The sequence below is a fragment of the Ochotona princeps genome, chromosome 19 (genome assembly GCF_030435755.1).
Source record: "Ochotona princeps isolate mOchPri1 chromosome 19, mOchPri1.hap1, whole genome shotgun sequence".
NCBI classification, from domain to species: domain Eukaryota; kingdom Metazoa; phylum Chordata; class Mammalia; order Lagomorpha; family Ochotonidae; genus Ochotona; species Ochotona princeps.
In genome coordinates, this window is record NC_080850.1 from 48,357,468 (window position 1) to 48,645,825 (window position 288,358).

The 288,358-nt window shown below is 52.0% G+C and overlaps 1 protein-coding gene across 5 annotated transcripts; it reads right to left on the reverse strand.

Annotated features, from left to right (window-relative positions):
* Positions 1-16,204: 16,204 nt before the first annotated feature.
* KCNN2 (potassium calcium-activated channel subfamily N member 2) lies at positions 16,205-201,856 on the reverse strand. 5 transcript variants are annotated; one of them, XM_058677574.1, is made up of 10 exons: positions 201,840-201,856; positions 104,990-105,192; positions 103,101-104,332; positions 102,559-102,654; positions 82,251-82,669; positions 27,471-27,612; positions 22,952-23,062; positions 21,505-21,632; positions 17,933-18,002; positions 16,205-16,649 (listed from the first exon to the last, which is right to left on the reverse strand). In XM_058677574.1, the coding sequence occupies exons 2-10, from the start codon at positions 105,009-105,011 to the stop codon at positions 16,362-16,364; spliced, it is 2,508 nt and encodes an 835-aa protein (XP_058533557.1). In that variant the 5' UTR covers positions 105,012-105,192; positions 201,840-201,856; the 3' UTR covers positions 16,205-16,361. The 5 variants fall into 5 exon arrangements, with proteins under 5 accessions (XP_058533557.1, XP_058533556.1, XP_058533558.1 ...); XM_058677573.1 differs by lacking the exon at positions 201,840-201,856 and adding an exon at positions 147,339-147,574; XM_058677575.1 differs by lacking the exons at positions 104,990-105,192; positions 201,840-201,856 and adding an exon at positions 104,461-104,676.
* Positions 201,857-288,358: the final 86,502 nt, after the last annotated feature.

The following is a 288,358-nucleotide window of genomic DNA, read 5'->3' on the forward strand; positions in this document are numbered from 1 at the left end:
GAATTTCATCATTAGCTTCTTAAAGTCCTTATCTGACAGTTCCTCTATGTCTTCATCTTGCATCTCAGATATTGAGATTAGTTTTTGGTTGTATTGGGAGGGAGTGCTTGATCTTTCCTCTGGGTCATTGCTTTTTCTGATACTTCTCCTCATTGTGTTTTTGCTTCTTGTTGTTTTGAGATTTTAGCGGTGATTCAGCTGAGCCGGCTCTGGTTTGGGGTCTCCGGCTGAGCCCAGCAGGGCTTACTGCCTGAGTCACCAGCTGCTTTCAGGGTCTGTAGATCACAGCCCTGAGCTGGGTCAGGAGGCTTTGTGGGCCAGCCCTAGTGCCAGGCCCCTTCCCCTGTGGCTCCCTCTCAAAGGCAGTGCCCTACAGATTCACTCTGCTGAGCCGCGCCTGGGCTTTGGGTCACAAGGCTAATACAGCGGGGGTCTCCGCCTCAGTGCTGAGCCGAGACTCTCCTTCAGGGCTTGAGGTTAGCACAGCAGGGGCTCCTGCTGCTCGGAGTCTAAAATCCCCAACCCCGGCCTGTGCTGGGCTGGAAATCTCCGCGGCCCCAGTGCCAAACTCGGAAGCGCTGCTCCGCTGAGGGCTGCAACACCACAGGCAGGTCTTTCGGAGCGGGCTCCTGCTGGGAAAACCTGTCCGGCCAGTTCAGCTGAGCCCGCTCTGGTCTGGCCTCTCTAGCTGAGCCCAGCTGGGGACTCTGCCCTGAAGAAGCCACTTCCTCAGCTGCACTCTCCCAAGGGTAGAAGCGGATCTCTGAGAGGCACAGAGCCCTTGAGGTGAGATGTGCCCCCACTAGTCTGCTCCTCTGCCCAGGACGTGAGGCCCTGTCGAGCGTTGCCCAGCCTCTGGGGCTCAGGGCGAGTCCAGCAACAGGATCCACTGACTCTCCCACAGCCAGTCCACAGCTCAGAGCCGATAGGGGGAATCTCTGAGCCCCAGTCCCACAGCGCCGCTCCTGTTCCCTCTGCACTCTCCCTCAGCCGCTGAGCAGCGGGTAGGCAAGCCTCTGGGAAATCTCCCCTGCTTTTCCTCCACTTCTGCAGGGATGATGCACCCAATGATCAGTCCAGTAGCCTCCTCTGGGGGCTCCTGCCTTCCAGGGGACTGGTGCCCCTGTCGGTGTGGGCGCCTATCCTTCCAGCCGCCTCTGTTTTCCCTGGGGCGGTTGAGCCTCCGCCGCCTTCCCCCTGCCTGGGATCGTGACTCACCAGGTTTCTCGTGGCGTGCTGTATTTTCTTTCCTACTTTTTGCGGCTGTTCCTTCACGCTGTGTAGATCTTCTTGCTTTAGTGAACTCCAGTGACCTTCTCGTTCTTCTCCCTACAGTTTCGCACCTCCTGGCCTGTTTCTCTGCTGGATCGGCTCCCCTCCTTCCCTACTCCACCCTACGCCAGCTCTCTGCAGTCGGCCATCTTTTTCTCTCCCATTCGGCTGTGCTGCTTTTGTGGACAAATATGGATCAGGATTTAACAGCGAGAGGAAAAGCACGCATTTGTGCCTGAGTGTGGGCTTCTCCCAGCCCCAGAAATTCACAGAATGCGGGGCCTGGAATGGCTGGAGGGAGAAGCAAGGGAGGGGAAGACACCTCTGATGTGGTTTGGGGCAGCGTCACCCTCTTTCACTGGGTGCACGTAGCCACATGGGGACTTTAGGAAGCCCCCATAAGTCCCACTTGGACCTTACATCTGCACTTCACAGCACTTGCCCGCTCGGTCTCACGTGGTGCAGGTGCGTCTGTGACAGGGCTGTCAGGCGGGGCTTCAAGCATCGCCAGCTTACTCCGAGTTTTAGCCAGATTGCTGCCTGGTTACACCATGTCAGAGGAGGCTGTGGGTGTGGAGGGGCCTCAGGCGTGGGAGGCTGGGTGCTGTGTCAAGCAAGTTCAAACTCAGAGTGATTTTTCTGAAGCTCTTTTGACCCTGCAGAAGATGGCTGGACAGGCTGTGCTTGCAGCCTGTGGCAGCGGTCATGCCAGGCAGGGTGAGTTTGTGAAAGGGGGCGACCCGAGAGGAGCTGGAAGTGATGTGGAGGCAGCTGGTGTGGGCAGCCCAAACTTCCTTCCCACCTGGTCACAACCTCCCGGCCACTGGCCAGAGCAAGTGTGTGGGCCATACAAGCCCTCTGAGCCCGACCTCTGTGTGGCAAAGGACTGGCCGACATCACCCTGAACTTGGGACTTCCGGTGCCCCTCGGGGTGGGCGTGAGCAGTGTGGATTTCCGTCTGTAAGAGAAGCCCCAAAGGGCTGAGCCTTGTGTCGGCAGCGCTGGTGCTCCGTGCGAAACCAGTGACACTAGCGGATCCTACAGCGTGCCGCCAGGATCTGTTAGGCAGCTGCTATGGCAACCCTGGGAACATCCCCTCCACCTAGCTGCCAGGCACCCTCCTGTGAGGCCTTCTCTCTTCCCGTTCCCACCCACCCAGCCAAGATCCAAAGCAAAGAGAGAAAATAACACGTCCTAACAATCTGCTTGCCATTTGGAAACAGCTCACTGGATAAATGTCATGGAAACAAGCTGTTCTTTGGGGGGAAGAGGAGAAAGCACCGCTCCCCTCTGCATTTTAATCTTCCTAATAAGAGAGTCACACAAGGCAAATGTTAAGTGTCTGAAGGCAAATAGCTGTGGTTCTTGGCCGTGGCTCCAGCCTCAGGCCTGGCCGGCAGCTCTGGGCAGGGGGGAAGTGGGTCAGGTGCTCAGGGTGGGGATGCAGTGGCTGCTCGAGGTGACAGCAGCAGGCCGGGGGCACTTATGTCAGGGCCAGTCAAAGGGATGCTGAGCAGTCAGGACCGAGGGTGCTGGCTGGGGTGCCTCTCAGTGAGCATCTGTGAGGTGCTCAGTGCAGTCAGCAGGTACACAAGGGCCTGTGGAAGCCATGCAGAGCCCCAGGCAACCCCTTCAGGCCCAGCTTCCATGGACAGAAAAGGCTGAGGCGCAAGCTGAGTCCCCGGGGGAAGGAGGGATTCCAGCAGCAGCATAAGGGAAAGAGAAGGAATTCTGGGGCACAGGTTACAGGCACAGGGAGAAGACCTTGAAGGGGTGTCAGGAGTAGCTGCTAAAGGCCTGGGCTAACGTGGAGCCTTGACCTCTGGGGTGGAGTGTGGATCCTGGCATGAGGAACATGCATGGTGAGCCTGTACCCCCGCTCCAGGATGCCAAGAGCTTCCTGATAAAGGGGCCTCCTCAGTGTGCACGCTCGGGGGGAGCTGTGGCAGCGACCAATGAAGGAATAGAAGAAGCTACTGAGAAACAAAGGGGCGGAAGGAACCTGTGGAGTCTGTAGAAGAGAAGTTTCCAGAAAGTCAGATATCGGGCATGATGAGTTTGATTGGGCACTTGGGTGCTTGGGGTGGTGAGGAGGTGTCTGTGCAGCGAGGGCCTGGCCAGCACGTGCAGCTGTGCCCCAGGAATGCCAGGCAGTGGCACCTCTGTGAGCGTGTCCAGGAGAGCACAGACTAGCCCTGCGTCACGGTTGAGTGGGTGGTCCCTGGCTCAGGAGCCCACCCTGCCTGTTACCCTGTGGTCTTCCTGTGCTGGTCTTACAGTCCCTGCGAGGGAAGACAGGACGGTAACGCCTGTGTCTTGGGCTGGGCTCTTGGAGTAAGCCGCTCTGTAACGCAGTTAAAGCAGTGTTTGCTGCAGAGAGAGAACGGTCGTGTTAAGGCAGATGGATTTGCTTTAACTTGCAAAAACAAATGACAGTTGCTGTTTCAGTCACTGTGTTTCTTTGTAACAGGAGAGGGAAGTTTCAGGCTACACCTGCCGAGCTGATAGGCTGACACATTGAATAACATTCAGATAAAACAAAGCAAAATAGAAAACACAATATTTTAACTCAGTAAAGACTCTTGGTTCCACTCACAACCACTTTTTTTTTACATGTTTTTATTTTTTTAAATTATTTTTTAATAATCTTACTTAGTTGATTAGGGAACAAAGTGTCAAGGGCTACAGGGTGAAAGTGTGTAATACCATTGTTTCCACATCAATATCATTTTACCCTGTATCTGGGGTCAGGGAAAAAAACAAAGGGAAAAGCCCACCCAACCTCCCACCCATCCCAGATCCCCAACGGGAGGCGCACTCCGAGGGTCCTGCTCATACAGTTTTGATAGTTCAACAGTTCTGGATTGCTGCCCATCTCTGAGTTCCAATCTCAATGAACCCTATTCAGAATCCTCTGGCTGACAGTCTCTTCATGGTTGGGGTTCTGAGATCAGCAGGTCAGTTGGAGGGATCTCCAAAGAAACTTCATCTGAGATGATCCCAGGCCTGATTCTTGCGCGAGTTTGCTAGTACAGGGTCCAACAATCAGCTTATGCTCATGCTGGTCGTAGGGTTTGCTGGGTTCGTTCTGTTTCCAGCCCTGTCTTCCTCGTGAACCAACGGGTGTTGTAGTCCAGTTCGATCCTGCCCACTTCATACTCGGTCCTCACGCAAACCGGTTGGAGCTGCAGCCTAGTTGGGGCGACTCCCCATAACCCCCATCAGTTCTGCCCCCTACCCTGGTTCCCATGCTTGCCAGTACGCACCGCAGGCTTGTCAAGTCTGTCCCACATCCTGTTTAGCTCTCGCACGTGTCGATGGGCATTGAAGCCCAGCTCAACCCAACCAACCTACTATTCAGCCCACACACCTACTGGCAGGTGCCCTTCTGTACAGCCACCCCTGCCCCTGTCCTGGTGTTCGTGCTGTCCAATGAGAGTGGTAGCCCCAAAGGAGGTGCCCGGTATTTCCCTTCTAGGCCACACTCACTCCGAGATTATGTACTCTCCAGGTAGTTCTGGCATTTAACTTGACAGAATTAGCTCCCAGTGCCAGTCTCTGCCAGCTAGTACTGCGGCTAGCCCAACCAACACTCACCCACTCTAGTTTTTGCTTGCACCAGTCGAAACAGTCAGCCCACTGTGGCCCTTCCCTTATCTAGCCCACATGAGGCCCACAGGTGTAACAGCCCTGCCTATTCTGATCTGGCCCCATCCTGACTCACGCTTTCCAATGAAAGTAGTTGTCCAGCAGGGGAGCCCACATTCCTCTGTCAGCTTTGCCTCCTCCCCCTGATTATCACATGTGCTGTTTGGGCGCTGCAACCACATCTGGTACGGCTCATCTCACCTTGGCATTCCTTATTGTGTACTAGTATGTGTCGCAACCGAACCTGGGTCGACCCACACTCTGTTCTGGCGCTCGGACTCACCAGCGGGTGATGTGAACAGGTTCAGCCTGGTCTGCCCCCCACCCATGCCATGTGTATACCAGTGGGATAATTTCCACAGCCTGTTCTGGGCTGTTTCCTATTGTGCTTCTTGCGCTTACCTGCAGCACAACCACTTTTTACAAAGTGACGCAGCAAGCGGTAAAACCCTTTCCCATACAACACGAGCCAGGTGACTGTCCCAGACAAGTTCAAGTGAACCCTCAAGTCACCGTGAATTCCAGATTTATAATTCCAGCTGAAGATAAAACCACAAGCAGGTACAATTTTGTTCCTGCGATGCTGCAGAAGTTGGAGAGTGTCACTGAGGTTGCGTTATTGTGGAGCACAACAGGGCAGATTCACCCACCGGAGACAGGCCTATGTCCTCACACCGTGACCCTCTGCGTGCGGTCTTCGCCTCCTCCCAGGGACCTCAGCAAGGGGTCACCCTGTGGCCCAGTGTCACCAGTCCCTGCAGAAGTGAGCACAGAGGGCAGGAGTTCCTTAGAGGACATGGTGTTGCCACGCCATCTGCTCTGTATGTTTACAAACTGTCGATGGTCAGTTGGAGAGGAACTCTGTCCCTTCCTCCTGTGGAATCATTGCTGGAGAGAAAGAGAGAGAGAGAGAGAGAGAGAGAGAGAGAGAGAGAGAGAGAGAGAGAGAGAGAGAACACACATGTTCACAGTTGTTGGTGTGCTGGATTGGAGTTGTACACAACCCTATGGACTCCCCATGCTGGAACTTGGTCAACTTCAGCTGCATCAACTCACTAGTGGACTGGTTGCAGTCGTATGGCATTAATTAGCAAGGATTGTTCTGACCATACACCCATGCGCGTGCGCGCACACACACACCCCCCACATATATATTCTCAAATATCGAAAGAGCTCACAGCTTTGACCTAAAAGGGAACTGACAGAATATACACTTTACTGTATTGAAATAGAAAAACGCACAGAAATAGAGGATCCACACTGTAAAGGAGACCCTGAGGACGAGGAGGAGGATGGTGAGAGCGGGTGAGAGATGCGGAGAACACAGAGCAGTGTGACTGAAATGTTCACAAGTAGTCGTAATGTTTTATTTCCCAAGGTGAGTTAATTATAGAAAACTCTTGTAGGAGGTTTATTTATCTGACAGGCAGAATCATACTGAGTGAGGTCTTCCATCTGCTGGTTTCACTCCACAAATGGCTTCAGCAGCCAGGGCTGGGCCAGGCCAAAGCCAAGAGCCCAGAGTTCTCCAGGTCTCCCGTACGTGCCGGGCATCCCAGCCCCTGTGCGTTAGCAGGTGTGTTAGGAGCAGAGTGGCTGGCGTTTCACCTGGGGCAAGCATGAGATGCTGGTGTCACGGGCAGCAGCCTAATCTTGTGTGCCGCAACACTGACCCCATCAGAACAGTGTGGAGATCAGCATCAGACTGTTGGTCCACAGGCAGCCCTTCTGGAAAGTTCCATACTTTCTTCTTACATTAAGAAAACATCCAGATTGGGGCATGAACAAGAGGTGGCAGTTGACTTAGCAGATACACAGATAGTGTGATTGTTAATATCCCAGTCCCGTGCTTAAATAGTTACAATGCCAGGGGCTCACCACCTGTGGAAGCAGCCCATTCTGGGTGGAAAGCCAGGTGTGCAAGTCACAGCTCTAACTCTCACAGTCTTGCACCCAGAGTGTCTGTTCCCTGTGGGTGAGCCCGTTCTTTGCTCCCAAGATCCTTGAACGTGTTCAAAGTCGGCTGCCAGACCCTGCTGGAGTTTTCGGACTCTTCAGCTGACGTAGCAGTGGACCTCAGGTCCCGCTTCATAGCGAGCTGGGGCTGGCAGCCCTGACGTCACCTTCCCTGCCTGAACCTGCGTGCCTGTGTGTCCCTGCTCCTCGCCCCACACCGTCCTTTGTGCTAGGGCAAGCCAAGTGAGAGACTTGGCTTCTGTTTGGTGCTGTCCCGTGTCTCCTGTCCCATTGGTGATTTTCTTCTTTGTGTAAAAGTCTCCTTTGATTTTACTTGGCTGCCATTTCAGCAGGTAATGAACATTGAAACAGTAGAGTCCACAGGGCTGGACTGGTGGCATAGCCAGCTAATCCTCAGCCTGTGGTGCCAGCACCCTATAGTGTGCCAATTCATGTCCCAGCTGCTCCGTTTCTGATCCAGCTCCTTGATAATTCCTGGGAAAGCAGTGGGAGATGGCTCAAGTCTTTTGAGCTCCTGCACCCACATAGGAAATCTGGGAGAAGCTCCTGGCTTCAAACAGGCCTAGCTCTGGCCAGTGTGGCCATATGGGGAGTGAGCCAGCAGGTGGAAGATCTCTCTCTCCTTTTCTCCCTTGCGACTCTTTCAAACAAAAATAAATAAAATATTTTAAAAAGCAACGGGAACAACCCCAGTGAAGTCCTCTTTAGCCTGCCTTCATTTTCACTTCCAACCAGTGTGGCACTTTAATATGTTCTCTCATTTCTGTGTGCGTTTCATGTATGTATATAAACGCAAGAAAAGTATAGCTGTGTGTGTCATGTAGGCAGGCTAATAGTATGTATCGCTTCCAACTTTTTGCATCTTTTTAAAGAGAGCTGTAACACGCTACACCTTGGAGAACTTTCTGTGACTTTGTAGACTCAAAGCCTGTCACATTCTTTTTACTTTTAGTCAGTAACTGCTCATTCAACCCACATTAATGAACTTTAGGGTTTTTTTTAAATCATTTTTTGTTTTGATTTAATTTTAAAAGTTGTAGGAAAAACGAGAAGAACTTGGAGTAGCTTTTCACTTAGATGCACTGAGGGTTAGCATCTTTCCATGGCGCTCCATTCATTTCTCCTACTCGTGTGCGCCCTCGTCCTCTGGTTGGTTGGTTGGTTGTTGGAACCCTGTGGAGACACCTGGAAGAGATGTTTTCCCTTTAAGACAGGTGGTAGCGAGTCAGTCTGTGGTTTTGGCTGCCGAGTAGATGACGTATTGGTCGTCTTTGTCAGGACTTGGCTGTGGTGCGGGTGGGAAGCCCACCCGGGTGGCATGTCTTCCTGGCTGTGCCGCACTGGTCTACGGCATCACTGCTGGCATGGGTTCCCTGGGTTTAGCTTGTGTTTGCTCGGTTCTTCTTTCCTCCAGAAACCAAAACTAATAAAGTTAGCCATGAATCCTTCGCAGTTAGTGACAGACGTGTAACAGGATTGTTTTAGGCTACTACACTTTAACATCCTGTAAGGAGTTTCCGTTTTTATTGGCGGAAGATGACATAAGGATTCTTTCTGTATTTTTATATTGCGAGGGTCACGTGGTCCTGCTGGTCAGATTCATCTGTTTCTCCGGCATGGGGTCAACACCGCACTTGCCTATCCTAGCCCCAGGCTCAGTTGTTCCTCTGCGAAGGAATGTCTGGGGAAACCAGGGTCTCAGGACCTGCTTGGAGACACGCCCATGGGATCATCTTCCTGTCACTCCTCCTCTGTCCGCGATGTGTCCAGTCCCATGCTGCAGGGGCCCTCCCAGCCTCCCGGCTTCCACCGCCTTCTCCACCATGGAGAAGCCGGCTCCCCCTGCGTCAGCTCACCCTCCCATGCACAGAAAGTTGGTTGAGAACTGCTGACTTAGGCTTTGGGAGAAATAAGCCCGGCAGCTTTCTCTAGACTGAGGTTGTTTAGAGAGACCTGTGAGGCGGTTCACACTGTACTGGCATCCGTTTCTCGTTCTTGGTGGTTAGACTCTGATGACAAAGCATGCCAACTTGGAGGACAGTGAAGCAGGATATTCGAGGAGACCCTTGGTTCCGTATTTCTTGCAGCTTTTCTGAAAATCTATCAGTTTTGCAATTTTCCCCCAACTGGCTGGCTTTGGTCTGGTTCTAATTTTCCAGTTGATTTGCAGTGAGGTTAATTTTGGTTGTGTTCTGTCTTAGGGATGCTCCATTTTCTCAGATGTATAATATGGTTGGGGTGTATAAACCTTGTGTTTCAAACAGGAAAACGGGCTGACCATGTCCTCGGCAGGTCCTCTCGCCCTGTGCCTCATTTCCTCTCCTCTCCGGAGGGAACTCTGTTGGCGGCCAGCTTACCCTTCCAGCTTCTTTCTTTGCAAAAGCATGGTTTTTTTTCTGCTTAATTTTCCTTCTTTTCGGACACACAGACGCAGGGTTGTTTACCTGTGCATTCCTTGCGTTTATCAGTGAACCCTGGGGGTCTCAGCCCGGCTCATCCTCGGGAGCTTCCACATTGCTTAGTGAAGCTGCGAATACTCTGGAATGTATTTGCAAAAACACACGCATGCGTGCTGTGGCCACTGTTTCATAACTGCAATACTATCATTGACACTTGAATATAGATAACTATGATGACGAAAGTGTATCTTAGAAAAGATGAAGGAAGACACTTTCGGTCAAAAATCTGAAAGAGGATTTTGGATGTTGTCACCATCAGCTGTGCTGATCTGGGTATTAAAGAATGGAAACATCACCTCTGTAACCTTTATATGTTTTCTGTGTTAAAATCAAGGATGAAAATTCAAAAAAAGAATATGATTCCGTTTGCGTGGTAATTGTCGAATTTCCCTCCAAGTGTTGTACTTTGATTTCCGTGAGGCGCTCGTTCATTCCTGCGTAACAAAGAAAGAGCTTTTCAAGCTTTGCGAAGCAGGAGAGAAATGGCCGGTGTACTTTTAGCGTGCATTTCTTATGCTATAAATGAACTTTTTTATTAGTTGCGTTATTTTAGGTTTTCTTTTATTTTGTTTGTTTTGCAGAGTACCTTTGACATGCTTCGGTCTGTATTTTCAACCAGGGTCTCAGTTTTCACTTGGAGGAATTCTTTCAACATGATGAATGTTGACCGTGACAGTCTTTTCCTGGTCTGTCAGAGGCCTTGGCCTGTGCACATGGCACACTCGGGTTGCCTTTCCGGAAGTCCTTGGTTGTTACGGAGTCACGGGCACCAAGGCTGTCTCAGCCCCTCGCCCAGCGAGGTTCGCCCGCGCTGCCCTCTGTTTGTGCCAGTTTCCAGTTTGTGCCTGTAGCTCTCGGACCCGCTTGGAGCTGAATGCTCTGCTTGGGGGGAGGTGGGTGCAGCGCTGGCTTTGTGAAGGTGCTGCCCGGCTGCCCCACCCGTGTGTCTCAGCAGTGCACAGCGGCCTTCTCTGGGGTGAATCACTCGCCGAGAGTCTTTGGCTCTGACTCCGTCCCCTCCATCTTTCCCCAGTACAGCTTTGGCGACCCTTTCAGAAATCTTGGTAGTTTTTGCTTATTTTTTGGTTTGTTTTTGTTTGTGGTTGAGTTCCTTCTGAAGTTGAGCATGAGTTCTGTGGCGGGGAAATAGTCTGCAGATGTCTCTGCCGCTCTCCCCCGCTGGCTGAGTGCTTCCTGTGCTGGGTGGAAGCTTCTTCGCTTGCTGTAACTCATTTATCTGTTTTTGCTTTTGCTGTTGGAGTTTTTGTGGGTCTCATCCGTTATGGCTAGGGCAACGTGACCCGCTGCCTTCTCAAGGCTCCAGGCCTTAATGTATAGTTTTTTTTTTTTTTTAATTGATTCCATTTTTTTTTTTTTTTTTTTTTTTTACAGATTCATTTATTTTACTTGAACAGCAGTGTTAGCGAAACAGAAGGAGAGACAGGGGATCTTTAATCCGCTGGTTCACTATGCATAATGGCTCATCACTTATGGCTGGGCTGGACCGAAGTCACAAGTCAGGGCTTTCAGCTGGGTCTCCCAGGTGAGTGCAGGGCCCAAGGACTTGAGTCATCTTCCAGTGATTTCCTGGGTGCATCAGCAGGGAGCTGCATTGGAAAAGGGGCAGCTGGCTTTCTAACTGGTGCCAGTACAGGATGCTGACACTGCAGGTGACTGCTTAACTGGCTGCGCTACAACACCTGCCCCTTGAGTTGATTTTTTTAGTGGTGACTGAGAGCTGTGTTAGCTCCATATTTCTGCCTGTGGATCCTTTTTCCTCAGTGCCATTCATGGTAAACACTGTCTCCTCCAGGGCGAGTTCCTTGTAGCACCTCGTCTGTGGGTGAGTGCGTTTCTGGCTGGGCTCTCCCCTCCGTTCTGTAGTTTCTCCTGTTCCCTGTTGCTCAGTGGCACCTGAATGGCCTCACGTGATTGCATCATCTGATGCTTCCAGTAGACGTGCACGGCTGTTCCTGTCTGCCTGACCGTTAGGATGCCCTGCACTGTGCAGTAGTTGCTGATTCCTACGCCTTAAGGCCCTTGGTGGGTCAGGGACACTAGGTGTAGTGGATACTTTAAACTGCTCACCAACATGTTTGTAGCAATGCATTCAGCCGCCTCCCTGTTTATGAATATTTCCATTGCTTTTTTAAAAATACATATTTATTGGAAAGGCAGATCAGATTTACAGAGAGAAGGAGACTGAGAGAAAGTTATTCCATGTGCCGGCTCACTCCCCAAATGGCTGCAGCAGTCAGAGCTGAGCCGATCCAAGGCCAGGGGCCTGGAGCTGCTTCCAGGTCTCCCATGCAGTGCAGGATCCCAAGGCTTTGGGCCATCCTCTACTGCTTTCCCAGGACACATGTAGGGAGCTGCATGGAAAGTGGAGTAGCTGGGGCATGAACTGGCATCCATATGGGATCCCATCATGCTGGGCCCTCCATTGCTTTCTTAACACTGAGAGCATGGCCACTCACACTGTGGCCATGGGAACCAGCGCTACCCTGAACTGCAGGCAGAGTGGCTGCGCTGTGTTCCTGTTTACCAGGAAGGCTGACTGCTTCCTTTCCCCTCACAGCTCAAAACACAATTCATGCTCTCCACTCCTGGCTCTGGCCTGGGAATTCAGGGACAGTGTGGCCCTACAATTTCTCTTCTGAATTCCTTGTTGCTGGGTTTATAACCCCCCTTTCCTGAAACTTTAAAACAGTCAAGTGATGCTTCAGCAAGTTTCGTGGTGCGTAGTCCACAGTGACTTGGGCAACTCTGGGCCGACAGCACAGGCCCTCCTGCTTGCAGTGTTGCAGGAAGGCCCCTGTAGAGACCTAAAGTGATTGTAGTATTATCTGGGACGTGGAGTGAGGTAGTAGCAGAGAAGCACTCGGAGCCCTCCCATCATGTTGATGCCCAGAGCTGTTCTTTTTAACTTACTGTGTCTTCATATATGCATCCATTAGCCAGCCACCCAGCCATGTTTCTATGCATCCATCCGTGCTTACACCCATGCATCCATCTGTACTTCCATGCATGCATTGTGCTTCCATCCCCCCATCCCCCATCCTTCCATCTGTGCATTCCCCCATCCATCCTTCCATCCATCCCTCCATCCCTCCATCCATCCCTCCATCCATGTATTCGCTCATCCATCTATCCTTCCATCTGTGCATTCCCCCATCCATCCCTCCATCCATCCATCCCTCCATCCATCCCTCCATCCATCCATGTATTCGCTCATCCATCCATCCAACCTTCCATCCATCCATCCATCCATCCCTCCATCCATCCTTCCATCCATCCATCCCTCCATCCATCCTTCCATCCATCCATCCATCCTTCCATCCCTCCATCCATCCTTCCATCCATCCATCCATCCTTCCATCCCTCCATGTATTCGCTCATCCATCTATCCTTCCATGTGTGCATTCCCCCATCCATCCATCCATCCATCCATCCATCCATCCCTCCATCCCTCCCTCCATCCATCCATCCATCCCTCCATCCATCCATCCATATATTCGCTCATCCATCCATCCATCCTTCCATCCCTCCATCCATCCATCCCTCCATCCATCCATCCATCCCTCCATCCATCCATCCCTCCATCCACCCATCCATCCATGTATTCACTCATCCATCTATCCTTCCATCTATGCATTCCTCCATCCATCCGCTCATCCATCCATCCCTCCATCCATCCATCCACCCATCCATCCATCCCTCCCTCCATCCATCCATCCATCCATCCCTCCATCCCTCCCTCCATCCATCCATCCATCCCTCCATCCATCCATCCATATATTCGCTCATCCATCCATCCATCCTTCCATCCATCCCTCCATCCATCCATCCATCCATCCATCCATCCCTCCCTCCCTCCCTCCCTCCATCCATCCATCCATCCATCCATCCATCCATCCATCTGTGCATCCCCTCATCTGTTCCCTGGTCACTCCTAAAATGCACATTTTGATCTGAATTAATTTCGGTCACTTCCACTCGTTGGTCTTTATTGTAGGGTGTGGTTATGCTGGCAGGGTTTAGGATTCTAGGGTGTGCATTCTAGGGTGACCTTGGCCACACATCCCCATGCATGCCGCCCTCCTCCTGCTGTTTAGACCCACTTACATGCTGACAAAAAGCCATGGGAATGAAGGGGATGAAGAGAGGGCAGGCTGCTCCACCCTGTGGATGGCCATGGCCAGCTCTGGCTTGTGGAGGAGCCCCATGCCATGCACACAGCTGGAGGTGATAGGCAGAGCAGCTCCACCCTGTGCGTGGCTGTGGCCAGGCTCTGGCCACAACTGGGGGCAGGCCTGGGCGCTCTGCTAGGCAAGGGTGTGTGTGGAGGAGCCCATGCTGTGTGCACAGCTGCAGGTGATGGGCAGGGCTGAGTGAGATGTGAGGCTTCATTCTGCTGCACTCAGGCCTGACAGGCACCCGTCCCCTCCCTGCGCATACGTGCTGCAGTGTCAACCCATCTCTCCAGGTTCATACGGATCGTAACGGATAGCTTTTGTCCCTGATGCCCTTAATTCTAGTCACACCCTACTCCATGACTGCTGTGTTGGTTGGCATGACATGTGCAGTGGAGCAAAACATCCCTGTCACTTGTGCTGGTCGCCCCCCTGTGCAGCACGGGTGCTCATGCCCACAGGAGCACCTGCCTGCTGTGCAGTCACTGCGCCACCGAGCTGTGTGCAAGGACACTGCCGTTCCCCGGACAGCCAGGACCTGCAGTGCTGTCTCACAGAGTGTCCCCACCTGAGATCACAGGGAATTCCACAGGCTTGGCGGAAGCATGTCCATCCCCTAACCTCACTGCCTGTTAGGCCTTTGGTTCACGGTCTGCTCTTGGATGTCTGACCTTGACATGGTCCCCACAGGCGGATGAAGATGGCGCTGGAGAAGGGTGGAGCCACTGCGGTGCACTGTGGTGTGAGGGAGACAGGTGCAGCAGGCAGGCCGAGGGGAGCCTGAAAACAGTGGCCATTGCAGCTCTGCCCAGCAGCATGGGCTGGAGAAGGGCCGGGACCACACAACGCAGCAGCCGGGAGGCTGCCGAGGTGCCCGTCCGGGGCAGCAGGCTGGTGACTGTGATGCCTGAGCAGTGAGGACTGCCAGCTTCCTCTTCCTCTCTCCCTCCTCCCAAGGTGTGTTTATTGGAGAGAAAGGGAGAGAGAAGACAGGGAGAGGGAGATCATTAGTACACTGGTCCACTCCCCAGATGGCTGCACTGGCCAGGGTTGAGTCAGGCCGAAGCTGGGAGCTTCATTTCTGCCTCCCATGTGAGCAGAAGGGGTCCGCTTTCTGCTGCTTTCCCAGGTTGTTAGCAGGGAGTTGGATAGTAAGAGGAACAGCCGTGACCTGACCTGGTGTCTGTGTCGGCTGCCAACAGCACAAGTAGTGGTTTAACCCACAGTGCCACAATACTGCCCCTCCTCCTCAGCTATTTGTTATTTTTAAAAGTTCAGCAGAAAAGGCATTTGCTGGCCTTCATATACTCTGCACAGAGTGAACAGGAAGGGAAGATGCATTTTCAGGGACAGGAGTGACCTATCTGCGTGAGCAGGTGTGCAGAAGAGAGAACCACTGTGTAAGAACTCACCCCATCTCCCCTTCGAGGAGAGCAAGGCATTCTTTGCTGCTCTCAGGGCTCTGTGCTGGTGGAGCTAACTGATCATTACGATGGCAATTAGGCTTAATTATCTCTGCCTTTTAGTCACAACACAGGTCTCATAAGCAATAATTAACTGCATCAGTTGCAGGAACAAATTAATAATTTTTTCACCATGTCCCGGCTGCTGACACCCGTGGTTTCCGGAGTCCTTGCCACACCTTGCGTGGAGCAGAGAGCACAGGCGAGGGCTCCCGACTCTAGGACGCTGGCATGCCCAACTGGGCAGGACCATGGCACCATGGCAGTGGTCTGCGTGCTCTAGTGGCAGACCCAGGACATGAGCGAGCGGGCTTCAGTGTGAGCCACTTCGGGTTGGAGGCAAATGACAAGCTGGACACGCGCATCATGGACCTGGAGAGGAAGTGTCAATGTTGGGTGGAGGATGGTTGTAAGGCTGATTTCTTTATTGAGTTAGGCAAGGTGGACCAAATACGTCACTCTAGTTCTTGCTAAAGGGAAAAAACACCCAATCGCGTGGGGGGGCATTCACGCAGCACTTGGGCCGCCTGCGTGCAGTGCTCAGCTCTAGCTCCCAACTCGAGCTTGCTGCTCGGGTCAGTTAAGGGCTGACGTGGACGCAGGGCCTGCTCCTGGTTTCGAGCCCTGTCCGTGGCTGCTGTGGGCACTCGGGCAGTGAACGAGGCAGGAGCTTGCCTTCTCTGTCCTTGTCTCTCAAAAGCAACAAAAGGAAATTCTCGATACGCTAGCAGCGGGCAGCGTGGCGTGCCTGGTGGCGTGGAAGGCAGGTGTGTTCACCTCCTGAACAGATGTTTCTGAAGATGGACTGACGTTTAGACCAGGCCAATGCAAGTGAGTTGCTGTGGGAGCTTAACTCCAGGCCTCACCTTAGGTGGTGGTAATGGCCACAGCAGAGCAGCTCCTCCAGGCTCCAGGCTAGTGCCCCACGAGGGCACCCAGACGTGGGCACAGGACTCTGGGGTCTGTGGCTTGAACCAGCCAGGTCTTTGCCAGTCACCAAAGTACACATGGAGAAAGAGGTGTCTCAGCAGTGTGAGAATGCCAAGTGACCAAACGAGCGAGTGCAGAAATTAATTTTTTAATTATATATCATATAATGTAGTAGTAAAGTTTGTCTGAAGTGCATGAATAAAAAGTTAGTGAAATTACAGGAGGAACAATCTACATAGCAGTAACAGGTGCATTCCCTGTGCCTCACTCATTTTGGCCTAAAACTTCGTGTTCAGGTTCCCAGGATTCTGACATCAGAACCAGGATAACGCTGATTAGAACCGTAGGGCTTTACAATAAAAGCTAAAATATTGACCATATGATGGCAAAAAGTCTTAGTTGTGGGTAACCATTCTCTTCTAGCTGCTCTCGGAGGAGGTGGGCGGTGCCGTGGAGGAGGACCGCCGCCGCCGTGAGGAGGACCGGGACCGCGCCGCCTCGTAGGGCGCCTGCTTGTCGCGGGCCTCGAGCTGCGCCTCCAGGAAGTCCCGCTGCTGCTGCCGCAGGGTCTGGCTGAGCAGCCCGGGCAGGGCTTGGATGCTGCTGGTCAGAGTCTCCAGCTTCGTCTCCAGCGTCACAATGCGCTTCTCGAAGTCCTCGCTCCGCTCGTTCAGGTCGGAGATCATGTCGTACATGATGTTCTGGGTCTGTGGGGCGGGAGGCGAGGCGGGGCCTGGTGAAGCAACCACCCGAGACAAGAAAGGACCTGCAGCCGGCCTGGGGGTGGCCGGGCCTCTGAGGGTGGAATGCTCAGGCTGTCCTCCCAGCACTGCTGGCCACAAAGCTGTGGGGCTCTGCTGACCATGCCCCGGGCCATGGGGCCAGCTTGCCCAGCCCCACCCACTGAGGGTTCCCTGGGGGCCATGGGGGCGAGCTTCCCCAGCCCCACCCACCGAGGGGTCCCTGGGGGCCATGGGGTGAGCTTGCCCAGCCCCACCCACCGAGGGGTCCCTGGGGGCCATGGGGTGTGTTCACATTGCACTGCTAAGGGGCCAGCAGCCTGCGTCCATCCCAGACTGCCTAGTCTGCGCTGCCCCTCATCCCACCGCCCTTCCTCTTTGGGTGTCCTACAGGTGATCCCTGAGGGAAGGTGGCCCCTGTGTCATCTGCTCAGAGGTCTTTCCTGAAAACACAAGCCCCAAGGTCAAAGTCGGTGTGGCGCTGAGGAGGGACAGGAGGATCTGCGGAGGCCCTGGGGCACCCAGAGGTAAACCTGCTCACCCCCATCATGCAGGTGGGTGCCCTGTGTGGCTGCTTTGGGGACACATCCCATTCTTCTCTGATTGGACCAGGGAGGGTGTCCAGGCCTGCCCCGCCTGCAAGCCCTCTGGAAGCTGCTCAGAACCATGAGCCAGGTGTCGCTGCCACACAGCCTGGTACAGTTCGCACACAAAGGTGAGTGGGACCGGCCCTGGTGCATGCTTTACACAGATGGCCCAAGGAGTGCTCCCTGTTGGCACACTCCAACCTGGCTCTCTTAGGTCGGGGCCTTCCAGTGCGGCAAAGGCAGTGTTGAGATTTCTGGACACATGTTTTCAGAGTAGATTTTACAAATCTTCGAAATGTGGTAGAAGCAGCTGGGTGTTACAGGCTTTCTGCGAGGCGGGGTAGGATTGTTAAATGGTGACATGGAAAGGAACATGAGAATGCTCAGTGTGCGAGACACTTCATTCTTGGAAGTCCTTTCGGGTTCCCTGTCGTCTGAGTTTGCGTGGAGGTAGAGAAGGTTACGCTGCTGCCGGTGAGGGGTGGCCGTGACCCCCACCCAGCCTGGGGCTCGGCTCCTGCAGGGCCGAGAGGGAGGTCTCTTGGGACTGCTTCGTGTTCCACTGATGAGCCTTTCCGTGCCTGCTCAGTGATGTGTGTGCCAAGTACAGTTTTGGGGAACTCTGGGGCCGAACCCTCACTGTCCGTTTGATTGGGGGCTCACCTTTGCCAGGTCCACCAGGGTGTTGGCTTGATCATTCAGCTTCCTCTGCTCCATTTTCACACTCCTTAACCTAAAGAGACAGACGCCGCAGTGAGCAGGGCTCCTCCCCGCCATGCCATGCCTCACGCCTTGCAAACAGCATGCACAGATCGACAAGAGCCAGTAACTGCATGGATAATGCCTGGGCACCCGCGGCAGAGTCCACACCAGTTATGTCTGCTACGATGAGAAGCATGCTTCCCCAACAACACAGCAAGAAGGAAGGGACAGTGCAGAGGCGACACGTCCACCGGTGCCCGGGGAAGTGGGACTCGGAGGTCACAGAGCTTTTCCCATATGAGGGGAAGCCACAGTGTTCCCGCAAGCTCTCGGCTCGTGGCCGATAGACATAGGAAGCCATGTGCGAAGCAGCTGGGGCTTGGTCAGTGTGGAGCCATGGCCGCCTTCCTATGCCTACGCGACTAGAGACAGGTGTGAACCCTGCGTAGTCTGAGAGATGGATTGGGTTAGGAAACTCAACCTGATGGGAGTACAGTGATAAGTGAGATTCTTGTTAGCAAAAGCAGCGCTTTGACTCAACCAGCAGCAAGACCACTGAGCAGAGTTTTCTTATTCTTCATTGTGGCTTTCTGCACTTTGCACCTTCCACTCCTGGGCTGGAAGGAAGCTAGGCGGGAGCACACCCTGGGAGGAGTTCCTTCAGTTTCACTAGGGATCAAAGACGAGACTGATGGACTGTGTGGGGTCACTGTTAGCAACTCAGGCTCCAGGTGAGGGCTCTGTGTCTGTCAGCGGTGCCCAGCCTTGCCCTCTGAGCTGCTGGGCAAGGAAGGGAGCACACGACCAACCTTACTGCACTCAGGAGTCATTTTACGGGGCAGAGTGCCGAATGCCACGGGGAGCTCTTCTCTCTACCTTAAAGTCGAGTTGGGTGCAGAGAAGGAATGAAAACTCGCAGGGCAAGGTGTTACTGCCAGGGAGATGCTGTCACACATGTGAGGTGGGCTCTGCAATATGCCCAGGTCCGCTCTCCCCCGAGGGGCGGCGACTCACTTGGACGCAGTTACATGTGGGCCTCACCTCTGTGGCTCTGAGTCGAGGAACGCTCGGGAGGACACGAGCTTGACAGAGCTGGACTGTGCTTTAAATCCACTGCCATGTTGAGAAAGCAAGTAACAGTGCTTGCCATGTGCCTTTTAGAAAACCGGCAGGAGCCCCTAACCGCCCGTGGGCCATTCCCCGTCTGTTGTGGCCTCAGCCACACGGGCGCTCCCCTGACCTCAGAAGACAGCAGTGTGGACTGCCGGCCGGCCCCAGGGTGGGAAGGGGGGGGTGTCTCAGACGGTGCTAAGGCGTGGAGAGCGAGCTCCCTCTTCTTCACTCCCAGGTGCAGGCCGCGCCTGCCACGGGTCTCCTCCTACCAGCCCTGTGGGCTCCCTGGGGCACTCCAGTGCCCCAGCTGTCCCTCACCCCGGGCCGAGCACGATATTTCTTTTACCTCCTAGTGACAGGGATTCTTAAAAAGATCTCTTGGAAGGCTTGCACACATGGCACAGAGCGACTGCCTGGGGCCTGCAGACTGGCTGCTCAGGCCTGCAGGTGCCTCGTGCGCTGCCTGCCCTTACTAACCTGGCCAGCCTGCATCGGGGTACCCTGCCGGAGGACACGCCCCTCCCTAAAGCTGCAGCCGCCACCTGCTGTTCCCCAACAGAAGAATAAGAACCATGTTTGCTTCTTCCAGGTGAACTTCACTTATCACAGGGAAGTGTCATGATTTCGGGTCACGTTTCCATAGCAGCAACCAACTACCAAAAGTCACAAATCAAGGGTCGGCTGGGTGCATGCAGCCCGTGGGGACCTCTGCAGACACAGCAAGGAGCAGCTCACGCAACTTACTTCCGAGCTCTAGTTTCATTTTGTAGAAAAAAAAAAAAGACAAAAGAAAAGAAACTATGAAATATTCTGGAAGAGAGTCATACAGGGTGGCAGTGAGAGGCGCACCGGGGCTCAATCTGTCAGCTAGAAGCTGTTGCTGGGGTCCCATGATGACAGCAGAGGAACCCTGCCCCCACCCGAGGTTCAGCTCCTCCCCCCACCCCAGAAGGACCAGCAGCGTGCAGCCAGCGTGGCTTCGGACCACAACAGGCAACACCCTGGCCCACTGCGAGTGCGACGGGGACTCGGTGCTTGCAGCACTGGGGCTCTGGTACAAGCGCAGGTTGGCCGAGTGGACCATGGTTGAGCTAGAAGAATAATCAGCTTTAAAATCAAAGCTGCAACCAGAAAACAGGTAAGCAGAGAAAGAGAACACGTCCTGGCAGAAAGTGGACAGTCCAGCACGGCAGATGCTAAGGGCACAGGCTAGGCTATGTCAAGAGGCTTACGGACTTGGGGATAGACTTGGGAGAGAGGGGGCTGCAGAGCAGGAGGCCTGGGCGCTCTGTCCCAGGAACACTGCCCGGGGCTGGGGTCTGAACAGACGCGGAAAGGCACGCCCCTAGGAATCCTGTGTACCGTCCCAGACGCTGCCCAGCCTCCCCCGCTGCCCCCGGGAGGGGCACAGGCACCAGCTGCACTCTCAGCCATGTAAGTAAACTCCTTCAGCCCCAGGAATACCTGACATTTGTAGAAGCATGCAAGCCACATATCCGTTGTACTTCTGAAGCACCCACTGCAGAGAGGACGTCTGACCCGCTGGGGCACAGGACCCCTCTGCAGCACCGATGCCTTTGTAGGTGCTGCCCGTCTGCTGAGGGAGTGCTTGGCTCAGCGCCCCCCGGCTGCTCTGCCATTGGCCCCATAATCAGCCGGCAGACAGGTACTGACCATCTGTACACGGCTGGAGAATAGTGTCTCCAACACCCCCAGGGGCCTGGGGGCTTGGTGTCCCCTGCCTGTGGCTGCAGGTGTTCAGAGTTGCTTTCGCCACGGCTCACTCTGATATAAAGGGACACCCCAGGGTTGGGGGGCAGACAGGGCGAGGGGCTGAGGTCTCTCTAGCCCGGACATATCTCTCCACCATGGCGAGTCTTCCTGATGCTCAGGTGTGGAGTCCCTGACTCTGCCTCTGGGCCCCACCCTTCCTTCCTCAGCAGGGGAACAGCACAGCCGGGAGCTGCCGCTGGGGCCAGCTACCCTGCCCCTGAGCCTTGGCCCTCAGGAGCATGGCAATTTCCACAGGGCCAGCTGCCTGGGTGTGGGGCCTGAGAGCTGTAGTCTCAGGGTGTCTGGGCTGCTGGGCTCCGAGGAGGTCAGCTGCAGCACTGACCTACGGGCCTACCGCAGGGCTGTGAGCCAGTGGTGGCGACACGCTGCCTAGAACCCGTTTACCTCCCAGAGGATGCACTGTGTGGTGGCTCGGGTAGGCCTGCCCTGCATCACAGCGCACATACAGCCCGCATGGGTGGTGCTGAGCTCCTGGAGCAGCCCGTGTGTACAGCAAGTGGCACAGGTTCCTGCGTCGCTCAGGAAGCAACGATTCTCCTAAGAAATGGTCTGCATGAGAACAGACCCCTTGTCGGGGCTAAGCCGGAGGGCTCCCGGCAGGCCACGGCGGAGCGCCCAGTACTTACTGGTGAATGGCCTGCAGGAACTTGCGTTGGTGTTTCCGCACTCTGGCGTGGTCGATCTTCTTGACGAGCTTGGTGTTTTTGTAGATGAGCCACGTCTCCCTGAGCACGTTGGCGGCTGCGTTCTTCACCTGTCGGGAAGCAGGCACAGCAGCCCATGAGGCAGGGCCAAGCCCGACCTTGCCCCGCGGGCCTGAGCCGAGCCTCCTCCACTGCGGATGCCAGGATTCTGCCTGCAGCCTCCCGTCCCGAGGAGCCCCCAGCGCAGCCTTCCCACTCAGGCTCAGTGAGGGATGCTTCTCATGCTGTTTTCTTAGGAACACGTGCTAACACTAGAACCCGTTTTTTACAAAAAGGCTGGTTTCTTTCCAGTAGGACTGCTTTACAGTGGACTTCTCGGGTGCTTAGCGGAGCCCCCAGTTGAAAAACTGGCACCAAAAAGTAAGGCCTATCTTTATCTCACTTGGCATGCATGTTTGGAAGTAGGGTCCTAAGCCCACATTCATCCCATGCCAGATAGTTGGGAAGAAAAACCAACCAGCCCTCTCTAGCGCCTCCCATCCCTCCCCGCCCACTGTGGAAGCATGGTGAATTCAGGAGGGGATACTGGGGACAGTCCTGTGGGTACCACCTGCCCAGGATGGCGATGCTGGCACACGGAGCATGCGGGCATCTCATGGCAGTGTGGGACAGGGGAGGCAGCGTTGGCCTGGCAGGTGGGGCGGGGGTCTGTACCCTTCTCTTCACTGTCACCTGTGTCCCCTTGTTCACTCTGGAACCCTGTCCACTGACTCATCCTGAGGCGGGAAGGGGATGCAGCGGACACATTGGGTGACTTGGGGAACACGCCACCTGAGTGCCATACTGAGTAGTGGCTGCATGGCAAGGTGCCCGCCAGGGAGTAAGCCTTACTTACTGCTACCTCTCATATTTTGGGGTCTCCAGTGACTTACAGAAGGGGCTGACACTTCAGCCTCCTGATCGCTATGTCCTGCTGACACATCTGTGTCCCTGAGCCCCTGTGGGGAGCCCTTTCCCTGCAGATGGGGCCTGTCTGGCCGGTGTCTGACTGGTCCTTGAACCTTTGCCCCCCACAGTGCCAACAGTCATGTCCCTGCCCCACCAGGTGAGCAGGCCCATTGGCTTCCACTAACAGTGTCTGTTTTACCATTCAGCAAGTACCAAGGTAACCCAGTTAATTGTCTAACTGACCTTAACCTTGTCTTTCAGAGACATGAAGAACTGAAATTGACTCTGAGCATGCCTCCACCTTACCCGTGGCCTCCCGGGGCGATGAGCGCCTGGCTCCCCAGCAGGGGCACACCCTGCGCCGCTCACCCGGCTCCCCGGCAGGGGCACACCCTGCGCCGCTCACCCGGCTCCCCGGCAGGGGCACACCCTGCGCCGCTCACCCGGCTCCCCGGCAGGGGCACACCCTGCACCTCCTCACCCGCTTGGTCAGCTGCGTGTCCATCATGAAGTTGTGCACGTGCTTTTCAGCTTTGGTGAGCTCCAGCTTCCGGGCCACCACGGCCACCACCAGGGCGGTGCAGCCAGCACCCTGCGACAGGGGAGGGAGGGAAGAGCCCAGTCAGCACCTCGGGCCTTGGCCACCTGGGACAGTGCGAGTTTCCCGAGTAGGGGAGCATCAAGGGAAGTGGGACGAGCGGAGCCCTGCCCCTGCTTGGAGCCTTGGACTGGACAGCTACAGGGCTGGAACCCTCCTAGGAACGAACGGTGAGTGCGTGCGTCAGTGCAGAGGCCTGGTCTGCCTGCGAGAGCAGCCCCTGTCTCCCCTGGCACTGGTCTATGGCCCAGCAAGGGCAGTGGCGAGCCCTTGTTCAGTCCAGGACCACGCTGTGTTCCTGCAGCCCGGCTTCCTGTGCCCACTTCTGCCAACAGGGCCTCCCCACTCCCAGCTTGGAGGGGCTTCTTGGCTGGGCGAGCAGGGAGGATACACGGGGGCAGGTGGTGGCAGCAGAGTGTCTCAGTGAGTTCCAGCTGCTGAGCTGCCTGGGGCCCTAAGTGGCACCTGACCAGGGGGTCAGGACACAGGCCTCCTTCCTGCAGCCTAACCCGGTCCCCCATGGCTTCTCCAAGGGCACGCCCCATGCGAGCCTTCCCCTGGTTTCATCTCCTGACGACAGAGATGGCCTGGCCTGCGGCAGCTCCTAGCCAATACCTCAGGACCACACGCCCGTGTGTCTGTGCCTGTAGCCACTTCCATAGCTTTGATGTCTTGTCAGGCATCCTCACCCAGGCCGTGGGCACTGGGCTTCAAGACCGGGAAGTCACCCTCTGCGGCTCTTAGCTGGCGAGGAATCGGACAATAGTTACTTCCGAGAAACCGACCGGCCTTGTCCCCGTATATCATCATCAGTAACTGGTCGTCAAAAAGACCCCTAGGAATGGCGGTGCTGAGCCAGTGCCATGGCTTGGGTGAGGATGCAGAAGGAACACGAGGGTTCAGTCCCGGCAAGGATCATGTCACTCACTGCCAGGACCAAGTGACGCAGAGTACACGATGGTGGGTGCCAGGGGAGAAGAGTGACCACTGGGAATTCCTGTGCCCCGCCTTTGCAGTTCAGCAGACCCCGTCAGGGTGGACAGCTCCTGGGCCAGTGGCAGTCTGACACGGCACTTGGCTGCTGCAGCAGCGCCCCTGTGTTGCTGAGGCCTGAGTGATTCGGGGAGCTAGGGTTCTGGAGTGGGGGCTCAAGCAGGCCTGGAGGAGGCAGCTGGCACAAAGGCTGAACACTGCTCTCTCCTGGCAGGTGGCCATGGCTGAGCTCCTTCTGGAAGGGAAGTAAAATCCTTGCCGGAGTGGAAAATCACTGGCCCAGGAGCCTGGCCCATTGGCTGCACTCGGGGGTCCCTGGGCCCTGCTGTAGCTGGCGCAGGACCTGACTTACTGCATGTACCCTGGCACACTCAAAGCCCGCGTCTGCTGCAGTGCCAATGAGGTAGGGACGCAACCGTGACCTGCCCAATTCACTCCATCACCCCCCCTGCACCCAGGGCATACCTCAGAAATGCCTGTCTTCCATCCTTAAATTGCACTTCGGAGACCCCATAAGCTTGTGCTCCCCCAGTTCTTAATGATGCTTTGTTATATAGGAAATCATGTGTTTTTTTAAGTGCCCTGCATTTTCAAGCTTTCCAGATTTGCTCACATGAAGGGGGCTCCCAAAGCTTTCCAGGCCCAGGGCCCATTCCTTCTCCCCCATCCCACCCTCGGCAGTGCTCACAGTGGGGGAGGGCTGAGGAATGGCGTGACGTCACTGTCCACCTCGTCCCGGGACCATCTTGCCTCGCACAGTGGCTCGGTGAGCCTGAGTGAGGCCTGCCTTGCCTCCCCAGTCCCCTGGCAAGTGCAGAGCTGGGACTTACACAGGTGACCACCTGAGACACAGGCCCTGCAGCGAGATGAGTCAGTCACCTCCCTTCGACACAGTCACGGCGCATCCGGCTACTTCTTCCTGTTTCTGTTCTTAGGGAAGTCCTGCCTGATGCACCAAGCTGCCTTCAGGATGCCCAGGCGTGCCAACACAGCGGAGAGCGAGCACTGTCCCGGCCGCTGGAGCTGAGTGGACAGTACCCGGCAACCCTGGACACTGCCAAGGGCAAGGAGCCCTCTCGTTCCCTTGGGGCGTGGGGGATGCACCAGCAGGGCCCACCTCCCTACCCACATGCTCCGTGATGGAGGCCCTGCAGGCATGCCAGCCAGTGAGGCTCACACCTTCCAAGGACTCCGTGTATTTGCTGGTTTTGATTCTGTTGTATGCACCCTCACCAAGGCTGTTGCAAAATACTTAAATATTTTGAATGTAAGTCTGAAATAACCCTCTGGTCGGCTTTTTTTAAGTTCTCAAAAATCTCAAATTCCAATTTGACTGCTAACTTATCAGAATAAGTAATTAGGCTGCAATAAAAGTTATGAAACTGTAGTTAATTAGGAAAAACTTTTTAACCTCCATTTAGCAAACAGCCTTGGGATGGCTCTGCCAGCACACGAGCCTGCTCTCCCGGGGCTGAGCACTCAACATCCCAGAACCACAGATGCGCCTTACACGGCATGCCTGCTGACAGCCTGTCCCTGTGGGCTCTCGCAGGGCCTCCCTGGCCACTGCAGACTCTGACCTTGGCCCCAAGCCCTAGGGGACAAAGTCATGGAGGCCCAGAGCTCCGTCCACAGGACAGGAAGGGGCAGCTCTCCAGGAGACACATGGTAGAGCAAGAACCCGTAACAAGAGTGCAGGGTGTGAGGCGCTGGTGGGGAGCTTGACACTCCTCCGAGCGACTCAGACACATGGTGCACAAGTTCAAACGAGAATGAACTGGAACAGTCGGGTCTGCTCTCATAACCCAGCAGTGCCAACACCGCACCCGAACCGCCCCAAAGCACCTGGAGTTGGTCTAAGGGCAGCCAGCCTCCGGCCACAGGTCCCTCTCCCTGGGATCACTGGGGGGGGGGCGGGGATGAGGACCTGTGGCCAACCTTCAGGAGCTTGCCGGGTGTGAGCAAGCCAGTTCCCCAGGGTGGGGACAGGAGGCCCCCAGCCTCAGGACCTTGGGTCTTACGCCCACACAGACTATGGGGTGCTTCTCCTTTTGCAAGAGACGAGGGAGGGAAGAACAGCCAGGATGCTGACTCTGGACACAGGGAAGGAACTACACCTGATAAACCCAGGCACGACGGGGGGTGGGGGAGACTCAGCTGCACCCCCAGCAGGGCGCCCACTTACGTGAACCCCAAGTCAATGCTGATCTGTGGAGGGGGCAGTGACCTCACCCTCATGCCCTGCAGCATGTGTGGGATCTTCTAGAAACATCCATGCAGATTTTCACTCCCCCAGGCATCTCCGACTAACCAAATGCTATGTGTAGAGAACAGGTAGGGAATGAACCAGTGCCTCTGTGGGCACCCCGAGTGTAACAGAAGCAGCCCGAGCTCTGTCACCCACAAAGCTCTGCTTGGCCTTAGTCAAGTTTCATTAAGCCACTGAGACACACTGTACAACTGCAACTCCTGTAGACGTCACAGCGAGCTCGGCACTGTTACCCCGTCTCCTCCCAGGTCAGTGCTGCCATCTGGGCCAGCAAGGATGCCCAGTCCTTGAGGTGGCAGTGGCCCCGGGCGACCTCCTGGGATGGTGCCCGAGCATGTGCTGTCCTGATGCATCAGAACAGGGTCTGCTATCACCAGATCATAAAACGTGGCCAGAGGGGGAACCAGGGCCTTGGAGACCAAACCACAGCAACCAGCAACGCAGCCACCCAAGTATTCAGCCACGGCCGTCTGGGGGCCAGCGAGGGCAGTGTTGAGCCACTGCGGGCTGTCCACACTGTGGCCTGCACACAGAGGGGGCGAGGCTGCCCTGGCTTCCCTGTGCAGGTGGGGCTGGCTGCAGACCATGGCAGAGGTGTCCCAAGGCCTGGCCCGTGTTCCCTCTCCCAACAGGGACACTGCAGACCCAAGATGCTGCTGCAGTGCCCTGGGCCCCCGCCAAGCCCTGGGACCACCCTGCAGGACCTGCTTGCTCCCCAAGTCTCCCTGGCTGCTCCCCCTTGGGCCCTGCCCCCAAGTCCAGATCTCGGCACAAGTTCTTACCAAGGTTCACTGAATTAGTCTGTCTGCAGCGCCCCAAGGCACGACCGAGCAGCCGGTGGCTGCTTCTGCTACAGCCGCAGCCAGGGCCACGTGACATTTACTCCAAGAATGAAAAAGAATCCAGCGATCCCCTGGCCCCGGCGTCCTTTAGCACTGGCACAGGCTTGAGACACCTCCCACGGCTCCTGTTCCACCATGAGGAAGGTGGCTGGGAGCGACCCTGGAACCTGGGTTGCAGCCATGCTACCACAAGGTGACAGCAGAGAGCAAGGCTGGGTGCTCTGGCCCTGCCCACGGGGCCCGGCTGGGTGCTGCTGGGAGAGCTGGGCCCACGGGACCCCCGGCTCAGCACACTCACCATGATTCCAGTGAGCAGACACACGCCCTTCCCGCAGTATGTGTTGGGCACCATGTCACCGTAGCCAATGGACAGGAACGTGATGGAGATCAGCCACATGGCTCCCAGGAAATTGCTCGTGACATCCTGCTGGTCGTGGTACCTGCAGAACAGCAGAGGAAGCCACTCCTTTATCTGGGTTCAGTGCCTGCTTTCCGAGCCCACGGCAACAGTAACGGGAGAAACGCCTGGTCCTCCCTGCCCAGGGCCCCTTGCTCCCCGGATGCCTTGCCAATGTGTTGGCCTCCCTCCCTGCTTGGGGCAGCCGTGCCCAGAGCTGCCCTGGCCCTCATGCCCTCCCTCCCCCAGCTGCCCTCTAACTCCTGTCACAGGTTCCCCTGTTGTCTGCCCTGTGTGCCCCTCCCCTGTGAGTGCCCCCATCACCACCTGCAGCCTGTCCACAGCCCCACTGCTTGGAGTCTGCCCTCCCCTCTCCAGTCAAGTCGCTGCCACGCCAGGAGCCCCACAAAGCACAAGGGGCACAATTGGCCCTGGTTACTCCTCGCAGCATCCAAAGAGAAGGTTCTGGATCCACAGCTGCAGCCAGACCCCAGCCCTGCGCCCCACACAGCAACGAAGTCCGAACTGGACCTGGACAAAGCTGCTCTGGGTGCACGCCCTGGGGGGCAGTCAGAGGCCATCCCCACCTTTCACTTAGGGACCCCGCCTCCCCGGCCAACGGGACGTTGTGGCTTCTGCCTCCTGCCTTCCCTCCCCTCTACTTTCCTGTCCACCTTCCTTCCTTTCTCTCTCTCTGTAAAGACTGAAAAGAGCTGCAGAGCGCAGAGAGGGAGAGGGACAGAATGACAGACCTGCCATCTGCTGATTCACTCCTCAAACGCCCACAATGCCAGGGCTGGGTCAGAACCAAGCCAGGAGCAGCCAGGACTTGAACTGCTGCCCATCTGGGATGCCAGCATTGTAGGCAGGGGCTCAACCCACTGTGCCATGAAGCCAGCCGCTGCTGCTTTCTGCCCCTCACAATCTGGAGGAGAGTGGGAGCTCATGGACAGGGGGTACAAAAGAAAACTGGAACGCCCACACACGGCTTTCTTGTGTTCAGACCTTCTGTGGCTGCTCTAGTGGCCCCAAGGTGTCCTGGGAACAAAGCAGAGGACTGGGCTGGGGGGCTGGCAGGACCTGTGAGCACCTGGGCCTCACAGGGGAGGGGGACAGACCATACAGCTATACACGGCGTCCTGTGTGACACGCAGGCACACCGTGCGGGAGCAGACCCACACGGCTGGACACAGCGTCCTGTGTGACACGCAGGCACATCTTGCGGGGGGTGGGGGCACTGTCAGGTGTCTAACCCAGGGTTGGAAACTTAGCAACAGCAAGCACTACAAGCCCAGGATCAGGCTGCTGGGCGGTGAGCCCCACAGCCAGGCAGCACCTCACCCCAGGGACAGTGGCTGCCATCAGAAAGGCAGGAGGCAGTCAGTGCTGGTGAGGCCATTGCGGGGAGGGGACCCCACATCCTGCAGCTGAGAATGCAGATAAGCACAGCCAACATGGGGAACCGCACAGACGCCCCAACACTCAGGATGGCAATCTGGGTGAGCCAGCCGTCCCACTGGTGGGGAGATGCCTCACAGAAAGAGCATCAGCACCTCACACGCTTCTCTGCCGGGACAGAATCGATGGGGTGCCCCTCGCTGACATGTGGATGGAGTGGGGTGTCTGCACAGCGGCAGACACTGCAGCCACAGGCAGCCTGGCAGCCTGGCAGCCTGGCACAGGCAGACAACAAACAGAACTGGGCATGTCTTTGTGGGGGGGTTCTGACCCAGCCCTAGCATTGTGGGCGTTTGAGGAGTGAACCAGCAGATGGCAGGTCTGTCACTCTGTCCCTCTCCCTCTCAGGCAAAGTTGAACACAATGAGTGTCGTGCCTGATGCTGGACGGGTGTTTCTGGGGCCCCAGAAGGGTGGGTGAGAAGAAGGGAAGGGGGGGCTTTAGGGCAGCTGCAGCTCAAAATCTGTGTGATACTTGCCAGAATAAGGGGACAGGAGCCCACCAGTTGCACCCAGCAAAGAGGAGCACACGGAATGGTGACAACGCGGCCCGTGGACGTGGCACATGTGTGTGGAGATGTACAGGGGGCACCCCTCAGCCCCTGAGCAGCTGCCCTGCGCACAGCCTGGCCCAGCATGTGTTTTATCTCCCACACGGTGTTACGGCACAGAGCCAGCTGTGGCTCGCAGGCCCTCCTCCCCCACCTCACTAGTGTGGCCTCCGATGTCTCTAGTCACCAGGAAAGCGTGCCTTTGTCCCAGCCCAACTCCTGACTGATTTTACATGGCTCTGCAGGTGGCCAGCACCCAGCTTCCCTGGGGGCAGTGTCACCGTGCAAGCATGGGGGTCAGCAAGCCACCACAGCTCTGGCATGGGCAGGACGCCAAGCTGGCCTTTGTGCCCTGGGCCTCTTTCTATTTGGTCTTCAGTTGGGGGAAGTAAAGGAAAGCTACTGCAAGAATTACTCACTGGGAAACTGAGGCAAGCTCCCCTGTGTTTCCCACCTTGAATAAACACACAAGTCTGTGACACTTGTATACTTATTTAAGTGTCCCGACCCTGGATTCTGCCACATACCCTGACGCTGTGCCAGCACCCAGTAGTGCTCACAGGGTGCTGTGGTGGCTGGAACTGGCTTTCCCCATATGTCACTGGTTTGAATCCTGGCTCTCTCATGTCCCATGCAGCTTCCTGCTTATGCTGGAAAGCACTGGAGGATGCTGCAAAGCCCTTGGCCTTCACCCCTGGGAGAGCTGGAGGCAGCTCCAGGCTCCCGGCATCACACTGGCCCAACTGTGGCCATTGCAACCATTTGAGGAGTGAACCAACAGACAGAGGATATCTCTCCTCCCTCCCTCCCTCCCTCCCCCTCTGTAACTTTTTCAAGTAAAATAAATAATTTTTTTAAAGCAAAATTATGCTTTCCTCAGGTTGGGTCACTGCACAGCAAACTAACCCTCCGGCTGCGGTGCTGGCATCCTATATGGGTGCCAGTTTGAGTCCCTGCTGCTCTGCTTATGATCCAGTTCCCTGCTAATGACCTGGAAAGGAGGAAGACTCAAGTCCTTGAGCCCAAAAATAAGAAGAAATGAGAAAAAAAAAAGAATGATGTGATCTCATCAAATGACCCAGCATGTGTGTCTCAGGAGTCCCTGCGGACACGGCCTAGCCTCTCCAAGAAGGCAGGCTGGCTGAATGGATGACAAAGTAAGACCCAGCTCCTGTCTGTCTGCAAGCAACACACCTCACCAACAGATACACGCAAAGTGAAAGGATGGAAAAAGACATCCCATACCAATGGAAAAGAAAAACGAGCAGGTGTCACTGCTCCGGCCGGAGACAGCTCCGGGCAGACAGTTCTCAACAGAGAGGTGTGGGGACTAAGCCAGCTGGGGGCTTCTGCGGGCGAGGCACCAGTGAGCCCAAGCCAAAGCAGCCCGATGGAGTGTCGTTCTAAGAGAACAGCTCATGGAGGAAAGCCATCCTCTTCCCTCTGACACGGGATCACCTCCTGGAGTCTCAGTGACCATGGAAGCAGTGGGAATGGGGATGTGGCCTGGACCACTGCCACGCCAGGGAGAAATGTGATATCCGAAGATGACACACTGCCAGGAAGAGAGGGAATCCCGGGCCCCCACTTTTATAAATCTACGCTTTGTTTCTGTCCCTTACATCCAGTTACATATCGCCGCCCTCTTTACCCTGGCTCGTGCTGTGCAGGTTGCAGTAATTCCAACAGCAGACAAAACAGACTTTAGCATAGAAACTATTGAGACAAGAAAAACAGTACATAGTGATCAAAGGATCAATTCAGTGAGTAGCAACCACAGTGAACCCACGTGCACCCAAGGCCAGGACACTTGGCTATTTAAAACAACTGTTAACGCATCAAAAGGGGGTCAAAAACTCCAATACAATAATAACAGGGGACTCCAACACCCCACCTTTCATCAAGGGACAGATCAACAAAGCCAATCCTCGAGAGGAACTACACACCCAATCCATGCTATGGACCAAGTGGACTTAAGATCTACAGAACATTCCAAATCACAGATGCAGAATATGCATTTTTTCATCAGTTTATAGAACCTTCTTTGGAACAGACCACATACGAGGTCACAAAGCAGCTCTCAGCACACTCAAAGTATTACAATCACACCATGTGTATTTTCTGACCACCTGGGAATGAAGCTTGGAATGAACAATATGGAAACAATGTGGATACTGAACAATATGCTACTGAATTAACAGTGGGTCATAAAAGTAATCTAAAGGAAAATAAAACTCCTGGAAATGGGCCCAGCACAGTAGCCTAGTAGCTAAAGTCCTCGCCTTGCATATGACAGGATCCCATATGGGCACCAATTCATGTCCTGGCTGCTCTACCTCCCATCCAGCTCCCTGCTTGTGGCCTGGGAAAGCAGTCAAGGACAGCCCAAAGTCTTGGGACCCTGCACACACGTGGGAGACCTGGAGGAAGCTCCTGGCTTTGGATCAGCTCAGCTCTGGCCGTTGTGGCCATTTAAGGAGTGAACCAGCAGACAGAATATCTTTCTGTCTCTCCTTCTCCCTGTATATCTGACTTTCCAGTAAAAATTAATCTTTAAAAAAATTCAAATCCAAAAAGGATGTACTTCCTCCCAGTCTCCAGTTCAGCCTGGACTGCGGCCCCAGCACGCCTTCTCACAGCATCAGCAGTTACCCGCAGCCGCGACTAGCGCTCACTGGGTGGTCCCTTCGGGGGACTCAGGGAGCTGCTGGAGGGAGGTGGCCTCAGGCCAGCACTGGGTCAGTGCCATGCTGTCCTCTCGCCACCCTCGTCTTCCTTCCTTGACTCAGTGCTGCCCATCTCCCCAGCCCTGACTGTCCCCTCACACCTGCAGGGTCCTGAGGTGTCTCGGTGCTCCCCAGCATCTGTAGTATGTGTTCATCTGGGTCCTGAGACACTGAGGGCATTGCTGTCTCGGAGTTGTGTCACCGTAGAGCTTAGGGCATAGCTGTGACCACGCAGCGTGTTCCCAAGGAGCCCAGCCCAGTCCAAACATAAGGCCTTCAGGGTCATACGCGGTGACACAGTCATTCATGTCCTCTGCTCAGCAGGAACCCGTATGCCACCTCATGTTCCAGGCTCTGTGTGCAACTGTCAGTTCTTAAGCCTGTAACCCTGAGTCAGCAGTGGGGCTCACACCTGCCACCGCTCATTACTCCCTCCCCTGCTCCTCTCATTGCCAGGACTAGAACTGGCAAAACCACCCTGCCACGCATCAGCCTGTTGCTGTGAGAGGTGCCAGCGGGGATTTGCATGCTGGGAGGATCAGCTCACAGGTCCACCACCCGACAGCAGCCAAGCAGTAAAACCCAGCACGTATAAACCAGGTGAGCCAGGGAAAGGCAGAGACGCCAGGCGAGGGCACACATGCGGGGCTCGTGAACGAGTGTACATCCTGTCTGCAGTTGGCCTGAGCGGCAGGGCGCTGCACTCACGCTCCAGAAGCAGCTACAAAGTCAGGAGAAACGGTGGGGCAACGGTTACCCCAACACTGGCCATCCAGCAGCAGAGGGCAGGGCCTCCCGAGAGAAGGCAGGCTACCAGAGAGCCAGCCGCCAATCAGCCCTGGCTCAAAGCCTCGTGTGCACACTCCAGGGCCCAGCTCGGCAAGGAGCAGGGTCCAAAGCCTCCCAGTGTCTACCAGCAGGGAAGACAGACCCGCAGTGGGTCTCCTTCATTATTCAGTGGAGGACAGATCAGCGGCCGCATGTAAAACTACCCAGGGCTGCGCAAGTGTAAGTACTGTCTCTGTAAGGCGATCCCGTGCCAGCCTGCGATGCTCTGTGGGGAGGGCTCGGTATCCGGTGAAAGGAAGAGGGCATTCAGAGCCAGGGCACTCACAGCTATGAATGCCGCAGGACTTACAGGAACCACTTCAACAACACACTGAAGATCCAACAAAGGACCAAAGCCAGCGTGACAGAAACTGACCCTAGGGCCCAGTGCGATGGCTTAGTGCCCAAATTCTTGCCTTGCATCCATTGGAATCCCATATGGGCACTGGTTTATGTGCTGGCTGCTCCACTTCCCATCCAGCTCCCTGCTTGTGGCCTGGGAAAGCAGTGCAGGATGGCCCAAAGCCTTGGGCCCTGCACCCACATGGGATATTTAGAAGCAGCTCCTGGCTCCTGGCTTCAGATTGGCTCAGCTCCAAGCACTGTGGTCATTTGGGGAGTGAACCAGCAGATGGAAGATCTTTCTATATCTCCTCTCTGTAAATCTGCCTTTCCAATAAAAATAATAAATAAAAGAATAAAAAAGAAACTGATCCTAAAGGAAGCAGAAACAGAACAAAGGACAGACAGGACAAGGGGGAGAAAGCAGTATGAGGATGGATTAAATCAAGTATCCTGGTAACCTAAACACAAACAGCCCAAACACCGCCCCCGTGAAGGCGGAAGCTGCTCTCAAACCCACGGGCGCTCTCCAGTTTGGAGAAGCAAGGCAGCCTGCGGCGGAGGAGGCTGAAGGCAGAAAGGACATGAGGTGATGGCCATCCAGGCACCTGTCCTTCCTGGCAGTAACAGGAGACGGAATTGGTTATTCTCTGGGGACCAGAACTCAGCTGAGAATGGGAGACATGGAAACGGATTTCAACTTTTCGTAATGAACTTCAGCACTCCCAGCTTTGCCCCTTCACTCCCCATGTCTGCAGGTCGAGCTCATGGAAACGGGGGGATACAGCAGCTCAGACAAGAGACGCTCATCATCACCTCAAGGACCGCCTAACAAGGAACTCGGCTTTCATCAGCCCTGAGTTTCGTCCGACAATGCCTCTCCCCACACCGAGTTCCTGCTGGGACATGTTCCCTACTCCTGAATATGGATAAGTCACAGTTGAGCACAGATGTGAAGCCTTCTTGAGAAAAGAAATGAGGAGAGCGAGGAAGAGAGCGAGCAACGTGAGAAAATGCAGAGGGCAGGGCCGCCTGCACTAAGTTACATCAGGAAGATGTACAGGAAAAAGCACGGGACAAAAGGGACGACAGGGACAACAGGGCTAAAACACACCTTTCCAGGCAGGAGGGGAGGAAACGTGAGAACAGGAAGATACATGTCAGGAACGAGCAGAGGGAGTGGCCAACGTGAACCCAGACATGGGGTGGGCGAGGCAGGTGTCCTCTCTCGAGGGGACTGGATGGAACAGGTGGGCACAGGGGAATGCTGGATGCCAGACAGTCCTCTGGGGCGGATCAACGCTCCCTAGAGGGGAAACGGCCCTGGCTGTGTGCGCACACCGGGGATATCTCCTCCCCCAGCTCTGCATAGAGGCCATGCAGGATACTGGAGGAGGACTGTAGCAGGTGCAGCTTAGGCCTACCCATGCAGCTGTCCGGAAGGTTCTCTGGGGCAAGCATGCCTGGGAGAGGGGTCCTCTCCGCCGTGAGGGTGCACCCATGACCAATGCGGGGGTGAGTCACCAGAGTGTCAGGCAGCCCAGCCGGCAACAGGTCAAGCTGTGGTGTCCAAATCTGCTTCAGGCCAGTGATGCTGGTGCTGCCAGGTGCACCTGCTGCAGCCCCAGATGGGTGAGAACACGCTAAGGGATCTCCTTCGGAACCACAAGAGCCGGGCAGTGCTGATTTAAAAGACAAACACGGGCCCGGCGGCGTGGCCTAGCGGCTAAAGTCCTCGCCTTGAAAGCCCCGGGATCCCATATGGGCGCCGGTTCTAATCCCGGCAGCTCCACTTCCCATCCAGCTCCCTGCTTGTGGCCTGGGAAAGCAGTTGAGGACGGCCCAATGCATTGGGACACTGCACCCGCGTGGGAGACCCGGAAGAGGTTCCAGGTTCCCGGCTTCGGATTGGCGCGCATCGGCCCGTTGCGGCTCACTTGGGGAGTGAATCATCGGACGGAAGATCTTCCTCTCTGTCTCTCCTCTGTATATATCTGGCTGTAATAAAATGAATAAATCTTAAAAAAAAAAAAAAAAAAAAAAAAGAAGACAAACACAAGAACGGGCTGGGGTAACTGAAACATGGAAACATAAAAACAGGAGGCTTGGATCTAGTTTGAGAAGAAAAGGGCTCAATGCCAGTGGCCCAGAAAGGCGAGGTACAACAGGTGTCTCTGCATCACCTGTCAGATCAAGGTGTTCACTGGCAGCTGATCAGCATCTCCAGGGAGCAGTACCTGTGCCAAGACCCCCTCCCCCAATCAGGCCGAAGTCCCGGGGAGTGGGGTGCTGCAAAGGAGTGTGTCTAAATGATCAGGGGCAGATGGCCTGGGAGCCCACATCCCATGTCCTAGTGCTTCCAGTCTAGCTCCCTGCTGATGCTGGGGACGCAGCAGCTGATGGCAAAAGTGCCTGGGCCCCTGACAGCCATGTGGGAGCCCCAGATGGACTCTGGTCCCTGGCTTGGCCCAGCCCTGGCTGCTGTGGGAATCTGGGAGACGAAGCCGATTTCTCTCTCTCTCTCTCTCTCTCACACACACACACACACACACACACAGAGGAAGGAAGGACAGGAGGAGATACACACACACGACAGGGAGGGAGGGAGACGAGGAGAGGAATGGGAAGCAGAGGGCAGGGAGACAAACAGCAAGTGTCAAGTGGCCTTTCCTGCTAGCAGGTCTTGCGGCCATCGGACAGTTTTACTTGCAGAGTGGGCTCTCAATCCCGGACTGTCTGGCACGGACACGGGGCAACATCACTGACCCTCGGCTGGGTTCCTGCGATGCAGCACCTGTGGCCTGGGAGAAGGCGTCCACAGCAGATGCTCAGGTGGCCCCCCGAGAGCAGCGAGCAAGACAGCTACTGCGAAGCAGGTGGTGGCGGCTGCAGGAGGCCCAGTCACGTCCTGAACGCCTCTGAGGGAGGGTGTCTGGGCCCAGTGCCATCCCCGGGTGTGTGCGTGCCCCTCAGACAACACAGGACAGGCGTTCCCTTCAGGCCACAGCGTGAGTGGCCTCAGGTCAGTGAGGTCCTCATCCCCCTAGCACCCCGACTCGTCTTCCCATCAGTGAGCCAGGACATCACAGTCCCAGCCTTGGGACTGGAAGTGGCCCAGGCAGATGTCGTGGCACAGCAGCCAGTCACCAAGGCACAGGAACGGCCACCACCTGGCACTGCTGGCCGCCGCACAGCCCCTCAGCTCGTGTGGTGGCAGCACATTTCCCGAGCTCGGGCATCCCTGGCAATGCTGAAACCCCGAAGGCAGTTTCTGCCCAGACTGCAGTTTGCTCCTTCAACTGTGGGAATTTCCCCCTTCCTTCTAATGTGGGAAAATCAGAAGGTGAACTGGTTTTTCTTTTGGTACTTGTTTATGTCTGACTTCCTGTCCTCTGCCAACCTGGGCTAACCAGAGCTCGATTTTGACAGAGACCAAGATCCCCCACCCACTGGCCTACTGCCCAGATGGCCTGCACCTGCCGGGACCGACACAGGGACACAGCCCGCTCCTCCCACACAACTGATTTACTCCCCAGACGGCCTGTACCTGCTGGGACCGACACAGGGACACAGCCCGCTCCTCCCACACGACTGACCTACTCCCCAGACGGCCTGCACCTGCTGGGACCGATGCAGGACACAGCCCACTTCTCACACTCAACTGGCAGGGAGCTGAGGTTTTGGTCGGCTGCCAGTGTATACATGAGCCAGGGCAGCAATCAGGTGCCTGGACTAGAACCCAGGACCTCGGGGTTGGGATGTGGGCATCCTGAGTGGCACCTAGGCCACTGTGCCCAACAGCAGCCCAGATACACACTTTACACTCAAGCTCAAGGTCCCAGGGCGGGGATGGCAGTCACAGCAAAACGGCTGTGGGCGCCAGCACAGGGACACAGCTCGCGTCTCCCTGGATGCTGGTGTCTCCCTGGACGAACATCTTATTGCCTGGACCTGCTACTCCTCGAGACTAGTGACGTCAGCAATGACCTAGGAGCCCCCTGGTGAAGTCTCAGCTCATACACGCACCACCACGACCTGGGCCCTGCACACTGGAGAAGCAGGCGCAGAGGAACTGCAGCTGGGAGAGCTCTCCTTCCCCGCCCACTCCACCCCGTCAGACTCGCCCAGGGAAAGGGACAAACAGCTCCAGGGGAAACCCTGCAAGCTGGGCAGGTGTGGTTCTGGAGCTAGGGGACACTGAGGCTGGGATACCCCAGCCTGGCTGCACAAGGCCTGCCCAGGAGAGCAGCCCTAACCTGCCCACACCGACCCCTGATGCCCTCCAGCAAGGCCCTGGCCTGGAGTCCATGCAGCACAGCCTGTCTGCCGTGTGCTTCACCTGACACGCCACGGCCTCTAAACACACAACAGGGCAGCGGAAAGTGGTGCACACCTCCACGGCACAGCAAGGTGAGGCCGGGGGCCCCTGAGGGTCAGCTGTGTGTGCCCGCACCTACAGGACGTACTGGTGAAGGTGCGGTGCTCCGATAAGGAACCTCCGTGTTTTCTGCTTTTGTGATTTCTGCCTTGCTTGCTTGGCTGGGGGCTGTGTGAGCTCCAGGCCTGACCGTCCACGTGACACCCGGCAGGGCACGTAGGCAGAGCACTCAGGAAGCAGCCTCTGGCCTGCTTTGTAGATAAGACCTGCTCACTGCCCACTGCCCACCAGACTACTATGTAACAGTTTCTTGCTTCAAACCCACCAAGAGAAGCCTGCCAACTTGCTCTTTTTAAAAGTTAACAGTTAAACTGACCAATCATGACTGTGGAAGTGCGTGGAACTGGCCTGAAGTGCATAAAAATCCTGTGCTGTCCACCCTCAGGCTCCCCCAGTCCCACTGGGCTGGGTGACGGCCGGGAGCTCAGCCCAGCCTGAACAAACCGCCCTTACTGACTTCAGACTCCTCAGGATATCTGGGATCTCAAGATCTGGGAACAGCATCGGCCACTCTGCTGCCACCTGATTCCAAATGCATGACTCCCCTCATGTGCATGCTGGGCAGATGGCTTACAGATCACACGTCCATCCGTTACAGCCAGGCAGACCTGTTTCTGCGCACCTGACTCACATGGATTTGTGGTCCACACTGAGACAATGATGGACAGTGCATGGTGGGTGTGTCCATGGTCCCACAAGCAACAAACAGAAACCTCCCCTGGGAATGTCCGGGACACCCTGAGGGCAGCAGTACTTTGACATATCCGAGACATCAGGCATCAAAACCTGGGGGATCCAGTCTCAAGCCCCCAATACTCCCCGCCAATGAATGCAGGTCCTAAAGCCCCAGGCTCACCAGGACGAGCACTGAACTGTACTACCAAACTCCTTCCACACAGGCCCTACACTGACGGAAACACCACAACCCCTCCTGGAAGATTAGCAACCGGCAGGCCTGGGGCTCCACACGTGGCCTGGGCAAGGTGCCCTGTCTGCATGCACTTCTTAGAACATCTCCCACAGACCCCTGTGCCACATGCACCAGGCTTGCACCTGGCCAGGCAGGACCCAAGCCCAACCTGCTCCCAGGAGGTGGGCAGCCACTAGGGGGCAGCGCTACACCAGCTTACCCCATTGGCCAGCGCTGGGGAGCAGCCAGGATTCAGGCTGGGGCTCCTGGAGGCTGGGGCTGCAGCCACACCTGCAGATGTAGCAGGAGGCAACCAGGGCAGCACCGGCACTCCTTCACTCTCCCCTCCCCAGTCTCCAGGTAGAAAGGAACTTGTGTACCCGACAGGCCAAATGGCCACACTTGTGGGACTCAGCAGCAGGGGCTGCTCCCAGCTTAGAGGGGACCCACAGGCATTGTCCCTTCTCTTGTCCCAGCACTGGCAGCCAGCCCTGGGACCCCACGGTCCCCACCTTCAACAGCTCATGGGAAAAGAACTGCCAGCTAACTATTTCCATGCAACATGCTTCTGAATCACATGTTTCCGTGAACTCCAGTGAAGTTTCTGGGCACACGTGCACTCCACGTGGAGCAAAGCCCCTCGCGTTGGCGTGCAGGGGGAGAGAGCTTCAGCCCTTCGTGCACCCAGGTGTGGTGACGCACCTGGGAGGTTTGCCCTTCCCGCTTTCCAGTCTGCCAGCGACACTGCTGGCTGCAGCGACCAGAGGGCTAGAGGCAGGAGGGAGGAACTGGAGGGGAGCCCAGGACAGCCAGGAACAGGAGGAGTAGATGGGGCTGGGGACCAGAGGCTGACAGGTGGGAAAGCGGATGCCAGGGCTTCTGTCCCGGGCGCTCAGCCAGACGCGGAAGAGTACATCCCACTCATCCAGACGCACCAGGCACCTGCAGGAAGTGGCAGTCATGCACATACCCGAGACCCTGCAATTTTTTAACACAGCCAACACACGGGACACGGTAGGGAGCCTCTGCGGGCTCAGGCCAGCTTTTGGGGCAGCTCACAGTGGCTGAGCATCACTGCTGACCACCGGGAAGGAGACGCAGCAGAGGGTCAGACAGGCATGCCGGTGTGGCTGCGGGGAAGGCGCCCGGTGGCCCGCAGCCGTCTCCAGAGTTTACCAGTGACATCCTGCCACTGCACCTTGCTTCATTCAGCACAGGTAGCACAACTACAGACCCCAACGCCAAGATGCCACTAAGTGAACACAAACACAGGGCCAGGCACATGAAGAAGCAGGGTGGTGAGTGGGGCTTCCTCAGAATGCTCCCTGGGAGGAGCATGTCACAGACCTTCAATGGAGATGGTCCTGCCAAAGCCACAATGATTTTAACAAAGATTTACTTGGAAGGCAGAGTTTCAGAGAGAGATCCTCCACATGATGTTTTTCCTCCCTAAATGATGCCAATGACCAAGGCTGGGCCATGCAGACACTACGAGCCTGGAACTCCACGGTCCCCCATGTGGGTGCAGGGGCCCAAGCACCTGGGCCACCCTGTCCCGCTCTCCCAGGCACATCAGCAGGGAGCTGGAGAAGTGTAGCAGCCAGGAGCGGATGCTCACACAGGGTGCCACTGTTGTGGGCAGTGGCTGAAGCAGCTCCCACTCCAGTTTCCAACCTCGCCAGAAAGAGCTGAAGAAAAGCAACGTCACTTCAACCCCTCCCCGTCCTTCAGCCTGCAACACCTGAGCAGCATGGTGACTGACATGCCCCTGGTGGAAGTTCTTCAGGATCGCAGCAGAGGGGGCAGCTGTGCACAGTGGCGCAAGTGTCCTGGGCCCTCAGCTCAGCCCAGTGAGTGCCAGCTGAGTGCCAGCTGAGCCCAGCACCCAGGCAGAAGCGGCCCCAGCCTACCGAGCCAGCCAGGTCTACTCATTCACACAGGAAACCAGGAAATATGATCCAAGACCAGCCTCTGTGCCCCTCTGCCCCAGGGGTAAGCAGGGGCCTGCCCTGGAGCTTGAGGGAAGGTGTGTGACACCTGTCAGTCCCCTTGGCAACAAGAGCCACGGCTGTGATGAGATCATCCTAAATGGCGAGCCTAGAGACTGTGTCTGTTTCCACGATGACATCAGCCTTAGAGCAGTCAGATCCCCCCTGGACAGTGTGTGAGTGTGTGAGTGCGCACATGTGTGCATGTGTATGTGACAGTGTGTGAGTGTGTGTGCGAGTGTGTGTAATGAGTGTAGGAGAGCACGTGTAAGCATGTGTATGTGACAGTATGTGAGTGTGTAACAATGTGGGTGCACGTTTGTGGAGTGTGGATGAGTGTGTGTGCACATGTGAGTGTCGCAGGTGTGTCGTGAGCAGGCTGTGAGGCAGCCAGGACACACCTGGCCAGGAGACGTACACAGAGAACATGCAGCATGAGCCATACTGCTCCCTGTGACAGAACGTGGAGATGGACCAGAATGCCCCACGTCCACGCTGCCCCCACGTCCACGCTGCCCCTACCTCCACGCTGCCCCACGTCCACGCTGCCCCCATGTCCACGCTGCCCCTACCTCCACGCTGCCCCCACGTCCATGCTGCCCCTACCTCCACGCTGCCCCCACGTCCATGCTGCCCCTACCTCCACGCTGCCCCCACGTCCTTTCTGCCCCCCATCTGTGCTGCCCCTCACGTCTGTGCTGTCCCCATCTGTTTTGTCACACACAGCCTCCAAGATCACCTCGTGCCCTCCCAATGCGTGGAAAGTGGCCAGCACACATGAGGAACTGTATTGTTCCTGCCCCTTCACTGTCAGCCATCACATGGGGTCTTCAGCTGCCACACTGGACAGGGGCACATCAGTCAAGCTATGGCACAAGACACTCCAAACCACACGTCCCCAAGCCATCTAGTCACGGCAACGCTGTCCTGGCCAGATGAGTCACAACTTGTCCCCATCAGAGCAAAAGGACAGCAAGAAATACCACACACACCCCCGCTCCGGGTCTTTCTCTTGCAACTGACATGGCCGGCCCCGACCTGCCGCCCCTCTCCAGCTGACATGGCTGTCCCCACCCTCTGTCCCTTGCCAGCTGGCTCATCTTGTGTTTCTCTGGGAGGACAGCAGCAGGTGCTGGGGACGGGCCCAGGCTGCAAGCCTTCACCTTCAGCTCTAGGGCCTGGAGGTGAGGTGCCCTGATCTCCCACTGGGTCCATGGCTCACATTCCAGGACGTGCTGCAAGCGAGGACGTGGCAGGACCCACGGTGGGGCCCACCCACAGGGTGGGATGCTAAGCCAACTGCTTCTCAAATACAGTGGAGTGAGCCCCTAGAGATCCAGGCCTGGCTCATCCACCTCATGTTGAGAAACTGCCAGGAGACAGCTCTCCCTCACAGAGTGATACTAAGTTGTGCGCACTGCCTGTGTGTCTTTCACATCCGGGAATGCTTGGGTCCCAGTTCACACCTTCACATTACTGCAAGAGCTGCTGGCCCTGGGCCTCTGAGCAGCCTCACCTCTTGCCTGTTTTCCACCCCAGCCCGGAAGTCCCTCTGCCCCCTAGTCCAGGGCTGTGTGGACACCAAAACCCCGAGCAAGCTGGAGACCTGAACCCCATTGGCCAAATCAGTGCTTCCTGTAACTGCAGAATGAGTCCCACACGATGTTAGAATCCCATAAGCCGAATCAGAAAGGAAGCCTCGGTTGTGGTCATGAGCTGTTCGCTGAGAGCAGCAGACCGAGCACAGCCCTGGGGAGATGCGCGCGTGACCCGGGACATCCACGCTGTGCTGTCAGTCACCCCATGTGGCTCAGTGCTGACGACAGAGCCTCCACGTGAATGGCTCGGGGAGACTTCACAACAGCCAAAGACAAGCAAGCTCTGACAATGCCTTTCAAGTTCTCAATGTGTAGACGGACAGTGGCTCCCTCTCCCTGTGCGGACGCTGTGCACACTCACTGTAGATGGACAGTGGCTCCCTCTCCCTGTGCGGACGCTGTGCACACTCAGTGTAGACGGACAGTGGCTCCCTCTCCCTGTGCGGACGCTGTGCACACTCAGTGTAGACGGACAGTGGCTCCCTCTCCCTGTGCATGCGGACGCTGTGCACACTCAGTGTAGACGGACAGTGGCTCCCTCTCCCTGTGCGGACGCTGTGCACACTCAGTGTAGACGGACAGTGGCTCCCTCTCCCTGTGCATGCGGACGCTGTGCACACTCAGTGTAGACGGACAGTGGCTCCCTCTCCCTGTGCGGACGCTGTGCACACTCAGTGTAGACGGACAGTGGCTCCCTCTCCCTGTGCGTGCGGACGCTGTGCACACTCAGTGTAGACGGACAGTGGCTCCCTCTCCCTGTGCGGACGCTGTGCACACTCAGTGTAGACGGACAGTGGCTCCCTCTCCCTGTGCGGACGCTGTGCACACTCAGTGTAGACGGACAGTGGCTCCCTCTCCCTGTGCGGACGCTGTGCACACTCAGTGTAGACGGACAGTGGCTCCCTCTCCCTGTGCGTGCGGACGCTGTGGACACTCAGTGTAGACGGACAGTGGCTCCCTCTCCCTGTGCGGACGCTGTGCACACTCAGTGTAGACGGACAGTGGCTCCCTCTCCCTGTGCGGACGCTGTGCACACTCAGTGTAGACGGACAGTGGCTCCCTCTCCCTGTGCGTGCGGACGCTGTGCACACTCAGCACCTGCCCGGCTTGGTCCTCTCTACGGTTCTTCAGTTTGATTTTGACTACAGAGAAGGGTGCCCCTTGTGGGACCCCCAGGGCAGCCTGAGCCAAGCTCTGTGCTTAGCTGCCCCACGGGGAGTAGGACACACTGGCTGGGAGCACAATTGTCCTCTGTGAGCTGCGGCCACACACGTGGGTCCCAGGAGCAGGAATGTGGCCTGGCTCCTGGGACCCATGTGCCACCCCGAAGGCAAACGGGGACACAGGCTCTGCAAGGAGGGGGTTCACACATTGTAACAACAGGTGTCCAACTGTACTGGTGGCCAACAAACTGACCTGCTCAGCGATGCACTTGGCAGATGGGGCCATCGCCCGCACTGGCAGGAGACACCAGCGCCAGCAGCCAGCCCCGCCCCATCACCTGTGCTAGCTCAGAGAGGGCTGCACTCACACGTGACCGCAACGCACATGCCTTCGCCCAGAGCTCTCCCACGCCAGCTCGTCTTCCCCTTCCCTACACGTCCTATGGCGAGGCACATCTCAGAAGCCATCCAGCCCAGCCTTCTCGTTGAATCTCCCCATGTCCCAAGGGCTCACGGGCAGCAGGGAGGAGCCAGGGCCAGGTTCCCACCCTGAAGTGGGTCTCCGGCCCCTCTGTCCAGGTCCAAGACCTCCCCACTCCCCTCCCCTGCTCCCAGCCCATGACGCTTGTCACCCCTGTCTACTTCTTGTGCCTTTGCAGATGATTCCTATTATAAAAAATTCACCAGCTTCTAAAATCAGCACTCTTCATTAAACTGCTTTCCTGTGAGCCCTCAAGGGCAGAAAAATAATTTTAGTAAAATCCACTTATTCATGGGAAATTTAATATTTTATGCAAAGGGTAATTTGGGATCCTCGTGCTCTCTTTAACTCTTCAATCTGATGCAGACTCGTGGAGCAGGACTTAATCCCCACGGAGCAGCGGCTGACACGCTCAGGGTCCCTTTCCATTAACAACAGTGAGCACCCTGTGACCCAGGGCTGGGACGGACCCAGGAGGCGCGCACCCAGGCAGGAGCATCTGCAGTTGGCTGCTACGCTGCACCAAAGGCCTCGTCCCCCTGCACCTCCCTCTCTTGCTGCACCCGAGCTTCCTGTTCACACACTATTTCAAGTGTTTATTCTGCCAAGATAAACCCACCTCACCATCCCACTTTTCCAGGAACTCCTTGAATTCCCTGTGTATTCACCAGGCCCTGCCACGGCACACCTGCAGCATTAACTGCGGGGCAGCTCTGTCCCTCTCTTTCCAAACAGCATCGTCGGTGCAGGTGCAGTGACCACAGCCTCTGCTTCCCATCCCAGAGGCGGGCACAGCCCGAGCCCTCTGCCACCTGTTGCTCACCTGTGGCCAGGCCTTCCAGAGCGCAGGTGACTTATCCAAGGAGGGCAGCGGTCAGCCATGTCCCAGCACAGGGACACGGAGGCCCACACTGCTGGAAGGGGTTTTCCAAGTTTGGGTCTGACAGCCCTTCAGAGCCAGCTAACCTTCTACAGAAACCATCTTTCATAGCCATCTTCCTAAAATTCACTACATAAATGTCACTGCCCACTTGAACCAGATGTATAGAATAGAAATGATTATTTGGGGGGGGCAGCCATTGTGATGCAGTGGACAAAGCCACCGTCTATAATCCTGGCGCCAGTTCTAGGCCCAGCTTCTTTCCTCCAAATCCAGTACTCTGTTACTGGCCTGGGAAAAACAGCAGGACACCTACACGGAGACCTGAGAGGAGCTCCCGCAGCCTGGCTTTGGGCTGACCCAGTCCCGGCCACTGCAGCCACTTGGGGAGGGAACCAGCACATGGAAGATTAAGCTCTCTAATTCTTTCAAATAAATACATGAATTGTTAAAATAAAAACAGAAACCACTCTTACAGCGATAAACACCGCCAATACCGAGCTCCCTGCTGGCCCGGCAGCGGCAGCAGCAGCAGCAGGGGAGGGGGTGTGTCGCTGTGAGAAGCGGCATCCAGGGCTATTTCTCCACCACTGTGTGTGTTCTGTCCCCAGGGCCAGCCAGCCGCTTGCTGCTGCTGTCCACCCTCCCAGCATGCGGCTACTGGAGAAACGCCCTTCGACCGGCACTAGCCTTCTGTTCGGGGGAGGCGGCAAGCACGCCCCGAGAGCGCCGGTCATCTTTTTTCTATGAATAAATCCGATCACTTGCCACTGACAACTCTGAGCCTGTCTTAGCTGAGCTCAGTGAGGACAGCCTCCTGGGCCAAGAGAAGCAACCCCACATCAAGCGGCCTGGTTCGGCTGCTTAGTACGTGACCCGCATGAGTGACCTACAAGACAGGGAACCCCCGCCCAACCCCTGCCCTGCACTGCCTGCGTGCCAGCCTCTCCAGGACAGAAATCCTCCACCCACGATGGTTCAGAAGGATCCTAGGGTCGGGTGCTCACAGCTCTCCGGCAGGAACTGGAGCTGCTCTAGGGACCCTGGGGGATGCTGCCAGCTGAGTCTGAGTGTAAGAGTTCTGCCCTCTGGAGCCGTGACTACTGCTGGGCAGTGGGCTGAGCTGCCTACGTCACAGCATCGTGTTTGCTCCATCACTGCACAGTCCACACGGCCAGGGGAGGCGGGTCTTCCCTCGTTTCTAGCTACAGGCTTAACATTAGGCCAACACTTTATTGGTGGGGGGGGGGAGAGACAGACAGACAGACAGATATAGGTCTTCTTCAGCTCATTCCCTCCCGAGATGATCTGAAGGTTGGAGCTTGACCAGGCCAAAACCAGGCACTTCTTCGGGGACTCCTGTATGGGTGTAGGGGCCCAAGCATTTGGGCCATCCTCCCACACCTTCCCAGGCCACAAGCAGGGAGCTGGATCAGCAGTGAAGCAGCCAGGACTTGAACTGGTGCCCACGTGGGATGCCAGCATTGCAGGTAGTGGCATGACTCACTGGGCCACAATGCCGGCTGCTACTCTGCTTCCTAACTGCACTACTCAGACACCGAGGAGCTTGTCCACTTGATCACTGCACGACCCATTCAGTGCTGAGCTGTGCTCGGCCTCACGCCGGTCCCCAACGTGTCCGTTCCTCTTGACGGTTTCCTCGCTGTCCTGCGTGTAGAGGTTATATAATTGTCCACGTACAAACAAGTTTAGGATTACCTCTTTTTGATGAATTACGGCACTCCATAATGTCATCTTTTTTATTCCCTCTAACACTGTTTTTCAAGCTATGGTGTTGTAGGTGGTGGATTCCTTCATTTCCCTCCCATTTAGTACGGTCCTTTTGTGACAGCTGCAAGTTTAACATTTTGCTATTAAAGTACATCAGAGCATCAGGGGGACAGACAAAGGTAGGAAACCTAGTATCAAACGGTCAAGGCATATTGAACTGTGTCACTGGGAGTCCTTTTATTTGGAAGCAGAGATGCCTAATGCACTGTGTCTTCACTTCCAAATAGTCCCCACTAGTGTATTTGTGTATTAGTCCACTGAATCATGAGCATACCTGTTCACCTACATAACTATTTGTTCTGTATTTTGTATGAAGGTTGCCTTATATCAGAGAGAACATGTATTCATCCTTTTGGGATTGGCTTATTTTATTGAGCATTAATGGTCCCCAGTTGGGATCATTTTGTTTGCAAATGATAGAATTTCATCTATCCAGCACCCTGGCGGAGTAGTACCCCACCAAGTAGATGTACCATCGTTCCTTTCTCCAGTCCTTTCTGGATGGGTACATGGGATGTTTCCATGTCTTTGCTAACACAGGTTGCGCTGCTGTAAGTAGAGGGGTGCAGGCCACCTTGACACAGGCAGGTTTCCCGTCACTTGGACGTATTCCCAGGAGTGGGATAGCTGGATGAGGCAGCGGGTCCATTTTCAGTTCTCTGAGCACTCTCAAGCCTGACTTGCACATGGCCGCACCACTCCACACTCCCACCAACAGTGCAGTAGGGTAAGTCCGGTGTTGTTGGTAGAGTTCTGAGTGCAGGCCTTTCTCTTCCACCTGATAGCAACCGAGGGATCCCTGCTTATCTGCCCCCCCCCTTCTACCTGCAAAGTGTGAATGTGTGCATCTGTGTTCCTGTGCAGGAAGTACCGGGTGTTGTGGTGTGGCACCTGTGGGTCTCTTCCCACATACTCTGACACTCACAGCTGCCCAGTCTGACATGCTCTTCCACATCACGCGGTTTTCTGCCCCTCACGGCTCACACCGTGTGCTCTGGTAGTCGCCACGTCCCTGCTACCCTGAATGCTCCTACTCCCTGCTTGGCCACACACTCACCCTCAGTCCCTGCCCTTGTTCAGAGCAGCGCATGCCCAGGCCTGGGCTTCCGTGTCACCACTCCAGCACTCACACTGCCACTGCTCTGGGGTCAGCCTGTCCTCCTAGACCCGCACCCTTCTCTCTGCAGGAAAACCAACTCCAGATTCCTCTCGGGCGCTCTGCCCATTGCTTCTCTGCTTCAGCTTTGACTTCACTGGCCTTCAGGCAGGTTAGACACATGTGTGCTTCCTGCCCCAGGCCCAGGGCACTCACTGCGCCTGTTACCCAGCTCCCTCTCGGGGAACCTGGGTCCCCTGCATTTTGCACGGAAGGGCAGTCTGGACGGACACTGCAGGACCTGGGTGCAGACACTGGGCAAGGCGTACTCCGTGTCTGCCCAGTAAGTCTGGTGCGGCCCTCGTGGGATGTCGGTGCACCCCGCCTGCCCCCCAGGGAGCACACATGGCCCTAGGCCGGCCATCAGGTGTCTTGTTATAGCTGCTGCTGTCTGTCAGGTTTCCTTCTGCAATGGCAGACTCCACACTGGCTTCACTCTATCATTATGGGTTTATCCCTGAGAGTCGAGTGGTCCAGGTCACTGTCCCCATGTCCAGCGATTAGCACAATGCTGTGGCACTCAGCCATGGCTGTGCTCCATGGCCACCATCCAAAGGCCTCTGGAAATCCTGACTCGAGGACTACATCCAAGAGCAAGGAGATGGGACGCAGGCGTGTGAAGTTTTACAGTTCCCAGGAGGACGGGTGCCAGTGAGGTGGAGCCCGCACCACAAAGCAGCCCCGCAGCCAGAAGCACACAGATGTTCAGTGGCTGTGTGCACGACAGCATGCCCCATGCTCTCCCTACTGCCACCCTATCCTCAAATAAATGAGCAAAGCAAACCCCACAGCCCTCCATCCGCAGTGTGCTGGGTGCCACCTTCCCCATGCCTGCCCACCCTGCCTGGCTCCTCGGCGTGTCCGAGCACGGTCATCAGGCGTCCTGCCAACCACACTGCTGCACGGGGAAATCCACACTTCTTCACCCCTGGTGTCTTCCCTGCCTTTTTTTTTTTTTAAGATTGATTGATTTTTATTGGAAAGTCAGATTTACAGAGAGAAGGAGAAACAGAATGATCTTCTGTTCAGATTTAATCTCCAAGTGGCCACAGAGGCAACAGCTGAGCCTATCTGAAGCCAGGGGCTTCTTCCAGGTCTCCCACACGGGTGCAGCATCCCAAGGCTTCGGGTCATCCGCTACTGCCTTCCCAGGCCACAAGCTGGGAGCTGGATGGGAAGTGGAGCAGCCGGGATACGAACTGGTGCCCAAGTGGGATCCCAGCGGTTGCGAGGAGAGGATTCATCCACTAGGCTATCATGCCGGGCCCTTTCCTTGCATTTTATACAAAAACATACTGTGTTATCAAAGTCAACTTGACACCCAAAGTGTGTTGCAGTGAAACTCACGACCTGAGCATGACCGACACCACCACCATGCAGGAGTTAACCAGATCTGTGGGTTGCTCTGCACAGACGGGAGGCTCAAAACACACCTGGGAACTATAATTACGGACAGCAGGACTCAACACCTACCCAGGAACTATACTTATGAGATACATTTTGTTTGCTATGGAAAAAATGCCGAAGTCTGGGCCCTGCTTTGCCCCTTTCCACGACCTTTCTCATGACCCCCGTGTGCGTGGCAGAGGGCGACTACGTACACGGCTGGGGCTGCGCGTGTCCCAGACGAGGAGTGGCCAGGGCTCCCAATGCGGCCCTGGGCAGCGCTGGATTCTGCCCAAGTGCTAAGGCTGGATGGCAGGTGGTGTGGCGAGAACATGTGACATCAGCAACAGCGGGGGGCAGGAGCAGGCCACGGGGCTCGTGTGCTGTGGCCGGCACAGCTAACCCGGCCCTGGGAATGCCTGAGGACCTGCTAAAGAGTTCTCATTGCTTTTAAGAGATGAGTTCCCTGAGGGATTCGAGCTGCTAAGCCCTTTTCTACCCTGCCCCGGCACATCAAATGGCGTGACAAAAATAATTTTTCTGATTCTGCCATGTCCCATCTCTGGAATTCCACACTCTCTCCTATCTTAATCCTCCCAAATGCCACTGACCCGGCCCAAATGCCAACCATGCACATGGAATGCAGCACTGGTCTCCGGGGCAAAGCACTGAAGCCTGGCCCCTGCTAATAAGCACCTGCTGGCATGAGGCTCAAGTTGGGAGCCGTCACTCCTGTCCAGGCTCTCGTCTGCACGGGTGAGCCCAGGAAGGCCACATCCAGGCCCAGCACCCAGATGTGCAGGCTGCACCGCCCTGTAGTCTCGGCAAGCAGGCCACAGCTGCCATCGCTTCAGGAAGAGCCGGAAGGAGGAGGAGGTGGAAGGAAAGCTGAGAGCCGGAGGGACAGTCCTGCCGCACACTGGGGGCCATCTGTGGAGGTGGCCCTGCTGAGCGCTGGTGGCCCTGCCGAGCGCTGGGGCCGTCTGTGGAGACGGCCTGGTCAGCGGGACTTGCTCAAGTGCCCCCAGAGGGGTAAAGGTACATATGACAACAGCGACAGCCGGCCTGGCCTCGAGCAGCCCTGGCCAACACACAGCACCATCATGCTCCTACAACTGCAAGGCACAGATCTCTTTTTAAGGTGAAGAAATGCAGTAAGACTAAAAAAGCAAGAGAGAAATAAAGCTGAGGTGAGCCACAAGCCACCCTCATGGCCCAGCGCCCTCAGGAAGGAGGGCTTGAGGCCCTGGCCCCAGTCCCGAGGGGCCAGCTTCCCAGCAGGTGCAGCTGCTCTGGCACCAGGGAGTGCTAGAGAAAATGGTGTCTCTGGCTCCAGATGGCATCGCGGGATGGCCCGGCTCAGAGCTGGCGTGCTGGCATGCGCGCCACAAAGGACAGGAGTTATCCGCAGCTCCAGGCACATCCTCACATGCAGATGTGATGGGTCCACGGAGCTCGGAGGAAGGAGCAGACTGGTGGCCAGGGCAGGAAGGGTCCTCCGGCCAATGCCCTCCACCTCCCCACACTGCCCTCGGCTCTTCAGCCCCATTCGTGCTGTAAGGCAAAAGTTGCTGGGAAAGGTGGATTCTGAGAAAACTATGGGTGTCAAAGGTATTTTTTGGCACCAAGATAAACTCACCTCCCATTTCTCCACAATCTGCTTGAGCGACCTGTGTGGTTTTAAACTCCGAACCTGCCCCCGCCCCCGCCATTGTTCTAGGGGGAGGCTCAAGGGGTTCCTCCTACCAAGCTCCCTACGCTGCACACACCTTCTCGGAAAAGGCTCCATTTCCACCGTTGGGATGCCAGCTTCTCTGTTGGAGCGTGTCCCTCACACAGCAACCTGTACCGAAAGCTCGGCTTTCTGTTCTCACCACAGGCCCACCATATTCACCGTGTGATACACAATTTAAAAAGCCACAAACAATCAACAAATATGTAAATACAGCTGAAGTGCTTACTTAACTAAAAGGGAAAAACTCCACTCTCAGTGTCCACTGTGGCTACTGGCTACCAGCCACCACTGCAGAGGTGGGGGCAGCGGGCACCCACGGGCTCTGGGGACGTGCTAGGAGCTGGGGGTCCCTCCCTTTCCTGCTGTCAGGCCCTCACCAAGGCCCTCACTGAGCTCAATGAAAAGTGGCCAGCCATGTATTTCAGTGAAACTCGACACCAGACATTGTCCAAACGGTAGAGAAACGCAGGGCCACGAGGCATCCCAGCAAGAACCGGATTCAGAGTCAGGGCTCCGATGCCAGACCACGGGTTTTCCAAGCTTTGTCCACATGGCCTACAAGCACAGGCACGGCTGCCCACAGGGCACTCTGACCCGGTCCCTGTGCCAATGGTCCCCCAAGGGGTGGAAGGAGCAGCACTTGAACAGGTTCTTCAGCACACATGCCGGCGTCCAAATGTGCCACAGGCCACGTCAGGGTTGGCACAGTGACACAGTCCTTCCTGAACCCAGCACACTGATCTGAAATTCCTAAAACCCAAAGAGTACAGCGACCAGTGGCGCTTGCTCCAGCCCCAACGCTGCCGGGGCTTGGCCCCACAAACAATGCTGCTGCACCTCTAGGGACAGGATGGTAAGTGGCAGGTGTCATTCTGCTGCTGGGTAGGCAGGAAGCCAGACAGGTCGCTGAGCTTCAAGTACCTGCAAGCTACGCCCCTCCTCGTGCCAAACAAAAGGCTCCCTTTCCTGGGATACATCTGCATCCCATGAAAACATGTGGAACTCGGAGGGTGCCACTTGGTTGCCAGGTGACTCCACGCCTGGAGAGGAACCACCTGACATCACAGAGGCCCAACACCAAAGGTGGCACAGAAGGAGGGGCTGCTCCGGCTCTCCCCTCCTGGCCCCTCGTCACGGGTACTTCATGGAGTGTTTATGCACTCACTTCCGCACCTTCTGAACAAACTTGTCGTCATTTCCTGCTGCTCGCATGTGCCAGCGCTCAGAAGGCCTCTTCTGGACAATGCTGACACACCCACCTGACTCTGTGTGGGGAGCAGCCTGGGCCGCACTGCCACAGCAGGAAGCACCAAGCATGGGTAAGCAGATACGCAGAGAAGCCCTGTGGTCCACCAGCCCAGGACCCCTGGGCAGGGCGGGAACACACACAGGGCGAGCCTGAGGCATACCTCACAGGCGGCTGAGTAAGTAAGGCCAAGCAAAAGCCCTAGTTAGCTCACTGCGCACATTCTCCAAGGTAACACCAGTTTCTTTGAAGAATGGATGATCAAACCATTTGGGGAGTGAGCCAGGAGATCAAAGCAAGACCTTTCTCTGTCAAATCTGCCTTTCAAATAAATAAATCTTTTTTTTCTTAAAATTTATTTTCATTGGAAATTCAGATATACAGAGAGGAGAGAGAGAGAGAGGAAGATCTTCCATTTGCTGATTCATTCCCCAAGCGGCCACAATGTTCAGAGCTGAGCCCATCCAAAGCCAGCAGCCTGGCACCTCTTCCAGGTCTCCCATGTGGGTGCAGGGTCCCAAGGCTTTGGGCCATCCTTGACTGCCTTCCCAGGCCACAGGCAGGGAGCTGGATGGGAAGTGGAGCTGCCGGCAAGACAAGAACCAGTGCTCATATGGCTTCCCGGCAAGTTCAAGGAGAGGACTTTAGCCACTAGGCTACCATGCCGGGCCCGCAAACAAATAAATCTTAAAATCCCCAGAGAAGCAGGGCCTCTGGGAACTGCAGACCAACCAGGAACAACACACATGAGCAATGGGAGTATCGGAGCAGACGGGAGCCAGGAATGGAAGATGTGCATGACAAACAATGAACAAAATCCCCCAGAGCTGACACCGCACACCTCGACAGAGAGCAGGATATGCAGAGAACAGCAGCTGGTATAAATACCAAGCAGTCCACACGTTGGGCACTTCCTCAACAGTCTTAGCTAACAGAAATAATGAGGCTGATGGCAAGACAGGCAAACCCAAGAACCCCATCAGAACTCGCTCAGACACGAACAAGCAAGGGAAACTAAACGTGACGTTTAAAGACAGAAAAAACATCAAGCAAGTTCTGTATCCAGCAAAACTCTCCTTCAACAGGAGAGGAGAAAATAAAAATGTTCTAGACAAACAAAAAGCAAAACACAAACCATAATGGCATTTGTCGTCTGTTCCTGTACATGTGGTATGTAAGAAATGATAAAAAGAGGCTCCTCAGAGAGAAGGCAAAAGCTACAGGTCAGAAATTCAGAGCTGCCTAAAGAATGCAAGACATTCGAGAGAGCGTAAGGGGAGCGAGAATCTTGGGAACAGCTCTTTCTTCCTCACTGACTCGGACCGTCTGTTCATTGATGCCTTTGCTGATGTGACTATGGACCAATGAGAGCGCTGACGTGGCCGGGGAGAACCTGCAGTCTGTTTGTAAGGTACTTGCACTGCCCAGGGACGCAACCTGCTGCTCTGTGAAACTGGCCTTGGGCGGGCTGCAAATACAGTGCAACAACTGAACAAAAACTAGAAGTGTAACTGATGTGCCAAAAATGAGACTACATGAAACTATATACAAGCTTCACTTAGAACTATAGAAGGAAGAAAAAATGTGGAAGAGAAAAAACCAGAGCAACAAATCAGAACCAAGAAAAACAGCACATACAAATCCAACTGCTGGGTGAGTTTAAACAGCAGTGGTCTAGATTAACTAGGACAGGTGTGGGGCCTGCACGTGATGTGGCGAGCTACGCTGCTACCGGAGACACGGGTAGCCCACATCCTAAGGCGAACTGGAGTCCTGGCTGCTCCACTTCTGATCCAACGTCAGGTCCTGAGCATGAGAGAGCAGCAGCTGATGGCCCAGGAACACGGGCCTCTGACACCCATGTTCGAGACGGGATGGGTCCCTGTCCTGCCTGTCGCGGCCATTTGAGGAGTGAATCCGCAGCAGGGAATAGAGAGCCCTTCTTCCTCTCTCTCCCTGTGTGCGTGGGGGCGGGGGGCCTTTCTCTGTTGCTCTGCCTTTCAAGTGGAAAAAAGCAGGTATGGTAACAAAAGCTTGTTACAGTGAGTTTAAAAAGCAAGACTCACCATGGGTTTCCGGCATGAAGCCCCCTTGGAAAACACAGACACGTGTGGACTACAGGGAAGGTACACCACGCAGGCGACGGTCGTAAGGAAGTTGAAGCAGCTGTACTAACTCCACACAGGCGGATTCTGAGCCAAGAAGCTTCTCAGGGCTACCGAGGGTGTGATGTGGTGAAGAAGGCCCCACTCCGTGAAGACACAGAATCCTGCATCTGTACGGGCCCAGCGGCGCCGCACCAGACCACCGTGCATGAGAAACCGACAGATCCCTGCAGGAAACATTGTCGCCTGTTAGCAACAGGACAACCAGGAAACACGTGGCTGAACCAGCGTGAGCACCCGGTGTTTGTCGACTGCCACTGAGCAGGGCGGACAGGCCAACGAGCTGGCTGGAGACCCCACACCTGAAAGAGCGCACAGGTCCTAGCTGAGACCTTGAGAGATACTGGAAACACACACAACTTGAAGACACAACTGGCCCGAGACGTGTGGCATGCAGTGTGGTCCAGGCTCGGGCCTTTCAGCAGCGAACCCATGTAAGGCCAACCGTCAGAGCTTTCACATTATGAAGATTAAAAAAAGAACAAATTATATCAAAAGGAAGCAGAAGAAAAAATCTCAAGTAAAAACCAGTGAAATGGAAAAGAGAAAATCAATAGAGAAAAATCAACCAAATCAAACGCTAGTTTTTTGAAAATATCACTAAAACTGACAACCTTGATGCCAGACAGGGTAGGAAAGAGAGAAAAGACAGAAAAGCGCCAACATCAGAAACGAAGGAGGTAGCTGCTGACTACACAGAACAAACCAACAGTTCACCTGCAGCACTGACCATGACCTGGCACCCTGGACCCCGGGGCCACCCCATAACACAACCTAAGTCCTTGGCAGGACCAGAAGTGGACCAGCTGAATAGGCCCATGTTTGAAAGGAATTCAGTAAACAGCTAATGACCTTCTAGAACACGAAGCACCAGGCACACACTGGTTCCCTAACCGAGTCTCAAATTTTTAATGAAGAAATGACACCAACTCCCTGCAGTGTCTCTCATCAACAGACACAAAGGGAAGAGGCCCCAGCTCACCGTTTGAGTCTGGGTCACCCCAATACCAAAATCAAAAATAGTACAAGAGGGTAGAATTACCACCCAGTATTACTCAGGAATGTCGATACAAAACTCCTCAGGTTTCATCAAATTGAATTTGACAATTACATAAAGAATTTCAGCTCACAAGCAAATGGGATTTCTTCTCAGTTGACAAGGTTGATTCAACACCTGAAAATAAGTGCACATAATTCAAACACATAAAAGGACTACAAAAGTTAAGGCACATGGACATATTAATGACAACTAGCTACAGAAAAGGCCCCGAAACAAACCCAACACTCATTCCTCATGGAGACCCCCAACACACTGAGACACGCAACACGCTCAAGACAAACCTACTGCAGGTACAAAGCTCATGGCACCCAGGAAAACAGAAGCGCTCCTGATGAGAGCAGCAATAGGCGAGGAGGCACTGTGTCGGACACAGCACTGGGCTCGACGGCTCAGCCAATGCAATATGGCAAGAAAAGCAAGGAAAACTATGCAGGTTGGGAAGAAAGAGAAAAAGCCCTTTTTCCACAGACAGCACAAGTTCTTATATAGATAATCTCCAAAAACGGACAAGGCACATGAGAATTAATATGTCCTAATAAGCTGCAGGATGCCAAATAAATATACAAAAGTATATTTTGTCTGTTTTGCAATTCCCCTATTCTGTATACATAGGCTTTCTTATGGACCAGCAGTGAACAAGAACACAATGTCAGCTATATTAGCACCAAATAAGAAGCACTTCAGTATATATCTAGCAAAACACACACACACGACATGTGAAGAGTCCAGGTGCCCAGCGAAGTCAGTAAAATACACTACGCTCAATGGCGGGAAAACCCCATGTCCTTGGGACTTCAGTTCCTCCCAGCAAGTTATTTTGTGGATATTGACAAACTGTAAAATTTGCATGGAGAGGCCAAGACAAAACAAATCCTAAGGGACAAGGTTAGAGGAAAGATATTACCTGATGTCAAGACAATGGAGTGACACCAACTAACCTAGGGAGAGGACAGCAAAGGACAAACGGATCGGTGGAACAGCCGAGAGAGGGCGCAGAACCAGACCGACTGAGTGCAGCCAAGTAACGTGCAACAAAGGAGTGGGGAAGTCAGCGATGCCGGAACAAACAGGCACCCACATGTGCGCGCACACACAGTTATTTCAGGCACATGCCTTATATTCAAAATGGAACACACTGCAGAGTTACAGAGAGGTCTTGCAACTGCTGCTTTGCCCTCCAGATGGCTGCAGTCACCAGAGCTACACCAACAAAGCCAGGAGGAGCCAGAAGCCTCTTCCGGGTCTCCCAGGTGACAGCATGGCCTGAGGACCTGGGCCACAAGCAGGAGCTGGATGGGAAGCGGAGTGACCAGGATACGAACCAGTGCCCGTATGGGATGCTGTCAACGCAGACCGAGGCTTAGTGCACTAAACCAGAGTTCCAGCCACAAATCAGATTTAAATGCAAAACACAAATCTATAAAACTAGAAAACATCACTGGGGAAAATCTAGGTGATTTTGACAAGGTGAGGACTTTTCAGATACAATCTCAGAGTTGCTGAAGTCAGAATTTGTTAAAACTAGACATATATACTTTGTCAAAGACATTGTGGACAGAAGGAAAACACAAGACAAAAACTCAGGGAAAACATCCCAAAAAAGCTGTGACAAAAGAGAACCTGGTATACACAGCATACATCAGCTCCTGGAACTCAGCAAAGGTCTGAACAGACATCTCACCAGAGATGGTAAATGGCAAACGTAAGGAGGTGCGACATCCCACGTCACTGGGGACTGCTCGCTGATGCGACAGTGGGACACCACCGTGAACTACGGGACGGCCAGAAGCCAGGCCAGCAACACCAGTGGCTGGCAGCGCGGGGCCAAGGAGCTCTCATTTGCTCCTGGTAGAAATGCAAAGTGGTGCAGCCACGAGGGATCTGAGGTTGACAGCTTTCTGCACAACGAGGCGGATGCCTGTAACCCGTTCAGTCACGCTCCTGGGTATTCTCCCCAGGGAGCTGAAAACACAACCCTACAGCGCAGCGTCAGGGGCCTGTTTCTTTGTAATTATCCAAACTTGGGAGCAATGGAGATGGCCTCTGCAAATGAATGATGAACTGTGATCCACCCAGACAACGGGATGCTGCCTGTCACCAAAAAGGAGTGTGCTGTGAAGCCCCAGAGGGATATGTAAGCACCCCAGCATATCTTTACACATTTACTTTAAAGGCGGTGGCGGAGGGGGGGCAGAGGGGAAGGAGGAAAGGAGGGAGGGAGAGACATAGGGGTGGGGGGGAGAGAGACACTCCCTCCCAGATGCCTGTAACAACCACAATAGGGCCAGGCTGAAGCCAGGAGGCAAGAACTCCACTCAGGTTTTGCACACGGGTGGCAAGGACCAAGGACTTGAGCCATTACTGCTCCCTCCCAGGGGTGCATTACCAGGGAGCTGGAACAGAAAGTAGAGCTGGGCCTTGACCCAGGCACCCCAAGTGGTACCCCGGTCACAGCATCACAAGCCAGTCCATCAAAGGCACTTCTCTAGGTGGAGAAAGTCAATCTGAAGAGGCTGGCCACTACACACCCCCAGCTGCAGGACAGTTAAGGACAAGCAGAGCATGGAGACAGAGCATGGAGACAGAAGACCTGTGTGTTTCAGGGGCTGGAGGTGGGGGCGGGAGGGGGGAGCAGCAGGCAGAGCTCACGGCAGGTTCTGAATGACATTGGAAGGGCAGATGCAAGGAAATGTCCACAAGTTCACGGTCACTTTCCACTCTCTTCTTTCAAAGCATCCAGACACTGAATGTCACTGTGAGTACTAATATAAGCATGTGCCACGCAAGCATGGGTGGTGACGGGGGCAGGCCTGGGGACGCAGGCATGGGTGGTGACGGGGGCAGGCCTGGGGAACGCAGGCATGGGTGGTGATGGGGGCAGGCCTGGGGACGCAGGCATGGGTGGTGATGGGGGCAGGCCTGGGGACGCAGGTGTGGGTGGTGATGGGGGCAGGCCTGGGGATGCAGGTGTGGGTGGTGATGGGGGCAGGCCTGGGGATGCAGGTGTGGGTGGTGATGGGGGCAGGCCTGGGGATGCAGGCATGGGTGGTGACGGGGGCAGGCCTGGGGAACGCAGGCATGGGTGGTGATGGGGGCAGGCCTGGGGAACGCAGGCATGGGTGGTGACGGGGGCAGGCCTGGGGATGCAGGTGTGGGTGGTGATGGGGGCAGGCCTGGGGATGCAGGCATGGGTGGTGACGGGGGCAGGCCTGGGGACGCAGGCATGGGTGGTGACGGGGGCAGGCCTGGGGAACGCAGGCATGGGTGGTGATGGGGGCAGGCCTGGGGATGCAGGTGTGGGTGGTGATGGGGGCAGGCCTGGGGATGCAGGCATGGGTGGTGACGGGGGCAGGCCTGGGGAACGCAGGCATGGGTGGTGATGGGGGCAGGCCTGGGGATGCAGGTGTGGGTGGTGATGGGGGCAGGCCTGGGGATGCAGGTATGGGTGGTGATGGGGGCAGGCCTGGGGATGCAGGGTGGATGGTGATGGGGGCAGGCTTGGGGATGCAGGGTGGATGGTGACGGGGGTGGGGGCAGGCCTGGGGATGCAGGCATGGGTGGTGATGGGGGCAGGCCTGGGGATGCAGGTATGGGTGGTGATGGGGGCAGGCCTGGGGATGCAGGGTGGATGGTGACGGGGGCAGGCTTGGGGATGCAGGGTGGATGGTGACGGGGGTGGGGGCAGGCCTGGTGGTGTAGGTGTGGGTGGTGACCCAGTCCAGAGCCCGGAGCCTGGAGCCTCCTCTGGACCCACACAGCTACAGGGATTTTCGTGTAAGGATCCAGAGCCATTTACAAAGGCAGTGCTACCAACAAGGCTGACAGACACACATCCTCATGGCACACGGGATGAGACACATGCAGGAAAACCCAGGGGTTCACCCAGTGGGAAAGTACAAAGCAGGGGTTGGAATTTTCAGAGAAAAAAAAATAAAATGAAATGCCAAGGCAGGTGCAGAGAGGTGGCAGAGCAGATGGCCACCAAGATGCCAAGCAGGACGCTGGAGGGCAGGGAGCAGGACGAGTCTGGGCTTGAGGGGTGTCAAAACAAAGGAGCCAGCTGAGCTGGACGGCCAAGGTCGGGAGAGGTGGTGAGGAGGGGGCTGGGCCGGGCTGAGAATGGCAAAACAATGAACAAGCACATCTCCAACATTCAGAAAGATGGAGTGCTACATGGGTGAAATCATTTAGTAACACTGCACTGTGTTTCCAGAACACTAGCGAATGTGTCTTATGTTCATTTATAGAAGGTACATTGGCTCACTGGCTCAAAACCAGCTTTTCACCAGGCTCAGAATCATGCCTTGGGCATCACGCACCTGAGAAGGCACGTCTGGGGGGGATGGCTCTCCTGGAGAGAGCAGGGCACTGGTCCAAGGCCAGAGCCTGCAGGCATGCAGGACCTCCGCTGTGCACTCCCGAGCCAGACACTCCAGCATCCTAACGTGCAAACCCTCAGGAAGCTGAAAAACCACGGCCTAACCAAAAATCACTGTGATATGGGGACTAAACACAGAAGGAAGGGCCATGTACACCTTTTCACTGAATGGATCTGACAGACACACAGACGCAGAGGCCAGGGGCCTCACCGTGGGCCGGCCCCAAAAGGACTTGACTGGCAAGCCTTCCTCCGGACCTGGGCAGAGGCTGGCAGGGTGCCACTGTGTCTTCCCGGGCACAGCCCGCCCTGTCCTGCGAACAAAGCCCACTGCGGCCCTTTTCAACATCACAAGGCAGAGGCGTGTGACATCGAAACCGCAGCCAGCAGTGACACGGGCGCCTCTGACCCGAGCCCGCACCCTGAGACAGACAGGCTTCGGCATGAGCCAGGCCCAGCAAGCGCCCCAGGATCTGAGGGAGACGCAGCAGAACACAGCCCTCGGGGGAAGGCTGACCCCAGGACGCCCTGCCAGTCCTCAGCACTTCCCAAGCACAGCCTCGCTTCCTGAGTGCAGCACTCTGGGACACATTCACACACCTACATACATGCGCATTCTTACACTTTATACACACAGGCACACTCACACATCCATGGGGAGTGTTCCTCTGCAGCACTTCACAGCAAAGATCCCATAGACCCAGGGCCAGCACTGACCCCACACAGACTTAAACTCAAGCATGGAGTGGGTTCTGGGCCTCTGCAAGTCAAGAAACACCTGCTGTTGCCTCTCAGCCACCAGCCTGACTGCATGCTGGCCCAGGCTGCTGGCCTTCCAGCTGACCCGAAGTGTCTCCCTGGGCTCGTCCCCTTGCAGTCCGAGCACTCACATGGCACACACATGCCGTGTCTTCCTGTCTGAGTGCTTGGGGAGCCGGGGGCAGGGACAGTCCAGGCTGAGCTTGCTCCTGGAAACGGACAAGGGACAGGGTGGGAGAACAAGGTAGGAGACACGCTGTATGCAGGGCAGGCGAACTGAGCTGGCACACCTAGAGGGCACTACAGTCACCGTCTCCCATGCCTTGCGAGCCAATGCAACACTTCAAGTCATGCGGTGCCTCCTCCCAGACTCCATCCGGGACTCCCATAGGCTTCCCGAGAGCTTCAGCCGAGAGTCGAGGACCAGACGACAGCCTCACCAGGCAGCCTCGCAGTGCCCCAGGGGATGCCATCCTGGACTCAGCTGCCTCAGCCTGGTTCAAAGGGCCACACACATTCCGGACATTTGGATTAAGCCAGCGGACAGGCATACCAATGCACCAGAAAACTCCACCAAAGAGGAGACATTAGCTAAGGGAGCCACTGTTACCCCAACAACGAACACAGGCAGACACTCAGCACAACTACAGACGCTGACCTCTAGTGAATATGGATGCAAAAGCTCAAGAGCAAATACAAGCCAGCTGCAGCAATGGAGGCAGAATGAGACAGGGCCCAGTACTCGGGCCCAGCGGGCTAAGGAGCTACGTGCAAGGGCAGCAGCCCATACGAGTTCCAGTTCATGTTCTGGATAATTCTGCTTTCTTTCCTGCAAGCAAACTTCCCACTTCCTGGCTAACATGCCAGGGAAAACGGCCGACTGGTGGTCCAAGTCATTAGTCCTCTGCCACCCAGTGGAGACCAAGGTTCCTGCATTTGATTTGCCCAGCCCCAGGCCTTGCTACCATTTGGCAAGTGAGTCAACGGATGGAAAATCCTGATCTTGCTCCACCTCTCTCCCCTCTCCTCTCTTCTTCCCTCCTCCTCCTCTCTCCATCTATTAAGAAGTTAACAATTCCATTTATAATAACATCAAGCTATTTAGCAATGAATCTATGTGTAGAATATGTACTATAGAAGGCTATTGCTTAAAGAAACCAATAATGGGGCCTAGAACTATGGCTTGATACCTAAACCCTCCCCTTGCAAACACCGGGATCCAATATTGGTGCCATTCCACTCCCATCCAGCTCCCTGCCTGTGGCCCAACGCCTTGGGACCCTGAACCCGTCAGGGACACCCAGAGGAGGCTCCTGGTTTTGGATCGGCTCAGCACCAGCAGTGAACCAGCAGATGGAAGATCTTTCTGTCTACTCTCTGTAAATCTGCCTTTCCAGTGAAAATTTTAAAATCTTACAAAAAAAAAAAAACTAAAAATGGTCTACATAAAGGGAAAGACAGAGTGCTCATGAGTCAGAGAACTTAACTGTGGTAAGAACGGTCGCACGGCCTAAACTGAGCTCCAGGACCCCAGCCGCTTCACAGCCACGAACAGGCCCCTCCTGAAACGCAGGGGGCCTGGAAGAGCCAGTGCAGGCTTGGGAGGAAGAGACCAAGGTGTGGGCTCACACTTCCCGATTTAGCAGAGTGAAACCAGTGCCCAGGCCTGGCAGGACATTTGAGGTGGGAGGAGGTGAAGAGTTCCTAGGCAGACAGGAAGGGCTCTGTGCGAACAAAGAATTAGACGTATGAGGAAACACATCATTACTGGTCACTCAGAAGCCGGTGCCCCTGGAAAATGGAGAGAGTGACAGGTGGGTACCACAGTGGACACCACTGGTAGCACATCTCAGGAGCTTAGCAACAGGTCGGACAGGCCCAACCTGCCTTCCCTGGTGAGGTCAGCAGCATTCACCAAGGGGCTGGCAGCACAGTGTCAGCTGCTCAGGCACCATAGTGACCATCTGAGATGTACGAACACCAAATGCAGCCTGGACACAGACAAAGGGGTTGAGGCCATGCAGCCCCACCTGAGCTCCTGACGCCGAACCTCCCTTGGGGAGCACCACAGGCAGCAGGGAACGGAACTAGGAACCCACAGAGAAACCCAGGGACCTCACAAAGGCCCAAACCACTGGATGAGCAAAGCACCTCCCTTCCAGGGGGTGGTGTGCGACAGTCAGATTCCCATTTGTAAAAGAACGAGGCAGGCATCTGTAAAAGAATGAATGTAGATTCTTACCTCGCTGCACATTTGAAACACAGTTGTAAAGGGTTGAAAGACAAACAGAAGAAATGTAACAAACAACTTTGAAAACCCAGGGATAATCTTTATGACCCCGAATCCCAATGGATTCTTAGCTACAACACAAAGAGCATGAACAAAAGGAAACTGCATAAACTGGACTTTATTAAAAATAAAAACGCTTATGCCTCAAAGGATATGATACCTACAAACAGGAAGAGACAGCCCACAGGGCAGGAAAAAAATAGTGGCCAATTATGTAACTAATGAGAGTTCGCATCCAGGAGCTACGAAGAACGTTTTGACTCACGTCTTAGAAAAGCTCAGTTAAAACAGGGATAAAACACTTGACCACACATTCTGAAAATTAATACAAACATACAAAAAGGATGTGAAGCAACTCATCCTCACTGGCTGCGGCAGAAATGCCAATCCTCACGCCAGCAGGGCCGGGCCCCAGAGTCAGACAACACCCTGTGCTGTGGACGACAAGGAGTTGGACCCCCACACAGTGCAGGTGACACGGCCACTCTGGACAAGTGCCACCAAGGCCTCGGACAGCTGAAGACAGCACTGCTGGGGACTCCTGTGGAACGCGCTCCACAGGATCAGAAACACATCCTCGGAGAAGGTACCACAATACACCAACAACTCAGCAGTGCGACTTGGCACAGGCAAACCCTGGGGACGGCCCACGTCCTTCAACACCACAGCGAGGGCCCACAGGCAGTCACTCCACCAGACACCTGCTACCACACCGACGGAGCTCACACACCATCCCTGGCGCCCCTCTGGTGAGGGCACAGAGCAGGCAGGTGCATACCATCAGAGATGAGCTTGTGGCCTAAGGATGGGGAGGAGCAGAGGGTTGGGGGATAACAGCACAGGGCCATGAGTCACACAACACCCCTGCCAAGCGCCCTTTCACCACAGACAGCTCACAACCAAGCTGAAACAAACTCAGCCCCACACACCTGAGGGTCACTGGCAAGGCACACGGCTGGCCGTCCAGAGCAACAGCACAGCACTGTGGAAACCACGCAGGTCAGGCCTGAAAAAAGCAGCAGTGAGGGAAAGGACAGAGGCTGATAACCCGAGTCCGGTGGCGCAGAGCCAACAGAAGCCCATGCCTGGCACATCCTTGGGTGGCCTGGCGACAAGCAGCGGCATCGCATCTGGGGTCTCCCGAGGCTCAGCTCACAGACTGCCAGGGCCAACCCCGAGCCTGGTGAAGTGTCACAGCCTAGCAATGCGGACCCTCTTGTATCAGCTGACTTACATTCAGAAACCATTTCTAATAGAATCGTGACTTTTTTTTCAAGCTCGGAGATGTTAAGTTATTCGCACGGATCAGTGCTAGGAAGCTGGAGTGAATTTCATTTTGTTATCAGCCTCACTGCTCAGGTCACCGAGAGTCTCTGAGGCCCTTGTGTGTTGGTCTGTTATCAGTGCTAATTCTTACCAGGTTCCTGAAATGCTCAAAAGGGAAAACATTGTCACAGAACCAGAACAGAAAGACTTGAACTAAGTTTGTAAGACTAAGCATTTTGCCTAACTTTGATTAATCAGCCATTAATAAAATAGTTGGTTTTGATTTTACGATACGTTTTTGATTTATTTATTGGAAAGGCAGTTACGGAGAGAGAGACACAGCACAGAGAGATCTTCCGTCTACTGTTCGTACTCCACTGCAAAGGCCAGGCTCAAAGCTGAGCCCTGGAATTCCATGCGGGTCTCTCACATGGTGACAGGCCACTCCTTCAGACTGCCCCCGCTGCTGTCCAGGGTAGGGAGATGAATCAGAAATGGAGCAGCCAGGACTCAGACCGGCGCCCATGTGGGACGCTGGCACTGAAGATGGCAGCACAGCCCGCTCTCCACAACGCCAGTGTCTGTTTCAACATTTATTGATAGGATATTGAATTTGGTAAAGTGAGTTTAGAATCCAGAGAGAAGCTGAGTTTTGAATAACTAATGTCAAATTTTTTTAAAAAAATGACAGCCTAAGGTAACACACTCCCTTTGTAGGACAAGCCCGTTGAGAACCCCAGGAAATTGCCGACCTCTGGTCGCATCTCCTGGAGCAGCCTGCAGAGGCTCTGACACACAGCAAGGCCAGCCCAGGCCATGATTTGGCTGATGTCCTGGAGTGGCCACTAGACCCCCCCCACGGGCTCTGGGGGACCAGGGACAACAGCTTGGAGAAGCCAAGTCCCTATACCCCTGTGGCTGACACAAAGCAATGGTTGAGGCCTGACCACATATTAGGCAGTAACTCTCCAACACGTTGGGACCTGATACACAAGTGTTCAAGCCAGAAGCGGAGTTCAAGTTCTGGCTGCAGCCCAGGAAGGCTGCCTGATTTCAGGCAACACCGCCTGCTGAGCCACTTTGGAATTTGATCTATACAATGGGGAGGGGTCAGGACCAAGTTTACCAAGTCAAGACTAGAAGCCACTTAGTACTGGGCACACAGAAAGCACCACAGGGGGGTGGGACAGAAAATGTTAAATAACAAAGCTACCTGGGAGATGGGCAGTGACATGCCTGGGCACAGAGGGGCAGTTTCAGGCAGCAGTGCCAGCACCCCTCTCCCGGAGGGTGACACCTGGACACTGAGAGCCTGTGTGCCAACTGGGGTGGGCATCACTGGCTGAGGGAACTGCTAGGGTCCTGGCATGGGTGCCCTTGCAGAGTGTGAGGAGGGCCTGCTGCAGGGGAGCAGCTGGGAAGCAGGTGTGGTGCAGTGGGAAGTTACTGCAGCTTCTGCTGAGAACAGTGACTGCAGCATGTGGACTCCTTGACGACATGCGGGGCGGGCTGAAGGAGCAGAGGCAGTTGGCACCAGGCGGCAGCTGCCTTCCCTGAAGGTCAGGCACCGTAAGTGACTTGGCTGCGGCCGAGGGACTCAACTGTACATCAGCAGGCATCAGCCTGTTTTCCCTCCAGCCGTGGCTGGGGTGAGTGAATGAGCAGGGCTGGTAGGCAAGATGGCGACAGAGGGCCATGGCACAGGCGGCACTGTGACCCCGCAGTCCCCTGTTGGACAGGCTCACAGATGGGAAAGCCCCTGGGGTGGAGGTGCAAGAATTGGAGACGGCAGTAGAGAGACTGGGGACTGAAGTCCAGCCATCAACAGAAGGGGAGCCATCATCACACAGCTGGGTGACCCCTGGGAGCTTGGTCGAGGGGCAGAGCCCATCCTCCATACCGCCTGGATGCATGAAAGCTGCCCTGGAACAAGACCCAGGCGGTGACCACATATGGGTCCAGCAGCACCACGGCCACAGGGGCCAGTGGACAGCCTTGGTAGCCTTGCCCAGGCAGAGGGAAGGCAGCAGGGTGGGAAGGGACCCGGGCAGGGTTAGAGCAGGTGTGACAATCAGCCCCAAGTGTCCTTTAGCTGCCAGGGCCCCTGCAACGCGCATGAGGGGAACACACCCAAGTGACACGCATGACTGCAACATGCCTGGCTACAACACACACCCAAGCACCACAGTGCCCCTGCAACACACATGATGGGAACACCCCCAAGTGACACGATCACCCCCCCCCCAAAAAAACACAATTAGAATGAGGAGAAAAATCAGTGAGTGAGTGTTTCACAGTTTGGGCTCCCTTAGAACAAATACCAGTTCACCATTCAGCACAGCCACACTGTTCCCTTTCCTCATAAAGGCATTGGGCAACAGTAAATGGCAACGCCATGGGCGTCATGGCAATGCTGCAGGTAGCGGAGCACAAGCAGGTGCTGGGAAATGCTCCTGGTGCTCGCTCGCTCCAGGCCAAGTTCTCAAACTACTACTGCAGCTTCCCTAGCTCCGGCCCTGCACCCAGAGACTCTGCCCTTGAACTTGGCTGTCCCTGTGTTCCCATTTGTCCTTTCAGTTCAGGCTATTTCCTCACATTCCTGCCTTTCGAAATCCTATTTATTCTGAAATCCTGAGTCAGAAGCTTTCCCCACATCCCAGAATGAAAACAGAATGCTCTGTGAGCCTCTTCTCTGGTGTCACAGCGGGCTGACACGTTCACCTGCTGTGTTGTGAGTCCCTAGAGGGCAAAGACCACGCCACTGCTATATTTATCCCCCACAAACATGCGGGAATGCCAGTATTCATGCTCCCTCGGCTGTAAATGGGATAATGGGTGCTGAGCTTTGAGCTCATCTCATTGCCTGGCGCCAGACCTGCTGGTAGACTGCTGCTTATCTCAGTAAGTGAGCACCTGATAAATGAACTTGGTCAAGGTTAGGGCGGCCCTGACCGCTGGCGTGGGAGGCCATGGGGCTCTACCAATTAACTTGGCATGCTTTTGGTGTCCGGCGGCAGTGATAAGGGTGATATATGGAGAGCTCTAGTCTGAGACCCAACTGTAAAGATATGGAAAGGACCTTCAAGATGAACGACATATCCAGAGGTAGCCATTGACCCTCTCAGCCAATACAAGCACTGACTCCTGGCTCCTGTCCAGGCGTGTGGTTTGTGTTGGGCACACAGGAAGCAAGTGCTCCATCACAGCCCTCAGGGGGCCATGCTGGGCATCAGCAGGTAGCAGGGACATGGGGAGGCTTGCTCCTGCTGACCACCCATGATGAAGAACTCTGTACACACCAGCTGTGAGCCACCCACACGCCAGGTCCCAGCAACACTCTTCTGTTCCACTGTCCACATGCTGGGCTCTGCGACTTCTACCTCAACAGTACCAAGCCAACAGAGTGTCCAGAGCCACAGAACCGGGCCTCCAATGGCTCCACAGCACTAAGCTTGTGACATGTGCCAACAGGTGTGCTTCCCTGGTGATTCCACTTAGTTACTGGTCACTGGCAAGGCCCATGTATTCAAGAGGAAATACTGTGGATGGGCACTGCACGCTTCCAGAGCCAGCATGGCTGCCAGTGGCGGGACCTCCAGGAGGCACTTGGTCACTCCCCAGCCCTGTGGACAGCTTCCGTGTCAGTCTGTTCTGCGTCTCCACACACACCAGGGCATCTATTTTCTGGTCACCACCTGTAACACCAGCATCCCCTATGATCTCAGGTTCTAGTCCTGGCTGCTCCACTTCTAACCCAGCTTCTTGCCAATGTGCCTGGGAAGTCAGAGGAGCATGGTTCAGTGCCTGGGTCCCTGCAGCATGTGGGGATCCCAGCAGAGCTCCTGACTCCTGGCTTTTGCCTGGCCCATTCCCAGTCAGTCATCTGGGGAGCACATCAGTAAACCCCTGTTTCTCAAGCTCTCTCTGTCTCCTGGTCCTGGGGGCTGGGAAGTTGGGAGTCGAGAGGCAGACTGGTGGCCCTTTCCAGGGTCGGAGGGAAGGGAGCTCTCTGGGGACTTTTTACAAAGGCACATTTCACTCATGAGGGCTCCATGCTCATTAGCCACTGTGGCCAGGGGTGATCATATGGGGCACTGGGTCTCACAGGTGACTCCAGGAGCAGGGGCACATGGTCCCATGTCCCAAGGCCTGTCTGTAGCAACCCCTGGATACAGAGACAGAGTCGTGGGCTGACCAAGCCACACTTGTGCTGTCGGAACTTTCAGAAATGTAGGACTCACCGAGTGGTCTGGATAAAATACCAGGTCCCAATGCTGCTGCCGGCATGGAGGCAACCAGGGGGTTCTGATCCTGCACTGCCTTCAAACACCACAAACAGTGCGTGAGTCAGCCTGAACCAAGATGGGCCCACTCTCTCATTTCAATCCCCTTCCAGAACACTCAGCCCACATGTTGGCTTCTCCTTTTTTCCAATGATTTCATCTAAAAATGTAGGCTCACAAATAAGCAGACTTCAGGATCTCTTCCTTTTCAACAAAGATAACCCTATAAAAAGAAAACATGAGATAACGCTCAAGTCAAGAATATCCAAGGCCGTGCACAAACAGACTGCTTCCAGAAGGGAATGGCACCGTGACGCTGAGTCACACTGCCAGCGACCTGGCTAGGGCACGAGCATGGCGGGCAAGGAAGCCGGCCCCCACCTCCGTCCCCACTGGGCTTCAACCCTGAACAGACCCAGGCCAAATAAGCCAGACTCTCACCAGTTACCAATAGTACAGGGCATTTATATGAGTCCTATACATGTCATACTGACTACGGGGGACATGGGGGAAAAGGGAGTGTGGGGCGGGGTGGAAGGAGCTCCAGACTCAACCCTGCTGTGTCACACCATAGTGACATCACAGGAATTCTCTGATGTCACTGTAGTCCCGAGGCCCACAAAGTTGCCTCACACAAGGCCTGGCTGCAATTGAAATGTTTTAGTTTACTTTAATATACATGGTCTCCATCACATATCTGTCTCCTGCTGTGGTACCATAAGAGCCATCAGAGGCTGTCCCTGGCCCGCGGGCCCAGCTGCCCAGCACTGCTCTGGTTGACCTGCATACTAAAAGCAAGGCTTTCCCTTCCTTGCTGACTGCTGACCCTACAAATGTAACCAGTAAAGACCACAAAGGAAGACAAAAGCCAAACCAGACTAAAAACCATACAAACAAAAAAACCCTCTAAGAGAAACTCCACCTAGACAGAGAATCATCAAAAGGAATAAAGAAAAAGGAGAGAGAGGAAATCAACTTGCCAACAGCCTACTCGGAGCAGATGCAGGACATGGTCACTTGAACACCTTCCTGTAAGACAACGCGGAATCCGGCAGGATCTGCCCCTGACACCTGCGACATGGGGGACGAGGCACTTTTGGGCTCTGCGGACCACAGGTGCAGGGCCGGCTGGGCCGCATCCCAGGAGCAGTGCCTGGCTGCCTGCTGCCGAGACCCAGGCTCTGGGGACGTGCATGGCAGGGCCAGAGCTGAGGGGCAGAGGTGGGAAAGCAGAAGCTCAGGACACAGGCAGCTCCCCGAAAGGAGAGGGGAGCCCCTCATGCAGACAGCGCCCCCTCCGGCCTCCCCTGCAAGGGCCAGCACAGGGGTGCTGAATGCTGGTGAAGCAGGCCCCAGGGTTAAAGACCAGAAGGTCCCCCATCCTTCAAGCCCGCAGCAGAGAGCACCACGACACTGCAACACTGTGAGCGTCAGGGCAGAGCTGGGCCTGCCGCACTCCTGCGAGCGCTGGAGCAGAGCTGGGCCTGCCGCACTCCTGTGAGAGCCTCCCTGGCTGGCAGTGCAAAGGCAGGCCTCACGCTTCCAACACGTGTGCCATTTGTGCCCCCAGCTGCCTCACCGAAACGTCAGGGAACACAGGGCTCCTCCGTCACCCATTAGGGTGCTGGCCCACAGGGAAGCGACGCAGGGCCCGTGAGCACTGGTTCACATGCAGTGCCTCGTCCCATCACCGCTCTCTTCACGTGGCTGCACAGGGTGAGGCTTTCCTCCACTCGGAGTTCTTCAGTGAGTCCTCCTCAGCTTTCCCCGCCTGGCTGATGGCCACAGGCCCCGGGGAGTGATGGGGCTGCTGCTGCTCCGGGTGTGGCGGGGAGAGATGGGCTGTGAGGCCTCACCTGACCCAGCTGCGAAAGGTCGCACAGGCCCAGACGGGAGCAACTGGTGCAGCTTCTGCTACCTCAGCATCACAGAGGAAGGAACTCAAGTGCCCCAACCCAGAGAGAAGGCATCGCCTAGCCTCCTGGGGACGGAAGGGAGCTCCCGACTGACTGCAGCCACCCCAGTCTCCCTCAGAGCACAGTGTGCCTGCTCAGCTATGCACCACAATGCACCTGCTAGTGCTCGCTTCGGCAGCACATGTACACAGTGCACCTGCTGACCAGGACAGCTCAGACTTCCACCACAATGCACCTGCCCATCACGCTGAATGCCAGTGGCCTGGGCCAGGCTGGGCAGCAGGCGGTAATGTCAGGGAGGAGCGTGAGACCTCAGCAGTGGGGAATCTGTGAGCAGGAGCCAGAGACCTCTCATTTCACACGTGTGTCTCTGGGCATTCCAGAGTCTGGCTTAAAAGCCAGACTCAGGTACCTTACAAGACAGGTGAGCATGGTGGGCAGTCTGCCTGTGGGAAGCTAAGAACACTCGCCCCTCTCCACATGCAAAGCCGACAGGGACTGTGAGCTGTCTGCCAGTGAACCAAGCAGAGCCAGTCTTCCACATGACCCCAGAAGCAAGAACATGAACTTTCCCTGAATCACCCCTGGTGGACATTCAGGATGACTTCCTCAGATGTCCCAAAGTAACCCTAGTGCTGTTCAAGACCAGAGTTTACGGTCATTGCCAAGTCAATCACTCCAAATACTGGGGATGTTTCCTTAAAGCAAGCAGGTCCCCAAGTGTGACATCTCACTATGATTGCTTGCACAAACAGCATTTCAACGAAATCTGAACACCTCGTGGCTTCCTTATTTGCAACCCACAATCAGTCCAGTTTTCCGGAGAAGCTAAAGCCTCAACAGGAAATGCCAGAGTGTGCTGAATGAGTTCCTCTGCAGATAAACCAGAACCGCGCACCTCCTGATCAGATTCCACACAGCCCCTGAGCCACTAGGGAACCGATCAGATTCCACGTCCAGGTCAGCCTCATGCTCAGCAGCGGTGTCTGGATATCCTTCTGCTGTCCAGTAGTCGAGGGCAGACACAGCAGCCACCCGGCCAAGTGGCCTGCAGCAACAACATCAATATTCCACAGCTACACTGGGCCGGCTCACAGCGAGAGCTGGGAGAGTCTGTTTCTGCCCTGTGTCCAGCTGCTGCCCGATGGGGTTGGAGCCCTGTGGATGTGCACCCACACTTGGCCTGAAGCAGGCTGTGGCTCAGTCAGAACACACAGCTGCCTCAACCCAGGAGACAACAAAAAGACCTATGGGAGACCTGCTGGAGCCACTCCCAGTGAACGGCAAGTCCACGGGCGTTCTCCAGTCCGTCTGCTCGCACGACCGCGACAGCCGCGAGAAGCCAGGCCACTCCTGGGGAGGTTTCCTTCCAAGCACACTTGAAAAAAAACAAGCTCCCCTGCGCCTTCCTCTCTTCCCTGCTGCTAGAAAACAGCAGTTACCAGAAACAATGACTCCGGGCAGGAAGAGGACAGCAGAGGGAGAGAGAAGACGTTTGGAACCAAGCAGGCTGAGTGGGCAGCGTGCAGAAGCGGCATCCTGTGGAGCTGATGTGGGGAAAGCCAAGTTGACACACTTTAACCTGTCCACAGCCACGGTGAAATGGAAACCAAAACCCAGCCTCGGAGAGCACATGCACACCGCACGCCTGATAAACCGTCACACTAAAACCCAGCAGGCAGCGGGAATGCTGCTTCGCCCATGAGGCTGCTGGGAAGCTGGGCATACAGGGAAGGTGTCTGCCAGCATCCAAAGCCACAGACTACAGAACTACATGCATGCAATGATGACATGCCATACACATATCAAGATGTGTGTGTCTATGTCCCATTGAGCACACATACATGTAGACACACACAACTGATGATACTATGTACTCAAATGTGGACAGACACACACACTCATAGTTGGCCACATCACGTACCCACATCTGGACACACACACAACTAACCATGTTGTATACCCACATCTGGATACACACGTTTGACCATGTCATGAACTCACATCTGACACACACAGGACTGATCATGTCCTGAACCCACATCTGGACACATACGACTGACCATGTCACAAACGCACATCTGGATACAAACATGACAATGTCATGTACCACATCTGACACACACATGACTGACCATGTCCTGGACACACATCTGTCTGAGCATCACGTACCTATATTTGGAATCACATAATCACACACAAACACACTGTGATGTGTCTGCATGACATGTCTGGAAACATACAATGATCCATATCATCATAGCAATTTAGAAACCACAACCCTCACCCTTTTTGACTGTTGGAGGGGTTGTAGAGCCCTGGGCCCAGCATGATGGCTCAGTGGCTAAATCCTCACCTTGCAAGTGCCAGGATCCCATACAGGCACTGGCTTGTGTCCCAGCTGCTCCACTTCCCATCCAGCTCCCTGTTTCTGGCCAAGGAAAGTGGCAGAGGATGGCTCAAAGCCTTGGAACTCTGTACCCACATGGGAGACCCAGAGGAAACTCGTGGCTCCTGGCTTTGGATCAGCTCAGCTCCAGTTATTGCAGCTACTTGGAGAGTGAACCACCCTGACTTTCCAATAAAAGTAAATGAATCAAAACAACAACAACAAAACAGTGAAATGGCCCAAGATCTCTTCCTGGAGAAATAGGAGGGTTCCTTCCATGGGCCCGCGTGCTAAAGTTCCCCCAACTCTGGACTCTACCACAAACGGAAAGCCAGCAGAACGTGCCCCAACTGGTGGACAGGTACACACAGCAGCCTAGCTCCTCAGCGACCAAGTCCAACACACTCAACAGTGTCTGCAAAAAACACAAGTCACGACAAGCCTACACATGGACTCCAAAGATAAAGCATCTTCTATTCAGTGTCTTCCCGGGCTTTGGGGAGTCCTTGTGTTCATGGTTGCCAGGACTGGAACAGGAAGTGGAGTGCAAAGCATACGGGGTGTTGCTGGGCTGATGGCAACATGCCGATGGGAAGACAAACTAGTGTACTGCCAAGAGCTGAGCTGGATGCTGTGTAAGCCACACCTCCACAAAGGTAGTTAGAGAAAACCAAGAACAAGAATCCATTTTGCTCTTTACCAAAATGTTAGTGAATTCCACATGAATTTGTTTTATTATTACTATTAATATTATTTTGTATCACTGTATTTATCCACCAAGCAGTCACCGGATAATGACTGTGAATTCAAAATGACTTCAACTACACCACCACGCTATGCTGAACTAGCTGCTGACTGGGCCTTTCCAGGATTCCAGGCAATTTGGCAGGGACAAACTATGTACTCACCCATGGAATTCTGATTGATCACAAACAACTGCAGTGGGCAGGTTCGACAGCCCAGGGGCCAGGCCACCAGGCTGCCCGCCCCCGTCTTGGGGCATTGGGAACATCCACAGACAAGATACTGCCCACCCCACTCCCCCAGGCCATCAGCCCTGTGCAATGCAGCGCAGCTCCCACAAGCAGTAGCTGCTTTACTGCCTCACACCAGTGCTGGCTCACCCTACTGCAAACCACCTCACTCCCTCTGGATCTCCTGTAACAGCAAGCAACGCCACTGCTGGGCCCAGCTGGATGAGTTTAATGTCCTAACAGAGGGTAGTTTAATCCACACTCAAGAATGCCCAAAATGGAATCTTCCACTGGATATAATGGAACTTTTGTCTTGAGTTTCTTTTACTCTCTTGCAATGTTGCATTAAGGAGACCCCTGAAGCTGAAGGTTCAGACCACAACCAGAAGCTGCACAATGAAGACAGCCTGCAGGCAAGTGGGGCTGTTCCGCTGCCTCCAGTCAAGCCTCGTTTACACCCAGGAAGCGCATTAATTTCCTGAAGGACAGAACGGCCTGAGTGTGAGTACACACCTGAGATTTCACATTCTCTCATCAGCACAGGGGAGCTGAAGCTGGGGGGTCACCGGGGAATCCTGCTCAGGGATGCAAGGGGCACATAAACGCAGGAATGACACACACATGCAACATATATGCCCATGCCTATACACAGATACACACATACACAAACACTATATATACATGTATACACACACATGTACAGACACATCCAGATACAGAAGGCAAAAACAAACACGCATACACACATATGTGCACATCTATGCAAAGATAACACATACATACAAAGAGACAAACACACTGTTACATTCAGACACAAATACATTTATATACACATACAGACACACATCCATCTACAGACAAGACCACACACATGCACAATACACACATATCTACAAACCTATACAAAGATACAGACACATGTGCACAATACATACATCTATGTACACACATTTATACAAGTAACAGACACACATCCATACACACACATAAAAACATACAGATACACAACACACATATAAATGCATACACATGTACAAAGACACACACAGGTCAGAGAACAGGGAGGGTTCAGGAAGGCTCCGAGAGCAGAAGGAACTTGGGACCTGACGTCCAGTGGGCGCGTGCTGGGATGGATCTGCGATGACCACGTGCCAGGCCTTTGGTCTTCCGCCTGGAACAGCCACCACAGGTATGTGTCCGCCTCCTCTCAGGAAAGCAGCGCAGCATGGAGAGGAGGCAGGGTGCACCGGACACTACCCTCGGTCCCTCAACACTCAGCACTTGATGTGCCATCGCAGCCCTGGAAGCTGCGACCCCCTGAGAAATCAGAGCTGCTCCAGCTGGGAGGTCTGAGTCAGGCCCGGTGAGGTCATGGTCACGACCCTGCATGTTACGTTCACACATCGGTCCGCAGAACATTCAGCACTGACCCGGGACAGGTGAGACCAGAAGGAAAAGAAACCACCTCATCACTCGGGCCACTAACCAAGCTGCTGGCCTAGTGACCTCACCAGTGCCTCAGTGTCCATTTTGCCATCACTTAAACAATAATCGAAAAAGCTGGGTCACCAGGAACTCACTTCAGAATTCTCACAACCATCAGGAAACAGGCACCTGTGGTAGCCTCACACACACACCAACACCACAGCTGGCCACCAGCTCTCCCCACCCCATGCGCAGCTCCCACGTCACACTCTGCACCCCTGGACCCCCTCAGTAAGTGATGGAGACTTCCAGATCCCAGCCATCCCTCGCTGCTAGAAAACAGCAGAAATGGTGCTCACAGCCCATCTCCCTGGGAATGAGGCCCAGACCACAACCCCACACCACCTAGACCCCTCAGGAAACAGGCATGGGCTGCAGTTCTGTGACGGGGCACAGGAACCTGCAGGAGAGCAGGGTGATAAGCCACACGATGTTTCCCATTGCACTGCAACACCATCTTCCTGGCAGTTCAAATCAAAACCCAACCAAAAGGTCATGTGGGCAAGTCACGGAACAGCAGCTCAGCAGACCACTCTGACATACAGGGCCCTCACTACATCCCAAACAGAGCTGAAGCTTGAGTCTGGTTTGCGGGCTTTCTGTGCAGTTGCCAAATCCATACGCAGTGCATTCTCATGGGTGAGTGCCTACGGGAAGAAGTTATTCTTCACGCATCTGCAAGAAAGCTGAACGGCGGGGGTTATGCAAGACCAGCTCCCCATGCTGCCACTTGCCACAGAGGAAACGGTTCTTTCGGCACCTTCAGCAAACTCCTCCTCTCTCCTCATGCGTACCAGGGAAGGAACACAAGATGCTAGCCAGACAAGGGAGAAACCAGAACAACCTTGTGTTTGGCCAGGAGTGCCTTGGGGGGAGCTGTTCCCAAGGACCAGGAGCAGCTGCCCCACTTTCTTGGGTCCCAGCTTGGTGCTTCCCCCACATGACAGAACACCAAAAGGACAAGGGCTGTGCTGACAAAGAAGCCCCTTTCCAGTTCCCTCCTGCTCTGACACTTCCTGGTGTGCACCCTGCTGTCCGCCTCGATGTGTCTAAAGTGCTACACGCTTTAAGTGTTCCAGAGCCCTCAAGTGCAGCCCCCACCCACAAACAATGGTTTGTCTTGTGTAAGGCTTCTGCTCCCACCCCAGCTAATGGTTACGCAGCCCGAGAAACACAGTGCAGCTTCCCATGCTGGACCACGGGGCAGCTGCCACTTCCTGGGACCTTGTGCACTGGCATCCCAGTGTCATTTCAGATACAGGTGCTCTAGAACTTTCTCCTACATCATCCCTAGTGAATGCAAGTATGCACAGCAGCCTTGGGGCTGCTCCAGAAGCCAGATACTTCCTAAACCTGAGACAGGTCCCCTCAACACAGGGTCAAACTCAGGCAGAGAGTGGGGATTCCTGGGGCCTGTCCTGGGACAGTGTATTAGGGCAGATTCAGGCCAGGGAGTCACAGCACACTGTGGACGGTGACACAGCGTGGATGTGACAAAGCGCAGATGTGACACAGCGTGGATGTGACACAGCGTGAACATGACACAGTGTGAACGTGACACAGTGCGGACGTGACACAGGTGGACGTGGCACAGCGTGGATGTGACACAGCGTGAACATGACACAGTGTGAACGTGACAGTGTGAACGTGACACAGTGTGAACGTGACACAGTGTGGACGTGACACAGGTGGACGTGGCACAGCGTGGATGTGACACAGCGTGAACATGACACAGTGTGAACGTGACAGTGTGAACGTGACACAGGTGGACATGACACAGCGCGGACGTGGCACAGCGTGGATGTGGCACACTGTGGATGTGACACAGCGTGGACGGTGACACAGTGAGGATGTGACAAAGCGCAGACATGACACAGGTGGACGTGACACAGCACAGACGTGACACAGGTGGACGTGACACAATGTGGATGGTGACACAGCGTGGATGGTGACACAGCGTGGATGGTGACACAGCGTGGATGGTGACAGTGTGGATGGTGACACAGCACAGACGTGACACAGGGTGACGTGACACAGTGTGGATGGTGATACAGGGTGGATGGTGACACAGCACGTACATGTCACAGTATGGACGGTGAGCTTCTCAGGACACACCTGCGCACACTGGACACTCAGGTCCCGTCACACACACACGGGCACAGGGCATTGTTATTAGTTACGGTCAATGCATCAGAGGCGCAGGCCGCACTGGGGAATGCACCGCCATGAGGAGCAGGCGCATCCACAGGGAACCCACCCAATGCAGAGACTCCTGGGATGCTCAGGGACAAGACAGAGGGAGGGTCTTGGCACACCTTCCTCTGGAAAGCTTGCGGCCTGTCCCCACGTTCTCTCTAGCAGGAGGCGGGGGCGGAAGCTGCAAGAGGAACACCCACAGAAGTGCCCAGATTGAGGGGACGATGCTAAGGTTAACATTTCAGCATCCTAGATACTTGGTGCTTTTGCATGTCCGGATCTGACAGCTCACACCTGGGGATTTTGTGTGCCCCCATGTGAATTTTAGTGAAATAGCAAATGTGGAAAATGTGCCATCACAACCCTGGTTGATGGTAACTTTCTTTTACACATCTGTGGAATTACGAAACAGTCCCTTCTTTGGGAGGAAGCGTATCAGGATCAAGTTTGCCAATGAAAAGACGGGTACAGCAAGAGGACAATGAGGTGGCGACCCTCCCTAGGTCCCTGAACTGCACAAACAGGACTTGAGCCCAGTGTCCCTGTCCAGCCTCTGGGGGTGCTTCCCGTCGGTGACTGCTGGCTAGACTCCCACTCTGGCCTGGAACGGCAGCTTCACTGTAAGGTGACCACGAAGGGGCTGCTAACAGGATCCGTTCCAGCCTGCCCAGGCTTTCTGGGTTTAGTGACAAGCAGCTGAAGTGGCTAAGAGGAGCCACTTCTAAACAGAAAATGCATGGCAGGTGCGGGACCCTGATGCTTCCTGACAGGTACCTGGGAAGCAGGTGGGAAGCAGGTGCAGAGACATCCCCTGTGTAGACCTGCATGTCGATAAACCAGGGCTTTCCTCCCGCACCTGTCACCCCAGGATGCTTGCTTCGAAACCAAAGCCAATCCTTACAAACAGGTCAACTTAGATTTTTCACATTTGTTCTTCACACTTGACAGGTACGTCTATTCCACAAAATGCCACAGACCTCTAAATACCAAGATTGCTAGGAAACAACTCAGACCACAGGATGCCTGCCTTCCCTTAAAGGAATACTCTGGTCCTTCAAATGCCATATTCAAATACAGGACATTAAAAAAATCATAACAGTCACTTCAGCATGTCTGTTAAGAGCAGGTGAACTAGACAAACTTGCTGGCCTTAGCTCCTTCCTTCAACCCCTTAAAATCACTATCAATAACTTTAAAACCAACGTGCAAAAGCAGCATAAACCCATACCGACAACAACAGATGAGAGCCTGGGCGCACAAGTCAGAAAAGCAAGCCACTGCCAGCCCCCGACCTTGACTCCACACCACAGCCATGTGGGCAATCGGGCAGAGCGGGCATTCCATGGAGGAGAGCCAGGGACAAGAGCCACAAAAACACAACTTTCCACTCCAGCACAATTCAGAGGGCTGGCACTGGGGGTAGCGGGTAAAGCCTCTGATGTCGGCATCCCCTGTGGGCACTGGTTTGAGTCCTGGCTGCTGCTCTTCTCTTCCAGCTCCCTGTTGGTGGCCTGGAGAGGCAGCAGAGGATGGCCCAAGTGCTTGCACCTTGTACCCAGGTCAGAGCCCAGAGAAGCTTCGGGCTCCTGGCTGCTGGCTGCTGTGTATACCATTTGGGAGCGAGCTGGCAGATGCAAGATCAATCGATTTCTTTTCTTTTCCTTTCTTTTCTTTCTTTTTCTTTCTCTCCCTCTCTCTCTAATGCTGCCTTTCAAATGAATAGAACACATTTTTAAAATATAACCAGACAAAAGTCAGAAAGTATCACTGACAACCCTAGAGAATGGTGCTATTTAAACATTCACACCACAAAGGGCTCAAGGATCAGGCACTGTGGATTCATACGCAGAATACAAACTGTCCCAGCATGAAGTGGGAGACACACAACTGGGACTACCTTCCAATATTCAGAGCAAAAATGAAGACATAAAACCATAAAGAAAATGAGAGACTCGGAAAGCTAAACCTAGGTGGGTCACTAGGCACGCCCCAGACAACAGCAACAAACATCAGTCTGTAATTGCAAACGATACCCCAGGACTTAAGGACAAAAACCTGGAGGCTGAGTGGGCTGGCAAGGTCCCACTACATGGATTAAAACAGATGCGTCCACGACAGATTCCTCTAGGGGTCTGGAAGATCCCAGAAGGACAGGTAAGGAAGCTTTCTGTGACACCACAACAACACGAAGCCTTTAGGATCCTGAAGGGCTGATTTCTAATTCACAGGTGTTTGTTCCTTATGCCCCTAACAAACAGGGAGGGGCCAGGCCAAAGTCAGGTGCCCAGAAGTCAACCCCCCTTTAGCTGTTGAGGCAGCAGCCCTGCGGATTCCTGGGGTCAGAGCCGGCAGGAAGCTGCCAACAGGCACATGGAGGAATGCTCATGTGAAATGGGGTTTCAATCACTAAGCTAAATGCCTGTCCCCATGCCGGGCCTCCAGAGCCCACTACAGCATCCAGTCACACAAGGGAGGAGCCAAGGGGATCATACACACAGACTCCCCACACTACTGCGTCGTAGAAATCACTGCAATTTAGATTCTGTCCCAACAGCGGAATGAATGGAGAGGCAGGGAGACACAGAATCCAGGAAAGCAGGTGCCCACATGCAGGGCCAGCTCAACACAGAAGCAGGCCCAAGGGTCAGGGGTCATTTCATCAAGGTGAACATGACAGGCAGCCCCCAAGACACCAGACCAGAGCCAAAAGAACTTCACACAATGTGAGGGAACTTGAGATTGTCTCGTACACAGAAAACACGGAGGCAACCACAAACTCCAAAGAAAACGTGAAGACCTTTAGGAAAGCAAAAGACCATCACAACATGTGATATTCCAGCAACAAATGTGGTTCCTATTCCTGCACCAACCCCGGGCAGACTGCAGCTTACAGACCTTACGGGAAAGCAGAGGGTGGACGCGTGAAGGATGCATGAAGGACATGCGAGCGCTGTGTGAGGGGTGTGTGAGGGGCGTGTGAGCGCTGTGTGAGGGGAGTGTGAGCAGTGTGTGAGGGGAGTGTGAGCGCTGTGTGAGGGGTGTGTGAGCGCTGTGTGAGGGGAGTGTGAGCACTGTGTGAGGGGTGTGTGAGGGGCATGTGAGCGGCGTGTGAGCACTGTGTGAGGGGTGTGTGAGGGGCGTGTGAGCGGCGTGTGAGCGCTGTGTGAGGGGCGTGTGAGCGCTGTGTGAGGGGAGTGTGAGCGCTGTGTGAGGGGCGTGTGAGCGCTGTGTGAGGGGAGTGTGAGCGCTGTGTGAGGGGAGTGTGAGCGCTGTGTGAGGGGTGTGTGAGGGGCGTGTGAGGGGCGTGTGAGCACTGTGTGAGGGGTGTGTGAGGGGCGTGTGAGCGGCGTGTGAGCGGCGTGTGAGCGCTGTGTGAGGGGCGTGTGAGCGCTGTGTGAGGGGCGTGTGAGCGCTGTGTGAGCACTGTGTGAGGGATGTGTGAGGGCGTGTGAGGGGCGTGTGAGCACTGTGTGAGGGATGTGTGAGCGGCGTGTGAGCGCTGTGTGAGGGGCGTGTGAGCGCTGTGTGAGCACTGTGTGAGGGATGTGTGAGGGCGTGTGAGGGTGTGTGAGCGCTGTGTGAGGGGCGTGTGAGGGTGTGTGAGCACTGTGTGAGGGGCGTGTGAGGGTGTGTGAGCACCGTGTGGGGTGTGAGGGGCATGGGGGATCTGAGAGACGTCTGAACGTCGTGTGAGGAACAGGTGAGGGGCGTGTGAGGGAGCAGTGAATGACGTGTGATGACCGTGAGGGGTGTGAGGGGCAGTGAGGAGCATGTCAAGCATGTGTTAAGGGTATGAACGGAGTGTGAAAGGGTGTGAGGGGCATGGGAGGGGTGTAACAGGACATGTGAGCAATGCATAAAGGATGAGCAGAGCGTGTACAAAGGACGTGTGAGGGACGTGTGAAGGCAGTGTGAACAGTGAGAGGGATGTGTGAAGGGACTTCCAGATGTGGAGCCAAGGCCTACACTCAACTGGACGCAGCCACACAAGCTGCTTTGAGCAGGTAACAAGCAAGAACCAAGGCGACAGCTGGAACCTAAAGGGCCGCTCCTGGGAAGCAGGGCCAGGCTGCCTTGCTGCTTACATGGGCTGCTCCCACGCAGGTTCTCTTCAACCCAAACGACTTCAACTTTTGAAAACTGGTTTTAAGAAAGGTGACTGCAGAGCTAGCATGTGAACATCTACTGTCCTAGAACCTTCTAGGCCACTGCGGTCTGCCCCTCCACTGTTCTCCTAGCCAGGAGCCGTGCCTGCTCTCCCCACCCAGGCACAACGAGGCCCTGCTGCCGTGAGCTCCACGGCAGGTGCTCCCACTGGTCAGCTTCCTGAAACGTGAGGGTGTGCGTCTGATTCTGGGCCACACACCCCCATCCTGCCTCCTGGTGCCTGCACACAGGCCAGAACAGCTCACACATACCCACCCCACCAGGCCGCCTGCTGGACATGGCCACAATTGCCAAGAAAACCAACCAACCACTTTCCGGAGTCTGTAACATCTGGACCACATGAACCAACACCATCCCGTCAGATTTCCGTGTCAGCAGCGCCCGATACCCATAACCAAGCGGGCATGGAAGCAACTCTGGGTGGCCACGAAACTGGTGTTTCTGACAGAAGCCTCTGAACAACCTCCAGGTTTCCAAGTGCGGACACACCATCCAGAGGAAGCCCTCCACTGAAAACCCCCGGTGAGGGGTGCCATGAACTCAGCCCCACGCACATATCTTCAGCAAGGCGTCAAGGGAGCCCAGCAGAGAATCCACAGTCTTCCACCCTGGCCTTTCACCGTTCAACGGCTTGCTCTCTTTTCCACTCGGGAAAAGCACGAAAGGGCAGGACTTACCTCTCACAAGCACGGACTGTCCACGCTGCGATTATCCACAGTGAGATACTAAAGACCAGGAGCACAGTCCCCGGGCATATGGTCATCAATGTCTTCATAACAAAGCGAGTGTTGAAGTTGATCTTGTTGAGCGCGCCGATGCTCCGCGAGGAGGCGTCGGTGAAGAGCTTGCTGTGCAGCAGCATGACCCGGGCAATAAGGTAGAGTCTTAAGAACATCGGGATGGACAGGATGATGTCCACGTCGGCCGTGGTGGTGGAGGGCGCGTAGGAGAAGGCCAGCCGGGCCGTCCACGTGAACGTGTAGTTCCCAGGAATCGGGTGAATAGCACACACCAGGATCTCCAAGCAGATGAAGAAAATACGTTCATACGTCATGGCTATTCTCCAGTCATCTGCTCCGTTGTCCACCATGAACAACTGAAAAAGTCAAGCACAGTCAGCTTCAGGATGGCAGGTGCAGCCCACACCCACAGAGGGGATGGCCGCCAAGCACGGCGCGCACAGGTCCCACTCTGCACCCTCACCAGGGACACTACCCTCAGAGATGCTTGATGCAAGGGAACTTCTCTGGTAAAAATTACAGTTAGAAACTGGCTGCCCAGGAGCTCAACAGGCTTCTGGAGGCCACATTCCTGGACAACCCTTCAGGTGACATCACTGAGCCTGCATGTGACTGCATCAAGCAAACAGGTGACATCATCATCAAGCCTGTTAGTGACATCACCAACACTATCGGTGACATCACTAAGCCTAATGGTGACTGCATGAATCCTGAAGAGGACATCAAACAAGGCAGATGGTGACATCACCAAGACAAATAAGTTGATGCCAGTGCCAACTCTACAGGTGACAACATGCTCACGTAATGGCTCAGGGCTGTCAATGATGAAATCTCCCTCAGATGCTGACAAAGTGGACTTACTGCAAACTGCACTTGAACCCTTACCCAGTTCTACACAGACACTTGGTGCAGTTTCTGGCCATCAGCTTCCCTAATGTGACAGCCCAACACCACCACTCCTGGCTCCAGAGAACACCCGCAGGAGCACACACAAAGGAGGCAGCAACACGCCTCGCGCCCTCCCCGCTGCTGAGCCACCTCTTCTTCGGGGTCCCCCATGGCCTTCCTTGAATTCTCCATCTGCCTTTAAATGTGCACTCCCTCATCAAGACTGCCTCTCCCTGCTTCTGCCATTCCTCACACTACTCAAAGAGAGAGAGGCAGAGACGGCACAGATGCACATGTGAACTAAAGAACAGGGCAGAAAGGAACACCCCGTCTCCTCCCTGGCTTCAGGCGCCTGGAGACATGGATGGCCCTTCTGACAGCCCATGGGCATTCAGGTGCCCACCAGGTTGCCAGGCTGGAAGTGTCTCACGGGCAGGGCATAACCAGCATGCCCGCAGGGCCCCAGGCTGTCTGCTGAGATCCACGCCACAGCCCCACGTGCGGTGACAGCAGCCCAGCTGAGAACTGCACAGTCTTGGAGGCGGGCCACAAGCAGGCAGGGGCAGGGCGGCTCTCCCTCAGCCAGGGTGTGGCCCACCAGGGCCTAGGAGGGAATGTTCCCAGGATGCAGGGGGTTAAAAGGTTCCTTTCTTAATGACCCTGCAGTTCACAGCCATGACATTCATCCAGCAAAGAGCCGCCGTCGGCAGTGCTCTGCATCGAGAGGTCCGAGGGCCACAGACGCTTGTGTCTTCTGAAACCAGCAGGACCTGTTAGCGAAAGCACGCCTGCACAGTGAGTAGCTCAGCTACTGCAGCATAATGGCTTCTATCATAACCTCTGATCTGAGCTCCTTGGCATGCCTGACGTGTGTGGACAATAGTAATTCTGTTTTTCTGGACTAGCGAGGGCTCAGCAGTATAACAGGTTGGGGATGTCCTCTAAGGACCCTTGGCACAGAGGACATCCATCATGAAGACACAGGGGAGCCCCCCACACCGGGCGTGCTTGCTTATGGCTGTGCACAGCAGGGATGGGACACCCACTCTTCACAGATGGAGACACCTGAATGATCACCCCCTTCCAGCTAAGGCAGGCAAGCAGCTGGCAGAAACTGGTGCTCACAGTCAAAGCCACAGACCTGTAAGAAAGCCAGGACTGTGGCTTCACTCTAGCCTCCATCTGTCCCACAGCTGGTGCCGCCTGGCCCCCTCAGCCACTTTCTCCACCAGCCTGGGATCAGCAGGTTGCACAGACCTCCAGCTGCACAAAGCCCAGAGCATTTGGACCTGCAGGAATCACCTGCTCCCGGGCTTCTCACCATAGCACACAACCAAGGACCAGGCCCTGCCACGAGTCAGTCAAAATAAGAAACATGGTGAGCATCACGGCCCACTGGGGCTGCCCCAGAGCACGCGCCTTCTCCCACCACCCCAGCACCACTGGCACTAAGGTCCCCAAAGATGTCTAGACCAGGAAACCCGCTCCTCCCTCTGCCAGCCACTCATCCTTTCCTTCCCAAGCAAGTTCTTCAACAGAGACATGAAACCTGCCAATCATGGCCACTCTTAAGGACTCATCACCTCCAAACTTCCTTGGTACCTCACCAACACCTCCCTTAACAGACAATCCACTGGTGGAACGCCATTCTCTCAGGAACCTCGATTATACAACCCCACAATTATCAAGATTGAGATGACTCCAAAGGGCACCAAGAAGTGGGACCAGCAGCCACCCCTACCAGAGGCAGTTAATATGTGCTCTGGCTGTGTCCCTCTCACTCTCTGGGCATCTCCCCACAGTTGTAATCTCACCGGATTTGTCTATTTCCCCCTCACACTCTGGGCTTCTGCACCCCGGCACACCCTGGACTGTGACGGGGTGCCTGTATGGCCAAGTCCCATTTCTTTCAAAGTGGATGCCATGTCTATGCTCCAGGGAATGGTCCAGGGCCACTGGGTTCAGAAGCCCCCACTCAACCACCTCACCCTCCCCCCACCAACTTCCTGCATGTGTCTTTCATGGCTGCAGCCGCAGGGGCCAACGAGCTATTTTCTCAGACTTCCACTCTACTTGTGCGTGGCTTGGGCAGCACAGGGACCCCATACCTGGCCAGGATGCTCGGTGCTTGCTCAGTGGGTCGTGGGGTGACTTCTCCCATCGACTCCATCCCGATCACAGGCTACATGCTATCATGTGCAGGGCTGCCTCCGTAAGATGCAGACGCAAAGCACAACAAAAGTGAAGACTATGAGACTGTCCAAATTTCCAAAACACCCATTTTTAACTAAAGCATGAGCTCCTGCTACAAGGCTTTGGCTCTGCAGGCTACCCGGATCACTCCCAGGACAACACTCAGATAATCCTATTTTGGGTTTTGTTTTACCACAGCATCTAAAGCAGAGTTGAAGAAGAAATGTTTGCTCTCCCTCTCCACAACATCCTGCCCTCCCCCGGACACCGCCTATGCATTTCCTCCATCCTAACACAGGCCCAAGGTCCCCACCACTCGCTGGCCAGTGCTGAGCTACCAGGAGGCACAGCAGACAGAGGGGCTGTTCAGGACAGGCAGAGACAAGACAGCGAACACAGGCAATTGAATCAGGGCATCTTGTCACTGGACACAGCTATCAAGGAAACAGAGAAACAAAAATGAGAGATGACATTAGACGTGGTCATCGGGGCAGAGAGTGGCGACGTGGACAGAGGCAGGAGCCAGTCCTGCTAAAAGCGGCCAAGGAACCAGCCCATGCGAAGGCCCTGGTGTTACAAAGGGCTAGGGGCCTGAGGCAGTGAGAGCATGCTGGAAGGACTGAAATGCCCCCGCCTGGACCCAGGGATGCCTGCAGGGCGAGCCATGGCTTTCAGATCAGGTTACATGATAGCACAGGAAGAGGCCATGGACACACAGAGGGAAGCAGGGATCTGGTAGACACCTCAAGGGCTCAACCCACAGGGACCTTTGGGGAACTGGAGGAGAGTGAGCAGAGCGCATGGAGGGCAGGACCCTGCTGCTGGCATGGCTGGCAGCATCCCCGTGACTGGGCAGGTGCCGGGCACCTTGCTGCAGCCTCTCAGCGGAACTGATGCTGCAGTGACAGAAAAAGCAGAGGAACCTAGAAGGTCACAGAGCGTCCAGTGAGAGCAGAGTGTGCTGGTGGCACTTCCTGAGTCCCTGGGCCTGCGGGGAGCCCAAAACAACAGGCTCCACAGGGCAATGAGACGCAGGACTCACTCAGAAGTCTGGGCCAGGGAGGGGAATTGCAGCCACCAGCCCAAACATGAAATCCAAAGGAAAACAGAGAAACGTTGAAATCCACGCCCAGTTCTGCCACAATTCTGTGAACTTTGTGACAATCCTGCATGATCAAGAAAACTCCTGGGGCTGAAGGAGAAACAGCAGAATCAGCAGCTCAGGGTATGAGACCCGACCTGGAGGTCACGCAGGAGCCCACGAGCGAGTGTGAGCAGCGTGGGAGAAGGGACGACGCTGCGTGCTGCCTGGGCACTGGGCATGCGGCTGAACTGAAAACGTGAGCCCAGCAGTCTCACAGCCTCCTCAACGCCACGCACTGAGTGCAGCACAGAGCTGTCCCCACGCCTGCAGGAGCACAGGAGCTCGTGCCGACTGGATGTTTCAGGATTGCTGACAGGGCGCACACAGACCTGACCTCAAGACAACAACCCTGCATTCACCTTTTCTCTGACGCTGAAGAGACAGGGCCAAGTTCCACAGCTGCTCTGCTGTCCTGCTTGAGCCATAGCTTGTGGGCTTTGGCAGAACTGAAGTAGGCGGAGGGGACAGACCAGGGCACAGCTCACTGGGTCACTGCCCCGCTCCAGCTCCTGGGTTCCATGAACCAGCTGCCCCCCATGCCAGCAATGGAAGAGGGTAGAGCTGGCAGGGGCCACAGACTCATCCACCTACCCCACATGCCCCTTCTCTTAGCCAGGCTGCCCATCGGGTGTTCCCGGGCAAGGTTTCACACAGCCAGGGTCTAACTTTTGGAAAACAAAGCAAGGCTGAAGGCGCAGGTCAAGTGCGGCAAGTGGAATGGAGAGCTTGCTGCCTGGGAGGCCCCAGCCTGGCCTGCAGCAGCTAGCCACGTGCACCCAGCCAGGAGCCGAGGGACCGCTCCAGCTCCGGAGTGGGCCACCCACATGGCAGACCTGCACTTAAGTCACCACAGCCAGCAGAACCAGGCACTGCCCTGGGCTGCCTGTGTCCTGAGGCCTGTGAAACACACGGTTGCATGTTCTTAGCACCGGTGCTACAGTGAGCCAACGAGGCTCGGTAGCCAAGGAAGCTGCGAGAGTTACACGGGACTCCAACGGGGCCAGCAGATGTACCCAGGCAAGCCAGCCTCGGGACCTGTGCGCACACATCAAGACGTCCCGCCACTTGCCACATACAAGTCAGACACAAAACAGCTCCAGCCAGAATAGACACAACCAGGGACGTCCAGGGACTTCGTGCATTCTTGACCAGCCGGGCTAGGCAGAACCCAGCAGAGGAGAAACAAACACGATGAGAACCAGGTGTGGAAGGAGGGAAGCTCTGTCAGCCCATTAGCCGCGCCCAAGACCAAACAATTTTACCTCGCTCACCAAACGGCTTCACTACGTGACAACAAGCCAGGGCCCAGGGTGCGTCCCCACTGGATGACTTCACAGCACAGCGTGTGTCCCCACTAGATAACGTCACAGTGCTGCGTCAGTCCCCACTGGATGACATCACAGCACTGTGCGCGTCCCCACTGGATGACATCACAGCACTGTGCGCGTCTCCACTGGATGACACATTACTGTGTGCGTCTCCACTGGGTGACATCACAGCACTGTGTGCGTCTCTACTGGATGACACCACAGTGCTGTGTGCGTCCCCACTGGATGACATCACAGTACTATGAGTCCTCACTGGATGACATCACAGTGCCATGTGAATCCTCACCAGCTCACAGCACAGCACTGACCTCCGGGGAGACAATGGGAGACGTAAGCTGTAGGACACCAGGAGGAAGCGTGCTCTCTCATGTACATCAAATACCACACGTGCGCATGCTGAACTTCCCCATGCCTCGTGTGCCCTTTTTGATCATACTGACCCTTGCTCCTAACTATCCAGCAGGTTCCTTCAGGAGCATCGCATCTGTGCCACCTCTGGTGTTGCTGACCGCTCCTCCTCCCACCAAGGACTGTAGGCAGGAGAGGACAGAAAGAACACCCCAACCCCTGCCTACAGACCCCAGCACAGTGACACCCAGGAACAGGACACTTAAGACTAAAAAATCCCGGGAGCCCGGCGGCGTGGCCTAGCAGCTAAAGTCCTCGCCTTGAACGCCCCGGGATCCCATATGGGCGCTGGTTCTAATCCCGCCGGCGGCTCCACTTCCCATCCAGCTCCCTGCTTGTGGTCTGGGAAAGCAGTCGAGGACGGCCCAAAGCTTTGGGACCCTGCACCCACGTGGGAGACCCGAAAGAGGTTCCTGGCATCGGATTGAGTGTACCGACCCGTTGCGGCTCACTTGGGGAGTAAAACATCGGATGGAAGATCTTCTCTCTGTCTCTCCTCCTCTCTGTATATCCGGCTTTCCAATAACAATAAAATCTTAAAAAAAAAAAAAAGACTAAAAAATCCGTCCACAAACCCTTTAAATGACTGCACAAAACCCAACAATTCTTCAACTAAACCTTACAGACTGAAGATTAATTACTAAAACCTGGGAAAGACTTCTCATGTTTGTATGAATTCCATCAGCCTTATCTGACAACTCCAGAAGATTCAAACAATTTCCCTGAGGGCCAGTGTAGCAGTATAGCAAGCTAAGCTTCCGCCTGCAGCACTGGCATCCCACATGGGCTCCAGTTCAAGTCCCAATGCTCCACTTGTGATCCAGTACCCCATGACAGTCTGGGAAGGCAGCAGAGGCTGGACAAAGTGTTCAGGGCTCTGTCTGTACCCACCGGGAGACATGGAGGAAGCTCCTGGCTCCCAGCTTTGGACTGGCCCAGCTCTGACTGGGGTAGGTATTTGAGAAGTGAACTACAGCTAGCAAATTTCTCTCTGTGTCCCTGTAACTCTGCCTTTCCAATAAAAATACATAAGTCGAAAAAAATGTTTCCCTGAGCAGTTCCCTAAGCAAAAGCAGGATCTCGAACACCAACAGCCCACAGAGACATTCTGGCCACGGCAGGTACACACACACAACCTGGAAACGGCAATGCAGTCTAACGCACACAGCCTGAGGGAACTGGTGCAGCCACACACACACACACACACCTACACACACATACACAACCTGTGTATACACACAGCCCAGAGCTGTTTTTCCCAGAAGAGCAATTTTCACAGAGCCCGGCTTCCTGAACCATCCTGATCTGCATCCAGTACAGACCCAGGACCCTGGGCAGCACACCTGGCCTGTGGAGGCATGGCACAGCAAGAGGCAGGCGGGGCAGCTCTCCTGGATGTTCCCAAGTACGGCGTCCACTCAGACGAATTGGGAAGTTGGTGAGAGCAGGCTAGCAGCCATGGAAGCAAGGGTTGTGGCTGGAGTGGTGATGATGGCAAACAGAAAGCAAGCAGGTGCCAGGCCTCCTGAGGCACTGCTCAGCATGCTGCAGCCTTCAAAGCTGATTCCTGAGCCACCATGAAAGCTCTGGACAGCGTACGTAGAAGAGAAGCTGCTCCTCCTGGACCACCCATGTTAGGAGGGTAGCCTCTGCTCTCGTCAAGTACAGCTGTCCAGGAACACAACCCCCACGTCCACGCTGGAAAGGAATGTGGCCCCCAGTGCCCCGCAAAGCCCCACAGCACCATCAGGAGACAGGGACAGACGACAGGCGGGAACGGGCTCCCATTCGCCCCTTGCTGGTTTGGTTCCACACGTGTGGCAGCCGGTCCTAAGATAGCTCGGGCTGCAGCCTGTGTGGGACCACCTTGAGAAGGTAAAAACTAGCCACAGGAAACACTCAGGGAGGCTTAACCACTGGGGGCTGCAGGACTGAGAACAGAGTGTGACAGCACTGGCACAGGAGGCGCTGCACACACACAGATGCGCGGTCTTTGGTAAACCTGTCCCAGAAAAGGGTCCAGGAGACGGAGAGGCACCCTTTATAGAGGTACGGTGCGCCGAAGGCACAGGATTCCACAAGAAGGAGAAGTAGGAGTGCCCTGCGGTTAGGATGCCATTTGGGGGGCCCAACCCCACTTGGAGGGCCTGGGTTCCAGTCCTGATTCCCCTTCTCCTCCAGTTTCCGCCAGCAGGTGGCAGCTCAGGTACTGAGGTTGTTACCCATGTGGGAGAACCAGACAGTCCTACCAGGCTGTGGTGGGACTTTGTCCTGTGAACCAGTGGATGAAAGATTCCAATGGAGGACAGGAAGGGGGGAAGGGAGAAGAGGGGAAATGAGACTGCAAGTGGAGGAGGAGGCGGGGAAGGAGGCCACGGAGCAGGGCATGCGAGGGCAGTCACAGTGGAAGACACAGGATCATCTTTGGGGGGAGGGGGATGTCCTAAGGAGGAAGGCCCTGTCCCTTCTTTCATACTGACCTGTCCCCTCCTAGAGCCCCTGCATTCTCACTGCCCTCCCAACACCCCCAAGTGCCTCCCAGGCCTGCAGGCAGCGATGGTCTCCACGGCAAGGCACCGCGCGTCCCCAGGGCAGGCAGAGCTGACTTCCTGGACGTGGACTCTTTTTTTTTTTTAAAGATTTGTTCATTTCATTACAGCCAGATATACACAGAGGAGGAGAGACAGAGAGGAAGATCTTCCGTCCGATGATTCACTCCCCAAGTGAGCCACAACGGGCCGATGCTGCGCCGATCCGAAGCCGGGAACCTGGAACCTCTTTCGGATCTCCCACGTGGATGCAGGGTCCCAATGCATTGGGCCGTCCTCAACTACTTTCCCAGGCCACAAGCAGGGAGCTGGACGGGAAGTGGAGCTGCCGGGATTAGAACCGGCGCCCATATGGGATCCCGGGGCGTTCAAGGCGAGGACTTTAGCCGCTAGGCCACGCCGCCAGGCCCAAGGACGTGGACTCTTGAGCTGGATTCAGCATGGGCTCCCATGATGAAGCTTGGTGACATGGCCCACAGGGCAGAAGGGACCTGCAGAGATCTGCATCTCCCAGCCGGGGTCCAGAAAACACTGACACACTGTTCAGGGCCTGCACAGAAGTGGTGTGCAGTACATCTCGCCTTCAGGTGAGTGGACACCCCCACAAAGGATTCGAGAAGATGGCATGTGACTTGATGGGCCACATGCCCTCTGCCTGCCACATAGGGGTGGCCATGGCAGCACCTGCTCATATGGGCACGGCTGCATTCCAGTGAAACCAAGCAGGTGCAAAAGCACTGGGCAGAGCTGCCCAGGGGCCTCCTGGCACCCCAGAGACTGTGTGCTGACCCCTGCTCCAAGTCAGCCTATGCCTGCCTCCCCTGCCCGGTGCCCTCCAGCCAGGACACAGCTCCACCACCTCGCTGTCAGCTGGGCATGCTCCTGGAGCCCAGGCTCTGCTTCTTCACCAGGACAGCACACAGCCCTGGTAACAATGACAGCAAGGAAGGTGGCCCAGGGGCCCTGGAAAGGCCATCTGGTTCAGCCTACAGAACACCCACGGTTCAGACACGCGGTCCTTTCCCATTCCATGGATGCAAAGAACAAGGCCAAGGAGGCAGGCTCTTCTCCCAGCGAGGGCACGGCGAGAAGCCGACAGCTGGGGCTGGGGCTCTGCACAGTGCCTGGGCTGCTTCCTGGAGGCAGAGAGCGAGCTCTCAACTCCAACACTGTCCTCTCTGCTGTCCCCACACACTGGGGCTGGGGACAGGCCCGGAGACACCGTCCACAGCCTCTGTGCAGCAACTCTTCTGCTCTTCAATGCCCCAGCACAACAGGGACCTGTCCCCATGGCGGAAGAGGCTGCAATGACGGTGACACCTGTGTCCGCCTCTGAGGACAGATGCTGACATGCCCCAGGGGCACTGAGGGTCACCAGGCAACCCTGCTGCATCTGTGTCTCCTGGTGTCAGCGGCAGGTGGGGAAGCCCGCCACTGGGGGGCTGGGAGTCTCAGAACACAGCACTGTGCTCCCCAGCAGTGCTCCCACAGACACCAAGGCTTTGGGATCCCCGCGGGAGCTGGGGCAGCACCGGGTTGCCCAGCAGAGTCCTAGAAACAGCAAGGAGGAGGGGCTCACCCTTCTCATTCTAACAAGCAGAGCCTCACTGTCGCAGCAGGATGCTGTTTAAGGGCGGGACCCATCTTGCTCAGACACCACTGGGAGAGATGAAAAGGAGGCCAAGGCAGCGGGTGAGCCCAGCCTAGCCCTCCTACCCCACCGCTCCCCAGGAACTGGGCAGGACGCCCCAAAAAGGGCTTGAGGCACAAGGTCCTCACACAGAGTTGCAAGGAGATGCTCCCAGGGGAGTCATTTCTGGCTGTGCCCACAGTGCACTTGACAGTGGGTGGGGTCTGCACCCCCAGAGCCAGGCCAGAGCTCAGCAGCTAACAAGGTGGAAGAGCATCGCGAAGGAGTCAAGGGCGGGGCCAGATGCGCCGAGATTATCTTGGTGATTTCTGCTTGTGTCACTGCTGCTTCAGTTTTAAAGGCCTGTTTCAAGGCATTTTCTTTGTGTTTGACATCCAGAAACACATAGTAGGGTTCTTGGTTAACATCCTAGTGGAAAAGAAGTAAATTCTAACTCAAAACATCTTTTGATAACAGCGCTAATATCAGCAATTGTTAGCAACAAGTTTAAAGGACAGTCATTGACACGAATAAACATCTTCAGCTATCCCCGAAACAAGACAGCGATCCCCGCTCTCTGATGAAGTTCCCCAGTAGGGGCTGATTCACCCAGGCGGCAGCTGACCCACAGCTGCTCACCGTCAAGCCACTGGCTCAGAGACACGGAGAACGAGGCACAGCTGTGGAAAGCAAGAGGCGGCCATGCCGAACCCTGCAGCTAGCATTCAGCTCCCCTAGCGGCTTCACAGTCCCTGTGACCTCCAGCTATACAAGCAAACCCCATGCCATCACGGAATCTCTCTTAGCCACTCTCATCGACAGTTTGGGGACCTGCCCGCAGGTCAACCTTCATGATGGTGGATGCTATTCCAACACAGTCCATCAGAGCCCGAGTTACAGACCGCAGCATGGGGCTCCTCCCAAGTGCAGTGTGCTTACAGGCTCTGCATGCTTCTCCCTGCAAAGACCGAGCTTCCTCACAGACCACCTCAGTGGCCAAGCCATAAAAACCACACACACAGATCTCCACAGCCCAATGGCTAGGAACCATTCCCGTGGTTGCGCTGGGTAACCACTGCAGATAAATGACCAACCTGGGCAGAAACGCTCAGAACATTCAAGAAAGCAGACTAAATGACGGATGTTAGTGTTCTGGCCCTTAGCACTGTTTCCGAAAGGCAAAGCCGACAGAGGCCTGCCACTCCAAACCAGAGGCCTACAGGTTCTCAACTCGGTCCGGGAGTATTTTCAGAGAAGCAACAGAGCAGACACAGCTCCTAGACAAAAAGCAAACCAAGACTGCTTGCAGAGGACACCTGTGCTGTTTACACACAAACACCCTGACCGGCTCTCTGACAACCGCAACTGCTGTGCCTGGGTCAGTGAAGGCGAGACCAAACCCTAGTGCAGCAAAGCAAGACAAACTCCAGAAGCCTCCTGCAGCTGTTCTGCAGAGCTGCAATGAGCCAGCATGGCAGGAGGTGCTGCCCAGCACTGCTGCACACCCCGCCCAGCTGACGGCTGCCTTCAGCAGGGCTGAACACCGCAACTCTCCATTATCCCAATCACCCCGTTTGCTTACTTCTCAGAGCTCTCATGTAACTGTTGAGTCACCAGGGTCCTAATTAGTGACGTCAGCTGCGAGGTCTGAAGTTCATTTGGCTCCCAGCACCAAGACAAGGTGCTTTAAGTGGGAGATGGCCACTTAGGTAAAAACTGGAACATTCCTCATACTGGAAGGGCTTCAACATTCATTCATGGCCAACCCAACAGCCCAAGGGACCACCCGCACACCTTGCCCCTGCATGAAAACCTGCTGACAGCAGGAATCTAAGCGACTTGGGGGTGGGGGTGGGCGGGGAATGTTGTGTTTATTGGTTTGGAAAGCTGTTCTTAAGAGACCAAAAGCTTTTATTTAAAAACAGGTGGGCCATGTAGCAGCCTGCAGGCGCACACTCTCCAAGTGCGAACGGATCGGGGGCATCACGCACACACCCTCCTTTCTGTTCTGTTTCCTAAAGAAAAAAAAAGCCACCATCACTGAGCCCGAGGTTCCAGTTCTCCCGTTTCCACACCAATGAGCAGCACAACCGCAAGGTACGATCAGCAGCTGGCCAGGCTAGACCTGCCGGAGGCGCCAAGGCTCTCACTGCCAGCAGAGTACTCCACTGCCCGCCTCGCAGACAAGGAAGCCCAAGTTCAGAGACAAAGTCACTTGCCCAAGGTCGCAAAGCTGATTAGCAGCTTGCCTGGGACTGTGCAGCAAAACAGAACAAGTGGGATAGTACTGCTCAGCAGGAAAACCTACGGCGGAATCTCAGAAGCATCCCATGACACAACAAAGGAAAGCGACTGGGGATATTTGGGGACAAAGCTATCTTTCAAAAGTGTGCTCCTGTCGTTTCTATAAAAACTCCAGTTACTAAACAGGGATGTTCATTCACAAACCTGGTTAGCACAAACTGAAACAGCCCAAGATGATGGACAAACGGGAAGTGCAGGAGGCCACAACCAAGGCCACTCCCAGACCCCTGCCCGGTACCACGCTGGATCTGAGCCCCCCACACCACACTGGCACCTGCGGAGTTTGGTGGAATGGTTTGTGAGCACTTTAAAACAGAAGCAATGATACAGGCTTTCACAAGGATGGTTTTCACAACCAACCAACTGCCTCAGACAACGTGCTTTCGACACGGTACATGCCTCCTCCCAGAAGCTCAGCTGTCAGGGTATTCATGGGAAAAATAATATATGAAATGCATCGTTTCCAACTCCAGTGTCCAAACATGAGGAAAAGGATTAAAACAACACCATTTCCATTGATGGAGAATGCTTTTAGACATTAGGAATTTTTGAAGATGTTGGAAAAGCAACAGAAATGCACAAGGCTGGGATACAGAACTTGTCTTACACAGTCACATGGCAACACCCCATGCCTCCACGACAAATGACGTCATGTGGAGAACGACCTGCTTCAGCTGCAGTCTCCCCAAGTCGTCATCCTTACCACGTTATGAATCTTCCAACAGGAGTAACTTTATTTGACGTGGGGGAAAACATCTTCAGAGAAAAGGCATCAGGCCACAAGTCCCTAAAATAATTCCTAGAAATTATGACTGATTCAGTCCTATGTCCTTCTGGGAGCCACGAAGGGCTGGGGAGATGGTGACGGTGCAGTTTGTAGGGCCTCGGTCACAGGGGGCAGCGGCCTTTCCTCTGTCCAGGCCCACTTGGATAACTATAATCTCACCTGCAGGCCAAATGGTCAACTTGTAACCCAGCCTGCAGCAGACTTGCTGGAGTTGGAGTCTTGGCTGGACTAGGACCACGTGCTCCCTGGGGCCTCCTCCAGTCTCACAGGCCCCGCGGCAAACCAGCGACAGGCTGTGCAATGGCTGCAGCTCGGGAGGTGAGGCCACCCAGGGATCTGAACCAGCTTTGCAGACGGGCACATGGACAGCTAGGACTTTGCTCACTTGTGTCGTGGGCTCCACAGGTGCAGTAATCAAACCAGCGGGTGTGGCCATGGCAGGTGTGCCCACTGGGTGAGAGACATGACGATGGACCCTTTTTCAGGAACAGAGCCTGGAACCAGCCAGACACCTGCAGTCCTGCAGCCCCCAGAGGTGGTTCCCGCATGAGGAGCAAGCATCCGGCCCCAGGCAGTGGCAATGGCTATCGGACACCAAGATGCCCCTGGGCAGGGTCAGGAGACGGAACGCCCTATCTTTGGCTCATGAAGTACTTCCAGAGTGTCATCCAGATAGTCCCCGTGGAGCTGAGACTATTTCATGGCACCAGTGGCCAAGGTAACACCGACTTCCGAAGGAAGGAGGCAGCAGGTCCCGACCACGTTCAGCACTGGGCATGTATCTGACTTCCTCACTTAGCTCAGCAACACGAGGGGGACCCTGAGGGAGGAGGCAGGGGACGACGTGCCAAGGCGCGCAGGCTAGCACCCAGGGGGCCAGCACGCAGGCTGGCAAGCATGCCGGTTGATCTACGAAGGGGCAGTTCATCCTACAATGCTGGAAGTGACCGTCTGATTTTGCCTCTACCAAGTTAGCCCCAACGGCTCCCCAAGGTCAAGGATGACCTTGGGTGTGCCAGGTGCAATAGCTAGCCACAGCCACCTCAATCCCGGGCACTGTGCTGGCCATCAGACCCTCACGTAGGCAGTCTCCCCGGGGACCGCTGAGCTCCCTGACTCACTCCCTGGCACCTGGCGGACAGGCGACTCTTGACCTTGTCCTTCCCCCGCCTGTCCCTGCGACGCCATAGATCCCTGTGGGTCTAACTGCAGTTTCTGTGCCATGAAGCCGCCAGTTCACATTTCCAGGGCAGACATGTCCCCAGCCCAGTGCCTCACTTGCAACCAGGAGCAACGAAAGCAGGTTACTGTCAATTTTACACCCTGCCCTTCCCGACATGAGGCAGCCAGGTGCCCCCATCTCATGCCTGGTCCCCAGCCCTTGCCCATTGCCCCGGCACATCCACTCTGCCTGCTGAGGGCCCTCGTGGTCAGCAGACCCATCTCCCCAGAGCATCAGACGTTGTGCAGGGCCCCAAGCCTCTGCTGCTATTGGATCCCAAGGACACAAGGCCATGGCAGCCCCTGGATCCAGGCACCTGCTGGGTGCCACGTGGCCCCCTGTGGCCCATGCCAGCCTACTCTGGGTGTGAGCTGACCAAACTCCAGCCCAAGGGCAGAGCTGTCTGCCATGTTTCTCCTCCTGCACATTTTGTACCACGCTGTCAGTTCCTCTGGCCAACACGCCCCCCCAACACGTCCCCCCCACCCAACACGCCCCCGCCCCCTGCCTGCCCTGTTTGTCCCTGGCCATGGCTTTTATCACGTTTCCAAGAACTGTTTATTTTTTTCCACTTTCCTTACCTCCTCCGGAAACGTTCACTCCTAGAGGCAAAGACCTTGGCTGTCCTGTTCCCTACTGCATTTAGCTGAGCTCAAAAAATTATAGATGAAATGAAGAAAACCAGATTTCATTTCAATATAAGGAATTTCTCCCTATAAAGGGAAGCTGGTGATCAACAGCACAAAAGTGCACGGGTGTGGACCAGCTCAGGAGGAAGGCTCCAGCAGAAAGTGGGTGACAACGCAGGGCAGCACCATGCTGGGCTGGTCCCCAGGCCAAAGGACAACTCTGTCCCTCCCCCACCACCACCACCTGTCCACCCCATGGGATACAGACTAGAAGAGAAAAGCCACAGGACCCACCACGGAGCTGCACAAAATGGGCCTACAATGGGGCTCGGTTCAAGGAAGCCACGCGTGGGAGCTGTGAGGTTCCACCGGTGCTGGTCTCCAACGTGCCGCGTGCCTGTGTGGCCGTCACTTCCTCATCAATTACACAGAGCAGGAGGCTGGTATTGGATCCCAAGGACACAAGGCCATGGCAGCCCAGGGCTGTGCTGAGTCCCCAGGGCAGAGGCGAGGCCCTGAGGGTGGCTGCTGCTTGAGCACGGGTCGCCCGCCAAGGCAGCACCAGCCAAGGCCAGCTGCCCAGCTCCCCTCCGCGCCATCTGCTGGGGTCTTACAAGCACTCTCAGAGACGTACAATCCAGCCAAGGATCATCGCCCTCCTTTTTCAGATTCCTTCATCTTCATCAGCCTCCTCTAAATTGTGACAACTCAAACAGCAAACAGCCTGGCACATACCTGTCAACTGGGCAGATCAGGCACCGTGCAGGTATCACATGCAGCGAGGAGCCCGAGAGGCCACTGGCTCCTCAGGTGCGCCTCCTGCAGGATCCGCTCTCCGGAAGACAATCAACGTCTCAGACTTTCAAAATCCCAAGAGGATTTTTTAAAAGTTCTTTTTATAACATCCACAATGGTGTGGAGGAATAACAGAAACCTGACAACACTGCAAAAGAATAGCACTTGCTTGCCCCAGCTATGTTGCTGCTGGAGTCTGCCCCCGACAGTCAGGTGGCAACCGACACACGGTACTACCAGAGGTGACAATAACCAGAGCACCTCAGCGCCTGTGTCGCAGCAAAGCTCAGCCAACTCCCACTCAGCCGGCCAGCTTTGCAGAGCTGGCTGGCCTAGGGGCCTCAGGACACCCCTGAGGATACAGGGGATGCCACTTCTGAGCAGGGTCTCTATGTGCCGGGGAGTGCGGACCCCCGAGACCCAAGAAGAAATCAAAGAAAAGCTAAGTGTGTACATGAACACATCAAAGTAGTCACTTTTGAGATTCTGGAAGGAAATTTCAGAATTCTAACAGCAGTGACATCACAGAGGCAGGACTGAAGGACACAATGAGATCAACCTGTTCACCTGTACTGATACCATGAGAACTACAGGCAGGATTCCAGCATGTTCTGGAAGCAGCAGCTCACTCTGTGACGGGCCAGGGACGGGAGGCCCGCAGCTGACTCATGCTTGGGGTACAGCCAGAGTCCAACACGTGGGTGGAGACTACTCCTCTCTCACGGGGGCAGGAGACCCCTGTCGTCATGGAGGCCGCTCCATCACTTTCTCCTTGGAGCAGCCTTGGTACACAAGTTAACACTGTTGGATTTTCAGCCACAGCTCTAGATTCCATCTTCGGAAAGGTAACTTGAGAAAACATGAGCTGTTACTGCGTCCGGAATGATCCCAGAGAGCAATCAGGGTGCTAGCCCGAGTGTCCTTCCCAGGACACAGAGAAGCAAAGCTGCTCCAAATTCAGACTGCCACACCTGCCATTCTCCCAAGCCCAGGGAGATACAGAGAAGCCAGCAGCCAGACCAGGGCCCTTTCCCAGTTTAACACCTGTGTCTGCCAAGCTCAATGACCGAACAACTCTTTCAACTTCACCGGCCTCAGGAGCAAAGGCAGCACAGCACACTGAGGTTGAGAAGAGGGGAAAGCTGCACCCAGAGTTCTCGACGATGAACTGGGGACTCGCTGCGCGTTCACTTCATCAGGAAACGACTTCAGGTGTAAGACCCGAGAGAGACAGAAGTCCCTGGGTTCTACTTATAATGGGGCAGTGGCCTTGACCCTCAACATGGAGAAGCCGCTCCTTTTATTATCAAAGAACCTAAGTTACACAAAACCCATTCTCCAGACATCTCACTGCCAGATCACCAGACCCGAGTGCTCCCTAAAGGCTATGCAGATACTCCACCGTGAATGCTACTTGCATGTCACCTGGGGGCTTGGCTGATGGTAGGAACTGTGACCACTCAACTGTTTGACCAGATCAAGTGTGTACATTACTGAAATATGCCCTCACCACATCTAATTTCTGTCAGCATTTAAACAGGAAAAAGTGATTACACTTTCAGTTGTGAGTAGCATAAGTAATTAGTGAAATGAACACACGATCCAGCCGAGTGCACTGAGCTGTCTCTGGTACTGAAACACGACACCAAAGCTGAAATTTCCTGATCGGTGTTCTCAGCGAGGCTCACCATCAGCGGCACGTCCCCCAGGACTCACCTGAGCCGGGCTGGGTGTCCGACGCTTTATGAAAGGGCACGCTGCCTTGCATCCCAATGCCCCAGGGCCTCCCCAAGCTCAGCTACCAGCTCAGCGGACAGAGCAGGGAGCCGGCTCAGCATCTGACATTTCCTGACAGCAGGGGGAATCGCGAGAAGCAGGTATTTCGATAGCGCTGCCCTGACATGCTAGGACCAAGTCTAAGAACACTCGCTCTAGGCCAAGCACTGCACCCAAGGCCACACTCAACGGCAGCTGTAACTGCTGCACCGAGTTTCCTGAGTCAAGGTCAGTGACTGGAATGCTTTAAACTGTGAATGTCGAAGGCAGAACAGCACAGAGGCGACCTGAAGGCTGGCACTTTCAAAGGGGACATGACTCAGGGTCTTCCAGAAAAGCCCCTGGGAGGGACGAACCTCAACCTCCCTCCTTCCTACTGGCCCATGACTCCCGGCTCAGCGTCTCTGTGTTTACCAGGCCCCTTTGCACGTCCCACTCCGGCTTAACACCACAGCTGATACAAATCTGGGGCTGTTGCTTAGGGCAAAGGCTCCACTCCACGAGACGCCCCGCATGTATTCTGCTCCCCGACTAACCACAGGGAGAACCCTAAGATTCCATTTAGAAATGACCCCAACAGTGGCAGCTTTAAGAGAAACCAAAACCCACAGAAAACAGATAGAATTTTTAAAAAGCTAACGTTCCAGGACATTCCCGTTGGTTGGCAGGAAAGACGGCCCGTGGGCTGACCCCCCCCACTAACTCAGTCCTCCCCGTCCCAAGCCGCTGCACAGACCCTCATGACACACCAGTCCCCAGAGGCACCCAGGGACAGATGCTGTCCCCAGTGAAGCCATTGGTGAAGTCAGAATTCCCGGGTCCTTACTCCTTCCCGAGTTCTCTAAGGTGACATTACTGTCCCACAGCGCCACAGAGGCTCCAAGGCTCGACTTGCAAAATTCCCTCAATCTGCCTTGAAAAGTCTATTTTATATTAACACCAGCCAACGTCCTCTCCCAGGAACGGGCAACACAGCAGAAGCTGATAGGTACGCTGCCTATGGGCAAAGTGTGCCTTTCAATGACTTGATTTTCCAGAGCACCTAAGAACATGTCAGAATGTGGTCTCCCTACAGCATATTTCAGATTCAGAGCAACAGCCATGCGTGTCGTGGGCTCTGGAAAGGGCACGGGGCAGGGCAGGGGCCAACGTGGATGGCTGGCTTGGAGCCGACTCAGAGCGTCCAGCATCCGCCTCTTCTGACTTCAGCCCCCTCACCCACATGCTGACAGCCCCACGCAGCTCCTGCCAGCCCAGCCGTGTGCTCTCCAGCTCAGAGCTGGCGGATGCGCCAGCCTTGTCCAAATCGTGTCTCCGCACCTCCTTTAGATGCTTGTAGGAGGTTTAACAGCTCCAGGTCACCAGTACTGAGTTCAAAATGAGTCTGTGGACACAGTCATGGTTTCTGAAAAAATTAAAACGTGTGCACCCCGCTTTTGCAGCTGCAGTTTTATTCCTTATCAGCTGAGAGACTCATCCTCACTCCTTCTCATTCCCTGACCTCGCCCTCTTGACAACACACACTAATTTGCGGCGACTTGCAGACACAAGGACCAGTGAAGGAGCGGCTCCCTCCTCTGGGGTCGCTGGAGCCTTACTCTGGCTTGAGCAAACCTGAACGCCACTCTCTTCCCTGCTGGGCATGTGTCTGCAAATTGCCAGTTTAAACTAATACAACGCAACCAAGTCCTGAATTGCTAAACGTCAAGTCCTCTACAATGTATGAAGTTCAAGCACAGCCTGGATATGAGACAGTTGGGGTTTCAGGGTGCCCCCGAGTGCCCAACTACCGGTCACAGAAAAACAACCGGAAAGCACCCGTGACTGCAAATTCTGAGCTGCAAAAATCTCAACCTACTTTTTGGAGAGCTAGCTATTAATTTTAAAACTTTCACTGTCCCTCTGACTGTGGGCTACACTGTCAACGCATGGCAGTTCTGCGCAGAGCATTCTGACGTTTCCGTTTTCAGCCAAACCTAAGAATAGAGCTCCTGGCCTGCATTTAAACAAAGCAAACATTTCCTAACAACACAGCTCTCTTGGGACAATAGCTGTTAACTCTTAAGATTTCAACAACAACAAAAACAAGCTTCATGGTGAAAGCAGCTAAGAATCAAACCACCAGGCTTCGGGAACCTGTACCCTAAGCTTGCAACAACAGTAGGCTGGGTGCAGCCAGGGCCGGGGTATTCCACACCTCATTCACACACATCACCAGCAGCTCTCTCTGCTCTGCCACAGGACAGCAGATGACGCGCGGCGGGGCGACACCTCCCCTTGCCATTACCCTCGGGAAAGGTGCTTCAAACAAGGGCAGACCAAGGCCGGCCTGTGCCGCCCTCCAGGAGAGCAAGCAGCCGACTCAGGTGCATCCACTAAAGACACCCCAGAGGGAACACCTGGAGGGCTTAACACTCCAGAACCCACTGCATGTGTCGGAACAGCACCACCTGGCTCTAATCTCCACTTCTTGGAGGAGCCGGTCAGGTGCGAGGCCCAGAACTCCACTCTGCTTCCTGCAACCTCGGGCAAGGACAACCCGGAGCGCCCGGGGCGCAGGCGGCAGCCCTGGTCTCCCAGCAACCCCGTTACCTGTATTTCCCTGGCGTGGTACACGATGATCAGACCGAGCAGGATGACAGTGGAGAGGCTGATAAGGCATTTCAGAGCTAAGGAGTACAGCGACGCCTGCAACAGTCAGACACAAGCACTTTTAGCGAGGAGCACTTCCAACCGCCCGCAGAGTCAGGGGAGGGGAGGGCCCTGCGGGCAGATCAAAGTCCCACAAGGGGACGTGAGTGTTCTGAGACCCCCTCGGACCTCTCGGCCACAGAGCAAAGCCAGGTGGCGTGCAGGACACGGGAGGAACCAGGCTGGGCTGCCGAGTCTGCGCCCTCCAGGACTCGAGGAACCCGCGGTGAGGAAGTTCCTCAGAGTCGCAGGCGGCCACCGGACCTCCGGCTTCCAAGACCACTACGGCTGGAGGTCCCCACACGACTGCCTGAGCGCACCGGGCACTAGCACCGCCCTGGCGAACTTTGGTGCCCTCGCCGGTGGAGCTGGCCGGCCGGCAACGCCCCTCGGAGCCTCAGGACCCCGGGACAGGTGCATCCCGTCCGCGCCCCTGAGCGTACCTTGTCGTAGGCGCCCCACGACAGCTCGGTCTCGATGACCATGACCACGATGCCGAACATGCCGAAGATGAGCGCGTAGTCGCTGAGCCGTTTGCGCTTCTCGAACAGGGCGCGCCGGTGGCCCAGCTTGTAGCCGATGTTCTGGTTCTTTTTCTTGCTGGGCTTGGCGCCGCCGCTGCTGCCATGCGTGCTGCCACCACCGCCTGCCCCGTAGAGAGCCAGGTTGTTGGAGTTGTTGTGCTCCGGCTTGGAGACCACGATCTCGGGCGCCGGCGACGAGGCGGCGGCCGCGGCAGACGGGGAGGACGCACCGCCGCCGGGCGCCGGGGGCTGCAGCGGCTGCGCCTCCGAGTCCATCTCATGCAGGTTCCGGCGGGACGCGCTCAAGTTGCTGAGCGGCCGCATGACGCCCCCGTTGTACCTGCAGCTGCTCATGGCTATTTCGGTGAAGGGGTTGCTCTCGCGGCGCGCCTGGGGCGGGGGGTGCGCGTGCTGCGGGGGGTGGTGGTGGTGGTGGTGGTGGTGCGCGAGCAGCGGCGGCCCCGAGCCCAGGCTGCCCAGGCTGCCCGTGGGGCTGGCAGCGGGCTGCAGGCGGAGGCACTGGGGGGACTGCGCGGCGGGCGCGGGCTGCGGCGCGGGCTGCTGCCGGCGCGCACTGGCATGGCTGGACGGCGTCAGCTCGCTCACGTTGAGCTGGCTGCCCCGACGCGACGAGCAGCAGCAGCAGCACGAAGAGCCCGACAGCGGCGAGGAGGTGCGGGTCCGCAGGGCGCCGGGAGAGGAGCCGCGGAGCAGCAGGGACAGGTTATCCCCCGCCCCCGCGGCCGCCGCGGGCCCCGAGGAGGCGCAGCTGTTGCGCCGGAGGCACGGACTGCTGCCGCCGCTGCCGGGCGGCGGGTGCGCCAGGTGCGGGTGGTGGTGCGGGAGCGGCGCGTAGGGCGCGCACGGCTTGTCCTGGCTCGGTGGCGGCTGCTGGCAGTGCAGGTGCGCGGAGCGCGGCGGCGGCGGCGGCTGCTCGGGGAAGAAGCCGCGCTGGAACTGCAATGGGGTTTCCATGTCAGGGCTGTTAAAGCTGCAGGGAGACCAGGCGGTGGTGCACCCTGCGCAATGCGTTATGGTCGGGAGCGGGGACTCCTGCCGCTGGTGCGAGGAAGGGCCCATGCCGGCTCCGGTAGAATCCAGGCGGCGAGTCCGATTGGCTGGGCGCACCAAAACAATGGGCATGACATCACCTGCGGGGACCGAGACCGAGCTGGCGGCGCGCGGCGGTGGCGGGCGGGCAGCTGGGGAGGGGTCTGCCCCGGGAAGGCCCGGGGCGCACGCCCGGCCCGCGCCAGGCCGCCAGCGCGCCGGGACCCACCTGCTGCGCCGGAGCGCACGGGGCCCTGCCTGGCGCCGGGAGCCCCCGCGCGCCGAGGCCGTGCTGCGGGGGCAACCGAGTGGAGAGGCGCGCGAAGGCCGCCGCCCTCGGCCCAAAGCCGGGCGCGCTGCCCTGGTCACCTGCGCCCCGCACTGCAGCGCATCTGGCCAGCCGGGCCATGGACGGGATCGGCGGGGACGATGCGGCGCCTAGCCCGCGTCCGCGTCCGTACGCTCCGCAGGGTGGCGAAGCAGCCGCCCCCTCGCCCCACGCTCGCCCCCTCCGGGCTTGTCCCGCCGCGAGCGGGCCGCCTCCGGGCCTGCGTGGCGGCGTTGCGCTCCGGCATCCGCGAGCCGCCGGCCACTGCGCCGCGCTCGGGCCCGGCGCGCCGAGGCGCGGGAAGGGTTAAGCGCGCGCGCCCGGGCGGGGCCGGGGGAGGGGATCCCCTGCGTCCGCGGGCGGGGCCGGCGCGGGCTTCCCGGGTCCCCCCGGCGGGGGCGGAGGGCTTTCCCCGCCACCGCCCGCTCACATGCGCGCCTTCTGCGGAACATGAGGGGCTGGCGCCCCCAGCCGCCGCGTCCCGGCTCCGCGCTCAGCGCCCCCGGCGGCCGGAGAGGGTGGGTCCGCGGGGGCTGCTCCTGCCGTGGACTGCAGGCTGCCTCGAGGGTCTGGGGGCTGCTCGGGCGGCGGGCCGCGCGCTCCTCGTGGGCTCCTCGTCCTCCTCCTCCTCACCTGCAGCGGACACACAGCAAATGCGGGTCACCAGTGCGCACGGCAAGCGCCTGCCCGGCCGAGGGGGCGCCTGCCCGGCCGAGGGGGCGCCGCCCGGGACAGGCCGCGGACTGGCTGGATTAGCGGGAGAGCAGTTTAAGTATGCACCGCCCCCTAAAGCGGCAGAAACCGAGGCCTGGGGTGTGTGTGTGTGTGTGATGTGATGGCGCGCGGGGAGGGTCGCCACATTTGCTATTTTTTCATTGAATTCCCTGTCTCAGAACTGATAACTGGCCAGGTTTGCATTGTAAACTGTGGGTTGAAGTGGCCATTTTTGTAATAGAAATGGAGATAATTAGAGATCTCACCCTGAAAGCAGATCTTCCTCATTAGGCAAACGGGAGCCTCAGCGGGATCCAGTTTCTCCATACAATACCTGGCGGCTGCCCTAACCGCACCTGGCGACTGCCTGCCTGCCCGGGAGGGGGCCGGAAGAGAGTGCCCTGGTGGGAGTTGTCAGTGCATGCAGTGAAGTGATTTTAGGATTTCTTTTTGGGGGGGGAGGAACGTAGAAGCCACAGGCCCAGGAGGAGAAAAGGGAAGGTGGTTTGTGTGCCACAGCCCGTGGCCAGGGGAAAACAGTGCTCTGAGCTCCACAGCTGCCCCTGGGTTTACATAAGTCATGCTAGGTGGAGAATGGGGTGGGGGCAGACCTCAAGCAGCTGATGGGACAGAACTGTGAAAGTGAATTACAACCAAAGCTCCCAGAATCAAGTTACTCTGTTCAGGGAAAAAACGCAGGGCCCAGCACTGTGCCTGATCGCCCACTGCACAGCATCATTCAAGTCCCAGCTGCCCCACTCCTTGTTAAGGGGCCTGGGAAAGCAGGGCAGAAAGGCCCAGACCAGGGGAGCGAGCCAGCAAAGACTCCCTCCCTCCTACATGCCCTCTCTGTCATATGTCTTTCAAATAAATCTTTTAAAAGGACATTCAATTCCAGCACAAAATCCGTGCAACACGCATTAGCACTGCTCTCAACAGATTCTACAGCTCCCTGTACCTGCTTAGGAAAGGATGCTGGTTCCTCCTTACAAATCTAAACATTTTAAAAGGAGTTACATAAATGCCGGCGGAGATTATGCACTCTCAAATACCACAACAGTTGTTATCAGCATTTAGTTGGATGCAAGTCTCTGAGTTCCTAAAATGTCATTAGGAAAAACAGCAGATGAATCTCTTGTGCCAAACCAACTTCCCAACAGCAGATTGCAGACTTCAAACCAAGGGTTCCAGCCATAATGGGAGGAGTCTGGCTTCTCTTGCCAGAAGTCCCTCAGTGCCTCCCTATAGTATTGGTAGGGGGGGTCCCCCACATGCACGGGGCACCGAGTCCGTGTCCCCTCCTCCTCAGAGCAGGTGCAGGAGGAGGAAGGGTCACGCAAGACCCAGAAGAACGTGGCCAGTGGCACTTCAGCCGATATTGTGGGGAGAGCTCAGGAACAGAAGGAGAGCAAGTCAGTCAGAGTGGGTTCCTTTTCCCTAAAGGAACCCATGGACCACAGGCACTCAGAGCCTCCTTGCTGGACACGTCTGTGCTGGGAGCCCCCGACGGCTCAATAGCACAATGGAAATCGGCAGGTGCAGGCCCACAGCACTGCTCCAACTCCTGGTGCACAGCATCCTAACTTCAGTGACTGGGGCAACCTGCACCAGCCAGTTAGGATGGAGGGAAACTGACAGTTCCCGTGTGGACCTTAAGAACAGGAACACCACAGCTTTGTTCTGCTGCTTTCCTGGGTAGGACTCAAATCACAGGCAGCAGGCAAGATTAAGCAGTTACAGCAACACAGTCTTCTTCCACTTGGTCCTGCCTTACCCATTCATGTCACAGAGGAGATGTGAGGACGCAAACATGGGCCAGCGGTAAGGTTCAGGCAATTGTTCGTTTTTTTTCCATCAAGGGCTATAAATGCTAAAATTCCCCTGGATTAACACCAGAGGTCATACTCACCCACAGATTGCTTTCCACACTGAATCCATTCAACATGTCCAGCAGCGTGACGGGTGTAAAAAGTACGTCTTTACGGCACGCAACAGTTGCTTTGCCACAATTGCGATGTTTGAAGCTTGTGAACACAGGCATAGCTTGTAACACACACAGCCTCCACCCACACATACTCTCCCACATACATACCCCGATACCTTCTACCCACACACCCACACACACCCCTTCCACTCACACACCGCCTCCTCTCAAATACAAACACCATACCACACCCACCCTGTAACACAACCCTCCACTCACATATACCCTCCCCCGCAACACACACCTCTTCTCCATCCCCCCCACACACTATTCACCCATATACATGACCTCTCCCCACATACCCATCTTCCCACACAATCCTCAATACACACACAGCCTCCCAACATGCACACACCCTTACACCCTGATGCAAATACACACACCTTCTGCTCACAGCCTCTCCCCCCACGTCACACACCTTCCCACTCACACAGCCTCCCCCAACACCTTCACACACCCTGTAACACACATACATACATCCTGCACCCACATATGCACATCTTCGCACACATACGCCCGTGCCCATAACCCACAAAACCTCCCCAGCAAGCTCACACGCCCTCCACACATACACACATCCTCTCAGACTCTCACGTACACAGCTTCCCTTAACACACACACACACCTTCTGCCTACACACACAGCCTTCCCCCTTAGATCCTCCCATATACCCCACCCCAGACTCTCGCTCACACTGTGCTGTGCAGGTCGACGGTCCCCACCAGGTCTGTAGATTAAAGGCTTGTCTATTGGTGGCCCCATGGAGGCGGTGGGCACCTCAGGTCCCTGGGGTATGTACTGAAGGTCCTGGCTGGCAGAGGACATGAGCACTCTCCGAATGCCCACTCCTGCCACTGCCATGCCTTCCCTCGCCAGACCTGGGCTCTGCCCTGGAGCGTGCACACGTGGGGCTCAGCACACCTCCTGCAGCGTCTACTCCTCAGGTGTTCCCTGGCAGTCATGCAACACTGACTAAGTGGAAGTCATTCTCATTTTGTCAGGAGAAATGAACTTGTGTGAAGTAGTTGGGTGAGCAGGTTGAAATTGCTGAGCCTAAGATGTCTTTTTAAATTTGTGGGTTGTGTGAACAAATATCCCTTGGCACCTGGAACACTCACCCGGATCTTACAGGTGAAAGACAGGACGTGGAGGGTGATGTCATTTCAAAGCCCCCCCCCCCCCATGTTGTTTAGCATCTCCCAGGCACTCCATGGCAGGCAGCAGAAGGCTGGTTGGTTCTCACGTCCGCCTTGCAGGTAAAGAGCTTGTCCACACAAGGTGACGTGGCTGGCAGGACCTCAGACAGTCCCCGGTCTGTGGTGCACCTGACTCTCATGCCACCCGCTTTCCTCCTCAGCAGGGGAACCACCTGGCTACTCTGCCCCCTCATCCAGAAGTGGACAGGAAGGGCGGTCGTGGCCAGGAGTCTGTCCTACTTGGGTATCTGATCTTCCTGTTGGTTCTGAGCAGAGTGGCTGGTGAGACACAGACCAGGTGTGGATGGGCCTGTCCCTGCTGTGCACCTGCCTAGGAAGGTTTTCACCTTCCATGTTCCTCCTCCCTGGACACGGGGTCAGAACATGGGAAGGAGGGTCTACCCCGTGGGCTACTCGTCAGTCCTCTGGGTCTCTCCCGTCCCTTTGCCTGCCCTGTTGCTGGACAGGCTCAGCACAGCCAGGACCCCATGTCAGTCCTTGAAGTCTCTCTTTCCTTTCTATGACTGTGTGTGGCTCCCCACCTCCTAACGCCACCTCACTACAGGGACGGAGCAGGTGCTGACGGGCAGAAAGGGTAGAGGGAGGCCCTACTATGTGAAGCCCAGCACAGCACCCTCAGCTGAAGATGCTCTGAGCACTGACCCAGTGCTGCAGTCTGCAGATGCATATTTATCTAGTAAGCTGGGTTTTTTTAAAAACTGACTTTGATTCAATGTTATTGCTATTTCATTTTATGGCTATCCATCCATTGGCACTTTGGGTCCACTGTTTTAATTATTAATGTGCAATAATTCCATGTGCTGGGCAGAATCAGGCTGGACTGCAACACCCATTGTTTTGTGTGGAATGGGCTGGAAACAGAACTGATCCAGCAATTGTAACCACCAGCTAATTGGGGGCAACGGACTGTGCCGGGCCCTGTACTGGCAAGTACACACTTGAATCTGGTCTAGGATCACCTCAGACAAAGTTTCTTTGGGGATATCCCTAACCAAACTGCTGGACTCAGAACCCCAACCGTGAAGAAAAGTGCAGGTTCCATGGTCTGACCATGGAGTGCAAGTATCAGAACCGAGCCTCCTTGGAGGCTCAGACGGAGCAGTGGAGAAATAGCCAGCTGCACATGGAAGATATGGCAGTCCATCGGAACCTGCAGAGGACACCTGGCACCACAACAGAGGACAGAACAAATCAATCAACTACCCCAGCCACGTTGGCAGTGAAAATGCGGGCAGACAGACTCTAATGTTGGACTAAGTCAATCAGCAGATTCTGCAGCAGTTTCATCGTGCTTGGAATGGCAAGACTGGCAGCAATTCAGAACTGCCGAACTATCAAAACCACTTGAGCAGGACCCTCGGAGCATGCCCCACATCGGGGACCTGGGATGAGTGGGAGGCTGGGTGGGGCTTCCCCTTTTATCTCCCCCTTTACCCCAGATACGGGGAGAAAAAAGCAATAATGTAGAAACAATAATCTTTGCCACTTACCTGTAGCCCTTGACCCTTTGTACCCTAATCAACTAAAAGACTGTCAAAAGTAAAGAAAAATAGATAAATAAAGAATAACATAGCATACTTCAGAGACCATGGTACGAAAAGCAGACACGGCAGGTCTGTGCTGGGCAAGGATGCAGAAAAAGCCCACTTTCTGCCACAGGGTGTTCCGTTCCCCAGGCTGCTGCCCTGCTCTGAAGGCTGTGATTCAGCTGCTGAGGGCACTTCCTCGCCACTCTCAGCCCTGGACGTCCTGCCTCATGCACCTGAGAACAGGCGGTGCGTGATCCAGAGGGATGGATGTCCTCCCTGCAGGCCGGCTCCATCCGAGTGGCCTCCTCACTGACAGGTCCCAGCAACAAGGATGCAGCAGCGGCTCCTGGCTGCTGTCCATGCTCACAGCACTCGGCGTGAAGCAGGTGGGCGCAGCAATCCAACTCCGTGTTTTGACAGAATCCCGGTGCCCAGCCCTGAACATTCCTCAGAAGCTGGTCAGAGGGAGGGGTGTGAGGAAGAGGACACCAACAGAAAATACCGATTAACTCTCAGAAAACATGAAAAAGAGCCACAGCGAAATGCTGGCATTCCCCGTGAGGGACTCCCCAGGGGGAATCTTCCTGGACTGGAGCTGTCAGGAGAGAAATCAGTGAACTTGAAGGTGGAGAGTGCACATGCCAAGGAACCGAGAGAACTAGAGCCTCCGAGAAACGGGACGCCATGAGGTGCAGCACATCCTTGAGACAGGATGAAAAGCAGGGGGGAGGGGAGGGGAGAAAGCATGCGAGCAAATAATGGCTGAACACATTCCAAGAGTGATGAAAATCCCAAATATACACATCCACAAAGTTCAGCCAGCTCCTACCAGGATATGCATACACAAGCCACAGAGGTCATGTCCCAGTCAGAATGTGAGAGTCAAAGCAAAGTAGGAAAAATCCTGCAACTTGCAAGACAAGCAGGCTTCTTAGGCAAGGCAGCCCCAGTTAGACCTTCAGGCATCTTAGGCAAGGCAGCCCCAGTTAGACCTGCTGCTCACCTGTCCACAGTGGCAACCTGAGGGCGGTGAGCTGAGCTAGCCAAGGTGCTGAAAGAACAAAGCCTGCCATCCTAGAATGTCACACTTGGAAAAGCATCAATTTTGGAGACAAGGGGACAGCATCTGGCCTGGTGGCTGGAGTCCGGGATGAGGTCAGTTCCAGCCTGGCCCCCGATCCCAGCTTCCTGCTGCCACCCACCCTGGTGACAAGGAAGGACCTATCACTCATGCAGGAAACCTGAATTGGGTTCCTGACCTCAGGTTGACCCAGCATCGACTGAAGAGCTTTATTGTTCTGTCTTCCTGACTCCCAGGTAAATAATTTTTTAAAAAGACAAATATTTTTCCAGAGAAAACAAAAACAAAGATAATTTGTGACTCATAGGCTTCCTTCCGAGAAATCCTGAAGCAGTCTTTAGATGGCAAGCAGTAACCTAGGTGGCGATTTGTACCACACGGAAAACCAGGATGCCAGAAAGCAAAGCAGGCAGCCGCTTTGCAAAAGCAGACTTTTGTTATTTTCTTTCTTTTAAATGATGTTTGAGGAAGGTTCATCGCACAATGCATGGCCATTACTCTGTAATACAGAGCCACCAGCAAAGGCGAAAGAAGCAGAGCTGTGACACGAGGAATGGCACGGAAAGCTCGTATGCCAGACTTCCCTAACACGTACTCACTCTCCTTTATCCTTAACGCCTTTATAAAGAATTAGGTTAAAGTCTTCATGATAATATAGTGTAAGGCTTGCCATATTCACACACTGAGAACACTTTAAAAAGTCTGTGGATGTAAAACTAAAATGCATTTTATTTTGGTGGCAAATATTTTTGGAAGCCAGGTATAGCTTTTTTCTAAGTGTGCATTTTCCACGAATTTTTAGAATCTTCTTCATATATATACACAACAGTAACAGCATCAGAAGGGGAGGTGAATGGTATCTATTTAGAAAGATTTCTATATTTCATTGACACCGAGTGATCTGTATCAGAAGTAAATTCTGATCACGTAAATTGTAGAGAAATCACTAAGAAAAAGCACACACACACAAAAATGAAAAGTGAGTCAACGGTTAAAATGCTCCATTAAAATTAACTCGAGGAAAGGGTAAAGAACGAAGAGCGTGAGAAAAGGTAAATTAAGACACAAACCAACCCACACCAATAACAGCAATAAACGTGAGTACACTAAACAAAGAAAAGGCAGAATTGTCACACAGAATTGTGTAAAAACCCAACCTTCCAGACATAGATACAAACTGCAGATACAAAGATTCAAAGGTCGAAGTTACAATATGGAAAAGTACATACCAGGCAGACAACAATCATAAGAGAGCTGAACTGATTCTGCAAGAATCAGCAAAACTAGACTGCAGAAGCAAAAAGGTAACGGAGGTGGAGAAGGCAATTTTATAACGACATCACTCACAGAAGCACGGCCATTAAAATACATCTGTGTCCGAACCATGGACAACAATGTAAATGAAGTCAAACTGGCAGAGTGCTGGGACAGCTAGACACCACAGCCCCACTCTGCAGGATGGGCAACTGGAAGGTCAACCAAGATGCAGCATTAAGCTGTCAGCCAGGGACCCTGTGTGCGTTGCAGAACACCCTGCCCAACCACGGCAGAGGACACAGGAACTTTCTCCAGGGTGTGCCACGTCCTTGACCGTGAGATAAGTTTCAATGCAATTAAAAGGACCAAAGTAATACCAGATGTGCTATCTGGCCCTGTGGAATGAAATCAGGAATCAAAACCACAGGGAATGTTGGGACACTCAAAAATGGCTAGAAATAAAACATGCTCCTAGACTGAGTCATACACAAAACTACAGCAGGAACTAGAAAACACAGAGATCAATAAAAACAATAACATGCCAAAATGTATCATGTGTATTAAAAGCAGGGCTTAGAGAGAAATTCATGATTATGAATGCCTGATTGGAGAAAAAAATGGAATATGTTAAACCAGCAAGCTAGGTTCTCACCTGAAGAAACTGAAAACAGAAGAGCAAAATAAAGCAAGGGGAAAAATCAAAGACTGGGCTAGACATTGATTGAATAAGGACCAGCACTGTGGAGGAGCAGGCTAATTCGCCTGCAGTGCCAGGATGCCTTACGAGTTCCAGTTCTAGTCCCAGCTGCTTCATTTCCAAGCCAGTTTCCTGCTAATGGCCTGGGAAAGCAAAGCAGAATGACCTTGAATCCCTGCCCCCACATGGGAGACACAGAAGAAGCTCCTAGCTTCCAGCTCTGGCACTGTGGCCATTTGGGGAGTAAATCAGGAGACAGAATATCTGTTACCAAGAAGACAAAGAGAAAAAAATGACAAAGTCTACAAATAACTAGAGGACATCACTACTGACCTCGCAGAAATGAAACTATTTCTGTTAAGACAATGGTGTGACCAGATTGACTTGCATGAAATAAGCGAGCAAAACTGGCTTAAATTAAATGGAAAACGCAGGCCTATATCGATGAAGTGATTGGATTAGTAATTTGGAACTTCCTCTGATGAAATGATCCCATCCAAATCACTTGACTGGTGAGTCCACAGTATATTTAAATAATTAGCAAGAGTGATTTTTGACAAACCCTTCCAAAAACACAGAGGAAGACACAGTTCCTAACTGTATTTAAATACCAAAATGGAAAAAACTTCAGGAAAACACATGGATATCATTTATGAAAGTAGATCCAAAGATCATCAACAGAATAAATCTGAATATTAATGTAAAAACATGACATAGCATTCCGAGCCCGTTAATTATACGCGTGAACAGTTAGTTTCAGACCAGAGAGCCGACTGGTGCTGTACAAATGCACACGAGCATCTCCAACAGACGTGGCCGAGATGTTTGACAGAATTCCAAAAGCTCTTGTCACAAGCAGGCTCAAGAAGCAGCAAGAGCCAAGCCGGAGAACCAAATTTTCCCAGCCTGATGAAAAGCATCTATGAGAAATCTGCTTCTAACATCAGACTTAATGATAAAAGGCTAAATGCTTTCCCCTTAAATCAGAAATCAGATCTATTTCCTCACTTCAATTAAACATAGTATTGTAGGTCCAGTCAGTGCAATAAGGCAAGAAAAAAGAGAGGGGCAGGACAGAAGAGAAGGAATCAAATTATGTCCATTCACATGATATTATCATGTATGCAGAAAATCCTAAAGAATACACTAAAACATTATTTTGTCTAATAAACACTTGTATCAGGCTTCTAGGTCCCAAAGCCCAGTAAGCATATTTCCATGCAGTAGCAATGAAATTAATCTAAAAGCTAAAAATGAAATTAAAACTCATCCCATGTACAATAACATCAAAAAGAATAATTTGAAGTATACCAACAGAGTGCAAAACATATTCTCTGAAATGAAAAGAAGCATTGCTGAAAGAAGTTCAAAAATAGACACGTAAGCAAAGGAATAGCCCATTTGCACAAGGCAAACTTTATCTTGTTAAAATGAGAATAATCTACACAATCTGGCACATGCCTATCAAATGTCCTAGCTGGCATTAAATCGGTAAGATGATCCTAAAATTCATATGGACATGAAGTAGACCCAGAACAAACAAAGCAGCCTTCAAACAGAACAAAGCTGAAGGATGCACACTTACTGGATGGAACTTACTACAAAGAGACTGTGATCCAAACACTGTGGTATTGAGCATGAGGGCCGATACACAGATCAATGAAACAGGATAGACAATCCAGAAAAAAAAAGTTTTACATTTATACTTGATAGACATTTGGTAAGGGTGTCAAAATAACCCAGTCTGGAAGCCCACATGCAAAAAATGAATTCGGACCCCTTCTTTATGTTGTAAACAAAAACACTGGCTCAAAATGGATCTAAGATCTAAATGTAAGAACAAATCTGTACGACTCATCAAAGCAAACAGATGCGTGACTGTGACCCTCGGTTAGGCAGCATCTCTCATATAATACTAAAAGAAAATACAAAGTATACTCTCCCAAAAGTGAAAACTTCAAAGTCAATGACCTCCATCGAGGGGCTGGTGCTGCGGCGCAGGGAGTTAAGCCAATGCTTATGATGCCAGCATGCCACCTGAGTGCTGGTTCAGGGATGGCATAGGAAGAAGCTCAGCTGCCTGGGCCTCTGACGCCCACGTGGGAGAGCTGGATGGAGTGCAGGGTCCTGATTGCAGACGGCCAGTCCTGGCTGTGGTGGCCATTTGAGGAGTGAACCAGTAGACGGAAGAACTTTCTGTGTCTCTCCCTCCCTCTTTCCTTCAAATAAATGTACCTATTAAAAAATCTAGAAAGGACTCCATCAAACACATGAAGGTCATTGCCAGAGTAAGGGAAGTATTTGCGTGATAGGTATGCAAATAAAAACCTCTTACAACTTAGTAACACAAAGGCAAAGTCTAAATAGACATTTGTCCAAAGAACATACGAAAAGAACAGTAAGTTCATGGAAACAAATGTACAAAACTTACCAGCCACCTGGAAATGCAAATCGAAATCATAACTAGATACCAGCTCACAACCACTCAGATGTATAGAATGGTAATACTCATATGAACAGAGAAAATGACAAGTGTTGGCAAAGACATGAAATCTGAGCTCAGATCAGCCTGGCAGTGCATACAGTCATCATGTTACCCAGCAAATTTACACATAAGTTTGCACGTGGGTGAAGTGAGAACATGCATTCCTATCACAACACAAAAATGCATCCTTATACAAAAACCTGTATCCCGGTGTCAGCAGCATCTTTAACAAAATGCACAAAGCAGGAACCATTCAAATGCCATTGACTGATGAATGGAAACAGACACCCAACCATGGGACTTCATGAAGTGCTGACACACAGTGTGGCTGCACCTTGAGAACACAGGACAGCTAGCCGGGCCCAAAGGACAGGGTTGCACATGGTTCCTTTGGGGGCAAAGCTGCAGACACACACAGTTCCCACAGAGGCTGCCAGGGCTTGGGTGAGGTCAGCGGCAGACCAGAATCCCTGGTAAGAGATAAACTGTTTGTAATACACTGAAAATATAATTGGATTGTGGCGGTGGTGATACAACTCTGCAAACAATACTAAAAGTTATTGATTTGTGTCCCTTAAATGGGCGGGTTCATGGCATGTGAATTGTATCTCAAGACAGTTGTTAACAATTGATGAAAATTGCCTCAAATAAAACTGGATGCAGAAATGAATGTATCAATTGACAATGAATTCATTGGTGAGACGATCTCTGATTTATCAGATGAGGGAGAAGTTCTCCTAGTGGCCTAAGTGACTCTCATTCAGCTATTCCAAGGCGTCTGAGGATGCAGTATTTTTCCTGTGAGATTTCAGATAAATGGTTTATAAATCTTACTAATTTCATGATTCAATGATTAAAAAGTGTTTCAATGTATAGGTGAGCTGCAGAAAGTAGATTTCTCATAATTACTTATGAAGGCACTTCACCAAGTTAATGGAAAATGGAATTGAAAGGTTAAGTTCATTTTGGTGCACAAAAATGTTTGAAATTCATGTACTGACGCATCTTCAAAAAAGATCACAGAAAATGTGCATTATGAAAAACTGCGCACAGGTTCTAACTTTTTTTTTGCACCAAAATAAGCTTAACTATTCATTCAACTTTCCCAAGACCTTAAAACTATGTCTGTTTTGAGTGGCAGAGAGAGGGAGAGATGGAATGTTCCCAATCTCCAGTTCACTCCTCACGCCTGCAATAGCCAGCACAGGTCTAGGCTGGAGCTGGGAGCTGGGAACTCCACCCTAGACTTGCACATGGGTGGCAGGGCCCAGCGTTTGAGTCCTCCCAGCCTGCCTGCCAGCATCTGCACTGGTAGAAACCTGGAGTCAGGACCCAGGGCCAGAACCACACCCAGGCCCTCGGATGCAGGATGTGACCTCTGAACCACCGTCCAGGTGCCAGCCCCTCTGTGAGCGTTTGTAAGAATCCTCATGTGGCACAGAGATCAAGGACCCTTTGTACCCAGTTGGACTGTTAACATTTGCTGTCATCAAATGGATCCTGAGAGACAGTGTGAAGCAAAGCAACCTGGCCTTCTGCAGCCACTAACTGTACCAGCACATTCTGATGTGCCTTGATTGCGACAGCAGTGGGAGCACACACTCTGCCTCCCGAGGGATGACAGTAGACACCGCTCCACACCCAGCCTGGGCCGAAGCACATATCTTAAAGGTTGTAGGTCTCCACAGGCAGGGACATACTCCCACAGGCAGGTGCCATGTCGGGGGACAGAGAGCAGAGCTCTAGGGCCAGACTCGTCTGAGCACTTCTTGTCAGAGGAGCACCCCACGGATGGCGAGACCCCCAAGGAGAGTGGAGCTGGCAGGTCCGCACCATCTCCAGGGCTGCCCACAGTTCCAGCAGTGGGGGACTTGCCAGCCATTTCCCGTGGCTGCACCAATGGTCACTGGATGCACAAGGTCTCCCCTGGGGATGTGTGTGTTTGCAGCTAAGGCAAAGGTCATGCTTTATCTAACTACTGAGCACTTCGTTAGGAGTAAGTTCACTTTAAGTTAGTGAACCCACAGATGCTGGGAAAAGACATTCCCAAAGGTGAGTTACGTGTAGCGGCCCAATCCTGCAGTGAGTCTGACAGCACTTCTGTCCCTGCGGGAGCCAACATGAGTCTGCTCTCTCACGTCCTGTTTTCCACGTTACACATCTGCAGAGGCACCCATGTCTGAAGGCTGTGCAGGACATCACAGTCCCTCCTTCGGGGTGGGGGGTCTAGTGAGTCCCAGCAGTTCACAGAACATCAACAAAGAGTCGGCATGAATGACCCCAGACGCGAGTGTGTTCACGTGAGGTGATGCGTGTCATGAGGGCAGCTCCTCCAGGGGGGCCCTGTATGCACACACGTATCACCCACGGGCTTAATTCCACCCAGGCAGGCAGCCCTGGGTCCCACAGGTTCCATTGGCTTTCCGCCTGCAATCAACCAAGCTCCCGTCTCAGGGAAGCTGGCTTTTTTTTTTTTTTTTTTTGGCAGCGATCCACACCCAGGCCCCTTCCCCCACAGTGAGGCTCTGCCCCAGCACCCTCTGGCCTTCAACCTTGGTTCCTGAGAGGCGACTTAAAACCCTCACATCGTACGCGACAGGAATGCCTGCCATTCACAGTGGACCTCTCTGACCAACCTGACAGCTTAGGCTCCAACGGTGGCTGGTGACTGCCTCTTGTCCTCACACCAGCTGACCTCTGACATTCTCACACGCATAAAGACACATGGACACACTCACATGCCTTGACCTCCCACTACCTGGCATGCCGGCATTCGTCATTGTCCATATGCCAGCCAAAGAGATGGGCATTCTCTCTGCACTCCAACTGCACCCCTTGGCCCCTGTGCCCAGCTGCATCAAGCCCCAGTGGGAACAGCGTGAAGCCCCGTATGTGTCCTCCACACCCTGCCACCCCTGTATTAGGCAAGGATCAGGACACAAGCTGGTTTGCATTCATTTGTATCTAAATACATTTCATGCTTTAATATTTATTAGAACTGGGGAAATTTTAATTATCACATCTCAGTAACAGGTGTAAACGGAGGAAGTCAGTTACACAGCACTGTCTTGCCAAGCAACCCACTGTTCCGGAATTTCACCAACAAAATCCAGTCCGTAGGAGACAGAGCCCATGTCAAGCCTGGCTAGACTCGTGCATATTCAGATTCACACAACTCAGAAATGCAAGAAACCTGAAGGCGACTGCTCTTTATAGCCGAACGGGCCCAAGCGCCACCCTCGAACCAACTGGCGGATGGCACGATGTTTTGACAGCATCTTCACCACAGTCCAGTCCACGGGACGGGCGGGGGCAGGAGGAATCTGCAGGAAGCCCAGGGTATATGCAAAACTGCAGAGATCCGAAATACACCAAAGCAAGGTTACCTTTTTATTTCCATGAACTTTTTGAAGCACCCTCACATTATGTTTGCATTTGCAAAAAAGAACGGCCTCCAAAATCAAACACAAATCCCAGGCTGTATTATAAGCTCTGTCTTAGCAGTTTGATTCGCCACAGTCGTCTCTAGATTCTGAGAATCTGCTTGGTTCTTGGTGCTCATATCTGCTGGTGACCTGAGATCTATCAAGTGGCCTTTCTGGAGGGACTCTGCCCTCCACATCCCAAAGCCACCCCCGCCTCTGACACACAGCACAAGGCCCTCCACATGTCCCCCACCAGTCACTGACACTCTGAGGTCCAGGGTCCACGTGAGCCGCTCCCAGCCTAAGCACGCAGTTCACACTTGCTTGCATGATTATGGGAACTGGCAAAGCACAGTTCCAATGATGTCATTAAAAAAATAATTGCCAAAATTTTCTAGTTTCTATTTTGTGCCCTGAAGGATTTTAGCTTCTATCTGAGTCAACAGCTGGTTTGTGTCACTATCAAGTAAAGTTGGAAGGATTAAAAGTTCATAAAACTTCTATAATTTGGCTATAAAAACCAAACCCAAGAATAGAAAAGACCATAAACTTTCATCATGAGAACTTTATGAGTGAAATCTGATATATTTTATAGAAATGTATCTGTCTTTATTTTCACTTTTATTTCTTGGAGAGGAATAGTTTCTGGTTGTTTTAGCTTTGGATCCTGGTCTGAATTGCTGCTTTTCAAGTAGAGCTTCATTTGCATCCTAGAAGACGTCAACCTAGATTATGTGGGAGTGAGTGGACAAGGAGGTTCTTTGGCTAAGCCAGCTGTCCAAGACCTGAGACATCAATGGCCCCCTGTGCTAATGCCACCTGCTGCCCCTTTCCCACGTTCCTCTCACCCACCTTCCCCTTGGCAGTCCCTTTAAAGCTGCCCATGACCTTCAGAATTGACCCTGAGTCCCTTGGCCATCCTCCCTGCTGAAGTCAGCACAGGTGCCAGCGTTGCTTTCCAACAGCACACCAGACATGTGTATTCAGGGATGATGCTTGGATGCTCGAGACACGATCAAGTGCCTCTGATTTCATACCAGTGTGTGACACCTGTGGTTTTCTTAGTGTCAGCTCTTCTCCAGCACTAGCAAGACATTATTCACAATGTCCATGACACAGAAGCAACTTGTCTATCATGTGATACGGAGAAACAACAAACATGCAATCGCCATCAATTACTAACAGCTCTAAAATGGCAGGGAGAGGTAGAAGTCTGTCACTGAGACAGTGTGGATGAGCCTGGAGGACATGACGCCTAGTAAAATGAGCCAGACACAGAAAACAAGCACGGATTGGTCTCACTTGTGTGTGCGATCTAAAAACGTCGGACACATGAAAGCAGAGAAAAGAATGGCAGCCAGCAGCTGCAGGGACGGGGAGCTCGAGAGGAGTAGATCCAAGGCAGCCGGTCCGTTCTAGGTGTCGGGGCACAGAACATGAGGACCACAGCTAAGTGGGCTGCACTTAGCTCTCAAAACTGGTTGAGAGAAGACCTCAGAGGCCCTCACTGTGGGTGCCGGGAGAGGGAGAAATGGTGGAGTGTGTTCTCAGCTTCCTTTCTTTCCACTGAGAACTTGGTCCCCAATGGGGCTGGCTAATAGGCTGAAGGTTGTGATTGGTGGGTCAACTCTACATGCATGGGGTCAGGATGGAACAACGCAGTCAAGTGCTCTGGCTAAAAGACGACATGGACAGGTAGAGGTTTGAGAGCTTGGAAGCGTCTGCTAGATATGATAGAAGCTGCCCCGGGCCTGCTCCAGCTGACCACTGCCTCGCCGGGCCCAAGACTGCCGATCTCAGTATTCTAAAGACAAGCCCAGAATCCAGCCCTGCATGTTCAGTCTGCCAATCTCCAAGTCTTTGTAGCTTTCCCATGAAACATAAGGCAGTGAGGTGGGCATACCTGCCTCTCAGAACCAGTCTATCACTCCTATAACTCCTCCCACTCTCTATCCCTGTGTGCTGCTTCCGGCCAGGACCTGGGGAAATGCAACTGTGTCACGTGACAGAGATGTTGAGGTGGAAATTTGCCCTAAAAGAAACTGGAATAGCAGCCAGCATTTCCTGTGTGGGCAAGACTATAATCTTCTGGCACGTGGTGAGATGGGGGCGGGGGGCAGTCAACATCAGCTCCAGACACGCCTGGAAGCTGTGTCAGGGCGCCCCGAGCCCGGGAGGGGAAGAACCAGAAAAGAACCACCAGTGTGGCTCCCCAGAGCTCAATGGCCAGGGGGCTCAGGGGTCAAAGAGGCTGCCACGGAGGGCTAATACAGGCCCCCAAGGGCTGACAAGGACCACCACCAGGAGGCTGACACAGGCCCCCAAGGGCTGACACAGGCCCCCAATCGGTGGCACAGGGAACTCTTGACCCAAGAATATAAGAGCTTTCGCCAAACTGGGCTTGCCTTGCTGCTCACGAGCCTGCCTGTGCGTCTTATTCCCTTCGGTAAGCTGGTTCTGATAAACCACCCAGCAGAGAAGCAGAGCAACAGAAAAAGCTACACAGCTTGAAGACCCAGAGTTCACTCCTGCTCCACCCATGTTGGGGAGAGATGGCTGAATCCTTCTGTAAAGTGACAGCGGCACCTGCCTGCCTCGGACGTCACCAGGATGGCTCATATCTAACACACGTGAAGCGAACGGCGCCGAACAGGCCCTGAGTGTCAGTCCTCGCAGATGCAGGGGCATGTTAGCAGGTGTTACTAAGCTATGACGGCTCTCGGAACTCCAGCCAGTTCTCAGGATTAGGATTTAAGGTGGAGATAACATTTGGATGATTTGTGTTCACCCACACAACTGAGCATCAGGAATGGAAAGAAAAGCAAAAGCTAAGATCCGGAGGTGAAACTACAAGCTCAGTGTGCTGGGCCTCTAGAGATGCCCGCTCCCAGAAGTCCTGGCAAAGCTACTCAAGCCTGAGGCTGATTCATTGTGTTCAACAGAACAAAGTTAGAGCCTTTGTTTTAGAAGAATGAAGACATAAGGAGTCTCCTGCTGGGACAAAGTGACTCTGACTGCTTTTACTCCCAGTGAGTGGCTTTATCAAAACTGTCCTGCAGACACACAGCCTTTGTTTTCTGTCTGATGACTAAGGGAAAGCTGAAGGTTAGAAAAACTTTTCATATGCAGGTCATTTGTCCAAGAAAGAAAAATCTACTTGGACTGAAGTTATGAACTCATGCTGGGCTCTACATGTTAAATTTCAAAATGAGGCATGAGTGGAAAAGAAACATTCTTGGATTAAGAAAGCCTGTGGACTGTGAAGACCCACCAAGAGCAACTTGGTTTCTTCCAAACCAGCAGCCTGGGGCACAGAACTCAGCTCTCCCAGAGCCCAGCACCTCTGGGATGCAGGATGAAAAAGCTCCCGAATGTTCCAGGAGAGGCTGACTCCAGGCGTTCCTGATGCTGATGTAGGGTGTGTCAAGTTCTCAGGTGCTAACAGGTATTCCCTAAATGATCACATGTGTCTTCTTGCCGTATCCCCACACAGCACATTATTACAGGAGAATGGCTTGAATGTCTCCTGAACACCTACCATCCGGGGACTTCAGACACCAACTCAACTTCTCCCACAAGAGCTCCTGCATTCCCTCTCTCTTTATGACACCAGTTGCCCATGACAGGAGTCCCTTGTTCTCATCCATCAAATCTAAATCTCAGCACTGCTTCTCAGCCAGCAGTGCCTCTGTCCTGAGCCTCCCATGTGCTCTGCTGGTGGTCCCCTCCTGCCCAGCCCCTCCACAGCAGCCTCGTGGGTCCAGCTTGTCCTTCTGACACATTCACTCCACAGAAGGCAGGTGCAACAGAAAAGGCTGAAAATCCAATCTTACCACCTTATTGCTTAAAAATTTTCCATGGCTTGCTAAGAAACTTGGACTGAGTCCCAAGGGCCTTGCCACTGTGCAGCATGCGCCCTATCTCTCCTTGTGCACTCAAGGCTGTCACCTCACAGATTCCTTAACAACTCCAACTGGTTCTCGGCATCAGCATCATCGTACAAGCCGTTTCCTTTTCATGGCAAACATGCTCCATCACAGCCACACCCTCACCATTTGTGCCGCACTGCAGACACCATGTTCTTGATTCGTGCCCTTCAAGATCCTTCCAGACAGCCATTTAACCCAATGATTGGATTTCCAGTAGAGACATATCTACTCCATAGGACCCAGCTACTTGGTTTCTGATCTAGGTTCCTGCCAGTGCACCCTTGGGAGGCAGCAGATGATAGCTCAAGTTCTTGGGTCCCTGCCACCCAGGTGGGAGACCCGGACCGAGGTAAGGGCTCATGGAGCTGGCCTGTCCCAGTCCTGCTGTTGGGGCATTTGTAAGGAGAACCGCAGCAGCCTTTCAAGTACAATAAGCAGATAAGGACTTTTCCAAGAGATCTTTCTTTAGTCACCAGCACCAGCACCCACTCACTCTGTGTCATGTCCCCCTTGGCTTCTGTAACAGCCAAGAAATTGTAATTATTATGTGCTGAAGTGTGCTTCTCCCACTAGAAAGGCTTGTGAGAATTCATCATGTGTCTTGTGGCTCGTCCCTAGCACTGTGAGAATTGATCACGTGTCCTGTTCTGTGGCTCGTCCCTAGCACCGACAGTGGCAGAGGCACATGGGCTTTGGAATGCAGGGTTGTCTGGTTGGCATTTCAGGTACGTTACTCAATTTTATACAAGTGAGAATTCACAGCAACTCAAAGAAATTGGTTACTGTACTTCTCTGTTTCCTGAACTGCTCCTACATACGCATGAGAACGATTCAAAAAGTTCATGGAAAATGGAATGGAAAAAGAAATTAATTTTAGTGCCAAAGTGCTCAAAACTGTATACTCACAGGCTCCTTAAAAACTCACGAAAAAAAAAATGCCAATTGCGAACAAATTATGTATGTGTGGATTTCAAAACCATTTTGCACCCAAGTAAACTGGTCTCTGAATCTGTTGTCCCAGGAACATCCTGAAGTATCCCTGACTCTCTCTCTCTCTCTCTCTCTCTCTCTCTCTCTCTCTCTCTCTCTCTCTCACACACACACACACACACACACACACACACTTCTATATTTGACCTTGGCCAAGCTGGCACTGAAGCAGATCCCAGGGTGTCCCTTTGTTTCAGGCTTGTTTTTTACTGTTTCAAAACTTATGTGAAAGGTGGAGTTACAGAGAAAAAGGAGAAACAGAGATAGAGGTGTTCCATCTGTTGGTTCACTCCCTAAATGGCTGGAACAGTTGGGGCCCAAAGCCCAGAGCCAGAAGCTTCCTCCAGGTTGCCCACGCACTCACCAGGGGCCCAAGCACTTGGGCCATCCTCTGCTGTGTTCCCAGGTCGTTATCAGGGGACTGGATCGAATGTGCAATGGCCAGGACTTGAAGCGGTGCCCATATGGGTGGTGGCTTTATCCGCTATGCCAGTGTTACCCCACAGCTTATTTCTTAGCAGCGTGTGTTTCAAGCAGGCACAGCTCCACAGAGCACTTGCAAAACGTGGGAAATCCTGGATGACTCTTGCTCCTCAGTCAAAGGCAGTGGTGCCAAGCCTCCAGCCTTGCCCAACATCAGTGAATGACTTTGGGATGCCTTCAAGGGCTCATCTTAGAATCATTCTCCTCATGCGGCAGTTACTTGGCAGCAACACTGGCAGCATGAATCAACTCCAGGGCCTCACCAGGTCCCTCCCAGTCAACTCTGAAGTCACTCTGCTCCCCAGGCTCACACGGTCTCCTGGTTCTCTGAAGCTCCCGGTCACTGCCTCCCCCACCACTTCACACTCTCTCCATTCCTGGCTCTCACCACCTCCTAAGCAACCACCTCCCCACTCTGTGTGCTGCTTCTGCCCTGCCCCCTTCTCTGGACCCCTAACCCCCAGAAGCACTCAATACCCCGTCTTTCTCCTGCTCACTTCCACTCATGCTCACCTCCATGAGTGATGGCTTCGGCTACATTCCCTGGAGATCACCCCAAAGCTCGCTCTATGATGCCCACGCACAGCTTTTTCACACTTGTCTTGTGTGAATTTCCTCAGCACCTCTCATGTGCATGGATTTCAAAGGCTGCCGCACTCCCAATAAGCCTGTTAACATCTGTCCCAGGAGCTCTTTGTAGCACTCCCGCATCTTTGATGTAGCTAAGTCAAGTGGCTGGAGTGGGCACAGCCTTATGGGGGATGCTTTTGGAACCGAGGCCCAGCCAGGCCAACAGGAAGTGGGAAATAGGAATAGGTAGTTGAGAAGACTCCCAAGAGATATGTGAGGGAGCGCTGGACGCAGCAGTGAGAACTCTGAGGGGCTTTTCCATGTCTCAGGGGAATACATGGACAGAACCTGGCATAGCTGTGTAGGGTGTCTCTCCAAGCTCCCCAGGGATACAGCTGCACAGCAGGTGCTTGCCGAGGCACGGGGAGCCCTGTGCATCACCAAGGCGTCCCCTGGACACACACCACAGGTTAGCAAGCAGCCTCACGTCCCTCAAGGGGTTATTGCCTCAATGGGTAGATGGCTTTTCCCAAACGGAAAGCTTAGAGTTAAATATAGAAACAAAATTAACTGGGTGTCCGTTATTAGCACGTCAGTGTGGTGGTCAAGGTCATGCTTCTATTTTATGTTTTAAATGCTTTACAATGTATAAAAAATTAGCAGTGCCATGCAATCTGATAGATCAGCCAGGAAATCCAGCTTAAAACATATATATAGAAGCTATACATACACAGGCTCCCAAGACAGACCCTATATGAGGGTGGGGCAGATCCTTCGTGAGGATGGGGAAGATTGGAGGAGCCCTCGGGAGGTGAGCCTCTGGCTGTCAGCAGGGAAGCGATTTTTACTTACTTCCACACTCAGCTGCCTTTCTTTGGGAAGAGTAGGCATTCTGGAATATTACAACTCCAAAAGGACAACGGAAGACCATCTTCACTTTAAAGATCAGCAAGCTGAAGTGCAGAGAGGAAAGCCCTGTGCTTAGGTACATGTAGCTTTTTCTTCTTTTTTTATTATTATTATTTTTAATTCATTAATTACATTGTATTATGTAACACAGTTTCATAGGTACTTGGGTTCTCCCCACCCCTCCCCAAACCCTCCCACCATGGTGGATTCCTGGCACATGTAGCTTGTTAGTACCAAAGCTAGGCACAGAGTTCAGGGTTCTCTCCACTACTCTTTTGTAAAACAGAATTAGTCATTTTATTGCATGCATTCAAGTATATCATAACATGATGTTATAAGATATAGGTATAGCACAATACTTGCTGTAGGACGATAAATAAACAAAGCCAACACCTTTCATTGCTTCCCGTCCTCCATCCTCACAGGAGTATGTACCTCCCATCCCCCATCCTCACCGGAGTATGTATCTCCCATCCCCCATCCTCACAGGAGTATGTACCTCCCATCCCCCATCCTCACAGGAGGATGTACCTCCCATCCCCCATCCTCACAGGAGTATGTACCTCCCATCCCCCATCCTCACAGGAGGATGTACCTCCCATCCCCATCCTCACAGGAGTATGTACCTCCGATCCCCCATCCTCACAGGAGGATGTACCTCCCATCCCCATCCTCACAGGAGGATGTACCTCCCACTCCCCATCCTCACAGGAGGATGTACCTCCCACTCCCCATCCTCACAGGAGGATGTACCTCCCACTCCCCATCCTCACAGGAGGATGTACCTCCCACTCCCCATCCTCACAGGAGGATGTACCTCCTATCCCCCCATCCTCACAGGAGGACGTACCTCCCATCCCCCATCCTCACAGGAGGATGTACCTCCCACTCGCCATCCTCACAGGAGGATGTACCTCCCATTCCCCATCCTCACAGGAGGATGTACCTCCCATCCCCCATCCTCACAGGAGGATGTACCTCCCATTCCCTCATCCTGATAGGAATATGTACCTCCCACTCCCCATCCTCACAGGAGTATATACCTCCCATCCCCCATCCTCACAGGAGTATATACCTCCCATCCCCCATCCTCACAGGAGTATATACCTCCCATCCCCCATCCTCACAGGAGGATGTACCTCCCATTCCCCCATCCTCACAGGAGTATGTACCTCCCATCCCCCATCCTCACAGGAGGATGTACCTCCCATCCCCCATCCTCACAGGAGTATATACCTCCCATCCCCCATCCTCACAGGAGTATATACCTCCCATCCCCCATCCTCACAGGAGGATGTACCTCCCATTCCCCCATCCTCACAGGAGTATGTACCTCCCATCCCCTATCCTGACAGGAGTATGTATAATCCAGCATAAGTCAAAGACAATACATTGTTACCCATGGTCTTCACATGCGCGTTAGAGCCTCAGGTGTTCATCTGACACATTTGCTACTCGATATCCATCCGCTTACATGCGCCCATATTGTCCTCAGTTCCTACCCTGATAAGTTTTATTTTATCTGTTTGATCTTTTGGGAAGATTCTATATGTAAATGAGAGCATACCAAAAAGAAGCAGCAGCAGCAGAAAGCAGAAGGAAGAAGATGAGGAAGGAGCAGCAGCTAAAGGTCAGGGCAGAGGACATCAGCTCAGGACTCACCGACGACTTGGTCACTGCAGTGAGAAGCAACGGACACATGGCAGGAGTTTCAGAAATGGAAGAATGAACCCAAGGAGCAGGTGAAGAGAAACGTGCCGCCCTGTTGACAACCTACTGATGGGAGTAAGACGAGGGACCCCAGTCAGGAAGCCAAGCCACTGACCCTGCATGTTGCCAGGGACAATGAAGGCCAGTGGCAGGAAGTGAGAAGGGAGTCAAGCCTTGGAGGCACTGATGGACAGGCTCAGCAGGGCGCTACAGCAGTGCAGGCCTGAACTGCTCGATGACATTGTCAGGGACTGCTAGCAGCAAGGGGATGCTTTTACATTAAAAAGTAACATTTCTTGAAGTTAATATTGAACCCCCAAAATGAAACATTTTTAGATGGTCTAACTCTGTTGAACCTTTAAACTTGTAAACATTATTTTTATGTATACACCAAGAGACTCATATGAAATGAGAACAGCTCTTTCCAAGGAATCCTTTTATTTTTATGTCATGCCAACTCTTTACTAAAGCATCCCAACAACAGTGCTAAATGTCACCTGTGGAAATCTAGAGCCACAGCTGCTTGTACTGCTGATACAATCCCTTTCTTAGAGAACGCCAGAAAGCACAGGGCTCCTGCCGTCAAGCACTCCTCCTGGGGGAAGACCCACAGGCTCTGTAGATGCTTAAGGGATTGGCTAAGACAGAGCAGAGGACGTGTGTGCTTGTCATTCTGACAGGAAACTCGGTGGCTGGCGAGAACTCCTGCAGAAGGCCACGAGGAGCCGCGGGCACTAAGACACAAGTGCAGGACAAGGCACCCACTTGTGCCCCCTCCTGCCTCTCTCACTGTTCCCATCCGCGCCCCTGACTGCTTCACCCAGGCAGGGATGCCACACCATCCTCATCCTGGGCTCCATCCACACACCCCGTTCCCTCTTTGCCCTCTCAGGCAGGGATAAGCCATAATTTCGCTTCTTCCTGTAGTACTTTCTCTCATGTGCAGGTGTTGCCAAGGTCAGCAAGGCCCAGAGGGTAGTGGGCAGGGCCAGTGAGTGCAGGGACACTGGGCAGGCAGGGGGCACAGACTCTCCAGGGAGAAGCCAGGGGCTCTGACGCCAGAGTGCCCAGTCTATAGCTCAGGATAAATCACAGGGAAAGCAGGTGGAAGATGCTGCCTTCTCAGAAAGACAGGGCAAGGTAGGGTTTCCTAGTTGGTAGAAGGAGAGTCAGCTGCCCCCAGTCAGCAGCAGGTGCAGGAGCAGGTAGAACAACAAGTCTACCTCAGGCAGCATGGGGACAAATGACTTTGCCCATGGCCTGCTGGCACAAATGCTCCTGGTACCACTGGCATGACCTCAAGATTAGCTGCAGGACAACCCCCAACAGCCTGCAAGCTCCTTGCCACGACCATCAAGCCAGTTTGTAACCCCAGACAGCTGCACTTGCTGCCCCGCACATGCACGTCCTCATCTTCCAGCACCTTGGAGTGCATTCAGCCTCCCCTGTGCTAGGTCCTCCCACCAGGTCCGGTTCCTGACAGGACTGGGCAGAGAGACGGGCGCCTGGTCCAAGCCCTGACGCACAGCACAGATGATGCTGGAGTCACTGCACTCTCAAGCTCCTCCCACCAGCCCAGCTCCTGACACAACCCGAAGGGTTGGCAAAATCCCCATATTTCGATAAACAAACCAAATGAATTAGTTTAACTCTCCCTTCTCTGAATTCCCGCTGGGAAAAACCTTTTGATTTTCCTTACCCAGCACAGATATTTTGCATACGAGGAAGCTTCCAGCTCCACAACAGCAACTTGAGGGAGGGCTTGGCTCTTTCACAGCCCCACTGGCAACACAAGTCTTAGAGGAAATCAATGAACAGAGAGCAACATTGTAGCATAGCAGATAAAGACACTACCTGTGATGCCAGCATCCCATACGGGCACCTATTCCTATCCTTACTGCTCTACTTCTGACCCATCTCCCTCCCTGTGACTGGGAGACCTGGACGAAGCTCCAGGCTCCTGGCCACTGGACCCACCTAGGTAGCGAGCCAGTGGACGGAAGATTCTCAGTCTCTTTTCCTTTCTATCCCTCTTTTTGTAACTCTTCCAAGGAAACAGTATCTTTAAAGAAACACAATGAACAGGCCCAACCTACCAAGAGGCATTAGCAGGACAGGAAAGAGATTCAGTCCTGTTGCCCACAGACACATCTATAATTGAAAAGAAGTTAGCCAACCGAAGACAGACACAAGTGCACAGAGAACACACTCCGGTGGGCCTTGTTAAAGAGGACTCACCACTACTCTGTGCCATCAGTGTTTCAAAACTACTTGAGGGCACTCAAGGCGGCTGGCTTTCTCATGCTGCTTAATTATTTATGTCCTAAATTTGCAAAGCAAATCCTGCCTGGAGTGTCAAGCTACATTTTATCACATCTCCTTAATATCACAGGTTTTGGATGACTAGAGTCCAAAGGCACATGACTTCCTTGTTTCCCACTGTCTTGTCATCATACAACGCCCAGCTCAGGGCTCGGTGACCTCAGCCAGGTGAAAGCCAGCGTGGATGCCCGGCTCTTGGTGCGTCACCCACAGCCCATGGCCTCTGCTCCGGCCATTCAGCGCTCCGTGCCCTGCATCTCCAAGCTGTGAGTTCTGGATTTCTCCCTCTCATGTTTCTCCTTTACTTGCTTTCCATTCTCTTCCCTCCCGCTGCCTTCCGTTGCTTCCGAACTTTGTTTGAGATGGGCTCCAACACAGGACCTGGCCCACACAGGACCTCCATGCTGCCAGCTGGCTCCCTGCTGGGGAACAAGTGAGCCCCTGGGCATTGGGAACTGAAGGGAACACCAAGTCGGGACAATGTCAGCAAAGGGCATGTGTGGCGTTCTCCTTTTCCATCAATGTTGAATCAACACTGAACACTGACTGATTGTCTCTGCACTGAGTAAGTCAAGGTCATCCCACCTGGCTGTGAGCTGTGGCTTCCTAACAGGGACAGCACTCTGGGCAGGCAGGCAGGGAGTGGTCCAGTTCCCTGGGGCAGTGCAGGACAAGATCTGGGCAGCCTGTGTGTGGGAGAGAGCAGGCAGCTCCCTCAGCGGCAAGAGGCACACATCCTACTGTCGCCCGGAAGCTGCAGTGCTGAAGAGGGGCAGCAAATGAGGCCAGAAGGAGGAACTCTAGGAGTCTGGTCTGCCGAGTGGCATGTAAAGCAAGATCTCCCAAACGGGAAGCTTACCCACCCTGACCTTCAGCTTCATCAAGCCATGGCATTGCTTAGACGTTGGGCATGGTCTGGAGCATAAACAGAGGGTGTGGGGAACATTCCATGAGTTGTGTGTGCGTGTGTGTGTGTGAACAAGGGGCTACAGCTCTATGGGCAGGACTGGACCAGGCCCCGGAAGCTGGGGGGAAAGGTCAGAAGGACGGGAGGTTCTCACCACAGTCACACACTGGGGTGACGGCACTGTGGGATTAGCACGTGGGGACCGTGGGCAAGTAGACTCTCCTTGTGGTCCCATGTGCCATGACAGGGACTGGCTGACAAGAGTGTGGACTGTAGGCAGCCCAGGCAGTAATCAACACACCAAGAACCTCTGCTACCCTGGCTCACGCCCTGAACGTGCTGTGGAATGCCAGGCTCTGCAGGCACCAGCACACAGGCTGAGGCTTGCTCAGGTGTGCCACAGTCACCCAGGTGCCCACACTGCTGTCCACGGCAGCTTAAATGGCCAGTCTCCAGGTAGCAATGGCCGTAATTCTTCCAGCGAGAACAGTCAGACCAACAGACTGAAGTAGTGTCTGCAGCAGCGTATGCAGGAGGAGTGTACGGGGAGCCACGTCTTCCTTTTCCTGCGTCTGATTTGCTCAGTCGGATGAGCCGCATGCCGCACTTGGCAGTAAGAGGCAGACATCTTTGGCCAAGCCTGCCTCATCTTTGGCCCAGAGGCCATGGCACAGAAAATGCACAGACAGCACTTGGAGTGGCCATGACCAACTCACTGCCAATGTCAAAAAATTGCCCAGTGACTCAACAAATTCAACTCGATCCAGTTTAACAATTTATCTAATTAAAGTTTCCATATCTGCACTATTTTTCCGGCCAGTTGCTCTGCAGCTCTTACAATATAACTAAAGTCAGAAATTTTCTCGGTGGCGGGGGTAGTAGTGTTAACCTTCAGCTTTCCTCTGTGCTTCGAAGCCACCCAATTACGACATCTTGTTGACAGTTCAGAGAGCTGCACCCAGGTCTTTCATGCACAGCCCCCCATGCAGGACAGGCTGTGACTCGGCTGCCTTTAGCCACAGGTGCATCCCAGCACAGTTTACACATTCATGCCAAATGAGGCAGAGGAGGACATTAAATCCACGCGCCTTCGCCCCTACCCTACCCAAGATCCTCCTCCGGGGCTTTACAATGTATCCTACAAGGCAGACCTGGGGTGCTTTGCCCACTGCTCCCACCACCGCAGGGGGCACTGCTGGCCCCTGGGCTCAGGGAGATGGTCGCATGCCATGGGTAGTAACGCACAGCCTGGTCACCTCTCATCTGCATGTCTGGGTGAGTGTGAAGGCATGCGTGACTGTGTGTTTGAGTACGTGTATGTGAATATCGTGCAACCGGTGTGTGAATGTGTCTGTGCATTTTAGTATATTTGTGGGTGCCGTGTGACTGTGTGAAAGTGTATGGCTGTGTTGTAGTATGCATGAGTGACAGGTGGCTGTATATTTAAGTGTATGTGTTGTGTGACTGTCACTGTGTGTGTGTCTACATGAGAGTATGTGACTGCGTACATGTGGCTGGGTGTGAATGTACATGGGTGAGGATGTGAGTGTGTGGGTGTCTGTGACAGTGAGCGATCTGCTCTTGGCCACTTTAGCGTTTCTTTATTGGATAGCGGGAGAAACGAGGTAGGGGAGGAGGGTGGATGCCTCCCTCCTTCCTGCTGCGTCTTCTCCAGCCCCAGTCAGCCGAGAACTTGGTATATCCCAGGAAACAGCCGCACTCCCATGCAGCAAATGGAAACGCAACACAGACCCAAGGACACAGAACGCTCAGGAGCCTGATAAAGAGGACACTTGCCTTCCTAGAGGAACCTCCTTCTGGAAAACCCGAAGGCCCGAAGGCCACCTAGGCAGCCAGACAGGTGGGAGGGCTGGGCTCCTGCTGGGGCCCATGGAATCCTGACCTAGGCAGGAGCTGGCAGCTCCACATGCTGACAGGCAAACGGGGAGGCATGGCTTTCTGGAGGAGCTCCCTTTGAACTCAGGGCCACTCCCTGTGGCAGGCCTCTGGGGCTCAGGGTGCACCTCTGCCCCCAGCCCAGAAGAGACCACAGCTCCTCCACCTCTCCTGTGCACCCAGGTGCAGCCCTGGGCTCCTCCCCGTGGCCTCAGACTGCAGCTCTCACTTCCTCTAGCCCTGCCATTCCCTGTACCCAGAATGGTTCCTTCCCTCCACGGTGTCTCTGGGAGAACACACTGGGTCCAGCTCAGATCCAGCAGGATGGAAATCCAGGCCCGAACATGCCCCTCCCAACCACTTCTCCTCCCCTCTTCCTCTCCCCTCAAACCTTTCTTTACAAACACACACCTGCAATGCTAAAACCTTCCAAATTCAGAAAACTCTTATTTTCACAGCTCACTTGGTAGAAAACCTGGGCTGAAGTTACTTACAATCATGACTCACCCCACTGCCACAGAAACTTGTGCTTCTAACTGCAAAGACAAGCTAGTGTCCGAGCGCAGGCTGCTGCTGGGGGCTCCAGGGAGCTTGGTGGGAGCAGCTTGTCCTGAGGCCCACATGGACTCCAGCAGCCAGAAGTGCACAAATGCCCCTGCAGTACCCCTGTGTGTCCCCTTTGCTGGGTTGCCTGGAACCGGCTGGAACAGCGCTGCCGTGGGAAGGCCAACCCACATGAGCCTGAACTCACAACCTGTGGCTCTGGTGGGTCTCTTCTGAAGGCCACAGTGTTCCCCAAAGGACCCCCAGGGTCCCTGAGCATGCATATCGAGGCATTCTGTCCATAGAGAAGCAGCTGGCCTACAGGCTGTCTCATCTGACACTCCTGGCTGAGGCAGGCTGTCTGTGAGCTGCTCTCTGAATCCTTCCAGAGCCTTCTGAGTGATGGAATGCTCTGTGCACATCTTAGGAAGTATGGGCAGCGGGCTTGCACCCTTCAGCACACTTGCCTGAAACCTATTAAGCCTCTTGCCATCTGCAGGTGCAGAAAGGTTCCTAACTCATCATTAATTCCCTCCATTTGTATTTCTCAACTGACATTTTAGCATGCGCAGCCAGACGTGGCCAGGCTGTGCCTCCCCCATGGACAACTGCCCCAGTTGGCACATGCTGGCTCCCCTTCCACCCTTGCTCATTTTGCTCTTACTATCAGCAGCAAAAGCAGGCAGGCAGTGTCTTCAACACGTCCCTTTTCAATCTCCTCGGTTAAATGCAGACTGTCACCGCTGGCAGGTCCTTCTGTCCCCGTCACCACACGGCTTGGCCATACTCCCTGCTGTCGTGTGTCGGGATCCCCTTCCCACCAGCTACTAACAGCAAATTCCTCATTTCTCTCAGGGCGACTGTCAACAGAGCCTTTGATAGCCTGCTTCTTTGTTCATGATGATTTAGGGTTCTCTGCACCTCCCAGATTGCCAACTCCCCACTGGCAGAGCCGCTGACCCCCAGCATGGCCTGTCAAAGCAAAACCTCACCATACTCCCAGTCCAAAACCTACCGCCCCGTCCCAAACCCATGACCGCATAGTAGGTGTCTGAGGCAGTAGCATCCCACCTCCAGGACCAAAACAAACAACAACAATAACAAAACCAGTTTTTGTGGCTGCTGTAAGGAATGGCCCTCGTGACTTCATGCCAACCTGTTTCCACCCAGTGCAGGGCTGCAGGTGGGGTGTTGTGGGCTGACACAGCTGCCAGCAGGGCACAGGTGCTGCCAGGAACCTTCAGGGGAGACTGCGCCTCCCTGCAGAGTCCACCCATGCTCCTCGGGTTGGAATGTCCCCATGTATCTTCCGCTCAAGAACACCGTGTCGTCCCCTCCCCTTCCTCCCACAGTCACATCTGCCCTTCATTCTGATCACAGCCACACCAGTACCAGTACCACTGCTAAGGCCTCATGCCAGTGCAGGGTCCACCCTGATGACCCAGGGTAACTACCACGTCTCATTGCTGCAAACCTTCATCCCATCGGCAGAGACCCCTTCTCCGTAGAAGGCCACACACACTCCTGCGATTAGGGTAACCTACCCCGAAACTGCTTACACTGTAACTCCTAGCACTTGGTACTGTATGAACAACACATTACAACAAAAGGTACTGTTTAATGGGCATGACAAAAACATTGTCAAATCCATCGTCTTCCTGCATATCATCTCCTTTGCTCGTATTCTGCTAACCAATCCAACAATGAATTCCAGCCAGTGTGCCTTAGGACAACAATGATGACTCGCTCCATTTTACAGCAGTGCAGAGTATGCTGTGTGCTGTAGTGAGCAGAGGCCTTGATGCTTGCCAGGTCGGATCTTCAGACAAGTTTATGTCCTACCACTTACTCGAGTGCCCAACGTGTTCTCCGAAGAGAAAGCTAGGCACTTCACCTTTTACAGGAAATGCACAACTCACGCTGTGGCACTCAGGCAGCGTGTACCATAAGTGACAACACAATCTGCTCATCAAGTTACCTTTCTTTAGGCCTATCTTTAAAGGTTTAAGCACTTTCAATGTTGGCTGAAGGCAATGTAATACTGCCTTTGATGCTTATGGTATCAGAACAGAATGAGTGATCTTATTATGTTGAATTTAAAGGGATGGAAACTTCCAGCAACTTTGTTGAGGTTTTACAGGTGCCTTGTGAGAAGAACAGTCAGACTCAGGACCTGCAGCTCAAGGGTCCACACGGTGAGGAAGCTTTGCCAGGAGGCACCGTCTGATTCGGGGCTGCTGCTGGTCCAGCCAGTGCCCCCTCCCAGGAGAGCACACAGGGACTGCGGGCATCCAGGGGCCTCTCCACACTCGCTTGAGCTCACTGTCTGCTGCCCTGCACTGAACACATGAGTGTGTGTGTAGGTGTGAGCGTGTGTGAATGTATACATGTGAGCGTGTACATGTGTGTGTGGATGAGTCCGTATATGTGAGCGTGAATGTATGGAGTGTGTATGAGTGAGAGCACATATTAGGTGAGTATGTCTGTGTGTGAATAAGTGTGCATGTGTGAGCGCATTTGTATATGCATGAGCATGACTACGTATGCGAGTGCGCATTCATACATGTGTGAGCATATCTGAGTCTGTGTTCATGTATGTTGGAAGTATATTTGTATGTATATGAGTGTGTATATGTGTGAGCATGTTTGTTTCCATATATAACTTTATTATGTGGGTTCATACGTGTGTGATTTGTATGCTTGTGTGCTGGTGTATGAGTGTGTACATGTATGTAAGCATGTACACACATGTGTGCTAAACACCCCAGGCTCAATCACAAAAGCACCAGGAAGAAAAACAGCTGCATTAGTCTGAATTATAACCAGTTAGCATAAACAGATCTGACTGTACAAGACTGGGTCTCTACCGGGTTCTGAAAAGTCAATTTCACACAGAACTTAAAGAATACAGCAACAGGAGCCAAAAGGCCTAGTTTTTAGTTAAATAAATTCTGAGTTTTTAAAAAACCTGCTCAGTCACCAACTTCAGGCAAGTTCCTTAACACCTCTGGATTTCAGGTACATCAACTGGCAAGTGAGACGCCTGGGCGCTGCTCACCTGCTGGCAAAGCTGCTCTCCCCACAGTGAGTTCCCAGGCAGGGCTCAGGAGCTGCGACCTCAGCCAAGCGCCAACAGCAGAAACACCATTGCTCGCCAGCACAGACAGGGTTATACCAATGACAATAATGGGTACAGGAGCCGGGGATCAGTCACCTGGGGCTCCGCCAGGGCCTGGCTCAGCTGCCAGAGACTTGGCAGCATGGGATGGAGCCCTGTGGCTGAGGGAGTCGCCCCGTGAGCCTGCTGGACAAGCCAGCATGTCAATGCTTTCCATGACAGAGGACAGGCAGCATCCAGCTAGAACAACCAACAGCTCTGCTCCTGTGCCTGCAGTCCCGTGCCATCCTCCGAACAAGCACAGAGGCAAACCAGACCCCTTCCCGCCCCCCAGCCCTGCACCCCTTCCCGCACCCCAAAGCCCAGCTGTGGAGTCAGTGCTCCGCCAGGCAGGGACGGACAGGCCCTTGGGGCCAGATGAATGAGTGCTTTACGTAACTTCCTATCGAAATTGAGATGATTTATGGCCAGCCTCCCTGATCCAGTGCTCGGCAGGCTCAGAGCAAAATCTGGGATCTGGCTGAGAGAATATCCAGATGCAGGGAAGGACAGAGGCGTTTAAACAACATGGCGGGCATGCACAGCTGTGCTGCCTGCCTTCGCCCCACGCAGCTAGCCATTCAGCCATCCTTCCCTCGCCCTCAGGCCAGCCTCCCCTCCTCACGGTTGGTCAGTCACACCTCCAGCGTCGGGGAGGCCATGGCTGCTTTTCCTCCCGCCCTCCACACTGCCATGTAAGGAGAAGGCGATGGCATGTCAGTGGCAGTGAGTCTCAGGATCCTCCAAAAGGGGAGACTGGTCTGGCTGGAAACGGGGACCCTTCCCCGCGCTGGACCAGCTCCTCCTCCCACTCACGACAAGAGGAGCGTGGATGCAGAGCCTCTGCGGCCCGTCACAAATGTCATCGTTAGCAGGTAACAGCAGGACGTCCCAGAATGAGGCTGAGCATAGGATGGTACCAGCCAACTTTGGCTGCAACGTTTCCTCATAAGAGATGACTGTGGCACCCTGGCCTTAAACTGGGACCCTACAAACCTCTGTATTTCAGAGTGTTTCAATGGGAAGCAAGGAATAATGGTGTTTTCCTATGTTTTCCTTTCCATGGATGCAACTCAAGTCGTAGGGATTTATTTCAATGAGCAAGGACCATCACAGAAACAGCAGAGGAGAGGTTTTCATACACAGTGAGGAGTTCAACCTTGCAACCCAGCTCCACCTTAAGGAGGCTGGTAGCCAGACAAGTGCCCTCCTCTCTCTCTCCCCAGGCTCCAAGACGCCTCTGCACTGCAAGGCACAAGGGAGCTCGTTTCCACGGTGGATTTCCACTGTGCTTAGACAAACAGGCAACAGATGACTTAAGGACAGTGTGGAGGGCAGGGAACAGGTCCTGCAGGGACATACCCTAGGCCTTTCAAGATCCTTCCTGGGTGGGCACCAGGGCAGGACAGCAGTGGCAAGGGCTGGGGACCCTGGACCTGAGACGACCACTGCAGGTGCAGCTGCTCTCCTGCCAGGATCTGACCTTGCCGGTGACGCCTGCTCTCACCCCATGGCAACCTCCCTGGTGTGGGAGGAAACAGATGCACTCCTGTGTGTCCCCTCAACCTCCAACCTGCCCCCAAATTCTGTGTGCGTTGGGCCACGCAGGACAAGGCAAAATAGCGACCACATGGAACAGCACAGCAGGGGCCTGGGTCCAGCCTGACGCCTCAGTCCACCCACAGCCAGAGTATCCGCATCCAACCTGTCTTCCCATTCTCCTACTTAGCTGGCCCCATGAGAATGAGGAACGCAATGAGTTCGCAAGCAACACGCTCATTCCATGGGACTCAGGACTGCCCAAGGGCATCAAGCAAGATCACGGGAGAGATTTGGCAAAGGAAAAAAACTATAACTTGTAATTATGACTTATATCCAGGGTATGCAAGTTTACCAAATCCATTAAATTTCCATTACAGAAATGATGTAATTATAGTCCCTGTCATTTGGTGAATAATCAGATAGCATAGGAACTTACAGATAACATATATGAAGCACCTTATAAAATTATGTACTTTCATGCTATAATTATGATATTTTACAATTATTTTGCTACACATATTTAATTTTCTATTGTAGAATAATAATATAGGATAATGTAGCTACATCTCAAATTTTTACTTTTTTAGACCTAGGATTATACTTGTGTACATTAAATAAAACATGAACTCTATTAACACTGGCATAAATGGTTATTCTTCAGATTTTAAAAGTAAAAGGGATATTATATGGAAAAATCAAATAAAATGAGGAATGTTAAGGTTTGGAAATAGATTTGAAATATGCTAAAACCAATTCTTAGCAAAAAAAATTGAAGATAACAAACCTATCTTTAAAGTGCATTGCCTTCTCCTCAAAACACAGCTTTATCCTATTTAACAAACTAGTAAGGATCTCCAGGAAGATGAGGAAACCAGCAGGATGAGCAGGACATTGTCAGGCAAAGAGCAATCCAGAACAGCTGCCTGATGCAGAACCCCAAGACAGAACTAAACAACCCACTGGGGAACGCACCAGTTCCAATCCCCGTGCCCCACACTGCCATGTCCCACAGGCCTGCTCCCTCTTCACTGGTGCCTCTGGCCTCACCACCCCTTCCATGGTCACACATGCTCCGTCATGAAGACAGGCAGGTGCACTGCTCTTGGAGGCTGTCGGTAGGAAGCCACACACCTTCTTGCTCAATGTGTGAGCATGCCGGGTTTCAGGATAACAGCTGTTGGAACTTCTCAACAGGCTCCTTGGCTCTCACCCCTTATCAATGTAGAAGACTCCAAACCCCTGCTCACTCTGACTTGCTGGAGCACTTATGGAGATGAGGTACCAGGATGGCCCACACTACCATGGTGCCAAGGCCAAACGCTGGGGCGCAGGAGGCTAGCAGTGTCTGAGCCGGAAGAAAAAGCCCAGAAGGTGTCAGAGTCAGGAACAAATCAACACCAAAACAAAGCTGGCTTGAGCCCAAGCACCACATGCTAGCAGAGAATCATCGCACAGTTTGAAAAAGGAAAATCACCATGGATTTTGAAGATTTTTAAATTTACTTTTATTAGAAAGGCAGATTTATGGAGAGAAGGAAACACAGAGAAAAAAAAATCTTCCATGTGCTGGTTCACTCCCCAAATGGCTGCAATGGCTGAAGCTGAACCTATCTGAAGCCAGGAGCTTTGTCTCCCATGCGGGTGCAGGGTCCCAAGGCTTTGGGTCATCTACTGCTTTCCCAGGCCACAAGCAGGGAGCTGGGTGGGAAGTGGAGCAGCCGGGACACGAACCAGGGTCCTTATGGGATTCTGGCACTTGGTGACAGAGGATTAGCCAATTGAGCCATTGCACTGGGCCCAAGTCACCATGTAGTTTGAATAAGAGACCCGGGTCTCTGAAGTCAATGGTGACAAATTGAACAAGGATGTCTAATAAGCAACTGCAAGCCAGATGACATCACCTTTGTTAAAAAGTGTATTTCTTATCCAGTGAGAATGTCCTGCATACAGTAATCTTTTGAAAATACCTGCTGGTGAGGATGTGGGGAATTGGTATACTCTAGTGCACTGTTGGTGGGAGTGCAGACATGGGCAGCCACTGTGGAAGTCAATATGGAGAGTTCTCGGGCAACTGAAAATTGATCTATCAAAAGACCCAGCCATCCCGCTCCTGGGAATGTGCTCAGAAGTGATACCTACATACGAGCAAGCAATCTGCATCCCTATATTCATAGCAGAACAATGCACAATAGCAAAGCCATGGAAACAGCCCAGCTGTCCATTGAAAGAGGATTAGATAAAGAAACTGCGATAAATCTACTCTGTGGAATACCACTTGGGTATTAAAAAATGAATTTTTCCCATCTGCAAGAGAATGATCGTAACCAAAGGACACTAGCTTAGTGAAATAGGCCAGTCTGAAAAGGATAAATACACTTTCTCTGATATAAACCAACCTGCATGCAAAATAAAAAGACACACAGGGAAACAAGTATATACTTATATTCTTATACATGAAAGGTGTAATGGAGACTAGAGTATCGGGGGAAAAAAGAACTGCAGCATGCGTCTCTACTTCTGAATAAAAGAAGGACCCCCAACGAAACTGTGAAACACACCCTGACAACAGGATACTTAATTCCCTTCCACTGCCCACACCTGCACTGTCACAACACGAGTACATAGCAGCGTGTTGGAACTGTGACTGCAGCTGTAGGAGTACAGCATTGTAAAATTCAGGGGGAAATGGAGGGATGGGGGAGCCCCATGCTCACTAAACAGTATATGGAAAACAGAAAGAGAATGACGAAATAAATAACATACTTCTTTACTCCAGGCTGGAGAGACTGCTCAGCTGCCCTCCTGGGGAAGTGGGCAGTGAGGGAGATCAATGAGCCTCCAGCTGGCTACAAGTCCACACAGACTTCTACTTCCTGTGACATCAAAGAGGCTGTGGCTCAAAGCCGGGAGTTAGGACAGCAGCAAAAGCCCAGTGCCGGTTCCCCAGGGAGAGATCAGGAACTGGAAATGGAGGGAAAGTTGGAGAAGCAGGTACAAGGCCAGCTGTGCACTGAGAAGCCCCTTCTGCAAGGCACTAGCCAGCTCCACAGGCTTTGTCTAAGAAGCTGCCTGCAGCACCCTGTCCTGCTCCCTTCCTGGGGTCACAAGTCAAAAACTTTAAAGTGTTAGCAGGAATGAGGATTACATGGAACTGAATGAGCTGCAAGGCATTTGCAGCACAACAGACAACTCCACCCTTCCACATTTTGATGTAGTCTTGTGTGTGTGTAGGCAATCTCACTTGTGCACACACAGAGCACCTGGCAGCAGCATCCTCACTACCCGGGTTTGGATAGTTGGATTAGGCAATGACACGTAGGGAGTAGTGCAATTTCTGCTCTTTTGGCAGAAGGGCCATGTAGATCTAATGGGCCGTGCTTACAGCTGAGCACACCTGCCATCCAGGGCTTCTGAGTGCTGGCCTGGCCCTGGGTCAGAGTGAACCCTGCAGCACCCTTCACAGCTGGAGAAGCATCCGGTGACGTGTCTGAGCAGTCCTGAGCAGGGTTCCTAGTAGTCATTGAGCTGAAATTCCAGGATCTCTAAATCCAGGTAGCTAAGCCACCCAGGCATTGTGACCACCTCCACTTCTGCAGCTCCTGACAGAGCAGGGGTGACAAGCAGGCCTGGGGCTTTGGCGCACGCAGTGTTGGTCACCACCTGTGATGCCATCATCCCGCGGGGATGCCCATTTCAGTGGCAGCTGTATTGCTTCCAGCGCAGCTTCCTGCTAATGCGCCTGGGCGTGCGGAGATGGTGGCCCAGGACCCTGAGTCCCAGCCACCCACACGAGAGACCCGGATGCAGCCAAAGGCTCCTGGCTTTGGCCTGGCCCTGGCTGTGGCAGCCGTCTGGGGAATACACCAGAGGATGGAAGATTTCTCTCTTCCTCTATTTCTCCATCTTTCAAATAGACACACACATCTTTCTAAACACTGACAAGGCGTGTGAGGCAGGTGACATAGACTGTTGCTGCAGTTCCTGCTTCCTCCTGCCACACGAGGAACTGCCTGGGAGACACCTCTCAGCCCAAGCTCTCTGATGACCACATGCCCCAGACCACCTGGTGTTCTTGCCTCACCTCACCCCGTTCTCAGGGCCACACTGGGCTTGTACCGGGTCCTGCTCTGCATGGGTACCTGTCTCTCCGGGGCTGGTCAGTTTCTTGGGAAGTCCCTCCTGACAAGGGCCCCTGCCCCGAGGGTCTGGAGAACAGCCATGCAGTCTCTCTCTCTGTCACCGTTCCCCACCCAGAAGGGAGTGAGGGAGCTCTCAGGGGAACCCTAGCTCAACCAGCATGGCCAATCAGCAGTCATGAGGGAATGTGAGGGGAGGAAAATGGACCAATCTCAAAGAGTTACCCAAGTTTTCAGCCCTCCAGGCAGGTCACCTTCATATTATATTTAACCAAGTTTGCATATGTCATGAAAGGTGAAAACATGGTAAAATGGTTCATTTCAAAACCAAAACAATAAAAGGAATAAGATGAGAACATCAATCACAAATAATGAAAAACAGCACCTTCTTAGGCACAGAAGTGAGAAAAAAAAAAAAGAGGCTCCTGCCTTCCTGGGTGACAAAGATGTTTATTTCAGGAGTGTTCCATGGAATGCATTAGACTGTCTTTTTGATATTTCTGGAAAATAAATGTGTGCCCTCTACTTGACCAGACACTCAAGGAAGACTAATGATGGGGTGACTGTAACCAGTGAGGATGGTGTCTGACCTAGCCGCATTCTGCACTCATCGTGGGGGTTGATGGGAAACATGGCCCACAACGTAACACACAAGGCATCCCCAGACGCTCTGCCATCCTGGGGAGGCCGGAGGTCAGTGCAGCACTGGCTGCGGAGGACCCCGACTCTCACTCTCTCTTGTGGCCGGACAGCGAGGCTGGGGTCTTCTCCTTCCACTGCCTTACATGCCTACGCCAGGCAGGGCTGGGTTCTTCTCATCCTACGGCCTTAAATGCCTGTGCCAGGCAGGCAGGACAACAATGCTAACGTCATCCTGGTGGAGAAACAGACCCTGCGACCCAGGGACCCACTCAAGATGCTGGATCCAGTGCACATTGGGCCTGTGGGTTTAACCCTTTAGGCAGAGGGGTTCTCGGAGCATCTGAAGTCCATGCAATGTGGGACTTGACCATCTTGAGAAAGAAATGAGGTTGACTTTAGAGTATGCTGTGAAAGAGGCTCCTCCCAAGAGCGCATGGGCCTTGCCTGTCCGTCACCACCCATACCTAGGCTGCCTACACCAGACACTTGTCCGCTGCCTTTACAATAGCTCCTTGGTGGAGAAACGGATGTCATTGGAAAGCAAACCTTCTGTGAGGCTGGAGCTGGGAACAACACAAGCAGAGCCCTGGCTCTTAGCAAATCGTCCAGAAGGGGCAAAACTGTGGAGCAGGTGCAGCGGTGGGGAGAAGGGCAAAACTACAGAGTAGGTGCAGTGATGGGGAGGCAGCTTGTCCCCTCATGAATTCTGGGTGACATCTGACTGTGTCACTATTATGGAAAGGGAAGATCTGCAAGGTCCAACCTGCTTGTGAGGGGAGCTCTGGGTCGCACCAGAGTGTGCTGCAGTAAAAGAAAGCTAGCTTTCTAGGTCTGCCTGTCCCAGCCCTGCTGTCCCCCCTTCTGCTCCCTGCCTCAAGTGGAAGCACCATGGAGTCCCCAGCAGCATGGTGATCTTGGGTTTCCCAGGCCTTAGAAGCATGATGAGCCAAATGAACTTTCTTTCTCAAGCATTCTGTCAACACAACAGAACACAGACACAAACAGATGTACAAAGGTTCAGGGGGGCAGAGCAGGACAGGGAGCAGGGGTGTGGAGACAAGCAGGTGAGGCTGGGGCATCAGGGCAATGAAGCCAAAGCTCTCAAGCACTTTGTGCCTTGTCAAAAGCCACAGGTGTGCACAACACAAACAGTGGGTCCCACCACAGAGCCACAGGTGTGCAACCCAAACAGGGGATCCCACCACAAAGTCACAGGTGTGTGCAACACACAGGGGGTCTCACCACAAAGCCACGGGTGTGCACAACACAAACAGTGGGTCCCACCACAGAGCCACGGGTGTGCACAACACAAACAGTGGGTCCCACCACAGAGCCACGGGTGTGCACAACACAAACAGTGGGTCCCACCACAGAGCCACGGGTGTGCAACCCAAACAGGGGATCCCACCACAAAGTCACAGGTGTGTGCAACACACAGGGGGTCCCACCACAGAGCCACGGGTATGCACAACACAAACAGTGGGTCCCACCACAGAGCCATGGGTGTGCACAACACAAACAGTGGGTCCCACCACAGAGCCACGGGTGTGCACAACACAAACAGTGGGTCCCACCACAGAGCCACAGGTGTGCACAACACAAACAGTGGGTCCCACCACAGAGCCACGGGTGTGCAACCCAAACAGGGGATCCCACCACAAAGTCACAGGTGTGTGCAACACACAGGGGTCCCATCACAGAGCCACGGGTGTGCACAACACAAACAGTGGGTCCCACCACAGAGCCACGGGTGTGCACAACACAAACAGTGGGTCCCACCACAGAGCCACGGGTGTGCAACCCAAACAGGGGATCCCACCACAAAGTCACAGGTGTGTGCAACACACAGGGGTCCCATCACAGAGCCACGGGTGTGCACAACACAAACAGTGGGTCCCACCACAGAGCCACAGGTGTGCACAACACAAACAGTGGGTCCCACCACAGAGCCACGGGTGTGCAACCCAAACAGGGGATCCCACCACAAAGTCACAGGTGTGTGCAACACACAGGGGGTCCCACCACAAAGCCACGGGTGTGTGCAACACAAACAGGGGTCCCACCACAAAGCCACAGGTGTGTGCAACACAAACAGGGGTCCCACCACAAAGCCATGGGTGTGCAACACAAACAGTGGGTCCCACCACAAAGTCACGGGTGTGCAACACAAACAGGGGATCCCACCACAAAGTCACGGGTGTGCGCAATACAAACAGGGGGTCCCACCACAAAGCCACGGGTGTGCAACACGAACAGGGAGTCCCAGCACATGAACTTCCGAAAGCAACAATGTGTAACCACCAGTTCCTCGGCTGTCACAAGGCCGCACAGCAGGGCCAGGTGTTCCACACACAGGGAAGCTGTGTGCAGGATGAGGCGACACTCGCAGCTCAGCACGTGAGGCTCGGTTTTTCTGTAACCCTAAAACTGCCGTAGAAGCCATCTATTAGTTTTAAAATAGGGATTTTATAAGGGGGAGTCCCCTACCTCATGCCATTCATGGGCAATGCAAAATACACACTTATTTCCAAAAGTATGTGGATGTGAAAATGAGATAAGTCTCTTTGGGTGCAAAAGGATTTGAAATCCATGCATATGAGAGAATGGTCAAAAATGACACAGCGGCTTCTGAGTTTGACAGAATCCTGTTTTATTCTCCGCTCTGTTGTCTGTTCTATCGGGTCTTTATCCACAAAGCTGTTGCCCACCCCAATGTCTGGAATATCTAAGATATGGAACTGACCTAAGTGTCATTCAGCAGATGAACAAAGAAAACACAGTGCAGGTACATGGGAAATACACTCAACCACAGCAAAGAGTGAAACCCAAAACTTGCAGAAAAATGAATGGGATTCGAGATGATTATATTAAGTGAAACAAGTCACAATAGAGTAAAATATGTTTTATCTCATACACAAGTTAAAGATTATGCACGCATTTGTGCACACACACACATAAACACATGTGGAGACATGTGTCTATACGTATTTAATCTCCATTTACCATGTGGATAACTGGAAGCTGGAAAAGACAGGGCTAAGACTCGGTAACAGGTGCTAGAGGCAGCAGGGTGAGCCTTGTGGGTTCCAGAGTCTTGCAGTGCAGTAGGGCGACTCATGACAATATTTCCTATTTCATACAGAGAACTGGATGTGAGGAGCTGAGAGGAGTGACTGGCCGGGCTGCAGCAAGGAGACCCAGTTCATGCTGTGCAATGTGTTAAAAGGCCACACTGCACTGCTTACAAACGTGTGCATCTTACACATCAACACAACCGCTAAGAAGAACCCTTTAAAAAGCATCCATGCATGTCAAAAATTGTTTTGCACCCAAGTGAACTTCCCTTGCTATTCCATGTTCCATGAAGTTGGTTCAGCAGCTGCGCACAGCTCCACAGACACTGCAGAGACCAGCAAAGGATCTATGAGACAGGTCAGGGACTGTGGCTCCCTGGGCCAGTGCTACTTACCAAGCGGGAGATACAGCACTCATCAAGGTTGAACTAGCAGTTACCTGGGTATTTGAAACACACACACACACACACACACACACACACACACACACACATTTTAACTAAAACAAGATTTTGCTGGATCAATCATTTGTTCCCAGGAAGCAACAAGTGAGCTCACCAGGCTGACATTTCCCAGTAGAACATTCGGGAAGCATTTAGAAAGTGTTTTAAATTGTATGATATCAGCAGGAACCAGAGGTGGTTTGCGGTGGAGAGAGGAGGAGGATGTTGTTATAGGAGGATGACCTTGCCAAGTCCAACTCAGAGGGTGAGGAAGGTCGGGGCAGAAGGCTCCGCGCCCCGCTTCCCCCCCGCATCTCCCCCCCACACAGGCAGCTCTTCCTTCAGGGCAGCTGTTCTGTGCATGGCCGTTACATCACGTAACAGAGGGTCGAGCTTCTTTCAGGGGCTTTCTACTCACAGCTGTCCACTGACACACTGATGGCTTAACCTCCTGTGTGTCCTGATTCCTCAGGGTCTGAAGGGCTGGGTGACGTAGCCAGCTACAGTGAAGGGGGGCTGAAGATCTCAGAGGCCTTGTGGGACAGGGGGGCTCTCTGAAGGCAGGGCGTCTGCCTCCATTTGAAGGAGGGGACAACACACAACGCCCCAGGAGAAGGAAAGGGAAAAGTCTGTGAGTTCTTAAAGGAAGGTTTTGAAAGACGTTGCCTGAATGTACAGGAGCAACGTAAAGGGAAGTGATCGGAAAGCACAATGGTGACGCAGGCAGACTTCCATGTTTCTGCAGAGACCAACGCAAGCTTCCACTGAAGCAGAGCAGCTTATAAATATAACAGCTGTGCCACAAATGAGAAAAAACATGTTTGTAGCTTCCAATGTGATTAAGCAGGCCCTGGGGGATGACTGACAACTGGTGTTCTCCAGACTTCCCATCCATCTTCCCTGGGCTACATGTGTTATGTTGCTGAGCAAATTCACCATGTTACACAGCAATAACATTCGAGGCATCAGTCTTGAAAAGCAGCACATAAAATAAATATTGCCTTGAAAACCCTGAGGTTGCTAGGAAATTATGTCAAGTGCAATCCTCTCCAGTTATATCTGATTTTTCCATTTTATATCTTCCTCAATCACTGGAGCTTAACCCCTACAGGAATTTACACGAGGACAGCTTACATACCTCCACAAATATAAATTTCCCAGGGGTTCCACTCGGTCCTTAGACGGTATCGGGCATTAGCGGGAAGAATTTCGGGCAGGGTCAGCTGTTCCGGAAAAGGACAACGCTTGGGCTCTTGACCATATGGGGGCCTGGTAGGGGCCGGGGACCGTGGGATGAGGCTGGGCCCCTGCGGACAGGGGCAGTTCCTCCTCTCCTTCTCCAGGCTGACTCGAGGCACACAAGCTTGAGGGGTGAGCTGCATCAAGCGATTTGAGTTATTTTAAGAAGCAGCAATTCATTGTACCGGGTGCCAAGCTGCAAATGCCTGGACAGCCTGTTCAAAGAGCCAGCGGCAGGAAGAGGCAAGAGGGTGCCAGAAATCCACGCCAAGGAGCTCCGGGAGAGCCAGGGCGGCCCCGCCTGGGAACAAGCATTTCAGCTCCCCTCCTCCTCCCCACCCCCCACCAGGCCAAGGCTGCCAGACAGGGTCCTCTCCCTGGGATTCCTGGGACCCATCTCTGCACACATTCCACACACCCCTTGTCAGAGGGTTCTCGGCTCACCAATACCAAAAGGAAATGCACAGAACACGGCAGGGTCAGACTTATTCCTTCCCTGGGTACCAGCAACTGCTATACAGACACAGACCCATAGCATCCTCGCATCCACTGTCGTATTAAACCTCACGGCACCCTGTGTGTGGGGGCGGGGGTGGAGGGAGGTGAGGCTGTCTCCATTTATAACTGAGGCATTGGAGCCCAGAGGAACTGTCAACTGGCCCAGCGCAGCAGACACCATGAGCAGCGAGGGCAACAGCTGGGACATCAAGTGTGCTGGAAGGGAAAACCAAGGGCTGGCCCCGCCCCTGCAAGGGACCTTGTCAGTTCGCACAGCAGACCGGTGGAGGCGAGTCAGCAGCCCTGGGCGTCCCACCCACGTGCCATGACACAGCACAAGCAAGAGAGAAGGGAACAATCCCCGCACGTCAGTGCAAGGCGCAAAATGGACAGAGATGACACAGAATGAATGTGCAGGACAGAGGAGCCAGCCAGACACAGGGAGTCCATCTAAAGAAGACGACAATCTGCACCCAGCTACGGATGGGAAACTGCCACAGCCGGGGAGCCCGACGCGGCTCTCACGGGGTTCCACAGGCACGGCCGCAGCTACCCAATGGCTGCCATTCTTATCCTTGGCAAAATACCATCAGTGCTGGCTAATAGAATCACCTCCATTTCTGCACCCCACAGAGTATCTTCATCAACCATGGAGGAGACAGCAAATGAGAGATGATCTGATTTACATTTTTGCCTCCTGCTGCATGCACCAGAAGTAGGTCTGGACTACATCATTTCAAGCCAATGCCATTATCTTTTGAGGAAGAAATTCACCAATGCCCAACACACACACGTACACAATTAAAAATGTTTTAAAATGCACTTGTTGCAGAGAGACACAGGGCCACATATGATGAAGTCCATGTCTGATTGCTAACACGTGCTCCATGGGGCCACTGCTGCCCAGCCACGCAGTAGAGACTTCCAGGCTTCCAGGCTTGTGAGAAGCAGGGTAGGCCCAGAGGTGGCAGGCATGAGAGAACAGACTTGGAGAAATCGATTCGGATACCTTGATGTGCCACACTGAGATGGTGCTATACCTCATTTCCCTGGGTGCACTTGCCTTCGGAGAAGGGGAATGAATTTGCTCTGAAACCACGACCAGACACGGCAGCTGAGCTGCTGAACGCAGACACACCTGCACTTAGCCCCTTGCTGCAAGCGCGTCTAGTAAACACGGAGCTGCTAGCTTAATGATTTGAGAACTATCCAGGGCCAGCAGCGCCGCAGCTCTGCTCTCTCCATTGGTAAGCTCCCAGTTTTCTCTGAAGAGTCACCTTAGAAATACTGTAGTGGGGATGCTGCCTAGTTCCCCTGGAAACCGAGTTTCTAAGAAAACGAGCCATCCCACAAAGGCTGAGCTGCCCTCCGTGAAGTTCTCAAGTTACACCTGAGTGGGTGATGTGGCTCTCACTGGCAAATGCCTTGGCAGAGAACAAGACTGATAACCGTGCACTGCCAAGAGCAGGGCTACCCCTGCCCACGGGCCTTTGACAAACAGCCTGGGACCCCTGCTGGCATCCCTGGGTTACAGTAGCTCCCCCTCCTCCTCTTCATCTCCCTGCTGTGTTCAGTCTGCAAACAGCTGGCCCCAGGGCAGAAAGGGGGGCAGAGAAGTCTTACAAGGTGGAAAGAATTAGATTTTGCAAAGAAAGCCCAGGACAAAGTGTGAGGCTCACTCCCCCAACCCCGTCTTCCCACACAGGCCCTGTTCTGTCCAGGGCTGTGCTGGATGCTGTCACTCCACAGAGCGGTGTGGGAGCCGGCCTCTGCTGCCCTTGCTCAGGCAGGGGCACTGTGCCATACAGGACAGGGTCCATGGCCATGATGGAGAACAGATATGGGGAGCCTGAACACAGATATTGCAGAACCATGGAGGACTGTCTCTCCACCTGGCCTCCACAGTCCAGAACCCACCCTTCCCATTCACGGTCAGTGTGACCTCCACCTCACCACACCTGTATCTAGGCTGTGTCCATCTGTTCGAAGAACAGGAGCCTCTGCACTTCTCTGACCACTTGGTCCTTCCTTGCGGACACGTGGCAAGGTAGGTGGCCCTCCAGGACAGCTCGCCAGTTACATCTAGGTCCCCCAGGGGCCTCTTGAACAAACAAGGTGATGTCTTCCTCTGCCCGTCTCATAATGTCCAGTGGTCCACAGCGTCCCCATCCTGTGCCTCCGGCAAAGGATCAAACCGAGCTGCCACGGCCTGCCTTTCTGGTTATCTGGAGAGAAGACATCTGAGAGGCTTGGTGTACCACCGGGGAGAGAGGGACGGGCATACACTTTGCAGCTGTGCGGCTGGGGAGGGGACTGCTCGGAGTCCCAGGGCCTGGGTTACCGCCCTGCTTCCCGTGAGCCACAGAGCCGACAGTGGTGGCCTGGAGGACTGCGCCTCATTATTGATGTGTATCAATCTGGACTTTGAGTTGTCATTTACTTTGAAACATACTGTCCCAAGTTTGTCTACCGTGGATAAAACTGCTGGCATGTAGGAGCCAATGCACACCCCTCTGACAAACAAAAGTGAATGTGTACCTCTTCCGGCATTCCCCAAAATAGACATATTTTCAGTTGGTTTACTAGTGGTCAAAATACAAATCAGATGGCAAGGTTAATTGATTTTCAGCTCCTACAGGCACTATTCAAGGACTGGAAGAAACATTCCAATGTGTGTCTCAACACTGAGTCCTGAAGTAAATAAGGCCATACAATAAGACAAGCATCCCATAAATTGTAATTACTGGTGAGAGCTTACTTTCTCCACAGGAAAAGGACTATTACAGACTCAAGTTTGGGTTTCATAAACTAGGACTTGAACCCAAGAAGCTGAGATTTGTTCATGGTCTCATTGAGCCCTCACGCATCCGTCCACCGGCCCATCTGTCCATTAGCCCTGACGTGAGTAACCTCTCTTCAGCCCTTCGCGCCTTCTCAGCTCTGTCACCACAGTCACTACCAGCTCCTTCCACCAAGGCTAGCTCTGGCCACTCCCCGCGCTCTTGGCCTGGGGTTCTCCAACACCAGGGAATAAGCAAGTTGCACATCTGTAACCTGCAAGTTCAAGGGGGTAATGGGCATAAGGCATTCTCGACACCCACAGGACCAAGTGTCCATCACCTGCAGTGTGGCCAGTGGACAACACAACCTCTGCCCCAGGAGGCCTTCAGGTCCTCCTCTGCTTCACTTCCCAGTCCCCTCAGCTCAGTCTCCAAATTCCTTCTGCAAGTCCTACACAAGAGTCTACAGCTCTGGCTGGGCTTCCGGGGACACCAGGGCTAACATGGCACCAAGACTGGCTATAGAAAGACGTTGCCATGGATGCTGGAGCTGAATTGAATCACGTACTAGGCAAACAGCAAAGATATTTAAAGCTTATGGCAAATGAGGTGGTGGAAATGCCCAGGACACAGTAGTTTTGCAATCATCCTCAGCCATGATGACCTGGGAAAGCTTGACAGGGAAGACTCAGTTCCTGTTCTGGGAGGAACCAGCTACCTGGCAAAGGATCTGATTATTTCTTTCTTCCTATGTACCCACCTACCTACCCATGTATCTATCCATCCACTTATCCATCTTTCTATCATCTGTATATCATGCCATCCATCCATCATCTATCTTCCCATGCATGCCACTATGTGTCTCTCCACCTACTTATCACTTATATCTGCCAACCTACGTTCCCTCATTTCTCTGCCATTTCCTTATGTACCTATCATCTACATATCATCTATATGTACCTATCTACATATATCTATACATAATCCTATTATTCACCCATCCATCCAACCATCCATCCATCCATCCATCCGTCCGTCCGTCTATGGAGGCGTGTATTTTATCAGGAAGGGTGGGAGTGGATTATGAAATTCGGACTGCAGAATGAGGAGAAAGAAAGCCCATACAGGGATCAGGAAAATAATCCTGTCTGGCAAGAAGATTACAGCCAACACCTCCTCAGACTGAGAAAACCCCTTTAGAGCTAAGCAGAGCAGTAACAGGGATGTGAGCAAAGGCTCCACTGGCCTCAGGGAGGCCACTCAGGGGCAGCTGGCCAGTTGGGGTGGTGGACAGGCCTGGTGCAAGCAGTTAGACATGGGTTCAGGAAGCATCCCTACAGCACAGGGCACCAGCACGGAGAGAAGAGGGTGCTGCACAGAGCTCATGGGCAAACGGAGCTTGAAGGTGAACAGATTTGAAATGCAGGCATAGCTTTGCATTAATTTCCGAAGTCCCACTGTACATGTCGAGTCAGTGAATGATAAACAGAACAGGGTCCCTGGTACCCACAATCCCAGGGCTGGCCCCCCTCATTGCCACAGTGGTGCATTAGGGCCCTGGTTCCCAGCAAGGCAGGGGAGTGCATCCACCAAGGGACAGCTGAAGTTACCATGGACACCTTGCCACAGTGAGTCCCTAGAACTGTGGGAAAGGAAGGACCAGGCCCTTCCCTGGGGGGCACAGTCACTGCCACACAGGGAGAGCAGTGAGGAGACATTAGGGACCAACAGGAGTCAGATTTCCCATTGCTCGTGTTGAACGGCTAAGGACAGCAGCCACATCCTGGCACCACTGAGGCTCTTAGTGGCTGAGTCATGGTCACAAGTGCTCCACCAGGAACTCAGCAATGACTTCTCATGGCCTCCAGCTGCTGGCCGACTCTCTCATCTCTCCTATAACCCACATGCTGAGAAGATAAGTTGACATGGATGGCCTTCCTCCACCTGCAGCTGCAATGTCGCCCTGGCTATCATCATCCACAAGCTTGTCGTAGAAGTATTATTAGCGACTTCCTCATTCAAACAATACCACATGGTGCTCAATCAACTCTGGAGACACTGACTGCCCCATGTTACTGCTCCCTGTTCTTTATGCTGATTCCTAAACATCCCCACAGTCACACAGCCATCACAATCTCTCCTGCTTCTCTGGCGTTCTACACCAAAGCAGTTTTCCAATTCCATTAACTTACCCACGTACCTCCATTAAATCTTTCATTCTACCTATTTACACTGCAATCCCGGTTGGGCTATTTAAAAAGCAAAGGGAAGGAGGGAGGGAGGGAGGGAGGGAAGGAAGAAGGAAGAGAGAGGGAGAGAATGTTCTGTTAGTTCACTTCCCAAATAATTATGATGTTGGGGCTGACACCAAGCCAGGCTGACACTGGGAGCCAGAAAATCCACCCAGATCCCCTGTGTGAGCAGCAGGAGCTTAAGAACTTAACTATCTTGCACAGACATCCCAGGTGCTTCAAGTAGGGAGTGATTAGAAGTGGAACAGGTAGGACATGAACTGGTGTCCATATGTGATGTTTATGCCACTGGCAGTGTTTTAACCCACTGTACCAGAACCTGGGCCCTCTAGATAGGTTATTCCAAGGAGTCTTCAAAAGTTAAAAAAAAAAAAAAAAAACGGTACTACAGAAACCTATACGTGGGTTTTGTTTTCTTTTGCATCCAAGTGAACTTGCCTTTTGGTTGCATTTGTCCTTAAACTTTTGAAGTACCTTTGTATTTGTCACTGAAGCCATGGCAGTGGAGTTTCAGGGACTTCACCCTCTCTGCAAAGCGGCCAGTGGTCAGTGGGCCTTTGCTGTAGCCTTCAAGCAACAGTCTTTGCCTCCTTGATAAGCCCCATACTACCAGTGTTCCCTGACAAATGACGGCAGTGTAAATTCATGCTGTGCACTGAGGTGGCACCACAGGGTGGCAGAGCCTAGCAAATTCATGTTCTGCCCGCAACCCTTCTGCAGCAGTGATGTGGCATCAGGCCAAGCCTTCACTCCAACCATGACACTCAGTTCCGTACATCTGAGAAACAGTGTGATAGGCAGCAGAAAGCCGTGCTGGGGCTGCTGCTGGGGTGCAGCACAGGGAGCTTCTCCCTGAGATGCTGGCTGCTGTGTCAGAGACTGGTTCAAGTTCCTGCTGTTCCTCTTCCAATCCAGCTCCCTGCTAATGCACCTGGGAAAGCAGCAGGGCATGGCCCAAGAGCTTGGTCCCCTGTATCTACATAAGAATCTTGGATAGAGTTCCAGGTTCTATCTGACTCTTGCATCCATGTGAACAATGAATCAACAGATTGAAGACCTTTCTCTTCCCCTGCCTTCTCTCATTTACTCACTCAACCCTCTCAACCTGTTGCCTTCCAAATAAATAAATAATATTCTTTTAAAGCCTTTTTAAAAGGGTGAAATAAGTTAAGCAAATCATCCCCCCAATGCCCTGGGGGCCAGTGTCATGGCATAGTAGGCTAAGCTTGTTCTTGTAATGCCCGCATCCCATACGGGCACCAGTTCACATCCCACCTGCTTCATTACTGATCCAGCTCCCTGCCAATGCACCTGGGAGGCAGTAGAGGACGGCTCAATCCTCAGACTCCTGCACCCACATACAGATCCAGAAAAAAGCTCTTGGCTCCTGCCTTTGAATAAGCCCAGCTCCAGCCACTGCAGCCATTCAGGGTGTGAGACAGCGGATGCAAGATCTCCTCGCCTCTCTTCTCTGTAACTCTTTCAAATAAAAATAAAATGAATCTTAGAAAAGGACATGCAAAGTAACAATCTAAGTATCAAGGGGCAGTGGGACAGAAATACTGCTTTGCTCATCTCCTCCCTTTTTATATAACAAAAGACTCCACAAAATTCATGGAAAACTATCATTAAAATATATTTAATTATTATAGTACTTTAATATATTTTAAAATATTCAATTTTGGTTTTTATTTTTATCATACATTTATTTTACTTTTGATGATGTTTACATAGTTAAGAAGGATGTTCACCCATGTGGACCGTTGACCAGGGCAGGGAGGGTCCAGGAATGGGGAAAAATAGATGAGACAACTGTTTCCGATCTCTTTTTCCTCCTGTATATGGGGAAAGAAGCTTGGTTTCTAAAAAAGACTTATTTATTTTTACTGGAAAGGAATATCAGATTTATGGAGAAAAGGAGAGACAGAAAGATCTTCCATCTGCTGGTTCACTCCCCAAGTGGCCACTGTGGCCAGGGCTGAGCCAATCAGAAGCTAGGAACCAGGAGCTTCTTCCAGGTCTCCCACGAGGGTGCAGGGTCCCAAGGCTTTGGGCCGTCCTTTTGAAGGGTGGGGGGAATCTTACAACACGTGTCTCCTTCACCACAAGCAACCCCATTTTCTGTCTCCCTTTTTAAAGATTTATTTTTATTTGAGAGGCAGCATTACAACAGCCGGAGCTGGGCCGATCCAAAGCCCGAGCCAGGAGTTTCTTCCGGGTCTCCCACATGGGCACAGGGACCCCAGGCACTCAGCAGGGAGGTGGATTGGAAGTGTGGCAGCAGGCACTTGAGCTCAGCCTACTCTACTGTGCTGCCAGTCCTCTCTCTTTTTTTTTTTTAATTGAACTGGTACTTCTTCTACAAGAATTAGAGCTCACACCCTACGGCATCTCTGAATAATATCTGGTTTCCAGCACTAGAACTGAATTTCTCTTTTCCTGGGACTGCTATTGTGTTCAATGTTTGCATCATGCTTAGCATATTTATTTGACAGCGAGACATTGCTGAAATATTCCCCCACGCAACGGCCTTGACCTTGTGTTTCAGCCTACAGCCCTGCTACAGACGCTGCTGGGTCACAGTCCAGCACCCCAGGAAGCAGAACACACACAGGAGGAGCTGACTTCTAGGCTGCAACTCCAGAGGAAACGTCATTCAATCAACGTTCTATCAACGAACAACCTGCATATATTTCGTACACATAAAGAGCATAATCCCACCCAGCCTGCCTCACACCCACACTCCCACTGCGCTCCTCCCTCCTTAGTTACCGACTCTCACATCACAGTCTAGTCACAAGCTGCACCCTCCACTAAATGAAGAATTCAACAAGTAGTAAACGGGAAAATCATTGTTGAAGAGCGGAAACGAGCTGTTAAACAAAACCAAATCTGAAAAAGTAATTTTGGTCATATACACTACTTTTTGTTGGTTTATTTTGGGGGGGGGGGACTCTGTTTAGAAGTTATCACAAATACAGAATCAACCCAGACAGCCACCAAATCATGACTGAATAAAGCACATGAGGTATATATACACTGTGGAATTCTACTCTGCCATAAAAAATTAAATCCGGACACAACAGGAATCCATCATGTTTGGTGAAATAAGTCAATCCCCAAAAGACAGATACCATATACTTTCCCTTACTGCTGGCAGCTGAAGTAAGCTTTTAAAAACCCACTCTCCTGTAGCCCTTGGCCCTCTGTGCCCTAATCATCTATGTAAAGATTATCAAAAATAAAAACCCACAGCAGCGTCGAGAGTCCTGGAAGCCACTTTCACAGGAGGACATTCTCACGAGGTCTGCGTGAAGACCCAGAGCCCAGCCTGTAGGGCGGCGACATAAAGTTTGCCTACGGACAACAGTCACGAAGAAGCTTCGCGGTGCTGTAAGAACGGGAAGACACCCAGGCCTGGCTGAAGGTGGGGGGCTGCCCACCGGGCCGGAAGGACATTGGGCTGGCTTGGGGACAAGGCGGTGACCACTGGCTGAGTCCTCCCCCTAAGCCGGCCCTGCGTGGACATCACCATGGGGGTGGCTGTCAGCGGTGGGGAGGTCCACCTAACGGGAAGCGGGAGAGGGAATGGGACCCCCTGACAGAGGCGCCCGGGGAGCGAGGCGGGCCTGCGGGCAGAGGCCGTGAGCGTGAGGGCCAGGGTCCCTCTCGGCCCCCACAGGGCACCAGGGAAGAGCCAGGGAGTCCGGCTGAGGAGCTGGCCCAGCAGCAGCCTTTTGCATCAGTCCACAGGCCCATTCAGAAAGTCCCCGGAGCTAGCTCACCCTCAGCATGGCTCCAGGCCGTGCTTTGATTGGTTTGCGGAAGGTCACATGATCCAGGCTGGCCCAATCAGGATCTGTGTGTGAAGGCCTTCTACAGTCCGCTAGCCAGAGGGAGGAGGAGCCTGAGGACAAAGCAGTGTCCAGGATGACAGACCGCAAGGAGGCTGGCCAGGCCAGGGCAGCGTGAGGGGCAGGAGGGGGTCAGGGCACAAGAGTAGATGGCATTAGCAGCTCTGGATGATGAACCCACTCCTGGAAAGCAGCTGCCCCTTTGGATCAATGACTCTAATTGCCCTGTTATTTCATTTCCATCAGACATTTCAAATGAAATAATCTTAATTTCTGGCGACATTGAGCAGATGTGGCTTGCTTGCCTGGTCCAACAACTGCCCATGAAACACCTCAGCTACTGGACTGAAATCCATTTACATGAGCGGTCTCCTCAAAGTTGATCAAACAAACAAACAAAATGTATCATGAGAAACCCATACATGGATTTCAAGACTTTCCTGGACCAAAATAAATTCAGCTTTCCATTCTATTTTCCATTATCTTTAAAAAGCACTCAGGTATCACTGCATTTTATATGCCAAAATATAAAACTCTCCCAGAAATGACAAAAGCGCGTTTACTCCCGCCGCCCCCACAGCCTCCCTGTTCTCAGCGTCACCTTTAAACGCCCTCTCCCACAGACAACCTTGCCAGGGCCTGCAGAAGCTATAAATAGTGGGGCCCCTGGCACCGCTCCTGAGCCCTCCCTCCAGCATTTACGGCCCCTCAGGAATGGGCTTGGGCCAGATGGCCTTCAGTCCAATTTCCTGTAAATATGCATTTCTAATGAAAATAATTAAAGATACTCATTTGCTGTTACCAAGGCCATTTCTTCAGAGACCTCGTGGTGCTTCGGGAAAAGGGCTTTCTTCTCATACTAATTGCCTCAGGGTTTCTCCCCAAAGCTGCTCTGAGGCCTCAGCGGGGACAGGGACACACATGGGCAGCAGCGTCCCTCTGCCATCAGGAGGGCCTCAGCCTGTGGGACTCCACCTGGAGCCAGGACGCTGCTGTTAAGTCTCTCCTCCAGGTGAGAGAGGCTGTGGTGGGGGCCACGTGCCCTTGCCATTCTCCCACCTTTGACTCCACACATGCTGGAAAGTGATATGTTCAGTGGCTTAGAGCAGTATTTTCCAAGTGGAAGGACAAACCAATTAAACAAGGTTTTTAACCCACAGTTCCCGTGAATCTGGACAGAACACGCATTATGTCTGTGAGGATGGATGCAAAAGCTGGCTAACTTAATGTTCCCCAACATTTGACAGCAATGTAGCAGCAGCTCTGCTGGTTACAGATACCACAGGGGTTTCAGTGGTACTTCTGACTGACTCTATCCCAGAAATCAGAGATTTCCTAGCACTTTGCGTTCCATTGGCATCTTGAACTCATGTTATTGCATGGTGCTTTGTGATCATGCGAGATTATTTCTAATTTTAATAAGCCCATAGATTACTCTATCATGCATTTAAAAATATTTGGTAAGGATATGCCAATGTTCCCCTTTACAATCCTTTATTTTATGCATGAATCATAATTCTCCTAGAATGTATATTCTTCTCAAACACATATATTTCCCCATATGTTAGCAATAAAGTGTCAACAAATTTAAAGAGATTTCAACCAAAGTGTCTTCTCCAATGACACTGGCACAAAGATGGATCCATAGAAGGAGAATGAGAAAATTCACATGTGGAAACAACCACATTCCCAGTCAGTCAGAGGACCAGCCATGATGCACAGCAGCGGATACTGAGACAAACTAAGCCGACGGCACTGACAGACCTGCTGGGGTGCAGCGAAAACAGGACCCATAGGTGAGTTCATAGCTGTAAAGGCCTGTGTTAACAAAGCCAGCATCATGCCTGAACAACACAGGATGGAGACAAACAGTGAATACGAATATCAGCCATGACACAAAAGTTCATCTTTTAAAATATCAATCAATTGATAAACCTACGAAAAAAGTAAAGATGCAAGCAGTTAAGATCAGAAATGGGGGCCTGGCGGCATGGCCTAGCGGCTAAAGTCCTCACCTTGAAAGCCCCGGGATCCCATATGGGCGCCATTTCTAATCCCGGCAGCTCCACTTCCCATCCAGCTCCCTGCTTGTGGCCTGGGAAGGCAGTGGAGGACGGCCCAAAGCTTTGGGACCCTGCACCCACGTGGGAGACCCGGAAGAGGTTCCTGGTTTTCGGCATCGGATCGGCACGCACCTGCCCGTTGCGGCTCACTTGGGGAGTGAAACATTGGATGGAAGATCTTCCTCTCTGTCTCTCCTCCTCTCTGTATATCCGGCTTTCCAATAATAATAAAATCTTTAAAAAAAAAAAAGATCAGAAATGGAAGGGGACACCACCTTACAGAAACAAAAAGGATTAAGCCCATAAACAATTGTACACCAGCAAGTTATGTAACCCGGATGAACAGAAACTCCTCAAACATACACAGCACAAGCCTGATTCAGGAAGAAAAAAAAAAGGCACAACAAATAAATCTAATCAAAGATTTAATCTTTTGAAAATCTCACAAAAGTCCAGCACCGACTGCTAGTGAATTCTGCCAAACACATGAGCACCAAACAACCTCAACCTTTCTCAAACAGCTCCACCCCCAACAACAGGTGAAGAAGAGGCATTTTATCCTGTTACCCTGATGCCACAAAGATACCACCAGTAAAAACAGCGAGCCAATGTGCCGTCCGAACCCTGAGTTCAGCAAAGTTGCAGGGTACAAGGGCAACACACCATGCAGTCATACTTTATACATCGACAACGAATAATCCAAAAAGTAAATAATAATTCATTCACAACAGTATACAAAAAATAAGAAACTCATTTAACAAAGGACAAAAAAAAAAGAACTTACACATTGAAAATTCTGAGACAATGTTGAAGGAAATTTAAAAAGACCTAAACAAACGGATAGACGAAGAGTGCCTATCCTCCCGGGAATACCCCGCCCCCGAGTGTATGGCAGGTCCCTGCACTCTGCCACAGTCCCAGCGCGTTAGTCAGAACCTGAGAGGCTGAACCTTAACATCGTGTGGCATCACCAGCCCGATCAACCTCAAAGAACAAAAACACCAGGAAAGCACACTCAGAGTTCAAGACAACTGACAAGCGCAGTAATCAAAACAGTGTGGCACATGAGAACAAATGTCTTAGAAGACTGAAATAAAACAGAGTCCAGAAAATAAACCTGCACCTCTATGGATACTGGATTGTCCACCAGAATGCCAAGACCCTTAGGTGGGAAAGGGTGGTCCTTGCTACACGAGTTGCTAGGACAACTGCTTGTCCCCATGCAAAAGTATTAAGCTGGACACTTCCCTCTGGCCACACACAAGTACTAACTCAAAAGAACCTAGACAAGGAAATGGAATCAGATATTTGTAGAAAAAATACTCCAGCAAAGTTTCATGATCTTCAATTTGGAAATAGTCTTGGAAATTGTAACAAAAACATAAGCAAAAAAGCAAAAAAAAAATACAGATAAAAGCTGTTTAGCATCAAAAAGGCAATAACTATTACCAAGAAAGTGAGTGACAATGTATGGGATGGGTACAAATACTTACAAGTGGTTTATCAGACAAAGGTATGGTTCTCAAGTATATAAAGAACACTTACAACTCAGGAATGGGAAAATCACCCAATTAAAAAAGGAAAGGACATGTTGAATGGGTACGTCTTCAAAGAAACATACAAATGGAGGCTGTGTCTGGCTCAGCGGTTGATGCTATCAGAACCCCTTGGTTTGCACTTTTTCTTACAATTCAGCTTCTTACTAACATACACCCTGGGCTGCAGCAGGGGTGGTCTGGATACGTGGGTCCCCGCTGTTCACGTGCAAGACTCAGATAAAAGTCCTGGTTTGGGCCTGAACCAGCAGATGGAAGACATCTGTCTTTCCCCTGCCAACCCCTGTGTCTGTGTGCCTTTCAAACTTTTATAAAGAAAATATGCAAGTGGTCAGCAGGCACAATAAATGATATTCAATACCATTAGACATTAAAGAAACACAGATCAAAGCCACAAATAGATATCATTTTACACCAATGACTGTAACTGTTAATTTTTTAAAGATACAAAAAGCATTGCCAAAAATATGGAGAAATTAGAGTCCTTATATATTACTGATAGAAATAGAAAATGGTTCAATTGCCGTGGAAAACAGTTTGGTGAATCCTCAAAAAGTTAAACATAGAATTACCATATGTCTCAGCAACTGCACTCCTGAGTACACAGCCAAAATAACTCAAAAGGCATATTCCAGCAGATACAAGTATATGCATGTTCACAACAGCACTGTCTGAAACTCCTGAAAGGTAGGAACAACCCACACTGGGCACCTGCACAGACTGGAATATTACACAGCCATCATAAGGACTGAGTACCAATGGGATTTAAATGAAGGGCATCGTAAAAGTAAAAGCAACAGCCGCCAGACACAGAAAGTCCTCCATTTGGGGACATCACTCGTATGAAACACACAACTCTTCAGAGACAGAAAACAGAGTGGTGGCTGCCCGGGAGGGTGGGACGACAGGGAGCAGGCGCTTCCCAGCAGGCTTTGCACCCCGGACTCTGTAGGTTCCAGCGCTGGACCTCTTCCGCACTCACACGTGCAGTAGCTGTGTCCACTCCTGAGCCAAGACCAACACTTACTGGTTGACAAGCCTGAGCTCAGGCATGGAACCCTGGACAAAGGACAGAACATTCGAGAACTTCTGTTCCTTCACAATGGAAAACAGAGACAAAGATAACATCTCCAATACAGCAGTGGCTCTCCTATCTCACCCACTGCTTAACAGCTACTTCCAGCATTATTTTCTGGAGATTTTCAAGTTAACCATTGCTTCCTCAATCTGTCATGATTTTCCACATCACCGGATGGTAATTTTATCTACCCACATTTTATCCAATCAATTTAGTCTGAGTGCCAGAAACTCATTTTATCTACACACTAAAATCTCATTTTCATCTTTATCTCTTTACTTTCCCATTTTGAAAGATTTCTGAATAATCTTAAATTTAAAAACCTGATGATGGAATAATGCAAAATGTTCCACAGGCCTCAATGCCACTGACTCCTCCTCCACAGGCAGCTAGTCTCCCAGGATTCACAACATGTTCCACAGGCCTCAATGCCACTGACTCCTCCTCCACAGGCAGCTAGTCTCCCAGGATTCACAACATGTTCCACAGGCCTCAATGCCACTGACTCCTCCTCCACAGGCAGCTAGTCTCCCAGGATTCACAACATGTTCCACAGGCCTCAATGCCACTGACTCCTCCTCCACAGGCAGCTAGTCTCCCAGGATTCACAACATGTTCCACAGGCCTCAATGCCACTGACTCCTCCTCCACAGGCAGCTAGTCTCCCAGGATTCACAACATGTTCCACAGGCCTCAATGCCACTGACTCCTCCTCCACAGGCAGCTAGTCTCCCAGGATTCACAACATGTTCCACAGGCCTCAATGCCACTGACTCCTCCTCCACAGGCAGCTAGTCTCCCAGGATTCACAACATGTTCCACAGGCCTCAATGTCACTGACTCCTCCTCCACAGGCAGCTAGTCTCCCAGGATTCACAACATGTTCCACAGGCCTCAATGCCACTGACTCCTCCTCCACAGGCAGCTAGTCTCCCAGGATTGCTGAGCAGGTCACATCTTGAAATGACACCTACAGGCCTCAATGACACTGACTCCTCCTCCACAGGCAGCTAGTCTCCCAGGATTCACAACATGTTCCACAGGCCTCAATGCCACTGACTCCTCCTCCACAGGCAGCTAGTCTCCCAGGATTGCTGAGCAGGTCACATCTTGAAATGACACCTACAGGCCTCAATGACACTGACTCCTCCTCCACAGGCAGCTAGTCTCCCAGGATTCACAACATGTTCCACAGGCCTCAATGCCACTGACTCCTCCTCCACAGGCAGCTAGTCTCCCAGGATTGCTGAGCAGGTCACATCTTGAAATGACACCTACAGGCCTCAATGCCACTGACTCCTCCTCCACAGGCAGCTAGTCTCCCAGGATTGCTGAGCAGGTCACATCTTGAAATGACACCCACAGGCCTCAATGCCACTGACTCCTCCTCCACAGGCAGCTAGTCTCCCAGGATTGCTGAGCAGGTCACATCTTGAAATGACACCTACAGGCCTCAATGCCACTGACTCCTCCTCCACAGGCAGCTAGTCTCCCAGGATTCACAACATGTTCCACAGGCCTCAATGCCACTGACTCCTCCTCCACAGGCAGCTAGTCTCCCAGGATTGCTGAGCAGGTCACATCTTGAAATGACACCTACAGGCCTCAATGACACTGACTCCTCCTCCACAGGCAGCTAGTCTCCCAGGATTCACAACATGTTCCACAGGCCTCAATGCCACTGACTCCTCCTCCACAGGCAGCTAGTCTCCCAGGATTGCTGAGCAGGTCACATCTTGAAATGACACCTACAGGCCTCAATGCCACTGACTCCTCCTCCACAGGCAGCTAGTCTCCCAGGATTGCTGAGCAGGTCACATCTTGAAATGACACCTACAGGCCTCAATGCCACTGACTCCTCCTCCACAGGCAGCTAGTCTCCCAGGATTCACAACATGTTCCACAGGCCTCAATGCCACTGACTCCTCCTCCACAGGCAGCTAGTCTCCCAGGATTGCTGAGCAGGTCACATCTTGAAATGAGACCTACAGGCCTCAATGCCACTGACTCCTCCTCCACAGGCAGCTAGTCTCCCAGGATTGCTGAGCAGGTCACATCTTGAAATGACACCCACAGGCCTCAATGCCACTGACTCCTCCTCCACAGGCAGCTAGTCTCCCAGGATTGCTGAGCAGGTCACATCTTGAAATGACACCTACAGGCCTCAATGCCACTGACTCCTCCTCCACAGGCAGCTAGTCTCCCAGGATTCACAACATGTTCCACAGGCCTCAATGCCACTGACTCCTCCTCCACAGGCAGCTAGTCTCCCAGGATTGCTGAGCAGGTCACATCTTGAAATGACACCCACAGGCCTCAATGCCACTGACTCCTCCTCCACAGGCAGCTAGTCTCCCAGGATTGCTGAGCAGGTCACATCTTGAAAACGACACCTGCCGTGCCCCCACCTCCCTCTACTTCTGCTGGACCACAGGGCTGAAGGTCACCTGGCCTTGCCCCCGCCCCACCACTGCCTGCTCCCACCTCCGCCAGACCGCAAGACTGAAGGCCAGCTGGCCTTGCCCTGAGTTGCTGCCTGCCCTAAACTGGCCGTCCCCCTGAACCCCCCATCCCTTTCATTCTTTCTCTGTTCTTCACCTGATGATCTAATTATTATTTTTCAAGTTTCCTCTTGCAGGTGTTCATTGAAGGCTTCCAGAGTACCTCACTATCCTGAAACTCAGGTTCCCAAAGCTTCAGGGGAACTTAGCGAGCATGCTCCCGCCGTCTCTACTTCTACAGCATCCGCAGGGCACATTGCAAGCCACACCTGTCACCTTCTTCCTTGGACCCGCCGGCAGGGTTGGTAATACATGGTCTCCACTGGCATTCAAGTGGAAACTCTGCCAGTGGAGACGAACACAGCCCAAGGCAGAATGAGGCTGGAGGCCACCATGGTTATAAGCTGGCATTATTGCACTAAATGATTATACTTCCAGATCCTTGCCCTCTTTGGCGATGTCTGTCTCTCCATGTACACCCCCAGGAGAAACCAAGGTGTTGTGTCTACACGGGAACCTCCACATGCATGTCACCTCCGTAGCTGGGGTTTCACCCTCACTGTGTGTTACCTGCAAGATTGCAGCAGCCTCCCCGCCACATCCCCACCCCCTCACTGCCCTCAAAACATGCAGCTACTACACGAGATAACTCTTGATATCCCCCAAGATTTCTGTGCAGATCCGCTACTTCCTTCACACCTGGTAGACAGGGGAGAAGCAGGTTCCTGGTACGGCTTGTGGGGGCTTGTGTGAGACGCCCTCATGGCTTCTCACTGTTCCCCACCACTCCCCATGTGCCACAGCCCTGGTTGTAGCTCTGAGCACCACTAGCCCCTGCAGACCTCCCAGCAGACTATCCTCACTCTCCGTGCCTTTGTTCGGGCTTTCTCCCGCAGCAGGCCACCGTGCATGTTCTATTGCAGATGTGTTGGTTGGGATATGTAAAGAAGTATCCAAGCAGAGATCCGCAGGAAGGCAGGTGGGTGGCCTTCCTTCCTGGAGGCAGGCGCAGCCTGAGAGATGGAAAAGGCAAATTCTGTCCAGGGGCCTGGGGTCAGGAGGATGCCTGGTACAGCTGACGAGCAACAGCAAGACAGGTCTGGCCAGCCAGAGAAGGAGGGGGCCAGGCAAGTGTGGCAGGAAGAGAGACTGGGAGTCAGTCAGGAGTTAGAGCACTGTGTGTGTTAACAGAGTTAACAGAGTGTGTGAGAGAGAAGGTGAACACAGACAGGCCCCTTACCAGGCTGCTGCAGTGCCACACACACACACACAGACACACACACAGTCACACACACATGCACACACACATGCACACACACAGAGACACTCACACATACCACACCGTGATTTGATGTAGTGGGTAACAGTGGCTATACTGCAAAGTAACATGCCAGTTTACATCTGGAGGGAATTTCCAAGTGGGCTGACCGATACACCAACTATGAATTATGAAAGAGAAAGAGAAGCCAAGGATGACTTCGAGGTATTAGCAAACAAATTCACCATTTAGATGCAGGAACAGGACATAGATGATCATATGCATAAGTATTTAATATTATAAGGAGGTTTGGACCAACATAGTAAGAAAAACAGGACAGTTATAAATATTGCAAAAGATAAGACAAATTTTTTGTACTTGAAATGATATCTATAGAAAACCCAAAAAATGTACTGAATAAAACTAAGAAAGCTAACTGAAAAATTCAGGAAGAGACTTAATATAAGACAAATACATCAATGCTAATAAATATCCTATACACCAGGAGTGAAATACTGAAAAAGCTATGCAAGAAACACACAAAACCTTCAAAACACCTACTCATGTTGGTGTGGAAAGCTCTCCGCCATTTGCCAAATGGAAAAGCTGACATAGAAAACTTCAACAAAATTGCATTAAAATTCACCTACAGAAGTTGTGTGTCAGTGCGCACAGACAAGCACACGTGCACATATGTAGTCACATATCCATAGTACGACAAAACTTTCCTCACTGTATGCTTCCGGTGGAAGACAGAGAATGAAAGGGGAGCTACTTCCTGTTCTGTCTTTTATAACAACCATTATGCAACTTGCCAGAAATAAGGAAAGCTCTTATTATTGAATAGGGCAACTAGTATTCCCAGTAACAACTGATGTAATAGTTAATATGAATCAAATTCCTGATTCTGCACAAAGGACTACACGTGTGTTCCTACATGAAACCTCATTTGCACAATATCTTGCCATTTTACAGGTGACATGGCTGAGACAAGCAGGAGAAGCCACCTTTCCAAGTTCATGCAGCATGAAGCGGACGAAACCAGCAGCAGTCTCATCTGATCCAGAAAGCCAAGCTCTGAGCACCCTCTGCACGAACCAGGAACCAGCAGTGCAGAGCACAAACGCTACAGAAGCAGCCCCCGTTCAGCGGGGAGGAAGACCGGGAGTAAAAGCCAACATCACACTGAGATGGAAAGCAGCAAGCTGGGGCTGAGGGTTAAACCCCTGCTGTGTGGGAGACTGAACTTCCAGCAACTCCTCATAGTGACCCCCTGGGGGTAGCGACTCACTCCTTACTCCTTCCTGTTCCTCTGTGCTTTGCAAGTATTTATCTGAGCATTTTAATTGTTCGGTAAAATTGTTACAAAGTGTTCTGGCCACAGCATTATCAGACCTATCAAACATCAATCACCAATTTCCTAATAACAGGGGTGAAACATGACAACTCACAAGCAGTGATTCATGATGACAGCTTAATGCGCACTGGTTCTCAGTGTGACCCTGCCTCATCTGTAGCAACAGTCTCAAACTAGCAAGAAGAAACAAGAATCCTAAACAATGCCAGATAAAGCAGTCTTCCCAGTGAGCTAGCACATCCTCATCCCAATTTGGCATAACTGTCGAGTCTATGATCCAGACCTTAGAGGTGTCAGGAGCCAAAGCCAACAGCACGACACGGCCTGAGCTGCTGGAAGTCTCTACAATCCAACCCTGAGCTCACGTGACTGGTAACCAACAACCACTACAAAATCCCTTCTGTTCCCATAGAAGTAAACCGTGTGGACCAGATACTTTCCAAAACAACAAACTCCAAATATTAGGGTAAGGGTGTGCCACCTAATTCCCAGCAGACTGGCGTGCTTTTACCAGCAGCTCAAAGAGGGTCTGCAATTAACCACACACCTCTTGCTTAGGCTAATCTGACTAACTGAAGAAGTTCTCAATATCATCAATTTTCCCTTCCTAGGTTAAGTTACTGTGTGGAACTTCTCTGAACCCTGAATCTGAACTGGTTCAATATTAACTGTTCCCTTCACCATCACTAGGTAAGACCTGAAACAACCCAACTCCTCCCACTCCTTCTGCTGTGGCATGTGAGGGGCAGGTTTTCATTTTTATTGTGAGGTAAGACTTCCTGCTGGTGACCCAGCAGCTACCTCTGGGGTTCCTGGAGGGACACTGGGGGGCTGTGAAATGACCTGCTACTCGTGGAGTTGCTGGTAGAGCAGCCATCCGAGGAGACAGCAGTCAGCAGAGCCGGAGATGGTCCACCCCTCACCCGGGACTGTCATCACCAGGGACAGGAAGTCAGCTCAGACCACCACAGTGTCCATGATCGGTTTTACTGCAGGAAAGCTCAAGAGCCAGGATGGCCACGCAGGGCTGCTAATGGCTGTAACAAAGCGACGAGAAAAATCATGGGGCCTCACCACATGGCACGCCGTTGATCACTTCTGTGGCTCAGCCTGAGCCTGGGCCTTGATCAAATGAACAGAATTCCAGGTAAGGAGCAGCAATGGGAGGAAACTGAGCATTTGGGACCAGGGTGTGTGTGTGTGTGTGTGTGTGTGTGTGTGGTGTGTGGTATGTGTGGTGTGTGTGTGTGTGTGTGTGGTGTGTGTGGTGTGGTGCGTGTGAGTGTGTGGTGTGTGGTGTGTGTGTGGTGTGTATGTGGTGTGTGTGGTGTGGTGTATATGTGTTGTGTGTGTATATGGTATGTGTGTGGTGTGGTGTGTGTGTGGTATGGTATGTATGTGGTGTGTGTGGTGTGGTGTGTATGTGTTGCGTGTGTATATGGTGTGTGTGAGTGTGTGTGGTATGTATGTGGTGTGTGTGGTGTGGTGTGGTGTGTATGTTTTATGTGTGTGTGTGGTGTGTGGTACGTGGTGTGGTGTGTGTGGTGTGGTGTGTGTGTGTTGTGTGTGTATATGGTGTGTGTGCTGGGGGTGTGGTATGGTGTGTGTGTGTGTGGTGTGGAGTGTGCGTGTGGTGTGGTGTGGGGGGTGTGTGTGGAGTGTGTGTGTGGTGTAGTGTGGGGGGGTGTGTGTGGTGTGGTGTGGGGTGTGTGTGTGGAGTGTGTGTGTACAGGCACATCAGGGGCACAGCTCAGAGGCACAGCCTGATGCTCTCACACCTCAGAGAACTGAGGGCAAGCCCAGTGTGCTGGAGGGCCCCAGGCACCGCTCACTCACACACAAAAAAAGCCTGCTTTTCTAGTTCATTTAGTTCACTTTCACTGTTCCTAAAATCACATTCATCTTTTGGGAAGGAAGTGGCGCTGCCTTGCACTAAGGGGGCGCACAGGAGGGTCAGCACCTGCTGCCTGCCAGCTGGGGACAGACCACCTGGCAGCCCTCTGTTACACTGGTGAACTGGAGCCTCTTAACTCCAGCTCTGAGACAGTGAAAGCAACCATCTCAGCAGTGTTATCAGCCTGGGCGATCTCACAGGACTCAGACAAACTGCAGGAAAGGGACCCTGAGATGTCCCTGGGAACTCCCCAGGGGTGGTCTTCTAATCGCTCAGCTCCCCAGGTGCCACCTTAGGGCTCAGCAGCAGCACAGGCTCAGGCCCCCCCTTTGGGAAAGTGACCGGGCAGGGTGAGGGTGGGTTCTGCCCACAGTAGCCTTCACAGACCAGCTGCAGGGTCAGGCTGCAAAGCCCAAGCGCAGCCACAGCCGCATCACTGCTGCGAGCCAGGCGCCTCTGCAGGCCAGGCTTCCTGTTCCCATCGAAAACATCGAAGAAACTCCAGAATGCAGAACTGTAGCAATTCTGTAAAGACGACAACAATAAAAACGTGCATTCATAAGGAGGGGGAGGGAAGAGGGGTATGGGGTCAGAGATGGTGGCACCTGATGCAGGCAGGCAATTCTGCAAAAGATGACCCCTCCCCAGGGGTGGTGGAAAGTGACAAAGCCTCACCACCTCCCACATGCTCCGAGTGAGGAGGCTGCACTGCCTCCCCCACGCGCGGAGGGACCAGGCTGCACTGCCTCCCCCACACGCGGAGGGACGAGGCTGCACTGCCTCCCCCACCCACGGAGTGACGAGGCTGTACTACCTCCCACGCGCGGAGTGAGGATGGGCCTGACTCAGCATTGCACCCTAGACCCACGGGCCTGCACCAGCTACAATCACCCACTCTAAGTCTATTTAATATAATAGGACACGAGACTCTTTCCCCTTCAAAGACAAAAAAAATCACTCTTGTTACTATTCAAGGCATACTTTTATCTTGGGGGAAATAAACTAATTCTTATCGCAGAGGGCAAAGGGGATTCAAAGCCAAAGCAAGGCGTGCCCTTTGCTTCCTTAAGCAGCTTGCACTGTACGGCAAAGCATGGTTAGCACACACAAGATGGATGGCAGATCCTGCTCAGCCCCGGGGAACCTGGCCCCAGGTCAGTTGAGCTTTCCCTGGGTTTGTAACATCCGTCATGTTGTTCACCTTCAAACTCAAACAAAAGAGCCCCGGCCAAGTGGGTGGGGGTCCCTGAGAACGCAGATGGGAGCCAAGGACAGGGTGGCTGTCAGCTGTCCAGGGGGTACAGCAGATGGGCTGCCGACCAACAGCTCCCCGGCCTCTGTTAGGCCAGTGTGGGGAGTCAGGGGCATCTCAACAGACATTGCAGTGCCTTCCTGGAGGGTGGGAGGTGTGGCTGGGCAGGACAAAAAATGCTCGAGCCCTGCATGGGAGCAACTTGGTGAGACTGCATGAGGCCAAGGTGCGCACCCCTGCATGGGGTGGGGGGACAGCACCACAGACCTGAGTCCTGTGTGCACGGCTCACTTTTGTATAGCAGCCCACACACTCCCACACTACACATGGTTCATGCAGACCGCACAGAACACTGCTTTATGAAGAGACACAGGCAGTCTGAGATTTCCACTTGTACACACCGAGGGCCGTGGGACAGACAGCTTAGGAAACCCTGGGATGAGAGGATGCTAACAGAGCCATCGGGAAAGGGTTGCAGTACTGCTCATGACCTCGTGTCCAGTACAGAGGCCGCGCAGTGAGTTGCAGGAATGATGAGCAGGGTGGAGAAACTGAAGCTCCTGGGGGAAATATGAACTAATTCCAACCGGGAAGATGGACGGGATCATTACAGCGTCTTTGGCTGGAAGCTTAAAATAATCACCTAATTGGAGGCGTCCTTGTACATTTCTTCAGCAAATGCACTGCACAGCTGGGTGGTAGGGAATGTTCTTGCCATGCCCTTGACAGCCAGAAGTACCCATTGCTCCGCCAGGCTCGGGAGGGCTCAGGCTGCATGAGGGGGGCTGACCGTGCCCTCCACTTGTCCTGAATGCACCCCCTGTGGGACGTTAGCCCCTTCTCTAAGGAGGCAGCCCCTGGTGTTTACAGCTTCTCTGGGAGAGGCAAAGTGAAACGCATGTGTCAAGGCTGGCACGGCCGCTGCTGTAACCAGGGACTTCAAGAAGCTCATTGAAAATGGACCTAAAGATAAGGTCCGTTTGGTGCCAAAGGCTCACACATCCCTGCTCATGGACATTCTTCAGGAAGCTCACGGGAAACTGTGCATTGAAGAAAAGCATGCATAGATTTAAAAATTTCCTTTTTCCAGAAACTTTCTGAAAGACCCTCACATTGTGTGATCCTCAGTGTGATGACTTCACACTGTTTCAGCAAGGGACTTGTTTTTCAGGGAAGGGAAGGATTACCAAATGATGCGTAACACTTGGTACCCAATCCTCCTGACAGGCCGTGTTGGCCTCCTAGGAGGGCCACTGGGGGGAGATTGGGCAGGGATCACGGTAGGAGCCCAGGGGACGGGGGCAACCAGCACACAGAGTGGGCAGAGGGGCTGAACGACCCAAGCCAGGCTGCACAGGCCTGAGAAGCTTTCTAAGCCCTAATCCCTTGAGGTGCAGAAGTTGGTCCCCTCTGAGGGAAGCCCACTGATTTCACAGCTTCTCTGACACCGAAGTTCAGTTTCTTTAGACAAGCTGGGTGTCTCCACCCCGACTCAACTGATCCACAGAGCTAAGAACCCTCTGCAAACGGCTTATTTCCTGCCTACTTCCATTGGAATGGAGATACACCACAGCTGTCCTGGAGCACTGGCCTCAGGAGAGGAGTGTGCCGCACACCGGAGGCAGGCAGAGCGCTGGGCACAGGAAGGGACCACCTTAAGTCCTCAGGTACTCATCCATTCCTGCAACACCGCACCCAAGATCGGCGCTACACGCTGGGACACAGCCCAGGACAGGACAGTGAAGCACAGTGCTCTCAAAGACCTCACCCCACAGGACTGGAAGGGCCTTCCCACGTTTTGCCTCCTTTGGTCTAATTCCCGGATCCCTGCACCTTGCCCACCTCTATGGGCAGCTCCCAGACAGTGCTGCCAGGTTTGTAAATACATCAGTCTGAGTTCACATGGAGCTCTCCTCTCTGGACTGGCAGCTCCTCCCGGCAGCCTCTAAGGCCCTCCCTTTCCACAGTGACTGAGAGGCCCCAGCTCTAGGGCTTCATCCAGCCCCCACCAGGCCTTCTCATAAATACCCAGACGTGGCTGATGTGCCAGGAAGCAAGGGCAGATGCTTCCGGGACACTGTGCATGGCTTTCATGGTGCTGCCTGCACGCATTCTCATCTCAGGATTCCAAGTGAATGCACGGAATTCGTTGAACCATGTCTTGAAGCCACAATGTCAGGGCATTCAAGGCCACCAAGCAGAGCTGACAGTGTTCAGAGAGATAAAAGAGAAGACCCGAATGCAGGTGCACAGGAAAGGTGCCATCCTGGTGCCGCATCCAACATGGAGACGCTCACTTCCTAGTGCAAAGACCAGTGCACACTGGCTAGGATTGCTGGATGTATGCTTGCGAGCCGGCTCCCAGGACCGTGGGGGACGCTGCAGCCCCACACTCTCAGCCACAGCATTTGAAGATCTGCAGAAAGCAGATAACCCAGGCCGTGGTGTATTTTAAATGTATCTGCCTGAATATCAGTTTCAAAGAAATGAAAACTATTTGTCACTTCACAGACACTGGTACCTGTTCCCTGGCATCTCAGGATCAGTAAGACAAACACCCCTCATCTGGGCACACCAGGAGGTGTCTCCCTCCTGCAGGGAAGGAGCTTATAACAATTTGCTCATTTGAAGCCCAGAGAACAGAGCAAAATGTTGAAAATATTTTGATACCTTCAATCTTTCTTGGTGCTGCTTTGAGTTGGAACAGAGCCTCTTCTAAACAGGTTAGAGCAAGACATGGTACTTTGTTTCCATACCTTTCTTTCCCAAAACTATTATAACCAGATAAAAACATGTTTTTCACCGAGTCTTGGAATAAAAGACACTAACACACCTAGCAAGACTACAGGCGCTATCAAGCCCCTCGCGCAGAACATCTTCCATTTTTCCTTAACAAAGCCACAGGGACAGGTGCCCTGGCACAGCAGAACACACACACACACACCAACCGCCTGGTGAGGACTCCACAAGAATTTAATGTGCTTTCTAAGAAATGATCATAAAAGATTCATAAACTGGGGGGGCCAGCATCATGGCCTAGCCTGTAAAGCAGCCGCCTACAGTGCCAGCATCCCAGATGGGTACCAGTTCATGATCTGGCTTCTCCACTTCCAACCTAGCCCCGGCTCATACACCCAGGAAAGCCCTGTACCCATGTGGGAGACCCGGAATAAGCTCCTCAGTTTTGTCCAGCCCCCATTGTTGTGGCCACTGGGAAGTAAACCAGTGAACAGAAGATTCTTCTCACCCCACTTCTCTCCTTCTGCAACTATACCTTTCAAATAACAAAATAAACTATATTTTAAAAGAAAAGATTTATAAGCTGTAAAAAAGCCCATAGTGCAAAAAAAGGTAGAAATAATAGTATGTGTGCCTCTCTATGTAGATAGATACAGCTATACATGCACACATGCACACATTTACACATAATACATCACAGTACAATGAGAAGAGACAATGGGGAGAGTGCCTCCTCTTATTTTAAGATTTGTTTGCTTCTTTATGTATTTGAAAGCCACAGCAACAGAGAAAGTAGGATCTCCTAGTTAAGGGTTTACTTCCAAATGCCAGCAAATCTGGGGCTGGGTCAGGCTGAAGCCCTGAGCCAGGAACTCCAACTGCGTCACTCACGTGGGGGCGGGGACCCAAACACGTGGGCCATGCTCCACTGCTCTCCCCAGGCATTTGCAGGCAGCCGGATGGGAAGTGGAGCATCTACCACTCAGATTAGCACAACACCAGCCCTTTTCCTCTCTTGAAGTAGCATTCCCAACAAATGAGGCAAAGCCACCGAGCCGGAGCTCACGTCAGGGAGTGGCATGCGAGCAGAGGACGGATGCTGCTCTTCCCGGGGTCCTGCCTCCCCGGCTGCTGCTCCCCTGGGTAGAAGCACAGTCAGCCTCCCTGTGGACTTTATTGTCACATGGTCCATTCCAGACCTTTGCCGTGTGGGGGTGGAGGGAGCTGGGGAAGTGCCTGGGCCCACAGCCCGGGTTCCAGTTGGGATGGATGCAATCACTGGGTTGTGCTCACAGCGGGGAATAAGACACCTGTGCTCCCCTCTTGAGCATCACTGGACAGGATCTGGCTGAGTGCTGCAGCTGGCAGGAAAGGTCGTGCCAGAGAACAGTTCTAGGGGCAGAGGTGTGGTATAGTGGGTCAAGGCACAGGGGTGACACAGGCGGCCTGCATCAGAGCAGCTGCTTGGATCCCGGCTGTGCCCTGCTGGTGCTCCTGGGAGGACAGCAGATGACGGCCCAAGCACTGGGGCCTCTGCCATCCACATGGAAGATCCGGATGGAGTTCCTGGCTCCTCGCTTCAGCCTGGGAAAGCCCTGGAAGTTTCAGGCAATCGGGGGAATAACCTACCAGGTGGAAGATTTCTCTCCCACTTTATCTCTGATATTCTTTCAGGTAAGTAAATCAATTTCAAGAGAACAAAAATACAGACCCTGGAGGTACAGAGCTCTTTCGGGTACAAGTGGTTTTCCCTATGCTTTGGGGTAGGCTGAGCCACAACAGGGGTGGGTGGGCATGATGCCCGGCGACCTGTGGGCACAGTACACTGAGGGGGCGGGCAGAGGTAGACAGGATGCACACACAGCACAGCGGCCTGTGGGCACAGTGCGCTGAAGGGGTGGGCAGAGGTAGGCATGGTGTCCGCACAGCGGCCTGTGGGCACAGTGCGCTGAAGGGGTGGGCAGAGGTGGGCATGGTGTCCGCACAGTGGCCTGTGGGCATAGTGTGCTGAGGGAGCAGACAGAGGTGGGCATGGTGTCAGCACAGCAGCCTGTGGGCACAGTGCGCTGAGGGGGCAGACAGAGGTGGGCATGGTGTCGGCACAGCAGCCTGTGGGCACAGTGCGCTGAAGGGGTGGGCAGAGGTGGGCATGGTGTCCGCACAGTGGCCTGTGGGCACAGTGCGCTGAGGGGGCAGACAGAGGTGGGCATGGTGTCCGCACAGCGGCCTGTGGGCACAGTGTGCTGAAGGGGTGGGCAGAGGTGGGCATGGTGTCCGCACAGTGGCCTGTGGGCACAGTGCGCTGAGGGGGCAGACAGAGATGGGCATGGTGTCCGCACAGCAGTCTGTGGGCATAGTGTGCTGAGGGGGCAGACAGAGGTGGGCATGGTGTCAGCACAGCAGCCTGTGGGCACAGTGCGCTGAGTAAACTAGGCACTCCAGCAAGACACCTGGCCCCGATGCCTACCCCTCCATCCCGAGCTCCGAGCCTGCATCCACACTTGTTCTTCTATCCTCTCATCCCTCTCTCCCACACTCAGAACACATGTGCACACATATCACCAATCTGGAATTCCAAGGCATCCCAAACACACACAGATGCCTTATCCTTGCCACTTCTGTTTCAACAAAGTAACAGCTGTGACCCAGCACAGACACTGCACTGGGTAAGTAACCACTGACTACTTGAAGTGTATGGGGCTGGGTGCAGATTCCACACCAGCACCTCACGGCCTTGTGGGGGGGTGAGCCTCTGCAGACTTGGTTTCTGTGTGGGCCCTGAGACCTGTCCCCTACAGACCTCTAGGGACAAGGGAGTGACGCGATGGAGCCAGACATCCAGCCAAATGTATCCGTGTTACTAGAAAACTCCCACAATAAGAAAACCACACACCAAAAATGACTCAGAGATGAAGCCAATCCTGTGACGATGGAGTGCTCAACTTCAGCGCCTGCATTCCGACCTGCAAATCTTCCTCTCTTCATAGTCAATCCGAAATACCACTGCAGGAGAGCGGGTTTGCACACCCCTCACCGAGAAAGAAAAGCAAATGCCTCCTCCCACCATTGCTGAACGTCCCTAACTGCTTAGGTCTTCATGTTACGCAGCCCATCTCCGATTTATGCCTGATTGGAAGAGCTGAGTTTATTTTTGCCTATCTGCAGAGATGACCACATGGATGGTAAAGAGATCCCTTTGTAAATCTGAGGACTTAGGAGACCACACGTTTGTGTCCTCCACCAACGGGGCCTGCAGTGCTCCACACTCACGCCTCCTACATGAGCCTGTGCCAATCCCGTCACCTGGGCAGCAGCAGCCCAGGCCGTGGGAGGCCTTGAGGCTGGCAGGCGGCTGCTCTCTCCCCACAGACCCCATCTGCGCAGTAGGAAAGCCTGGAACATTCCCAGCCAGTGACCCACCACAGCTTTCCATTCTTACCAGAAGACCTGCCATCCTGGCACCTGAGGACGCATTACACAGTCAGCATGTGCTAGGACTGTCCTTCTGAGCACTCTGTCCCTTGTAGGAAATGTGACAGAGTTTGTTCCTCAGATGCTCATCGTGACAGAGGTGAACCAGGAAAACCTGAGACGCCTGTTTGGAGGATCACACTGGCTCCCCTCGGTCACATGACCACACAGTCTGTTCATCTACCTCGTGAGCAGCAGGCGTCAGCATCCCCAAACAAGCAAGCTTCTCATTAGCCTTGTCAAGAGTTCCGAGTGACATAGACTGGGTGTGGTCCCGTGGTCCTGTGGTGGTTAACACAGCGCTGGCCGAAGCTCTACTGAGGATGAAATGGTACAATCCGAATGACCCCAACATTCATTTCCCACTCCCTGAGAGGAAGCAGGGAGTCGCGTCCCACAAGACTCTGGGCACACAGCCGCCCGGAAAAATACCATGGCCCATCCAGATGATGACGGACGCCTGCTCAAGTGGAGGCAACAGGAGGGGCAGAGGTCTGCCAAGTGAGGACGGGAAGCAGAAGGCGAAGCAAGGTTCAGAGCCCTGGGGACAACAGCACAGGACTCCCCCCTAACCCTGAAAACTCAGGGATAGCGATGCACCAGGTGGCACTTGGACAAGACGGGGAGCAGTGCAGATGAGCAAATGCAGAGATGTACCTGCAACGCAATCCCTCCCAGCAAGGGGCAGAACTACATCCTCCATAGCCGCCCTCGCATCCTTCCACTTACGCAATCTCCACCCTTAGCACACTTCCACGGGTCAGGCACCACGTTAGCGTTCTCCATGGGTCAAAAGTAAGTCACCATGCCTCACTGAGTCCCAGCTGTCCTTGGCTGTAAGTAGCTGTGTACCACCACAGGAAAGCCATGCCCCGGGCTATACCGTCACAAACGCCTGTAACTGTGCTATCACATGAGAATTGTTCTGAACGCTGTATGACTGAGGTCAGTACTACCTGCTGCCTTTGAGTCACAGATGAGGAAAGTGGCTCGCCATCACTCATCTGAAGGCTGAGCATCGTGTGTGGGACAGGCAATACCCCAGTGGAACAGGACCGCACTCCCAGATGGAGCTGGGCACACATGCGCCTGCCTGCCTGCAAGGCACTGACTTCAGTGCCACCAAAGGCAGCCAGCTACACACACGCACAGTTCTCACGCTTGAAATATCCTTTTCTTCACTGAGTAAAAGCAGCTTGACATCAGAGCTGCCATTTTTATCTCAAGTAGGTTGACTTCACCAGCCTCTACAAGCAGCTCCCAAATGCAGGCCAAACATCCCAGGAGGTGCAGGACTCACACAGTCCCATCCAATCCCTTACATCTCCAGGGTCCTGAGCAGGAGCTTCAAACCCAGCTGCTGGAAGGCACAGCTCAGAAACCAACTCAGAGAAAACATCAGACCAGTGGCTTAGCATACTAGTCCGTGGCCTGCAGCACTGGCATTCCTTATCAGCACCAGCTCATGTCCCAGCTGCTCCACTTCCGATCCAGCTTCCAGCCTGTGGCCAGGGAAAGCAATGGAGGACGGCCCAAAACCTTGGGACCCTGCACCCGTGTGGGAGAGCCAGAAGCTCCTGGCTCTCAGTTTGGATGGGTCCAGCTCAGGGGAGTGATCATTTGGGGAGTGATCCAGTGGATTGAACATCCTCTGTCTCTTTGTCTCTCTCTCTGCAACTCTGACTTTTTAAGTAAAGTAAATACATCTTTAGAAAGAAAAACAAAATTCACATAATCATTGTAGAAGAGGGGTATGCTCACAGCCCACGGACTCCAGGGGCTTTTCCTACTACCAACTCCAAACACTAAGTTTTCAAAATAGGTGAATTAGTGCTGGTTGGCCAGCAGCAAGCACGGAACCTCACGGAGGTGAAGGTCAGCCTTTCGGATTTGGACCTGCCTTTTGCACAGCAGGTGGAGAAAGGGTACAGAGGTGTTCCAGCAGTCACTCTGCTCAGGCTAAGGCTTCAACCACACAGCCCCAAGCCGGAGCCTGGAGACGGGGCCAAGTACAGGGCTGGATGAAGTGCAAGCTGAAGCAACACCTAAGCACCTGGACACTGTGCCTCTGCCTGCGTGGGGGTTTGCCTCAAGTTTTGTCCCCAGGAAAAGTCACTGCCAGCGCGCAATGATGCGGTGCCTCTCCTGAAGCCAAGCCTCATGCGCAACAGCTGCACAGCAGCCCAGGACAAAGCCTGTGTGGCAGCGGGCACTGCCACTCGCTTCCTCCCTAGCACTGCTCACTGAGCCAAGCTCAGAGCAGGCGCACTCCAAGACATACAGCAATCCAACCCAGCCAGGCTTGCTGTTTGTCCTAGGGGAGAAACCCTCTTGTCAGAGGTGTCTCGTAGTGTACGCTGGAACAGCAGGTTTCTGGAAGACTTTGGAACTTCAAAAAGTTCCTAGAAAGATGCAATGAAAAAGTAAGTTTTTCTGAGTGCAAACAGATTTAAAACTCTTTTCTCACAGACTTCTTGAGGCATACATTCTGAAAATGTTAAGCAACAAAATCAAACACTGTCTTTTAATTCCATTTCCCATGAATTCTGTACACCCCCAGACAGCTGAGCACCAGACGCACAGCAGCAACAGCTGCACAAAGGGCCTGTCTCCACTCACAGCACGCTCTCTACCCATACAGGGTCCACGCCTCGCCCACTGGGGCAAGACTCAGTGAGGCTGTCTCCACTCACAGCACGCTCTCTACCCACACAGGGTCCACGCCTCGCCCACTGGGGCAAGACTCAGTGGGGCTGTCTCCACTCACAGCACGCTCTCTACCCACACAGGGTCCACGCCTCGCCCACTGGGGAAAGACTCAGTGGGGCTGTCTCCACTCACAGCACGCTCTCTACCCACACAGGGTCCACGCCTCGCCCACTGGGGAAAGACTCAGCGGGGCTGTCTCCACTCACAGCACGCTCTCTACCCACACAGGGTCCACGCCTCGCCCACTGGGGCAAGACTCAGCGGGGCTGTCTCCACTCACAGCACGCTCTCTACCCACACAGGGTCCACGCCTCGCCCACTGGGGAAAGACTCAGCGGGGCTGTCTCCACTCACAGCACGCTCTCTACCCACACAGGGTCCACGCCTCGCCCACTGGGGAAAGACTCAGCGGGGCTGTCTCCACTCACAGCACGCTCTCTACCCACACAGGGTCCACGCCTCGCCCACTGGGGAAAGACTCAGCGGGGCTGTCTCCACTCACAGCACGCTCTCTACCCACACAGGGTCCACGCCTCGCCCACTGGGGAAAGACTCAGCGGGGCTGTCTCCACTCACAGCACGCTCTCTACCCACACAGGGTCCACGCCTCGCCCACTGGGGAAAGACTCAGCGGGGCTGTCTCCACTCACAGCACGCTCTCTACCCACACAGGGTCCACGCCTCGCCCACTGGGGAAAGACTCAGCGAGGCTGTCTCCACTCACAGCACGCTCTCTACCCACACAGGGTCCACGCCTCGCCCACTGGGGAAAGACTCAGCGGGGCTGTCTCCACTCACAGCACACTCTCTACCCACACAGGGTCCACGCCTCGCCCACTGGGGAAAGACTCAGTGGGGCTGTCTCCACTCACAGCACGCTCTCTACCCACACAGGGCCCACGCCTCACCCACTGGAGCAAGACTCAGTGGGGCTGTCTCCACTCTACAGCAGAATGCATGGAAATACAGGCCTCCTCAGACAGCAGGGACAAAACTTCTCAAAGTACCTCTCTGGTGGCCGACAGCCACTTGCTCCCTTTCCCTGCACTGTTTCGATGCTGAATAACTCAACAGGTTATTAAATCCCTCCGTGGAATCTGAACATTTCCCGGAAGCATGAAAAGACCCTCAGGGGCTCTCTGGAGATCACTTCAAGCCGCCTGACAGACTGGCAAGACCAGACTTGACCCACAGCTCTTCAGCACTCCTAATGACCTTCCTGGGCCAGACCAGCTGAGGCACACCGCTGAGTCACAATTCTAGAAACCAGTTTTCTCTGGCTCTCACCCCTCCTGCCACGGTGCCATCTCGGTTTCAACTTCTCAAGTGGCCACCACCACCTGCTATTTCAGGATCTTTCAAGGCCTACCTCGCCAGTACGTACAAGCACTACCCTCCTCCATGCCAGCTGGAGTGTCATTTTCTTCTTGTCCTCTCTGACCTTCCTTGTTGCTCCGGGGCCACAACAAACCCCAGCTGAACACAGCAGGCCAGATGTGGGCTCTCCAAGGGATCCAGATGCAGCGTAGCCACTTCGTCCTTCTGGGGCATTGTTCTTTGCCTCCTTAGTCATCCATAACACAAAAGGTGCTTTAATGCACCTGAGTGTCAGTTGTCAGGATTCTGGTAACTAACACGGGGCCCCCAACACAGCTGCGATTGCACTTGGGGAGTAAAGTTCTAGAAAGACTGCAGCGAACGCAAACTGTTGCTCACTCTTCCATCCACACTTAGATGTCATTTTCCAAAGTCTGTCACTGCACGCCCGTCGCTTAGGTCACAGGCTGCAGTCTGTCACTGCACACCGGAGTTCTGCTGCCCGTTCATCTCCCGGGGGAAACCTGCGTGACGTTTCGCAAAACAAGTGATCGCACCTGCAGCAAAGGCTTGTGAACCAACCTTAACACCAAATGCACTGACACTCAGCATACTGACACAACATCGCCTCTTGAAAGACTCATTTACTTTTACTGCAAAGACAGAGAAAGATCCTCCCCCTGCTGGTTCACTCCCCAAGTGGCTACAATGGCCAGAGCTGAGCCGACCTGAAGCCAGGAGCTAGGAGATTCTCCTTGTCTCCCATGTGGGTGCAGGTCCCAAGACTTTGGGCCATCCTCAACTGCTTTTCCATGCCACAGGCAAGGAGCTGGATGGGAAGTGGCCAGGACATGAACCGGTTCCCATTCTAGGCTTCACGGTGATGCAATCATTCGGTTCTATAAACAACTCGGCTCATAGGCCAAAATTTGTCATTGTAATAGATTACAAATGACCTCAGCATTCAGTTTCTTTTCCAAAATTTCAGACACACAAGACATCTTGGCCTGAGAGTTCAGCCTCCTCTTGCTTCCTGAAGCATTCACAAGTAATTTTGTCAAATAAAATATAATCACTTCAAGTAACATCTTTTGGCTTTGTCTCTGGATTACAAATGAACAAAGAACTGTGGATGAGATGCAGTCGCCTCAAAGCAGCCTGTTTGTTCTCCCATTTGGCTGGAGTTGTGCCCCTGCGCCGGGGGTTCTGGTTGGAGGTTTGGGACCGCTGGATGGCCAGGAAGTGGGGCCTGGTGGGAGGCCCTGGCAGGGGTCATTTAAGAGGGATTAAGGCAGCTTTCCTGGAGCCAGGGTTGGTTCTCAAAACAATGCTCTTTGAGAGAAGTGAGGCTGGCCTATGCCCTGCACGTGGCTCCCTGTCTTGCCATGTAGTTGAGTGCTCCTGGTTCCCCTCCCCTATTCATGCCAGCACTGTGACGTACACCATCTACCCCGGATCTATACGACTGTGACACAAACTTCCAGCCTTGATGACAAATGCGACAGGGATGGAGAAAGGACTGCTAAAGTTGGACAACTTTATAGACAGAGCCACTCAACATTCATAAGGGCAGAAGTAAGGCCAAAAACAATGCAGTGTAGAGGATCAGCAGAGAACCCACAGCACGGCACTCGTCTCAAGTCTGTTGACCGGATACTGAGACTCTACGCTAGGGGATCCACATCCGTGTCCCCCGTCCCTGCCGGATCGGAGGCCTGAGGCCTGAACTGACCGCTAGAGGGTCCTCTGAGAGCTGCAGCTGAGGTGTGAGTGCCATGGGGCAGTGCCCGAGGCAGAGGCAGGGGAGCCCACCTGCCTCTAGGCCCGGGGCTGTCAAACCTGCCCAAGCCTTGCCTTCCTCACCTCCTGAAGCAAAGAGCTTGGTCCAGATCATCACAGACAGCTCAGCCTCTGCTTTTCCTTTGCCTCCTTCTCTGAGAAACAAATAAGGGAATGGTCTAGAGAATGACTTCCATTATTTCACAGGCAGATCAATGGTTCTAGAGCAGACAGACCAGCAGTGCAAGCAACGGCTGGCGCATGCTGTACAGGAAATGGGAAAATCTACGTTTGTCAGAGCCGCTGTGTTAACTTGGGCAATCCATCTTTCCTCTCTGAACTTCAGTATCTTTGTCAGGAACAACAGTTTTGAAAAGAGCGATAGGCCTGGCAGTAACCGGCCATGCAGGCCTGTTCTGAGGCTCCTGGTCCATTGAGCCCCACTCCCCACCACCCACCTCGCTCGCACTCAACTGCAACTACAGCAAAGTCAGCATCGAAGTTTTGATTAAGGAAGACAATTGTCTCGCTTTTACTGCGTGATATTTGTTTTCAGCAACCTTGACACCTTAATCTTCTTTCATTATTATAAGGATTTAAATATTTCGTCAGTATCTGCTTTTGTCTGATGAATTTGTTTGCAAGTGGCTGAGCACTTTAATTGGCAATTCTTTCTTTAATGGTTAATGCAGTATCAACCCATTATTTCTTGGCTTTTATGCTCAGTAACTTGACATCCATTAACAATTTTTTTTCCTACAAGATTTCACCTGCACAATTATCACTGAGTTAGAGAATAATTCAGCAATTCTAGGAGCTCCAAAATAAAAGCACCCTTTTAAGGAGAGCCGGTAAGCACGTAGCTTGCACGTGTGAGTGCAGAGGCAGACGCCGCATCCTAGGCACCGTGAGGGAGGCCCCAGACAGCACCTGAAGCAATACGGAAGGAGTCGGCATGCTGCAGTTGCTGCCACAGCTCCCCAGGCACTATGCCTGGACCAGGGCGAGGCAGGTCCACACATGCCTTCTGTTTTCTCTTAAATAAAAAGGAACCTTTTCTGCTGTTAGGTCCAAATATTCTACCACTACCACCCTCCAGACTTGCTGCCAGCTGGTGCCATGACTTCAGCTTCCCCTGTGAAATCTCGTCACAAAATGGAGTCACTTTGGTTCAGGCCTGCACAAGCTTGCTAACCTGCTCTTTACACTCCTGTACAAAATGCTTTGCCAGTTTCCTGCTTTTTAGGTCAGATCACTAGGCTACCATGCCCTGCCAGCAACCCTCAGTTCCAGGAATCAATATTGTATGGGTTTTTTTTTTTAAAGATTTATTTTTATTACAAAGTCAGATATACAGAGAGGAGGAGAGACAGAGAGGAAGATCTTCCATCCGATGATTTACTCCCCAAGTGAGCCGCAACGGGCCAGTGCGCGCCGATCCGAAGCCAGGAACCAGGAACCTCTTCCGGGTCTCCCACGTGGGTGCAGTGTCCCAATGCATTGGGCCGTCCTCGACTGCTTTCCCAGGCCACAAGCAGGGAGCTGGATGGGAAGTGGAGCTGCCGGGATTAGAACTGGCGCCCATATGGGATCCCGGGGCTTTCAAGGTGAGGACTTTAGCCGCTAGGCCACGCCGCCGGGCCCAATATTGCATGGTTTATTCACTCATTGCCCTCATGGATGCCTCCTGTGGCTGCCTGAGCCTACCCACTGCCCCATGACAGCATCCTGTGGTTGGTATAGCCTACCCATTGTCTACCCACTGTCCCCATGGCAGCCTCCTGTGATTGCTATAAACTATCCATTGTCCACCCACTGTCCCATGGCAGCCTCCTGTGGCTACCCAACTCACCTGGCTCCCACAGCTATCCAACTCACTCTTTTTATAAAAAGCCATCACTCTCAGAAGGAAAGGAGAGCTGACCTCAGCCAGCTGGTCTGTTTACCTGCCTCCTCAATAAACTTTGCTGCTTTGGAGTTGTCTGGGCTGCACTTCTTAGGGAGAGGCTCAGGTTAGATGCAATACCTCTTGTCTTCAGGAAACTCTGGAATCTGCAGACAACCCTAACTGGAGTGAAAAGGAAGTGAAACTCGCCTTTCACTTCTGGATTGGAGGGACCACAGCATTCAGATATAACACCACATGTACTTGCGTATCAGGCAGCCAGTTACTGAAGCCAGATTAGCCGGTGTCTGTGGTGGACAACAGCTGCTGTGGCTGGCAGCCCACAGTTGCCTTCCTTACAGTCTAGCCTTGGGAGTCCTGCTTCTTGGAGGTTCTGGACTTGTGACCTGCAGGGCTGGAAGGCAGAGGCTCCAGTGTGCTTTCCACCAACACTGGACTTGGGTGGGTCAAAAACATGCTCTTTTAGGGGTGCAGCCCTGGACCAACACACAATGCTAGTGCCAGGTGACTGTCCTGCCTTGGGGACTGCATGATCACACACTCCTTTGAGCACGACTCCATCACTAATGATGCATGATGGTATACACATGACACATTCGGGCTGTTACAGGTACTGTGGTCTATGATGTCTCCCTGTTACCTGGCCATTGTGCTGCTGCTGGAGGAGCCCCCAGGGCTCCCCTGATTTGACCTTTTTTGAGCAGACACTTCAGCTGCCTCTGTTTTGCCCTGTCTACAATGCTGTACGTGGCAGGGGAAGCCACATAAGATGGCGACAGCCCTTCCCTCGAGAGCAAAAGGTAGGCATGCATGCATTTACTGTCACAATCCACGCTCCCTGGGCTCAGGGTCTCTCCTCTGCAACCCACTGCACCACATGATCCCTGACTCTCTCCACTTCACTACGTGTCAACAAGTACAGGAAACAGGGAACAGGTGTAAGAAGATGCCAACACTCTAGCTCAGGGTGGGGAGCACTTGGACACAGGCAAAATCCCTTGGTCTGACTTGGCCAAAGCAACTGCAGCTGAAACGTGAAATCCAGTAAATCCATAGCAGGCTAATGTTTAGGCTGATACTGGTGTGGCCCATGAATGATGTCATGAACATTCAAATGGAGAGACATGGGTCCCTCCCTACTCCTGCTGCACCCATGGCTGTGAGTGACTGGGCACTCGTCTCTAAAGTAGAAGTCATACCTTCGCCAACAGCCATGACATTCTGGCAGCTCAATCATTAGTTTGCAAGTGGACAAAATCAGACACTTCACAGTTCTAGGTAGTTCACGGCCTTAAAGATTAACAGTCCAATACATACATCTTTTAGTCTTCTGAGGATCACAGTTAATTTCCCTGGTGTATTACATCGCCAAGTTGCTGTAAATATCCTGGTCATTTTTCTCCCAGGATTTTTACTTTTATATTTGAATATTCAAGAACTATTACAGCTCTTATTCTTATATTGTGGAAGGCAGGGGTCCTAGCTTTCTCTATTCTGCATGACAATACTATAAGTAAATAAGGCACCTTTTAGCCCCCGAATTAAAAATTCACCAAATTTGCCAACCTCACAGTTAACTGAGGAAGACGAGAAAATGGGGGATACAAAATTCAAAACACTTGTTATAAAGCTTCTTATCAATAACAAGAAGCACGTAATACAGGAGTTCAAGAAACTTAAAGAACATGTCACAAAGGAAATGAAGCAAATGAAAGTTGATATATCAGAAATGAAGAATACAGTGGAACAAATTAAAAGTACAGTGGAGAGTCTCCAAATAGAATGAATGAAGCAAAAGAAAGAATCTCAAAATTAAAATATATTTCCTGTCACCAGAGGGAAACAAATAAAAAGCTGGAAGCAGAGCTATGTCAAGCTAAAAAAAGTATTCAAGAACCAAAAGACACTATTAAACAGTCAAATATGGGAGTTATGGGAGTCCCAGAAGGTACAGAAAGAGAAACTGGGATTAAAGGTGTATTCAATGAAATATTAAGGGAAATTTTCCCTAATCTGGAGAAAGAATTGGGAAACAAATCCAGGAGGGGCACAAAACTCCTGAAAGGGTTGACCAAAAGCAAGCTTCACGACATATGATAATCAAGCTCTCTTCAGCTGAACATAAGAAAAAGATCCTTAAAAGTGCACGTGAAAAAAGGCAACTGACACATAAAAGAATGCCAGTTAAACTCACAGGAGACCTCTCATAGGAAACGCTACAGACCAGAAGAGAACGGAGTGGCATATTCCAGATTCTAAAAGCAAAAAAATTGTCAGTGCATGATAATGTCCCCAGCAAAACTCTCCTTTGTCTTTGAAAATGAAATAAAATTCTTCCACAGCAAATAAAAGCTAAAAGAATACACCTCTTCTAAACCTGCCCAAAAATAGCACCCACCAAAGCCAAAGACAAATGTGACGAACATCCCAGCAAAATAACAACAGAAGACTAAATCAATGAACAACCCATTGCTAAAATGACAGGACCACCCTGAATGTAAATGGCTTAAACATGTCAATCAAACGTCAAGGGCTGTTAGATTGGATTAAAAAACTAAACCATCTATTTGATGCCTACAAGAGACATGTCTCACCAACAAAGATCAATAGAAACTGTTTCTCATGGATTTTGATTTTTTTAATTTCATCTCTTCTAAACACTTTTTCATTAAATTCTTCACTGACTCATAATCACACAGCAGCATCACTTTCTTCAAGAAGATTCTTGATGTTCTTTTTAATTTCTTCAGCGACATATTAGTCATTTAGTAGCATGTTCTTTAACTTCTTGGCATTTTAATTTCTTTTTTCTTCCTGTTGTTGATTTTTTTGTGGCTTTTCATTTAAGGGGATGTATAGTAACTGTGTAATAGAGACTATCATATCCAGATGTGAGGATACAATGCATTATGCATCTCTACTTCCAGATTAGAGATGGACTCCCAATGAAATTGTTAAATACATCTTGATGACAGGATGCTAAATTCTGCCATTGTCCATGCCCACAGTGATGGACATATGACTGTGTATGAAGAACTATACTATAGTGGTAATATAGGGGAACTCAGTTGGGGGAGGACTTAGGGAGGGGAGAAGGGAAATCCCAGGGCCTATGGAACTGTATCATAAAATGATAATAATAATAAAGTAATAAAAAAGATGGCTTGGACATCTTTGTTATTCAAGATATTCCAGCTGTTATCGACCATGCGTCCTACTACATGAATTATTTAAAATAATACTTTACATATTCATAAGGGAATCTATTGACAGGCTGAGTCCAAGCGCATTCAATTACATAAATCATTGCAAAGATTGCTATTTTTATAACCTTATAGTTTTTCATAAATCTAGACATTCACTATTTGAGTTTTACTATTTAAAATATTTAAAATATTTTAAAGGAAATATTTAAAATATTTCCTTAAACAATTAACCATGTCCTACACTTAGGCATTTTAAAGTCTCCTCTCATTACCAGGAATCTTCACCGGCTACATGGAGGCAGCTTGCATGGAAACTATTAATTTTATACTTTTATACCCAGCCATTTTACCCACTGCCGAAATCAGTGTAAGAATTATTTATAAAGCCTCTTGAGATATCGGTGTAATTGCATCAGCAGTAAGTAGCTATTTTGTATTCTGTCCAAATATTTAGAGTTCTCAGAGATGCTTGAAAATATTTCTGTCTAGTTCCATTAGCTAACATCTTCAAAATTCTGTTGAATAGTAGCAGTCATAATTAGATACTTCTGTTTTATGACTTGATTTAAAATTATCTTAGCTTTCTAGAACAAAACATTGATATCCATAAAGTTTTAACATGGCTAAGTAGTTCCTTGTACTCAAGCTTTGTTAAGTTTATGAGGAATGACCAGTGAATACTATCAGTGCCTGTTTGACATCATGGAATTAAATCACTGTAATTGTTTAGGTTCTGATGCAGTACGTTGGGATGCAAAGAATAGCTGAATGATGCTCGCATTCCGGAGTAAGTTGTACTCACTCAAAAGGATGGCTAGACTGGATTTATGATCATTTTCACACTGATATTCATAAAGGAGGGATCAGCATTTGACCCAGCAGTGACGATGCAACTTGGCTTGGCTGCATCCTGCATCAGAGCTTGTGGGTTGAGGCCTGACTCCCAGATCGAGCTCCCTGCTAATGCACACCCGGGGAGGAGTGAGTCCTGGGCCCTGTCCCGCTGTGGGTGGGAGGCGTGTTGGGCCCTGTCCCGCCGTGGGTGGGAGGCGTGAGTGTTGGGCCCTGTCCCGCCATGGGTGGGAGGCGTGAGTGCTGGGCCCTGTCCCGCCATGGGGGACCTGCCAATGCACACCCTGGGAGGCGTGGGTGCTGGGCCCTGTCCCGCCATAGGAGACCTACAGAGAGGCCTAATCCAGCTTCAGCCTTGCCCAGCCCTAGCTGTTCAGGGCATCTGGAGATTAAAACAGAAGGTGGAAGATCTCTTTCTCTCTGCTTTTTAAGAGAAAATTTTCAAAATGCTTCAAGAACACTGACTGATGAATATGTTGCTTAGTTTTCCTAGGAGTATTATCATCACTTGGATAAGACTTCTGTGTTAATAAAGGTTTTGATTTTTTTTTCTATTTCTTGGATTATATCAGTGAGATAGTCACTATCATCTTTAAAGCTTTGGATTCAAGTACAAACATTTAATGCTTCCACTTAATGCCTCAAAAATTTTGGTTCTATTTACTTTTCTGGTACTTCCCATGTTTCCCAGGGTTTGGTATGTGCAGCCAGTCGTTCAAAGGTACCTTCAACATCAAAGGTAGGTGTCAGGAGCTTGCTCAGAACACCTGCTAACAGAATGGCACACCTAGCCTCACAGGAATACCTTCAGAGGGGACCAGCTGATGGAGCATGACAGCCACCATGCACACAGAGACAGGAGAACCGGGGTCTGCATCAGGACAACCGAACCACCCGGATGCCAGAGCCTGTGATGCCGCCTTCCTCAAGGGCAGCTTCAGACAGACAGCAGGAAGCCACAGGCGCTCGTCCCATTTCCTTTGCACCCCATCTGTTGTGCCCCAGTTGGGTTCCCACAAAACAAGGTGAAGAAACAGCATTCCTGGCACCCACTTTCAGTGACCTGGGCAGCATCCCCTGCCACCGTCACATCCTGCTTCTCTCCACGCTTCTCTGCCTGAGCCAGGTTCCCGACGCTCCTCTCTGCTGCACGCCCACACCAGGAAAGGCTCCTTCCGAGCTGTGCTGGCTCGTGGAGGTTGACTCACCAGGATCACCCACCAAACAGAGTGCCAGCTCAGCCACAGCCTCTTCCCAACACTCTCTCACTCACTGCTTCCGAAGCAGTCTGTGGGCCGCTCCCAACCATCACCAACAGGAACATGAAATCTGTTGTTGTTTCAGAAAGTGAGCCACTTGGAGTGCGCTGTGCCGCCAGGAGAGGAGAAGTGGAAAAGAATGGAGATGAGGAAGCCAGCAGCCAGCCCAAGCCATAGTTAAGGCATCATGTGGGTCTCCTGTGTGCCCGCTGTGGCCAGCTCAGCACAGAAGCTGGCAGAAGCTGAGGACCGTCCTCTGTGCCCCACTGTGACCAAGGAGCCTCCATATCCATCAGCACACACTGCTACCCCCACCTACACAGGAGATCCAGCATCACTGCTCTTTAAAAGCTGCATTTCAGGGCAACAGAAACCAATGATCCAAGATTTATATCTTATCACTCAGTTCTCAAAGGAAGGGAACTCCTGGTCCCTAGGGAAATTTCCATACTAGGATATTCTCCAGGAAATAACAAATAAAAAGGCGGCATTGGAGCTCTTTCCAAAAGGTCAGCCAACACGGTGCCAGGAAAGCACCTTCCGGGCAATCTGCTGGCAGCTCTCCCCACATCCTAATCACTCCGAGCTTCACATTTGAGTAATGCTTCCTGTGCTTGCACCTGGACAAGGAAGACTTGCTGGGCACCAAGTATCCAAAGCCTTTATGGCCTACCTCCTTGGCAGTGGAGACCTTGGGGTCTTCTGATGGCCAATTTCAAGTTTAGCCAATCAAAGGCCAGAAGCTCCTCCCTCCACCTTTTCCCAGATGGCCACTGCCTAGGTACCAGCTCACCTGGTGGATGACAGCCTCTGCAAACCCACAGCTGACTGTATGAAAGTAGGATCCTTGTTGGGGAGGCCACCAAGATTTGGGCCTTTCTCAGCTACAGCACTGAGCGTCTGTCTCCGTGGATGACACAGTGCACACTCACAGCCTAACAAGGAGGAACCCGAGACACCACCTTGGCCTGTGCTTCACACCTGGGGCAGCTTCCTGAGGGAGAGCTTTATAGTGAGACACCCGTGACGCTGCTCTGAGGCTCCTGCAACTGGAGCCCCTGGTGTCCCTGCCTCGCTTCCTCTGCCCTCCCTTGTCTCTGGTACAGTCACACGCTGTGCCCGCATCTGCACAGAACGGGAGCGGGGCACCTCAGCACAGCACTGGAAAGACACTGGTCTAGTCCATCCTTCCATCTGCACACCCCAGGGGCACAATGTCCAGCATGGGGTCTTCCTCAGAGAGAAAACAAGGATCACAGGTGTGGCTGACAGGGAGAGAGAGAGAGAGAGAGAGAGAGAGAGAGAGCGAGAGAGAGACACAGTGAGAGAGAGAGAGAGACTGAATCTCAAACCCATTTTATGAGCAGGCAGTCTTCCTCCCCCAGGCGGTAAGCCTTCAGCGACAGGGATGCGACCCTGGATGACTGGTTGGCTGGCTGGCCCTGCCTGGCCCTGCCCATGGATGTCTACTTACAGATGTTCACTGACTATTCCTCAGTGGAGAGTGGATACACCAGTGTTTCTAACCATCCAAGGACATGATAAAGAACGCGTGATGCAGAAGGTGCAGCCACCAGCATTCGGCTGTGGCATTCACATGATGTGCTGGCCAGCCCTCTTGTGGCCGCTCTCCTGCTCTCCTGAGGTTCCCAATAGCAGACACATGTACTCACACATCAGGACTCGCAACTGACAGCATTGCAGCAGCACTTGGCATGTGCTGTGTAAATGTACTGTGCAATACATGGGACACACACACAAGCAATGAATATGCATTTCAAACACAGAAAAGAACACACAGCAAGGATGAACGCAATCCAAGGAGCCCTTCAATCCGCATGAGGGGAGGCAGGTGGACCGGGTGAAGCATACGGGCTGTCAGTCACTATCTCCAGGATCCAAGTCTTGATCTAAGTACTCATCAGTTATGGACGGATTGCTGAATGGAAAGATCGGTAGACGAGATGGGCAGATGGATGAACGTGTGGAAGGAAGGATGGAGAGATATGGAGATAAACAGAAAGGGACCGAGAATGGCACACAATTTTAACCTGTGATGGTGACTTTTAACTCAATCCTAACCTCAGATAAACGATAGTGAAGAACCCAAACAGATTTGGAGGCCAACTTGGTTCCTTCTCCCTCCACAAATACTCAACATCATGCTTAGCTACTTTTAATACTGAAGAGGAGACCGCTCTGACATTAGTTGCACTTGAACAACAGAAAACAAACTCTGCTAATGGCACTGAAGAATGCAGGTACAAGTGATGCCAAATGTCAGAGTAACCACAGGCTACCATGCTCCGAGGAGAAACACCCAGATGACAGCCTCCACATGCACGCATGGCCCTCAGCAAAGGGGAGGATGAGACAGAAAGAGACGGGTCCAAACTGCGGCAGGCATCGGTGCACTCTCCTCCTCATTTCACAGACCAGACTTCTCCCCAACCACGGCGGTGACCATGAGAAAATCACACAGCTAATGTGAACAGATACAGAGATAGATATCTTCCTTCCACCAGGTCACTCCTCAAATGCCTTCAACAGCCAGGGTTTGGCCAGGCTGACACTGGGAACTCAATCCAGGTCCTCCACATGGGCGGTGGCCTCTCAGGGTGCATAGGAACAGCAGGGTGGAGGCAGAAGCACAGCTGGGACTCAAGCCTGGAGCACACAGGTGCCTGGAGCACTCTCCTAACCATGGCGCCCAGTGTTTAATGCTTAGTTTCCTCACCATTTGTGGTGAGTGTTAAGATGTAAATGAAAACATTACTATAGGGTCTTAGACTTAATAGTTTTCCAGAAAGTATTCATTACATTTTAATCTCAGATAATAAAAGAAAGGCGACTATGGAGATGGACGTCCTAGGACACTTTAAGCAGTTTACACTGTGTGAGTATAGATCTGAGCCGCTCAAGAATGAAGAGTGTAGCTTTTCTCCCATCCTTTCCTCTAGCCCACCTACCTAACAGAATGTGGGTAAATACTGGAGGTTGCCATGTGCAGTTCACAAGTACACACTGGCATCTGTTTACAACTATGCAACACGTGAATGCAGGCCTTCCAGTAAATAGCCCATGTTATTTAGATACTATTTTGCATTTCCAGGGTAATTATCTTGTTCTAGTTGGCACTGCTATGATGACAATAATGAATTTCAGGTTCATTTTTTGTACTGGAGTTCCATTAAAACATTTACTAAAATGAGGGAATTTTTAAGCCATGGAAACTTAATTACATTAATTATCCTTTCTCACCCTCCAATGTTCCATAATAAAACTAAATAATGGATGCAGTAATGAAGCAGAGGACAAGCTGGAGCTGCCCATTTTACAAACATGCTCGGCTACGTGGCACGGCATGGCAGCTACGTTGCATGACATGGTGGCTACATGGCATGACATGGTGGCTACATGGCATGGCATGGCAGCTACGAGGCGTGACATGATGGCTAGGTCAATCACATGTTCAAGAAAGACACAGCTCAATGTTCTTGGGGCACAGAAATGCTGACCCAAGTGTCCTCCCTGCTATGGGAGATGGTGAGAAAACAAAGCTTCCAGAACAGTTCTGGGAGATTGTCAGAGCAGTTTTCTCATAACCCCTGAAAGCAGACAAATGTATATTGAATTTACTAAGTGCTACCGGGGACAGATTTAGAAAATCTCCAAGCTTCAGCTCACACAATACTCAAAAGGAACACCAACTTCTGATGAGAGTGGTCAGCAGTGAGTGCCCTTGTCCAGTCTCTGCTCCTGGACTCAGCCCCACAGGGGGCTTGTGATGGCCACGTTCCCACACCTTGCTGGGGTCCTCAGGCACTCCTCCCCAGGGCACAAGGAACGCCATCTCTGACCGCGCCTCCTAGTCCCCTGTCTTGCACCCACTCCCAACTCACCCAGATCTGGGGAGATGCAGGTCCTTGGCAACAGCGAAGGAGGTGATGGAGTGATTAGCAAGCAGTGTGTTGCTGGGTCTGTGATAAAGAACTCCCTGAGTCTGGAATCAGGAATGCCAAGTCTGGAACTGGCTTCCTGGTGCCCTGCATCAGTCAATGCAGCAGGAATGGTGAAGCCCTGGACAACATGGACACAGGCAGGTGAGTAAGGCAGAGCACACCCTGAGTTACCAGCAGGTATCGTAAAAGGGGCCACTCTCAGAGCCGTGTCTCAGTGCAACCTGCGCTTCTGGAAACAGAAAGTTCCAGTCACACATGTAGACATGAAGCAAGACAAGGCTGGGTCAGGCTCTGCTCTTGTAAGGTAGATCTTACATTGAGGATGAGCGGCAAAAAGCAAACAAAAAAGACTGCACATCACCTATGAAAAATGCTGTCAACGCAGGGGAAGGCTCGCCAGACAGCTGGTGCAGCCAGCACACACAGTAAGAGCCAGAAGAAAACCTGCAGGAATTGTTGGACATTCCCAAGAAAGTTCAAGAGACACATGTCGGTCACTATGCAATGAATGAAACTGGAATGAATCCTGTGCTGAAGTAAACATCAAATGGAGAGGGACACATCGACAGAAAACAAAACACACTGATCAAGTTCAAATTCACACTGGAAGATCTGACAAGAGGTGTGCATTCTACAAACGAAACCAGCGATATGTGAAGGACTCCGGAGCCGTCTCACAACTTGGAGGGATGGGACCAAACTACAGTGATGGAAGAACAGAGCCCGATGAGGAGGACACGGGAGACACGCAGGTCAGCAGTTTCCTTCAAGGTGAGAACAATCAGCAAGAGACAGGAGAGCGCACGCAACAAACCACACATGAAAGCAGCCAGTCTGCCTTCACTGATTCATCAGGATCGGTTCAAATAGCCCTGTTGGTAAACGCCTGAGCTGCTCGAACAGAGAAAATCCTGACATTTTTGGAACTATAGGAATAATGAGAAAACCAATTATGTATACATATGTTCAGGAAAAGCTTTTTTCCTCCCAGAGCCCCTTCCTGTTTTCGGATCAGCACTGTCGACCAATCATAGAACAAGTTCCTGCTGGGCTCTGACTCACTGGAGGATCTTGCACAGGGTGTGCTGGGCTCTCCTGAGCAGCGGGTCGGCAGCGACCTTTAAGATAAAGTGGCTTGATAGCGCAGGATGAGAAACTAGTGAGTGAGTTGGAGACATCCAATACGAATGTCTCATTATCAAGTTCAGAATGGAGTCCATCCAGAGATGGCAATACAGAAAACGAAGACCCTTGGCCTTGTTGGAAGTTCTCGATTCGTGGAGAAGCCCTGGTCCTGTGAGGGCAGCTGTGCACGCTGAGTTCATGCCCAGACGCTCCCTGGAAGCAGGAAGCGACAAGGTCCCGCGTGGGCCTGCCACGGCGCAGCCGAGAGGACTACTGTTGGTCAGGAGCTGCTCAGTTTCCACTTTCAGACTTGTCATAACTTAGAGGAGAAACTACTGCCTTGCTTAAACTGTTTTTGTTAGCTTTTGCACATCTTCATAATTCTGATTTAGAGTCTAATGATGTAACAATGCATGGAAGAACTGGAGCTGATGACATGCTCGGAGATGTGAATGCTCCCACTCACACCGGGCCACTGACGCCGCAGCGCGGTGCCGTCTGCCCTCCTCATTCACTTCCACAGGCCATGTCTGCTTCCCATGAAGACCAATCAAACGCACGGCCCAAAACTCAGTCCCAAAAGGCAGAGCCCAGTGACACATTCTGCACAATTACGTATCTTCAGAATATTGGTATAAGTCTTGAAGGTCAAAAAACAACTGCAATTTGTGAAATTAAAAATCTTTTACATGAACTCAATACTTATAACTCCATTCATTTCAAATGTTTTTTTTTTCCAAATCAAATACTAACTGCCTGAAGTCCAGAGACCACACACTCCTGTTTCCCTGTAACAAGGCCAAGGAGGAAGCCCAGGCCCTCCAAGGAGAGGCAGAGACGGCCAAGAAGACAGGGTGATGAAGTTCTGAAGGCATGGGCCTGGCCCACTCACCCGTCCCCACGACACAAGCAGCGCCAAGCAGCTCCACCTAGATGACCCCTCAGTCTTGTCCCAGCCCCTGGGACACATCGGCAGATGTCATTTCCCTTGGGTTAGAAAGATCTTAGAAACAGCAGAAGAGGAAAGGCCACCACATGACCCCTCTCTGCTAACTGCAAAGCCACCCTCCATCCTGCATGGGTGATTAAGCAAAGACCAGCCAGGTTCCCGGGTGGTTTTAAGACAGTCATCATCAACATAACTCAGAAATGAAGAATCCTAACTTGGTCCCAAACATAATTTGTTTCATAAATAAATATACTTGGAAAACAAACTTGTCACTTTAGCTCAAAAGAAATAGAGGGATCTGCAGGATGTGGCTTGTGTGTGCTCGAGGTCTACCTGGCACCAAGAGAGGAGGGTTGCCTCAGCTCCGCTTGTCGGAGAGCAGCGCCCAGGCCAGGCACCAATCCACGGCCAGGCTCCGTCCTCTCTACCCCTCCCCACGCCCTGCTTTCTAAGCCTAACATGGCGCTTCTCCATCCCCCCATCAGACTGCCATGTTTTCAAAGGCCCAATTCCTTCTTTCTTATTATAGTAATTAAACTAGAACAAAAAGGTCGATTTTGCTTGATTTAAATATATACCTGCATACACAAACCAGGTGCTTTCATATCTCCACCTAAATTGAATAATCACCAACAAAATGGGAAAAAAGATCTTTCTTAAAAATAATTCATCATTTTAAGACACGGACAAGAACTCCAGGAAGCTAGATACAAGAGCAGGGTCCACGAGATAGGGAATGCGCAGAAAGGAGCGAGGGCCTTCTAGGTAAAGGAGCAATGACTTGACCAACGCGGACAGCAACAAATGCTGAGCTAAACTGAGACAGCAGACAGGACACAGGGCTGCGACTGCAGACACCCTACAGGTGGTAACAGAGAAGAGCAGGCTCCTAGAGAGGGAAACAGCTTCCACAAACTGACGTTCAGAAGGAGAGCATTTAGTCGGAACTCTACAAAACCAAGCACTAAGGCAGTGGGAAACACGGCTGCCCGAGAGCCTGAGGAAAAAACACATTTGATTCCATTTTCAGAATACTCATAAACGCGTCACCTTTTCCATCATTGAACTTAATCTATACATTAATCAATGTCATTATCCAGATAATTAAGGAAATTCAGTTCATTTTTCCTGAGCTCTTTTCTTGTTGTTCAACGTTTTTTTTTTTCTGATGATTTAAAAACATTAGGGGCATTAGATAATATGCTATGACGTGACAACCTCCTGTGGTTATTGTTTGACATTTTAAGTAAAAAAAAAAAAATCAAAACACCTGGTTAGGGAATAAAGAAAGATACTTTTACATGCAAAACCATGAAAGCTATAACACAAGCTTAAATTACATAAATCCAAACATCACTCCAAGGAGTCCAAAAGTGTCTTGCAGTGCCCCGAACCCTTATACACCTGGCAGGGTGCAGTCGCCTGGGAGCCACACACACACACACACACACACACACGTCCCTAGCCCAGGCCGCCTCCATACAGCACAGCACAACTCCAGCACAGAGTGACCCGGAGTCTAGCGGGCACCCTGTCAAATGCTCGGCCTGTGCCCTGGTCACACCGACCCTCTGACTACTGCCACGGCTGCCGCTATGGACTGCATATTCTCCCTGAACCAGAACAAAAGTCCCCACTCCGTGGCACGAGGCAGGCAGGGAAAGGGCAGACGCTGCATCCTATAGCTAATACACTGCGTATAGATCTGCTTTCTCTACTTCCCCTAAAAACCTCAAACTCCAGGACACACTCCTCACTTCACTTTCAGGTCCTTCAATGTTTCAAATTTTCAACTGAAATAAAACTTAACAAACTAGAAGTTGTCCCAGGATTGAGGGCTACCTCTCCAGCACAGGGGTACCACAGCTCCACATCACTGAGATGAAAAGCAGGTGGCCTTTTCATCCTTTCCCCAAACAAGCATTTATCAATGGGAAGTCTACCAAGATGTGGGTCATCATTGTCATCATTGTCGTCGTCTGACACTCAGAAGGCATTCAAGTGTTGGCTGAATGGCCGAGTCACCAAATACCCACCAACCACCTGTGGCCAAGAACTATTCACCACGGCTGACACTCTTCACACATGCCCTAAGTCTTCAGGTTTCCTGCTCAATCTGCCCTGCAACCTTACATACCAGAAGTTAATCTCCTCCTTCCAGGGCAGGAAAGGGGCCTGTGGAGACCAGCTGGAACCAGCGGCACACCACTGAGAGTGAAAGAACGAAGTCTCACACTTCCTTCTCTGGTCCCAAGCTTCCTGGCTCTACCTAAGCCACCACTACAAGGATCAAGGCCCTGGTGGTGATTATTCAATTCAAGTAAAACTTCGACCAAGTGCAAAGCACAGACAGAGCCAGGATCTCTGCAGGCCAGCAAGATGAAGGGAACGGGATCCTGTGTGGCCCTGCCAGATTTAGGATGTGCTGAGAAGACACCGAGGTGTCGTGTCACGCGGGGCTGCTAGCATGGCAGAGGCCAGAGGGGCCAGGGCAAGAGTGTACAGGGCATGCAGGGTCAAGGTCAGGGCAGAGGGCACTCCTGAGGCCCCCAGACCAGAGCTGGGTCCTGCAGGGTGGCTCTCAGCAGCGGTGGGCAGGAAACACAGGAACGGGTAGAGGGCACCACTGTTGCTCATTCCCACACGAGCCATCCATTCGCTCCAGCCCTGAGCAGCTGCTCTAACATCAAGATACCAGAACAACAAGTGAAGTCTGACCACACGTTTTCAGGAGGCAGCAAAAGTAAAAATAGAAGCAAAACAGGTTGAAGGATTGAAGAGTTGGGGAAATGAGACAACCTCACAGCGTCCCCTGAAATTAGACACTCATGTACGACTCCACCAATCAACCTTTCTCATGAGCACATACGCTTGCCACCACAACAGCTCACTGAGCCTACTCTGAGAACAGGACAGCCATGATTAATCTCCACTTCTGTCTCAAAGGAGTCAGATCTCCTCCAGATCTCCTCAACAGAGCTGTCCCGCATTTTAAAGTCAGTAGCCACAGCTATGCGCAAATCACATGCCTGCAGTGCACCTGAGGAGCCATTCCTGGGGACGCCAGGTGTCATGAAGGGGTAGGGAAGGGGTGCCCAACTCAGCAAGCTCCACCACAGCCCCGCAGGGTCCATCAGGGGAGGAAGGCGTGCATCAGGGAATCCAACCTTTAAAAATAAAGTGCTCTGCGGGAGTCTCAGGCTCATATGCTCTGCATTTTAAGAGAGTTTAATTTATGAGTCCCCTTATGGTAGGATGCATATTTTGTAAGAGAAATGTTTCTGTGCGTTCGCCTACTGAAGACAGCAGGAACACCTCCTCTCCTTCCTGCCTGGGATTCCCCACCCCTTGGCCGACCCCACTCCTGGGCGAGGTCTTGGGGACTGCAACCCCAGCTTGTCGTTTCCGGTAAATACCAATCCTGAGGCTTGACGGCATGCTTTGTTGTCTATGTTCCCATCAGTCTGTGTCCCTCTTCATTTTGGCTTTGCTGGAATCTAAGTTTAGACACTTGCTGTGCGGAGTCTGCAGTTGACTGTGCCCCTAGAGCTTAGCTAGCGACTTCATGTCTTAGTTTATCTTTGTGCCTGAACGGCTCAAGAAGACAGGCTCAAGTCAGTTTCCTTCAGTGTCGGGCATCTCCCTCTCTGAGGGCATCTGCTGTTGGTACAGCCCAGGGAACTTTGGCAACCCCTGCTTTGTTTCTTGTTGCTTTTCTCTAAGCACATGGGTTCTTTCTCTTCATCTTCGGTCTCCCCATAATGCACCTTTTCATGTTGCCTTTGATTCATTCAATAAATGTTTCCTGAACATCTACTATGGGCCAAATATTGTTTTCTGTGTCAGGGATTCATCAGTGAACACACAGACAAAAATGCAAGTGTTTGGAGCCAGAGCAGTGAGCAGTGGTCCACAGGCTAATCCTCCACCTGCCAGTGCCAAGTTTCCATATTGCTCCTGGTTCATGTCCTGGGTCCTCCAGTTCAGCTCCTTGCTTGTGGCCTGGATGGCCACAAAGCCTTGAGTCCCTGCACTCATGTGGGCTTCAGATCAGCTCAGCTCCGACTGTCGCACTCATTTGGGAACTGAACCAGCAGATGAAAGACCTTTCTCTCTTTATCTCTCCTTCTGTAAATCTACTTTTCAAACATTAATAATTAATTAATTAATTCTGCAAGAAAAATGATTCCTGCATTTACACAACCTTCAAAAAGGAAATCAAGAAGACCCAGACCCAGGGCAAACAATAAGACTGCATCAGTCAGCCCAAGTTTCCCAGCAAGGGAAGTCCAGGACCCAGTGGCTTCACTGCTGAGCTTCACAAAACATTCAAAGAACAAGCGACCCCAATGCTCTTCGAACTACTGAAGAATATTCAGCAGGATGGAACTCTGCCAATCTCTTTACGAGGTCAGCACTAGTTGGATACCAAAACCGAAGACAGAGCATGAACAGAAAACTACAGACCCAGGTCTCTAATAAACACAGATGCAGAGTCTCAACTATGTATTAGCAAATTGCATCCAAAGCCACATCATGGAGATCATACGTCTTGACCAAGTGGGATTTCACCTGGAAATGCAAGGGTGGTTTACCATTGGCAAACCAATAAACAGCATAATTAATAGAATAAAGAATGAACAGCACATGGTCAACTCAATAGATGCAGAGAAAACATCCAATAAGGGTCAACACTCTTTCGTGATAAAAACCATACCTCAGAATCATGAAGGCTATGCATCACAAACGGCCAGTGTCATCCTGAAGACCGGAAAGCCGAAGGTGCATCCTTTCAGAACAAGACAAGGATGCCCACTTCGGCCACTCTTCCTCGGTGTAGTACCAGCAATGAGAGAACAGTGACAGAGGAGAATGAAATGAAGGGCATCAGAAGTGGAGAAGAGGAAGTGAGATTATCCATGTCTGAAGATCACATGATGTCATACATGAAAACACGTAACCACTCCACCAACAAGGAGCAATACCCTGAAGGTATCAAACATTTAAAAAACCTAGCAACAACAAAAATCCATCAAGTTGAGAAAAGGACTTCAATAAAAAGTTCTCAAAAGAAGAAATATAGACAACCAATGTATAACAAATGCTCCACATCGCTAGTCATTGGGGAAATGCAAGTGAAAACCATAGTGAGATACTATTTCACCCTGTCAGAATGGCCAGAACCCAAAGCAGAGAGGGCAGCTGGCGAGGACGGGGAGAAAGGGGAGCACTTCTCTCCTGTGGTGGGGATGTGAATTAGTACAAAACAGTGTGGAGACTTCTTAAAAAAACAAACCAGAAACAGATTTGCCATAGGATCTAGCAATCCCACTCCTGGTTTTACACTCCAGAAGAGATGAACACAATACATCCAAGAGCTACGTGCACCACCACATTTGTGGCATTTATGTAGCACCCTGGTCACAACAGCCAGCACTGGAATCAGCCAAGGAAGGCGTCCATCATCAGATGAACGGATAAAGAAAATGTGCTATAAATACACAATGAATATCATTCAGCTATGTATTTTTTAAAAATGAAATTTTACCACTATCAGTAAAATGGACACAGGTGGAGGGGCCTGGATGGGAAGAGTTCGGTCAGGCAGGCATGCCCTGGAAGGGTGCCCAGAGCCCTGTCTTCACAGCCAAGGCTCTGGGGGATGCCAGGGGGTAGACTCTTCCGACCTACAATTCCCAGGCTTAAGGAGCTAATGGACACCTGCCCTGAAGGTCTGTGCCCAACGCTGCCTGACACTTGCTATGGGTGCTAAGCAAGTGGGTGCTCACCCCCGCCTTCTGTTTAAGTCACTGCTTGCTGGTGGGAACAAGCCAACGACCTGCCTCTGCACTGGGACACACTGGGGAAGCACAGACATTCCCAGTTGAGAACAGCATGTCAGATTCTCCCAGGAACTGGGGATGTGTCCTTCCTTTGCACACTGCACTGGAATGAAAACCAGGGCTCCCATTGCAGGATGATGTCATTCGCACCTCAATGCCCTGGGCCTAGTTTCAGACTCAACAGCAGCACCCACCACCACCAAGGGAGAGACCCTCAGACATCTGGCTCCTTCTTCCCCCTGCTGCCCACTGCCTGTCCACACTGCCCTCCAAGTCTGGCAGGTGTGGGTAACGAGCATGTCCCGGAAGTGCTTCCAGGTAACCAGGCAGTGTATGGACAGCCCCAAGTGTCACACAGTTTCCGGGCCAGGGAGCCCCGCCTGAGCCTTTAGACACCCCCTCTGCTCCTGGCACCCCCTCTGCTCTCCGCACACCCAGGTAGCCTGACAAGCTGCTTCTGTCTTGCATCTATTTTCACAGAAGATAGGTGCTGATCTGGGTACTGGGTAGTGAGATCCATGTGTAGGGAAAACATCATCAAGCGCAGGACCTTGTTTTAACTTCCATTCGCAGCCTGGTGAGAAAACCAGACCTAAGACGTAGAAGTAACCTGTTCCAGAATGTAGCTGACTAAAGCATAATTTCCGAGATATAATCCCACTAAAACACTCCCTTCAGAATCCAGTGTCCAATGACAATACATGTATCTATTTGCTGAAGAAGTACTTTCAGATCAACTTGAACAGTCTTTGGTCTCACGATGGTGGTTGGCTACTGAGAGGTGCAGGCAGCAAAATCATTAAAAAAGAACAAGTTACCAAACTGGAGACAGTTGACACACAGAGGGGCGATCCAACTGACCTAACTGTAGTTTTTCAAAATAAAACCACAGTTTCACATTTGAATCAAACACACAAATTTTCCAGCTAAACGTACTCACCACTGTTGTTCACATCGCGCTCCATTCCTGGTGTGCAGTGAGGCTCTTGCTGGAGCCCATCCCTTCACAGCTCTCCCAGCCAGGATCTGGAAGAGGTCAGTCTATCAGATTTGAATCAACTGCCCTTAGTTCACCCTCATTCTCAAGTGACAAATGTTGGACACGTTCTATTCTTCAGCCTTTCAAGACACATTTCCACGACCATCCAGCACGCGCAGGTATACAAGGGTACTTTTTAAAGTCTGCAGAAAATGGAATTAGATGGCAAAGTTTATTTTGGTGCAGAATTTTGGAAATGCAGTTTTTTTAATGATGCACATTTCCCATGAACTTCTGGAAGAATCCTTATATGCATGAATTTCAAGCTTTTTAAAATAAAATAAACACCTTTTAGTTGCATTTTGAACTTTATGAAATATCTGTATCATTAATTTCAAAATCCAGAATCAGCATAATTTCTGCTACTTTGTAGGAAATATGTGAAACAACTGCTGGTCACCTTCTCTTCTGGGGCGAACAGCGTACAGTCACGGGATTCTCACCGTGCGAAGGAACAGGGCCAGGAAAGCAAGCGGTCGCTTAGAAGCCAGGTCAAGACCATAGCCACTCCCCCAAGTGATGAGATCAGAGGGCAGCATGTGTCACTGCTTTCTCTTGCCAATTAATTTCACACACGACAGGACGCTGTGCAGAGCATGGAGCACGTCTACACTGATCACATTCAACACCCGGCTCACTAGCTGAAGGTCTACGTCTTCAGTCAGAAAGAACTGAATTCTCAAGTCTTTCCTCGTTGTTTATTGTTGCTACAGCAAACTAACTGATTTTTATAATGGTCTAACTTTTTAAGATTTCATTTTTTATTATTTTCTGTGACACGGTTTTGTAGGCATAGGGAGTCCCCCTTTCCTCCGCTTCTTCTCTACCACCCACTTCCCCACATTACACCAGTGTAGCCCTTTAGTAACGATGACAAGTCTAACGTTTTGCTACTTAAGCACATCATGGCATCGCAGGTAGAGGCAAAGGTAGAAAATCCAGGGTCACGTTGCCAAGGTGTATTTCAGTTTCTTTGGGAGTCCTCCTTTGGCTCAGGACTAGAGATGAATGCTGCAAAGCAGCTTCACTTTCTTGCATACTAGGCTCCGTCCTTCAGTTCATCTGCGATGACACTTGCATAGGCTGGTTCATCTACATATCTGTTTGTGTTTTGCATAAAGTTGCCTTACAACAGAGAGAACATATGATATTTGTCCTGTAGGGACTGGCTTATTTCTCTGAGCATAATGGTCTCCCATTGGAACCATTCTGTTGCAAATGTTAGAATTTGGATATAGTCCCAGGAGTGGGATAGCTGGGTAAAACGGTACACCAATTTTCGGTTGTCCAAGCACTCGCCATACTGACTCCCATGGTGGCTGCACTAGTCTACAATCCCACCAGCAGCACAGTAGGTGCCCTTTCCCCACATCCACATCAGCAAAGGCTTCTGGATTCTCCATTCTCACTGGCGTTAGATGGAACTTCAATGTGATTTTTACATTCCCTAATAGCTACGGAGCCTGAAATAGATAGATAGATAGATAGATAGATAGATAGATAGATAGATATCTTAGCTATGCGAATTTGTTCTTTTGCAAAATGCCTGCTCATTTCTTTACCCTATTTCTTAACAGGGTTATTTGTTTTGTTGTTGAGTTTCTGAAGCTCTTTGTAAATCCTGGGTATTAGTCCCCTATCTGTTATACAAGTGTATGCTGATTTTAAATATTCATTTATTTTCATTTGGCACACAAATTTAACAGAGATGAGAGAGAGAGAGAGAGAGAGAGAGAGAGAGAGAGAGAGAGAGAGAGATCTTCCATCCATTAGCTTAGTCCCCAAATGGCCATAATAGCTGCAGCTGAACCAGTCTAAAGCCAGGAGCCTCCTCCAGATCTCCCATGTAGGTGAAGGGGACCAAGGACTCAAGACATCCTCTGCTGCTTTCCCAGTTGGATCAGAAGTGGAGCAGCCAGGACATGAACTGGTGCCCAAATGGGATGCCAGTGCTGCAGGTGGGGGATTAGCCCACAATGCTACCATTCCCGTGGCCCCTGATTTTGATGTATTAATCTTCCTTGTACCCTACACTTTGTTATAATTATTATTTAGTCCCATAAGGTTTTGTTTTTCCTGAGTCTTTAAGTAAGATGTTCTACATAGATGAGCCATGCTATCCATGTGACTGTAGTGAAGTCCCCCACCCAATCCCACATCCTATTCAGTGCCACAAGAGAAGCAAGACTTTAGGATTTTAAATGCCTGGTGCTACACTCCCCGGGGACAGTGTGGAGAGCAGGCCAGCCGACCAAACTGCTTTCTAATCTCAATGTGGGCAATCTAGAGTTGATTTATTTCTCAGTCATGTTCTAGGGACTGCGAAGTGCTAAAATGCCCCAACCCAGGCAGGAACGTCCACGGACAGGTTCCCATGTGCCTTTTAACCCGAAGGCCCACACAGAACCCCCAAAGTTAGCCACAGTGCTGCTCTGAAGCCACCATGAGCTAGGGGTGAGCACCTGCTCCGATCTCGCTCCGCATATTCTTGCGGAGGCAGGGGTCCAGGGCAGCCAGACCCTCAGTGGACGTGTGGGGGCGCACAGAGCGCAGTTCGGGAGAGAACACACAGGTGGGAGTATGGGTTGGGCTGCTTGGGTCTGGGGTTTAATCCCAACTCACTACTATGGCTCCAGTAATGACATGGAACTGTTTCCCCAAGCCTGGCCCTGCCTTCAAGCAAGTCAGCCACAGATGAGGAGCACGCCTATGAAGGGAAGACAGCTCCTCTCCTCCGCTGCTCACAGTCTTCCTGACAGATCTCCCACCTTAAGGTCACCCTTCCGGAATTTCTCTCTTAGTCGCTGAGGCAGGGAAGACAATAAAATGGGTTCTAGTCTCTATCCTGGGCCTCAAACGCTGGTGACAGCTGACAGCTCTGCGTTCTAATAGGAATAAATTCTTCAATGATCATGATGCTGCTGGCTTCTCATACGACACAGAGACAAGCTGTGAACCAAGTCCTTTGGAGGAGTGGAAATAGTTCAGTGAGTCTGTCCCAGCCCTCCTGCTGGCAGCGCCCGCCCTTCCCGTCACGAGCTGGTGCTGCCCCCGCCCTCGAGGCCCCCGGCTGTGCTGCGGGAGTATTCTGATCCTGGCTCCAAGAGCATCCTAAAGACCATATTGTACGTTTCGAACCGTGGTGCCATCTGCTTCCTGTTACCAGAATCACGAGGCAGCAGCACAGAAACCGGCCGTAGAAGGCTTCACCAAACCAGTTCTTGCTTTGAAAATGTTTCCTCTGAGAAAGACAGTGTTGTTTCGGTGGCGGGCGGGGGGGGGGGGGGCGGTGGAGGGCTGAACTCAGGGCTCAAGTGAGGGCTCACACTGTTCAAACCCAGACCCGGATAACGGGCTGTGAATCCTTCTTCACCATCCATCTTTGAGAGCAGGCACCTGTGTCCGGAGGCTGCAGCTCAGGGGGAGGGGCTACCTTAAGCCCCACTCCAATCCTGGCCCCTGCCCCCTCCCTCTGCCACTGTGTCATTGGAGCCTTGAAGCACCAAAGATGTGCTTGCCAAAACCCACCTCCACTGCCAGCTGCCCTTCAGGTCTGCTCTTGGAAAAGCAGCCAAGGCAGCGAGGAGTAGCCAGGCTCCACAAGCCGAGCCTGGTCCATCACCGTCTGCAACACAGCTACATTCAACTTTCACATGTGCCCACACATGTGCTCCTGACAGCAAGCTACACTTGAAAAATCCCAACAGAAATGATAAACAGCATGCAAAACTTCAGTATTTTAGACCTAAAATTATCATTATTCTCAAAAAAGGAAGCTGAAGTTTAAATGCATGTGCTTCCTGCCAGCGAGACTTGGGACTGGGGGTCAGCCAGGTCAAGCCACGCTATATTATCCAACGGCAATGGCTGAGACAGGGGATGGGCTATGCCGAGTTGGGTCAGAGCAACCACTGACATGTGCAAGGTCTGCAGCTGGGGACAGGCCTGATTGGGGAGCCAAGGGGATGCCCAGGTTGGGTTGTGGTTCCCACTGGTGAGCGCAAGAGCCAGAATGGGGGTGGCAATCTGGACTGGACATGGCTGCAGTATCCCTCAGTATGAGTGTGGACTGGATCTGGGGTAGGCCAGACTTGGCTAGACTCCAGCACCCTCTAGTACTTGTGACAGCCAGGGTGGGTGTAGGATGGACGGGGCTGTATCTCAGCTCCCACTGAACCACTTGAGAGCTGTGTCTGAGTATGGACAAGAATGGCTGGGCTATAAGCTTCCAATAGCCAGAACCAGGATGGGTGTCAGCCAGTTGGGCAGGACAGGAGGTGGACTAAATCATCCTGGGCCAAGGACCCCAAAGTGCGCACAACACCTGCCACAGCAGGAGACCTATAGAGGAGTTCCCCAAACTCCTCTGTCAGGACACAGTCCCAGCACATGCAATAACCAGTGTGTGTATAGGCTGATGTGGGTGACAGACAGAGCTGGACCCCGTTCTGGCAAGCACACACAAGCATCAGGTCTGGGATCACCCTGGATAAGATCTCTTTCGGGATCCCCCAACTGAACAGATGCACTCAGAACTCCAAACATGGGGAGAATTGCAGGATCTGTGTAGTGACCATAGGGTGCATGTGTCACAACTGGACCTCCTTGGTGGATAAGATGGAGCAGTAGATGGCACACCCAAATGCACATGGAGGATGTCAGCCCACTGGGCCTGTAGAGGACATCTGATACCATAGCAGAGGAAAGAGGGCAGAACAAATAGGACATCTGCCCCAGTCAGGCATTGACAACAAATATCTGGGTGAATGGAGACGAAGGTGCACTGTGTCAGCCAATGGACCTTGGGAGGATTTCCTCTTCCTTGGATTGGCAAGATGGAGAGCATTTCAGACTCACTGAAACCACTTGAGAAGAACCGTTGGAGAAGGCCCACGTCAGGACCCTGGCTCTTCCTCATCCCCGGGGTACTGAGGCGGTCAGGAGGCTGGATGAGGCTTCTCCCCTCATCTCCCCCTGCCCCCCAGATACAGGAGAAAAAAAAAAAGAAAATTTTAAATAATGATTTCATCCACTTTCCCCCATCCCTCGATTCTTTCCACCCTGATCAACTATGTAAACATAATGAAAAATAAAAGTAAATATTTTAAAATAAATCAATGCGTAAATGTGTGTGCTTTATCCTCTGTGTGTTCTGCATCTGTCAGAATGTGGTCAGTTTCAACTGTGCAGAGAAGGACAGCACACGATCAAACACAGCCGCGGCCAGTGGAAGACAGAGGCGAACGGAAGAGCCTTCGGTGGCCTTGGCCCTCACGCATGCCGTCATATTCTTGCTGGTGAGCAGTGGGCTGGGGCTGTGCCCTTCCTCACCTGCCACACGGTGTCCCATGAGTGCCAGGCCTCACTGAGGAAGGACTCGGTATATCACACCATGGGGGCAAACCGGCAGAAGCTCGCTCTCCCCACCCGGCCTGTCAGCTCCGTCGCCACTTGGGGATCTGGCAGCTCCACGCCAGCAGGAAGGCAGGCAGATCGGGGCTCTCACCACCCTTGTCACATTTTTATACCTGCCTTTCAAATGACACACAATTACTAGCATGTGCAGCAGGGTGCAGCCTACTCTTCGTGAACACCACACTGACCTTTGTTTAGTGCCAGCTACACGGAAAAGCCACGTGAACCGCAGTCTCCCCACTGTGCCACACTGGAACCCACTCCTCTGGACTCTGATTGGGTACGTGCTAGCCAACTCCTCCTCATGTCCTGCCCCATTCCCAGGTGCTGGTAACCCAAACCCAACCCTGCACTTCTGGGCACCACCAATCACAGTCCAACCTCACTCCAGCCCAAATGATTGCTGTCACAAAGACAGAAAGTGTCAGGTCCTGGCAAGCATGGGCACACGGGGGACTTCCCTCAGCAGGCACACGACCCGGAGGAGCCACTATAGGAAACAGGATGCAGCTGCCCCAGAAAACCTGACACAGGACTGCCGCTCGGCCAGCACAAATCCACACAGAACAGCAGTGTGTAACAGGAGGTGCAAGAGCGGTGCCAACGCAGCACTTCCACAGTGGCCAGGACGGCAGCAGCACACATGTGCCCCTGAGCAACAAACTGGCAAAGGAAACACAGAATGCTAAACAGCATCTGGAAGGACAGAATGCTGTCCTGGGTGGCAGCGCCAATGACACGGGAGGACGCTGGCAAAGGAAATTAGCCAGGCATGGAGAGACAGACACTGCAAGACCTAACTCATTGGCACAGACTAGAAGCAGCTCATCTCCCTCGGACTTGGGCACATCTTCGGCTTGGTAAGGCAGTCCAGGAAACCCCGACTCAGCAAGGGGGTAGAAGAGACGACACCTCTCCTCGGAGGCAGCTCCTTGAGCCAACAAGATCCCTGGACTTTTATGCAATAAACCAGTCAGTACGGGGCAAGTCACTTGGCTTTCTCAAGACTGAATCTGCAAAATTAGAAACTTAAATGACATTGTAGAAGTAGTGTTACTGTGAATCTTGTCCTATAAAGAGCCAGCAGCTTTAAATGATGGGTTTCATCAAGCTGTAAGAATTCACTGACAGGGCCTGGCGCGGTAGCCTAGTGCCTAAAATCCTCGCCTTACACCAGGATCCCAAATGGGCACTGGTTCTAACCTGGCAGCCCCACTTCCCTTCCAGCTCCCTGCTTGTGGCCTGGGAAAGCAGTTGGACGGCCCAAGGCCTTGGGACCCTGCACCTGCGTGGGAGACCTGGAAGAAGCTCCTGGCTCCTGGCTTCAGGTCAGCTCCGCTCCAGCTGTCTAGGCCACTTGAGGAGTGAATCAGCGGACAGATCTTCTCTATTTTCCTCCTCTCTGTATATCTGACTTTCCAATAAAAATAAATAAATCTTTAATAAAAAAATAGAATTCACTGACAACAGTAAGAAACGGCTCTATTAAAATTAGGGACACAAGTGAGCTAGGCCAGTGGCCTGTGATGCCAGCATCCCACAGAAGCAGTTGTTCGAGCCCCAGCTGCTCCACTTCCTGCCCGGCTCCCTGCTGATGGCCTGGGGGAGCAGCAGAGGCCGGCCCCAGTGCTCGGGTTGCTGCGATCATGTGGAGACCAAGACAAAGCTCCTGGCTTTGGTCTGGCCCAGCTCTGGTCATTGTGGCCACATGTGGAGTGAACCGCAGATGGAAGTCCTCTCTGTCGCCCTCTGTAACTCTGCCTTTCAAATAAGCAAATCATCTTAAAACAAGCAAAGTCGGGCATGGAATCCAAAAGGATCAAACCCTCAGACTCCCCCATTCTTCCACTCCTGTAGTCGAACATCCCTGGGAGACAGCCAGTGCTCCACGGCTTCCCCTGCCATCAGCCGGGACTCCCGTTACCCAGGATGAGTCCAAGGCACAATGCCAGGCATGAAGTACCATGATGTGTAAGAAAACCCTAACCTTCTAGTGACCTGGGGTTGAAAATGACTATCACAACACACCAAGAACACACCAGGACAAGTCAATTTGCTAGAACTTTCAGAACAGGAGGGAAAGGGTCTCCAGTACCCTTGTGACTTTATACAGCCCCCATGGTCGTTATACGGACAATGGTAGCACGGAAGACCCAGGAAACGATCTCCCTCTATGTGTTCCTCAAGCACATGAGACCACCTGCTTCTCTGAGGCACCCTCAGCCAGATCACAGCTTGAGCTGCACGACCCAGGGTAGGCCTTGCCCACATTCAGCAGGATCACTTTTGCCACACTCACGACTTCCACCTTAACTGGAATTCCATCAGGGCCCCAGAGGCCACAGATCTCAGAGGGAATGCTCCTGGCTGATTAGCACAGTGATGCGGCTGGACACGAGCTGCGACTTGGGGTGACTGTCCAGCTCCAGTCTCAAATTCTGGTGAAAAGCTGAGGTCAACTTTGGGTTGGGCCTGAACCTGAGTACCACCACACACGCCTTCCATGGGGTGTGACAGCTTGCCAAGACTCTGTCCCCAGAGTGCTGTCCGAGGAACCTGTGTGCAGGACATCCACGTTGCACAGGAAGCAGCTTACAGAGCTATTTATGCTCAATACAAATCTCGATGGAGCTACCTGCACTGACAGGCCCCCGAGAAGTGGCCATTACCTGAGAGCCTACAAAGGAGAAACTGCACGGACTACAAATTCTGCTATCCATTACACATCATTCTCACACTCAAATCACCTTATAAAGACAAATGATCAAAGCAAACTGAAGGTGGGAGAGGAGATAGAAGCAAGGAAAACCATTACGGCAACTCAGAATTTTCTTTTCAAATCCTGTGGGGGAGCAGAATGTTGGGAACGCAGGCACTGGGCAGCCCCGAACCCAGCAAAGCAGCTTCATTAAAAAAATGATCTCCGGAAGCTGACCTAATCGTGGATGGCAAAGGGAGGAACACTGATTCTAGAAAATCATCGAAATCTCTGAGGAAAGAGATGACCTTGTCCATCAACCACACCCACTTCCTGTGCCCCGTGAAGCTGCACCCGGACCAGGGCAGTCAGGAGGCAGGGGCAGCTCCCTGCTGCTCCCCCAACACCACCTGACAGCAGTCTCAGCCGGGGAAGGGGGCTGCTGCATCTCTCATCCCAGCCCTCCGCCACCTCCCTGCTGACTGTTACAGATCTGTCCCCCACCCCACTCAGCTGTCGCTTCCAGGGAGGAGGCCCTGCCCCTTGGGGTGTGGACAGAGCATGCTGGGGCTCTTAGGCCCCTGTGAAGGAAGGGCCACCTGAAGAGGGCCACAGTGCAAACAGGCAGACCTGATAGAACTCAAGAAAGGAAATATGAGAACCGGACGCCCCAATACTCCAGTACCAGTACCAGCGAGAACAGCCTACAGAAGACCCACCTGGTAACAAACCAAACACCTCTAGAACACGCTGGAAAAGCCAGACAAGACAATGAAATCAGGTCCCCTCCTCATTCCATGCACAAACTATGCCAAAGGCATCACAGACATGAAGTAGGCGCTCTACGCACAGAACTCTGCGGATGGGAGGCACCTTACCGTGGGTCACACAGCAGCTTTTGACACGGGACAGAAAAACCAGACAGACCAGACAAGGCACACCCAAATTAAGAACCCTTGTGCTGCAAAGAATAACATCAAGGACAGAAGACAAGCCACTGAGCGGGAGAAAAATGCTTTCCAAGACTGTGACCCGTGAAGGAGCCACGCCCAGAATCCAGCAGGGACCTGGGGACTCAGTGATGACAAGGCACCTCAGGCCCGGCAGCCGAGGAGCTTCTGGGAGCGTCTGCGGAGTGAGCCGACAGCTGGGGCTGGCTGTCCCTCGCTCTGCATGCTCCTCTCAGATCAGTAACTTTCTAAAAGGTTGATTTATTTATTGGGAAGGCACAGTTACAGAGAAACAGGGAGAGACCGAAGGACAGGGAAAGAGGAAAAGAGAGAGAGAGGGAGAGGAAGGGAAAGAGGGAGAGAGAAAGAGGGAGAGAGAGGGGGAGAGAGAGAGAGATCTTCCATCTGCTGTTTTATTCTCTAGATGGCCACAACAGCCAGATCCACAGCCAGGAGCCAGGAACTCCGTCCACGTCTCCCACAGGGGTAGCAAGGGCCAAAGCATCTGGGCCATCACCTGCTGCTTTCACAGTGCATTAGGAGGGAGCTGGGTCAGAAGTGAAGCAGCCAGGCCTGGAATCGATACCCATACAGAATGCCAGCAGTGCAGACAGCAGCTTAACTGCCTGTGCCACAATACCAGCTCTGAATAGAATTCCCGTTTGGCTGTGCTGGGACACAATCGGTTGCCTCTCTGGCCAGTGGCTGCGTCGAGAGCAAGGGTCCCAGCACTCAGGGACTCTCCTTACAGCCTGCTGAGCTGAGCCCCGGAACACCCAGGTCCCACTGCGAGCTGGGCCAGAGCGCAGACCCTCAGGCCGGGGGCTGGGAGAATAAAGGCACAGAACCCAAAAGAGAGGTGCCAGGCGACGCACTCAGTTCAAGTCAGATCGCACACAGAAAACGGTCTGTTTTTGTATATAACCCTAATGTGTCACGGGACATATTTTATTTACTGGATTGTATCTTAATATGGTGTTATATTTGCTAATTACAGCAGCTCTAATCCAACAGGCCAAATTTAGTTACCAGAAAATCTGGACAATCAGTTGGCAAAAATAAAAATACACAAAAGAGAAAGATGGGGAGAGAGAGGCTGGGGTGGAGGACACAGCCAGGGGAATGCAGTGGGTGCTGGTCTCCCCAGAGTGGGGTACAGGGCGCAAGGACAGAACCAGAAAGGCCACGAGACCCCTGGTTTTACTCACCTGTACTGGGCACACGTGCTTAACTATCACACTGCAGCCCACAAAATGTACAGATTCTTCATGCGAAGTTAATGTCCAAAGGTTGTAAGAGGAAGAGCCTGAAGCAGCTGAGCCTCACAGCATCAGGTCACAGTCTGTGACGTGCGTGCCGACGCCGGGAAGCACACAGAGTGACTGGGGCTTTGTGCATTGCACATCCCACGATGTAAGCGGAGCCAGGACCACCTGAGCCATAGGGATCCCAGCCTGCGGCAGGACCACACATGCACTGTCCCCTGCAGGGAACAATACTCACAGTGGACCTCCCAGAGCCTAAGGCCCCACACTGCCACCCCCGATGAGCCTGGGGCATTGCTACAACACAGCCCCACAAAATCACCCTCCAAGAAACAAGAGAAACGGCACTGCCTCTGCCTCCCAGAGCTCTCCACACTAAGAGCAAAGGACACAGCCATGCAGGAGCCATCCCAGGAACTGGAGAGTCAGGGCAGGGGACCTCAGAGCTAAGCTAGCAGGGTGTGTCCTGCTGCAGTCACATGGCTTGTCACGTGCCACGGACACGATGGAGGATGGGTAAATATCCACAATGCCAAAGGATCCCTGAGGGCAGCAGGCACAGGTGAACATGGCTTAGTAACACAAACACTGCCCACTGGCACTCGGGAAGAGTGGGAACCAGGATGAGTAAGCTCGGAAGGAGAACCTGGCAGAGTCCCTCAGAATAACTTCCCCAGAACATGCACCATGGGGGAAGGACATGGGCACCATGGCTTGTTGGGTTCTCTCCATCAGCTTCTGACAACCATGATGGTGTACACACAACCCACAACCCGCTTTCTGGCTTGTATATGCTGGCTTCTGTGCACTTGGCTCAACATGCCACCGTGAGCGATCATCCACTCCCACCTTCCTAGCCCTGCTGGACTCTTGGTCTGCAGCATGCCAAGCCAGCCTGGCTGTGGTCAGCAGAGCCTCCCGGGACACATTCAAACAGCAGGCAGCTTTGCCCAGGCAACATGCGGTTCCTGCTTCATTCACAGTGCCTGGGCCAAAGTCATCTCCCCAATTCCCAGTGCGTGTTCTTTAATTCTCATTGCCTAATGCCTCCACATCACCTCCGTTCCCAGCCAGCTTCATGTCCAGCAAGGATCATCTTGTAGCTCTGGATATGTGAGTGACTGTCCCAAGTTCTGACTGATGGATACACCCAGCAACATGGAATACCCCAGGCCATTCATTTTGCAAATGCTCACAACCTAGACTGCCATGACTGTTGACACATGTGATTAAATGAGCTGTTCCTTCCTGTACACTTCACACTGGCCACAAGCAGGTCTCCCACCTGTAAATGGCTCCTATCAGAAATGGCATAGCTGTAACTGCAGGTGTGAGACAAGAGCTGAAGGCCTTCTGGGATCAGACGCCTGAGTTCCCCATGGCTGCAGGTATACACCCTGGCATCAATAAGGTGTGGTGAAGCTTTGGTGAAAGGACCAGAATCTGTCACACAGCACAGTGGGGAGGGCAAAGAAATGACTGGTCTGTAGCAGCATCAGAGCCCTTTGGCCTCTCTGCCTGCACCTGTCCTCAAAGCCCATGGTCACTGGAAGCCTCACAGACACCACTGGACAGCATAGCATTAGTCCACCAGTGGCATCCAACAGCTGTAAGCATCAGCCCACATGCGCACTGACCGTGTGGCCAGGTACATGCACAGCCAAGAGCCAGGCACTGCCCTGCAGCGTCGGGAGCATGCTGCTCTACCCAGCATCTCCACGAGGGCTGAGACATGGTGTGCACTCCATGCTTCTCAGGAGGAAACACCAACACTGCATTTGGGATTGGTTCACCAAGGCTCGTGCGGAGACTGCCCTGTAACTTTGTTCCTGTATTCTACCACGTCTACCAGCCAACATCTGCAACCTTACAGATGCCCGGGTGGCTCCAGTCTCCTCCTTGATGGCAGCTGTGACATGTGGAGGCCCCTGTTCCCTGAAGGGCTGTCCCAGGTTTCCACACTGCCTCTGAAACTGCTGCCACCCTGGAGGAGCCCACAGCTTACAGTTTGCTTTTTTGCAATTTTCCTTGTTCAGAACTTCCAAGTGAATGGTCCATTTGCTTTTGGAAAAGCTGTCAAGTCACATTATAGGTGAGAGAACCAACACCGAGCCCAGGACATCCTGGCCGGGGGAACCAACACCGAGCCCGGGACATCCTGGCTGGTCTGGCATCGTTTCTCACACGACACAGGTTTGAGTCTCCTTCTTTTCCAGCTGACCTCAGCTGTGTTAACTACTTAACTACATGAAAGTGTTTCACACAGTTTCTGAGATGCTTGCGACACGAGTGGCATTTCTCATGCCACCTTGCTCTCTGTAGCGACTTTAGGACGGGCACTTCACTGATCTATAAGTTCCTCTCCCCTCCCCACCCTCCCTCGTTTCTTCATCCCAACTTCTGATGACTTACTGTGACTAATGCCTCTTTAAGTATAAGCATGTGCAAGCCAGCAATTTTACATCTGCATTTGCTGAGTTGTCATGCTGTACCCAAATTATCAGTGCTATCTGATGACACCAGATTGCTAGGCAAAAACACGTTGCAAATGGGAACTTCTCCGGTATAACTGATCACAGAGTGCACTGTGATTTTCCACCAAGAACTGGCACGCTGGACTGGAGCCATTCCACAGCTCGTCAGTTAAGGGAAGGAGCCGGTAACGACATCCGCTCAGAACTGGGTGATCAGCACACGAGGCACGGAGCAACGAACAACATAAATCACTCTGCTTTAGACACGTGGGCGTCAGTTATGAAATCCATCTGAACCACCACTCACAAAACACAGTCTCTAATTGCCTCCCGGGTCATCCTATTCCTGACGATCCCCAGAACGGCGGCCTACAGAGAGGTCACACCAAACGCCTTACCCTGGCCGGCAGGGGGCTCTGTCCTCAGCCAACATCCACGTTGTGTTGATGGATAAAAGGCAGGTCTCCTTTCTCCACTGAATCAACTCACATCTTACAACTTGAGGCCTGAGAGCTGCACTTCCTCATCAACAGCCGCCGATCTCTCTAAAAGCTGAAGTTAAGGCTTACAATGCAGCAGTTAACTGAAACACTGAACATGACCTTGCCCAAAATTGAACAGATTCAGGGTTCCTGATAATTTAAAAAATATGCTATGAACCAGAAAGCCAAAATCATTTCTGCTAAATCATGCACAAAAATGTTATAAAAACAGGATAAATGGCGACTCAAGGAATATTGTATAGATCACAAAATCACAGTGAAAGAGGCTACACTGATGACAAAGTGAGAGTTGAGCCTGGTAAGGAGGAAGGGGGCCTACATGTGGTAGGCATTTGGCATCATTGATCTCCATTACTCCTGCAATAAGACAGATTGCAATCACTGCATCAGCTTGTCGCTGTCAGCTTCTGAAACACCAGCATCTACTCTGAACTAGGACCTGGCATTCTTCGCACTGATGGTGGGCACGGCAAACTGTCCTCGACCATTATTATGAAATGGAAAATAGTTTGTTCATGAGTATAAAAATTGCAATCAAAGTATTTTTAGCTCCATTTTCCTTTCCACACATCTCTTCATCATATTTTAAGCTTGGTTAAATTGCTTTATTTGCCCAAGACTGCCAGGAGTTTATTCACATGGTTGCCAATCTGAAAGACAATTTCGAGTTTTAAATTAAGGAATCATTTTTTAATTTCTCTCCGATCACGGTATTTCCAAGGCTCTGGAGCAGTTCTAATCACTCATGACAACTCTGAGCAGCTGGATTGTTGGCCACAACACAGTGTCCTCAGCCCTTTGTCACACGGTGCATGAGACGTCTGCCTTGCATCATCCCCAGGAAAACAACAAAGTGACCAAGGACAAGACAGAGAAGTGCAAGTGGGCAGCACAACCTAGCGACAGAAGAGCCAGCTGACAGCCAGCAGTCCAGGTGCCAAGCAGCTCGGTGCCCAGTGACCTAACCCTTAAACATTATTGGCTCGATTTCCTATACTTAGCTAGAGAAAGAAAAACCAATCAGTGTCATAATAGGTGAAAAGTGGAAAAAACAACAAAGAAAACAGAAAATGGAATGAGGACAAAACAAAGGAAAAGTACAAAAAAAGCTGATTCTTTGACAATAAGGCTTATAAATCCCATGTTGGTCTACTCAACATTTTTCAAGAGGAAGACCACATCATGTGTGTGAACGAGGAGTAGCAGCTGCCCGTGCACAAAGGAAGAGGAAGGTACAATTTTATGCAACAAATTCAATGCTCAAGTGAAATCGATAGATCTTTAAAAATACAAGTACTGACACTGGCAAAGATGAAGAAAAGCTGCATAATTTTATATCAAAAATTAGAATTCAGAGTTTAAAACTTTTCCACAGAATGAACTCCATGCCAAGACAGTTTTACTGAATAACTTTTTCAAATATTTAAGGAAAAAATAACGATAATCTTACATAAAAAATTTCACAAAACAGGGGAGGAGAGAACATTTGCAAATTTAGTTTATGAAGATGCATAATCCTGACACTAAAAAGTGACAAATGTATCTAAAAAGGAAAACCGCAGACCACCTACCACTCATGAATGCCGGAAGAGAACTTGACAATATTAGCATGTATAAAAATTCTAAGATATCGTGATCCACTCAGGCTTATTCCAGAAATGCCAGATTAATGTAAAATTTAAAAATAAATCTATGTGATTCACTCTATTCTGTTGATAACAGATAAAAACTTTGTGATTATTTTGGTTGATATAGAAAAAGATTTCACCAAATTCAGCATCCCTTCATAACTATAACAAAGCGCCCTCGATGAGCAGAGAGAGAAAGTACACTCCTTGTTCTGATGGGAACATTTGTGCAGAGCCCAAAGGGTGTATTAAAGGGAGCAAATGAACCCTGCTCTCACCCCAGCCCCAAGGACTGAGCACAGCAACAGTATCATCCCCAAGCCTACACTCAATCTTGCACTGAAAACTGTAGCCATTGCAATAAGGTAAGAAAATGTAATAAAAGATACAACCATCAGAAATAAGCAAGTAGAATTATCATTCTTGGCAGATAACACAAAGGTTGTTTACACAGAAAATCCTACAGGGCTTACAAACTACCAGAGATAAACAAATAAATTTAGCAAGATTGGGAGATAAAAGGTGACCACACAAACATAAATCATACTGCTACATAATAGCAGCTAAAATTTGGAAAACAGGTAGGTAAAAAGTCACCACTTACGGTGTTGGCATCCTATATGGGTGCCAGTTGGTGCCCCAGCTGTTCCACTTCTGATCCGGCTCCCTGCTAAAGCACCTGGGAAGGCCGGGAAGGATCACATGGACACACGTGGGAGACCCAGAAGAAGCTTCTGGCTCCTGGCTTCGGCCCGACACAGCTCTGATTGTTGTAGCCACTTTGGGTAGTGAACTACTGGATGGAAGAGTTTCTGTCTCTTTCTCTCCCACTCCTCTTCTAATTCTGCCTTTCAAATAAACAAAATGAATCTTTAAAAAGACAAACAATTTCACTTAGTTCTATGAAAATACATAACATTTAAAAAATATTTATTTATTTTAATTGTAAATGCAGATTTACAGAGAGAGAGACAGAGACAAAGATCTTCCATCTGTTAGTTCACTACCCAAATGGTTGCAATGGCCAAAGCTGAGCCGATCTAAAGCCAGGAGCCAAGAGCCTCCTCCAGGTCTCCCAAGGTTTTGGGTCATCCTCCACTGCTTTCCCAGGCCACAAGTGGAGCAGCCAGGATATGTACAGGTGCCCATATGGGATTCTGGTGCATGTAAGGCTACTATTTAGCCACTGAGCCATCACACAACTACTATGGAAATCAGTATGCAGAGTGCTTAGAGGACTCCAAATAACCTGTCACATGACCCAGCTATCCTGATCCTAGGAATATATCCAAAGGAAATGAGAACTACATATGAGAAAGGGATCTGTAATCCTGTATTTACAGCAGCATGATCTAAAACAGCAAAGACATGGAAACAACCCAGATGCCCATCCAAAGAGAAGTGGTTAAAGAAACTGCAGCCTATCTACTCCATGAAATATTATTCAGCCATCAAAAATAATGAAATTATACCATTTGCAACCAAATGGTCCCAACTAGAGACCATTATGCTCAGTGAAATAAGTCAATCTCAAAAGTACCAATACCATAGATTCTCTCTGATATAAGGCAACCTTCAAGCAAATTATAAGATCAATGACCCTTTCAATATTGTTTTTGCTGCAACCCATGGGTTTTGACGTTGTTTTCATTTTCATTTGTTCAACATAGTCCTTTTTCTCTTATTGAATTCTTCACTGACTTGTAGATCACACAGCAGCATCATTTTCTCCAAGAAGCTTTGTGCTTTCTTTTATTTCTTGATCGACACATTGGTTATTCAGCAGCATGTTACTTGACTCCATGCTGCTGTAAATTTTTTGTTTAGCTTTATTCCTGTTGCTGATTTAGTTTCATGACTTCTTATTAAAGAGAATATACAGTAACTGTGTAATAGAGACTATCCTATCCAGATGTGAAAATACAATGCAGTATGTATCCCTACTTTCAAATCAAAGACAGAATCCCAATGAAACTGTTGACTGTATCTTGACAATACAATGCTGGACTCTCTGCCACTGTCTGTACGAGCAAAGTCAGGGAACACTTAGAGAACAATGATGGATTTATGACTGCTTATGAAGGACTATACTACTGTAATAATATGGGGTAAATCAGTTATGGGGAGAGAATTTGGGGAAGGGTGGAGGAAATCTTAAGGCCTATGGAATTATAATATAAAATGAAAAATAACAGAAAAAATAAAAATACATGCACGATGGAAGTAAAAAAAGAGAAATATATAATGTTTTTTGAGAAATATATAATGTTAATAGATTGGATGGTACAAGATTGTTGAGATGTAATTTTCTTTCCAACAAGTTTACATTTACAAGCCTGAACTATTATTTGAAAGCATGATTCTGAAATCTATTTGGAATATGAAAACAAGGAATATCCCCGACATTTTAAGAAAATAAAGTTCAAAGATCTATGCTTTTTTCATGTTTATTATAAAGCTAGGGCTTAAAGACGGATCAGCAGGCAGGATGAGTAAGCAGACCAACGCAACAGAATGGACAGCAGCAGACACCCGCTTCCTGGGGCTTGCCGTTCATCAATAAAGCTACTGAACTTAGTGGGGGAAGAGTATCTTCTCACCAGAGGGTCCTGGGAGACAGGAACACCTGTGTCAACGAAATCACAGAGAGAGAGAGAGAGAGATCATAGCTCTTAATCTATAGGCTAAATCTACAAAGATTAGTGAAAAATATGAAAGAGTATCCTTGCATCCTGACTTGACAAAACTGCAAACTGTAAGTTCTGCAAAGATTTCTCTAACAGAAAAAGAAAATGATACTTATAAATGAAAAAATGTTAGACATAATCAAAATTAAAGAACTTGGCTCAATAAACGAGACCATTAGGAAAACGAGCACAAAATGAAGTTATCCAGATTGTAAGGGAATTCTTGGAACTCAACAACAAAACAGAAGCAACCTTTTATTCTGTTTAAAAGAAAAGGGGGGGCCCGGCGGCGTGGCCTAGCGGCTAAAGTCCTCGCCGTGAACACCCCAGGATCCCATGTGGGCGTCAGTTCTAATCCCGGCAGCTCCACTTCCCATCCAGCTCCCTGCTTGTGGCCTGGGAAAGCAGTCCAGGACGGCCCAATGCATTGGGACCTTGCACCCGCGTGGGAGAGGTTCCTGGTTCCCGGCTTCGGATCGGCGCGCACCGGCCCGTTGTGGCTCACTTGGGGAATGAATCATCGGACGGAAGATCTTCCTCTCTGTCTCTCCTCCTCTCTCTGTATATCTGACTTTGTAATAAAAATAAATCTTTAAAAAAAAAGAAAAGGGGGGTGCAAATTATTTGGAAAGACTTCACACACCAGTAAACACATTAAGAAGCATTCAGAGAGATGCAAGTTGATACCCACAATGCTTCCAAGCAGAACAGCTAAATTAAAACCTGCACAACACAGTGATGGCAAGGCAGTGAAGCACCTCCAGTACTCACACAGACAGCCAACCAGGCAGAAGAAATGCTTGGTCAAGCAACTTCAATATGAGCTCTCTGCCCAGAAGGAAAGAAACCAACTGCCCACAGACAGACTTGCATACAAGCAGTCACAGAAACTTGATTCGTAGAATCCAAAACTGGAAGCAGTCGGGATCCATTACTAAGAGGATGGGTAACCTGACATATTCACACTATGCAATGCTACCCAGGAACTAACACAAACAACATGTATGCATGGCAGGTTAACTGCGTGGCAGGAGCAGCCAGTGACTGCTCTGAGGGGCAGCTCAGGGCCATTGGATGTGTGGCTGCGTCCCAAGGGGCCTGTGGGAAACCCTTCCGGGGACGACGGCAGCGTTGGAGCTCACCCACTACTACAGCCAAACTGTGTAGATCTGATACCCCGTGCACATGTGTTTAACTGCATTTTAGTTCAACCTTAAGACAGAAAAAAGAACCATAGCAAGACAACTGCCAGGCATTCTGAAGGATGGGAGAAGGGTTGGACTGACATCTGCAATTTATTGCATTTGAATAAAAAAAACTGCAGCTGCATATAAATGTGAGTGATACCCTATAGTGAGGCAGCCAAAGTTTAGGTGAGCTAGAATTATTTTTTTTCAAAGCATATTTATTTATTTGAGACTTCCAGAGAAAGAGAAGACAGACACATCTTCATCTGCTGGCTCACTTCCCAAACACTGCTGCAACAGTTGAAGCGGAGTTTGGCAGAAGCCAGGAGCCAGGGGCTTCTGCCAGGTCTCTGGTGGGGGCGTAGCAGCCCATCCTTTGCTGCTTCTCCCTGGCACACTAGCAGGGAGCTGGAATGGAAGTGGAGCAGCCAGGAGTTGAACCAGTGAGCATATAGGATGTGGTCACCACAGGCAGTGGCTTTGCTCATGATGCCACAGCATCATCCTAAGCACGAATCCGTGTAAACCTGCAGTGTAACCGCGACCTCTTCCCCTGCCAGCCTGATATGCCCACCTTGCCAGTGTACACTTGCCTTCTCCATGCTAAGACCTGCTTCCATTTGCACATCCAATCAAAGTACCACTCGTTACCTCCTAAGAAAAGCTGAGCAGGAGGGAGAGGTCTCTTTCTACTGTGTACTACACTCCAAGGGATTCGTCTCTCGCTTTCCTGGGCAGCCCTCCGGTCCACTCACTGTGGGTATTTCTCTGTGTGAGGCGACCCATGCTGACACTGAATGAATGTTCTTTCCCTCACTGTTAAACAAGCTCTGTTCCTACGTGCATGTGTTACTATGTCTCTGCTTACAAATCGTATCTCTGTGTATGGCAGGCACCAGTCATATATGGTAATTTTTATATAAAAATAATGTGCAACTTCCATGAAGGGCTTTCTTGTGCTTTGTCCCTGCACACATTCAGAGCTCCTTGATGACAAAAGCTTCACTTTCTATTTCTTTGCACGGCCTCTACCACAGTTGGAGAATGTGGTTTTTTTTAATGTGTTTAGTTAAGATGATTATGTTAAAAAGTCTCCTGTGAGTACATGAAGCCCAGTGCACCAGGAAATAACCTGGGAATACTTGGAGAAGAGCACGCAGCATTTGCTTCCCAAAGTCCCAACGTGGCCTACAGCAGATAGGCAGACCCCCCGCAGGAGAGCAGCAAGGCCTCAGCTCCTGCGACCACCGGCTGGCTGCTGCTCAGCTCTGACTTCTGTTTCCTTGACAGATAACACTCTCAGCCTGAAAGCACGTTGGACAGGAATGGAGGAGGGAACCCCACTGAGCACCTAGTAGGCACCTCAAGAACGAGGGTTCCCGCAGTGCTGGGCCAAGGCAGAGAGGGCTCATCCTGTCCCCTTCTGCACCGCACAGGTGTTGATGTGGGCTGCTGGCACACAGGGGTCTGACCCTCCTCTTGCTGTCTTTTCTCATGTGTCTTGGCTGGGAGCAAGTTTCCTTGCAGTGGCCTGCCTTAGGAGAAGCACATGTGTACATCTGGAAAGGACCCAAAGCTTCCGGCCAAAAGCCAGCACAGTATGGAGTCAAGCCGACAGCCTCTCCTGTGAGCTCATGGACTGACCCTCCAGCCCCAGCTACGGCCTCCCTGAAGCCTCGCCCAAGCCTGAACCAGTCATCAGAGCCCCAAACCTGCAGAATAAGAAACGTTTGCTGCTTTTGTCAGGAGCCGTGGGTGATGAAGGTAGCTCCCAAGTTGGCTTCCACCAGATGGCCTCTCTGTGGGAAGAATCCTGGAGCCTGGCTAGCGCCTCTGGAGCCCGTCTCCGGGGCCTAGGTTATGCCATGCACAGTACCTGTAAACCCATGAGCACACCTGTCGAAGACAGGATGGCACACAAAAGGGATTTCACACGCCAAGCAGCTCCAGTCTTAACTGAGACAACGAGTCCACGCAACATCAGCATAACAGCCTGCAATCAGTCACACAGAACAGCCTCCTCAAACAAGCAGCAGACCTAACCCTAACTCCACGGCCGACCCAGAGGTTAGAGTAAGGTAGACTCTGGTGACAAACAGACCACAGTATTCTTAGAACTGTTGAAAACAAAAACAAAAGCACGAGAACAGTGCTCCACGAGACCAAGAGGAGCCCACTGGAAGGCTGTGTGGAATCAAGTGATTACGTACCAAAGCTTACAAAGTGCAAGGAGAAAAACAGACAAAACTGGGAGGAAAACAGTGTTTGCATCTGGAGTTTTCCACGTGAAGTGTCTGATGTTTTCTCATCAGCTGTGACTATTTTTATACATCTACAGAAGCTGAGTATCCTAACAAGCATGACTGCATTTAGTTTTGCCTGAAATGCAGCGTGATTCTATAGCCAGGCTGTGAATGAGTTTGTCTTCAGTCACATCCCACCACCAGATGCAACGAATCAGACCAAGGGAAAGCAAGTGCCAGATGGGAAATGGCTTATGGAACTGTCCCTCTATTTAGCACGTCCAACTTATACGGAAAATGAGCCTCTGTGGAACTCAGAAGGAACGCCACGTGTCTCTTCTTTGAATGGTCAGCAAATACCAAAAATATTTTACTGATTTCTTTGCATGCTAGTTTTTCCTACTGTCTTCCTTGATGGAAGGAAATACTTGGTAATGAACAGGAAAAACGGCAAAAACTTACCTTAGAGATGTATTATCCTTCATCTCAAATAACAGCAGAGGGCTGTCTGGCCTAGCGGCTAAGGTCCCTGTAGAGACACCTGTGTCCCTCACTGTCATGGCCCTGCTCCTCCTCCTTCCAGCTCCCTGCTAATGCAGACCCTGGGATGCAGTGCTAGCTCAGGTGGCTGGGTTCCTGTCTTCCACACGGAGACCTGCATTGTGTCCTTGGTTTTCTGGCTCCCAGTTTCGGCCCCAGCTTCCTTTCCTGGGAAAGGAAACCAATGTAAGGCAGCATGCTCGCTTTCTCTCCACTCACTCCTCGCTCTTCCCATTTATAAATGCCTCTCACACAATCTTTTTTAATGTAATGCAATGAAACTGAAAATGCAACCTAAGATGGGCTCACTGGGAATGCACAGGTTTGTCTACTTGGGTCATAAAATATTGTTATCCAAAGACCTCAAACATAGACCTATTTTTATTTGATTAACTCTAACATCTAATTGATCAGAGTTGTTCCTTTTCTTGTTTTCTCCCATTTCTCTCTCTTTTTTAATAAAAGAATGTAAAATATCAAAACAGAATACTAGGATTTCTGAATTGATTAGTCACCTGACACTTTGAAAGCAAAACTGGTTTTTCACAGGACTAGTACAATTTTAATTAACACAGTCTATAAAAACCATGTATTTTTGTAATTGTTGATATCTTAGGCATGTCAAATTTACATGTTTCAGGAATTACATCAATACTTTATATATTTCATACAATCCAATTAGCTCACTAAGTTTTGCCTTAGGTCACCCATGATAATATACAACTACTTCACAAGAGTTTCCCGAGACAGGTAAATCTCTCATCTATCTATCAATATCTATATATTTATAAACATGTTAATGCATGATGTGTGATACACAAACAGCATGTTAGTGTTGCTGTTATTCAACACTTGGTATCATGTTATTGGACAATTTAAAGGTGTTGGATGTCATTTCAGGATGCAGTGACTAGACTTTAACCCACAGAGTTTCTCAAAGTCGGGCAGAGAGTTAAGATTCAAATAAAGCGAGCCTGCTCCTCCCTGGGGGAAGGAGAAAGCAGGAGTGGAGAATAGGCTGCCACTAGCAAGAGAGACAGAGACGCTCTGGAGGCAAAAGATTTGTTTGGTAGAAAATAAGTCTCCCAAGTTCATCAATACTGCTGTCATAAATCATTAGCCATTTCCACATCTAATACTTGTTTATTAAATTGCCTACAAGTACCCAGCCACTAAAAGGGCCTTTGGGTCCTTCTAACCTCTCCTGGGTCTCCTCGGTCATCAATGAGCAGAATAAAACCCTTGGCATGTGTATGTGTGCTTGGAAGTCAAAATCAATGTCGCACGGTTCTGGAAACAGTAATAATGGCTTGTTGCATCATCAGATCAACTCCATTTACAGTCACATTTGAGATATCTTTTTAATGATATTTAGAATGTAATATATTCAAGGACCTCTGGCTAAAGAATCAAATATTTTACAAACTTCATTGTTAATCCTGACAAAGGATGACAAAATCCTTATTCAAAACCTGCAAAAGCAGTCTCCGTGTGTATTTCCTAATTTTACTTAGCACGAATGAATGACAAACTATTTCCCATGACCAGCAATTAGGAATGGAATATGAAGGAATGAGGTGACATCCAGCTTACCAGGTAACCTGCCCACATCCTGTGTCGGCATGCCAGGTCCAACTCCTGGCCCTGGCTCCTCCCTGCCAATGCAGCTGCTGGGGTCAGCAGTGACGGCTCCAGGAACTGGCTTCCTAGCACCTAACAGGAGGCCTGGGTTGTGTTCCTGCTTCCTGCTTCAGCCCAACCCAGTCTACCACTGTGGGTATCTGAGGAATGACCCAGCAGACAAGAGCTCTGACTCCCTCTGTTCTCAAATATTAATCAGTTAATGAATTCTTTTTTAAAAGGTGGTGTAGCATTCTCTGTACTGGTTCTCAACTCCTCTAGTGTATGTCCAGTTGGCACCATGTCGGACAACGGTTGGTTGCCACAGGTGATGGAAGCAAAGGCGATGGGAGAAGGGTGGTGGAGCTCCTGGCACATCTCACAGTGAGGGGCCAGGGATGCCGACAAAGACCCCACGTTACGCTAGACAGGCCTGGCCACAGAGCCCATCGTGTCCAAGCAGCACTGCTCTGTATTAGCAGAGAAAAGTCAACTGAAGGATTGCCAAGCAAAAACAAAGAGGAAGCCAATTACAGACGAAATCTAATTCTCTCCAATAAAATCATGCAGAAAATACCATATTAGTCTAAGAAATAGCACAGTAATTACCTCAGAAACTTACTCCGTTTTCAGATAATGTAACTTGTGATTCTTCTCAGAATTAACAGGGAACATGAACAGTAGCAAGCTCTTCTCATTCTTCACAAAAACTTTGGCAAAATGGAAATTATGAAGCAATTCAACTAAAGTACAATTGTCACTAGTTTTATGGACTATGTTAACTCTCAAAGGAAATGGAACATTTCATAGATTTAATTTCATCGTTGGTCATTTATTACCTAAATTTTGGTACAAAGTACCTATTTTCCTCCTGCAAAATGAATGCCCTTGAGCATGCCTGCCCGTTATGGGTCCCTTCATAATTTAGTACTGGAATTTCAAAAATGATTTCCTCTAAGCAACTACAATGTTTTCAGTACTTTCATCATAAAATGAATCCTGCCAGGCCTGGTCTGAATGTACTAGGCATAGCCTCACCCTGCAGCACTGACAAGTCTCGCCGGCCTTGAACGCACTCATGTGCCACGTGTCTGTTCAGGGACTTACGAGCACACTGTTTAAGGAGAGAACACAGAAACCCTGTCTGTCTGGGAGATGCACACATCATGTTGTGTAGACTGAACACCGGCAGCAGCAACTGCAGAAACTGACCTCCAGCCCTCAGGGACAAAGTCTGTGGCCGGAGCAGCTGCCACAATACTGTCGATGCTAAGAAGAACTCCTCACTCAGCCTAGAGAAGGACTGTTAACACCATGGTATTAATCATTCTTGTGTTTTTAGAAAAACACTTCTAAGAGCCATAACAGGTCACTATTACCTCTCAACCAACAAGCCCCAGTGGGCAGGATGCCAAGGACAGTCAACGGGCCTCAGCAAGTGGACAGTGCCAGAGGTCAAAAACAGCCATGCCGAGGCCGCTAAGGATGCAGCTGGACCACAGTGGTAGTTCTAACTCAGACACAGAGGAACCGACATGGCTACCCGCTTGTCCTGCTCTGCCTGGGATGGAGAGCCCAGGCTGCTGGGCAGGCATCTGAAATCAAGCCAAGGACGGAGCGCTACCTCTCAGTGCTTGGGATTCATCTGAGTGCATTTCATGAAATGTCATTTCATGGTGAAGGGCACAGTGTCCGAGTACCAACCCAGCCTCTAACATGGGCACCACTGCACACGTGACAAGCATTTCTCCAGCACTGTGGATGGTCTAGAAGGGCTGTGTGCAGCTTGACTCTGTGGTCTCTGCTGGGCGCTCCTGAATGGGCTGGTTTCTGACCCCTCAGGGCCGGCACACACACCTGAGGAGGGCTGTCTGTGCCATGACCGAGGCAGCAGGCACAGTCGCCAGGGGTAGACCGCCTTGAGAAGCACGTTCTGTGCCATGCCATGTGGCAGTGCAGGGCTGTTGGCCATAGCAGCCACTAACAGGTTACACTGGGGGGCAGCAGGGAAGACAAAGGCTGCAGCTGGCCTTGGGCTTTCTACACGTGTTTTCTTCTGTGTGGTTTTATTTCAAGTGTCCTTCATTCTGAGCCATCTGAAAAGATTCAGAATCGCATCTGTGCTGTAAGCAGCAGCAAACTAACAAGGCAGTGTGGGCAGACACACCTGCAGGGCTTGTTGGTGCAAGTCGGATGCCTAGGGGTCACAGTCATTTCAGAAAGAGAAGAACATTCCATCACAAGCAGGTGCTCGTTCCCTTCACCACCCCACTGTCAGGTCCCGATGCCTTCCTCCAGGTCCGCATTAGTGCATCACACTTAGCGCCCGATGAGAAATCAAGAATGATTTGGCAGCAATATTCTCCACCCTTTGCATATACGTCAGTCCATACAAGGCGACCTTGCAATTCCCGAAGGTGACAAAAGCAAAATCATGGGAAATCTCTCTTCTGTGGAAAGCAACAATGTTTCCGTGGGAATTCTTCAGAAGCTCTCTTTTGAACCAGTTGCAACATATTAAATACGAGTCTCTGAAGTGAATCGGGCACAGTTTCATTAACTGGTAGGTGCAAAGGGTAGAACGTCACACATGTGCTTAGGTCTTCGTTCGTGAGTCCACCTGCAGGTCCTAAAGGTGACTGTGCCCGGGTCCACTACAAGCCCGCGAATGCTGCTACAGTGGAGAAAAATGCAACTATTTCAAGTGACAGTAGGGGAATACTGAGGAGATTATAAGCTAACACCACGACTGAGGCGGCCATATATGGAGTAAAGGGAAATACCTAGGTGAAAAATCATACACACATACAAGCACATACACACACGTGCACACAAACACAACATTTGTGCAACAATGACCAAGTCACCCCCTACACGTTCCCAGGATGAAACCTGCAGGAGCCAGTGTACTGCCTGCAAGCCGCGTTTCCCTGACCCTCGAGAGGCCGAGATCAGTCTCCTGCTGTTGAGAACTTGTGCTGGGCAAGGAGAATTGAGGGGTACAAGTCTGTCTTCCTCTTATACACTGTCCACACTGGCAAACGATCGTTGTAGCATACACGCGTGGGGAAGGAGCGGCGAAGCAGCATTTTAAAGATAAGACCTTGGAAACCGAAGCAACCTTCCCATCTCTTTTGTGATTACTGAACACTAACAAACATGCTAGATCAACACTCAGCATTGGTAGTGATGGGGTTTTGAGGTGAGAATTGTTGCAGTGAGAGCAAAGTGAGAACCAACCAGAGAAACCACCAGGCCATCACCAAGGCTCATCTGTGACATCTGAGTCTTTTAGCACATGAAAGCACAGCACCATGAAAAAACCACCAACATCTTACGATCCACACCACACGCTTCCTGACTTTATTGATTTATCCCAGCTGAAGAACCCAAAGGATACTCCCTGGAACTGGGATGGTCACCCCCAGCTCCGGTGCTCCCGTCTGCTCCTCCCTGGAACTGGGATGGTTACGTCCAGCTGTGGTGCTCCCGTCTGCTCCTACCTGTGAACTGGGATGGTTACGTCCAGCTGTGGTGCTCCCGTCTGCTCCTCCCTGGAACTGGGATGGTTACACCCAGCTGTTGTGCTCCCATCTGCTCCTCCCTGGAACTGGGATGGTTACACCCAGCTGTGGTGCTCCCATCTGCTCTTCCCTGTGAACTGGGATGGTTATGCCCAGCTGTGGTGCTCCCGTCTGCTCTTCCCTGTGAACTGGGATGGTTACACCCAGCTGTGGTGCTCCCGTCTGCTCTTCCCTGTGAACTGGGATGGTTATACCCAGCTGTGGTGCTCCCATCTCCTGCTCACCCATCCTTTAGCTCGGATTCAGGCTACTGAGTCCATGGAAATTAGAAGGATACAGTGACACAGCTATAAAAGACCTTTCTAGATCAAATATGCTTCAAAGCACTGTGAAAAACATGTACCGAGTGACCCCAAGATACCCTCTGGTGTCTTGTTGAGCTCCAGGGAGGGGAACATGAAATATGAAGGTGGAGAGAACAGGGCTCCTGAAGAAGGGAGGCTCAAACCATAGCTTTGGCATTCCAGAATCTTCCATGAGCTTAACATGTGTGAAGTCTGTAGGAGGTGACAGTGCATGCCCCCCTGGCTGCAAGGACGAATTAGACAGAAGTCTCTGCTACCAGGGAGCAAGAGGTATGGATGGGGGAAATGTGGCACTTTGCAGAAACTTACTACTTGAATAAGTCTCATAGAACTCCACTGATTTTCCAAAATATTTAAGTCAAAAGAATGTCAGTGTTTTGCATGGAAGTGAGACAGTGAAGTATGAACTATTCCAGAGTGTCTGCTCCCACTCCATGAAATATCCTCCTGATGTGTATATTGCAAACGAGGCAAACAGGAAAGACTTCCATTTTGTTGTTATCCTATTTCCTAGGATCGGGTGTGGACCCTCCACAGAGGAACAGAACTTCTCGAATGCCTACCTCCTTCCTTTGGCACTTTTACATATAGTCATTGATGCATTTAACATAAAAATACTAAACTCTGAAAATTAAAATTCCGAGAGCCAGCGGAACACCAGCATGGGAAAGTAGTCAGGATGGAAGCAGCGACTGAGTTAAGGGTGGTGAACAGACACTCGTGAGCTGCCCAGACCAGAGGAGAAGCTAGAGCAGCTCCCAGCACCCACAGCGCGGGAGCGCTTGGCTTGAGATCACACAGACATAATTTTGCAGATACTTGTAAGGGAAGCAGTGACATGGCTCAGACAGGCTGGTTTCCAAATGTCCCAGAAATTTCAGAACACATTTCAGGACAGCCAAAGAAGATGCACTTCAAGAGACGCGCACATGCAGGTGTACCAGTAGGTTCCTGGACAAGCCATGGAAGTGGTGCTGTTTGCCCTCACAGATAGGACATGACGTGAATGGTCCCCATCCAGACAGAAGCCTGAGGCACAGCTGCCAACATCCGGAAAATCAGATGCTGTTGGCACGCTGTTAAGAAAATGTGTGTGACGTGCAGGCACACGGACGGAGAAGGTGGCATGCAGCCTCTGTGGAACAGCGAGGCCTGTCCATGCCAGGAGGCTGTCTGCTCTAACATGAAGGGACCAGGCCGAGGACGGCACCCACACGGCCTGGCCAAAGTGATTTATCGCAGAAACTTTCATGTGGCCATTAATGTGATCCCACTAATGCCTTAATACATTTTCAAAAGGATCCACGTGAGAGCTCATTTTATGAAAAGTAACATCTTGGTGAATCCTTCAAGTTCAATTAGCTATAAATGTACTACAAGGTGATTTGAGTGTTACATGGAAGTTAATCAAGAGATGATGAGTACATGTCAACAAATGATGCCAGAGTTTTGGACAATTATTAAATTACAGAATCAATTTTCTAATAAGGGTGTTCCCAGTAAATGAGAACAAAACACAGCGAGCAGTGAGAATACTCGTCTCTAGTCCCAACAGCAGCAAGAGGCACCAACCAGTGAAGAAGCTAACGACCATTCCTTACAGTGCTACACCTGTCAAAACTAGTGCCTGAAACAAGTTCACCCATCCCTTCCCAGCTTGTCCTACTAACTACCGGGTTGAACAGGATCACTGGTAAGCTGGGAGCGTGTTTAACTCAGTTGTCTGCAGGAGAAGGGGAACAGACCATCCCGGTGTCCTTGCCCAAGCCTCCCCCCCCAATCCGTGCCTCACCAGGAGGTGGGCACGAGGCCGACGCCCCTCCAGGAGGTGGGCACGAGGCCGACTCCCCTCCAGGAGGTGGGCACCAGGCTGACGCCTCTCCAGGAGGTGAGCATGAGACTGACTGGCAGCTGCCAGACCCTTGCTGGGCCTCCCTGCCAGCTTGGAAGTGACAGTGCACTAACATGAACTCCCTGGCCTTCTTCCCATCTCGTACGCAAGCCGCAGGTGAGGCAGCTGCCAGCATCCATGCGCAGAGCACACCCACTCATGCACCCCACTGCCACCCTCTGCTTTCGCCCCAGGTCTCTGCTGTGTCTGTGTCCCCACAGCTTACGTCCTTGCAGCCTGAGAGCGCTGTCCTACAGAGGTGCAGAGTCCGCACTCCTGGCCCCTGGGATCCCCTCATCCTCCACTCAAGGGAACAAGAAGGTCTCGTTTGTCACAACAATCATTCTCAGAGGTGTGGGGGAGGGGGCAAATCCCTTGGGAAATGAAGTGACCATGCTCATGCAGAGGGGCAGGAGTCTTGGACCCCCTCATACTACGAACACCCGACTTTAACCACAACCATTCAGCCAAACCACGACACAGGCTGCAACAGGGGCGGGCGCTGGTCACACGCTCCACAACACGCACAAGACGTCACTGTGCCAACCCACTGCCGCTGACAGCAGAGAGCTTACCTAATAAAATACTCTGAGTTGCAGAACAAAAATTTAATGAAAATACTGGCAAAAACTACAAATAGCTTTAGGTTGTTCTAAAGGGGACCTAACCAAGCGAGCTTAGCCGGTACGTGGACTTCATGAAGGACAGCAGCTCATGTCTGTCCAGATGGAGCCTCTCACTCCTTCTCTCTGTAATCCTTTTTAAAATTAGTTAATTTATTTTTGTTGGAAAGTCAGATTTACAGAGAAAAGGAGAGACAGAGAGAAAGAACTATCCACTGGCTCACTCCCCAAGTGGCCGCAATGGCCGAGGCTGAGCTGATCTGAAGCGAGGAGCCAGAAGCCTCTTCTGGGTCTCCCATATGGATGCAGGGTCCCAAGGCTTTACGCCGTTTAAAAAAAAGAAAAAAGAAAAGAAAAGAGAAGAGAAGAAAAGAAAAGAAAAGAAAGGCTCAACTAACTTGCTACTTCACAATTTCGTGTAGGTAAGGTAGTGTTTTTTTAGGGGAAAACAGACCAGAAGATTTTAAAATAGGTAATTCAGAATACAGGGCCTTCCCAGCTAACAGCACACTCAAAGGCAGATGGGTGTTGGGACTGCCCAAAGCGTCCATAGTCAGATACATGGATAGGTGTCAACTTTGCATATGTGAACACACATTCATAACTCTACACAGATACTACATATAGAATCACAATATATGTAATCATCTAATTACATATGAATGCATATCTACTTAAAATCAGAAGCTCTGAACAACCAGAAGTCCTTCAGCAAGGATTATCAACCACGCAACAGCCACAAGGCACTCTACACAGCAGTAGAAAGCAAAGCCCAACTGACGCTTGTAACACCAGAGTCAGTGCGCTCACCCAAACAGCCTAGGCAGAAGACTACAAATCATAGAACCCTATTTATGTGGCATTCTGGAATGTGAAAAGGAAGAGGGCCAGTGGGTGCATGGACCTGGGCTGGGGTGTGGAAGGACTCTACATGGGTCTCAGGAAACCAGGGGTTTTTCCAAGAGTTGGACTTCCTCACAGCATGGTACCTGGAGCCCAGGTTCAAAGTCTCCCAGCAAAGCCAGGGGGGAGAGCAGCATCTGTTGGGAGCTCCTTGGAAGCCACTGTTTTAACAGCACGTGCATCCCGACTCAAAAGCAGGCGCCCAGGGCCTCGGCCCCACCCCTGACGAGTCGCACTGTTGGGCTGGCAGGTCAGACTACGGTGTGGACATGTCTGGAAACATGCAACAGGCCAAGCAAAGCTGGGAGAGGATCAGAAATGCCGCTTCGCAGGGGAGATGAAAAAGCCAAACGAAGCAGACACAGAAAGCCTCCATCAGGTGCCTTATTTAATGACATACTGGCTGTCCAGCTTGTGCTTAATGAAGGAGGAAGCCAAATTGCTCCATAATTTGTAGGATCCTTACATTACTAAATTTAAATATGCACATCAACCACTTCAGATACTTAATTGCAGCCACAGAAATGAAGAGTGGACATTTTCTGATATTTCCTCAAGGCAATGATGTCATGATCAGATAACCCTAATTTTTAAGCTTCCAAGACTGCTACTTCCTCACTCTGTCCCTTCCATAGGTCACCTCAACAAGTTGTCCACAACCAGCCCTGTGCCCCCAGTACTCGTTGGTGGGCTCAGCGACCACACCCAGGGATACAGCCAGGTCAGGTAGCTGGGGACTTTTGGCTGGGGCGACCATGGCACATGTCCTTACAGTGGGAAATGTCCATCAGATCTGATGACCAAGGGCTGAGGCAGTTCAGAGCACAGCACACAGCAGGCCTTTCCTCCAACCGTAACCATGTGTCTTTGTGGCCTCTGGCTGGAAAGCACACGAGAAACTGAGTTCCTGACCAGGAGAGAGCCCTGCACTGTGAAGTGTCCTACAGACAGCCCTCCTGCCAGGTGGATGCAGGGTACTGCCCCTTGCAGGCAACAAGCGCCCGGTAGCCCAAACGCCTCACTCCACTTGGAAGACACAGGTTGTCCAATCAAGTCAGCGATTTACTCATTCAGAAAATTGACTTCACTTCACGAGATTCAAAAAAAGAACAGAAGCTCCCTCCTTGAATAATTAAATTAGCCCAATATTCTATACCCAGGACTACAGCCAACCACTTTTTTTTTTTAATAATGGGCAGGACAAATGCTACCTTACAGGTGAGGGTTCCACAACTGCAAGACAGTGAGTCTCCAGTCGCTTTGTTTACACCAACAGCTTCTTCGGTCCCTTCCCCTTCCCTATCACCCACAGGCCCTCCCTGAGGCTTCCAAACTATGCGGGATGCACCCCAGGAACCCAGGAAGGCCAAGGAGACAAGCACTCCCTCCTGCCCCGGCTGAAACCTGGGGCGTCCGGCAGAGCAGGTCAGGACGCACACGGCAAGGCACGCCTGGGGTCGGCACAGCTTTGGCCACGTGCAGGCAGAGCAAGCTGACAGCTGTGACGTGGGCGACTACAGTGCCACATCTCCAGCGCTGTGACCTTCAGGTGGGGCAGGCCTAGAGGCCTCCCACTGGGCACAGGTGCCTGAACAGGTCAGAGCGGCCTTGCCCACAGGGCAGCACTGCACAGGACCTGGGACCTCTGGGGCTGAGCATGGCACAGGTGCCACCCGCAAAAGCTCAAGGTTCTTGTGTATGAGTGCCAGTTGGCACTTCTCAGGGCACCCCGTGGAGGCCAGGGTGTGGCGAGCAGACCAGGGGAGGTTGTAGGTGATGGAGTTCTTGTCTCCCCTGTTGGCTGTGGAGGTGCTGATATCTCAGGGTTAGCTCATTTACTGAGTCAGTGAGTCAGGAGCACCAGCCCTGTTCAGGCCAGCCCAACTCCCCTGGGTCACCCGGCAGCCTTCCCACATGGGTCCACACCCGGGTTCCCCGGCACCTGAGCTCCTGGCACACACCTGGCTCATGGACAGGCCTCTCCGCTCTGTGTAGGTGTCTCCTGCCCATTCCTCAGGTTTCTGACCAGCAGATTATGTCCCCAAGCTGACCCAGGCCTCTACGAGAACTGGCTTCTAGCAGCGCGCAGGCCAGTGGGTGCTGTTCCCTAAGCTAGTCCCAGCTCCAGACAGGATAGCTACAGCAGACTGGAACACAAGTGAGTACAGCGCCACCCAGTGGCCACAGCGCGCTCAAGCAGCACACCCCTCCAATGCTCCCACCCTGAGGCTCGCTCTCAGGGCAATGTTGAGTCAGAAGGCAGTGAGGTTTTGTTTTCTTCCTTCTGGGGATTTCGAACAAACCTAAAGGCCAATGACTAAGGCACGTGGCACAGCCAGAGCTGTCACACTGGAGCACGGAGCTTTCTTGAATGACAGCTCCACATGGACTTGGTGGATACCTTTCATGCCAGAGGATATATGGTGTTTGTTTTACACACACACACATACACATACACACACACACGACTTCAAAAATTCATGGGAAATGGAACTTAAACATGCATTTATGTTGGTGCAAAATATTTTGAAATCCATACAAAGCTTTGTCATAATGTGTATTTTTTTCTGACTGACGCCCCCTCGCAGACATCAGGTGTGAAAGTTTTGCACATGAGCTCACCTTTTCCATTTCCCACATCTTTCGGAAGTCCCGTGGTTGGTGTTTGAAGCTCCTGCACTTGTCCCTGGATAAACACCTGCAGGGCCTATGCGAACTGTGGGCTCAGCAGGCAGCCAGAGGCTCTCACAGAAGTGGGGCTGCACAACCAGGGCAGACACTGTCTGTGTCCGAGACCACAGTAAGAGACTGCAGCACCCTGCAGAAATCAGGAGGCCGCACAGGCAGGACAACAGAGCACACGTCCACAGGTGCCAGCGGCAGCAGGGACTGCACCCCTAGCTCGCAGCTCCTCCCAGCTCCCATCTTCCTGTGCGGCTGGCCTGCCTACGGCCCAGCGCGGCTGAGGTCACCCAAGAAGCAAGCTAGGGCAGATGACAGCTGAGGAAAGAAATAAGAACAGCAGCAGTCACACTCAGACAGGGTCAAGCGGGGGTCTTCAAGAGGCAGCATCTGGTGCCGCCTACTCCGCTGCCAACGTAAATGGGACTGGGGGTCAGTCAAGGGGCGCTGCCTGTGGGAAAGGCATCCAGGTCCTGGACTGGGCATACTGGCCTGACGTGCCGGGGGCTGAGGCTCACGCGAGAGTGACCTCACCAGGACCCTCAGGGATCAGACCCTGCCGGCATAAAGGCCTGGGTCAGCACAGGGCCAAGAACCAGCTACCCAAACCGCAGCAGAGCTGAGGGGGCAGGACATGGGCAGCAGAACAGGACTGCTACGGCTGTGAAGGAAGATGACCACACGGTCTGCGAGTCAGCGGCTGGAGTCACTGGTTCACCTCAGGAGCCATGTCTCCAAACCCCTTCCTGCTTTGTCCCTGCTTACGTACACGCCTCACCTTTAAGTTCTTTGTGCAAACAGGACCTGTCGGGCCTCATCTCCAACAATGCAGCTGACAGACTGCCACGCATCACACAAAGGTGAACGGGAGATCCTGCTGAGACACGGGGACGCCCTGCGGGCACCTTCCAGAGCCCTCCGTCCTCCTCTGCACCTTGCTGCACGTCGCTGTCCAAGCCGGACAACGTCCAAGTCATGCAGGGTCCAGCGAGGCTGAGGAGGGCCAGCTGGGATGTCCAGTTTCCTTATCCTGTCCTGTGTCCCACAGCTAAGGCTCACGGCTCCTCCTCCTACATCCGCCTCCTCTTCTCATTCCTGATCAGCTACAGGTGCCAACAGCCCCCCTGTGGCTAGACCAGGAGAGCAAGCCCATGGCTTTGTAAATTATTCTTTATTAAATCATCCTTGAATTAATTACACTGGGCCTGCTGATTTCAACAAGGACTGTGACCAATACAAGCAGCCTAGCACAAGCAAAGATTTTTTTTATTTCGATTTTTTAAATGCTTTTTTAGACCAAAAAAAAAATTGACACACAGTATTTTAAAGCCACACAGTCCCAATGATTGAGAAAAAGCAGGACATCGGGAAATCAGGGGGGTGGCATCAGGAATCCCAGGGGACAACATTGCATTGAAGCCTATTTGTAAAGGAAGAGGGTGGAAGAGCCAACAGAAAGGCAGGAAGCTTCGAGTACCAGAAATCAGTAAGGCCGAACATGAGCTGCGGCTACGAGATGGGCCTTCCCATCTGATCCGACAAAAAGCATTAAGGAAATGGACATCAGGGAGTGCTGCCACTCGGAGCGGACTACCCCAAGGATGCACCTGCCTGTCTAGGAGGAACACAGAACTCCAAGCACAGGGACACAAGGCCACAGACACAACAGCCAAGAGGACTTGAAAATCTTCCGTACTAGGCACAAAGCCACAGTGAGCCAGAGGCATGCCAGGTCTGTGGACAAAGGAAACTGCCCCTCCGTGAGAGGGGTGCCCCCGCCACTCGTGAGGGGCTGCCCTGTGTCCCCTGGGGCCATCTGCCACTGCGCTTGGCTCGCGCTCTCTGGATGTTTTTGTCACAGAGAAGCTGTTCCAGCATAGATGGACATGTCCTCCTCTGAAGCTCCCTGGTGTGCACAGCATGGATGCCGAGTCCCGTGTCCACAGCTGCCTGCCTACACAGACACACGGCTCTCCTCCACTGCAGGTTCCCAGCCCAAGCTCTCCCAGCCTGGCCCCTGTGCTCTGGCCTCCTGCACACCCTCAGCCTGAGGGGCAGGAGGCTTCCCGTTCCCCTCTGGCCGGATTCAGGGGCGTGAACTCCAGCTTTGAGGCTGAGCTACAGAAGTACCCGTGTTCCTAGCAGTGCAAACGGCACCTGGTGCCTGTGTGTGCAGCAGGGGCTGCCCCAGCTGTGGGACCTCTGGCGAGAAAGGCTGCAGGGTTGGTGGAACCCCTCCCCACCAGCATACTCAATTGGGAAACAGTACAGAGTTAAGGGGCTCCTGTGGGGTGCAGTGACCACGACAGGCAGAGAAAACAGGGCAAGGTTTACAGTCCAATAGAGCAGAAGAGGCTCCCTCCTGTCCCAGTTGAGGAATCATCCATTTATGTCACATACACTGTTCTAGGTGCTTCCATATGGCCCACTGTGAGAGGAGGCAGCAGTGCTGTGACTCGCACTACCCCAAACCTGTATATGAATCCCTCCCTGGGGAACCTGCACACATGTGCATGCGTGCACACACACACACACACACACCCCTGTCTGTGCACGAATCCCTCCCTGGGGAACCTGCACACATGCGCATACACACACACACACACACACACCCCTGTCTGTGCACGAATCCCTCCCTGGGGAACCTGCACACATGCGCGTACACACACACACACACACACCCCTGTCTGTGCACGAATCCCTCCCTGGGGAACCTGCACACATGCGCGTACACACACACACACACACACACACACACCCCTGTCTGTGCATGAATCCCTCCCTGGGGAACCTGCACACATGTGCGCACACACACACACACCCCTGTCTGTGCACGAATCCCTCCCTGGGGAACCTGCACACATGCGCGTACACACACACACACACACACACACCCCTGTCTGTCACTGACACACATTTGCTTCCCTCCAATAGCCACACTTCGGCCCTGCTGCCTCTTCAGCTCCCAGCAGTTGTCTCACGCTGGTCACGTCCTCACCCAGGCCATGGCCCCGCAGCCTCCCATGCATGCTGAGTTCCAGTAACTCACACGGAAGTGGCGATGGTGTCTCTCACAATTTGTCCCAGCTCCAAGTCTTCCTTGGCTGGCATTCCACAGGAAAGGGCATCTGCATAGCAGGGTCCTTCCGGTGCTGTCCATGCCCTTGCCTGGCAGACGCACAATGCCTCGGGTGGAGGGATGCAATGCCAGTGCTGTCAGCACAGGTTTCCCTGCCACCCAGCACCCTCCAAACCAGGCTGGGAGAGCACGATGTCACCGCCCAATCAGAATCAAGAGTGGACATTGGCTGGAGGAGCTCATGGGCACTGCAGAGTGACACCCAAAGATGCCAGCAAGGCGAGAACCACAGGCCCTCCTGGGGATGGACAACACGTGGCAGGGAGCGGGGGAAGGTGTGGGGTATGCTCAGGGTGCCAAGAGTAGGGAACACCACGGGTAACCGCCTGCCCCCAAGCCCTCTGTCAGGCACTGCAGACTGGAGGCAGCTCTTCAGTCACTCTAGAATAAGTGAGGGCCGACACAGGAATCCATGTAGACAGCTAAACGCAGGGGCCCTGTATCTGCCCTGTGTACAACATGGTGCAAGCCACCCTAAATAACCATGGGAGCCCCATGCTGGTGGCCCCGGTCCACGTGAGCTAACTCTCAGCTCGCCAGGTTAGCCTTCTGGACCCAACCACACAGCCCCAACCTGCTTCCTCCCAGAGGTACAAATTATAGAGCTTCTCATGATGTTTGGTCACGCTGCCACATAGGAGAGGCAATGCCACATACTCCTTCTTGGAGAGACCAGGCTCACACACAGCCCCGCTCAGCCCCGGGGCACCTGCAGCAGTTACGTGCATCAGAAGACCGACGACTTGCCCCGTAAGGCACGGGGCACCCCAATGCATGAGTCCTAGAGTGGAGGCCCCACCCTCATGCCCCCTGGACCAGCAGTCCCCACCACTAAATGTGCCACACTCAGCCTCCTGCAGCACACACAAACAATCCAGCTCCCTTCCCAGGCCGGAAATTAACTGTCACTGTTGACACTACCTAACAGAGCAAGGTGTGCCTCAATCGCATCACAGGTGCACACAGTCATTTATTCCAAGTGTTTTAATACTGACGACGTTAAATCCAAGCAGGTGTCCATCCCTAGCCATGTGGCCCCCACCTCCCCGTCTCCCTCCTCCCATGGCTCGCATCTGTCATCCGCTGACCAGGCCCTTGAAGAACAAACCGTCAGGCACGAAGGCCCTGGGAATCTCAGCTTTCTGGCAGAGCTCAGTCAGTGCCTTGCAAATGACAGGCCCAAATGAGCTCACAGAGACGGCTGGGGCTCAATGGACCTCATTCCAGCGTGCACAAGGCAAGCGCTAGGATGTGGCAGTTCACTGCGTCACGGATGCGACACGGTGGGCCTTCACATCCACCAAACCCTGGGCCGGGAGCCTGGGCTCCAGAGACAGCTGTGGCGATGACCCAGCGACAAGCAGGCAGACATCTGCACTCTCTCTGGGACGGCGCTATCCATCAGCATGGCCCTGGCGTGCAGCAGGAGACAGCACTAAATGAGCTTTCCGCCCCACCATCACATGGGAGGAAGTGACTCATCACAGTAGGCCTGGAGCTCATTTTCCACATGAAAAATGATCTTCGGTGTAATTTAATAAAACCTCCGAAATCTTTAGGTCTTTGCGTTTTTTAAAAGAACTCAGGAACTTTCTAGCTAAATGTTGGCCAAAGACTGCAGCACTTTCCCCTAAAGGAAGCTCGTCTGAAATGGGCAGGGCTGACCTCCATGGCCCGTGATCATGTCAATCAGCTGAGGCTGGGCCACACTCCCCTCTCCCAGGGCACGCAGCATCCCAGTGCAAAATCCACCCCAGACACCCCAGCACAAGCTGTGATCCATGAAAAACTACGCATGCACTTTGAATGATTCTGCATCAAAAGATATGCTTATTTTAATGCCATTTTCAGAAACTTCTTGAAGACATCGTGCAAACCTGCCTAAGCGAGGCTTCCTGGGCAGGGCAGCAGAGGGCAGAGGCCTGCCAGCAGCGCCTCCTGGAGCACACGCTACAGAGCCTTACGGCAAAGGAGACAGACAGCCAAGGAGGACGGCAGAATCCCACAGTGCCAAGGCTGCACAGAAATGGCAGGGGCCTGGAGAGGAGCGAGCTACCTGCAAGAGGCCATACAAGTGATAGTGGCTGGCTGTGGGGGCGTGGGGGGGATCTGCATAAACCTGTGTGCTCGCTTGTCATTTCCAAAGTGTCTGGGACACAAGGAAAGAAAGGGGATTCTGCCCCCTCCGATTCAGCGGTCCAGTGGCTGGGCTGGAACAGCACTTCTAACGGATGCCTATGCCTGGGACGGGGTTGCTAACACAGGCTCCCCAACAGCGATCACAAGCCCAGCTTCCCAGGAGGGCACAGCTTGCAAAGAGTGCACAAGGGACTTCTGTCTCTCTTAGTAAAGTAAGCTGACAGCAAGGGGTGGACACACACGCTCACAAAGGCAGCAGTTACTGACACACGAAGGAGTTCCCTGGTCTACCATGCAGTTGTGTAACAAGACTGTGTGGGTGTGTGTGTCCCAATCAGTGTATAGTCCATGTGTGTGTGACTGTCAGGGTGTTGATCTGTGTGTGAGTATGTCATTGTCAGTGGTATCTGTATTTGTGTGTGTGACTGTCAGTGTAATCTGTGTGACTGTCAAGTGTGATCTGTGTGTGTGTGTCACAGTAGGTGTACTGATCCGTGTGTGTCACAGTAGGTGTGCTGATCTGTGTGTGACTGTCAGTGTGATCTGTGTGTGTGTCACAGTCGCTGGGCTGATCCGTGTGTGTGTGTCACGGTAGCTGTGCTGATCCATGTGTGTGTGTCACAGTAGCTGTGCTGATCTGTGTGTGTGTGTCACGGTGGCTGTGCTCCTCTGTGTGTGTGTGTGTGTGTGTCACGGTAGCTGTGCTGATCCGTATGTGTGTGTCACGGTGGCTGTGCTGATCTGTGTGTGTGTCACGGTAGCTGTGCTGATCCGTGTGTGTGTGTGTCACGGTGGCTGTGCTGATCCGTGTGTGTGTATCACGGTGGCTGTGCTGATCTGTGTGTGTGTCACGGTAGCTGTGCTGATCCATGTGTGTGTCTGTCATGGTGGCTGTGCTGATCCGTGTGTGTGTGTCACGGTGGCTGTGCTGATCTGCGTGTGTGTGTGTCACGGTGGCTGTGCTGATCTGCGTGTGTGTGTGTGTCACGGTGGCTGTGCTGATCCGTGTGTGTGTATCACGGTGGCTGTGCTGATCTGTGTGTGTGTCACGGTAGCTGTACTGATCCGTGTGTGTGTGTGTCATGGTGGCTGTGCTGATCCGTGTGTGTGTGTGTGTCACGGTGGCTGTGCTGATCTGTGTGTGCTATGCTGGAACTCCATGAGTGCAGGCCCTCCTTCCGCAGCCATGGACCTCAGTGTGGAAATGGGTGTGAAGTAGCCCCTGCCTCCTGGGGTAAATGCAGTGACACATACAGCTGCGGTCTGGGTCACCTTTGCTGGAAGCAGGACACCCTCGCCGTGCTGTGCATGGGAAGCACCTGTCTTCTGGAGGGCACTGTGGGAAGGACAGTGGCTGGAAAGGTTTGAGCATGACTCGGGTGCCACGTGGCATCCTGCCCGGCACAATGGCTACCAAAGTAATGCCCCATTAGGCCCTCCTTGAAGGCCACCAGCACAGTCACCGAGATTCGATTTCAGCCTCAAAAGCTTGGAACTGGGCAAACTTCTTCCTAATGCTGTCACAGCCGAGTGACATGCATGCCCAACGTGTGCCACGTGACACAGCTCCTTCCGGGCATGAGGACTGGGGGAACACTGAGACTCATTCAATATGGGACCCCAAAAATCTCCCGAGAAGCTTCTGTCCCCTCCCCAGGGACCCTTCCCTGCACTCGGAGTTCCTGCTGTTCCCATGGCATTTCTTCAGGGTCTCTCGGGACATCTGGACCACACCTACAAACAGGAGGTCCAGGGGCTAGAGTACGCACTAGACAAACTGCCATCATCCAAGTGATTTCGTCCCTGCAGAGCAAACAGCACCTTGTCTAGAAGCTGGCCACCCAGCACACACAGAACCCCAGGCAGGGACTAGGCCGTGGCAACCCCAGTGTCTGCCACGAGAAGAAGGCTGAGACTCAGGGACAGTCAGCAGAGCAGTCAGTGGCTCGGCTGGGAGAGTGGCAAAGGCTCTGGCCGCCAGAGAGGTTCCTTAAGTCAGGGAGCAAGCAACCATAGGGATCTCGGAGCAGTGGCACCCTGCAGACACAGAAGGGAGCAGGTCCGCAGACCCTCCACCGCACGCCAGGCCTGCAGTTCAGGCTGCCTGCCAACAATTTGCTAATATGCTTAGTCATGTGCTGATCTCCCTGACAAAAACATAGCCAGAAATTAAATTCCCCTCGGCTCGATGTGCTTACGCCTCCTCTTTCTACAGCCATTCCTGCTTGGGCTTAAGGTCTTTGGGTCTGCAGCCTGCAGGCACGGGCTGGGCTCTGCGGGAGCTGTCAATGCCTCTCCGTGCCAGCCCCACCCTCCCCGGCAGAGGGCACTTCACCGTGACTCACAGTGGTGAGTCATTGTCCAGGCAGGCTGAGGAAGGACAGGTGTTCAGGCCACAAAAGTGCGAACCACTGTTTCCAGTGGTTCCACTGTTTCCAGGAGGGGTTGACCCGACACTTGTTCAAAAGCTAAGCCTCCCACAGCTTGCTAGAGAATCCAAGTGGGATGAGAGCCGAACACAACTGCACTAATCTGAATCCCTGGGGGAGACAACACCTGTGGGTGTGAATTCCTGCACACTGTTCAGAGGTTCCACGGAATCCTCAAGGTCATGTTGGGAGGCGTCAGCCCTTGTGTGTGAAGCAGCGTGCATTGCAGCAAGGCTTCCTGAAGCAGCAGCCCATGTGGGAACAAAGCAGCCTTCTCAGGCTGAGTGCTCAGGACACCACTCCTGGGGAGCTGCAAGAGGCATCCAGCCAAGGAGCCCTCAGAGCCCCTCGTGCGATGAGAGCAGACGCCCAGAGACGAGGCTGCTGTGTCAAGCTGCACCTGCACCAACAGGCCTGCCCACAACCGGTCTCCTCACCATGTATCACCAGAGATGCCCAGAGCACTGTGCACAGTCTTGTCACATCCCCATGATTCATCACGCTTTGTGACCAAGGGCTTCTAAGGGTCAGGTGGCTGGTGCAGTGGTTAAGATGCTGTGTGGTACGGCCACGTCCCACACTGGAGCACCTGAGTTGGAACTCTGGCTCTACTTCCCATTCCAGCTCCCTGCTAAAGTGCAGTTTGAGAAGCAACCATGAGGACTCGAATACTTGGGTCCCTGCCACCCACACTCGAATGCTTGGGTCCCTGGCTTCCTGGGAAGGAACCATCAATGCAAGATAAATACACGTCTCCCTCCCTTACAAATATCACTAAAAACATTGCTGGCCTGTACAATCTAAGGAGCGTTTCTTCCCCACAGCTTTTCCTTGTTCTCTAAATTACCTGTGACTGACTTGAACTTGGATGACTAGGCCAGTAGCTTTCAATTAATCTTCCTTACACGAGGATGAGGAATTACGACAAATTCTAGGTAGCTGCCAGCTATTCCATAGAAGAAAAAAATGGCCTCCAGGTGCAGCAAGAGAGACTCAGAAGACCTGCTGGGCACGGAAGTGTCACCTACAGGCAACAAAAGGTCCTGCTGGAAGGTCTGAAAAGTCAACTTTTCCTGAAGTTTCTAGCAGGTTCTAGAGATGGCACTCAGGCATCCGCAGCAGGTGCCGCCTGCCTTGGACCCCAACCCCCTCTCCAGCCTCAGCCAGAGCATTGCTGGGTGTGTCTGAAGTCAGAACTCAGAACGGCCTAGAGTCTGGGTGCTCGGTTTTATCATTCACCGACTTCCAAGTTCCCAGCTGCAGAAAGTTCCCTAGTAGGAGGAATTCTGTTCCCTGAACCAAGAGGGAAGACTGCCACCTTCACGACCAGGTTTGACACACCTGAGGGAACACACCCTGCCACCCATGCACACAGCTGGTATTACTCCTCTTTCCAGAAAGTCTCTGAATTCTGCCTAGGAGATGAAGCATAATTCAGCAGAGATACCTTCTGGTTCTCTGCCTGCACACTTACGCGCATGTGCAACTCTTAGTAAGATTTGCAATGCAGGGAATAAAAGTTCACTAAGTTTACAATTTGGTGAGATGAACTGTTACTCAGTTAAAACACATACAAAACCAACACCAGAGAAAACTTGAGGATCAAAATTACGGTAAATAATTGGTGAGAAATACTACATCACATTAATGAGATTTTACAAAATCTCACGTGATCAAAGAGTCTTCTTGTTTTATTGGAAAGTCAGACATACAGAGAGGAGGAGAGACAGAGAGGAAGACCTTCCATCTGTTGATTCACTCCCCAAGCAGACACAATGGCTTGAGCTGCACCCATCTAAAGCCAGGAGCCTCCTCTGGGACTCCTACGTGGTTGCAGGGTCCCAAGGCTTCGTGCCATCCTCAACTACTTTCCCAGGCCACCAGGATACAAATCGGCACCCATATGGGATCCCGGCACACAAAAAATGAGGATTTTAGCTGCTAGGTTACCATGTTAGGCTCCTAGCAGTCTTTTTGAAAAGAACATACTACGAATCTGAACCTTCACTTGTCTTTGTTGTTTCCCTTTATCTCTCACTCTGTCTTTCCCCGGGTGGCAGGAGCCGGTACCAGGAACCGCCAACTCTTGTCCGAATGACCTCCGGTCCAAAGCCTGGCTCAGGCTCAGACCCATCAACAGCTGCCACTGGACTTCCCGCTTGAACATATGAAGCATCTGAGAATCCGGAGCTCCAAACCCCAAGCTGGGTGCTGCTCCTGCCTTCTCTTCCCCAAGAACGCACGGGCCTCTCCTAGGGCCACCGTCCGTGCAGTTAGGCGAGCACCATGCCACCACGCCTGCTGATTTTCAGCCCCCGAAGGACCCTTCAGCTCTGTCCACTGCCTCCGTCCCACCCTCGTCCAGGCTGTGACACCCTCGGTGCAGCACCTGTCTTATGTTCTTCCTGAACTGACTCTCACTCACAAGCAAAGTGATGGAGGAAAGGCCATGCCTGCTGCCGCCAAAGCTTTGGCATAAAGCTATAAAACGCCAGGCCTGGTGACACCAGGTTCCCACCGCCCAGTGCACTCTCTTAACATGAACGACTGCTCTCAGACATCCTGCAGCCTCTTCCCACGCCCTGGCCCTGCACAGGAATGTGAGCCATGGGGGAGAGACCTCACCAGAGCAGCAGATCGAATGCTCTCTTTTTAAACTCTGATTTGACTCACTCTGTAGCAGCAGTAACACCTTCAACAAACATTATAAACATAATAAAGCTCAACAGCAAAGACAAGCAGACGACACAGAGCATAAGAAACGTGCTTCACTGCACTTGTCAAAAGCAAATTCAAACAACGAGATATAGCCGCTTGGCTGCCACAGCGCTCAAACCCCAAGGGCGGGCACTAGCTGGGGTTCTGCAGCCACTGAGGACTTGTGCTCCTCCCTGAGGAGAGTGCCAGGAGGCACAGCCACTGTGCAAAACAGCCTGACCGTCGGATAAAAAGCCAGCTACACCTTACGACCCAACAACCTCCCTCCTGAGTAGTAACTCGATTTAGGTGAAAACTTGTGTCTACTCCAGAATCTACTGTTCTGTTTATTGTGGTGTCACTAAATTTTTTTCAAAAAGTAGAAGCACCACATTTTCTTTTTCTAGTCCTCTTTCGGTGGGCACCTGGGCTGTTTTTATGTCTTCTTATTATGGATTGTGCTGCCATAAATACAGGGTCGCAGGTCACTCTCTTGTAGGCAGATTTTACTTCCTTTGGGTATACTCCCAGGAGTGGAACTGCTGGGGCTGACGGCAGGTCGATTTCCAGTTGTCATAGCACTCTCCATACTGCTTTCCATAGCTGCTACACTAGCCTACACTCCCAGCATCGTAGGGCGCCTTTTTAGGCTGTGGTGCATCCACTCTGTGGAATATTACTTGGCCATTAAAAAGGATGAAGTCTGGAACAAAATGGTGCCAACTGGAGACTATCACGCTCACAGAAATCAGACAATCCCAAAAGGACAAACAGCATGTGTTCTCTCTTATATAAGGCAACATTCGTGCAAAATACAAATAGATATAGATGAACTGTATAATGGAGACTGACATACTGGGAAGTGAAGTTATACTGCAGCGCTTACTCCCAAACACACACTCCCAAGGAACGTGTTAAATGGACCTTGACAGTATGATACTGGATTTTTCTCCCATTGCCATGATACACTTAAGCATCTGGACTTGTGTCTGTTGCTGAAGGATTGGACTATGGTAACAATAGAGGCGGAAGTGGGAGAGGGAGTAAGGAAGGAGAGGCAGAGGGAGGAATCCCTGTATCTACAAAACCATATCATGGAAAATAATAACAACAATAAAAACACACAAAACAAAAAACTGGAAGCAATCAATTCGGTGAAAGGACAGCCATGCCACTCTATACCCGCAAACACAAACCACACGAGACTGGGGTGGGGGGGGCATGAGCTCCATCAGAACTTTCAAATACATGGTTTGGGTTTTATGAAAACCTCGCCAACGCATACTTGAAAGGAACCTGTCCAGAACAATCTATTAGCAAAGTGCAGTCAATCAACCCATTGACCCCAAGAAGACCTCAGCCCTACCCAGTTGGCTTCCAGACCACCAACACTACAGAGGACTTGGAAGGCTCCACCCCAGGCTGATGAAGTGACCCTGGGCTCTGGTCATCCCACACTTGCTGTTGCAATGTGGTGCCTCCACGTCCCTGTCACTCGCTGCAGGGAGCAGCAGGCTAGGCCAGGAACTATCTATCTGCAGGACCAAGAGTCTAATGGCCCGGCCCTGGATATCTGGATGCTTTGACCCCAGCTCTGCAGGCTGTGCCCCCACCTTGAATTACCTCCTTGTAACTGCTGCTGAAGTCAGTGTACTTGTTGCATGAAGACTCCAATTTTCTCTAGAACTCATGCTCAAGTCTAACATCCAAGGGCGTATGCAGATGCTAAACCAACAGCCCTAGGCACTCGTATCGGTGTCAAGAGGAAGGAAAGTAACATGATAGGGAATGATTTCCTGGGACCACAAAACTGAGCTGGGTTCCCTTTCACCGGGAAGAAGAACCCCTGGGCAAACACACCTGCACTGCTCCCCACCCCGTCCCTAGCCCTCCAGAACCAACAGGGAGGCAAACACAAAGCCATCTGGGCTCACCTGCCAGCCTCAGTGCTGACTGGTCCTTCCCTCCTGCAGAAACTAGGAAGAAATGAGCACAGTAATTCCTTAAAGATAATAGCTGAGGAATGATGAAAACACAGAACAAGGAAAACACTAGAGCCCATAATCACTAATGATTATCACCCACTTATTCAGAGAAGGCCTGTTCATGCTTCTAATTATACAATTGGAACAAATGCTCACAGGAAGGGCATGCAAGCATAAAGGATAAAGGGACATGAAAGTACAAAAACCGCCCAGACTCCTCCCAGTCCTCTGTAAACCGTGACAGATTCCGACTACATATTGGTGCAGGATGAAAGTACGTCATTTTACAAATGTGTTTATTTGTGTATTGACTTCTGTTCACTTAACTGGAAAGCTGGAGAAAGAGAATCTGTTGACTCACTCCTCGAGCAGTCATGGCAACCAGGGCCAGGCCAAACCAAGAGCCAGGACTCCCCAGAACCCGAGGCTGGCACTGCTGCCTCCCGGCTGTACGGGTGTGCGGGGCAAGAAGCTCCATTGGCAGCAGACCACACCCCATCCCTCTACCAACCGCCCGCTCCCACACGCATCCTTTCTGTTGGGCCAGGGGAATTATATTACACGTGTTATTTAAAATACACCAATAATGCCCTTGTAAGGACTTGATGTATCAGCTGTTACCTAATGGAGAAGCAGGCAGAACTTCTATGGCTGTACAAACCTGACAAGTTAAGGATGCAAAAGGATACCAAAGTACAGAGATTTTCACAATTTAAAGAATTTTTACTGTAGTTCAACGTGAAAATGGAAAAAGTGGAATTCATGAACTTTAATAAAATATTTTGACTTAAAAAGATTAACCTAGGAGCTTTTCATGAAAAATTACTTCAGATCTTCAACAAATATAATTTTATGCTCTGACATGCAAATTTTCAGATTACGGGAAAAAGCCAACAACTTACAAAGCAAGCCTCACTACTTGGCAAACTTGTGAAAACAAAAACAAATCAAAAGTTACTGAAAAGGGCCCGGCGGCGTGGCCTGGCGGCTGAAGTCCTCGCCTTGAATGCGTCGGGATCCCATATGGGCGCCAGTTCTAATCCTGGCAGCTCCACTTTCCATCCAGCTCCCTGCTTACAGCCTGGGAAAGCAGTCCAGGACGGCCCAAAGCCTTGGGACTCTGCACCTGCGTGGGAGACCCAGAGGAGGTTCCTGGTTCCCAGCATCGGATCGGTGCAGCACTGGCCCATTGCGGTCACTTGGGGAGTGAATCATCGGACGGAAGATTTTCCTCTCTGTCTCTCCTCCTCCTCTCTGTATATCTGACTTTGTAATAAAAATAAATTTAAAAAAAGTTACTGAAAATCCTCATTGACAAATTACAACTGCAAAGTTCTCAATCAGTTTCAGAAATTCAGTCACTGTTACCTATTATCTGAAAGTGTTTGGCTCCCTCAAGCTCTGGGACGTGGGAAAGCGGGTGTCGGGGTGCAGCCACCCGCACCACACGAACAGGCCCAGCAGACCCTGGCCTCCTACCACAAGAGCACACAGCAAGGAGGCAGGGCTCGCCAGACACCAAGACTGCCTGAGCTCTAACACCATGAGAAAGAAGCACTTTGGGTTCATAAACTCCTCGGCTCACAGTGTTGTTACCGCCATCCACTCGCATGAAGACGTCCACACGCCGGAGGAAGAACACATTAAGATCAATGTATTTTCCTTCATGACAGGGTGCTTCCACTCCAACACCACAAGGCTGCAATCCCCAAGAAACCTGGAATCACTACTCTGAGGGGTTTTGCCAGTCTATACTCAGTACCGAGCACAGTGTGGGGAAAAACTGGATTTTAATAAATACTTTCTAAGTACATGAGTCAATCCACTAGTCGGTCAGAAACATCGAAGGAGAAAAGCTACCAATACCAGCAAATACCCAGAGTTGGAGAATTTCAACTTCTATCCCCGAGAGAGATGTCTCTACACAACAAGAAAAACAGCTCCCTTCACAGCAAAGAGATTTATACCGAAGTATCTCCAACGTCATACTGCACAATGTGTTACTGAACAAAACCCCGCACATGGGAACTAGTCAAATGGCCATTGTTTAGAAAGCATTTCTTTAATTGGGCCAAGAACCAGGTGATGTAATAAGGAGAAGTAAGAGACAATCTATTACTTACATAGTATGCACTTGTTTGTCTAGAAAACCAGGTAGAATTAAAAGATGAAATCAACTAGAAAGAATTAGCAAGTGGAATAAAGAATGAATGGTCAAAAAAGATGTTGAGCATATGAGTGCTTACTGCACAATGCTTTCAACTTTTCCATACACTATGAAATTTTCATAGTAAAATGTGCAGGGAAAAGATTAGCACTAAAAATATGACTATTACTCAACCACATGGTTGGTTCAAAAGAAAAATGTAAGATGAACGACTCCTACATAGCCACAAAATGCCAGAAAATATGACAGCTTTGATGGAAACAGTATCAACTACTTCAGAATATCTATAATGGGAAGTGATAGTAAAGACGAAAGCTACAAATCCACCATTGCCCAACCAGATTGGAACTCAGAATATGCTTCCAGCAAGACTTACCACGGCCTGGCATGCACACTCACGGGCTTCCCTCAGCGCCACCTTCCATCCCAGAAGATGTCAAGAACCTAACACAAAAATACAGCAATAATGATAACCCATAAGCAATGAGACACCCTGGCATTATGACAGCAAAACTGATGTGCAATATAACTTGATTCATGATTATCTCCATCTCCCTATATGTACCTTAAGATGTGTAAGTCTCTCGTAAGATTGACACATGTCATTACAGCAACTCATCGACTCAGCTGGTTTGAACTACACGGACTTGTGTTGACCACTAACAAGACGAACAGAAGACGCAAGTGGAACTTGCGTGTGGTACACTGTCTGAGAAGCTGCTCTCATTTTACTTGGGCTTGCTTCTTGCTTGTGAACATGAATGTCTTCCTTTTGGAACCAAACAGCTTCCTGTAATAATCATTTAAACTGTTCACATTGACAGGAACCCCAGAAACCCAACCACCAGAATGTCCCTGGGGAACAGCTGGACACTGGGCAGCAATGGGTGCTGTGGGGCCACGAGAGGCGCTGGACACACTGCTCCCATCACAGGGGAGGATGCACATGGCTGCACACACTGTGCCCTTGTGGGTGCAAGGTCTCCCAGGGAACACCCAGCCGTGTGAGGATCCACCGATGGCAGCGTGACGTAGTCATGGATCCTGAGCAGATGGGCCGGGGCCACGGCATGGCTCCTCGCCACCGGGGGCCCAGCTCTCCCCAGGACCAGGTCCTCTCCCGAAGCACGCATCCACCCTCTCCCTAGGCCTTCACCGGCTCACCATGACCCCTGCCTTCTCCCTGCGCCTTCACCACAAACCCTGCTAAAAGTTCTCCTCCATCTCTCTCCCCTCCATCTCTCTCTCTCTCCTTTGCTGGCATCACTTTCGCTGAGAACTCATCAGACACATAACTTTTATTCTCCAGAAATACTCCCACTGCCCCACCTCAGGGGCACACAGGGGTACACAGCCCTCTGGCGTTGCCCAAAGGGCTCTGACCTGCTGCCCTCCTCACTGCTGGGTGTTTGCACTAAGCTGCAGGGGTCTGGAATTTCATCCTTTCCCCTACCTCACGCCAAGCATCCACAGCGCTGTGAATAAGCATGCTGCTGCACTTTGTGCTGCTGGCACAAATCAGTATGAGATGTAACCGTGGAGACCTGCCACATGCCAGCTGTCACATGCCAGCCACCACGGGCCCTCTGTAGCTGTGGTGGATGAAACAGCTTGACAAGCCACAGTTGGGCAGCACTAGTGCCAGTGAGAGGAGTGACCACCAAGTTCAAAGTCCCCTCAGCCTAATTTCAAAATTCTAGGACTAGTCAAAAAGAGTTAGAAGCAGGTCATAGGTGGGCATGAACAGTAAGTTATACCTAGAAATTTCCACATGTATCAACAACATTCAGCTTGTAATGTGTGGACAGGATTAGCTTTAGTTTCCAGGTTCGTGAGGAACAAGTTACGTAATAATTCTATAAGCAGAGACAATGCGTCTTCACCAAGATCGCAGGAGGTATGGACTAGGCACAGAACAACTCTCCCAGATTACTAGATTTTTTTATCAGTGAAATAAAATTTCTGTTAATTTCATTTCCCATGTCTTTACAAAGTGTCTTCATTATGTGATCTCTTACTGCATACGTGATGCCCGCACAATAAATAACAGAGCAAAACAAACATCTTGAAACTAGGTCGAACGTTGATTATTCATAGCTACAGAATACAGAAAACCTTCTACCATGGTGGACTCAGTTTTTACTAGAGGTTTCCTAATTCACATTGTCACAGTTCTTTCCATGCTCAAATGTTCGAACCATGCCCAGTGGGGCTCCCCGCTGCACCTTCTCACAGCTCCCTACTGGTTTTGGGTGCTGACAGCTTTAACATTAGCATTTACATCCCTAGACCCAGAACCCATCCTTTCTACAAGGAGCCCTAATCCCTTTCATTTGGAACTCTAGTCTGGGTGGAGGCATCCATGGCCCCATGGGCAGGAAGTCTAACATTTATCCAAGTCATCCTTCTCCCACCTCCAAGCAGCACAGCATGGACAGAAAGGCCTCCTGCATGAGCGGGGGACACCCCAGCCTGGCATGCAGCCTGGCACCAGGTCTGCCTCATGAAAGCCAGTGCCAGGCACAGCCCACTGCCCCTGCTGCCAAGCCCGTACCTACGGATGGAGCTAAGGGAAGGTTTCCACTTGTTTGTACCTCTCAATGTCCTAGAGCCCAACTTGGAGAGCTGCTGGAGAAAGAGCCCAGCGCACGCTGGCAGCCGCACACCCGGCCGGCCGCAGTTCAGGGAAACGGCTCTTTCCAGAAGTCCTGGGCAGCTGCAGCTCCAGCCCTCCTCCTCCCCTGAAGTGGACAGCTGGCCCTGCCTAGGTACCCACAGCCCCAGGAAGCACCAGACAACAAGCCCTATGGATCTTGGCCCACAAAGACCCAGAGAAGCAGTTGAGGGTCCTGCCTGTCCACCCCAACCCCAAGGAGGAGCCAGCCAGCCCTTCCTGAGTGCCTCAGACAACAAACACACCCAGGAAACAACCAGCTGCCCCGGCCGTGTCCTGAAGCCTGCAGAAGCGGGTGAAAGCCCTGTTCCCAGAAGGTCGGCTCACTGAGGCCCTAAGAAGTACAAGTTAATCTTGGTCTCAGCAAGCAGCCAGGTAACCCTGCCTGAGCAAGTCTGCCCTGGTGGCCCTGGCAAGCTACCTGTAACCCTCAGGCCTGAACAGGTATCTCACCTGAGCACACCACTATAGGCCATCCCCATGCAGTTCTCTGATAACAGACACCTCCGCCTGCTCCTAGCACACTCCACTGCACGCACATAGGCCCATGAGGGTAGCTCTACATTGTCTAGAGAAACTACTGCAAGTCTCCTCTTCATAGTCAGGTGTACCACACAGAACTTCCGGCCATTCCGCCCTAACCTAAGGATGGTGTATCCCAAGTGACAGTGTCATCCGACAACAACTGCAGCCTAGGCTGCTGAGACACCCAGACGTCGCCAACATTAATTCCAGCTGAAGAAGCTATCCAGACACCACGCTAGAGTGTCCACCTGGAATGAAAACCAGCACCGCACAGCCACCTAGCATCCTAGGACACAGCTCCAGCAGGAAGTCTTCCAATATGAAAGACATCCTACAATACTGGCGAAAGCAAGGCTGTATAACATATACAAAACCAACACAGGGCGACAGCGCACACACACACACACACACACACACACACACACACACCCCTCTGAAAGCAAGGCACCTCCGAAGTATTAACTCTCTGACCACTCAGACCACAAAGAAACAGAAATTGATGAGCTGCCTGGCACAGAATCCAAAAGGATGATTTTAAGGCGACTCAATGAGTTACAACAGAACACGGAAAAGTCAACAAGATTAGGAAAATTATGCATTAATTGAATAAGAAATTCAGCAGAGAAAGAAATTATAAAAATGAACCAATCAGAAGTCTTGAAACAAAAGAATTCAGGAATAAAACAGAAAACGACCGTGAGAGCGTCAGTAAGAGCTTTCTTGGGCAGGCAGAAGTGTCTGAGCTTAAAAACAACTATTTCCAAATAACCCAATGACACCAGAATAAAAAAATCTAAAAGAACAAAAAAAGCCTTCGAGACTGTAGGATATCAAACCTTCACATTATGTATGGGAGTTCCAGAAGAGGAGTATAAAAAAACCTATCAAGTAAAATAACTTCTGGAAACCATCAAATCATGGACATTCCACCCCAGGAAGTCCAAAACAGCCCTAATACATTGTGCCAAAAAACAGGATTCTCCAAGACATACTATCCATTAGTGAAAAAAGATAAACATAATTCGAAAATCAGCAAAAATAGTCAAGTCATTTATAAAGGATCATGCACAAGACTAACATCAAGCTTGTCAAGCTGAAGGTCTACACAGAACTGGAGAACTCATCCGGTCCTGGGTCCAACACTGAGGGGTGGCACATTAAGACACAGCCGGCCATCGCAGCAAGTCATATGGACACCGGCTGGTGTTCCAGGTGCTCCACCTTCAAGCCAACTCTCTGCTAATGTGCCTGGGAAAGCAGCAGAAAATGGTCCAACTACTTGGGCCCCAGCACCACATGTGAGACCCCAAAGAAGCTCCTGGATCATGATTTTGGCCTGGCCCAGCCTTGGTAATTGATGCTATTTGGAAAGTAAACCAGTAGATCCAAGATATCTCCATCTAGCGCGCGCTCTCTCTCTCTCTCTCTCTCTCTCTCTCTCTCTCTCTGTCTCTCTCTCCGTCTCTCTCTCGCTCTCTGTGTGTGTGTGTGTGTGTGTCCCTCTCTCTACGTAACTCTTTCATTTTACTTAACAAATAAATATTTTTAAAAATACTCAAGGTCCTGAAAGAAAAAAAAAGTGTCACCCAAAAAAGCTATACTTCAAAAATGAAGGGAAAAGAAGCTTTCCATGGCAGGTAAAAAAACTGAAGTAACTTACCGTCACCAGGACAACCTGGTCATGCTCATAGGAGCCTCACACTAGACGTGAAATGAGACGGACATCATGAACATGTACATGTACATGTACATGTACAAACCACAACAGAACAGACACACAAGAGAACAAGACAGAAAACCTAAAGACATCACATTTCACCTTCCTCTTTACTGCACGTTCCTCTGTATTAAACAGGCCTCAGTACCACATGACTTTTTGCCAGTACTGGCAGCTTGTGATATCAAGGTGATGCAGGTCTCACAAAATTAATTGGAAATTTGATTTTTTTCAGAAAGAACGTAATAATGCACTATCATTTCTTCTTTAAAAATTTAGAGTTAACTTTGAAACTATTTAGACCTTTAGTTACCTTCAGGGGAATTTTTTAAATTAATTTGTTAAATATATATGGGCTATTCAAATTATTTTTCATTCCGTATCTGTTTTCTGAATTTGTGGTTTTTTGAAAATATGCATATCACAAAAGTTTTCAAAACTTTTGGCATAAAATCATTTAACTTTAAAAACTTACAACTAGAGCTACCTTATGATCCCGCAACCCCACTTGTGGGTATATACACCCAAAGCAACAACATTCAGTCTGCCAAAACAATCTCCATTGTTCTATTTATTATACCATCATTCACAACAGCCAAGGTATGGAGCTAACCAACATGCCCACCAATAGATAAAAAAAGGAAAAAGAAATATACTTACATATAAAGACTATTCATATCTCTAAACATTATCTAAAGAGCAGATAGGATAATATGTACCTGTAATTCTCCTGACCTGTCTACTGACAAAGGTTACATAATGGAGACGGCTGAGATCTGTCCTCTGGGCCAACATCGACTATCCAGAGGCATAATTATGTTAGGTGACATGAGTCAGGCACATGACAGAAATTACTGCGTGATCTCCCTGACCTCAAAGCTGAGAGAACAGAAGTTAGCAGAAGGTAGGGAGGGGACAGGTTAGTCCATGTGAACAGTGTCACCGCTGGGCAGTTCTGGTGTTCTATGGCACAGCTGGCCAACCGCAGGTAACAATATGTACTTCAAAACTGCTAGGAGAGAAGATGGTTAATGCCCTCACCACAAAGGTGATGGGTATGGTCATTACACAATACATATATGTACTGGAATGTCACACTGTTACTCATATGTACATACATATGATCATAGCAAAAATAAAATTAAGAATCAAAGGCAGTTCCACCCGGGGAATAACAAAGTTGAATCAGAGTTGGGCCACCTTCTAGGGCCCAGGCCGCAGATCTTGCTAGAAAGAACAAGATGGTATTTATGATTCCACTATGGGGACAAACCTGCCTGAAGAGGCAGTGTACCAAGTCCCGAACACGCCCCAGTTTATGGTCAGTAACCTTCTCCCCTGAGTATGTGTCAAGCCTTTAGCACAAGGCCGGGCAAGTCTGCCTCTAAGTCTATGGTGAGGATAAGAGGAATAAACTTGGTGCCAGAACCTCACCTGTAGCCAGAAAATGTACTAAATCTAGTACACAGCTACTATATCTGCTAAAATGTACTCTACATACAGGTACCATATCTGCAGGACACTAGAATGTACTATATCCACTATACAGTTACTGTATGACTGTGCCATATTGTATCTAATATATAGGTACTATATCTGAGAGGAAATTTGGCCAGGTTCCACTTCCTGCCCCCACTCTCCCCCCAATTCATAGCCCAGTGATGCCCGCATCTGAGCTCACCCACAGAAAACAGAGAGCTATCAGCAGATACAGCTGGGTGACAAGAGCCTCACCTTCCACTCCATAAAAAGGGCTGGCCTTGTGCGGCCCACGTGCAATGTGAGACTGAAGGACAAGCAAAGAACCCTCTCACAGCCACAAAAGGGAAAGTTGCTAAAGACTCTCTTAAAACACATACAGAAGAGGTGGGCATAATAAAAAGGCAGCATGGAGTTACACATTACACACCAGCATGTAACCTCTTCTAGAATAGCCATTCGGGCCTCAAAGTCACGGGAGAGAGACAGATTCCACGAAGAGAGGTCGGAGTTCTCGCTCATGGAGCAAGGCAGGGCAGCCAGCGGCAGATCTGCCAGTCTCCTAATTTCCAGGACAGGACTGCACAGAACGTGTTTGGTGCTCCAAGGATTTCTTCAACATTCACTCCACAGCAGCTCTTTCTCCCACAAAGCCTGGGAAAGCAGTCAAGGATGACCCAACGCCTTGGGACCCTGCACCTACATGGGAGACATGGAGGAAGCTCCTGACTCCTGGCTTCAGATCAGCTCAGCTCTGGCTGTTGTGGTCACTTGGGGAGTGAATCAGCATATGGAAGATCTTTCTCTGTATCTCCTTTTCTCTGTAATTCTGTCTTTCCAATAAAAATTTTTTAAAAAATTTTAAGCATACAAATAAATATCACAGAAAGATGGAAAAAAGTAACGTATCACACAAATGATATCATTGTTAATTTGCAAGCAATAAATGCAAGATGATTTTTCACTGCACTTGGAACATTTACCAACTTAGATTACATGCAAGGTCACAAAACATTTCTCCATAAATTTAAAAAGGATTAAAATTTTATAGGGTGCTCTCATATACAACAGAATCTATCTGAAAATTAGTTTTTTTAAAAAAAATTCTGAATTACAATAAGGTTGCACAATACAAGGTTAGGATACAAAATTTCTTCTCTATATTAACAGTGAACCACTGGAATCTAATACTGAAAACATAACATCATCTATAACAACACCCAAAAACAAAATAACTATGCATCTAAGAAAATATGTATGTGGTCCTTTCGGAGAAAACTATGCAACCGTGATGAAAGCATAAATATCTCAGCTGTTGGCGAGAATGACTGCAATCAAGGCGTCCGTTCTTCGTAACCGATCGCATAAATTCAATATAATCCAATCAAAGTGTCAGCGGGCTAGCTTGTGGAATCAAGAAACGATGCTAACATTTCTGTGGGGAAAACAAAATATGCAGAACAGCCAGCTCCCTGGTGAAGGCAGAGGAGGGAGGACAGCTCCCTGGTGAAGGCAGAGGAGGGAGGACAGCTCCCTGGTGAAGGCAGAGGAGGAAGGACAGCTCCCTGGTGAGACAGAGGAGGGAGGACAGCTCCCTGGTGAAGGCAGAGGAGGGAGGACAGCTCCCTGGTGAAGGCAGAGGAGGGAGGACAGCTCCCTGGTGAAGGCAGAGGGAGGACAGCTCCCTGGTGAGACAGAGGGAGGACAGCTCCCTGGTGAAGGCAGAGGAGGGAGGACAGCTCCCTGGTGAAGGCAGAGGAGGGAGGACAGCTCCCTGGTGAAGGCAGAGGAGGGAGGACAGCTCCCTGGTGAAGGCAGAGGAGGGAGGACAGCTCCCTGGTGAAGGCAGAGGGAGGACAGCTCCCTGGTGAAGACAGAGGGAGGACAGCTCCCTGGTGAAGGCAGAGGAGGGAGGACAGCTCCCTGGTGAAGGCAGAGGAGGGAGGACAGCTCCCTGGTGAGACAGAGGGAGGACAGCTCCCTGGTGAAGGCAGAGGAGGGAGGACAGCTCCCTGGTGAAGGCAGAGGAGGGAGGACAGCTCCCTGGTGAGACAGAGGGAGGACAGCTCCCTGGTGAAGGCAGAGGAGGGAGGACAGCTCCCTGGTGAAGGCAGAGGAGGAAGAACAGCTCCCTGGTGAAGGCAGAGGAGGGAGGACAGCTCCCTGGTGAAGGCAGAGGAGGGAGGACAGCTCCCTGGTGAAGGCAGAGGAGGGAGGACAGCTCCCTGGTGAAGGCAGAGGAGGGAGGACAGCTCCCTGGTGAAACAGAGGAGGGAGGACAGCTCCCTGGTGAGACAGAGGAGGGAGGACAGCTCACTGGTGAAGGCAGAGGAGGGAGGACCAGCTCACTGGTGAGACAGAGGAGGGAGGACCAGCTCCCTGGTGAAGACAGAGATGGTCCAATATCGACTCTCTGCCCTTGGAACTGACCGTGAAGCCTTGGTGAGCAGACAGCTCTGTCCTGCCTGGAAAGCCATTACAGATGGCCACAACACAGGGTCACAACAGCACCGAAGGGTCATGGCAAGTCCGTGGGCAGCGACGGTCTCCTCTGCAAACAGAGAACAACTGGACAAATCCAGACAACTTGATGCCACTCATGAGCATCAATTGAAAGTCAATCAGATACCTAATATATGAGCCTGCAAAAAGTTTTAAAGAAAACATAGGAGGAATCCAGCTGACAGTGGGCTTGGTGGTGACTTTTTCAATAAATATCAAAAGCATAATCCATGATAGAAAAAAGCAATTGCTGATGTAGAAGCAAAATGGCTGAGTCACCACAGACAGCAAGTGGGCAGGTTCGTCAAAGCTAGGCGTAGTCTCACTGCAGCACTTCCCTGCATATCCACCCAGCACACAGAGGCCCACAGGAACACCTCCACACCCGTGCCTTCTGGAAGATTTGTTTGTATTTGTTCCCAAACAGGAAGGAACCAGCACGTTATTCAAAAAGATGAGCGCAGCATCCATGCAAGCAAACACTGCTCAGCGAAGAAGAGAACTGTGCTTTCAAGCCACGAACAGACACGCAGGGATTTTAAAGGATCAGGCCTGAAGAAGCCCGGGATATAAACAGGCGTTTTCTGAAGGATCACATGCAGACAGGGAAATTCAAATAAGAACTGTAAGAGTTTCACCTCAGCTCAGAATGGCTATCACCCCTCCTCCCAAAAGTAGGCTAGGATGTGGGGAAAAAGGGACCCTGATCTACTGCTGGTGGGAACATAAAGTGTGTAACCATTAGGGCAGACAGTGTGGAAATTCTTCAGAAAATTGACAATAGATCTACTATACGATCCTGCCGTCCTAGTCCTAGGAATTCACCCAAAGAAATGAAATTAGCATTTCAAATAGTCTTGCGTACCCCAGTGTTTATAGCTGCTCACCTCACAATAGCTAAGACACGCAATCAACCCGCACAGACATTGTGGTGCAAGAAACACAGAATACTACTCGGCCGTAAAAGAGCGAAATCCTTTTGCAACAAAATAGACGCAGCTGAAGACCGTTAGTGCTAAGTGAAATAAGCCAGTTCCAAAAGGACAAACTTCATGTTTTCTTTGATTCGTGGAAGGTAACATACAGAGTACAAAAAATGTCATGTGTATGAGCAACACTGACATTGTTTCAAATTGGGGGTATCATTTATAGCACTTGCCTACACTCTAGGGGAACAGCAGTTTTTCTGCCTACTGCCTGCTGAATTTTTTATTTACCGCAGGGTTGTGATTGCAAAGTAAAATGAAAGTATGTCACTGCAAAAATTTTTAAATATATATATAAAAGGATAGAAGAAGGGCTTTAGAGGCAAGGAAGGAAGGGGGAGGGAGGGAAGTACCAGTGTGCTCTTAAAACTGTATGTATAAAATACAGGAAATTTGTTCCCCTTACATAACACAAAGTTAAATATAAAAACCATGACAAATTATATGATTCCAATACACAAAATAAGGCAAAACTACAGAGACGGTAAAAAGAAGAAGACGTGTATGGGGTGGGTCATGCGTGACAAGCAGGTGGAGAACACAGGAATCTGAGGTCGGTGGAACTGCCCTGCGTAAAACGGAAAGGGCAGAGAAATGACATACACACCTGCCGGAACCCACATGACTGCGCCCCACGAGGGAACTCCAACTGCGCGCTTCAGAGCAGTAGTCTCTCTGTCTGGCTTATGGTTGTTTCAAATGGACCCCAGCACCACCAAGAGGTCACTAACAGGAAGCAGCATGGACCAGAGAGGAGATGGGGCAACTGCGTATTCAGCTCAGTTTTCTGTAAGCTTAAAATTGGCCGCAAAAAAAACAGTTCAGTGAATACTTTAAAACTCACTTCCAAAATCAAGTCAAGAGAATTAAACAATCTGAAATGAAAGGAAATAAAAACACCTGGTTTCAAAACAAGAGATTAAATTACAGCAGTGCTTAAATGCCAAGTGTACTTCCAATCCTGCAGGAAACACACGTCTAAACCGATACTGATGCTCCTATCTTGGAAGGCTAAAATGCAACCTGAGTACTACAAAGGGGATATAACAAAGATTGAACAAGTCAAAGGAATAAAAATCAAACAGTGCAAATGAAAGCAATAAAGCCCAAATGTGTCTTCTCCAAAACTAAAAAAAAAAAACAACAAAAAAAAAAACACCACTATGGATCCTTCGTGCTCAGGTGGGCAACAGGAGACAACACACGGACTGTGTCAGGGTCTCCAGTGTGATGTAACACACACAGCACGGCCGCCATGTCCACACAGCCACGGGAGCGGGCATCGACACGGGCCACCTTGCCCACAGCCTCGGGAGTGGGCATCGACACGGGCCGCCTTGCCCACAGCCATGGGAGTGGGCATCGACACGGGCCACCTTGCCCACACGGCCACAGGAGTGGGCATCGACACGGGCCACCTTGTCCACAGCCAAGGGAGCGAGCATCCACATGGGCCGCCTTGCCCACAGCCATGGGAGTGGGCATCGACACGGGCCACCTTGCCCACACGGCCACAGGAGTGGGCATCGACACGGGCCACCTTGCCCACACGGCCACAGGAGTGGGCATCGACATGGGCCACCTTGCCCACAGCCACGGGAGTGGGCATCGACATGGGCCACCTTGCCCACAGCCATGGGAGTGGGCATCGGCACGGGCCACCTTGCCCACACGGCCACGGGAGTGGGCATCGACATGGGCCACCTTGCCCACAGCCATGGGAGTGGGCATCGACACGGGCCACCTTGCCCACACGGCCACGGGAGTGGGCATCGACACGGGCCACCTTGCCCACAGCCATGGGAGTGGGCATCGACACGGGCCACATTGCCCACACGGCCATGGGAGTGGGCATCGACACGGGCCGCCTTGCCCACAGCCACGGGAGTGGGCATCGACACGGGCCACCTTGCCCACACGGACACGGGAGTGAGCATCGACATGGGCCACCTTGCCCACAGCCACGGGAGCGGGCATCCACATGGGCCACCTTGCCCACACGGCCACGGGAGCGGGCATCGACACGGGCCGCCTTGCCCACAGCCACGGGAGTGGGCATCGACACGGGCCGCCTTGCCCACAGCCACAGGAGTGGGCATCGACATGGGCCACCTTGCCCACACGGACACGGGAGTGGGCATCGACATGGGCCACCTTGCCCACAGCCACGGGAACGGGCATCGACATGGGCCACCTTGCCCACATGGCTATAGCAGCGGGCATCGACATGGGCCACCTTGCCCACAGCCACAGGAGTGGGCATCGACATGGGCCACCTTGCCCACACGGCCATGGGAGTGGGCATCGACACAGGCCGCCTTGCCCACACGGCCATGGGAGCGGGCATCGACACGGGCTGCCTTGCCCACAGCCACGGGAGTGGGCATCGACATGGGCCACCTTGCCCACACGGCCACGGGAGTGGGCATCGACACGGGCTGCCTTGCCCACACAGCCATGGGAGCGGGCATCGATACAAAAGGCGATATAATCTATAAACCAACAATTAATGTCAGAATACTTAAGATCTACATCGAAAATCTGTAAAACCTACTATACCCTCAATACGCTATGTTAACCTGTAATGGGGGGGAGTGCAGGGAAATCTTTCAGGACCATAAAAAGAGTGAGAAAAAAGTACAATATAGCCTATCAAGATCAAATCTGGTAATTCATAGATAACAGACTCAAAGTGGCACTAAACAACAATAAAACTACTATACCAATGCATGAGGGGGGAATCGGGTGCGATCCTGACAACCTCTTAACAGGAGGTCATGTGCGTGGAGCAGGGGAGCACTCCAGGGTGGAGCAGGTGGTAAGCAGAAAGCCTGGATCCCAACCATGAAGACTCCCAGACCTTCACCACAAACTATTAATATGAGCAACAAGGACTATATCCCAACTGCCAAGGAGGCCACAGGGAATTGGATGCCCTCGGAGGCCGAGTACTCTGAGGTCACCCACCCCCAACCGGAGCTTCCACAGGGGATGGAAGAAGTCCAAACACTACAGTGCAGAAACCAACGTCATCGGAAAGACAACCAGAAGCCCTGAGTGGTCTGCAGAAACAGAAGAACAATAAACGTCCTTCCGGACCAGGGAGGAGAGCTTTCTCTGGTCCGAGACTGGCTCCACCTCTGGACCCCCCCTCCCTCGCAATGACCATCGGGATCGCTTCGAAAACCCCTCACAGCAAACAAACAATCATACAAACTAAAAAAAAAAAAAAAAAACCTAAAATAAATAAACAACAGAAAGTAGAACTTGAAATCTGACAGGAAACAGCTGGCATGGATTGGCTCATGCCTCGCTGGGTGGGTCACAAAGATTAGTTTTACTCCTCACCATGGTGCTGAGGATTTTCCTGCACACCCCCCCCCCAAAAAAAAAAAAAAATGTTCTGCACCTAAAATGTTGACATATATCTTGTTAGAGTTACAAGCCAGTCTGGATTATCCTAAAATCTGCCAAGATCAGCAAAATTTTACTTCAACACAACAACTGGCTAAATACTAAGATGAAATGGACACGAAACAGCTGAATGGTGCCTTATGGCCATTTTAAGGTATAGAGCAGCCGGTCCTGTATATGAACTAAATTGAAATGTCAATGAGCTAATCATAGGTTGTGGCTAGGACTTGTTTTCCTTTTTTTTTTTTTTTTTTTTTTTTTTCTTTTTAATACACTGGTTACTCAAAACCATGTCAATTCCATAACATTGCAAATTGCTGTTGATGTTATATTGGGACTCTTAATTGACTGTGATGATATTCTGCCAGCTCAAACTTCAGACCAGAAAAGGTCTCCCCAAGAAACTGTTCAACCAATCTGGACAATAAGTAGCTGGACTCTATGCTTGGTATATGTTTGCAATGAAAGAATCTTGATTGAATTTGAACTGTAATACTGCATCAAGGTGGAGGAATCCACCGGGGGGAGGGGAGGGGGGGGGAGGGGAGGGGGAGGGAGGGGGGGATTCCCAGAGCCTATGAAACTGTCACATAATGCAAAATAATTAACAATAAAAAAAAAAAAAAAAAGGGCATTCTGAAGCAACTACACTGTGCCCGGAACTGACGTCTTCAGGAGGCCCAGTCTCTTCCTTGGGACGCGCCTCCACGTGTTCAGACTCCAATTCAGTCAGCCCTGATTTGCACCTTACATTATCCTCCCATTTTCAATGCCATCGGAAATGGAATTCTCTTTTGTAATTTCCTTTTCAGATTGCTCACTGGCAGTGTACAGGAATGCAACTGGGTTTTGTTTTGGTTTGGGTTTTTTTTTTTGCTTTCTTTTTCAGCCCTACTTTTTATAGGAAAGGCAGAGCCACAGAGAAACAGAGAACTATTCTCCATCCACAGGTCCACTCCCCAAGTGCTCACAGCAGCTGGAGCTGAGCCGATCTGAAGCCAGGAGTATCCCCTAGGTCCCCGACGTGGATACAGGGTCCCAAGGCCCCAGGCCATCCCCCTCTACCCTTCCAGGCCACAAGCAGGGAGCCAGACAGGAAATGGAGCAGCCAGGACATGAACCAGCACCCACACAGGATGATGGTGGACTCAAGGCGAGAGTCCAGCCACCAGGCCCTCATACCGGGCCCTGCAACTGGATTTTGTGTATTGATTTTGTAACCTACCACGCTGCTAAATTTGTTTAACCAGTTATAGTGATTTTAACGTGTGTAAAATCTTTATGGTTTCCTATGTGTGAGGTGATCACCTATACAAAGAGGGAACATTGTTGCCACCCTGTCAGTGCCCATGTAGGAGGGAACACTGTTACCACCCTGTCAGTGCCCATGTAGGAGGGAACACTGTTACCGCCCTGTAGTGCCCATGTAGGAGGGAACACTGTTGCCGCCCTGTAGTGCCCATGTAGGAGGGAACACTGTTGCCGCCCTGTAGTGCCCATGTAGGAGGGAACACTGTTGCCGCCCTGTAGTGCCCATGTAGGAGGGAACACTGTTGCCGCCCTGTAGTGCCCATGTAGGAGGGAACACTGTTGCCGCCCTGTAGTGCCCATGTAGGAGGGAACACTGTTACCGCCCTGTAGTGCCCATGTAGGAGGGAACACTGTTACCGCCCTGTAGTGCCCATGCTTGGGGGACCTAGCTGCCTGGCTGAAGCTCCAACGTGCAGCAGCAGGCGTGGGCTTCCAGCTTTGCCCTGAGGGACAGCGGCGGGTTTTCACGGGCTGTGCTGTTCACAGGTTTCTCACACTGCCACTCTCTAAGTTAACAGGTTTCCTACTCGCCTGTGCTTCATTGCCAAAGGGTTATATATGTTGGTCCATGAGGTGACCAGACTCCTAATAATTTTAAACCACATTTATCAGAATAAGAGAGGCCTCAAAAAGTTTGCTGGAAAATGAAGTTCAAAACATGTTTATCTTCCACAAACTTTTTACAGCCCTTGTCTAGTCAAAATGAGCAAATTTCTTTAAATAAGTAAAACTTACTCCAAAATAAAGCATGTTATCTGAACAGCCTTCTATTTGTTGAAGAAAATAAATGCATAAATAAAACACAAGTGGGCCCAGCGCCGTGGCCTAGCGGCTAAAGTCCTCGCCTTGAAAGCCCTGGGATCCCATATGGGCACTGGTTCTAATCCCCGCAGCTCCACTTCCCATCCAGCTCCCTGCTGTGGCCTGGGAAAGCAGTCGAGGACACCCCAATGCATTGGGACCTGCACCCACGTGGGAGACCCGGAAGAGGTTCCAGGTTCCCGGCTTCGTATCGGCGCGCACCGGCCCGTTGCGGCTCACTTGGGGAGTGAATCATCGGACGTAAGATCTTCCTCTCTGTCTCTCCTCCTCTGTGTATATCTGGCTGTAATAAAAAATGAATAAATCTTTAAAAAAAATAAAATAAAACACAAGTATCCCAGGTAAGGAAGCTTTTATACATAGAAGATCTTAAACTCTTTCAAAGTCATAGATGAAGAGAAAAAGATTCCCAATTCAGTTCCCTTGGTGGGGACTACAGGGCAGGAATATGCAAGGAGCTCTGCTGCCACCTCACAGCACGGCCACAAGCACGCTGCCTTCTCTCCCCACTTTCATGTTTCTCACCCCCCACGGCTCAGGAGGATCTCCTCACTTGGAAGCTGGCAGAGATGTACCTGGGTCACTTCCGGCCAGGAGGTAAGCAGGGCTGCCCCAGGCTGACCCACCTCTTCCTCCCACTCCCCAGGCTCTGCAGGGGAAGGGACATCCCTGAACGGCGGCCCCTTTAGCATCTGAGTCACCCGGCAGGTCAGTCCCGTGGGAAGCACAGTTCATTGGGGCACCTGTCCCCCAGGGGGGCTGGTCTGTGTCCTGGGACAGCACAGGCTGCATGAGAAGGAACACCTACTTCTTCCCAAAGTCCTGGACACCTGCTCTCTCCTGCTACTTTCAAACAGAGGCAGCAGAGAACTGCAGGGGAACTACACTGCTCAAGTTCACCGAGGTGGCAAGCAGGAGCGTGGGCGACTGAGCCAACACCTGCCTTACCTCAAAGCTCTGCTGACCTATTTAATTAAGAAACAACTTAACTTTGGTCCTGATGGTATTTTACACCTCACTAATAAAACAACTGATTTATATTTGATCCCAATAGTGGTACATTATAGCCACAGCCTGCCTATCTATGCTTTTTTATTTTTATACCTATGCTTTAAGATACTTTAAAAATTATTTATTAGACTTGAAAATCAGAATTTCAGAGACAGAGGGAGAAACAGAGTGGGAGAGAATCTTCCTCTCACTGGTTCACTCTACAAATGGTCACCACGGCCACAGCTTCTTCCAGGTGTCCCAGGCGGGTACCAGGGCCAAGGACATGGATTATCTTCTTTCGCTTTTACCAGGCCGTTAGCTGGGAGCTGGATCAGTAGAGAAGTGGAGACACGAACTGCAGTGGAAGTGGAATAGCCAGGACACAAACTGATGCCCAGATGGGATGCTGGTGCCACAGGCTGAGGATTAGCATGCTACACTACGGCACCAGTGCCCTATTTATGTGTTTGAATGGCTGATTTTGGATACAAAATGTTTATTATGATACATTTCAAATTCTGCAAGATTTCCTGAATTGCATATCACTTGATGGCGTAGGAATAAACAACTTCATCTTCAGCTGGAAATGTTGCTGACTTCACCCAGACACTTACCGACCGACAAGGACAGCAGGGGCTGGGGTACGTGGGCCTGGAGTCTTGGACAGGATGTATACGTGTAAGCTATGACCATCAAGAACAAGTCAGATGCACACACGGCAACGGGAACTTGCACCTGGGTGTGCTGCCACAGGTCCTGAGACTGTCACACGTTGCAAAAGGTGAAGAAGCCGTGACAGTAACCCCAGGACACGCCCCCACGTCCACACGGGGCCGGCAGGTGCTCTGCAGGGTAACGGTCAGGCTCAGACACTTGATGTGGAGCTGGCGACACAGCTGTACTTCCTGCCGCTGGCCCCTGCTCTGCCCTCACAGCAACAGGAAGCAGAGCAGCCTCCAGGTGTCTTGCAGGCCTGGCTCACTCTCCAGGCTGTCCTGGGGAGCCTTCATCCATTCCTGCTGCTGAGCAGGCAGCAACCAGGCAACCACCATCTGCCCCAGGAAACCCCGCCCCACAGCACTGTGCTCTCCTCTACACCACTGCCCCCTCTGGACGCTGGCCACAGTGAGGGAGCCTGCAAGGACCTCCCCTCAGAACCCCGGGGCCTCACTCATTGACCACACAGGCAGGCCCTGCATCAGGATCAGACGCACTAATCGATGCAAGCAGACAAGCCACCCTGTGTGTCCCCAGGATGGGGGGAGGCAGCCCCCAATCTCAGCTGTCGATCAAGGACATTGCTCTGGGGGTGGGGGCAGTCACAGGTGTTCAGTTTGTCAATGTACATGAAATCACTGGCGTGATTCTCGGCCTGGACTTCCTAATTTAAAGAGGCACCCTCAAAGTATTTTGTCATTATTTGTAAATCCCTGTTAATCACTTTTGCAATGCCCATCAGGTGCTGAGAATTGAAATGTTCTAGTTGCCCTGCTTGTCCGTGCCGCATAGGCACACTAGGCAACACCATCACAGCTCCGCTCACTTTCCCAGGGTGGCATCTCCTTGCAGCATCATTCAACCAGCAGCAGAGTGCGCCCACAGGGAAAGCCTGGGGAAAGCTTCTTAAATATCCCTAATGCAACAGTCTGCCGGTCAAGTGGCCCACAGAGAAGCAAGGCACTCATGGCCTCCCCTGGGCCTCTGTCCTTCGAGGCTGCCCCAGCTACAGCCGTTCTCCCAGCTGGCAATGGCCCTGACTCCAAGTGACCTGCCCAGCACCCTAGCCTCTGCAAGCACTCCACCAGTCAGCTCCTCTCGCAGCCTCTCTGCAGTTGCCCATTCCTGCCAATGAAGGCAGGTGCACAAAGCATACAGCAGGGTGTCAGGTGATGCAGTTTGAGAGCTGTCCTGCAGACCAGAGCAGGGCCTCAGCTCCTCCAGGCCCAGGAGGTGGCCCCAGCCTTGGGGCCCTGCACCTGAGTGGCCCACACCGCTGGGGTCACACACCCTACATGTCATGCTGCCCCAAGGAATGTGGGGTCCCATAGCACAGGATCCCAAATAGTAGCTTAAGGGAAACAGGATGAGCCCTAGATCAGCCACAAGAAGACCCCGCTGTGTCCCAGATCCACGCTCTCAGACCACAGGACCTGAAACAGCTAGGCCAGCTGGAAGAGGGGATGCAACCTGGGAGCGCCAGGCGCCTGCAGCTCTCCATGCACTCTTCTCCCCGTAGGACTATCCCCCAACTCCCCGCCACACACCTCTCTCCCAGGGCCTTACGGTGAAACACAAGGCCCAGGGCGGCCATCTCTGCTGACACCAGCAAGGCTGTCACCTTCAGGGCCTGGCCACAGAGCTGCCCTTAAGTCCAGAGCTCCCAGAGTCACCGCAGCAGAGGGACCTGGAGCCACAGGACATGCACATACAAAGCACTGGTGACACTTCAATTTTGGTTTCAGTCCTCCCTGAACTTTGCCCTGTCTCCGCTTCTCCTGACTGCCCTGCCTTCTCCAGCACTGAAGCTGCCTGCGTGACCCCCACTAGGAAATACCAAGCTGGTCCTAAGCTTTTACATCAATGTGAGTCTGTCCCCTGAAACGGAGTCCACTTCTAGACAGGCGTGCAAGCTGCTGAGGCTGGAGCGTCCAAGGAGTTGTGAGCCCTCCCCCAGCAGTGACCGCGTGCCAGCCCTCTCCATCTCTGAATGCGATTGAAGTCACAAGAAGAGAGGCCCCTGCTGCTGCTCCTAACTGCATGAGTACACTTGTAATGATGACTTTGCCCTTCCAACGTGCAACCCTGGGGCGTTTGAACCAGGCATGACCCAGTCTTTCCCACCATCCTTTCCTATTGGTTCCACAGAATCCACCTTGCACAGAACGCCCTCAGCTCCGCCTGGGGGCAAGGACGCTGCCCAGCCCAAGTTCAGATCCAGCTGTGAGCAAGACAGGGAGGGCAGCTGCAGAAACCTCCACAGACATGCCACACCGCACTGCTCCCCGACTCGCACTGCAGCCACACAAGTTCTTCCACATGCCTGTCTGGGTCTCGCCGTCCCCACGGGAGCCCAGGTCTCCCGCACCCCCCCGGGTCTCCCGCACCCCCCCGCCTCCAGGCACCCCCTGATATGAGCACACATGGTGGCAGACCGGGGTCCACCAGAATATGGGAGAAAAGGGCTGAGAAAGCTGTCCATCACAAGGACACGTGGTCATCGGTGGCTTATCCGGACACACGCCATGGGCCCAGAATGGAAAATGCCCACTGGCAGAGCCCCACGTAGCTGCTCTGAGAGTCATGCTCCACCTGCCTCAGTGACCAGCTTCTCACTTTCCCAGAACAGCAGACTTGGGGCCCAGAGAGGATGGTCCTCTCAGGCTTGGCCGCAGCCCGAGCCCAACTGCTGCCAGGATGGCCTGAGGTCCTCATGGGAAGTGCCGGGGGGTAGGCTCTGCCCTGGAGCCAAAAGAAGCAGCTCTGGGGGCACAGTCCAGGAACCTGCTATGCTGGACAAAGTTTGATGTGGAGAAGGGCCGGTGTGTGGGGTGTATTATCTCTGTCAGCCCAAACACAGAGCTGGGACTGAATTAATCTCAGCGCTGGGAAGGGCTGTGTCTGGGAAATCAGTTCCCTAGGACTTGAGCTGCCTTGAGAGAAAAACAGCTTTTGAAGGACTTGCCTGCAGGTGTCCGGGGGTTGGGGGGCTAGCCACTACAGGGTCTCATGACGTAGGAGACCTCACAAAACCCCTCCTTGGTGTGACTGCCAAAAGGAAGGCCAAGGCACAAGTTCACTGTCCCAGGAACTAGGCCTGTCACTCATGGAGACCCGCCTCCTACAGGGCCCACCATGTTGCCAAGGGCAAGTCCTTCCTGGTCAGCAGACACTGGCCTCAGACCCTGCTACGCTGGAGCAAACAAAACGTCAAGGCCCCCTAAGACTGGCCTCTGCTGTCATGGCTTCTATCTCTCAGGCTCCCAAGCCCCAACAGAAGGATGGGTTAACCAGCCCATGTCAAGGATGGCAGTCACCGTGACAGGAGATAAAGCTTTGAGACAGGAGGTGGCCAGTGCCTGCTCCTGCGCCCCACCATCCAGCTCCCCGTGACGGCACTGCAGGCTGGGGGAGCCAGCTGAGCTCCCCCCACCCGACACTGGACAGCCACCAAAGCCTATGTGAACAACACCGTCCACAGACATTAACAATGCACTAGATCTCAAAATCTTACCCTGCTCTGGGCAAAGCACATACTGTTCTGTGTTATAGTCACATGACAAATGTGAGAGGGTTCACACAGATAGGTTCAGACGCCCATGCCCACCTCTCCTGTTGGAGTGCTGCTCCAAGCCTTGGCTCCACTTCTGATCTAGCTTCCTGCTTATGTGTCCCTGGGAAGCAGCAGCAACAGTTCAAGTGCTTGGTTCCGTTAGCCATGTCAGATGTTACCACGATGGAGTTCAGGACACTATGCTTTGGAGTGCCCGTGGGGAGCGGACGACCCCACGTGTATGTTAGGCGGTCACAAGATGGCGGCTGGTTGAGGGCCAGGAGGCGGGATTTGTCCCGCCAGTAGGCAAGCAGGAAGTCACAAGGATAGGCTAATCCTCCCCTGCTGCGATTGCTGGCCTATCAGGTAGCGCCCCGTGGACCCATGGGGAGAAGTGATTGGTGGAAAACAGTATATAAGCAACCCGTTTTCGGCAATAAACCCTTTTTGGTTCGCCCTCTCCTTTGGTTCACCTGCCCCTTTTTGTTTGTTCGTGTGTGTGCCGGTCGCAGTGGCAGTTTCTGTTTTGTCCAGGTCCTTGAGATTCCTCGTCATTTTAGTGTCGCTGCAGGGCGGCAACAAGTGCCCCAGCCCCAGATGTTACCAGCATCTGGGGAATAAGCCAGTGGATGGAAGATCTCTCTCTCTCTCCCTCTCTCTCTCCCCCACCCTTCTTACACTTCAAATAAAATTAAAATAAATTCTAAAATGTTTTAAATAACAAAGACTGACTTTGAACCAAGTTCATAGAAAATGAAATTAAAAAGCAGGTTTGTTTTAGTATAAACATTTTGGAATCCAGGAACAGTTCTTGGTTTTGTTGTTTTTGTTTTTGTAGCTAACACATCCTTCGGGAAATTTTTGAAGGTCTCTCCCACGTCTGTGATAATTACTTTCCTAAACTAAATTCTTTAAAAGACCCGAGCCAACACTCCTTGTGTAAATAGCCATGGGCAGATTTTAACTGATGGCATCCTCCACATAAGAAGGGTTCTAAGTGTTGCATGAAGGACCCCGTGGTGAGAACATCTCTGAGAGAATGAAACAGGACAGTCCGTCTTCCAGGAAGACAATACATTGTTAGGACACAACCGTCACATCCTTTGCTTCGCTCCCAGGGCACATCCAGCAGGCTGGACGGGACCTGTCAGCCAATCCATCCAGAGTGCATCCTCCCGCTCCTCCCAGTGGCCACCTGACAGCCACTGACCCCAGGAAACTGAGCCCTCTTCTCGCAGAGCCAACGGTATCCTCCCTGCGCGCCCCACCTGGCCCACACCAACATGGAGTACAGAGGTGGGAGTAGATTCACACAGCCCACCTGAGCCCAGGCAGGGGTGCTGTCCACAGGAATCTAAAGCCTCAAGTTCCAGCTGGCCGTGGCTGCCCCAGCTAAGGGTGAGCTCAAAAACGGTATCAGATCCCTGAAGGGAACCGTGTGTGACAAACCAGAAGAGCAGGTCACAGTGACCTCAGCAGGAGACACCTCACCAAGCCCCTGCCCTATGGGGTCACAGCCTTTATCCATGAAGTGAAGCTCATGGAACTGTTATGAGCATCAAATGAGGCGGTGCATAATGAACGTGATGTGTAAGTCAGGACAGGAGGCAGTGACCCCGTGAACAAGTTGGCTGTGGCTGGCTGGTGTTATGCCAGATGGGCCGCTTCCTTCGACAGAGCCTGCGTCACACTCATCGAGGCCCTCCCAGCTTCACAGCAAGGCATTTTGTCACAGCTGATGTGAGGTCAAAATAGAGGCCTGCTGCACCCTCACTGTTATCTCAAATCCTAGCCAACGGGAATCCGCATGCCCTGCAATACGGTGTGTCACAGTGTGAGGCAGGGAATGGTAGATGCCCAGGAATGGTCCCCATCTGCCAGAAGTGGCTCCTGCCCCCTGCCGGAGGGCTGGCTCCCAAGGCCACAAAGCCACCCTCTTGAAATCAGCATGCCTTGAAGGTGGCCAACAGGGGTGGCACTGGAAACTTAATACCCCAGAGGAACCCACAGCGTGGGAGCTCACCAGGCTCTCCTTACACACCGGGCATGCCACTCCGGTCCATGCGAAGACACCTCACCATGCTGTGCTTGGTAGAACCAGAATTCAGCCGCACACCTGTTACACCCAGGACCATACCCCACAGCAGTAGCATCTTCGTAGCCTAAGCAAGCAGGGGACCTGTACTGTTCAGTAAATGTGATGTCGCAGAGGACAGCATGCAGCCTGCGATCCTTGGTAGCCAATTCGGAGCTAATGACCTGGTATCTCTCTAGAACGCCCTCAGTACCCTGGCTTTGGGGTGAAGTACAGATGTCCTTGAACCCCTTCAAACACCCTCCAGCTTTTCTTGAAGACGTGGCAGAGTCGTGCCTGAGCCTGGGCTGAGTCCCCATGCAGGCACAGGACTCCCCCTCCCTCCTTGTTCAATTCACATCCGCACTGCCAAGTCCCCCAGTTCTATCTGGGGACTCACATGTCACTGCCCATCCCTGGCTCACACCTTCCTAATGGGCCAAACCACCAGACTTGCCCCACCATGGGAGACTAAGCAGGGGCAGAATCTACCCACAGTTTGTGGGTAACCAGCCTCTTGCACACTTTCTTGGGAAGGCACAAGTCATGTCTGCCCTAAAAGCATTCGCAATGACAATGACCATGAGCCAAGGGCAAGAACAGGACCTGTGACTTTGCTCTTGCCTCGCCCACAACCGCCATGGAGCTCCAGACTCCTGTCTAGCTCACAGGAGCCCAGGAGCATCTTCAAATTACCACAGCAGCAACACGACTTCCTGCAAGCCAACCCTTCCTGCTCTTCCTCTCCTCCATACACAGAAACAGTATCCTCCCAAATGAAAACCCCAGCGTTAGCTGGATGCCCCTGCCCCTCGTCAGCCCCTCTGTCCAGTCCAGCAGCAAGTCTTGTCTGGCCCACTCCAAATTGTGTCTTGTGTCCATCTACGTGAGCTCACACCCAATCCTGCCACCCTCACTGCTGGGCTCCCACGGCCTACAGAACCTCCTGGCCTGCCCTGCCTGCAGGTGCACAGCCACACCTGGATGTCAGCTGGCCAGAGAAGCAGCACATCATTTCAGAGACTGGTTGGACATGCCCCTAAGTAGCCAAGGCCCTGTAACAATCTTGCCCCATCAGCTGCAGGGGCCTCTGGCGGCCCCCGACACACACACTGACCATTTCTCACATAGAGACCAGCACAGTCTCCTTACAATCTGAACCTATCACAGGACCAGGCAACTCAAAACCCTCTGGTCCTTGACCTTGTCCTCCAGGCCTCCCTCATGCTGGCTGCCGTTCCTCCCTAAGCACTCTGACCTCAGCTGGAATGCTCGCATTCTGCCCAGGACACAGACTGAGCTCAGCACCTCCCCTCACCGTCAGCCCACACATGGCTGCCATATCAGTTACTGACAACAGTGTAATGAGTACACCTAGCCCGAACAGTCAGCACACACCTGGGACCCTGCACCTACTCCACCCTAATGAGCCCGGTGGTCTCTATCCCTCCTCCTCCATGGAAACAGAACCACCAACCTTGTGCCTTGTTCATCACTCTTGCTCTCCTGCTGGGCTAATATTATATAAGTGTATGATATGTATGTATACATTCTGAAATAGTTGGGACTCTTTAAATGTATCATGCCATAAGTAATCTTTTAGACTAAGGTTTTTACCTATTATATTGCTAAGTTCTACTCAGTGCATTCCTTTTGCCCACTATATAATATTCCTCTATGTGGCAATACTGCTTCATTCCATCTACTCCTAGAGGCAGACACTGGGGTTCCTTCTAGATTCTCCCTGGCAGGAATTGGACTTAACATCACGAAGATATGTACTAGAGACCACCCATACTTTATTCATAACATGCATTTCATGAACTTTTTAGAAAGACTTTTTCATTAATTTGAAAGGCAGAGTGACAGAGGGAGTGGATACAGAGAGATCGTCCATCTGCTGATCTCCTCCCCAAATGTCCACAAGGTCTGGCTGGGCCAGAATGAAGCCAGGAGCCAGGAGCTTCATCCAGGCCTCCCACAAGGGTGCAGAGCCCACGCATTCAGGCCGTCTTCCTCTGCCTTCCTAGGCACATTACAAGCCGAGCAGTTGGGATGCCAGCGTCACGAGTGGCAGCGTCACCCACCAGAACCCCCAGCCCTGATCTCTAAGACCCTTTTGAAGACTCGTATATACAAGGATTTCTTTTGCACCAACATAAAAGCATGTTTTTATCCTATTTTCCATCAACAGTCTGAAACACCCTGTATCTCCTGTAGAAAAGTCCAAGATGTTCTCAAAGGAAGAATCCTAGAAGCAAGAGAAGCTGCTGACCCCCAGGACAAGTGCTGAGATTAGGACAGAAGTCCCCATAAACTGTACTGCCGCCAGCAACATCCGTAAAGCTGCCGCCACAACCTGGCCAAGCCCCAACGCAGAGGCAATCCCCACCAGGTGGGGGGCCGGTGGGCATTAGTACCACTGCTCAGCTCTGCGAGGTCACAGCCTCAGTCCCACCTTGAGAGAATTCCCTGAGCATTGCCTATGCCAGGTGCTATCCTCGCCACGGTTCCTATCACCACCCCTTGTTCACCTTGTTCTGCCACATCAGTCCCCAGCACAGAGCAGACATGCCAGCAGCATGGACAGTGATGCCACGGAACCAGGGGTTACATCCTAGGCTCACAGCGTGGCATCAAGGACCACTGACTTCAATCACCAGCTCCTAGCCCCACCTGTCGTAGGAGACCGCCCCTCCCATCACTGGTATCCCTGCAGCTTAAGGGAACTCACATTTGCAGCACTCCCATAGCAACAGCCAAGACAAGGCAGGCGCTGGAGAAATGTCAGCCCTGGACAAAACTCCTGGGCTGGGGTTTTGTTATGGTTACTCCAGGGCCTGGGGCACCATGCCAGCCTGGACCTCAGGGGCCTCCTGCTGCTGCCCTGGACAGAAGCAGGAGGCAGCTTGTTGGGGCCTGGTCCCCCACACCTGGGGCACACAGGGGCACAGAGCAGGGCTTCACCAACGGGGGGGAGGGGGTTAGGGGCTACATTGTGGTCCCCCTCCTCCCTGGTTTCCTGGTCCTACTTACAAAAGGGGGGCTGTGGAAGTTAGGGAAGGGGGGCAAAGAGCTAAAAGCCTGGAAGAGGAGAGAGGAGCAGAGAGCAAGGGGGGGAGAGAGAGAGAGAAAGGCTTATAGGAGAGGCAGAGGGCAGCCGGAGGGCAGCCCAGGGCTGAGGGTTCCTGCAGTGGTAGCAGCACAGGACTCCGAAATCTAGACAACTAGAACAGAGGGGCCCCACCCACCTGGGGCATTCTCAGGGAGGAATGGAGAAGGCCCCCTCACCCGCCCACCCGCAAAGCCATCTTGGGAATGAGTGGGGGAGGGGGCGTCCAAAGCCAACTTCACTGTCCCCGGGTGACCCGCAGCCCCCATCAATGTCACCTTCGCCACTGGCTTACCTTGTTCCGCCAGCAGCAGTCTTGGCCTCCAAGTTGGGGACGGGGCCTGGGGTGAGCGCGCACTGGGATCAGGCCCCAGAGCGACTCCGCCGAGAATCCCCTCAGTTTTACCGGGAAAAACTGTTTCCACTGGAGACCGAGCCTGAGTCGCAGCCCGTCCCGGAGGTCACTCGAGTGTCAGTGTCGGCGAAAGCTCGCCATCGCCCAAGCACCACACGCCTCATCCTCGGGGACACCCCGGGGAGCCCGGAGCTCGGGGGTTCTGCAGGGCGTGGGCCCCGTGCCCGCTGGCGCCCGGCCGGGCCCACTCTCGGGGAACCCCGCTCCCACGCCTGGCACCCACCGCGCTGCACAAGGACCCAAGGCAAGGGGTGGGGTTGGGGGACGCGTGCCAGAGCCGGGAACTCCCTCCTCCCCGGTCCTGGGGCTGGTGGGAGCCAGCCGGACACGGGGCCAGACGCACCGGGTGCTGCCGACCTTGAGGCTACCGCGGGGTGTGCGCGCGCCAAAAATAGAAGCCGCCCGCGCGCACGCACCCACGCGTGCACACGCGCTTGCACACTCACAGCCCCCGCTCCGCCACATGCCCGTGCACACACGTGCACACTTACACACACACGGTACACACGACAGCTTCCCTTCCCCTCTCCCAGGAAAGAAGCCGTTTTTCTCTTCCAGCTGCTGGAAGAGGAGGGAGGAGGGAGGAGGGAGGAGGAAGGGAACCCCCCCCCCCAACCGCACCAAATCCCAGATACCACCTTTATTTTCCAAAATATGTTTGGGGATGGTTTTGCAGTGAACAAATGGCTCCGTTTGCGTGGGCCCGTGTGCGTGTGTGCGTGTGTGTGTGTGTGTGTGTGCAGTGGCTGCCTTTCACACGTTGTTCCACAGGCAGCCATCTCTTGTGGCAATCCCCAGAGGCGGGGGGGGGGGGGGCACGGAGCGCGGGCACGCAGGGGTTAACGGCGCCCCGGCTTCCCCGGGATCCCCCCACGCGGCCCCTGCGGAGGGCGCTCCCTCCCGCCCGTGCTATTTATAGCCGGGTGCACGCTGCTGCAGGAAGCTCCGCGAGCCTGGCGGAGAAGACAGGGTGCGCGTGCGTGCGGGCTGGAGCCGCCGCCTTCCCGCATCCTGGCGCCAAGGCCCGCTGCCAAGGGGAATTCCGCAGCAGCGCTCCGCGGAGCCCCTGAGCTTCCGAGCCGGGTCCCTGCCATGCCAACGGCCACCACGTTCCCCTGCACAGCAGGGTGGGCCTTGTCCAGCCCTTGCACCTCACACAGCCTCCTTGCTGCGCAGGTTCCCCACGCGGGAAGAAAACAAAAATCTGCCCGAGTTGGAGCCCCCTGTGCCGTCTGTAGGGTTCTAAACTGGGTCCCTTGCTACCCAGCCCCTTGTCTTGGGTTTACTCCAAACCCCAGGTTGCCCCTAGTAATGCAGACTCCTGCCTCAGCCCCTTCCTCCCAGTCTCAGCTGCAGGGTGCTGGGAAGAGGTGGCCACAGTCCTCCCTGACCGCTGGCAGGTGCAAGGCCATCCTACCCCTACATGGCTGTGAACTACGTGCCTGAATGAGATTGCACCCAGGAGCCGTTTCATCTGCCTAAATCCAGGCTATAAATTTGCTTGCTCCTCAGTGCTAGGCAGATTCGCTGAATCTTGCCACACCATACGGGGAGGCCCTGGTCGTTGACCCTGTGAGACAAAGCAGCGACTCTGAACCCTTGAAAGCATGCAACCAAGCCCTGATGACCACACTCGGGTTTGGACAAAGTTCCTTCAAGCTAAAGGCGACCCAGGAACTATTCTCAGAGTCCCCGAGGGGAAGGCAGACTGTCTCTCTGAGATGAGGACTCCAAACTCAGGGTGCCTTTGAGGGATGCAGGTGCTAGCCCCCTCCACCCCTTCTGAAGAGCAGCAGTCCTGGCCTTGCAGCCTGGCTTGGCAGAAGATAACGGAGAACCCAACACCACCATGGAAGAACGGCGGCCCAGCTAAATTCCCACAACTTGCTTTTCCTGTATAGTTCAGAGGACAGAAGCTTCGTGCACGGGAGGTGCTGTTTTACACACCTGGCCGTGCACCTGCTGCCTCACTTTGCTGACAGAAAGCTAGAGAACTTTCTCAGTGCTGGGATGAATTTCAACACCAGCGCTTTGCAAACTCAGCTTCCTTTCTTCTCTGCTAGATTCCCACATTCACTGTGTTGCTTTAACAGCCATCTCGGTCGGCCTGAGCTTTTGCGGGTCTTCTGAGGTCCAGGATCATCTGTTTCAATACTGACTGGTCAGTCTCTCTGATGCTTCACACATAACAGCCCCAAGGTTGAGTGTCTGATGAGAGGGCATGAAAAGGGGTGCAGAAAGAGGAGCTGCAGGTGGAAATGTGAACACGAGCTGTTTCCAGCAGGAGCCCCATGATGCACCAGGTGGCCAAGGGTGCAGCGGCCATGTAGCTGATTCTGATCAACTTCTGTGCATTGTCAACAGAGAGGAATTGGGAGCCCTTTCAAGGTTTTCCTTTGCTCAGTTATTAACTCAAAAAGAAGTCAGAAGGAGCCAAACCAACCTGCCCTTGTCTCAGGCGAGCTGTCTGCCTGAGAGCTCCCCAGAGTAGCTTTCTGAGGCATTTTTCTGCTAAAGCTTTGCATGATTCCCAACACTCTCCTGACAGGCAGATACCACCCTTCTTGAGCCTGCCAAAGTCAATGGGCAAAAGCCTTGGGCATCCCCCTAAACTGCTGTGGTGACCCTTGTTCTCAGTTAGGCCTCTGCCGCGGGGCCTGGGTCGTGGCCCCATCTTGGTCGCCACTGCTGGGAACGTGCTCTGTCTTTAGGCTGGTGCTGGGAGAGCCGTGTTGCGTTTGCCACCATCAGGCCACCAAGTACAAAAGGGTAGTCCTTGTTGCAGAGGCTCAGGCCTTGTCTGCGGCTGAACCGGGATCCCAGCAAGCAGAATACTGGCTGCGCTGGCATTTGGCTGTCTGAAGGCCATCAGCAAACCCAGCGGAAGCGTCTTCAGGACCCATGATGGTCGCTGCGGTAGCGTCAGTGGGGTGGGAACAAGATCAAATTGGTGCTGCAGCTTCATCTTCAATGCTCTCTCTCCGGCACATTTAAAACATTTATGTATTCATGCATGTAAACGTTTTAAAAACAGAGCAAGATAGAGGAAGTAGGAGAAAGAGAACAGGAAAACGATCCTCCATCCTCTGGTTCACTCCCCAAATGACCACAACAGCCACGTCCGTGTGAGGCTCAGGCCAAAAACCAGGGCTTCTATGTGTGTCTCCACGGCACTTGTTCCGTCCCACTGCCTTCCCAGGTCCAGCAGCAAGACGCTGGCTTGGAAGCAGAGCAGCCTGGACTCAAACCACTGCTCCAATGTGGCATGCAGAGGCCAGGGTTGTGGCATAGCAAGTTAAGTCACTAGCTGTAGTGCTGGCATCTCATGGAGTGCTGATTTCAGTCCTGCCCGTTCCACTTCCAATCCAGCTCCCTGCTAATGTGCCTGGGGAAAGTAGCAGAGGATGGCCCAATTATTTGGACCACTGCACCTATGTGGAAGACCCAGAGAAAGCTCCTAGCTCTGGTCTGATCCACTCCTGACCATTCGGCCATGTGGCAAGTAACTCAGCAGATGGAACATCTCTGTGTCTGTAACTCTTTCGAATAAATAAAATAAATCTTATAAACAGTATGGAATGCAGCACTGCGAGTGGTGCTGCTCACAACAGCAGCCCCGCTCTCCTTCTTTGAGCTTCTAGCCCCCCGACTCCACCCTCCTTCCACACGAGCAGCACCAGGCACAGGTGTCCATTCTTGCTGCAGCTGAAGTAGGTTCGGGCTGGTCCCAGAGTGATGCTCTCAGCATTGTTCTCTCCTTGGTGACAGGGACTGAATCCGAACCAGACACATTTCATCCTGTTAGTGTCAGTTTGTTTCCTTACAAAGCCATTGTGAAATGGTGCCTAGTTTTTACACTGCCCCATGAAGATGCTGAAGACTTGTAGAATACGCCATGTGTGTAATATAAACACATCATATAAACAGAGTCGCATGGTGGTTCCCCAGCCTGAGGGGTGAGGGGATGTTGTCCCAAGGGCACTGGGTCTCAGACAAGAGCAGACTAGCATGAATTACAATGTGTTGCAGATTTTAAAACTGCTAACAGAGATTTCAAGTGTACTCCACACACAGGCACAAAGTACGGGAAGCAAAGCATATGTTAGCTCGATCTAATCGTTCTGCAGTGTACAAACAGCAAGCACCATGTTGCATAACCTACACATGTACAGTGCGACGTGTCAGTTAGAATTATTATTTATATAGTCTAAATACACACATGCAAAAACCACCAGTGTTGAATATTTTCACTCCATGGCTCAGTTAACTCATGGTTATCCTCTCAATTTCGGAAAAAAAAAATGTTTGGGGCCCGGCATGGTAGTCTAGTGGCTGAAGTCCTTGCCTTGCATTTGCCAGGATCCCATATACATGCTGGTTCATGTCTCAGCGGCCCCACTTCCCTTCCAGCTCCCTGCCTGTGGCCTGGGAAAGCAGTCGAGGACGGCCCAAAGCCTTGAGACCCTGCACCTGCACGGGAGACTTGGAAGAGGCTCCTGGCTCCTGGTTTTAGATAAGCTCAGCTCCGGCCGTTGCAGTCACTTGGGGGAGTAAATCAGTGAACAGAAAATCTTTGTCTCTCCTCCTCTCTGCATTTCTGAGTTTCCAGTAAAAAAGATACATCTTTAAAAAAATGAAGTAGCATTTATTTTTGATGGAATATGTATTTCAAGGGAATTTTTATATATGCCATAAGGCTTAAAACTCATTTTTTACATTAATAATTCAAGCATCAGTTGTTTTTCCTTACTTAGATTGGCCAATGAGTCTGTTTCTATTGGCCAAGTTTTCTTTTAATTATGGGCTTTATTTTTCTGGGTGCTTTTTTTTAATGCCTAGGTAATTTATCTTAGATATTGTAATGTTTAAAATCCGAATGTTTCTGTCTTTCTTTAAAGAGTTCAGGCGTTGGTGTGAGAGGAACTGTTGGGAGCACTGCACGAGTGCCCTGCCCTAAAATAATGACTGGTTCAAGGCCAGGAGGCAGCAGGAAGACAGGAGGTCATAAGTGAGGCAGATCTGCCTCCTTTCCAGGGCCTGGCCAGTCAGGTAGCACCCAGTGGACCCACGGGAATGCAAGTGATGGGAGTGAGAGCTGAAATTGCTATGGCAATAAGTATAGTTATTGTTATTTTATAGGCTAGCCTGTTTTTGCAATTTTTTGGAGCATAGAAAATGTAGCTGTTTTAGCCGCTTTTATAATTTTTAGCTAGAGGAATTAAGGATGCTTTTATTAAAGAAAAATGTTTTTGATTATTGTTTTATTTATGGGGTTGCAGGGTCTATAGTTGTAGAGGGATTTAATATTTGTAATTTTTGTTTTTAGAATTATATTTTTTCCCCTTGTAAACTATTTTCCCATTGAATAATGGGCAAGTTGTAGAAATAGAAATGTGGTAGGAATGTACTACTGATTAGCAGGTAATCGCATGTGCCTTGGCCTTGGAGTCCTGGCTGCCGCTCCATGGCTACTGTTGAAGAATGAATAATGGCTTGCTTTGAAGAATATGAATACAGTGTTTTAAAGAATTATCTCTGGGGACACCTGCTTAGCCCTGAAGTGCGGACAGAGTGACCAAATGTCTGTACATGCCCCCTTAGTCTTGAAGTAAAAATAGAATAATTAGTTGCTTGTGCAGAAGCTTGTGAGGTTTTGAGTACATAAAAAGGACAGCTTTTTCTTGGGCTGTTGTGAGAACGCACCAAGTGTCAGTGTCTGTGTCTTTCTTTATCGCCGACTCCACGCACCCTTCCCGAGCTCCGAACTCTTGGCTGGAGCTGGACTCCGGCAAGGAACGAGGCTACTTGCCACGTGATTTGGTCCTCCTAAGCCTAGGTCTGAGCCTGGTGGGTGGGGCAGGTCCTGGATGTTTCAGCCCCACTGCTAAGTGTGAGCCTCCTGGCTCTCTCCTGTCGAACGAGGGCTCTCTGCTATGGACCTGTGCTAGGAGCTGCTGAGCTCACAGCTCCCCATGGCTCTCTTCTCAACTTCCCCAAGTTCACCGCAGGCACAAGCAGAGGTGATGCAGCTCAAGAGACCGGGGAGCCCACCCGCAGCCACCTGGCCTGGTCTCTCATGTCCTCTCTGGGACTCCTCCCTGCCAGTTGTAGCCCCTTCAAACACCCTGAGACCTGCCCTCTGTCATCCCAGCCTTCTGTGGCCGCTACAGTTCTACTCGGCACCTCCACGGCTCCCTTGTTAGAAACCTGGCTCCAGGCAGCAAGCTGAGCATCCAGGATTCTCTCCTTCCGGACCACAGCTCAGTGCTGCTTAGTGTCCAGAGTCTGCACACTGCCGTTTTGTGTGTTTTGCACAATTCTGGTCCGTGTTACTGCCTCAGGACCTGAAGTAGAAGTTGTGCTGTGAGGACTTTTCAGCTAGAAAAAGTACTGATTGGGGGAAGAAGGAAAGGTGGATCTCCTTCATCCAAGCTAATGGGCTTTGGAGGCCTCTTGCTAAGAACAAAGGAAAGGAGAGGAATGCAGGGAGGTGGCTGGTGAATGTCTCAGGTAGCAGCTCGGCAGACTGCCCTAAAGACTGAAGTCCCCGAATCCAAGTTGTAGGAATCCTGAGCATTTCTGAGACAGCTTCACTGATCAAAGACTACTGGAGTGGTGGTCAACCAAATGAGACAAGAAAAAAGAACACACATAGCCCCCAGTAACAGCACAGCACCCCGTGCCCATTTCAGATCTGACCCAAGAGAACGTTAGGAAAGGAAGACCCTCCAGGAGCAGGTGGCGATGGGGCCTTGCCCTAAGGGCACTTCAGGGCTCAGGGAAGAAGTGCCTCTCACTGTCTGGAGTGGAATTTCAGAAACACTCTGAGCCTGCCATCCTTGGCTCCTTCCACTCCCCCACCCCAATGGACCTACTCATTGCTGATACCCTATCTCCAGGAGACATGTGGGGCTGTAACTTGCCTTTTAGCTCTGAGTTCCTTCAGTCAACAGGAACCACAGCAGAATCTGATGACACATGTACATTATCCCTTGCTGAAGAGAACTCTTCATGTGACTCGGAGACCTTGGACTTGGACCTCAAAGCCAAGACCGAATGAAACCTTGCTTTATCTTCCTCATGGAGGGTTGAGTATGTGAAGCAGGTACAAAGAAGAACAGACTACTTAGTGACCACTTGGGGTCCCTGGTGGGCACTGCCAGTGTTCAAGGTTCAACAGAGTTTTCTTCTGTTTCACTTCTAGATGCCAAGAGGCTTGTGCTTGCCATCTGGGTGAAATTAGCAATGGCACTGGATTGATATGTGCCATTTTGGGGCAAACCACATTTACTTCCATAGCAAGAATTCCTACCTGTCTGTGTGTCTCTCTCTTCTCTGTTGGACCCTGAACAATCAAACCCCAGATAAAACAGAAACATCACACACCAGTGTTGCCCCATCAGACTGCAATAAACAGACGCTCCTTGCCCACCAACCCCAGACACGTGAACTTTCTTAAGTCACTACGAGTTGCTTGCTGTTATTAACTTATCGAACCTTTGATTCCCTTGGCTAACACAGCCCTGTTTTAGATTGCTGCATGATTATTTAGAAACTAACACTGAGCTGTAGAGGACGCAGCTCTGCCAAATACAGAAGTTACTACGTGCCCATTCCCTGCCCTCCTTGGCAGACTGCAAACCTCGGAACCGGAGGGATTGTCCACTGTATTCTCCGCCATCTCCCAGTGCCTAACACAGTGCCTGAGGTCCAGCAGGCCATCAACAGTGGCTTTTTTAGGATATGTGCTGCCAAAACGAGCACAGCACTGACTTTGAGAATGGATCAGTCCGTGCCCGAGTGAAGCAGATTAATGCAATCCTACTCCAAGTCGTAACAGACTCATTCCTTCTTTCTGTTCCATAGTGCTGTAATCAACACCACTGCTACTTCAGAGGTCGGCCATGTATTGGAAAGCACTTGTGCTGCCAATAGCTTTCCTTTTAAGCATTGGATTGATGTTTCAAACTTCTCAAAAATCCGTAACAAAATACTAATGTTTGCCTTTTACCCAAAGAAGCACTTTCTGTCCCACAGCAAGTACAAAATGCATGGCATGGAATAAATGATATTATGAAAAGGTCAAATGCTAATTCTTATAAAAATTATACTTTCAAAAAAGACATGATTGAATCTGAAAAGTATCAGAATTGCCGCAACACCAGCACATGCTGTTAACACTGGAAATGCTGTCACCTTGTGATTTAATGAGTGCTTTATCCAACGTTGTCCCTGTGACTCGACTAGATGCCAGGTATGTCATTGGTTCTCAGTGATTCGCTTTGACAAGGTTCACAGCTTTCTGGTCATCTAGGGCTTTGATGACTGAGCTCAAATGTTGCAGCTGTTCCTGGGCAGCTGCAGCTCCGTGTCACAGCAAACCAGGGCGAACGCCACTTCACACCACACAATAATTCCGTGAAAATTTTAAGAACATTTGCTATATTTTCTGATTCATATGCAAAATCTTCTACTTTTATGTCCTTCTGAGCAAAGAAACTAACAGAAAGATATAAAATGAAAATAAAGTTTCACTCTAGCATATATAAATGAGTACCTAGAATTACAAGAAAATAATACAATTACTTGCAAGCATCTAAACCTTATAAGTTAATATATGTTTAAATTGACTGCATTGTTTGAAATGTGCATGCTTTCCCAGGCCACAAGCAGGAAGCTGAATAGGAAGATGAGTCGCTGGGATACAATCCCATGCTTATATGCGATCCTAGCACATGTAAGGGAAGGGTTTAGCCACCGAGCCATTGTGCTGGGCCCTAAACTGGGATTTAGTTTACCTTATGCATCTATGCTTAATCATTTGTTTTTGACACTCACCAACTTGTTTTCAAGTAACTGGTGGATCTTTAACCTGATGTGACAGTACCTACTGCTGACACAGGACTTTAGCATCTACTATGGACTGTTAAGGACTCAGCTGTGTGACCACCTCCTTCACCACAAACTGGCTTCTGTGTCTCTCATCTCCCTTACGCCAAAGGGTTAAAATATGTTTGCTCCACCCTTCCCCATTCCTCCATGAAAGACACATCCCATGGCCCACCCGGCTATAAAACCAGTCATGGATCAAATCTCTCAGCTTCCTCCTTGGCTCCCAGCAATGATGTTTCTCCACTGGCCAGGTCAGCCCACATAGGTCCTCTCCCTGTCTCCAAGACACTGTCAGAATCCCTTCATGTCTGCCTCTGGAGCAGTACTCTGTTACACAAACGTGTCCCCACGGTGGCCACTCCAATCTGCATCAGCGAGGCGGAAGATCCCCGCAGCCTGTGTGCTGTCTCCGTGAGGTAGATGTTGGTGGACATGCACACCTGCATGCAGCGTGTCTGGTGAACTTTCTCTGGATTTTGCTCATTTTCTGTAATGCCATTCCTCTCTGTGTTGATCTTAAGAGCTCTTTGTAATATTCTGAATGCAAGTCCTTTAGCAGATTCCAGTCTGAGATATTTCTTCCCTCCAAGCTTTATTAAGGTAAACTATACAGATCAAACATGCATACATGTATGATACTACATACTATGTGTATGTATATATACTGACTTACGGACATTGGGGAATGCTTAGATCAGTCAACTTAATATCTCTCCATCGCTTGACATATATTTTTTTGAGTGGTAAGAACATTTAAGATCCACTCTCCTAGTGACTTGAAAGTGTCCATTACAGTACATTAACTACAGACACTGCTGATCAAAAGACCTCAGAACCTACCCATGCTAACTGAAACTTGGAGCCCACGAACACAGTGCCGCAATGCCCACCCCCACCCAGCCGCCTCCCCAACACCCACCCACACCAGTCAGTGCTGACCCTTTGCTGTGGTTGGTTCTACCTCTTTAGATTCCACTGAAAAAGACATCCTGCTTTTTTTTTTGTGCCGAACTCTTCTGCCTTAACAAAATATCCCCTAAATTCACCCATGTTAACACCAAAACAGGCTCATCTAGCTTCAGCGTTTTCTTCTTCTTAAAGGCGGACTAGCATTTGCACGTGTGTGCACATGTGACTACCTCCATTTTCCTGCTTATCCAACTGCCGACAGCCACTCAGGCTGACTCATGGTGGCTGTTATGAATAGTGCCGTGATGAACACGTAAGTGCAGGCGCCTCTTCAACACACTGACTTCATTTCCTTTGAAAACACACCCCAAAGCAGCACAGCTGGGCCCCACGGTGGTTTTGAGGAGACACCCTACTGCTTTCCGTGGCAAGCACACTCGTTAACACTGCTGCCAGTGTCTTCCTTTGCTCTTTTTGATAACAGCCTGTTTGGACAGGTATGAGGCGATAGCATGGTGGTTTAATTTACATTTTTCAGATGACCAGGGATGGTGGGGAATTTCATTTTTCCAAATTAAACATTAATTGCTTGTGTCCTTCGAGACATTTCTTGGCCTAGTTCTTGCTCACTGTTCCATGTGGTCATTCGTTTCCTTGCTACTGAGCAGTTTCAGTGTTAGTCCCTTAGGAGCTGCATGGTGTGCCAAGACCTTCCCACCTGTAGGCGGTGTCTTCGTTCTGTCAGTGGCTTTCTGCTCTGTTTAGACACTTCCGGGCTTGAAAGGCCATGGTTCTTCTATTTTCCCTTTGCTGCCCTGCTTTGAGGGCCACCTCTGGAGTCACAGATCATGACCAAACTTCCTTCTTCAACATGTTTATATAATTTAAAGTTTATTTCATGATCATTAGCCCCTGAACAAAAAGCACTACTGCCTGATAACACAGCATGACTGTGGCTGATCCCAGTTGTCCCTAATGTATACGGAAAAACTGAAGCTCTCAAGGGGGTCTGTGTGCCCTGGGAGTGGCCAAGGCTTACTATCCTAAAACACAAGTGATTGAGAGACAAAACTCGGAGATAAGGTTATTTGCAAAGACACAAGTCAGTAGAAATAATTGACATACTGAAATGGTTGTTATTCTGTGACTATAGCCTTCTCTGGATTAGCTCTTACTACTGGGATTCAAAATATTACCTTATTGGTAATATTTATTATACCTAAAAGCAGAAAATATACTTGGTCTGATAAAACACTTTTTGTCTCCAACCACTCACTGGTCAAACCAGGAGCCTAACTATCCAGAGATCCAACCAACTCCACCTGTTCTTCCATCTGCCCATCTTCTTTCCTTCATCTATCTATTAAATAAAGACACTGACTACAAGGTATTATGATACACCCCTTTGGGGAAATGTCAAGACAACGTTGCAAACCTCAAGGATTTCACACTGTAATCAGGAAGTCAAATGCTCTAAAATTGAATGCCACAAATCAAGCAACTCTAAGATTGGTTCCCAGCGATTACAGATTAATAGTCAAACGAGTGATGTGGCGTGTTATTGAGAAGGAAATAGTATGGGATCTGTCTAAGCAGGTCTTTCAAAAAGTGGGATTCAGCTGCATAGATAAATAGATAAAAATACAGATTTTTTTTTTTTAGGCTGAAGTGAGACAATTAAAGGAGACAGAAAACAAGCAAAACACTACAGCCGGGGTGGCTGCCCTGTGTGGGACACACCTGGGGAGAACGCCTCTTGCAGCTGTCTCGTGAGTCCCCAGGACAGTCTTCCCAGAGGGTGACAGTCTTACTGGTTGCCCCAGGTTCATAGCAGTGGTATGTCACCGAGCAGAAAACCCATTAGGGAACAGTTTGCAGCTGATGCACTCTCAGGGTGCCACCAGAATCATCTCTTCTAGCCAGTGTTCATTATGTATTCATGAGCCAGGTTGCCCATCTTTCATTCTTTATTGTATTCAGGGAAGGAAAAAAACACATAAAACGATTTGCCTAGCTGAATGGGCAAAATAATTTAAACGCCAATATGTTAGCCTGGCAGCTTGTCTAACAACCACAAGGCTCTCTTTAGAACGATAATGAAAGTGACTCTTTCATTATGACATAAATTCTTCATTCACTTCTTAGCACAGGGCGAATGTTTATGTTCATAGGGAATGAGGACTGCAGAGAGGTTGGTTGTTTCAGAAGTCACCTCCCATGAGCTTGTAGCACCTTCAGCAGGCCAGACGTTCACTGCACAGCAGCGTCCCTGTGCAGGCAACACCCGGCTTGCGCCAACATGAGACAGCCAGCACCGGGAGACCCAGGCTGGGTTCACGCTGATTAACTAAGCAGGTGAGGAGACATGGACTCAACAGCTATAAAAGCACCCCCATGGGTACCACCTCCTTCACAGCCTAAGCACTTGGGATCCAGCTCTCGCTCGCTCGCTCTCTTGCTGGGGTACAATGGAAACACATGCTCCTTGCATTATTCTAAATGCCAGCCCTTGCTCACACGGTATCACCATGCCCTTAGCACGGTCACTGCCTGGGAACCGTCCTCCATTCT

What these genes read in the sequence shown, in the direction of transcription:
- KCNN2 (XM_058677574.1), bottom strand. Translation starts at nt 105,011, where the DNA reads ATGTTCCGCAGAAGGCGCGCAT. An exon ending in ACCACGCCAGGGAAATACAG is followed by an intron (nt 82,670 to 102,558) that starts GTAACGGGGTTG and finishes TGACTTTTTCAG; the next exon opens with TTGTTCATGGTGGACAACGG. An exon ending in ACAGTCCGTGCTTGTGAGAG is followed by an intron (nt 27,613 to 82,250) that starts GTAAGTCCTGCC and finishes GCTGTTCTGCAG; the next exon opens with GTACCACGACCAGCAGGATG.